Here is a 219,887-nt window from a genome sequence, read left to right on the forward strand (position 1 = left end):
CTCAAAAATTGGACTAGACCATGTTTTGGGTATTGTTAATACGCATCTTTGAGCAAAAAATCAGAAAAAACTAATGATGAAATCTCGAGAAAATGCCGAAAAACCAGTTTTTCCGGCATATTTCCGCCATTTTCGGCCGGAAAATTTTTTTTTTCGAAAATCGGGCTCCGTCACATTTTGGGCATTGCCATTTTGCATCATTGTGCAAAAAAATTAGAAAAAAGTAATGAGCCGATCCCGAGAAAAGCTGGCAACAGACGAACGAACGAACGAACGGACGAACGAACGGACAAGGGTTAATTTAAAGGACTACCTTAGGTAGGTCCAAAAAAGGAAAAAATCCAATGAAAAACTGCAAAAACGGCGATTTCCAGTATTTTCAACCGGAAAATTTTTTTTCTCAAAAATCGAACTCGGCCATGTTTTGAGCATTGCGAATACGCATCTTTCTGCAAGAAAAAACTAAGGATGAAAATTCGAGAAAATGTCAAAAAAACGGTTTTTCCGGCATATATATTTTTTGAAAATCGGGCTCCGTCACATTTTAGGTATTGTCATTTTGCATCAAGGTGTGCAAAATTTCATAAAAAAATATAATGTACAGCTTGAGAAATTCAAGAAATACTGTCTTTCCGGTGAAAATAGGTTGTTCCGGCGACTTTTAAATAGTTCCAGCTTCAAAATCAATTTTATTGAAAATTAAACATGCTTGATGGTGGGCATTGCTATTAATAATGTTTTTGAATGAAAAAACAACCAATTATAAGGAAAAAGTCCAATGAAAATCTAGAAAAACGGCGATTTCCGGCATATTTCCGGCATTTTCCGCCAAAAAATTTTTTTTCTCAAAAATCGGCCTCAGCCATGTTTTAGGCATTGTTAATACGCTTCTTTGAGCAAAAAATCAGAAAAAACTAATGATAAAATCTTGAGAAAATGACAAAAATACAGTTTTTCCGGCATATTTCCAGCATTTTCGGCAGGAAATTTCTTTTTTGGAAAATCGAGCTCTGTCACAAACGAACGACGAACGAACGAACGAACGAACGAACGTTAATTTATAGGACCTCTAAGATTTAAGATTGATGCATAATTTTTTTTAAAAGAGATAGCGGTTTTGTTTTAAAGAATTTGGTTGCGAAAATATTGACTCAATTAAAGTCTAAAGTTCATACTATGCCTTAAAAACCACCAGAAAACAACGAAACAGAGCACTCTTTATAGTCAACAGGACAAAAGTTTTAGGGGTATTTAGACTGAAAAAAAGATTCTTTATTTTCTGTTTACATTCAGAAGGTATAAGGTTGAAGATTCCCTTTGATATGAAAAGGTGATCCTAGCAAATTCTCAACTTTCAACACTATCTTATTGAATTCTATGAAAAGTTTAGTTTTTTTTGTTTCTGCTGCATATTGTATTGCTACAGACTTAAAATTTAAAGTTTTGTTAGGAATAAGCTTATAAATGTAAAATAATTTTTCTTTCACTTTTTTTTATAACAGTTTTTTTAAAACTTAAGTTATAGGCAGAAGAACCATTTATTTATTTTATGGAAGCCGATTTTATGATGAAAAAAAAAAAAAAAATGAGCTGGTTGGAACGACCGGGGACCAAAACTAACCAATGAACATTGAAACAATGAAACACATAAGACATAACTGGTCAAAATACAAAAATATATAAAATGAAAGCATATCTTTTGGTAGAAATTATCATTACTATTGAAAAAGACTTATGAAAAAATAGTAAAAAAGTAATTAAACGCTTTTCTTTATAAAAACAATACTATATCAGAACAACGCACAGCTTAATAAAGAAGGTTTCTAGAAGACAAAAACGGCGATTTCCGGCATTTTCGACCGGGAAAAAAATTTTCTCAAAAAATTGAACTCTGTCATGTTTTGAGTATTGCGCATACACATCTTTCTGCAAAAAATCAGAAAAAACTAAGGATGAAAATTTGAGAAAATGTCAAAAACCGGTTTTTCCGGCATATTCCTGGCATTTTCAGCCGGAAAAAATGTTTTTCGAAAAATTGGGATCTGTCACATTTTAGGTATTGTCATTTTGCATCAGTGTGCAAAATTTCATAAAAAAATATAAAGTACAGCTCTAGAAATTCAAGAAAAATATGTTTTTGAATATAGGTTGTTCCGGCAATTTTTAATAGTTCGGCTTCAAAATCAATTTTATTGAAAATTGAAATGCTTGATGGGTGGGATTGCTATTAATAATTTTTTGAATGAAAACACCAATAACAAAAAATCTAATGAAAATTCAGAAAAACGGTGATTTCCGGCATATTTCCGGCATTTCGGCTGGGGAAAAATTTTTTTTCAAAAATCGGAACCGGTCATGTTTTGGGCATTGTTAATACGCATCTTTAAGCAAAAAATCTGAAAAAACTAATGATGAAATCACGAGAAAATGTCAAAAAACTGGTTTTTCCGGCATATTTCCGGCATTTTCGGCCGGAAAATTTTTTTTTAGAAAATCGGGCTCCGTCACATTTTGGGCATTGCCATGTTGCATCTTTGTGCCAAAAATCAGAAAAAACTAATGAGCCAATCTCGAGAAAAGCTGGTAACAGACAGACGGACGGACAGACGGACGGACGGACGGACGAACAAAGGTTAATTTATAGGACCTCCAGGTAGGTCCAAAAAAAAGAGAAGCTCATTACTTACCGCAGCATGTCTTGTTAAGTTGAATCCGTCATGGCAACTGGTTTCCTGTTCGGGAGAGTCATCGAGCGGAAAGCTAAAACAGAATCAAATTAATTTGAAACGACTGTTCCGAAAGATTCTCACTTTACGGGTTTTACGGGTTTATGTGTGCAAAAAGTTTAAAGAGAGTAGGCTAGATTATCCAAGTTGAACAAATAATTAAGGCCTGATCTGATCGAACTTTTTAATTGGAAGTTATTAAGAGTGTTTATAATTTTAAAAGTAATAAAAGTGTTCATGAATTAAAAATAAGAAATGCTTGGATGTTTTTATTACTCGATCCGAGTAATCGACCTCGAAGAAATTGTTTCCTGTAGAGTAAGATATTAAAGTTGAAAATCTAGTTATAAATGGAGACTGTACTTCAGGAATGGCAGTGACTAAACGCTGCAGAGCTACTAGTAGACTATACCTTGAAAAGTTGTTTTTTTGAACTTTACAAAAGACAGAATATTTTTATTAGTTTCACATTTTTTACGTCAAATCGTTAAGCCAACTACAAATCATTTGTTGTTAAAGATCAGGTCCAAAAGATGAACTAATACCCGTTTGAACAAACCTATATATTGGTAACCAACAACTAACAGCTTAAAGAAAAAGATATAGTAGTACTGACTTACCAAGTCCCAGAGGCTTTACTGTGTACAATCGTTGGAGTAGTCGGCACAACGTGGTTCTAATAAAATAAAAAGCAGTGGAAAAATGCTTCTCAACAAAGAATCCCCCTAAAGTCATTACAATTTGGATTAAAAGGAGTTTGTAAAAAAGCCATGTGTCTCACTTCACGAAGTCACTTGAAATGTGTGCAGATTTTCTGAAATCCCCTCTTTTATATTTGACCCCCAACCCTATTAGAAAACTTCTAAAAAACTTCTTTCTCCTACATAACTGGTAATATTTTAAGTATTACAGGACACAACTATAATGGTTTATAGAAAAGACAAACAAATTAAAGGTATGTGGAAACTTACTTGAAGTAAGCTCTGGTATTCTGAACAGTGAGAATCAATCTTTCCCTGAAAATGAAAGTGACAAAAAAGTGCCAAATCAAATAAGCTGTTTCATGAAACACCTAGAAGGTAAAATTTTACTTTTAGATTTATTTGATAAATCGGTTTAACGTTTTTTTTATTACTTGATTGTTCTAAAACTTTTAAATTCAAGCTCATTAATTGCCATTTTTTATCAATACAATACATTGTTTCTAATTATTTGAATCTTACTTTTATTTGAACTAATTTCCGGTCCTTTTCGAGACAATGCCTTAGCAAAATATTTTCTATAATTCAAATCTCTCTGTAATTCGAATTAATGAGATTTTCCGTTCGAGTTCGAATTAGCGAGAGTCAGCTGTATATAATGATTTTTCTGAGAAAGCCAATATACCAAAAATTGAAGGAAAAAGGAAGATTGATGGGATTGATTAAATAGACTTGCTCTGTTGAACCAAAAAACCTTTTGACGATTGATCAGGTGTACTCACCTCAACAACTTTTAAATCTGTATCCAGAAACCTGACTTCTTCCATAAGTTTGTCAAGTTCCTGCCAAATTGAAAAAAAGAAATTTCCTATTCATGTAAACGCGAAAAAAGATCTAAAGCTTCTAATGAACATTTTCAGAATCTTAAAAATCAAAGGAAGTATTTCTTCAGCAAAAAAAAGTGAAAATACCTGTTGTTTCTTTCGCTTTATTTGAGACAAGAAGTCTTTTAGAATCTCCAGTTGTGCAGCTCGGCTATCCTAAATGGAATGAAATAATACGGCTTACTGACCACAAACACAACTATCACATCCAACATCGAATGTCTGAGGTCATTGCATTGCAGTGACACAGTCACATTAAATACGCTCATTCTTCCTTCCAACAAGTAAATGTTTGCGTTTCGATCAGAGCATGCGCACAGTGTAAGTTTTTTAAAATTTGTATTGCCAGCATCCGAAATATTTTGTCAGGACCAGTACATTGAAGCTCATAAACGATACTTGCCTCAAGTTTGAAAGAAAAATGATACTGGTTCGTACCAGTCCGCAGCGATGACCAAAACATTTTAGTACCGGTTTTCAGGTACTGGACCTTAGCTCTAGTTTAGACGGCACACTTTCCGCCCTGCCTATTCTAATTGTGAATTAAAGTGGGCAAAACATTAGCTGTCTAAAGTCAATACATTTACATTGCCCTCTTTTGACGTCAAATGTCTTCTTTCAATTTTTTAGAAGCAAAGATTTTAACACCAACTTTGCGCCCACTTTTCACCTACTCAAACAATTAGAATAAACAGGGCAGAAAGTTGACCGTTTAAACTAGAGCTTACAAGTAGTTCTTGTACCAGTAGGAATTTCTGTGTATTGGAAATCGCTTGACACGACAAATTTATCCCTTGAACAGTCAATAAGTGAGTGTATAGGAAGGAAGGAATAGAAATCAACTTACAGCCTCTAGAACTTCTTTCTTTTTATGTAGATTTTCCAATAATGAATTGACTTGATTTAAGCTCAAATTGTCATTGTTCATGAGATCTGATACTTCCGAATGCTGAAAAACGAACACCATTCAACTTAAGATTTTAAAGAAAACATCTTCAAATACTTGGCAAAACAGCAAATCTTTAGGTTAGTCACTTTTTAAAGACAATGTAGGTATGAAGACTTAGCAGCAACTGCAGGTGTGATTCATTTAACTACAGGCATGTAATCTTTTGGTTGATCATGAATAAATATGAACAACATATTCTAAGGTAATTTTCTTTGAAATTGAAATTGAAGGGTTTGTTGGAAAAGAAAAACCAAAAAAATTTAAAGGCATCATGATTTCAATGATGATGATCCAAATAGCCTACCACAATACCATCTGCTTTTTTCCTTTTGGTGGATATGGATCCCTGTTTAGATTTTTGTACCAATTCATTCACTGAAAAAAAGATTAAAATGATTTATGAAAAATACAAAGACTTAAATCATCATTGTATTCTGTAATGATGTCAGTAATTCTTCAAGTGATGAAAGTATTAGCGTGAAAGCAAAAAAACAAAACAATTTCACTTACACTTGAAATTTGGTATTAGATGGTCTTTTTGCTCAATAACATTGTTACATTTGGGACATCGATGAGATTCATCAAGGCTGCGGATAATACATTGATAGCTGAAAGGTAAACAAAGGAAAAATACATGTGTATTAAAAGTAAATAATATCTCCATCCTTTTTTCCCATCGAAACTTCATTTAAAAATAGTAACAAATGTAAGAATCAAATCAAATATTTCTTAAAGAATTATGACCAGTATAAGAGTATTTGAGAGAGTGGAATATGAAGGAAAACTTACGATATCTAAATTGACGTACTCAAATAAAATAAGGTTCCCATTCAAATTACTAAATTGACCTTGGTTATAGATTATTTAATAAGATTATTCTTTTAAACGCGCATCCTAAAATCCAAAAATAAACACCTAATGCATTTATTCAATGTAATTCAGTATTTATTATTTTGATGGAGTATGATATCGAAAAAAAAACAGTGGAAAATAAATACATACCAGAAGCTATGTCCACATTTTGTTATGTAAGCCTCATCCAAAGTTTCAAAACATATTGGGCTACATAAAATAATCAATATGAAATTTATTATTATATCATATAATTTTAAAATATAAAACTGAAAACTACATTTTAAACATCTCTAAAGAAAAGTTTTAGCTAAGATTTATTCTCAAAAAATCTAGCTTTCCCATTAAGCCTTTTCTTTTCACACAGACCAAGTGCACAAGGCTAAGAGAAGTACAAAGAAAATATCCACAGTAAGTAATCATAAATTGAAAAATGCATAAAAGGTGCCCTTGCTGTGAAAGTGTCTGAAAACGAGGCTTTTAAACTAAAGGGTGCTAAAATTAATTAATAAGAAAACAAAGAAACAACTAGGAACTAGAAATTAAATCTGATTTAGAGAATGAAGAAGTTACCATATGAAATCATTATTCTTATCAATATAAGAGTTTGGTACAGCACTGAAGGTTACTGGATGGTTCTGATTTTGTCGCTTCCTTGATTTCCCTGCATTCCTAGCACTACGGGAATTCCCACTGAGACCAATATTAGAGACTGCACTCAAAATAGTTGCTGCGGTTGAAGAACTAAGAGCTGTGGATGGGACAGAATGTGGAACATTTGTTCCAGAGCCAGATACAACTGGTGTTTGTGATGCCATGACAGATCAATGACAATCAAAAAATGTTGCAATTCCTCATAATAGAATTGATGTTTCTAGTTATTCTAAGGGAAACCTAAAAAATAAAATTAATTCTTGTCAGCTACTGACAATTCACTAGAGACAATTATAATGATTTGCAAGTGGATCATTCCAAAATGTCTGATCAGGATTGATTTAACAAAAAAAGGATTTTTGGGTCAAACAAGAAGTAATTTCCTTTGCAAATTTCCCAGAAAACTTTGCTTTAATTGTAGACTACTGTATAGTGCTAGAATATCATACACTGGACATTTTCACCTAACAAAATAAAAATAAATAAAAGAAGACTACTCTATAAAAATCTTAAACAAAGCATTTCATGAAGATTGAAGTTCAAAACTCAATTTAAGTTTAAGTTTCCGTTATCTGGTAGCAGAAAACCCCTGGAAATACACCTGTCTACGGAAAAGTCTAGATTTCACAGGGGACCTAAATTCTTTTAGGGGGGCCTAAACCTTATAGGTGACATCTTACTATTATACCTTAGCTATATTCTTGTTAAAGAAATAGTTTTTATTTACAGGAAACATCACGAAAATGGCATTCTTTCAATAAGAATTTAAGTTTTGAAAATGACTCTTGTAGATGAAATTTTTTAAGAAGTTACAGCAAAATATGTCAAAGAACATCTAAAAAAAACTTTTTTAGGGTTGAAACTCAAAAAGTTAGTTGATCTGGGAGGCTTCAAAAATTTCAACATTCTTACAGAATAAGGGTATGTTTTCTACTTTTAATCGCATTCAAAAGTAAACTGAAATGTAATGCGAAGCACACACATCAACTTTCAAAACATGCAAAATGAAAGCAGTAATTATGACGTCACACATTCTTTCCTGTGCAAGAAATTATTAAAACCCCCCCTTTTGACAAGGTCAAGCCCAACAGGTCAGTAAAAGCCGCTGTAAACCAGGGGGGTTCAGTGATTTGAACATTTGGCGCTTTTATTCCCAGGAGAATAATTTACCTTCAGCCAAATAAGGATTATTTTTTATCTTCGTAGTGATTTTTCAGCTTTAGTTTATGTCTAATGCAGGGGGGGGGGTCATGCAGTTATTATATAAACACTATGACAATTACTACCGTGGTGGTATATAAACCAAAATTTGGGAAAACAGTTACTCCACCAGTGGACTAACTGCAACATGGGTGGTGCCTAAGCCCAAAATTGTCGATTTTGGTAGGATATGGTGTACTAAGTGAGCACACTTTTCAACTTTTCACTTAAAATTTTAGGTTTTTAAAAATTCCGGAAGCAAAAAAATTCAAAACATTTTTTCAAAAGTCAAAAAAAAATCACAAAATATTTTCTTCAATCAAGGCATGAAAGATATTTTAGAAAACTTGGAAAATGATTGAGATATTTAACTCTTGAACGGTCATTAATAAGACGTACCCAGTAAAATGGTATCAAAAATGAGGAATTCAGTGAAAAAATTGCCAAATTTGGCACTTTTGGGGGTGGTATACACCAATTTTGAGGGTAAAATCAGTTAGTACACTATGGAATAACTGCAAGGGTGGTGGTGTCTGTAGAAAATGTCCAAAATTGCAGTTACTCCACATAGTGTCAAGGAGTAACTGCAAGACCCCCCCTGTCTAATGTTATGCTTTTCTGAAGTGCTTGTTCAGTGGAAGTACCTTGATTTTAAGCATTTTCAAAGTTCACAATAACGACTTTCTTTTTACTACGGAAACCAAACAAGTGAGAACAAGTCATAAAACTAAAAGTCAACGCTAATACAATAATGACTGGTTAGTGAGGGCTTTACTGAGAAATATTGCCTGAGGTCAAGTAACGACCGAGCTTGCGAGGTTGTTGCGTTGACAGAGTGCAAAATATTTTCAGTACAGCCCAAAAAAACGGTCATTATTGTATTTGTTAACCATTTCCTTCAGCTTCAATTGATTTTTAGTGCTTTATCCAAGAAAAATAGCGAAATAAAGCAAAAAAAAAACAAGATAATGAGATAAAAAATTATTATAATTTCTGACGTCAGAAATAAAAAATGAGAGAAATGATGTCAACACATTGTTCATTTTCCTTTGAAAAAGTGACGTCACAATGAATTTATCTAACGACGGGCAACTCTGGACAATGTAGGCCCGTCGTCATGCGAAAAGAACCAATTGCACTGCGCAAAAAGTAGTGTAGCCCGCTTCGAAAAAGAAACCGGTTAACAATTCGTGGTTGTGACGTATTTTTTAACAACTTTTTGCAACATCGTTTTTTGAAGCCTCTTTGTAGGAGAATGTGTCTTTCTATAAGGAATTTTATAACACTTCATGGCAGATAAAAAAGACGATCAGAAAACAAAAGCTTCTTTGTTTTTCATTTTTGCATTTATGGGGAAGAATGAAATTTCAGAAGATGTTTTATTCCATATGAGGATTCCCATTTCCTTAAAATCGCGATTACCCACGGTTGCAAAATGATGGTTATGGGTACAGTGGCGTCAACTGCTCTAACTTGGAAAGATTGCATAGCTGTCAACTTCGCCTTGCAAAAATACGGGAGAGCTCCAATTCGGAAAAATTTTCTTGATAATCCAATTTTTCCGAGTCGGAAAATCAGGAAATCGAGGGAATTTTCCCGCGAAATCAGATTTTATCAGAATTTTTTTCCCGGAAATAGGGGAAATCGGGGAATTTTACGTCCCAATTTTCCAAAATTCAAGAAATTTTGCCATTCCGCTCTTTCAAATTCTGATTTTTTTCAGGAAATCAGAAATTTTTTTGGAAATGCGGGAGATGCGGGAGAAAATCCTGAAAATGCGGGAGATTTGGCTGATTTTTTTTCCCGCGGGAGAAAACGTTGACATGCGGGAGTCTCCCACCCAATGCGGGAGAGTTGACAGCTATGAGATTGATCGAAACATGGGACTGTTGCATATCTGGTCTATATTTTCACTTACTGTAAAATCGAAAGAGAAATCGTGTATTTTTTAATACGTCGTTCCTTAACTCAAATCAAATGACTTTGGAGGTTTGGTGAAATGGTAGCCGAATTGCTGGCCCATGTTTTGTCAGACAGTCCCAAGTTAGAGCAGTTGACGGTAATTCCTTTGTTCTTTTGCTATTTTCTTTTGTTCTATGTGACGTAAAGACGCTTCAAAAATGGAAGTACTTCCACTAACTACATGTAAGTTTTATATTAGTACTTTCTTTTGGCATAGGTTTTGCAAATTTTCAATGCAATCTCACCACGGCAATTTGGCCACCATAATTTTTGCATACAATTCAATATGGCAGTGAGGCTGGAACTTCGATTTTTGAGGATTACGATTTCACCAGCTTTTTAGCAATTTTTGCCTCGCTAGCCCAAATGCAACCTCTTTACCTTTAGGAAGATCAAAATTAGAGTTTTTCAGCGTTCCGAAAAAAAATGCATAGCAGAAATTTTTTCATTTTCACAGGATTGATTCTCAACAACAAAATACATCTTTTGGTCTTTGGGTTTGTTTCTGATGATTTGCCTTCAAAGAATATCGATCACTTTCCTTTTCCCCTTGAGCGCGCGTGAAAAAAATGATTAGCTTGCATTTTTCGCGTGGGCGAATAAAGACGAGGCGGCAATCTTGCACTGAGGGTGCTAACAAGTTTCCGCCCTATTTGCGCCCACGATAGAATGGTCCAAACACGGGGGTATTTCAAATGATAAACTATGTCGTTCTGTAACTGATTATTTTCTGAGAGATACAAATAGTATATTGAATATTATTAACTTTTTTATTTAAGTATTTTTGAGCGCAAATTTAAATAGATGGTTAAAAAAAAAAATGATAACAGTTCTGTTTATTCCTCAAACCCCCGGGAAAAGTTTTTTTGCCGACTTAGCTATTTTACAAATCTCGGAAAAGAACTCCCATAGAAATTTCGATACCTAACCCAATTGGTTAATTTCGGAACGGCTTCAAGAAAGTCATATGGCAGATATTTTTAAAAGTTTCTGAGGAAATGTGTGTAATTTTATCGATGTTGATGGCTTGTTGATTCTTTAAGGAAAAAAGATAACAGGTATAGCTTTTTCTAATCCTGGAATATTGAGGTTCCAGCTACACTGTATGGTGGATGGAAAGGGGAAAAGGTCTATTACAGAGGGTACGAGAGTGCCTCCCCCCTCTAGGAGGAGCCTTCAGGCTTATGTGACTCTCAAGCAGTTACATCAAAATGCCTCGAAAATGTCAATATGAAAATTGTGTAATCAGAGAACGTATGTCTCGCTCATTATAAAAAGGCCGAGAAAAACTTTCAATAATTGGATTGTAACATCGAGTTAAGTCTCTTTTGTTAAGTCACCAGGGGGTAAATAAAACAGACCTTGATACATTTATCGTTCGTTTCAACTTGACGATTCGTTTAAAACTCAGCCTCCTAAATATTTGGGGTAGGTAAAATATGTACAAAGAAATTCATACTTTTCCAACCCGGCGAATCTTGAGAAAAGAAGCGAACAATAAAATATAATTACCCTTTCCAAATAAACCTCTTCGGTGGTGAGCATAGTCTACTCTGACGTAATTTTAAAATTTATGTGATGGGAGTTTGACATAGTAATGTAATGTTGTTTGGGGAATTATGAAGTTCTCTGGAATTTCGATTGCATTTATTCAGGTTGATTTTTTATGACTTCTAATGGTTCTTTTTCTAACGACTTTGATTACTCTGTTCTCACACTTATGTCTTTTTTTTTCGCGTTCTTTTCCGTGATTATTTTTATTTATATTTTTAAAGACAGGTAAGACAGTCAGGCACATCCTGGCAAATGAACGGGGTATTTTTCACTTGCGACCATTGGCAAATGAACGGGGTCGAAAACAAAAGTGACGTAATAGCACCGAATACCCAGTTTAATTGAACCGGGTTGGAAATATTTTGCTTCATTTCAAAGAACTGCATAGATCAAATTTTTTTTCCATGGGTCAATTTTGTCTTCGAAGATTGAAGAAACTTTTAACGAAAAAATAAAGTTCCCAGTTTTCTTCCTTTTTTCCCTTTTTCAGTTTGAAGTTCATTTTTATTCATTTTCACGCTTTTAGCCTGAGACGTCCTATCTCATTTACACTGGGTGACGAATACCCCATGCAAATGCTCACCCCGTTCATTTGCCAGGATGTGCCTGACTGTAAGAAGGCATATTGATGTAACTGTCAAGCTCCAATGGTTAACCTAAATAATTATAACCAAACCCCTGTAGGTCTGCAGATTGTCCTGCGATCCTGGAGGATGTAGTTTGCCAACCAAGATTTTTATTCCCACAATCTTTGTTCATTGTTTTATATTTAGAAATTACAAGATTTGATGGTACTTAAGAGTAGAACTACCAGTCAGCTAAACCTGGTTCACCTTTTTTTTTTTGATAACTTCTTTACTTTAAAAACCAAAACCTGAATTCTCTAGGCAAGATTGATTGAAGATATCTTTTTCAAATTTAAAATTTAAAATGTGATATTATGTATGACATTATTATGAATATATATCTAGGTACTATCCAAAAAAAAGGTTTGATATTCACACTGTTACAGCAGTCTAATGAATTTAGATTAAAAAAAACATACAAAAATAATATTCCAGCTTTCTATCACATACCAAAAACAGTGAAAACTAGGTATACCTATCAGGCTTCTGCAAAAAAAATAGACTTCTTTTTCAGGCATTCTGTTTTCTGCAGAATACAATAAACCATTAACGATCCTGTTAATTGATCACGATTGTAAACTACAGACCGGAATATTTTAATTACATTTTGGCGTCAGCCAATTCGACTTCTTACAAAAAAGAAATTAAAATAAACTTTAGTCTGGTCCTGTTTTTACCAAAATGAACTTAGCGTCATATTGGTAGCGTCATATTCAGATTCGTAGCGTCATATTCACTTTCAAATCGAAAGTGCTATCAAAAAGTGTTCTGGCCAACTTGGATCAAACTGTATGTGTTCCAATTATAGAACGGACGGTTGCCACACCCATTGGTGACCTTTTAAAGAAAAAATGAAGTTTATAGCTAATTCCGTTCCTGAGATCGGATGCGGAACGTACTACATGGTGAAGTTTCTGAAAGTGTGGAAAAGTGGAATTCTAGTGTTCTGGCCAAATTGTTTCGAACTGTGCGGGTTCCAATTATAAAACGGACGGATGCCACACCCATTGGTGACCTTTTAAAGGAAAAATAAAGTTTATAGCTATTTCCGTTCCTGAGATCGGATGCGGAACTTACTACATGGTGAAGTTTCCGAAAGTATGGAAAAGTGGAATTCTAGTGTTCTGGCCAATTTGGTTCGAACTGTTTGGGTTCCAATTATAGAACGGACGGATGCCACACCCATTAGTGACCTTTTAGAGAAAAAATGAAGTTTATAGCTATTTCCGTTCCTGAGATCGGATGCGGAACGTACTACACGGTGAAGTTTCCGAAAGTGTGACAAATGGGAATTCTAGTGTTCTGGCAAATTTTTTTCGAACTGTGTGGGTTCCAATTATAAAACGGACGGATGCCACACCCATTGGTGACCTTTTAAAGAAAAAATGAAGTTTATAGCTATTTCCGTTCCTGAGATCGGATGCGGAACGTACTACATGGTGAAGTTTCCGAAAGTGTGGAAAAGTGGAATTCTAGTGTTCTGGCCAATTTGGAACAAACTGTATGTGTTCCAATTATAGAACGGACGGATGCCACGCCCATTGGTGACCTTTTAAAGAAAAAATGAAGTTTATAGCTATTTCCGTTCCTAAGATCGGATGCGGAACGTACTACATGGTGAAGTTTCCGAAAGTGTGGAAAAGTAGAATTCTAGTGTTCTGGCCAATTTGGATCAAACTGTATGTGTTCCAATTATAGAATGGACGGATGCCACACCCATTGGTGACCTTTTAGAGAAAAAATGAAGTTTATAGCTATTTCCGTTCCTGAGATCGGATGCGGAACGTACTACATGGTGAAGTTTCCGAAAGTGTGGAAAAGTGGAATTCTAGTGTTCTGGCCAATTTGTTTCGAACTGTATGGGTTCCAATTATAGAACGGACGGATGCCACACCCATTGGTGACCTTTTAAAGAAAAAATGAAGTTTATAGCTATTTCCGTTCCTGAGATCGGATGCGGAACGTACTACATGGTGAAGTTTCCGAAAGTGTGGAAAAGTGGAATTCTATTGTTCTGGCCAATTTGTTTCGAATTGTATGGGTTCCAATTATAGAACGGACGGATGCCACACCCATTGGTGACCTTTTAAAGAAAAAATGAAGTTTATAGCTATTTCCGTTCCTGAGATCGGATGCGGAACGTACTACATGGTGAAGTTTCCGAAAGTGTGGAAAAGTAGAATTCTAGTGTTCTGGCCAATTTGGATCAAACTGTATGTGTTCCAATTATAGAATGGACGGATGCCACACCCATTGGTGACCTTTTAGAGAAAAAATGAAGTTTATAGCTATTTCCGTTCCTGAGATCGGATGCGGAACGTACTACATGGTGAAGTTTCCGAAAGTGTGGAAAAGTGGAATTCTATTGTTCTGGCCAATTTGTTTCGAATTGTATGGGTTCCAATTATAGAACGGACGGATGCCACACCCATTGGTGACCTTTTAAAGAAAAAATGAAGTTTATAGCTATTTCCGTTCCTGAGATCGGATGCGGAACGTACTACATGGTGAAGTTTCCGAAAGTGTGGAAAAGTGGAATTCTATTGTTCTGGCCAATTTGTTTCGAACTGTATGGGTTCCAATTATAGAACGGACGGATGCCACACCCATTGGTGACCTTTTAAAGAAAAAATGAAGTTTATAGCTATTTCCGTTCCTGAGATCGGATGCGGAACGTACTACATGGTGAAGTTTCCGAAAGTGTGGAAAAGTGGAATTCTAGTGTTCGAAGATAGAGGTCAAGTCTGGATACATAGGTCGAAAGAAGTCACAGTGGAATCGTAGAAATCGCGATAAGAATTGTTACTGTATTTTACTATTGTCAATGGTCGGTTGGTGGCTGAGTGCGACAGTTGATTTACGATAGAAATGCTGAAAATCATAAAATTTTATGTTTCCAATGAGCAAATATAGAATATCGCAATCGGTTGAAACAGAATGAAACAATATTGATAAATTACTTTAAGCGTATATGCAGTATCGAATGTTAGTGATTGTAATGAAAACTTTCGAATCCATTCGACTTTTTGTTAATGAAGACTGAAAATGACGACAATTTACGATAATTTGAAAATCAATGAATATAAGCTGCATTAGGGATAAGCGATACATCAATTGTAATAATTTCAAAATAGAAATACATATATCCACATGTGACTTATGATATCAACCAAAATGCATACCACATATAAAGATGAATCAATTCACTTGCAATGCACTACCATGTCAATTTCCATATTGTCTATTTTATTAACTCTGTGACAGTCTTTGTGATTTTTGAGTAGGCAAATGAAGAACAAAAAGAATACAAGAAAACGAAGAATATTATTTTGTTTTGAATATAATAATTATGAAAACAAAGAAAAATGATTGCTGTAAAAATAGGAAAAATAAACAAAATTAAAAAAATAATTTAGAGGCCATATCCATTACCCTGAGTATCAGAGGTTAAGTTTTCAAAGAATATATTAACCTCTGAAGACCAATAAAAGAAATTTTATCGCGCATGTGTCAATCTAATCACTGTAGAAAAAAATCAAAGATGAAGAGCAAATATTACCATATTAATATCTAGCAGACTGTATCAGTATGCAGTTTACTATTTACGAATTCCCCAGAAACCTCCAAGTGTAATTGAAATGAGTTTCTTTCAAAAGAAATCTTTTACATGATCCCCAAATGTATAACAGTAATTACTAAACTTTTAATTATGGAAATGACAGACTCTATGTTATGATTCTCTATCACTGACTCTTTTTACAAAGCATTGATGACTTTTTTAAGTTGTGTTTTCAACGACGGGAATAAAAATATCAACTTTGAACTTCATCCAAGATCTTGGATGGTCGTCATGGTTTTGTCTTCGTTGATTGCGCGCTGAATAGAATCTCGATTCGTCGGCACAGCGTCAAAATATGATTTTGACCTGTGCTATTCATGGTACAAAAAGAAATTAATGAATAAAGGCATTTTTCAACTAATTGTTCTTTGTTTATATATTTTTTTCTACCAAGAGACCTGGACCATCCATAAAAGACACGCGCATATATTTGGCCTATTTCTCACACCCTCCCCAACTTCATCTGCAAAAGTCGAATTCAGCAGAGCCCTTTTGGTTCATGCTTCCCAAAGAATAAATGTCTTTTAAGAATAGTCTTAAAATGTAAGAAAACTTGCATAAAAATGAACGGAGTGGTGGGATGACCTTAATTTCGGGTTTCCACCAGAGTTAAACTCTAATCCTTAATTACAAAATTCATCTTATCCAAAATTAAACGGGTACTGATATCATATCATTGCTTTTTAAAAAGTATTCCTAGTTTATTCAGTCTGTAACAAAAAAGAAATTTCCTTTGATCAATTCAGACTGTTCTTAAAGAGACACCTATGACAACAAACGAGGTGATTAATTTTTCAGTTAGGTCGAATTTGCTAAATAGTAGAGGGCATTTTGTAAAATCGCTCGAATGTTTTGATCAAAGCACTTGTTATACATTTTTGGAAAGCTAAGGGGTAGGGGAATCGAAATTACAATGTTTCCAATTTTTTTTCGGACACTTTGGTGTGATTTTCGGACAAATGTGACGGTCTCAGACAAAAATCATAGGGTTAAAAATTAATGAAAATTTTAGCTCGAGAAAACGGAGACCTAACTTGCAATATATCTCTAATCTTAATTTTTTGAGAGCTTTCCAAAAATATACAACAGGTCTCCGTTTTCTCGAGCTAAAATTGTCATTAATTTTTAACCCTATGATTTTTGCCTGAGACCGTCATATTTGTCCGAAAATCACAGCAAAGTGTCCGAAAAAAATTGGAAACATTGTAATTTTGATTCCCCTACCCCTTTGATTTCCAAAAATGTATAACAAGTGCTTCTAACAAAACATTCGAGCGATTCCAAAAAATCGAACAAAATTCCCCCTACTAAAAGGAGCAAAGGGCTACTGTACCCTTTTTATTTGAGATAACGTTTTTTACTTCCTGCAATTTCGACCACTCAAAACTAATCATTAGAAAGTTTAAGTCATCCACCACCCCAGCACCCTCGCGAGCCAGGGCCGATAAACGATTCTGCGACTTAAAGAGGCCAGTACCGTATTATTTGAGGAATCGTTTAGGGCCCTGGTACTTTAGAAGAGAAAATATCAAGAATCTTGATATTTTTCGACCTTGGACTCTGGCAGCTTGAGTGTGGGCAATATGTTGCGAAGACAAGTCCAGCCGAGCTGCGAGCACACTTACTAAAATAATTTATATCAAAATGCTGTAAATAGTTTTTCTCCGTATGACCATTTGGCATGGGAAAAGAAAATAATGTTGATTTGGACATTTGGAAGGGAAATGCAAGTAGAAAATGACTGTGTTTGTTGTTTGGAATAGTAGAGAATGGCTTTCCTCTGTCTTTTAATGGTTTTTTACTGGCTCAAAATAAATTAGTAGCCTTGCAATAAGTCTCAACTTCCAATTACTGTTTTTTAAATTTGGCTCTCTGATATGGATATTTTTTTGTGGTGAAGTTTTAGGGTTGGTGCAGAAAACTGCTGTGAACTGGTCTTAAACAGTTAAAGCTATAAATTAACTGGCTTTAAACACACTCAGCAAATCTAAAGAAATTTCAACCTTGAAATTATTGCTTTCTTTCTCACTTTTAGATTATGTGAAAAATAAATAAAACATTTTCAACAGCTCTAATGCTTTGCTGCTGACTCTGCTGATGCTGGTCTGCTGCTCATCCAAAAAGTAGCCGATAGAATTTTTATATCTAGCCTCAAGAACGTAAACTCCAATTGTCCACACATATCATGTCACCACAGATGGGAACGATGAACGACAGTGACAGTAGCAGTAGGATGAATTCAATCAGATTTTTGTACAACAAAATAATGTTTTTGTGTGTAAAAACATGAAAAGTATCATGTCCTCAACATCATCATTGCATCTTGCTTTTGTGACTAATTGGCATATTGGAATAAGCATGAGCTATATATAAACACTCTGAGAGATTGCACTATTTGTTAGCCCTGGTTTTCCAGGATGCTAAATAACTAAATGCATTGCTCAGTCATCAGTCGGGTGTTTAAGATGAAAACTGCAATTATTGCTCTTTTCGGAAATTATTGCCGAAAACGGCAATTTTTTTAACGATGAAATGCTGAATCAGCAAAATGTGTTGTCCTTATAAGGGCAAAGATGTCAGAGGTGTTTGAAAATAGTAAAATTCCATCGAGAAAAAGGTTTTTCGGATTTTTAAAAGTGATTTTTTCAATTTTTCGTGGCTCAATAACATGAAAAGTTCTAAAATAATATGTTAAAAGATCCTGCATCGATGCCGAAACACAGCCAGAAAAAGATAACAAAACCCCCGTTGTAAATTTGTTTACATATGGACTCGATTTTGCTACCTGCATTCCCGGGGGGGGGGTACTTAGGCAAAATGGGTGCCGGGTATGTGCGAGCCATAAGGGTACCTTTTCTCATTCCTCAAAAGTCTCTCAAAGGCCTCAAAGGGGTACAAATTCAAAAGTAAGTCTCTGAAAGGGTCCCAAAATCACGAAAATCAAAAATTTCTCTCTCAAAGGGTCACGATTTCCAAAAATTTTGACTAAAATTAGGTGACAATCAAACCAAAATTTGGAAAAAATGAACCAAAATTTAGGAAAAAGTCTCTCAAAGGGTCCCAAAATCACCAAAATTTTGTCTCTCAAAGGGTCGATTTTCGATTTTCGGCTCGGACATACCCGTCACCTCGCAAACCTAGTACCCCCCCCCCCGGGCCTGCATTTCCAACAAAAACCAGTTGAAAACAAAACTAAACGAGGCACAGTGGGCCTTCTTATCGCGAGGGGTGTCAAATACCACGTGTTCAATAATAAAGTCAACTTTTATTTGCAAAAACGGCAATAATTGCCGCAAACGGCAATTTTCATTTATTTACTTTTTTTATTTTTCTACTGATTCAGCATTTCATCGTTAAAAAAATTGCCGTTTTCGGCAATAATTTCCGAAAAGAGCAATAATTGCAGTTTTTATCTTAAACACCCGACTGGTCATCAGTGTCAGTTGAAGTTAATTTTAAACATTTGGCCACTGTTATGATGTTTAACTGGTTTAAATAATCAGAAAGAAAAGATTGATGGACACTTTATGGATTGTGTAGCAATTAAGAGTGAAAATGCCTGATCTTTGTTACTTTCACTTCACTGAAAAACAATTATTTAACGAAAAGGGACAATTGGAGATAAAATGGTGAAATCAGCAAGAGGCAAAAATTGCGAAAAAATAAGAATTTGGGGAATACAATTACTTTGGAGAGTTAACTTATTTTGGCAAGGAGCTAAATAAAATAGAATTTTTTATAAATGTGGTTTTGAAGAGAAATCCAATTTTTAATTTGGGCAAAAACTAATTTGGGCAAATAGCACAGTATATAAAGTGGTTCTTTTATGCTAAAAAATTAGTGTTTCAAATAGAACTTTGGGGTTACTTAGGGGCCGTCCACTACGCACTAAAATCTCAAAAATTGAGTATATATATACCCCTCCCCCTATAGGCAAGCAGATGCAAATAGCTATACCCCCTGGTGAGTACGTACTTTTTTCATTCACACCCCCCCTGGCTGAAAAAAAAAATCAAATTCAAAAGGCTTGGGTTTTCCCCTTTTTCAATGAGAGAGAAACAGCTGATATTTTGTAAGGAACAAGCGAATAATAATTCTCTTTTTATTCTCTTTCAACCAATTTTACAAGCAAAAAAAAAGGGCTGGGAATTTTTTTTCTGTGTACTTACTTTTTCTTTCGACCCCTCCCCGTCCCCTTCTGCTTCCCCTCTGTACGCAAGCATATGCTTTTGAGAAGACACCCCCTCTCCCCCTTAGTGCGTGCGTACGTACTATCTGGACGGCCCCTTAGGAAAATCCCTGGAAATTTTAATTCTGGCAAGAACTTATTAGGGGCACTTATTATGGTGAGGCAGGGTGAGGAAGCAATTCTTTCAATTTTGGCGATAACTAATTTTGGTGAATTTTGTTCTGTTACTATATCATCATTCATTAAGAATTTATTTATTTATTTAGAACACATAGAATTATGTAAAATACACATTAGAAGTTTTATGAAAATTTTAATGCTAGCTATGAATCATTGTATAGAGTTTGGAATTAAATTCTAATTAATAAGAGTTTTCTGACTAGTAAAATGAATTTGATATTCTTGTGTGAATCTTTATGCGTGCCATTTTTAAGATTTTTCTTGTGAATCTTTAAACGATTTTCAACTCGGGGTTTTGATAATAAAAACATGGTGTAATAAGCTTTTTAGAGTTTTGGCAGATGATCAAAAGAAATCTGCAGGAATACATTTTACATGAAACTTTAATAAACTTGGAACATTTCGTTTTATTCAATTAACAAAAAAAGTTAAAAATATTTACTGGTCCTGTGGAAAATGTTCATGGGAAAGGCTTGAAAATAATATTACATTTTGTTGAATTTCAATATTTAAAAAGAGGTCAATTGTAATCAAGGACTACCTTAAAGGAATAAATTATGACGGAAATAAAATTTGGCGGATTTACCAGGAATCCGCCAAATTAAGTTTCCACCAAAGTTTTTTTTTCTCCGCCATACGTCAAATTAAATTCCCGCCAAATTTAATTTATCTCGTGTATTCTCCAAATTTGTGCTATTTCAGGCCTTAAAAACAGGTTTTTGCTTATTTGGTAACAATTTTTGGCCAAAAATTTCCTTCAACCGCCAAGTTAAATTCTCGCCTAATTTCTTTTTTCTAGCAATCCGCCTAATTTCTTTTTTCTAGCAATCTGCCAAATTAAATTCCTCTGAAAAAACTTTTTCAACGACCCGCCAAATCAAATTCCTGCCAAAATTTCTTCCTTCAAGATATTATTATCAATTTTGTCAAGTCTCGAGAACAGCGAAGGCAAAGTACAAATTCCAAATTTTTTTTTTTGCCTTTAATGGTTCCTAATTTTTGATTGAAAAAAGTTCCAAAAATTAATCTTGTTTTATCAGTCCTTTCAGCTTCAAAGTATCAGATGCTTTAAAATGAAACAGCTTTGCTCCAAAGAAAATGTGACATTTACAAATAAAAAGCAGAGATATGTATTCAATTTTTTGTAGTAAATTTCTCAATCATTTTGTATCAAAATAACAGAACTTGAACTGAAAAGACATATATAATCTTAAAGTTCTATTCTGGAATTTTGACCAAAATGTAGTTGATTGCGCTATCTTTTGAAACAATGTCCAGAAATATTCATCTATAAAATAATAAAATTTGACACTTAATACAGCTTATGAAAAAAAATCTGTCAATGTTACTTTAGATGACTGTAATCCTATTTGATTTTATCCTCAAAATAGGTTAAAAACTGAAGACTCTATGGAAAACTTTCCAAATATTTTGTTATGTAGCAAATCAGAACATGATGACGACAGTGAAACATAATCTTTAGGTCAGAATAAATTCAACTGAAATCCAAAAAAGTCTAACATGTCATAATTGATAATCTAGATGACAGATTTGTTATATGTTTGCATAAATTTTATCCCGATAAAAAAACTACTTCCAGCTTCAACATTTTTTGTCAAATTTAGTCCAATATACACACTGTACCATACTAATTTGTATACTTTTTGACATTTACGGTCAATATAAATAAATTTTCAGGCCAAGCTTTTAATTGTATAAACCATAACCAGAACATTTTTGCAGTGAGTTTGTATTGTACGTAATCTCAAGTTTTTCTGAAAAAGCTTCTTCACCGATCAGTTCATTTTGACTACCAGTCAAGCAATCACTGGAGATGTATGCTTTTTTCTTTTTCATACTCCTGATGCCCATGGTCATGGACAAGATAGATGTCAAAATGTATAAACATCAGTCAGTCATTCATCACAAGTGAAGTGATCAGATTATAAAGAAACATGCAAGATTGCTGTTGGAAATCAGTTCAAGCAAAACAATAATTATATGTGGACAGCAGAGGGTCTTTTCGAGTGAATCTTTAAACTATTTTCCATAGTCCTTTTGTCTTTCTGTAAAAAATCGTTTTACAAGCAGTTCCAGTTCGCTCAGTGCAGGGATAGACTGCTTATCAAGGTCTCGTAGTATCTTTCTCTGCCAATCAAGTTTCATTTAAATGACATTTTGCAATTTTGTCAATTGATTGGTTTGCCAAGAGTTCTTCATACTTCAACTTCTTCATGTTGAGAATCTGTCTTTGACTTTTAAATTTTAAATTTATTATTTACATCAGCCATTCATTATTTAGCTTGTTTTAATTTTTTCAAATTCTTGGAATTTGTAAAATGGCGGGATTATGCTAATCGACATACGTTTCGCGTACATGCCTAAAAGTACTTTCGTTTTTAAAGTGCACCAGGGCTTATGTCCCCCGTCAACGCGTCCATCAGAATCATCAATAGCGTAAGGGGGTTAGATAAGCCATGGGATCGAGGGTGCCACCCCAGTTTCCGAACCCACCCACCCTTGTCCAGCCGGAAATCGCCTCTAACAGGTATTTTAAGCTAGCATATGGTGCTTTTTCATTGAGACTGTGTGGCGAGAATCGATTAGCTGAAACAAAAAAATTGATAGGAAAATATTACTGACTCCCAAAACAGTTGTCAAAGCGTTTACGACCCTTTGAATTTGGAGTTAATTGCAGCATGGTTGACAAAATTTAATTGAAAGTAATTATAAGTCAGTTGTTTTTAAAAACAGTTCTCCAACAGTGGAGGCAGTTCTTTCATTTTATGCAAAAACCAAACCATTTCACTGCTGATAAATGTTGATGCTCTGAATGCTATTTTATTGCAAACAATTTATTTTCGGTGTATTTTTGGTTTAATTGGTCATTAAGCCAAGAGAGCTCTACCCCTCTCTTGTCTGCTCACAATTAACTCTTGTCTGCTCACAATTAACTGACCATCTCAGGGAGCATTGTCTCGAATCCGATCACCAGTGGGGCTTTAGACCAAATCGATCGACCGATGACATTCTACTCTATATGACAGAGAAGTGGAGAAAAGCCATCGACTCCCGCCAATCAGTTGGTACCCTGTTCATAGATTTTCGAAAAGCATTTGATAGCGTATCCCACCCAATTCTACTAAAAAAGCTAAGCGCTTCAGGGGTATCAGGTGACTTTTTAACCTATCTTGAGAGTTATTTGTCGAATCGTAAGCAATTCACTGTTATCAATGGAGTCAACTCAGATTGTGCTGATGTGGAATTTGGAGTACCGCAAGGGTCTCTTATCGGCCCACCGTGCTTTTCAGTTAATGTTAACGACATGAGTGAAAGCATTGATTGTGATCTAGATCAGTTAGCCGACGACTCAACAGCGTACACATCAGATCCACATAGCGATATTGTCATCAAAAACCTTCAAAGAAGTGCCCATCAACTTGAATCGTTTGCCAAGAAAACTCGTTAACCATCCACCCTGACAAATGCAAAGTTATGCTTATGTCTAAAAATCGCTTTGTTGGTCCTCTTCAAATATAACTATTTGTCATAAAAATGTTGAGATAATAAACTCAACAAAATGTCTTGGAGTTACAATCGATGACGAATTGAAATGGGATGTTCATGCTCAAAAAATTACTAAAATGTTTGGTGTTAAAGTCAAGAAGCTATACCAAATGAGAGGGATGCCAAAGTCTACCCTTTCAACCATCTATTTTCAAGGAATATTACCATCCGTCCTGTATGCTATTTTGATTTGGGGAAATTGTTCCGATGCTTTACTATCAAGCATTGAAAAAGTTCATATAAGAGCTGCCCGCTTCATTCAGCGGATAAAGAAATCAGTCCCAGATATCTATGTTCTGTCACAGGCCAAATGGAAGGAAATTATTTATTATTATAAGAAGAGCATTGCGTGTAAAGTGTACAAAATATACAACGGTCTCAGCTCACCACTTTTATCGGAACTTATCAGCAAATCAAATACACGTGGAAATAGAAAATCTTCAAAAATTGACCAGGTAAAATTCACCTTTGTTGATTATAAACGATCATTTATGTACAGAGCAGCTATTGTTTGGAATAACATTCCCAGCTCAATACGAGAAATAAAAACTTACAAAGCTTTTACAAAAGCCTTGAATAAATCTGATTGTTTGGATAAAATTAATTTTAATATGACGGGTCGTGCACTATTATATAAAGATTATGTTTATTACTAAATTACATTTACTGAATATATTTTTTTCTTAGCAAATTTTTAGCTTATTATTACCTAGAGTTTATTTATGTACTTTTATATATGTATATTTCTCCTAAATTCTCCTGAGTCTTAATCCCATAATCAACTTTTTGTTCCTATACAAAAACTCCTAGACTCAACTAACTTTTAGCTTGATTCAACCAACTTTTAGCTTGATTCACAAGATTTTACTTTTTCGTTTTTTAGCCAGTAGGTCCACATCAGTTTTTTACTGCCAATATGTACAGAATTGTGTATAATTGTATATAGTTTTGTATATAGAACCTGACCTGCTTTACCAAATAAATTAATAATAATAATAATAATAATAATTGGAGAACAAAAGGTTTAATGACCAATTTTCGACGTTAAATCTGAAATCTTAATATGAAGCGATCAAAATCTGATGTTCAGCACGAATCTTCATTGTATATTTTTTACAACCCTTAGAAATTTATGAAAAGGACCATTGATGAGAACCATTTATCTATCTAGCGTAGTGAAAAAGCACCCATAGTCAGCGATAATTTGATTCCAGATAAATCAAAGAAATGAGATGGAATAGAAAATGTGCTTCTTTGATTACCCGAAGTGTTCTGATCGTGTCTATTGAAAACTCTTTTGTTTTAGCTTTAATTTGGTCGTTACAAAAAGTTTAGAAAAAAACAGCTCGGCATGCGAAGAGGGCTGATTTCTATATGCTGTGTTTATAAAAGTGGTTTTATGTTTTTCGTTTTTGATCCATTACTTTTTAAACTTTCAGTATCCAGTAACAAATTTTACACTAACTTGTAGTCTAAAAAATTCTCATCACAATGATACCAAATTATCTCTAAAAAAATTGATAGAAATTCATCAAAGACAGATTTGATTTCTTATTTTCGTGCACTTTAGCTTTTAATCTAATTATGCGGTCATGATACCGTTATGTCATTAGAATCGCTAGAAAATTCTGAGCAAGAAAATATAGGTATCTTTTGGTATAAAAGAGGTCTCCCCAAGATATAAGCCCCTAAAGTTTACGCATAATTTGGCCTGAAACAAAAGAATTTCGTCATACCACGCCGTACTTACCATGTAGTACGTTCCGCATCCGATCTCAGGAACGAAAATAACTATAAACTTCATTTTTTCTTTAAAAGGTCACCAATGGGTGTGGCATCCGTCCGTTCTATAATTGGAACCCATACAGTTTGATTCAAATTGGTCAGAACACTAGAATTCCACTTTTCCACACTTTCGGAAACTTCACCATGTAGTACGTTCCGCATCCGATCTCCGGAACGGAAATAGTTATAAACTTCATTTTTTCTTTAAAAGGTCACCAATGGGTGTGGCATCCGTCCGTTCTATAATTGGAACCCATACACATCGAAACAAATTGGCCAGATCACTAGAATTCCACTTTTCCACACTTTCAGAAACTTCACCATGTAGTACGTTCCGCATCCGATCTCAGGAACGAAAATAGCTATAAACTTCATTTTTTCTTTAAAAGGTCACCAATGGGTGTGGAATCCGTCCGTTTTATAATTGGAACACATACAGTTTGATCCAAATTGGCCAGAACACTAGAATTCCACTTTTCCACACTTTCGGAAACTTCACCATGTAGTACGTTCCGCATCCGATCTCAGGAACGGAAATAGTTATAAACTTCATTTTTTCTTTAAAAGGTCACCAATTGGTGTGGCATCCGTCCGTTCTATAATAGGAACCCATACAGTTCGAAACAAATTGGCCAGAACACTAGGAATTCTACTTTTCCACACTTTCGGAAACTTCACCATGTAGTACGTTCCGCATCTGATCTCAGGAACGGAAATAGTTATAAACTTCATTTTTTCTTTAAAAGGTCACCAACGGGTGTGGCATCCGTCCGTTTTATAATTGGAACCCATACAGTTCGAAACAAATTGGCCAGAACACTAGAATTCCACTTTTCCACACTTTCGGAAACTTCACCATGTAGTACGTTCCGCATCCGATCTCAGGAACGGAAATAGTTATAAACTTCATTTTTTCTTTAAAAGGTCACCAATGGGTGTGGCATCCGTCCATTTTATAATTGGAACCCATACAGTTCGAAACAAATTGGCCAGATCACTAGAGTTCCACTTTTCCACACTTTCAGAAACTTCACCATGTAGTACGTTCCGCATCCGATCTCAGGAACGAAAATAGCTATAAACTTCATTTTTTCTTTAAAAGGTCACCAATGGGTGTGGCATCCGTCCGTTCTATAATTGGAACACATACAGTTTGATCCAAATTGGCCAGAACACTAGAATTCCACTTTTCCACACTTTCGGAAACTTCACCATGTAGTACGTTCCGCATCCGATCTCAGGAACAGAAATAGTTATAAACTTCATTTTTTCTTTAAAAGGTCACCAATGGGTGTGGCATCCGTCCGTTGTATAATTGGAACACATACAGTTCGAAACAAATTGGCCAGAACACTAGAATTCCACTTTTCCACACTTTCAGAAACTTCACCATGTAGTACGTTCCGCATCCGATCTCAGAAACGGAAATAGCTATAAACTTCATTTTTTCTTTAAAAGGTCACCAATGGGTGTGGTATCCGTCCGTTCTATAATTGGAACCCATACAGTTCGAAACAAATTGGCCAGATCACTAGAATTCCACTTTTCCACACTTTCAGAAACTTCACCATGTAGTACGTTCCGCATCCGATCTCAGGAACGAAAATAGCTATAAACTTCATTTTTTCTTTAAAAGGTCACCAATGGGTGTGGCATCCGTCCGTTCTATAATTGGAACACTTACAGTTTGATCCAAATTGGCCAGAACACTAGAATTCCACTTTTCCACACTTTCGGAAACTTCACCATGTAGTACGTTCCGCATCCGATCTCAGAAACGGAAATAGCTATAAACTTCATTTTTTCTATAAAAGGTCACCAATGGGTGTGGCATCCGTCCGTTCTATAATTGGAACATATACAGTTTGATCCAAGTTGGCCAGAACACTTTTTGATAGCTCTTTCGATTTGAAAGTGAATATGACGCTACGAATCTGAATATGACGCTACCAATATGACGCTAAGTTCATTTTGGTCCTGTTTTTCCATATTTCGTGATTTTTACATGCACCCATAAGGATGGAGGTTCAAGTCGCGGATGGCTAAAAGCACTAAACATCTGCAGACCCGTTCGAGGAATAATGCTGGGTGCCGAGCTTGTCTTTTTATTTTACAGGTATATTTTGATCAGTTTGTTATCCTTGGGGATTATTTGTCTGTATTCTCTAAGTCTTACTATATATGGGTAACCTGTATTCAAATTCTTCAGCCCGGTTTCCCATCTTCATTTTTAGATAATTCCATGCCTTATGGTGGCTTTGTTAGGGTTTGTTTAGTCAGAAAGTCTGCCGTATACTATCTTCGCTTTCTGATTTGAATGATAGCGCTGCGATAGGTCTCTATTTTTTTCCACCATCAGATTATCAAAGGCAAAAAATAGTTGAGCTCCAGACCCTGGACTAGGGTTTGTTTAGGTGGCTTGTCACTTGTGATGTGGCCACTTTTCTTCCGGATTCTTTGGCTTCTGCTTTCACGCACAGCTAATCCAACTTCTTGAGCCTGATGGATGATATTTCCTTGAGGCTGTCAATGTTAGCTTTCTTAAGAATGAACTACAGTTGTGGGCAAGCAGTAGTGTGGGTTTGTCCACTGTCAACTGTGTGCTGCGTCAGGAGGCGTGTACAGGCCATTCATTCAGAGAATTATGATTTCCATTTTCGCCTGTACAGTCTGTACCGTGAGATTAGGTATCTTGCATCAGTGGAAGCTAACATGCATAGTCCTCAAATGAACAGTGTGTCACAAACAGCTGCAAACAGCAATATTTCGATCGCACGCAAGCGCTTCAAAACGGGGGTGGGGGGGTGTGGATGAAAAGTACGTACTTACCAGGAGGTATAGCCATTTGCGTACGCTTGCATACTGGGGGGAGGGAGTCTCCATTTTCAACATTTTAGTGCGTACATACTATGTTGACAGCGCCTATAGTTAGGGAAACCATCCAGAATCCTGCCATTTTATTTATAAGCCAGCAAAAAACAAATGACACTTGTAAACTTAAGTTTCTTATCATTTTCTATTGAAAACAACCAAAAACATTGCTACTTCTCAAAACAAATTATCTTCCATGATTATGGCACCCTTGTGGATCTATTGTTAAGGCCATCTAAAATGGTGGAAAGAGTTGCGGAAAGACACTGCACTCCACCGCAACGCACAACGAACGGTGTTTCAGTGAATATCAATAATTATAAGAATATCTGATGTGCTTAACTTCAGTAAACTTCCTGTGCTTCATTGAAGATGAAGAAGGTAAGAAGATGAAAAATGCGCTGGAATAATTTCATTGTAACAGTTTGGTCAATCATTGTTGAAAATTTGAAAAAGTTTTTCCGACGCAAAAAAAAAAAATTCAGCCAATTAAAAGAACATTGTGCTTAAACTTACTATGTTTGCTACATTGTCTAGGCTAAAAGAAAGTGAGAAAAGACACAAACGCCATTTTTTTAAATGAGTGTTGTTATTATTTTTTTGATTGCAGCCGTGTACAGGAACTTGCCAAATGCTCCTAACTGCCCTATGCCAATTTCAACATTAAAGTGAAAACAGGGAAAAATGAAGATGAATGGGGTTTTCTTTTTTTTTCTATACAAGATTCTTCATTCGTTAATAAAAGAATGTTGCCAAACAATATCATACTCCAGGATGCTCTGTCTCTTATTTTCTCCCTTTTATTTTCTATTTTCCTAGATCTTCGATTCGATTTTCTGACTTTCTCAACTGTTTCTAACTGTTTTTCAAGTATTTTTCTGAAATTTACCCGTACTCCTAGTTTAATGGGATAAACTCTCCTGGGGATTAAATTTCGCGGATTTGGGTGTCATCCGCGAAATTAATCTTTTTTCGATCCACAAAAATTTTAATTTCTATCCTCGTTTTTTCGTCTTGCAAATCAGACTACTCAAACCCCACTTTGAATTTTGCGGATAGACCCATTGTGACTCTCGAGCTCCAACCTTAACCCTAACTGATAACAACCGAACCCCGTCTAGGTCCGCAGATTAAAAAATTTCACTTGCATCCTGGAGTATGATATCGTTTGCCAACCTGTCCAGAGGTCTGAACTTTTTTTAAGAATGGTTCTAGAAGATGAGTATCCCAAAGTTTTTTCTCATTTATCCCCTCAAAACAGCTATGCTGTGCCTGTTTATACTTCACTGTTAAATATGTAACCAGGGGGGGGGTTAGTGTACTAGAAGGCATGTATGTGTACTACAAGGTATTTTTCAAAACTTGACACCCACCCACCCCTGAAGTACACCATACTACATGGAAAAATCCCAATACCACCCCATAGCCCCTATTTACTACCGGGTAGTACCTGGAAAAAAAACAAAACCACCCCATACCCCCCCCCCCCCATTTACTACCGGGCACTACCTAGAAAAAATTTTTCTCGACAATCAGAAAATCGGGTAAACATTTTTCCAAAAATTGGGAAATCAGGAAAACTTTTTTTCGGAAAATCAGGAAATCAGGAAATTGGGAAAACTTTTTTCCAAAAATCAGAAAAACAGGAAAAATTTTTCTCAAAAATCCAAAATGCGTGAGAAATCGAACTTTGCAAAAATTACGCGAGACCATGTGGAAATGCATGAGTCTCACACCCAATGCGTGAGAGTTGGCACCAATGTTGAATGTTTGAATTCAAATGTTGGAATGTTTACATTGACTCGATAAACCTTCATCTCAGTGGGATCTATTAGGATTTCAATTCATTCCAAGAAGTTTGGAAGAATGATCTTGGACAAACTTGGCTTGATCAAATTATAATAGAACAACTTTACATTTCTATTTTAGCAGATAATTTCGGATCCTTTTTGTTTCCCAGGGCTCGAAATAACGGTCGGACATCGGACATTGTCCGACCCAATTGCTGAAATGTCCGACCCAAATCGATTCTAGTCGGACATCATGTCCGACCCAATTACTTTCGGTGCCTTCAAAAAATTTGTCAGATGCGTTGTGAAATTTCCAAAAGTAATTATAATTAACATAGAATTGGTAACCTCTTTATTTACACACAAAAACTCCCAAAGTTGCGATCATTAGTGTTAGATATTCATTTTGTGTGATGCTTTTTCTCAACAAATGAAAGCATGCTTCAAGTAAAAACCATAAGCTTCTGACCATTAATTGGCATTTGTTTAGCTTCTTTGTAATCAATGTGAAATTCTATCAGAAGCTTGTGTTAGACTTGAAGTATATAGATTTGGAAGTAAGTGCAGTCTGTCAGGTGTATTTTCATTCAAGTAAAGATTACTCAAGCTCACAAAAATAAAATAGGGCACCTGCTTTTTTCCTTTTTCACTCAAATAAATCGTGATCGTTTGTTTGATTTTCACTATAAGGAAATTTAGTATTTCAAGCATTCTTGAGTATTTATATGATCACGATCATTGTTTTTGGAGATAGAGGCTTAAATTCAATTATGCCTGAGATGATTCATTATACTAGCTACGTACAGAAACCTTTTGCTTTTTTAAGTTGAAAGACGAATGTCCGACCCCGCATAAAAATCAATCGGACATGTCCGACCCAATTTACTTTAAAAGCCTTAGGACATGTCCGACCCAAATCAATTTTTGATCGGACAATGTGTCCGACCACCTAAATATTGTTATTTCGAGCCCTGGTTTCCACACTTTTAACATCGTTTTTGGCCTCAACACCACAATTATAGTACACAGGTAGTACATGACAAATTTTTTTCTCAAACACCCACCCACCCCAGGATACATGCCACCTTCTGGTACACTGACCCCCCTGCTGATGTAACAACCAATTTGAATTATCAGGGCTAGAATTAAATTATAAATTCTCTGCAAAAAATGTGAGTATTTTTGACATTTACATCAACTCTTGGATCTATTATATTTTTATCCAATTTGATATTATAAAAATTATTTAGACATTTTTAGTTGTTTTTTATCAAAATTTTCCTCCATTTTTTGGGTTTTTGCTGTTGATTCTCTAGGACGATGTTGATTGTTGTTCATCCAATCTATAATTTAACTATTTTTAAATATATACTTTAAAACCTTTCAGTTTTGACAGGTTTTGAACTATTTTTACTCTCATAACCAGATAAAGTCTTACTTTAAAAATGGACAAGCTACCTTTAAAACATGTTGTTACCGTAAATGAGAGGGGTAGCGCCATCAGAGCTGTGCGTTTTAATTTTGATGGTGAGTATTGTATGACATGTGGAAGTGACAAATCTGTTAAATTATGGAATCCCTATAAAAACATTCTATTGAAGACATACTCTGGACATGGCTATGAAGTTTTGGATTGTGCTTCTTCGACTGATAATAGTAGACTGGCTAGTTGTAGTGCAGATAAAACAGTTGTTCTCTGGGATGTTGCAACTGGTCAAGTTGTTAGGAAGTACAGAGGTCATCTTGGTGTATGTATGCTTTTATTTAAGTTTTCGTTGTTCTTTGATAATTTATTTTTTATATTGATTCTATTTCTTCAGTAAATATTTTTTAAAGTACAATCGTATGGATTTTGAAAGTACTATTTTGCCGTAGTGTGTCCCACCTTATCCTAAAATTCCCACCTTCAGCCCAGACTCCCAGATCCCAGCTAAAAACAAAAAAAATATACTAATTCGAGGAACAAAACAAAATTCTCGCACTCATTTTACCCGCATACTTTTACTTGACTAGTTATATAAGTGTAATAAGGTAAGTAAAAGTAAAAAAAATCTTCTTAAAGATATTTATTTAAACATCAAATAACCTGTAATAATAAAAAGAAAAGTTTAGCATGGTAAAAAATTATTTATGAAATATATAAAAAAAATATATTATAAAATCTGAAAATAAGAAATTTTACTTTAACTTTTTCCAAAACACCCAAAATCCCACCTAAAGAAATTAACTCCCACCTCAACTTGTTTCTCCCACCTAAAACCTGGAAAAACCCCAAATCCCACCTGAAAGTTTTCGACCCAAATCAGCAAAACCCTCCCTCACTATTCTGAGGTGGGGGCGTGCACACTATGTTTGCTATTACTTTATGCAAATCCATTAATTTATTGAAAGAATGAATCTTTCTTTTGGATTGTTTTTTTTACAGTATACTGTTTGAAAAAATCTTACTATTTACACTTTGGTACATTTTTATTTTTATCACATTTTTCAGTCATATTATATTGCAATTCTAATATTTCCCTGTCTTACTTTTAGAGGGTGAATTGTGTCAAATTCAATTCTCCTGACAGTAGTGTCATTTTGTCTGGATCATATGATGCTACTGTACGTTGTTGGGATTGCAGATCAAGGAGTCTGGAACCCATTCAAATTATTGATGACGCTAAGGACAGTATATCCTCATTGCAAGTTACAGAAAATGAAATTTTAACAGGGTATGTATAAATCTAGTAAAATTATTTATCATGAATTAAGACTAAGTATTTTATAGGTTTATTCTTTGTTTGGTCAAATTATTTATTTTTGGCTGATGAAGATTATGAAGATTTTTTGTTTTTGAAATTGAGGGTGGATTCCTTTTAACTTATGTTCATTTAATTATTTTCAATTATTTTGTTCATTTATTTTCATTTTAGTTCAGTGGATTCTTATTCAAGGATCTATGATATCCGTAAAGGACAACTAAGAGAGGATTGTATGGGAGAATCAATCACTTCGATATCTATAACAAATGATGGACAATGTATACTGGCATCTTTGCTAGCCAGCTCAATTAAATTGATTGATAAAGATAATGGATCAGTATTAAATTCATTTGAAGGACATGTAAATAAAGAGTATAAAGTTGACAGTTGTGTTTCAAGCAATGATACCCATGTTATGAGCGGCTCTGAGGATGGTTGTATTTACTTTTGGGATCTGATTGAAGCAAAAGTTGTTACGAAAACAGTTGATGCACATAAAGGTGTTGTGTACTCTATGTCAAAACACCCTGAAAAGAATAGTATTTTGACTGCTGCAACAGATGGAGTCAAATTATGGACATGTAATGAAGATGAAATTAAAGACGATGAACAGCAAGGCATAAAATCAACCTGATTAGTTGACTATTTATGCCCAAATAATTTCTTGATCTTCACCTTTATACACTTTTATCTGATAATACATTATTTATTTTCTCTTGATATTGCACACTAGGTAACCAAATAGGTTACAGTTTCTAGTTCAATAGATAAAATATTGTAATTCTCACATTTTTGTCATGTTGATATAACACAACGCTGAATTATTGTAATGTATGCACACCTTGTGTTTTTCAGATGAAATATTGTGAAAGATGATAAACAAACGATAATAAAAAATCAAAATGAGTGAAAGCACAGATTGTTATGCTGATGTGGAAAAAGGGTTGAAGAAAACTATCAACATTATTCTCTCTGAAGAAACTGAAGATAAGTCCAAAGAGAAAAATAACAATTTACAACATGCTGTAGAAGATTTTGAACAATCTATACAAAAATTGCAAAACTTTTTCACAGAGTCTCTCTTGACGTTCAATTATTTGAATCCAGCAAAGAAGGAGGAAGATGAGATACAACAAATGAAAGAAGAACTTGCTCGTAAAGATACTTTGATTAAAGATCAGATGAAAAAGCTTTCGAGATACAGGATTGAACTTGAAGTCATTCAAGAATTACAAATGCAAGCTCGTACTAAAACATTATAAAAATTAATTTCTTTGATCCATGACAAAAACATTTATGCTGTAAATCAACTTGGATTATCTTGAATTCAAAATGAACTTTAACACAGAGCATTTAATATCACCTTATCTTGGCTGGTAAGTCACGTGCATCTCCTGTGATCCAAAATCGTGATGTATAGTACCATTTACTTGGTAAATGATACCAAGCTATGTCTATGCTATTTGGAGCTGGAAAAAATGTATTCTTGTTGGAACGAGTATATCAAATTTCTATTGCTTTACTACAGTTTAATTTTGAAGCATTAGAGCTTTGTCATCATTTAACAGTAAACAATTTTGTGGTGGTTACACTATATTCGCTTCGATATAACAAGATTGATATACACTGTTTTCAGTGGTCCCTATAGTGCCCTCAATTTGTATAATTTCTTTATCTAAAAGTTTGAGTTTTCCCAACTCATCCACTCATGGCGCAGTACTCATTGCGCTTTTCTACAGATAAGTAGGTTTTATTTCGTAGAATTTTTAGTAGGATAGAGTGAAGTCCCCAAATGTACTAAATGCTGAAAATCCTCTAGAAATTATGGGAAGGGAAGTAGCTACAGTGAGAAATGTGAGGAATATACGAGTACTGAATAACTGAATATTTAAAAAAATTTAATAGCTTAAAATTTGAATAACTCAGCCAAAAAAAAAGGATTTTTTATTCGATCACTTTTTATTCATCGTATGCATCTTCTGTAAAAAAATGGTAAAATAATATCCCAAAGTTGACGTCACCTTTAAATAGTTCATAGTTTGCAGAGGGTTGTGAACTTGCGCACCCACCCCTTTATACCCAAGCCCCTACTGTAATGAAATTTTCCCCTTCCCCTTTTTTACAGAAAATATATTTTGAAGGAAACTTGCTTTGATATGCACCACCAAAATAATCAAAGGTATTTACAGTCACAAGCCAACAACTTTCAGCATTGTTATTAACATCATACATTTTTGTGTTTTGGTGGTTCATATTAAAAAAAAAAACAGTTCAGTGACCATTTGTATATGATTAAATTGACAGCAATTTTCAAACCCCCTCTTTTATAAACATTTAATACATCCCCTTTCATTCCCATCGCCCAAGTTTTTTGGAAAATCTGAGAACCCCCCCCTTCTATAAAGTCCACCAAAGCAAATAATTTGGCAATCTCCCCTATTAAAAAAGGGAGTACAAACAATGTCAAAATTTCCATATTAATGATTTTAGAAACTCTGAAACTATCCAATGTCTTCTCCTTAGAGTGAAAAGTATTCGGGCTACAATTATTAAAAATAGAGTTTAAATTTCTCAATACTGGATTTATGACCAGGTAGACTTAAAATCAACAACCCTCAACCAGCTAACTTTTTCTTTCAGGATGTAGTTAAAAAAACAAAATAATAAAAATCATTCTCTCTATCTGTCAAGATGGCGGATAATGGGAAACTCTTGAAAGAGGTATCAGGAGTGGTAAAGTTCAAGAAGAATGAAGGAACACTAAAGCTATATGCAAATCGATTGGTTTGGACACCCAATAAAAGTGGGGACAAGAAGTTTCAATGTCAATTTTCAGACATCAAAGGTTATCTCTATAATTTTCATAATTATGTCTTTTCCTGGTAGAGTTAGCTGCGTTTAATCTTATTTTTGGGCCAAACAATGGGACAAAGAATTAAAAATAAAAATAGAAATTATTAAAAATAAAATGGGATAAATAAATTTTAAGTTTCACAATACAGGCCTATCTCGCACTTAAATCTACTAATTTGTTTTCTATATCTACCATTACAGTACTAATATTTCTACTGAATATGTAGAATCGGAGACTGTTCATCTCACGTTTCCAGGCAATCTAAAAAGTACGACAAATAACTATTAAAAAGCAACAAAAAGAACGACAAACCCTAACCCTAACCTATCAAAGAACGACATATTTCAAGCCCTAACCCTACCCCTAAATCAGTGGCGTTGTGGGATAATTTTTCTGGAGGGGCCAAAGTCAATTTTTTTTTAATTGCCCCCCCCCCCAAAGTGGCACCACCAGTTTCAAAACTTTTACTAATTCATTTGCCTAGGCATAATGAGGAAGGGAATATTTAGTGGATGAGAGCAGATATATCTTTGATGAATGGAAAATGGGAAAACAGGCCCCACCATGGTTGGAGCCGACTAGAAAATTTTTGAAAATCGACTGCCAAGACACCTTTAATCGCTAAATAAAAATAGACAAATTTGACACTTGCTAGAGTGAAAAGAAACTTAAAGAAGCAATGTGTAATACGAACGAAGCGAGCGAAAAAATTGATTTTTTATAATTTCAATATTGCTGTCAGCAAATTGGTCTTGGGGTGCAGCTAGATTTTCATTTAATAATGCTATATTTTACGCAAGAAAAGCTTGTAAATTAGGTAGATTGCAAAGAAGTTACCAAATAAAAATTGCAAGCATTTTAAAATTATCTCAGTAAAATTGGTCCTGGAGCGCAGTTTAAGGCGCATAAAGTATGATTTTTAAGTATGAGGCGTTTAAAAAAATCTCTTTTGGCGCCCCTTGATCTTCGGCGCCCCTTCAAAAAAGCTCTGCTGGGGGGGGGGGCATTGTCCCCTGGCCCCCCTGCCACAACGCCACTGCCCTAAATATACTAGATTTTCTGATGTTTACATATATCTACACATTAGAAATAAGTGAGAACGTTTTGCATTAGAATGACTTTCACAGCTAAGACGACTTTTAATTTTAACAATTTTCTTTAATAACAGTTCAAAGGATCAGTCCTGATACAAGCTCCAAAGTGCAATTACAAATTGTTTTCCACAATGATTCTGCTTACAATTTTCAATTTGCCAACTCCTCTGGTAGACAAGTACAAGTCAAGGAAAGAGATGAAATTAAAGAAATATTGGCAGAATTGATTCCTCAACATCGTCAAATGGCTAATAAGGATCTGGAGGAGAAAAACAGGTCCAGTGTAACAACTTTAATTTCTTCAATAGCTTCTTTACTTAATGATGCTTTCTAATGGTTCGTAATTGTTATCATCTGATGGAGCATGAAATTCTGAGCAAAAAAGATATGCAACAAGTCTCATGCAAAAAAAGATATGATCATTTAAAGTTCGAAATCCTTTGAATTCTGTTACTTTGTTGACTAAATTTGACGTCAATCGTACTCTAACTGACAGAATTTTGTAAAAAAGCCTGTATTTCTTGATATGATATGTTTCTTCAGTACAAGACTTGTTGTTGTTTTAATACATTATGTCTCACTGCAACTGTCAAGCACGATACAAGACATTAGAACTTGGAATCCGTTGTTTTTCAAAGTGGAAATAAAATGTTTATCCATTTCTTCACATCCGTCCTTTTTCATCACTATCACGAACAGAAAGTACTTTATTACACGAATATTACTAGTCATTTTATTAACACGAATTGATTTTTTGCTTGTTATTTTTTGCTTGATATTTTGGTGTTAATAAAAACCCCCTTAATTAAAACCACCCATTGTTTCCTTGAAAAATCAGAAAAATTCGTGTTAATTTCAGATCGTGCAAATTTCAAGGCCGTTGAATACTTGCCTAGTAATATTCGTGTAATAAGGTAGTTTACAATAACCCAGATAGTAGCACGAGTCGTCCAATTATTTTCTTTTACGTTCTTTTGCAGGATATTTAAAGAGAAACCTGAATTATACCAACTTTATAAAGACCTTGTGGTCAGTCAAATCATCACATCAGAGGAATTCTGGGAAAGTCAAAAACTTGTAAGATATCTCCCAGATTTTGTTGTTTAGGAATAAAACGAATCCGTTTTTAGATACATAGAATTCTTCCACCTCTAAATAAAAAGCCTAAGAAATAGTATTTCTTTGCTAAAATTTAGATCTTGGTCTTTTTTGTGTGTCTTTTAATACCCCAACATACTCCATAGTCTATATTTTGACGCAAAGGGAATAAATATTTTACAGTATTATACTTTTTTAGATAAATCCTGTGTTTAGTTGAGATTTTTTCCAGGTCACTTCTAATTCCCTTTTGTCGTTTTAGAAAATGAAAAAGCAGTGCTCAAATACAGAAGAACAGGAAGTTGGGATCGCATCTGGTTTCTTGGTAAGAAGCCTCCAACAAATAAATTATATTGTTTGTACATTTGTACACTTCTCTGTACATGATTAAATTATTTTTAGTTTATATTTGATAAGTGGAGTGGTTCGAGACTCAGAGTAGTGGAAATTTGTGTTCTTTTCATGCGTTGAAAGTTATTATTTAGTTTACATAAAGGTCTTGCTCGATCTTTATTAAAAACTTTGAATTCAAAGATAAAAAATTTGGGTTTTTTTTTTCCTTGACTGTAATTTCTCTGTAACACAATATTAATGAATGAAACAAGCGCAATGTCAGAAATAAAGGAATATGATGTTTATACCTCATTCTAAGCAGTTTTGAACTTTATTTTCCCATGCAGGCTGAACTGAAACCAGACATGCATGGTTGTAATGAACTTAGGTTCAATTTGACTGCTGACAATATCAATGCCATCTTCAAAATGTACCCAGGAGGTTGGTACTGTAAAAGCTTTGGAATGCCTCTGACCTTTAAACTGTAGACTTTGTACAACATTTTAGGTAATCGCACAACTTCAACTTTTAATCAACCAACTTACTTTGCTAAAGAACTGTTATGAAAATTTAAGGGGCAAGATATACTATTTTTGAATTTTCAATTTTACAGATCAGAACAACCCTCATAAACAATAAAAGACTATTATTCTTACGTTTTTAGTGAAGAAGAGATACGTTCAAACAGTTCCAAGTGAGGTAACATCACTGACCTTTATATATCCCTGGACCAAGCTATATCTGCCATCTTTGATGGAAGTTTTTTTGAATTGGTACACGTAAAGAAGCCATTGCATCAGTGCTAAAAATTAACGTCTAACGGCGCTAAATCATCAAAAGTAGATCTAGCGCTCTCGATGCATTTTCCCCGCTATTGAGTAGTAGTACCATTAGGGTACCAATTTCAAAAGAAACTCCGATCAAAAACTTTTGGTTAGCCGGGATTGAGTAGCTTGCTGCAGGAGTACCGGGTGCACCAAAAAAAAGTATACAACTTTGTCGAGATATTGTGAGCTTCAGGATTTAATTTTTTTGTTCATTCTTTTTTTATTGTATAGAGGATGTTCTAACTTGAATTTTGAGTTATTATACATTAAATTTGAAAACGTAGTTCGAAAACTATTTCAAAAAAACTGACTTTTTTTTAATGTCGAAATTTCAAAAAACCATCAAAAACAGCAAGGAAACTAGGCTTCTGCTCATCCTCTAGCGAAAAAAGTTTCTATATAGGAGATATATCTATAGAGGTTTGCGAATCAAACTACAAGCAAACTTTTCTCTTGACACTTACCTTGTTTACACATAAAAATACCAAAAAATGCAACTGTGTTCATCAAAACTCGTCATGGAACTTATTAATATGGTAAAACAAGCTATTCCCATGAAAGATAATATTTTTGGAAAAGCTGAAATTTTTTTTTGGAAATCTCCGAGGTTTTGATGTTATGCTATGTGAGAAAATTTTTGAAAAAATAGATAACCATTCCTCGACTAGTTGTTCAAAGAACTTGGGTCTGTATTGAGTTTGATGGTGTTGGAAATGTTCATGACGTGCAAATAAGTTGAGCAAACTGTTGGCAAAATATAAGATAAGAGAAAAAAGAATAAAAGAAACAATGAAATTGTTTTTTTGTCATTTTGTCTTATTTATAGCGTGATTGCTGTTTTTAATGATTTTTTGAAATTTCGACATTGAAAAAAAGTTAGTTTTTTTGGAAATAACTTTCGAACTGCTTTTTCAAAATTAATGTATAATAGCTCAAAATTCAAGTTAGAGCATCCTCTATACAATAAAAAAAGAATGAACAAAAAATTTAAATCCTGAAGCTCACAATATCTCGACAAACCTGTATACTTTTTTTTGGTGCACCAGGTATATAAAGGTCAGTGGTAAGATGATGTTTCTTTATCACTTTTGCTCCTTCGATTTTTACATTGTCAAAGTGTTAATAATCGGAAAAATTACACTAAGATTTTATTTCGTGAGCCAAAAGATTAGCTGTCCCACCCATGAAGCATAAAAAAAATCAAATAAAGCATCAGTTGTTTACAAGGCTAAATTAAATTTTTGTGAAAGTCCCAAAATTGTTGTTACGTTTTAAGGTACCCTAATCGGATTGCTTTTGATTGATTTCGCGTTTTCGCAAATTTGTGTCTGTTTCGCGAAAATACAACTAAAAATTCGCGTGAATTAAATTATTTGGTTTCACTTGTTCAGGTGACAGAGAAAGAATTTTGGTCTGAATTTTTCCAATCGCAATATTTCCATCGTGACCGTATACAAAAGTCAACATCTTCTAAAGATGTTTTTGGTGATCTCGCCAAGAAAGATGAAGAAGGTATTATTTTGCCTTATATGCAGGACTGTTATCGATAAAGATTTTTAACTGTGTTTGAGACCTATCGCAAAGACAGAAAAGACCTTGGTATAATTACGGTATCTGAAACCTCGGTTAAAATTTTCCATTATTCCATATTATAACATATAGGTACGAGCTCTTCGACATCTTTTGGGCTGATTTTTACCTACATCGAAGTAGGAATAATAGTGTTCAAAAGCATTGCGGCTTAAAACACGTGGGCTGTCAAGTCATCATATATCTTGAGCCACTGAGAGAGAATTGTCTCCAGCAGTTTAGTCCATCCTTATAAAGTTTCAAGATTCAGCAGAGATCAATTTTCACTGACGATTGGCTTCTTAATTTTCAGCTGGAGTTTCTTTTTCGCAGATGAATTTAAGATAACACGAAGGAAAGAAGTACCATAATCTAGCCTCATGTCGAGAAACCATGTCTTACCTCGCCGAGGTCCTTTCGGTGTTGAGAAATGGATCATTATAGTAAGACTCTTGTTTTTCAGCTCAACTCAAAGAATTGCGAGAGAGTTTCTTCGATCCTTTGATTAACTTCACTTCCGCATCTCCTAACTCACAAGAGGTACAGTATCTTAATTTTACGTCTTTTATCTATTTCTGGGTACTTCTGAAATTATCAAAAGTTTTTAATAAGTACGATTTGAAAAGATTCTTTTCTGTTTCTACCTTGAATTTGTGAGTAAAAACAAGGCAGTAAAAGGAGCGGATCCAGACTTAACGGTACAAAAGAAAAAGTTGTTAATAATCTTTATGTTGGTATCGGCTGCCGGGTAAGCTGACAATTTTGTGAAACATCTATCGCATAAATTTTTCATTCGCCAAAAAAAAACAAGACAAAAATATCCTAAGCATAACCCATAGTAAATATACCTTACTACTGACAGTAAGTAAATCAAGCCTGGCTTAAAATTTGTTGCAAATTTTTGAAAAACTTGACATGGCACAGGGAAATAAACTATCAGAAGTATATAAAAAGGCACATTAGGAAAACTTTTTATGTTGTACAAATCTGTTGTTATCGTAGAGACTCTACTTTTTCTCAATGACTAATTCTTGGCATTGTCTTTTAGGGCTATGGTAGTGGATTTCGACAAAAGACGATAGGTGAAAGTCTTCTCAAACAGTTCAATAACCAGAGTTTATTGGTATTACAAAACACACTCAAAAGGTATGTACATCTTTTAGATTAAAATCGATAGAGATTTCTGTTTATACATGACATGACATTCTGTGGCACTTGTTCAATTAACAGCATAAAATAAAACAAAGAAAACTCTATTTATAAATTTCTAAATAAAATAAACAAAACGTTGTATAGGCCATTTCACAGTCGAAATGGATCAAGGGTAATCAGGACTGATTGCGCCCCGATAACGGTTTACCGTTGGTTTGACGCAAAAATCTTCAAAATTTTTCTAAAACTTTGGACCGATGTAGTAATTCGTCATTAGTCCTGATTACCCATTACGCTTTGCGACTGTGAAATGACCTATATAAATCCTTGAAAATGATTTAATTGAAAGAGGTTGGTTGTACTACTTGCAAATATTATGATTGATATAAATCTTTCCCAGATCATAATACATAAGAAAAAATATGGCTCAAAATTGAAATTGCGAATTGCTAAAAAGGAAATATTTACAGGCTATGTATGTACAATGATTACAAAAAATCACAAAAAAGGTCGTGTAGGTTTTAAAACGTGTTTACTGTGCTGGTTTTGTAAAAGCTTGTTGTCTTTTCTGCACGATGGGTGTCGGTGGTGTTCGAGGTCGTTTAAAATGAAGATATTGTAAATCATGTAAAAGAATAATCTGTAAATTGGACCAAAACATCTGCCGCTATAAGAAGTGATGTAGTAAAACCACATAAAAAGCCTTGTGAATATGTATACTGATACTTTGTTGGCTGGTAAACTATACTGTGGCTTTCCCACTGCCAGGTGTAGATAACATAACTTAATAATTGCGTCGTTTGGTAGGATTTCTGGATTCGGCATAGTCATTGTGCAGTAATTGTCAGCTATCGTGATCAGGTCTTTTTCCGTGAGCCTTCGTTGTTCGCAACTATCTCTTATCATAGGTAGATACCTTGAAAATTCATCAGAGAATAACCTCTCCCAGACTGTATATTTTAGCTCAGTGTGACATTTGATAACATATTTCCAAACTTTCATATAGCATTTTCTCATTGATCGGTAACTTGTGTCTATAGTGCTCATTGTTGTCCCACGTATATAGTTTACACTCCTCTCCAAGCTTTTTTGTTCCTTGAGAAGACGCTCGTAGTAAAAAGAGTATCCATCGTTAAAATGTCTATTGTGTCTTGTAAAGAAGTCACGTAGAAATTCAGGGCTTTTTAACTTTTCCAACTCAGCTGAAAGGTCGGGCTTTATGAAATTGATTCTCACACAATTTTTCTTGGATTTGTGTAACGTTTTCATGAAAGTAAACCATACGTGGGTATCTGGTTGTTCGAGTAAATTATCTTGAACCGATCTAAGTTGACCGAGCCATAAATTGAACTCGTGATAACTTAAAGCGTCTGCATCGTTATCCCTGAGTTGTTCGGGGACTAGAGTAAAAGAAAAAAATCTTTTCAGCTCGAGCACTGCTTGTAGATCATGTCGATGGAGAAAATCTATTGGTCGATCTGCTATTTCAGTTGCAACGATTTTGCATTTTTGTAAAAAATCTTCGGAGTAGCCGTCCAATATATTCATCTCATCCATGAAGTAGCATGATAGGGTCCCATTTTTGAGACACGTGGAAAGTTCTTTATAATATACTGAAATGATGCCGACGATCTCACCATTGCTTTCATAATGCTCCCATTCTGTTTTGGAAATCAAATCTTGTATTTTGAATTTGATTGTTTTCAATACGTACGAGGGTAAATGGCGTTCGGTTATGGAGTCCTCCAATGCTTTGAACTGTTGATAGAAAATCATTTTTGAAACGAGATAGCATTTCTTTTGGAACCTAGTCAATGCTGCTGACAAAGTTTTCTCGGCAACGGAAAACGAGATACGCCACTCGTTTGATTTGATATCTACCCGACGATGTATCGGTTTCGGGACCAGGTGACATCCGTCTTGTTTGATTTTATTCAACGTTTCCTGTGATATCCAATCATGTTTTTCGTTGAACCATCTTGACGCACATGCTGGCCAAAAATGCAATTTAAAGCAAAGTACAAAGTCCATAGAAGAGGACCACATTTTTGAAGGGAGTTCAGTATTTCCAATTGCTTGTATTATTGTAGGTGGCATACCTACTCGTTCTGTGTCGGCATTCTTTTTTGCTTTTACAAGATTTGCAATTCCTTTTTGTAAGGCATCTAAATCGGCCATCGTGTGAGTGTTCAAAGACGGCCCTTGGACCGTACTGCTCACCTCTACCGGGGATTTCTCAAAAATTGCTTCCTTCCTATGTTGCATTATCTCAGTTGGTAGTCTAAAATATTTTTCTGATAAAGGATGAAGCCATTCGTACATCACAGATTCGTGTGCGGTCAAGCATTGATACAATTCATCGCATGAGCGTAATCTGAAATAACCAGGATAGCCATCAATACTTTCTAAGAATGTCTGTGATTCTGATAATGGGATATGTCCTATAGTATTCATTTCATCCAGCTCGAGTTCATTAGTTGCCATAAAGCGTGGAATAAATCCACCCTCGGTAACACTTCCACTTAGAAAGGATTCACCCTCTTTAACATATGACGAACTCCTCTCTCGAACTAGCTGGCTGATTTCAGTATCAAGCTCAAAGATGGTTTCGAGGTAGAAAGTGAAATCATTTTCGGTTGCCATTTTTGTGTTCTCTGCTAGTTCTTAAATGTCGAAGAGTTCTGTTTATATAGCGTCTGTTCTCTGCTATCATGTCAGTCTACACATAACCTTGTATTTTACCATTCAATGAGTAAACCCCTTTTTGATCGAAAATAAAATGATTTGTTTTTATAAATGGAGAGGGTAATTACTTCCCAAAGAATCTTTGAATTTTTGTTTTTCATAAGAACTAGCAAACTTTTGGTGAGTCTCGACTGATCTCAATTTTAATGCCATATTTATCTTATGTTATATTTCTACTAATTCATCCCTTTATTTTATTCTAAAAATATTATTCAGGCATTCTACGCTTGAGGTTGTCACTTTACGTTACTTGACGTTTTTGAGCATTTTTTGTTCTTATAAGATTAATATTTCTAATATAAGAGTGTAGTTACAAATAATCCCTTTGCATTATACTTTAAATGCTTTTTGTTGATGCAATGTGAATAGTCCTTTTATATTTTATTGATATGTAGGAAGCACAGAAAAATTATGATTTCTTTTAAATTGTTAATCCGTTTATCTATTTGACGATTTTTACCGCTACAACTGGTTCTTATTTTTGCATGGTGATGGGCCTACATAACATGGAATTACCCGTAGTCAAGAAAAGGAACTCTGAATTCAGTTTTTGCATACAGAAAATCAACACTATAATAACTTCTTTTTCTTTTCTTTGGTGTCAAACGACAACAAATTTGCAAAAATAAAAACCTAGCCCCTTCAAAAAATAAATACAAATAGTTTGTATAGGGTTTGTAAGTGGTTCCCCCAGCCTGATGAAAAGGCTTCCTTTTGCTTAGTTAAGATTGATTCCCCTTTTTGCATGATGAAAAGTAACCCCTCTTTTTCCTGATAAAAAATGATTTCCTATTGCTTAAAAAATCGAAAAGTGATTCCCCTTTTCGCATGATGAAAAGTAACCCCTCTTTTGCCTGATAAAAAATGATTTCCTATTGCTTAAAAAATCGAAAAGTGATTCCCCTTTTTGCATGATGAAAAGTAACCCCTCTTTTCCTGATAAAAAATGATTTCCTATTGCTTAAAAAAACGAAAAGTGATTCCCCTTTTCGCATGATGAAAAGTAACCCCTCATTTTCCTGATAAAAAATGATTTCCTATTGCTTAAAAAATCGAAAAGTGATTCCCTTTTTGCATGATGAAAAGTAACCCCCTTTTTCCTGATAAAAAATGATTTCCTATTGCTTAAAAAAACGAAAAGTGATTCCCCTTTTCGCATGATGAAAAGTAACCCCTCTTTTGCCTGATAAAAAATGATTTCCTATTGCTTAAAAAATCGAAAAGTGATTCCCCTTTTTGCATGATGAAAAGTAACCCCTCTTTTTCCTGATAAAAAATGATTTCCTATTGCTTAAAAAAACGAAAAGTGATTCCCCTTTTCGCATGATGAAAAGTAACCCCTCTTTTTCCTGATAAAAAATGATTTCCTATTGCTTAAAAAAACGAAAAGTGATTCCCCTTTTTGCATGATGAAAAGTAACCCCTCTTTTTCCTGATAAAAAATGATTTCCTATTGCTTAAAAAAACGAAAAGTGATTCCCCTTTTCGCATGATGAAAAGTAACCCCTCTTTTTCCTGATAAAAAATGATTTCCTATTGCTTAAAAAAACGAAAAGTGATTCCCCTTTTCGCATGATGAAAAGTAACCCCTCGTTTTCCTGATAAAAAATGATTTCCTATTGCTTAAAAAAACGAAAAGTGATTCCCCTTTTCGCATGATGAAAAGTAACCCCTCGTTTTCCTGATAAAAAATGATTTCCTACTGCTTAAAAAAACGAAAAGTGATTCCCCTTTTCGCATGATGAAAAGTAACCCCTCGTTTTCCTGATAAAAAATGATTTCCTATTGCTTAAAAAAACGAAATGTGATTCCCCTTTTCGCATGATGAAAAGTAACCCCTCGTTTTCCTGATAAAAAATGATTTCCTATTGCTTAAAAAATCGAAAAGTGATTCCCCTTTTTGCATGATGAAAAGTAACCCCTCTTTTTCCTGATAAAAAATGATTTCCTATTGCTTAAAAAACGAAAAGTGATTCCCCTTTTCGCTAGGAATTTGAGAAAAAACTTCATTTGCTTAAAGTCTCCCCAGTCTCATCGCTTCCGCCGGGCCTGCCGATGAAAAGTGATTCAAATTCTCTTTGCCTGATAAAAAGTGACCCCTCTCTTGTCCGATGAAAAGTGACCCCTCTCTTGTCCTATGAAAAGTTATTTTCCTTTTGTCTGGTGAAAAGTATCGACCTTTTGCCTGATCCAAAGTCATTGAGCTTTTGCCTGATGAAAAGTAACTTCCCTTTTCTCTTATTGTATTTTGTACATTTAGATTGATACTGCGGATAACTCTGTAAAAAGTCGTTTCGCTTTACGTCCATTCTTATTAATTTCTCCTTAGCGAAAGTATTACAATCAGCATTCTGCGGCGGCGGCGGTGAGGAAAAAAAATTAGAAAACGAAAGTACTCGATACGGTGGACGAACTCACTAAATTTAATTTACAAACTACACGCTCGTATAACCACGGACGATTTTCGCGGGTTTTCTTTGGATTACGTCATATATCTTTGTCAGTCGAGTACTATTGCAAATTAGGAGAAATGCGGGTATTTCGCTTAAATAGGATGAATTATCCTAAATAAGATAAAATCGATAGCTTAGTTAGGAGAAATAGAAGAAAAAGTTGATTTTCTGAACAAATTCAGAGATCCGCGTCAAGTTTTGCATAGATTTAAGAAATTTGGAGCCAGCATAGTATGCTTGTGAAGTCTGATCCACCAGTCAGCGTGCGTTCAGAAGTTATTCAACTTTTAAGTAGTACGCATGCGTAGTTCAGAAAAATACTTGGAATTCCGCTGAGCTAAGCGAAATTGATTCCGATTTTGATCGCCTTTGGGTCATAATTGTTTTCTGGTTCTCTCATACAAGTCATCCTGCATGAGTAGGGTCTCACGTGAAAGCGATGATACCCATTGACTGTAGAATAAAACCCTAAAAAGGGCTTTTTACGGAGATTATTGTCGAACCTGAATCGGTTGTGCTGAACAATATCTTCCAAATCGGCTTCTTGAAACACTTCAGATGTTAAACATCTAATTCTTTTAGTAAAAACTTGACTCATGTTTTGAAGATATAGAAATTAAGATGTATTAAACAGTAATTGTAACAGACACGATTGAACGCTGTTGACACTTTTCGTCCACTCAAACCTTTTTAATTCTTCATCTTTTTTATTACGGGAAAGAGAGTAAACAAAAATACTATTTCTCTTATTTAGTACATTTTATCCAAAATAGGATAAATGCTTATATTTTTTCACTCCGCGCTGATAAGAAGCTAACTTTTGGTTTAAAATGATCTTCTGTTTGAGCACAATTGATTTAGAGAGTAATAAAGACGCGGATCTCTGAATTTGTTCAGAAAATCAACTTTTTCTTCTATTTCTCCTAACTAAGCTATCGATTTTATCTTATTTAGGATAATTCATCCTATTTAAGCGAAATACCCGCATTTCTCCTAATTTGCAATAGTACTCGACTGTTTGTGTCTTTAGCTTCACAGTTTGGATTTTTTCCTTTATTTTCTTATAAGCATATACTTTATAAGAATCAAATCAATAACTCTTGATAGACGGTGATATACCCTTCGGTAATTAGTTCTTACAAAGTAAACAAGGGATGGAGCGCAATATAAGCATATTTATTTTTCTTATAAGCATATACTATATAAGAATCAAATCAATAACTCTTGATAGACTGTGGATAGACGGTGATATACTCTTCGGTTATAAGTTCTTAAGAATTAAACAACCATTGTTCTTAAATTGGTCTTATCTTTTAAGCGATTTTGAGCCTCGTTGTTCATATAAAATTGTTTCATCAAGGCTCTATGTAAAGTAGATTTCAGATTAGCTTCCATCTCTACTTCTTGTTTTTCCCATGTAGTTTAAACTTCAGGCGAAATTTTCGACTTCAAGTCGTCTTGTTATTTTTAGATTCAACAATGCCAGGAATTTCTTTTATCAATAAATTGCTAGTTATTGATATAAAAGAGAATAGAGGAATAGAATAAAGATAGAAAGAGTATGATATCGTACGTGTAATTTCAGTTGGTGATGTGTCAAAACTTCCATGAGAGATAAGTAGTTGTAGTGTCTTCTACTAAAAAACAAATCAACTATCATAAGTCAAACAAAACACGATATGGCGATCTCGAAAAGAGATTTTCTTCATACATTACAACGATGCATCAGCTGGATACTGAAATCAGCAAGCTAGTTCGAGAGAGGAGTTCGTCATATGTTAAAGAGGGTGAATCATTTCTAAGTGGAAGTGTTACCGAGGGTGGATTTATTCCACGCTTTATGGCAACTAATGAACTCGAGCTGGATGAAATGAATATTATAGGACATATCCAATTATCAGAATCACAAACGTTCTTAGAAAGTATTGATGGGTATCCTGGCTATTTCAGATTACGCTCATGCGATGAATTGTATCGATGTTTAACCGCCATTGAGTCGACGATGTTCGAATGGCTTGGTTTTAAGTCAGGAGAATATTTTGGACTTCCGATTGGGTTAATGCAACTTCGAAAATATGACATGTGTAAAAGAAACTCAATGAAACTGGACAATAAAATAGAAGGTCCTTCACTTAATACCCATTCTTCTGTTGATATGAAAAGTTTGCAAGAAGCATTGGTAACCGTCCAACAACGCAACAAGACTTATATGGAAACCTCTTCTTTTCCATTACCACTGGCGCCTTCCATAAGAAAGGTTGAACTTCCTCCCAAAATACAGACATCTTGAATAGACTATATGTACTTTGTTTTAAGTTGTATTTTTGGCCAGCCTGTACACTAAATTGGTTTGGTTCAAAACATTACTGGATCTCAGTCAAAACCTTAACATAGATTAAAGATCAAGGTTGTCATTTAGTGGCTAAGCCGCTGAACGATCGGACTTATTTTCAACCTGCAGATGAGTGGCGTGTTTCTTTCTCTTTTGCCGAGAAAATCTTATCATTAGAATTGACAAAATTTCAAAAGAAATGCTACCTCGTCGCCAAGATGATTTTCTATTTAAATTTTAAGACGTTGAAGGATGATAAAACAGGGCGTTTTTTACCTTCATACACTTTAAAAACGATCAAATTCAGACTACAAGATTTGGTCTCCGTGGAACAATGGCAACAATATGACGAAACTGGACGAAAACGAAAACGTTGTAGTTGTCATTTCCTTATATTATCAAGAACTTTCAAAGCACCTCAAAGAAGGACACCTCCCTTATTATTTTATCGGAGATATGAATATTATGAAAGGCTTTTCACAAAATTTCCTAAAAGTATGCTCTGGTGAAATAGCCAGGCAACCTGGAAATTTTTTGAATCGTTGGGATCTTGGAATGGTATATAAGTTGAAGGAAATTCTTTCTAAAGTCTCAATAGGTCCTTTCCACGCTCAGGAAAAAGGAACGAGTGAGTTAGCTTATTACGATTTTAATTTATGGTTAGGTCAAATCCGTAATATACACGAAAACCTTTTAATGTCACTATTAAACACTGTACATACTTCCAAAGAGAACTTGAGAAAAGTTTGTCGAATGAGCAAGCCAGACCCTGTTACCGAGGTAGAAAAATTACTTAGTCATGATTTTCTACGTTTACTTTTTACAAGAGACAATAAACCTTTCCTTGATGGCTTCTGCTTCTACTATGATCGTTTTATCAAAGAACCAAAAAGCTTAGAACGAAAGGCTGGGATCACTGAGGCAGATACGAGTCTTCAGACAAAGAGACATTACTATGTTCAAATTTTCAAACATATCTTAAAATGTTATACCAAGCTAAAACATTCACAATGGGACATTTTATTTCACAGAGTTTCAAAGTACTTGGTAAGAGATCATGCTTATGAAAAACCAAAGCTTAGGTTAAAAAATTCAGTTGAGCTTGTTGAGCAGTACTTTGAAATAACAATCCCACATCCTAGGATTTTATCAAATGAAGACATCTTAGAATGGTGTTTTGAAAATGCGGGTATGAAATAAGCGACAATGATCTTTAAACGACGGCAATAAGGATTTTAGTTAAAAAGGAAACGCTTATTATACGGTATTTGGGATAAATCTGTTTTTATAGACGAAAAAAAGATAACTTGAGATTACAAAGCCTTTCTAAATGGTTTTAGATGTAGGATAAATCTTTCATTGAAAACTTTCCGAAACATTAATTTTTTCTTCGTAAATTTAAAAAATAGCTTTTTGTGGACTCCATTCAAATCGTTGGTTTATTTATTGATTGTATTCCTTGATGGGCCAGAGGGTACCGGAGTATCGGACTATTTTCTGACACGGTCTGATTTATTATAACTGTTAACAGGCCCTGCGCAGCGGGCTCACTTTTTTGCAGCTAATAATGACCTTTTTTAAAATTACTTCTTCAACGACCAAGACGAACTTTTGTTTGTCAATTTTGCCTAGCGAAAGTATAACGATAGCCTTTCTGCTGCTGCGGCGGCGGGAACGAACATTCGGTTTGAAATTATGTGGCGGGGCGTTTAGGTGCTTAAATATTCTAGAACCATGGCTTTTTCTTAGGGTGATAAACCATTCGACAATAAGTTCTTACAAAGTAAATAAAAGATGGCGGACAATACATTTTGTCCTCCTGGGTTGGTTCCTTCTACTAAAAATCCTAATTTTTCTCGATCCCCCCCCCCCACCATATTAAAAAAATTTTGCCTCCCCTATTTTTTGCCTTCCCCCAGTTATTTGACAATTTTGCGTTTTAAAAATTGGTTTGGTTCAAATAAGGTTTGCTTAAACAGGTCTTCAACGAGATTTACTTGAGATCAATGAAGTTCCCCAATCAAAATTTCCAAAATTTATGGTTCCCCCTCTTTATTCCCCCCCCCCCATCAACATCAAATTTTAAATTTTCCTCCACACTTCAAAAAAGGGGGCAAAATCAAAATCTTTATTGGCATTATTATTTTGTTTATAAGCATCCACTTCATCAGAATCAAATCAATTACTTTTTGTAGACGGCGATAAAGAAGTCTAACTATTTATAGAAACTTCACCATCTTTCTCTTTATTTTTGTATTCGGAATTTCGAAATCAAGAAGATGAGCTTATTCGGTTTCAGTTTTGTTTTATTCATAAGAATAAAATTAGTTCTTACAAAGTAAGCAAGGAATGGCGGACAATATGTAATAGTTATCGGACAGTTGCGAGTACAATATGAGAAATATTTTACGAGTTCAGAGATTTTTCCGTACAATATTTTCCGAGCCTGTAGGCGTGGAAAATATAAGGAAAATCCGGAACGAGTAAAATATTTCCATATTGTACGAGCAAATATTATGTATATTGTACTCATTTTAACCAATCAGATTGCAGATATTTTTTGGATCGCCGATAAGAGCATATTAATGACTGTCTGTCTTAATGACTGTCAAGATTATGACTCGACCCCAACATTATTTTAAATTCGCGTCATGTTTTTTCGTATCCGTATTCCAGTTGGCATTTTAGCATACATCGTGTAAGTATTAGGCGAAATTTTAGACCTTAAGTCGTCTTGTTTTTGTTTTCTTTCACTTCTGATATTTTTCTTTTAGAAAAACAAACGATGAATTATCAACAGTGAAACAGGTTTGTGGATACAATGTTGGGTGATTTTTCGTTCAAATTTTCATCAGCGTCACTCTTCGCTTGATAGAATACCTTATCGTTAAAGAAAATTACCAAAAGCCGGGTTTTCTTATTCCGTTTCTTGGTGAGTTTCACTTTGGTGATTTTCGAAAAAATAAAAGCCTTTCAAGTGCTTTGACACAAATTCTTTCCTACTGTAAGAGCATAAAGTTTTATAAGTGACGTCAAAAAATCGAATGTTTGGAGCCCGAAAAGCTTGTCTAGTATAGACTACAGAATTGACGGCTAAAAAAATCGTCATTTTTTTACCGACGAATCATTAACCTCCCTTTAACTTCTGTGGCATTCCTTTGTTGTAATTAGCACAAAACCGAAAATAAGCCGCACCTGAAGTTCAATATAATTGCCGCCTAGAACAAAAAAAATTAGAAAAAGCGTCATCCTTAATTAAAAGTGCTCATAAAATTCTCCAAACAGCAAAATAAAAGGTACCGCTGACTCTCGCTAATTCGAACTCGAATGGGGAATCATATTTGTTCGAATTACAGAGATTCGAGTTATAGAAATTATTTTAAGAGGGTTTTTCCTTGAAGGGGACTGAAAACAAATTCGAATTATAGAAAGATAACAGATAAAAGATAAGAGAATAGAAGTTCGAATAAGCGAGAGTTAACTGTTAGTGAGATTTTTGTGGCACTTTTTATCGAAATACCAAACGATCTCTTTTTTTTGAAGAAACGTATACGGGACGCATTAGAACTTGAAGATTTAGAATCGAAAGAACAACAAGCGACCACATCACTCAATATATTGGACACGGATAAATTTTCTCATAAAGGACCGGACGATGAGGATAACGGACATACGGTATTTCATTCGTTTACTCATTTAGTATTTTTATAACTAGAGTCAGCAGGAAATATATTGACAAATTGGGGTATTTTAACGTTCTTCAGAATTTAAAATTCGGGTGAAGATTGCAATTTAAGCGTTTTTGGATTAATAATTTGGACTTTTTGATTGGAAAGGGGTTCAATGGCTTCCAGACTATATTTTCAGCTTTATTGGAAAATTTTTTTGATGTTTTAGATCCTGAAATCCTAAGGCCCCCAGTCTTAAATCTCATGTTAAAACTCTACTTCCCAACCGTACTTTAAAAGGACCTAAAAATTACTCGCGGTGCTTAGATTTTAAAGGAATTCTCTTTTTTTGCCAAAGATTATGAAGGTGGTTGCAGTAAAGTTTATTTCAGATATTCCTCCCTTCTTCGAATCCCGTTTTTTCGAGCTATGCCATGGTTTAAAAAACTTGTTTTCTACAGAATGGAAATGGTACGAATACTCAACAGAATATGGAATCTTTTAAGCACAATGTTTTGACATGGGTACCCAATTTACCAAAGGTATAGTGCATTTGATTGTGTTCTTCTCAAGAGCTATTGTTATATTTTTGTCAATATTTGTCAGCTAAGAAATTTGTTTGAGTAACTGAGATATCCATTACTGTACCTCTACTCAATATGTGTGAGCTAAGAATTGTCTTCCGTTATAAGTAAACAAAATTACAAGACTACATTCATAGAGAAACCTCATAATAATATCTTTTCATGTTTCCAGGCGATGACATTGGACGAATGTAGACGAATGGCTGTTGATTTGTCGCCTGGTGGTCGGTTAATACAAAATCATTCTTCCAAAAGTTACTCAGGTTGGTTTTCGTAATTCAATCCTACAATTATTTCATCTTCATATCGAATTCTCTTGGAGAAGGAAGTGAATTGCTGTGAATTCTATGAAAAAATGGGGCAAAAGAGACCTTACCGAGGACCATAGACCATAGAAATACAGCCGCTTGAAGTTCAATATATACCGTTACCGACGTCAGTACGATCAAGACAAGATTTGACGTCAAATCACAGTCAGAGCTGACAGTCAGTTGGTCTTAAAGCGGCTGTATTTCTTTGTGTGTTTTAGTCAGAGAGTTGTTGTAATACCATTGTTTGCTCGGAATTTTATGCTCTATCAGATGGTACCAATCATTGCTTAGGTCGTAAAAAAGATGTCACGGAACCCCAGGCTTGGCCCCCTGAAATATATTTTTCAAATTCAGATCTTTCGTTATATTTTCCGAGACTTTAGGTGTGGTCATTAAAAAGATTATTAAAACATTCTTTTCATAACTCTTTCGAAGACTGTTTTGTATTATGAATGAAAACAAAACATTTCCGCGCATAAAATCGTACAAAATATGATCTCTCGCTTATCAGACCCCTTTTATGCTGAACGTGGTCTTGTATTCTTACGTGTAAAGACACACATTTTAACCAATCAGATTGCTCATATTTTTCATGTTGACGATAACTAACAATACACATCAATGAAAATAACTAATTTAGAATTTATTTTACACAGAGCTATAAATTTCCTAAAGTAATAAAATCAATGACTTGCGGGTGCTGAAATCGCACCCTCCGCCATATCAACAGAACCAAAACAACACCACTGATCACCAGGTACCCAGCACATACATAATGGAGATAATGAAACGAAAACGCTGCACTGAAAAGACCTAAAACAGCTCCAGTTCGCGAGAACGATAAGCGGACACTCTCAGAGAATGCTTGAATACTGGATGGAGTCATTCTAGACATCGTATTGATGAGAAAAGTCTCTTCCATTAAGACTATCATTGCAAACCAAATTACGTATCCTATCCATAAAAAGATATTAACTGTCAAACTAGGATCGTATAATTTCAGGACTATATACATAGTCTGGATACATGCTAAACATAAAACGCAGACCATGGCTATATACACTAAGTTTCTTTCACTTGGAGGCCTGAATACAATGAGGAGTAGAAATATACCTGCGGCCATTCCATACCCAAGGTTTATAATGTTGATTTCTAGGAATCCCCATTTCAATAATTCAATAGCTACCATTGGTTGCCAGATGTCGTAACAAACTATACAATGCTTGATGAAAAGCGAAAAGAACCAAATCAAAATTACGTCAAGAGAGCCAAATATACTTTTCAATGTTTTCAGAACACCCAAATTCCGCACCGCTTCTCTGCCACTATATTGGATTGTATTTCTTCCCTTTTCTTTGGAATCAACTAATTGTTTTTTTTCTGATTGTTCCATGTTGTCCAATCGCATATCACCGCATTTCTCAAGATCCGATGACATTGCTCCTATCTCTCCACGCGTGCACATCTCTTTCAGGTCATATTCCTTAGAAAGGTCACTGACATAAAACATGGCGAGAATTTGTACAAATAAAAACATAAAACTTAAGATCAAACTCGACCCGTTAGCGTAACGAATGTGAATGCCGAGAAACCAAAAATCAGCTTTGATGAATGCAAAATTTGTAACAGGGCCCATGATATATCCGATCGCAAACGACATTCCCATTGCCGAGAACTGTGACAAAAGCTCTCCTTCTGGATATGATCTAGTCAGTTCTGATGTCATAACCGCCTCCGCCTGAGATGAGCCGCCCAAAAAACAAAGTATACGCTGAATAAGGGATTGCATATAAAATATTACCAATAATTATTAATAGATTACCAATTAAGAACATGGTTTGTAAATTACGATATCTGTCGAATAAGTATCCAAAAATTAACGACATAGAGATTTGGGATAGAACAAAGATGGCAGATATAGCACTGTAGAATGCGTCCACGTGTTGCGTCTTAAGAACATCGGTTAAATAGACGTATAATGTGATAAATGTTAAAGCATTTTCCATTCCTAGTGCCATGGACTGGATGTAGAATATGTGAAGTTCGCTTTCGACGTTTTTGCCATTCCTTGTGATTGAACGCCATCTCAATTTAGAAGTTGTCGTTCAGTTAGGTTATAATTATTTTGAATGAGAGTTGCAAGGAAAAGGATATCGACCTAAATTCAACATCTATGTCCCTGGTGAATTAATTCACTGCAGTGTTCCTTTATGAAACGGTAAGAAACTAAAACTAGCCTCTCGTCAAAATTGTGGCCATCTCGAAAATTATCAATTATATTTTAAAACAATAAAATAATGAAATGTGCAGAATTGTTATGGCAAAATTGGTATAATCTTTCATTGTGCTAACGGCATACACATTTTTTTATAAGAACAAACTATATAAGAACGTAATGCTTCGATGGCCAATATGTTAAGAACAAGTTAAGAACATTTTAAGGCTTTGCGGACTCTAAAACACCAGATTTCTTAGGAAAATGGCCAAAAATGCTCAGAAACTGGTCAAAATAAGAACATATAAAGAATATTTTTAGGCTTAAAATCGAAAAGTTAAGAACATCCGAAGGCTTCAAAATTTTTGGATGTTCTCATAAAAAAACGTTGCAAACCAAACCTTTTGTTTTACTTGATTGAAATAGATCGAAACTTTTGAAAGCCACAAAAAACTCTCGTGATTCAGTTAAAAGGTAATAGAATGAATACTGTGGGCAAGAATGAAATTGATAAAATTTTGTTACCACTTTTTTGATTTAAAAATTTAATCGAACGATAAGGCTAAAAAAAAACAGAAAATAAGACTTAGCCTAGGATGACTGAAATCCAAACAAACCAAAAGGTTCAAAGAAGTAAAAGTAAGAACGAACGATCCTCGACAAAGCTTTACTCACACTGACTCTTATAATAAAGAGTGTGATTAGTTCACGTCAATGGCCCCCAATTTCCTAGCCTGAAAATACATCTAGGCCAACAAAAATCGAGACTAAAGTCAACAGCTTAAAATGAAAGACTATTTACATTTTCATTTTTAGCAAGAAACATTAAAGTTGTTATCCTATCCAGTTTTACGAAACGGCCTAGAAAAAAAAGGGGCATGATACAGTATGATACAAAGTAGATTAATTTTAGGCGAAAAACAAAAGAGCTCATGCAGCATACTTTTTGATATAGTTCCTCGGGGAACTCCGTGTGTATTTCCTTGAGAGGGAAGCAGACTCTAATCGACTACAAGAATAAAGAGTGTTAAGAAATTTCGTGGTACTGAGGGTGATTGTTAAATTTGTAAAATGCACCAATGTGATGACTTTAAGAAATTTAAACTTTTGTAACTGTTTTTACAACCAATCAGCCAAGTTAGAGTGTTGTCGCATTTTTTAAATAGCTAGGTAATCAAGTTTTTTTTTTCATAGAAAATGTTTCGAAGGATATGGTGCAGGAGACGAAGAAGAATTATATGGCGGTGGCTGAACTATTGAGACATTTTTGGTGTTGTTTTCCTATTAAAAGTCCACAACTCGAAGAAAAGGTAAATCAATGATTAAATATGATTGTCCAAACTACCTTTAAGCGAGGCCAATTTAATTTGTTGTTTTATGGACCAAGTTACTCAAAAAAGAGAGTTGGCCGGTCGGCGAAAAAAATATAAATAAAACTAGAATTTCTAAAATCCTAAAAAGGCAACAAAAAACTACCACATCTTGACAAAAGTCTAAAATAGAAAATAAAAAGACACAAAAAGCTCAAATTCATGGATGAAATGAAAAATTGAACATAAAATTCTCAAAACCTTGAAAAAGCTACCAAATTTTTGAAAATTTGGCAGTCTGTAAAGCAATGAAAATAAAGATGTACTACTGGGTGTACCACAAATAAGTTACCCTCTTTGAATTGATATTGCAGACAGTAGCAGAAAGATTTGACATTTTTTAAAATTGACATTTTAGGTTTTTGAACATAACTTTTGAACCAATGAAGCAAAATTAAAAAGTAATACACCAAATTTTAAGTTAGGCTTTCCTCTGAATGATTCCGAAGCAATCTTTGAAAAATCTTTCTGTTACTGCTTGTAATATAAATTCAAAGAGGGTAACTTATCTGTGCCACACCCGGTACTAAAATCAATTTTATTTTTACTTCAATTTTTGGAATTCCAGAGTCGGTCGGGTCCGTAAAACAACTAATCAAATTAGTCTCGCCTTATCTAGTCTGGAGATCCATACTCTCTATTCAAACTTACACCACATAAGCAAAAACCCAATCAGAAGCTACTCATTGAGAGTATGGTATTTTTGACCCAGTTTGAATTTGTTTACATTTGGTTTGAATCTCGTGCCAAAAAAGCCGTTGATAAGGTTAGCCAATCAGGTTCACCCACTTCCAATCAAAACAATAATATCACGTGATTTCAACAATTGTTTAACAGCCAATAGAATTCTGCGACCAGATTTGGCATCTACAAAAATACCCGGCTACTCTGTCATTTCTATATTATTATTCGTTTTAACTAAATGCTGTACTTCGAAACCACGCAAACAGAGTAGACCGGTCTCCCAGCTACACCTTATCGGGAAAAAATATCGGGGAAAAATGACGAGATTTTGAGAGGAAGCCGAAATTTTTTTCCCGTCGTAAAAATTCCCTGACAATTTCATAGCCAGACAAAGTGTCTCCCCGATTTTTTTATTCCCGACTAAAGTTTTACCCGAAATTTTATTTTTACGCCTTTTATTAATCGAAATTGGTGCTTTAAACGTCGAATTACGAGATTCATTTTTGGGCTAGTAAAGGATGACATTTCGTTTGAACAATTTAGTCGGGTTGAAGTGAGATTGCACGTTCTAAGAAGATTTAAGGAGACCTCGCAAATTGATATGATCTTCGGGAACATATGGGTAATCGCTATTCTCGACTTTTCTCAACTTCAGTTGAGCTTGAATCTGACAATGTCTGTCTGTCTGTCTGTCTGTCTGTCTGTTTTTCACAAAAATTTCAGGGCAGCCTTAGTCTGAATCACAGACCTCTTTAGATATACTTCCTTCCTATATCGTCAAAAAAATATCGGATTTAGCTGAAATTTTACACATGCTCCTTGGGTGAATATCTGGGGGTGCATTTTTAATTTTTTGAAAATTTTGTTTTTTGGGGCCTGGGGACTAGTTTTTCGCCAAAACGAGGCTTAATGTTTGGGTTAGCCTAGAGACCTAAAAAATGGTCGGATTCGGCTGAAATTTTGCTCACTTGTTCGTTGGGTGAATATCTGGGGGTCTTTCTTTTAATTGTTCAAAAATTTTGATTTTTGAATACCTGGCTACTAATCTTTTGCTACATTCGGGCTTATGGGGCCTATGAATAATTTGAAGCATCTGAAGTTAAGTCCAGTGCGTTGCGCACGTTTGACTATTAATTAAAAGTGGATAAAGTTAATTCAAAGTACTTTAGGCGTACAAACTTTCGTGAGCAGAAACTTTCGCGAGGACGAAAAATCGCGAAATTCACGACATTTACTTTCGCGAATTAAACGGAAAAATATAATTCGCGAGCATAACCTTTCGCGAATCAAGACGTAAAATTGAGAATTTTCACATGAAAAAATGGCTTAGAGAGACAAATACTTCTTGATTTGGCTTTAAAAACATTTGTCCTTTGACTCATTAGTCTTTTAGCAGGCTGAAAAGTGCCATAAAAGTTACATTTTATTCAAAGTTTGAAGTTTGAAGTTTTACAGATTTTCTATTTTGTCAAGAATTTTTCGCGAGCATAAACTTTCGCGAATGGCCCTTCCTAGAATTTCTAAAGACATTTACTTTGGCGAAAAAAAATCGCGAAAGTTTCTGCTCGCGAAAGTTTGTACGCCTAAAGTAAATGTTTTTTTTAAGCTTGTAACAAATCCGCTTATTGAGATACATACGTTGAACTGTCTGGGGGTCAATATTTTGAGCGAAATATTTCATCCCCAAACACTTATAGTAAAAATGAAAATTAATTTTTGTCGTTGATAGGGTAACATAATAAGTGCAATTAAAGAGCATGCCTAAAATATTCAAATGAGACGGTTTATAAAAAAAACAATTTCTCTCATGGTAGCTATGGTATCAGTTAAGTTGAAAATATGTATTTATAGCGTCAATTTTATGTCAATATTCCACTTTAATAGGGTAAATTTCGCAGATTAGGGGCTCCTTGATTTTTTGCGGGAATTTAATTTCGCGGTTAGTAGTAGAAACGGTAATTTAAAAAAAAGGCCAAAACCTTGAAATCAAAATTTTTCCAGGAAAATGAACAAAACTTTCTTTTAAATCGGATAATAAGAATAATTATTTAAAAAATAGAGATTTTCGCAGATTGCCAAAAAAATTCAAATTTTTAGCGGGAACCGGTGGGAATTTAATTTCGCGTATGGGTCCTCTCCAATTTCCCAATACGCAATGGGACTTAATTTCACAGACGACACCCAAAGTAATTAATTTAGAAAACTCGTTTACAAAAAATGTATAAATCGAAGATCTGTGACGTCACAATCAGCACCATTTCCTTCCAAAACGTGAATTTGCGTGTTATAAAACTGTGTTGGTTTTGCATTCATCGCTAACAACACTTCCACACCATCCAAGAACACTGTGTACCTGTACTTTCCATCGGCAACGTAATATTGACTGACTTTAAGATTGTATACTGTATTCAATGCCATGCCCCATTTTTTGAATGTAAAGTCACTGGAATCATTTACTGCTGATGAGACTTGTAGCATTGTCTGGTACATTAAAACAGAAGGGGTAGCGAATCCGTATACAGGATAACTTTGTCCGTTTGTTATTCTGATAACGCGTTTGAAATTGTTGAAATCGAAACTGTTGATTTTAAATTTAAATGAGAGTTCCCATTCTGGTGATAGGACTGGTAGAATTTTGATAAGTCCACCATTTCCAGATTTCATCTCTGTAAGTGTAACAACGGATAATTTTGACAAAAAGAACTCCATAACTCTCGAACACGCACGGGAAACACAAATTGTCCAAGTTAAGGAAATCTCGAGTTATGGAGTAAGATTTCCAAAGCAATAATTAACTGAAGGGACCATAAAACGTGTTTGAGTTTAGGAGACATATTGTATAATCCCCTTTATTGGTCTTGAGCAAAACCTCTATCGCTTTTTGGGCTTAACTCTCAAGTAAAAAGTTTTTGACTTTTAGCAAGAAAACAATAGAATATTAACGGAAGAAACGTGTAAGAACCTATTTTCAAAGATTTCGACCATGTTCAGACGTTACGGTTCCGAAATGAAACGGTTCCGAAACAAGTGTGAACGTCAAAATTCGAAACAGATCGGAACGGTTTTGCTCCACTTTTTTCATCGGAACGGAACTGCTCCGTTTTCTTGCTCCGATACATTACGAACACAATATGAACACACTCGATCCGTAACGAAAATCATACTGGAGCGAAACGGGGCAGTAACTTGTAAACATGATCTTCATATCGTCATGACTTCAGGGAAATCTATAATCTATAATCATCCACTAACCTTTTATGGAAACTTGTGGCTTGATCCCATGCATATTTTGCGGCTTTCTTTTCTATGGATTCAAAAGAAACGAATCATTTACATTGACCTCATTTTATTTTTGTTTTCAACTACCTTATCGGGGAAAATTTTCGTCACTTTGCCAAAATTTCGTCACTTTTCCCCGACGAAGTTTTCCCCGATAAGGTACCTTTAACCGCCTATTATATGACAGCCCTGAACAAACTACCCGTAAATAAAGCCAAAATCTACAAACATCCCTTTATTGGCTTCAACACCGTTAAGATCAACTGAATGTCTGCATCAAATGTCTAAACTTGCAGATCGATACTTTTTGCGGAAATTTTGGTCATCACCAAAGTTCTTCGTATTTCAATTATACTTGATCATATAAACGAGGTAAAACGGTCAAAAGTCTTTTTTTTCTTCACCTGGGTGCCCGAAAGAGTATTTAAAGCAGTTTCTCTCCTGCCTTTCCTGCTTTCAAACATTTGCAGATTCGGCGGAAGTGATTGTCACACAATTTTTACGATTTAACCATTTTCAATGGACAAAAGCATCGTCCAGAACTTACCTCACATCTCACTGCATCTGACAAATATAAGCCTTGGAATAACATCAACAGCACCGGCAATATCATAATTTACTAAAAACCGATAGTATCTCCTTCTTCTTTAAATGAAACATAAAAAGCCGTGTGATGTGTAACCAAAATTCAAAATATTAAACATAACATATTTTTGTTTTGTGAACCGAGTTTGACAGTTCAATGTTTTTAAATGAATAAATTTGAGAGTAGAATCGAATATTTGCCTTGACAACACCTTAGTTTCTTCAATTGGAAACTTTTATTAACAGTTATCTTCGTGGAGCAAAGATGGCGAGTATTCAAATTTCAAATTCAAAAATTTGCCCCCCATTCCTTTTAATTAACCCTTTGACTCCGCTGTCGATCGCTGTGTTTGGCCCTACAGCGCGCAGTGGTTTTTCATAAAAAGTCACCTTTTACGCAAACCGGTATAACTTTTAAACAAAACAACTTCAGCTAAAAAGTTATATATCTTTGAAAAGGAAAATATATCTGCTTTCTTCTGAGCCATAACATAACTCCTATACTGCATTTTATCTCAGTCAAAGTTTCAAAAGGTTCAACACTACATTTTACGACACCGAAAAAAAGTGCAAAATATGGGCCAATGAAAATCTATTTTTTCAAAAGCGATTTTAGTGAAAAACAAATAAAAAACTTACAGAACAGCAGTAGAAGACATTGATGTGTTGAAGGATAAAAAAATTCTGCACTAAAACTGCCAAAATACTTGAAGAAATCTCAAATCCTTACCTTACCTAACTTTCATAACAGTCATTTCACCGCCTCCATCTTGAATTTGAACGTTTTTCAAATGTTTGTTTTGATTGCGCACTTCATCCTAACCCTTTGAAACCTATACTTTCCGGAATGGAAATTTATCGCTCTTTTCAAATATCATAAGCATTTGATTCTCACAACAACAGAAAACTAAATATCATTGCTTAAATGACCATACATATAAAAGACGCGTATACGCGTCCCTCGTATATAGGCGCGGACGCACATGTGCGTCCCGCGTGGGCTAAGGGTTAAATATTTTCAGAAATTTATTATCACATCCCAACACACATGAATATTTTAATGATAAGAAGAAAAAATATGTGGATACAAAAGTATTATGCTATTCATGATATTCACCATTGCAATGTCTTCTAACATTAAGTACATCACACGGACCCTACGACTGATTGGTTGCAAGTGACTTATTGACTGATTTTACGTCACTTTCAACCAATCAGCTGTTAGGTCTATGATGTAATGTCGAAGACTTGCAGTGGTGTATATCATGAATAGTTTGTACTATGACAACTCAAAATTCAATACGTCACGGAAGCTATTCAAGTTTACGGCGAATAAGGGTAATAAGCCGGTTTTACGACGAGGAGATGAATTTTGAGGGTGTTTCGAAAAAATTTGGTACTGCAAGTGTCTACCTTACTCATTCTTTAAATGTTAAGTTAAAATGAAATCATAAGCTATACATGTTGGACGGTGAAAAAGAATGCGGCTATTATATTCTTAAGCTATACAGATAGCTGAAACTAAATTTCTGATACTGAGTTTTCATTCAAACGAACCAGATTTGAGCAATGGTTTAGTGGATTCATTGAAACAAATCATACCTATGTTTATGCGATATTTCTGAGTAGGAGCCTCGTTAAGCGGGCTTGTAGCAGGCTTGGGGTAGAAGACATGTAAAAGGCCCCCCAAGCGCTTTTCGTGATTCGTGATTCTTATCTTTCTTAGCATGTTGGGCTGACCTTCCAGCGCAGCTGATTTATTTAGCTTCAAAGCAGAACGATATGGAAATGCGAGAGCTATTCTTTTCAATATATTTTCTCATAATTTTTTCTCCTAATTACGTCATAAATTGTTGGTTATTGCTGACAGTTAGTATGAAAAAATCTATATGCTTTTAAGACCACAACTTCTATTTCAAAGAAATCCCATGATACTCGCGGTAAATAAAGGCACAGTCTGGTAGTAGCCATTCTATGCATGTCAGACTTTTTTTCTATTGTTCAGGTCCGGCGAATGGCGACATCGATCGAGAAATACCGTGATACAAAATTAGCCAACTTCATCAATATGCAACCAGCTTCCTGTGATCAGGTATGTATCAAGCACTGGGCTTTTACTTACCCTATTAACAAGAAGGTTTATTTAGTGTGTTAAATATAGTTTTACCTTCTGTAACGCAGGATAAAAGCTCTACGAAAGCCTGTTTTGAAATCTTCTGTGTCTCCCTCTCCTTATTAAAGACGATTCTAGCGTCCGTTAGAGGGGTATTAAACCCTGGAAAAATATATGCGCAGAGCTTACAGCCACCACAGTGGTTTACGGGAAAAATAGTGGCGGTAGAGTTTGAAATAAACACTGTAAACACCTCCGCCACGGCTCACTTCGCCCCGGGCTGAACTCATTTTCAAATTTATCCATGCCTCTTAAATTATTCACTTTGTAGACGAGATGATCGTCGACAGCCAACCTCGCGCTTGTTCCTCTCAAGCTTTTCTTCTTATGAACAATGAGATACAGCCAAATACTCTACTCTAAAGGCATCACTCGCCATATCTCGGATCACGGACTGAATCTAACACTTTTTTTGTGTTCTTTTCTTCTTATGTTTTAGAAGTCATGGGCCGTGTGGTCATTGATTTCAAAGCCCCGAAAGGGTTTAGATCCAAAAATGAAGCCACCTCTTTCCCATTCAGAACACGTGACGCATGTGTTTTTCAAACTAAATTTCTAAATGTGAGGCAAACTTAAGGGCTTCAAACTCTATGCGTGTGACTTGTGTAGGAAATAAAGTTGCCTTCCTAGTATTTTACATGAGTTCGATTCAACTCTCACCTTTGGCTATATCGCAATGCTGATAAACTCAAGAGAATCTTATCTTGTGTTGTCAGCAATCTTCAAAAAGCTGATAATACGCTGGGTCATGGTTGGATGTTAGCCTAGAAATCTTAGCTAGATTGATTATCAATCACTTGGTTTAGTTTATTCTTCAGTTGTGAATGAATAGTATTCCGAGGCAAACTTCAAAATCCGAAGATACAAAAATGTCTTTAAAGTGCCGAAAATGCTATATTGCCGTAAGCCGTGTGTCTTGTGAATACGTGCTTGATTGACTCGGTTAGTTGGCTGTCAACTAATAAATCAAGCAGCTATATATTGATTTCTCTCAAATTTATTCATTTTGTTTTGATACGCAGCTTGGAACTCATCTTGCGAGAATGATCGAAGAAGCATTGAAGAAATTTCGAACGTGGGAAGAAAAACGAACGGCTAAGAACATCAAAGTTTGAATGGGTGTTATTTTTACGTTAATCGATCCGACCCCATTTGACTCTGGTTAGTATATCAATTTTATAAATATCTTTTGTACATAGCTCTTATTTTTTATCCTCCTATTTCGTTATTGGTTGATAATGTAAAAATCATTGAAATAATGAAAATCCATGATGAAACGAAATTTCATTTTCTCTTACTTTGACTTAGAGAATTATTTGGAGCTTTCCATGAATGATATCCACGCTTCATTGAGATTGTAAAATTTAAATCATACAATAATATAAATCTCTCAGTAGTACTGATTTTCAGATACTTAAAGTCCTGCTAAGGGTTAGTATCGTGTGGTGGAAATTCAAAAGATTGGAAGTTTATGATAAAGGTACCCAAAAAGCCCGGGGGGGGGGGTATGTGCCCCCCTTAAGGGTACCTTTTTTGGATTTCCAAAGTCCTGCTAAGGGTTAGCCAGTACCTTCCCACAAACCAAATTTTTTCTTTGTTTTATGGTCAGTTACACTTTGAAGCGTTTGTCGAAAGTTATCGTACTGTGGTGGAGGGTGACGTCGATTCCGTGAGGAGTGCATAAAGGCGGGAAAAACACGGAACTCGAAAGCAAAGACTGGAATGGACGATTCAGTTTTATACTTTCAATCGTATGTCAATTTTTACATTCTACAATTCAATTTATGTCACATTTTCAAACAAGCCACGTCAGTAAGTAAACCACGTCGAACCGCCAATAAAAACAATAACAAACAAACAGTTCTTCTTTCCACTGGAATAAGCGAGGGATAAATTCTTCTAGGTTTCAAGTCATATCCAAAAGATATTCGTTGCCATCCCAAAACATACAAAAAGTCCAAAAATCAAGTTCGTATATCATCATCAGCACTATTATGGCTAGGATCCAACGCAAAGCAAAGAAATTTCATTCACCATAACAGGATTGTAGAAGCCGAGAGATTAAACTTTTATGGGAATAACCCAACGACCCTGCTGCTGTTGATGCAATGATAAAATTTCCATCTTCTTTCTCATCCTTCCGCAGATTTTTGTTTCTTTTCAAGAAAGAGGCATTCACTTTTCAAAACAAAACAAGAGCCACAAAGATGTGGTTAAATATTTCCTCCAATAGCTCAGAGCATAGATTGTAGTCGCAGTCGAACCCCACAGATTATCCTAAAGCCCCAACTTAGTAACTTAGATTTATTAAAGCCTTTATATTAAGCAATATCTGATGCAAAACAAAATTTAACCATATTCCTGCTAAAAATTGTCCTTATTTCATAGACATGTTCACAGATGATAGTCTAAAAGCTTGTTAAAAAATTGCATGCAAATGATAACCATTTTAACACAAAAATAAATGTATTTTATTCAACTAATATTGGTTTTTACCTTCATTAAGGAAATAAAATCTTAGATTTACAAGTTGATATTATTCTAAGACTCATCTGAGTAAGAAAGTGCCAAAATATCTTGAGACTGTCTACTAAGGGACTAATATGGAAATATGGCAATATGAATTTGGGAGATATCGAAATATGTTGTACACATTAGTTTCATATGAAAAACTTCCTTGTCATCAATATTTTAAACCACCATATTATATCATCCACAAATAAAAAGTTACTTAAAAATGGATCTCCTTCTTTACAGATTTAGATTTCCAGTGCATAACATCTGTTACATTAGTATTCATGTGATAATATACCAAATTGTCAACCTTGAAATTGTCCCATATTTAGTTACAGTATTGCTGAATATTTGCAACACTTTCCAGCAAACTTTTTTGTGAAATTTGTGTCTTGATAAACTAAACTCCATGACATTTGTATCATTGATCATTAAATCACATCTTGGAACAATAGAGTTCCTTGGTTCAATTATTGCAAGAATGTTTATCTTTGTTCATATTCTCATTATGTGCAACATTATCATTACATCATTGCTAGCAAGTTACATTGTATTGTCAGCTTTAGAGGTCGTCAAACTTTGTTGAATTTGTAATCCTGGCACCTGAATGTGAAAGGAAAGAAAAATTCAAAATTTCATAATGGGAAATATTCTCTTTACAGTAATCAATGCCAAATGTGTGGTCATTCGCTGAAATCTCCCAAAAAAAAAGACTTTAACAGGGTGAGACTCTGCTTGATGGTTTGAGCTATGTTTGCCATGCATATAAACTGAGCCATTAAAGAAGTTTATGGGAACATACAATAAGGTTCACGGGGAACATACAATAAGGTTCACAGGGAACGTACAATAAGGTACAAGGGGAACGTACAATAAGGTACAAGGGGAACGTACAATAAGGTACAAGGGGAACGTACAATAAGGTACACGAGGAATGTACAATAAGGTACACTGGTAACGTACAATAAGGTTCACGGGGAACATACAATAAGGTTCACGGGGAACATACAATAAGGTATACTGGGAACGTACAATAAGGTACACTGGGAACGTACAATAAGGTACGCTGGGAACATACAATAAGGTAGACGGGAACATAAAATAAGGTTCACGGGGAACGTACAATAAGGTACACAGGGAGCCTACAGGGAACGTACAATAAGGTATATACACGGGGAACATACAATAAGGTACTGGGGAACGTACAATAAGGTACATGGGGTACGTACAATAATGTATACGGGGAACGGCACAATAAGATACACTGGAACAACGTACAATAAGGTACACGGGGAGCGTACAAAAAGGTACCCAGGAACACACAAAAAGGACCAACGGAGAGCGTACAAAAGGTACCCTGAAAGCATTCAAAAAGGACCATGGGTAGTGTACAAAAAGGACCACACAAAACGTACCAAAGGATCCCAGAGAGCACACACAAAAGATACAAGGGAGGGGAGCATACAAAAAGGTAAACAGGGAGTAAAAGCATCTATTATGATCTAGTTTTCTTTTTAGCATCTGGCATCAAGGCTCAAAATGGGGCACTGAGAAGAGTGCAAGCTTTTCCAAGTTTTGACCATTAATATCTAGACAATATATACATGATGGAAATCAGAAAGAAATTTATGCTCACCTTCTTCTCAAGTCAAGATAGGAATGGATTGGATTTCCATGTGTTTCAGCTTCTTTCTCCACCCTTCTTCTTCTCCTTATGGGAAAAATAAATTCAGCACACACGAGAGAAACTCAGGCAGTCCTCTGAGCTTTACACACAATCATTTTTTTTATGAAAAACTGGTCCCTGCCATATTTTGATAGAAGGATACTATTTTTTCCCCGCTAAATCTTCGCGAAGATTTTTAGTCACGTGACTGAAGAGCCTAGTCATAATGTGCAGCACGAATAAAGAAAACATTAACATCGAAAATGGACGAAGAAGAGAAAGAAACGGAAAAAGGCCGTTTTAACAAATATTCTCCTATAGTAGGGAAATATTTAAAAAAATCACTCAAACAATTTTCAACATTCGAATCACAAAATTCGAAAGTTCGAAAATCTATTTTAACTTTACCGCTCGAAGCAATGCAATGACTTCTTGAAAATCAGAAAAAGGCACATGCGATGGAGTGCAACTTGTCCAAAGTCACGGCAAAATGCACCGCGCCGAAGAGAAAATCTTGGACGGACTTTCCCGTCCAAGAACATTCGATTCCACGGCAAAAAGTAACAGACGTTAAATCGCGATAAAAAAGCGGTTTTCGTCTGACAGGCTAGCTAAGGGTCGGAAAAATCAGAAAATCAAATTTCAACCCACTAAGGGTAGGAGAAATAGAAAAATTTCAACTTGTTACCCCAAGAAAGATCGAAATTTGGTCAAAATTAGTCAAATTTGTCCCGGTAAGGGTCGTAAAATTCACAATTTTTTTTTTCCTTTTTAGTCCTGGTAAGGGTCCGAGGGTCGAAAGTTGGAGAGAAAACAACATGGTTTGGAATGAAATTGTTTGTGATAGGATTAAAGGGCAGTAGGGTAAAGCTTTTATTATAAGAGCTCTCTTTTGATTACTCTGGTTGCTAAGGGACTAAGCCACCCCATATTTTCTAAAGATTTATCATTGATACTCAAAACCTGTCAAAATTTGATTTGAAGTTAATTAGATACCTACGAGATGCCTATATCAAAAGTTATGCTAAATTTAAGACTTTGTGATTTTAGATTTTTACAGGGTTTTAGCTAGCTTTATGACCTGCCTGTACAAAGCAAAGTCGTAAAACCTGATCTAGTTAGTGTATAGTTGTAAAATTTGGTATACATGCTGCTAATAAGATTATATTAAAAGTGTTGAAAAATAGTGAGCTATTAGCAAAAAAGCACCCCCTGATAAAAACAGGCTTAGGTTAAGTACCGTAAGTTAAGAATTAAGATTTTCAGGGTGCATCCCTATAAATTGGTTGAATGTTTTAACACTGAAAGTACGTTTTTAAAATTTCCAGAACTTAAACCTCTTTGAATTCCCGGTGGTGGATGGCTACCTGAAAGCGTCAAAAAAATATGTGTTTCATAGGGCGCTTTTATATATCTATGGTGCAACCTCCTCCTTCCCCGTGCGTGAGAGCAACATAGCTGTGTGTATGTGTTTGACCACCTCTCTCGCCAGCTCGCCTCCTCACAGTATTTATTAACTAGCCATAACTTTCATTAAAGTGCCATCGCAGCAAAACGAACACATAGAGTTGAATTTACTTTCAAAACGAATGGTATTAGCCCTACAGTAATTTTTGCTAAGAGTGACTTCTCATCTGAGACAAAGTTCAGTCTTCAAATGTCAACAAATGTGTCAAGGGAGTGATTTACTGTTATAGTTTCAAAAGTAAAGCTCATTTTGTTTTGGTGTCTACTTAGAGTGGCATCCGTGCCTTGCCTTACACGCTTATAATAACAATAACTTTATAAACACAAGGCAGAAATTTGGCCAAAACTTAACTAAGAACAAATTAAGAACAATCTGAGCCTTAGATTTCAGAAATTACTGAGAAAGTCCAACCTCGTCCCCGTGTGTATCCCAGGCTTTATTTATGTTACTGATTGACGCCAGAGAATATTATCTAGTGCTATCAGCAGTAAGCGTCAAAAAGCTGATAATGCACAGAAGTAGGGAACGAAGGTTGGAGAAAGTCAAGATTAGAATGCTACCAGGACACCATTTAAGCGGAACTAAGATACTGAAAAACGTGCGCACGCGTGCAAAATTACGAGATGTTTGCCCTATCCTTATGCGTGAAGCTATAACTGCCATCCTCGGTTACCCTGAGTATCAGAGGCCAAGTTTTCAAAGAGAAAATATCATCGAATTTATTCGATCTGTGATACTCACGGTAATCCTCGGTCGCTTTAGGCTCCCTGCGGTGGCAATTAACAGCCGAAGAGAAGAAGAAGAGTTGATGCGATAAGGAGGCTATTCAAAAAAACTAGACAGGGAAAGACAGGTGCTTCCTCTCGAAGATCCTCTAAGTCAAGGCCTACAGGACCTGAACACTGGACACTGGGGATATATCCTTTATTCACTGGCAACTCTCGCACCCGACGCCCCACCTCGCCCACACGCCGCCATCCAGAATCATGGCATGTTCCGCTTATAGCGCTCACTTGTATCTTGATGGCGCGCGAGAAAATTTTAAAATCAAAACAACAAAAAAAGATGGCGATCGAGAAGGCAAACGAAACGTGCTTGAAAAATTCACCAACAGATACAATTTCTTCGATCAAATTTAGTCCTGCTACATCAAACTTCTTACTTGCAGCATCTTGGGATAGTGTAAGATAATTTTGAATTTGTTTTAAAGCCAGTCTGACAGTTTATTTTTGTTGCTTCGATTGGTGAAATTTCAAGTCAGCAAAATCCTCTCGGGTAGCTAATAGCCGTCCCCCCGCTAATTAATTTTTCGTAAATTTTCCACCCAGGACATTCTTATTCCAACCCCCCCCTTATTAAATTTGGGAAAATGTTTTTGAAAGTTCCCTCTTTTGTCCTAATTCTGCTACGTCTACGACCCTCGACATGGCCCGAGAATTCTCGGGCCAAAACTTTTATTGGAAATCATGTTTTTAAAAATTGGCCCGAGTGTGGCCCGAGTATGGCCCGAGCTGGCCTGAGAATTCGGGCTGTGTTCGGGCCACGCACGGGCCACGCACGGGCCACACTCGGGCCAATTTTTAAAAACATGATTTAAACAGGGGCGTGTAATTTCAGGACTGAATTTTTTTAACATTTTCTTTGAGAAAAACTTGGTTTCTCTTAATTAAATATATGAATGTTGTAAATTCATATAAATATTAAATGTCTTATTTGGTATGAAAACATATATTTATAAATATACTTAGGGTGGAAATATTTGCTAGTAAACTGGTCCTGGTTTTAAACTGAAGCGTGTCCACGGGAATCAAATTCTACCCGAAATACTCATTTCATTATTTTACATCTGTGCGAAATTATAATTAAATCTCAGTTCTAGATACCGTATTTCCTCTTTTTAGCGCCGTCCTCTAATAGACCTTTTCGCCTTTCCATCCGCCATATTGAATTGTATGCAAAAATTATGGTGGCCGAATTGCCGTGGTGAAATTCCCTTAGAAAGTATGCAAAACATATGTAAAAAGAAAGTATGAATTAAAAACTTACATGCATAATTGGCATTATATTAAAGTGTAATCTTGTAGAAGAAAGATTAAATTTGCTTCTCTTGAAAACTAAAAACAATTATATTCACTCATCTCTTAGAACAAGCACTTCAAAAGACCATAACATTAGACAGAAACTCAAACTGAAAAATCACCCGCAAAGGTAAAAAACAATCCTTATTCGGCTGACGGCAAATTATTCTCCTGGGAATAGAGCCGCCAAATGATCAAATCAAAACATTGAGGAAGTGTGACGTCATAATTACTGCTTTCAGTTTGTGTGTTTTGAAAGTTTGATGTGTGTACTCCGTCTTCGTGGAATTTTTAAGAGCGCTGCCCTCTAACATAGAATGCAACCCCCCTGGCTCTTAGGGGGGGCTAGAACCTAAAGTTCTAGCTGGGGGCTCTTTTTCCTTAAGATCAGGGGGGGCTACTTACTCAGGGGGGGGGGCTATTTGTTTAGGTCTGTTGACTGGGGGCTAACCTAACAACTTTTTCCAAGAACTAAGAAATTTTTCTTTGTAAATTAACCAATCGGGTTAGGTATCGGAATTCCTATGGGAGTTCTTTTCCAAGATTTGTAAATTAGCTAAGTCGGCAAAAAAACTTTTCCTGGGGGTTTGAGGAATAAACAGAACTGTTATCATTTGTATTTTATTCAACCATATAATATTCAAATTTGCGCTCAAAAATACTTAAATAAATAAGTTAATAATATTCAATACACTATTTGTATCTCTCAGAAAATAAACACTTACAGAACGACATAGTTTCTCATTTGGAATACCCCCGTGTTTGGACCATTCTATCGTGGGCGAAAAATAGGGCGGAAACTAAGTAGCAACCTCAATGCAAGATTGCCGCCTCATCTTTATTCGCCCGCGCGAAAACGCGAGCTGATCATTTTTTCTAGCGCGCTCAATGGGAAAAGGAAAGTGATCGATATTCTTTGAAGGAAAAACGTCAGAAACAAACCCAAAGATCAAAAGATGTATTTTGTTGTTGAGAATCGATCATGTGAAGATGAAAAAAATTCTACTATGCGTTTTTTTCGGAACGCTGAAAAACTCTAATTTCGATCTTCTTTAAGGTAAAGAGGTTGCGAGATTTGGGTTAGCGAGGCAAAAATCGCTAAAAAACTGGTAAAATCGTAATCCTCAAAAATCGAAGGTCCAGCCTCACTGCTTGTGTGGACATGCAAAATGAAGACCTTGCATTGTTTGAAATTTTTTCCATTCTAACATTTTTGTTTTTTCTGTATTGTGGTGTGTGATATGTGATAAAGTTTGTTTATTGAAATGAATGACAAATAAAGAACGCAGCTATTTTCATGACTTTGTGGTGTTTACAATTTTCTTAAGTTAGAATTGTCTTCTACTCACTTTTTTCAAAATAACAGTTTACTTTTCTTATAAAATTTTATTTTTTATAGAAGGAAAATTTTCCTCTAGCTATACAAGGCCAATAAATTTATTGTGAACTTCATATTCTATGGAAAATTTTCGGTATAATACTTCTCTTCTGTGTTATAGATGAACAATAAAGAAACTCAGAAAAGTAATAAGCCAAAGCGTGGATCCGTGAAGGGTTTCGATGGCATTTGCAGAGATTTGACATTTCACATTTCAGATTTGTTTTGTATTTTGGTAGGGGGCTGTCTATTTCGAATTTTGGTGGGGGCTAAATCTCAGGGGGGGGATGAACCTTCAGGGGGGCTTCAACCCCTCTGCACTCTATGTCTAAAGAGCGCCACACCTCTGAAGGGGGCGCTTTTTAGAAAACAGATAAAGAAAACAGAATTCTATAGTTTTCTTGTTAATAAACTCTTCCACATCTAATTCTAAAATAAGAATGTTCTTTAGTGGAAGATAATGTCTAAAAATCAAAAGGACATTTGTCAATTTCATGGCATGAGTTGTTTCTTGATTTCTTGAGTCTTTAAAAGGTAGGAAATAAGAAACTTGAAAAGAGCGCCGCCCTCTAAAGAGCGCCGCACCTAAAATTACGAAAATTTTAAGAGTGCCGCGGCGCTTAGTTGAGGAAATACGGTACCTAACTTAGGAGTTTACTAGGCTGCTGGCACCCATTACAGTAACGGATTCGATTTGAACGATTTGATAACGATTAGAATCTAGATCAAAACATTCTGTCTTCAATTTTTCTCAATCGAATGCGAGAAGACAGGATACCGTCTATATTGCACCTCAACGTCTTTTGACCCAGTTTGACCAATTAAATCGCTAGAATCTTACTGATGCGCTGTCTTAATTTTTCATCTTTAATCTGCTCTTCCGCAATCGATTGAACTCATCGTTAATCTATAAGAGAAAAGATTTATAGGATTCAGTACTTCGCCCCTACTCCGTACTTAGATTAGACTCAATGGACCCAGCCAGACAGGCTTAAAAGCGTTATGAAAAAGGAGGCCCGAACATGGCCCGAATGACTCCGGTCATGTTCGGGCCAAAAGAATTGATAGGGTCTCTCGGCCCAAACATGACCCAAAGAGGCCCAAGAATTCTCGGGCCATGTCGAGGTTCGTATTCTGCTGTATTAGCCTCCTTTTCAAAAATTTTCCACCAGGACATTTTTATTCCAACCTCCCCCCCCCCCCCGCTTATTCCAAACCCCCCGGCTATTAGGTACCCGAGAGTATCCTGATAACAGATCAGACGGTGTCATAATTTTCTGATTAGCACGGTAAACCTTTGAAGGTGCTTGAAAACTAACCATTCAAGGAGACTTTCATTACAAGAATGGGCTCTTCCAGAAAAAAAAATTGATATAAAAAAGGGCAGTCAGGTCAGGCAGGCTCTTTAGGGCTCTTCCTTGCCTTGGCAGTATCAGTGAAGCTGGAACTTCGATATTCCATGGTTAGAAATAGCTATACCTGATTTCTTTTCTCTTTACAGAATCAACAAACCATCAACATCAACGAACTCCACACATTTTCTCATACGAAACTTTTAAATTATCTGTCATTATGACTTTTTTGAAGCCGTTCTGAAATTAACCGATCGGGTTAGGTATCAGAATTCCTACAATATGGGAGTTCTTTTCCGAGATTTGTATAATAGCTAAAAAATTTACAGGGGGTTTAAGGAAAAAACAGAACCTTCAACTGCTCTATCTTGGGACTATCTGACTAAACATACATGGGACGGCACACAAGTGTTACGCGTAAGCCAAATCGCATATTACAAACAACCTCTAAATTGCCGAGTACAGGAGGAAAAAAATCAAAATTCAAAATGGCGGCCAAGCCCACGCTGATAACTATCAAAAATCTTCGTTTTTCAATCAGCTATTGCAGCTCAATAAATCAATGAAATAATTTGAAATAAAAAGTAAACAAACCTTGAATCTTTCATGAATCCAAATAAATAAAAGTATTCATCTAAAGTTAAGATTACATTTCAAAATAAAACGATTTCCAAACCAACCTAAAGTCAGTGTCTGTCAACTAAAAATTTCTCTGCAGGGTCACTGGCAAGGAGTTACGACTTCAGACTTTAGATTCCAATTCTTGTATAGGATGCAACTACACTGCCAAATGATCTGTATTACAAAATACTTCTAAATGGGTCCATAAGTTAAGAAAATGAAATTATCATCTAGCACGTTTTTTAAAAACAAACTTCAAAATAAAATTGTTAATGAACTTATTACTTAAAATATCACTTACTTACATAATTTATTTATGATATAACACCCCTTTCTTAAATAAATGGGCTCTTAAAGTCTTTATGTTTGCCGCAAGAAGGGACAAAAATTTATTTTGACCCCCGGTTTTTTCTCTCTTTTTCTAGCTAGTTCCCACGTGTTAGTGTAGACATAACTTTAATCCGGGGAAATGAAGCGTTTTCATTGGTCTAAAATCACGGATGGTCACGTGACCAGAATTTTTATCCAGGGAAATGCGGTGGCGCAATGTTTTGCTTTAGTGAGTTTGACCATTTTGTTGTTTTGATTTGAGCGGGCAAAATTTCTGTACAAACCAAAATATGGCTTCGTTGGAATACCGGTTGAAACACTTGTGGGCAATTCGGCCACCATTTCATCTTACCCCCCCTTTCTAGATGAACCCCCCCCCCCTTTCTAAAAACTTCCCCCTTTCTAGAAAAAATTCTCTTACCCCCCCTTTTCTGAGATTTTCTGAACATCGCTACCCCCCCCTTTATAAAGGGGGGGGTGCGAACTATGGAACTGCCATCATTTTTTGCTTTTTATTTAGCCATATATTTAAATTTGCGCTCAGAAATAATTGAAATAAATAAGTTAATAATATTCAATGTACTATTTGTATCTCACAGAAAATAAACACTTACAAAATAAGATAGTTTATCATTTGTAACACCCCCGTATTTGGACCATTCTATCGTGGGCGCAAAATAAGGCAGAAACTAAAGGTTAAATCTCTTTGACAACAAATTTGTTTTGATAACCCCACCAAGTTTATCAATCATACTTTCTGTCATAACATGTCACGATAACTTTCACTGATAGAGCACCCTTTTAACTTTTTTGTTTTCATTTAAAATGACCGGAAACAAAGACAAATAGCGAGTGTGTATCTTGCCACACGAGTGACGTCAAACGCTCCATGCATCGTTTTGCCACTAATTTGTTCTTCTTTGTTCCAGACACTTGCGTGTGTTCCACTACAGATTTTTTTCATATTTTGATTTAAAAGCCTACTCGGTGCGAAAGAGAAATCGTGTATTTTTTAATGCACCATTCATTAACTCAAATCAAATGACTTTGAAGGTTCGGTAAAATGGCGGCCGAATATTCGTCCCATGTTTTGTCAGATAGTCCCAAGTTAGAGCAGTTGACGGTAGTCTGCAAAGGAGCACCACGAAGCAATCAGTAGAAGAGACCACTTGTTTTTGTTGCAGATTATGATATAAAGTTCTCACAGGGATTTTTTGTCTAAGGGTTGTGTCAACTGGTCAGCATTGTATTGATACAAAGGCAAAGATTAAAAGGGGTAAGACTAGCCTAGTTTCTAATCCTGATATAGGAGTTTAAGTCTAGACTGCTTGGTGTTTTTTTAAACATTAGTTAGCTAGTTCGGCAGAAGAGTTGAGATAGAATAAAAACAAACCTTCTTTCTTGCGTTTACTCTTTCCTTCCCAAGCTTTTGGTTGTGTTTTTCAATCTTTAATCATTATTTTTTCTTTGCAAAGTTTACATAGCACGAGAGCCACCAATGGTTAAAAACTTATGTACATATTTTTTTCTTTATTATTCTTCAATTTCAAATAACCTAACCTAACATATGTAGGTTTTGGAATTTACAAGAAATGAACCTTTAACAGCTTTATCTGAATAAATCTGGTTGACCTTCTGTCAGTTTTCATTCTGTACGTTTTTTATCCACATGGTGAACTTGTTTCCCCGTTTTCCCGATGATTAAAAATTGGAACTTTCCTGTGGGCGCAATTAGTGGTACCGGCTTAGCGAAATATTTTGCATGAAAATTTACCTGTATTTCAAAATTTCACAATAAATAGAACTATTTACAATTTATTTTTATTAACGGTCGTTGAATTGAATCCATGTTGTCATATTTAATGATGTCATAATCAATGCCATGCATATTTTGTCAGCGCTGTGCATATTTTGTCGTGCATATTTTGTCAACATCTTTTTCATTGGATAAATACCACTAAAATTAGCCTGGATATCCAAGCTCAAAATTTTAGAAAAAACAAAATTTCTCAACATACAAAGCTCTAAATTTAGGGCAGCAAAACAGAAATTAATAAAAAGCAGACTTACAAGATCTAAAACCATTTAAAACATCCAAAGGTTACCCTAAAGTCCATAAACAAATTTGCATGTATCACAATAACCAACCATGTTTTCTTGGAAAATGAACTTGTGTCTGCTTGCGTCTGGGTGAATTGCACCAAATCTGTACCGTAGTTTTGAAAACAAGAAAAACTGTCTTCAAATTGCCATATAATTAGATGTGTTAGGTATTAGAACTTGAGTTTTTGTGGATTAGGTACTGTGGCAGAAGGTATCAGTCAAGACTAAATCATTTTTTGATACTTCGATTCCTCTTTGAAATATTAGCAAAAATCTGGCATATATATGCCTGTCTTTAATCCACTCAATTTTAAATTTGGCTTTATAAATTCTTGTCAATTTTATGTAAAAGTATTACTCTATAAATGGAAGTATGATTTGAAAATTTCAATTCAACCAAATTTGAGTTATAACTGAAAAGGTGTGACTGACAGGACACAATTTTGTTGTTTTCAATGTTCTAATGGTCATAATCATACATATGAAAAGCAACTTCCCAGAGTATTAGCATGCAAAACTCTTTCTTCGCTCCATAATTACCAATTATAAATTTTGATGTTCGCTCAACTTTTAGAAATTTCAACTGGTTTCTGAAGGCCTTCGAATTTGATCTCGCTCTTGCGCACCAAGTTGTCGGCACAAATGTGCCGGAAAATTAGGGCACGAGTGTAGAGGCCAGCTCTGGTTTGAACAGTCTAGAATCCGCGCTCTACTCTACTAGCCTTTGCTTGGAGTGGAGTTGCAGGTTTATGTATGGAGAATCTGTATTGGCTTCAGAACTCCCAATGAGCCCTGATTGTGTTGGTTTCAGTCAGACGGAGACGTCATTCTGTTTTCAGAGGAATTTTTCAATATCATTACAGGAACTAGCAGTAAGTTTTATGTTCTTTGAATATGTTGTTAGGGTTTTTTGGACCAATATAGTTTGATTTCCTAAAGATCACAAACAAGCGAGGGGTCCCTTTAAAGGAAGATCGAAATTAGAGTTTTTCAGCATTCCAAAAAAAAAACGCATAGCAGAAATTTTTTCATCTTCACAGGATCGATTTTCAACAACAAAATACATCTTTTGGTCAACGGATTTTTTTCTGATGTTCTTCCTTTGAGGAATATCGATACACTTTTGTTTTCCCCTTAAGTGCGCGAGAAAAAAATTATGAAGATACCAATAATAAAGATTTCCACCTCATTTTGCGCCCACGATAAAATGGTCCAAATATGGGGGTGTTACAAATGATAAACTCTTATTTTGTAAGTGTTTATTTTCTGAGAGATACAAATAGTATATTGAATGTTATTAACTTATTTAATTAATGTATCCCGAGTTTATCGTTCTACATCTGCAATTTGAGCTTAACTAAGCTCATTTGACATCAATCGATACTTCGATTATCAGCTGGATCGAGAGAGAGTGATATACGAGTCAATGTAGAGAGTCTATCGCCATATTTCCCTAACACCCTGCCTGCCTTATTTAATTAAGTATTTTTGAGCCCAAATTTAAATATATATGGCTAAATAAAAAGCAAATGATGGCAGTTCTGTTTTTGGACCTACCCCGGTGGGGTGGAGGTCCTATAAATTAACCCATGTTCGTTAGTTAGTGTGTTAGTTACAAGCTTTTCTCGAGATTGGCTCATTAGTTTTTTCTGATTTTTGGCACAAAGGTGCATGACCATAAACCCTCGAATGTGACGGAGCCCGATTTTCGAAAAAAAAAATTTTGGGCAAATTTGGGCCAAAAAATGGCTTAAAAACGGGTTTTTTGGACTTTTTGAAAAATTGGATCATTAATTTTTTCTGATTTTTAGCATGAAAGTAGGGTACAATCATAGTTAAAGGATGGCTCAAGCAGATCTTTGCAAAAAAATTTTTTCAAAAATCGCATTTTTATCTATAAGAACCACTTTTAATAAGAATACATCAATGTTCTTAGCCATATTATTATTATTATTATTTTTATAAGTTTTTTTTTTATGAAAATGTCACGGTGGAGGGTAATGATTTGAGTTTTCTGTAAACACTTATTATTTTTTTGGCTGAAAAACGAATCTTTATCTATAAGAATCACTATTTATGAGCATATATCAATGTTATTAGCCAAATTGTTTTTTTATTATTATTTTTTCTAACAGAAGAAAATGTCACGGTAGAGTGCGACGGTTTGAGTTTTCTGGAAACCTTATTTATTAAGCTGTGCATTTTTCTGATAGTCGTTTTTATAAAGAAAAGCACTTAATAGCTTTTTTATTTCTTTTTCAAAAATCTTTTTCAATATTGTTGATAGTTTCTCTCAATAGATATGCTTTCATTTTCTTTATTTTTTTGTATTTTGGCCAGTTATGTCTTATGTGTTTCATTGTTTCAATGTTCACTGATTAGTTTGATAACCAGGTAGGTCCATAAAAGTATCGCTTGTTTTCCTTAAACCTTCGGGAAAAGTTTTTTTAAAACGACTTAGCTATTTTACAAATCTGGGAAAAGAACTCCCATAGGAATTCTGATACCTAACCTGATTGGTTAATTTTGGAATGGCTTCAAGAAAGCCATAATGGCAGATCGATTTAAAAGTTTCTGATGAGGAAATAATGTGAAATTTGTTGATGTTGATGGCTTGTTGATTCTGTAAAGAGAAGAGAAAACAGGTATAGCTTTTTCTGACCAAGGAATATTGAAGGTCCAGCTGCACTGTAATTATTCAACAGGACATCCTGACTAGCAAAAGACCTATTTGCATTTTTTATTTCTAATTTATGCCTATTTTTTGCTCATAATTTCAGACAAAAAACATTCGGGGGTAATTGTAAAAGAATCACAGATTATTTTTATACTAAGAAATTACGACCATTTCAGTCAGCCAAAGTCTGGAGTCATAGCCTACGTGGGATTACGACATTTGGGTAAAGGAGCAAAAGTTGAAAAAAAGCTGGTGTTTTGAAGCGCTTTTGTACTTGAAATTTGAAAGGTTGTCATTGACTGAATAGCGAAAAAACCATCAGAAAAGCTGGTCACTAAGTTTTTGCGCTGCGAGATTGGAAGATAGAAGCAAACATCAACAAACACATCCAACATAAATCAAACTGATTGAACTTTACAACTGGAAGTTCTTGGTTTGATGCTAAAAATTGCTCTGTTGTCACTGCTGGGAAGCCTACAATTTTTTAGATGTTGCTTATTGTAAACATTTTTTTATAACAGTTTGTATACTTCTTTTTAGACGCTCCGTTTGTACGATGTGACAAATAACCTTCAACGTCATTGCTTCAATGAGGGTGGTGCTGTATTGGATTGTTGTTTTTCTGATACCACACACGGCTTCTGTGGTGGCCTTGAAAAAGCTGTCAAATGGTAAGTTCTTTCAATCCTCTGAAGTTTACTGCTAATCGACACTCTCAAGCCCATTGTGCAAAAAGATAAAGCTACAATCATCCACTAAATATTTGAGACAAAGGGGAGTTCCCGGTGAAATTTTGAACACCACAATTGATTTTTAAGCGCCTTAAACTATAGTTGGAAAGTAGAGTTTTAACTCTGAGTTTTAACATGATACTTAAGACTTACTTAAGACCTTAGGATCTCAGGATTTAAAAGCTCAAATTTGCTCGAATGAGGCTTGGAATATAGCCTAGAAGCCACCAAACCCCTCTAAAATCGAAATATTCAATAGAAGAAGGTGGAAGTGCTAAAATAGCAATTCTCGCCCGAACTTTAAATTCCGAAAAACGTTAAGATACACTAAAATCTCAATATATTTCGAGGGTGATTGTAGGAAGCTGATAATAGGTTGTCCTCCTTTTCCTTAAAAAAGTTTATGTCTATCTAGGGAACTTTTGTGGCACTTGATTTTTAAAAATCAGTTTTACTTTCGAAATTGTATATGACTCGTTCATTTCTTTTGTAGCTACGACTTCAACACATCAGAAGTACAAGTTCTGGGATATCACACAGCACCTATTAAATGTTTGGAACACTGTCCTAAAACTGGTAAAATTTTGTTTTTATTCAGAAAATAGTCCGCTGAACATCACTGATGTTTGAAAGTTTAGGGTTTGAGCTAGTTAATTGAGCTGGGTGTTGCTATTATTATGAAATAATTTTGATGCTTGCTGTGATTTTTTTATAATTATCAATTCAAATCCCAGCAATTATCTTTTATCAATTAACTTCAATAATTTCCCTTTGGGTTTTTTTTTTATTACGGCTACAATTAGTGAGAATGTTTCATTTTAACACCTATTTGTGTATAAAAGTGCGACTAACAATGGAAATAACATTTCAACTTTCAAGTGTTACCGTTTCAGATGGTTTTTTAAACTTTTGAAGTATTGATAATATGAAAGTATGATTTATACTTCTCTCTCCTTTTTGGCCCTACTTGCGTCTGGTTGGCTCAAAATAAAAAAGTAAATTTTTTCTCTCAGGTTTACTAATTACTGGCAGTTGGGATCAGACCATCAAATTATGGGATCCAAGGGAAAAGCAATGCGTTGGAACTCATGAACAAAATGAAAGGGTATGTCACGTTCTCTTCTTTATTACTACACATAGCAATTTGAAGTATTATAGTTTAACATACAAACTGCACTTCTCTTTACAACCACATGAAAAGTTTGTAATAAGAAACATTCGTTTTTCACTTTTTTTAAACCTTTATTCTTCTAACTATAGGTGTATACCATGGCAATATCTGGTGACAGAGTTGTGGTTGGCACTGTAAGCTTGTCTTTTCTTTATTCTAAAAGTTCGGAAGGGAGATGTTGATGTGTTTAAGGAAATGGGAATACTATAACCCGTTGGAATGATTTCCTAGAGCTAGCCAATTTGCATTGCAGCCATGTTGTAAATTTAGTTGCAATGATTGTATTTTTATAAAACTTCTTAGATAAGATTGCCATTATTTGTTACGTTATCACCATGATTTCAGAGCGTCTTTAATGAAGAACTTTAAAGAACGTTTATACGTCATGGAAAATCAAACTGTGCATACATGTTTTCCATCTTCTGTGCTAGAGTAAAACGCTCAGAAGTCTCGAATATATGCTACACCATTGAAATTTTGTGCTATTGTTATTTACTATGATTACTTTATACTCAACTCTGAACTTCTAATCGCCAATTGTCTTTAATACTTTCTGCATTTTTTCACTTTCAGGCTGGTCGAAAAGTGATGGTTTGGGACTTGAGAAACATGGTAAGAGTACTGAACTTTCTATTATACCCTCGAGAGGTAAAATAAGCGGTGTAAATGCATCGAGAGCGCTATATCTACTTTTCCTCGAATACTTTTGATCATGTAGCGCCGTTAGACGTTAATTATACGGATATAGCTTGGTCCAGGGTGCAGAAAGGTCAATGTGTAAGAGGAAAGTGGTTTTCGAGTTTTTTATTTAATTGCAAGGTTTTGATCGAAAGCAAGAGACACGGAAAACCTAAATTTGTTCAGAAGAAAAATGATTAAGCATTCAAAAAGTAAAATATTTTTGTTTTAAAAGACCACAATTTACATTTTCGTTTATTGATTAGGGTGTTGTCGAACAACGACGCGAATCGAGTTTGAAATTTCAAACGAGATGCATTAGAGCATTCCCTAATAAACAAGGTAATTGTTTTAATTCATGAAATTCAGACTTTGACAAAGGCATTTTTTCCATTTTTAAATTCTTTAAATTCACTGTTTGGTGGTATCAGATTATCATGTCGTTAATAGTAATTACATGAAGCAACTAAGGTTATGTAAGGGTCTTACAGCTAATTCTTTATGGAGTCAAAATGGCATCACGGCTAGAAAAAGGTATATTTTTAAGAATTTTTAAAGTACGCATGCGCTGTCCTCCTATATTGGAATCAATCGCTTTAAGAAGACCAGGCGGTAAATCAGAAACGAGCCTGGATATATATTGGCTACTTTCAGTTATGTTTTGTCAAAATCCATTGGCTTGCCATAAACCAATACTCCTTTAGGCGAAAAAAGACGATATATTGCAAAACTAATTACTCCATATTTCAGTGGATGCTAGTAAAACCAGCGGGAAATTAAATATTGCCCATAAATAAGTTTCGTTCAAATTTTTCCATTTTTAAATTTTACAGTTTAAAAGACTTCAAAAAATTAGAGCAAGAATTACCCGTTCCCTCAGCTTTCACACGCTCCTACTTCATTGGGGTTTTTAAAATCTTGGACAAACCTCAGAAATAGTCGAAAGCCTTGAAATTGGATAAGTATTGCAGTTTAAACTGGTATCTTATTTTGAAGGTTATGTGTTGAGTTCAATTGAAGGGAGAGTGGCTGTTGAATATTTCGATCCAAGTGTTGAGATTCAGAAGAAGAAGTATGCTTTCAAATGCCACCGCGTCAAAACTGAAGGTGTCGAGTATATCTATCCTGTAAATGCCATCAGCTTTCATAAAGGGTATGCTTTAAATTCTTTTTATTCAGCGGAAGAGTTTGCTTCATTATCATCAGTTTGCAAGGGCGGTCTCCGATTTTAATCTAAGATTTAAAAATGAATAAAACTTCTCAAATTCCGCAGCACCTCTACAGTAGTGGTTTGTAACTGCACTCTCTAATTTGAGGTTCTTCTATTTGATACGTCCCAATCCCGCTATGCGATAATATTGAAAGTCATCGTCAACAAGAAACTCTCATAAACGACTTTCTACTTTCGTTCGTGACTTTTAACCAGTTTTTCTGTCTTTTAGATACAACACGTTTGCAACGGGAGGATCTGACGGATTTGTTAACGTTTGGGATGGTTTCAATAAAAAGAGATTGTGTCAAGTAAGTCGGTCTGATGGCCAAATTATGTTTTTAAATTACACCTGTATCTTAATCTTACTACAAAAGGATTATTTTTCGTTTTTTAGAGAGAAAAACGTCACACGCAAAATAACTCGGAAAAATAACTCGAAAAAATAACTTAAGAATTCCAGGCTTAAAAGCCACTTACTTTTAAAATGATCTGCAAAAGATGAATGATTTTAGTACATTACACGATGGATCAGAAAACTTTAATCAGAGATTTGTTCTGTCAACGAACAAAAGAAGAGGGTACTCGACTACATAGACCAGAAAACCTGATCTATATCTTTTCAAAAACTAATATCATTTTAATACTTGAAACTGATTGACTCAAGACCCCTTAAAAAATGTCAATCTCGATATTATTCAATAGTTGAAAAAGGTTTAACTAATATCGTGATAAACATTGGGTATAACAGTTCTGATAAATGCCTTAAAATGGAAAGATCTTCTCAGTAAATGGTTCAAAAACATCCATAGTGTGGGAAAGAACAAGTATTAGATTTCAAGATAGTGAGTGATATTTTATTTACATTATAAAAGCTGGTAAAAATAATGTTAGATGTTAGTTATATTGCTTTTAACTCAAAGACATCCGAGGATGGCATCGATGTCTGCATCAAGGTCGTCTTCATCATCATCAAAGCTGGCAGGGGAAAGAGCTGATTTACCAAAAATATCGTCTACTGAGATATTGCGTTCAGCTTTGTTGACTTCTAGTTTTTTGTTGATGGTAAGTGACCTTTCAGTGGTTTTTCGGGAAGATGGCTGTTCCAAAATTGCGGTATCCAAGGTTTTCTTTTTGGTTAAGTGTTGTGGCGTTCCGAAGACGTCCCTTTCGGTCGCTTTGGTATCAACCTCTGCTTTGGGCAATGAAACAACGCCAAGAGATGTTCCAAAAATGTCATCCGAGGAGATTCTGCATGCTGAAGCTCTACGCCCTTTAGATTGTTTTGTTTTGTTGGTAGGAGAGCTTGCAAAGATGTTCGTCGTCAGCTGTTTCTTTTGGTTTAGCGGTTGCTTGTGATTTTGCGCCAAAGAGATCGTTTACTGTGAAGACTTTCGGTTTTGATTTTGATGTTTTGATGGTGGCAACTGGAGAAGCTTCAAAATGAGCACCTTTCAAATCGGAGGCCATATTGTTATCAACCTTGTGTGTTTGAGTGTCAACGGCTTTGACTCCTACGCACTTTTCAATTTCAGCTACTACTGGAACAACAACACTCGAAGTTTGGTTAGGAGCCTCAATGATTTTAGAATCTCTTGATGGTTTTGCTTCGTCACCGAAGAAAACGCCAGATTTGATACTGTCTTCAACGTCAGATTCGATGTCAGCGACTGATTCATCAAGAAGCTCGCCATCGTCTATTTCAGTGGTGCATTCGTCTTGAATAGATGCAACTGATGATGCAGAGCTTTGACAATCTTCAAATGTATCGTTATCGTAATTTGCTTCTTCAGTTTCCTGATGTTTCTCTCCCTTCAAAGATGGAACCTCTTCTTGTACACTGGTGATATTTCGAACAATATCTTGATTGCATGGTGCCAGTTCTTCTTTCAGTGAACATATATCTCTGGTAGTATCTTCTGGTAGTTCGACTACTTTTTCTTTCTGGCTCATTTCATCAACGACTGATTTTTCCTGAATGATAGATTCATCTTCATCGGATGACGGTTCAAAATCATCTTCGTAGGTGTCAGAAACAGTTTTAGCATTGTCAGTTTGTTGGTGACTTACCAAGATGGTTGTTTTAGCTTCAAAATGAAGCTGTTTCTCATTTGCCTCTTTCCTCAGCCTGTCTACCTCATTGTGTAACTCTTTCAACTTCTGTTCACTTTCGATTTCTCCTGATCGCTTCTCGTCTTCAATTTTCTTCAAACTTTCTTTCAATAAAGTAATTTCTGATGAAATTGAGGATTTCTCACTTTTTAGTTGTTGGTTATCCTCTTCAAGAGCATCCATTCTTGATTCCAAGCCTTGCTTTTCTTTTGACCAATCAGAAGAGGCCTTTAAGTGAGAGTCTTGCCTTTCCTTGAGTTTCTTCTTCAATCTTTGGCTTTCTTTTTTCAAAGAATTGATTTCATCTTCACTTTCGGAAGATCTTCCTAAACTCTCTTGTTTTTGTTCCTTCACTCGTCTTGTAAGCTTCTTTTTTTCGCGTTGACTTTCCTTCAACTTTCTAGAGGCTGTAAGCTCTCTTCGTTTTACATCCTCATATTTCTGGAGTAAAGTTTTGTGATAGTTTGTCACCTCATCGACCTTTTTCACGCTGTCATATAAGAATCGACTTTTCTTGCATTCATCTTCCAAAAGTGTTCGCAACTCGCCAACTCTTTCCCCTTTCGTATGACACTCAAGCTCCTTTTCAACCAAAACCAATCTCAGATCTTCGAGTTGACCTATAAAATGATTAAAAAATCATTTTACTGTTTCACGGTTTCACGGCATCTTCTTTGAGTAGGGCCTTGTCATTTCGTTATTATACTTATAAGGCGTGAGTTGAAACTGACAATAGCCGAAAAAGAAAAAGATGCATCTTATATGAGATAACTAATTTTGAATATTCGAGCTAATAGACAAATAATTTTAAATATTCGATTTCAGTTATTCTATTTCAGTTAAAGCACATTCTAAAATGAGAATATTATTCTGGCATTTACCTTGGAAAAGACTGTCAGATTCTTCTTTTTGTTTGAACGTGGAATCAACTTTTTCACTTAGCCAAATATTCTGCGTCTTCTGATCAGCTAATTTCTTCTTGACATCAGTAAGCTCAGATTCCAACTGTCCAACTTTGTCGTGTGAGTCGTTTAAAAATTGTTGTTTTTGCTCAACCAAAGTTTCTTTGCAAGCTAACTGCTCTAGTAGTTGTTTTTCGCGTTGCTTCAAATCTTGGATGCGATTTTCGAGAGGTTTGTATTTGTTACGTTCGTGTTGACATTCGAATCGTAAACGTTCGAATTGACTCTCGTATCTTTCAACCAAGCGAGTGTGCTGTTCTTCGCTCTTCGTTAATGTTTGTTGTAATACATTCTCCAATAACGTCAGCTCGTTGATTAAGGACTCTTTATCTTGGCGACATTCTTCGTATTGATACTCGTAGAATTTTCGGGCCATGTAAAGTTCCTTGTTTTCATGCCGAAGCTGACTTAATTCCATTGTAATCACCATTTCGTTATTACAATATTTTGAAGCGATGTTTCCACTTTCGAAATCCATCGCTTATATAATTTTCTTAATACAATATACAATTAACTTTTTCTTCAATGTTCTCAAAACATTTGAGAAACAACCTCACTGAAGAAAATGAAATAAAAAAGATGCGGTTTTAAATTAACACTGCTTCTTTTTAGAAAAAAAACTTTGAGAATATATTTGACGTCACTTTTGAATTAACTGTTACGTAAAAATATTTTGACCTTTTGCAATAATATGTACTAGTTATCGCATGACTTCGAGGCAATACGAGAAATATTTTACGAGTGCCGAGATTTTTCCGTAATATTTTTCCGAGCCTTTAGGCGAGGAAAAATATCGGTAAAATCTCGGAACGAGTAAAATATCGAGTATTGCACGAGAAGTCATGTGATAACTAATTTATTGTCGACTCAAAAAAATTGTCCTGATATAAATCTCTTTTTGTTTTTGTTTTAAAACTTACTTCCGCCTTGCTTCTTTCTTCTGTGTAGTTTCGAATGTTTTTATTCGAAAATCTAATTCGAACGTTAGATTCGAACAAAAAAATTCGATATGTTCCCGCAGAAAATATTCACACAAAAACAAAACAGAGGAGCATTTTCGATCATTTTCGATCCAGAAGTTTTGTTTTGAAGAGTTGCAGATTTTTCAGAGATGTAAAGTTTCTAGATTGATAATTCAAAATGCAGATGGTGTACAGTATTGTTTCGATAGACAAGAAACCCTTCATCATTGGATTAATCAGATTGATAACATTCAGTCTTTTTCTATGTTTTTGTTTCGATGCATGGAAAAGAATAGCAGAGGAAAGGAGTCCCATGATGGAAATGTATGCTTGTAATAATGGTTAAAGAACAACATTTTTTCAAGAGCAATACAATTTGGATACTTTCTTGATTATCGTCAAGCTTTAATTGTTTTGAATTTTAGAAGGAAGATGTAATGATTGTTGAGTTGAAAATTCAAGGACGTACGTTGTTGTCGAGAACGAGAATTAGGAGAGAACTTTTATAAAAATCACTCGTCATTTGGTTTAATACAAGACATTTCACTTCCCTTGCTATGTTATGAGAAATTTTATTGGCAAACATTCAAGAATCTCAAGTTTTTTTGTATGCATGGTCCATGGATAAAAAACTGTTTGGTTTATCACACGAACGAATTTTATACGAAAAGCTGAAAATATTTGGGTGGTCTCAAGTAGTTTTATAATTTCTTAGTTCATCAGATTTGATTTTAGTGTCTTTTATGGAAGAACTCCAAAGTAAAAGTTAATCTGAAAATATTTTTGTTGCGTTTTCCCTTTGACTCCCAAGTCAGTTTCTCCGAAAGTCAGTTCTTTTCGGCTGTTTTGTTTTGATTTTTCTCCCGCCGCTTACCCAGTCCCCCAAAAGTCAACGCGGTCATATTTCCATACTAGAGAAATATGAAATATCGCAAATATCTCGATGCTCTTGACCAATCAAAACGCTGATATTTTTTTGGGTCGGCAATAATAATAATAATTAAATTTTAAATCAAAACGTTACAATATTATGCTAATTACGTAGAGCTAGGAAATAGAATTTAAAGTTAAATAAAAAATTGAGATCACTACACAAACAAATATAGTGTAAACTGAATCGCAATCCTGTCGAAATAGCACAACCTAGCGGGTCATGCCAGCCCCAAAATCATAAGCAGAAGCTACGGAAAATACGGTGAAAATATTAAAACCAGAACTATGAGAAGTACTAAAATCTATGAAAAGCTAAGATTTCAAAATATTGTCAATTTCATCAAACCTAAGGTTTGGTTTTAGTGTTCGTGTACCGCGAATACATGTTACCACTGATCTCGTTAAAGCAAACGAAATTTTTGTTCTAATCCAATTATTAGTTTGAGACGCGTGAGAATCAGTCTTATCAGCTAGTAGATTAGCTAACGCTCCAAAGAAGTGCTCAGCCTCTACACCCATTCCACCATTCATGGAAAATATTAATGGAGTGAATGATCCATGATCAACTTTGATAATTCGTTCGTTGTAGTTTCTCTTTTTTTCCCGTTCGTTTGACGCAAAAGCGCTTTTGAAACTTTGGGCTGTGTATCTCAGAGCATAGGCGTTGAATACCTTTACATCAAAAAATGCTCGTTGTCCACGAACCCAAAAACCTCCAGCACTGATGTCAGCTCTCGCGTTGTCAGTCGTGATCGCACCTTTGTTTAAACGTTCGCCAGTGATCGTCTCCAACATTGGTTCGATAGCAACATCATGTGTCACTTGATTCAACATTTGAGCAATTGTATCCCTGAAAGTGTTGTGCCGCTGGTAGATGAACCCTCCTTTAGGGCAGGAAAGTGCATGCTCGACAGAGAACGACTTGCCACACGCACATGTCGATGGTAGGTGCTTCATGTTCCATCTGTATCGGACGGCAATTGCGTCGAAGAACTCTCTTTTTGATAGGTTGAAATTTTCAGATTTCAGGGGGACAGTGGTCAACCAATTGGATGCACCTTTTGCTTTAGCAAGATCGTTCGCTTTCAGCTTTTGATGTGTCATGTCTCTGCGGAGATTTTCGAGGATGATTGTTCTTCCTTCTTTCCGTTTTCTCTTGATCTCAGACTTTGCTGCCCTGTTGTCAACTTCATACACTGGCTTCTGTTCGATTATGTCTTGGGAGAACTTCATTGTAAGTTCTCTGGAGTTTTGGAATTCTTCCTTCGCCAGAGATGATAAGATGGGTATGGCCAATCCTCCCATACGGTAGTGACAAGAGTAGTCTTTCTTCGGCGCTGCAGTGATGGTTTTCAGTAATTGAAGGGATGAAATGTTTGTCAATAACTTCATCGAGGGGCTTCAGATATTCCTCAATTCCGGATATCACACGTAGGTAGTAGGTGAACTTGCTAACATACCCACCAACGAATGCACAGTAGGCGAGGTGTGGTTCTGATCTTGCGATATCACTCAGTGTTTGGAGCTCAGCTTGCCATTTTCCTATCAGTTTCTTCACATATTCCTGTTGGCCACCCTCTTGACCAATGAAACCACCAAGATATTTGTGTCCACCAACCGTGATGTTGATTCCTGTGTCTTTGAATAGCACCTTTGCTTCTTCGAGCTTCTCCTCGACTTAACTATCAAATACGACTTGAAAGCTTTTGGGTTGTAACCTAGGAGAGGTCCTAAGTCATTAAAACGTAAAAATATTACCGGTTAAGTCAGTGGTTACCGAATCTGATGTCGACCGCTGTTATTGTGAATAACGTAAAACAGTTTGAGCTGGAAGATAAACGGGAAACTTTACACAAACACTCTCAGGCACGGCGGAAGCTTTTTATGTCTGGTACGGCGGATGAGGAAACTTTAGCGATTTTACCGATGAAGAGGAAAATTTTTGTGAAATCTGGTACGGCGGGCCGCCGTACCTGCCGTATCCGTTGCGTCGTTTTCTGACTCTCCTTCTAGGCTTTCGAATAATTTTAATGCTAATTATGGAAAATAATTCTTCTCGCGTGATTTAACGCACGTCTTCCCTTTTTCTTGTAGTTTCATCGCTATCCAACCAGTGTGTCGTCATTGTCTTTTTCAAATGATGGAAGCTTATTGGCCATTGCTGTTTCCTATCTTAATGAAGAAGGAGATAAAGAGTAAGTTTTCAAGCTATTTTTCATTTCATACCAACGACATCAAATAATACCTTCTAAGATAAACTTGTAAAAAATTGTTAACCGCAGCTTGACTAGAATAGTGTCTTCTTATTGAATTTGACATTCTAAATTCTACCTTAAGCTTGAAAACAGTCTATGCTAGAATGTTTTTTTCATCGATGGTTTTTTCGGATCTCTTAAGATGCTTAGCCAAATGAATGTTTCGTATTACTATGTAAAAATTATTGTGTGTTGGCGGCCGCCTACTTTAGGCGTGCAAAATTTCGCGAGAAGAAACTTTCGCGAGGTCGAAAAATCGCCAAATTTACGACATTTGCTTTCCCGATATTTTTCGCTAGCTAAAACTTCCGCTGATCGTTGGATGAAAATGAGAATTTTTAAAATAAGAACCAATACAAACAGTTGTTCTTCGACTTTAAAAAGGCGTCAAAAGCTAAAAATATGCTGAAAATTTTGTATTTATTACGATTTCGAAGTTTTATAATTTTTTTAAAGATTTTTTCGCGAGCATAAACTTTCGCGAATTACCCTGCTACCCAAAATTCGCAAAAGTTGCGAAATTTTCTGCTCGCGAAAGTTTGTACGCCTAAAGCTCAAAAAAGCGGTTTGATATCCATCGGAGAGCAATGAAAATCACCTTTTGATGAGCCAACACATTATTTGAATTCAACTGTCCTTTTAGACTATGTTATAGTCTAAGACGAATCACTATCTAAGAAAAAAGCCCAAAGCCGAAGAAAATTCGCAAACGAGTTTTTTTGCCGAAAAGAGTTTACAGTCGGTAGTGCCAGTTTTTTCGAAACTCTCCCGCCGATTTTTTCCCGTATACCGCCAAAACGCCATACCGCCATTTTTCCCGCCTTTACTATCACTGTAACGGACGATAACATCGTCTACTGTCCTTTACGTTCCGAGTCAAAAAACGTTTAGCTCGAAGAAAATTTTAGATTTGATATTTTTCTTTTCAAGACATCCAGATGATGCTATTTACATTCGACAAGTTGCAGATGCAGAAACCAAACCGAAATGATGAGCTAATATAATAGGTGTGCGTTTAGCTGTTACAAACTCCTTGGCTGCCTTCTGGAGTGACCCGAAGACCGGCTCCTTGACAAGGTTAATCACCATGAATAATAAAGATTCGAGGACTTATGAAGAGCGTACAAACGTAAATGTTTTGTTGGGTTTTAATTTATGATGCATGATGTCGAGAATAGTCAGATCACTAATATGATTTAAATTGGGTTGAAAAAGACCCGATAGCGATAATTTTTCTTGAAATTTTACCTATAATTTGTAAACAATTGTACATATTGGTTGCATTGGGCTCTTCCAGAAAAAATCCGTTCATGGGGGGTGGAGGATGAATTGTCCAGGGGTATTGAAAAAATACCAAAAAATCGCAATGTCCAGGGGGTAAATTCCAATGTCCAGGGATAATTTTTTGTGTCCACGGGGTTGATTTGATGTTTGTCCAGGGGTATAGCCCGTGTCTAGGGGATTAAAAATCAAAATGTCCAGGGGTAATTCATGAAAAAAATAATATATCCTCCACCCCCCATGAACGGATTTTTTCTGGAAGAGCCCATTCTTGGAAAGCACTGTCGCTCGAATTTCGCGTTTTTATGACTCTTCGTTTCTTGAAATTCCTTGAAATATTTAAATTGCTTACTATACTTTCTATCGCCATGTTGTAACTGGAAATATTTACGCGCTCCGCTACTTTTTACCAATTTTTATCACCATCGGCTTATTTTCTTGAATTTTATCTATGTAAATAAAAATACCTAATTGTAAACCATGAACCTTCTTGTATTTTTCTCAAAATTTGATTTCACTATCCTGGAAAATTTCTGGAAAGTACGTTGGGGGGGGGGGGGGGGGGGGTAACAGATCTGTAAAAATTCAAATTTTTGCTTCAATTTTTTTTTGCTGGAAAAAGCTTGAAATTGTCTATCTATAGCCCTGCGAGCTTTACATATATCTGTGTGGGGGGGCTGGCTGGTAACCATCCATGCAACCACGTTTTTGACTTTTTGTAAAGGTCTGACTTACCTTTACCTCGTACCCAGGGCCTGATTGTCTGTTTTTGTATAATTTTGTTAGTCCGTAAGATACTCGGGAGATTCTAAAAAATAATTTTGAAAATCACAATGAAATTTCAACGTTTGTTTGACTCAGAGTTTAACTTCAAATGCCTTCAAATTTTATGTAGTATACCAATCGACGAAGAATAATTTTTGCATTATACATGTTTTTTTTTATTAGCGTACAAAAATTCGAAAACCAGGCGCAGGGATGCTTAAGTCGAGGGCTTCAGAAGGATGAGAAATGCTTATGAGGATGCTTGTATCCCAAGCAAAATTTCAGGAAAATTCCAAAAATCCATAAAATCTCAGTCAGAAACAGCCAAAATGAGGAAAAAAAAATTCTCGTAGGCTTAGGTAATTTATCATAAGTTATGGATCTTTGGAAGTACTATCTGTATTTTGAATCCTCGGTTGCGAAGCAACTTCGTCCCCATGAGACTTGCTTTTTATATAGGTTGTAGCAGATGATTGATACCATCGGATACAGCATGAATTTCTGAGCAAAAGAATACTACAACAAGTCTTGTACTGAAACATATAAAGAAATACAGGCTTTTGAAGTATGAAATTCTGTCAGTTAGAGTACTATTCACGTCAAATTCAGTCTAAAGCAGAACAAATTTCACAGGACTTCAAACTTTAGACCGACATATCTTTTTGTGTGTTGAAGGTTCATATGAGACTTGTTGCACATTGTATACTTTTTTACTCGGGATTTCATGCTCCATCCGATGATAACAATCAATTCTGTTTAATTAATTCATTCGACTTTAAAAAAATCGTCAATTTTTTACCCAGTTTGGCCATAAAAACTTTTGCCATGCCAAATTCGCGGGCCCCCAGCCTCGTCCCCATGACGATTTGCTTTTTATATAGGATGTAGCAAATCGATTCGAAACGACCATCAAAATTATGAAAAAGTGAGAATCAGGCCCTGGGAACGAGGTTGGCGGGCCCCCTTTTAAAAATGTTTCACAATTTTTTCTACTTTTGAACCTATCACATGCCTAAGTCACACAAAAGATGCTACGGATCATAAGGATTGCCCCCTCCAGTATTTGGGGAATGAATAAAATTATTTCAATTTAGAGGATGACTAAAAAAAGGGGAAGTTTTGACGGTACGAATGCTAGGGGGGAATTTGTTTTGTTGAGGTCGCTCGATTGAATGCTAACTCATAACTGGTAGGGGAATCAAAATAACTTGGGTGCCAATTTTTTTTCGGACACTTTGGTGTGATTTTCAGACAAATACGACAGTCTCATTTTCGGAAAGCTCTCAAAAAATTAAAATTACCTTAATACTCTAGAGGCTGAGTTAGGTCCCGTATGCGCATCGGCGTATAGTCATTTTTTTCTTTTGATCATGAAAGTATAGTCCTTGAAGAGTCAGAAAACGTGTGTGGCGTTATTTGGATCAGGCACAAATTTCCATAAGGGCGGATTTTAGATTTTCGACCCTTTTTAGCGAGGCTCGGAAAACACGAGTTAAAAAACACGAGTTACGTTAAATGTGACGTCATCAATGGGAAATTATGACGTCACAAGTAGATAATTTAACTCGTCAATTTATGGTGCACCATAATCTTACGAGTTAATTAACTTGTCAATTTATGGTGCACCTTAATCTTACGAGTTAATTAACTCGTCAATTTATGAATACATATTGAATGTATGCCTACCCGTTTTTTTTTATAAGAACAAACTATATAAGAACATAAGGCTTCGAGGCCCAAAAATTTAAGAACATTCTAAGAACATACTAAGGCTTTGGATACTTAAAAACATGCAATTTCTTAAGAAATTACATCAAAATTCTAAAAAAATGCTGAAAATAAGAACATTTTAAGAACATTTTTAGGCTTCAAATCCAAAAAACTAAGAACATCCGAAGGCTTCGAAAATTTTTCATGTTCTTATAAAAAAAAAAAACGTGTATTTTAATCTGAATTTTAGAATTTTTGACCAACTTGGTTTCACGAAAATTTAACTCGTCAATTTAAGGTGCACCATAAATTGACGAGTTAATTAACTCGTAAGATTAAGGTGCACCATAAATTGACGAGTTAATTAACTCGTAAGATTATGGTGCACCATAAATTGACGAGTTAAATTATCTACTTGTGACGTCATCATTTTCCATTGATGACGTCACATTTAACGTAACTCGTGTTTTTTGTAACTCGTGTTTTTTAACTCGTGTTTTCCGAGCCTCCTTTTTAGCCCTCTTGCTTGAAAAAAATAATTTTTTTGACTTTAAGAGGGCGATCAATGAAAAATCTCGTATAGTAAAGATTACATCATTAATAGCATAATTAGTATAATTATGCTATTGTTTCGGGCTCCAACCCTAACCCTAACTGAAATGATTGATATTCTTATAAAAAATGTTTCTTATAAAACATCGATATTCCTAATAAAAAATGTTTCTTATAAGGCACCTCCACATCCCCGACCGTTAACAGTGATTTTAAGGGCTAAATTTATCAACTAAAACTCAAGTCATTCTTCTTGTTATAGTACCAAGAGGTGCAAGTCCTAACAAAATCGTGCTGTACATAAAATTCACATAAATACATTAATAACTTTGTATGATTCTAATTAGTTTTATCACTCAAAAATCATCTTTTTCCATCGAGCATCGTGGGCTATAGCCAAAAGTAAATAGAAGATGTTAAAAAAATATATAGGGATCCAACAATTTTAATTTTTACGACTCTTCCAAAATTGTATTGGTCATAGATAAAGTAAGTTGATTTGTTATAAAAAATTTCACAAAAAAATTTTACAGGCGTTGATAAATAAAAAGTTTTTTTTTCGACTAATTACGGTGGTTGATTATTTAAATGGTTGAGTGTGCATTTATTTGGTGGTTGTTTCCTCCAAGTAAGCGATCAAATCTAAAAAAGAAATAAAAAATGAGATAAATCTGTTTAGATCTTTGAGTTCCACTAAAGCTTGCAAAATTTACCTGCTAAATTCTTGTAAAAAAGTGCTTGTAAGCCTAAACATTCACTAGTTTTTTCTGTCCTTGATTTCATATTATCTTAGCGTCCAAAGGATTTATGTTAATGGTTTTGGATAACCAATGGAAAAGTACTCACCTGCACGTTCGTTTTTCTTTTTGATACCGGCGAAAACCATTTTTGTTCCAGGAATATATTTGGCTGGGTTCTCAAGGTATACCCAAAGTGTATCTTTGCTCCAGGTGATTCCCTTCTTTTTATTAGCATCTGTATAACTGAAGTTGGCGGCTTGGCCAGTCTTTCTACCAATAAGTCCATAAAGATTTGGTCCAGTTTTGTGTTTGCCACCATTTTCTACAGTGTGACATTGTGAACATCTTTGTTTGAAGACTTTAGCACCTTTAGTGGCATCTCCAGGGATTGGTCCAGAATCTTTCTTTCCTTTACCCATTTTAATAAATTATTCCCTTCAAGAAAGAAGATTGATGGAAAGTTGATTTTTTGCTAAGCGGACAGGGAAGAAAAATCTTTTGTCCATCAGACATTCCAACCTTTCTACTATTCCAATCTCTACCATCGTTTGGTATATAAGATTCCCATTTTCCGTAATAAGACTGTCACTTTTCCGGAATCTTTCTGCTATTATTTTTCCCAGGATAACCGTCCTGAGATTGGAAAGGGTCTGTTTCTAAAGGTAAAAAATCTTGTGTTTAAGTCACAAAACTTATTTTCCAAAGCTTGTTTTTCACCTACCTGGTGCTCTGGTCTTTTTCAGCTAGAAAAGTGGCAAAGGAATCTTAGTGCGGAAATGGGAAACCTATACAAAATGACAGTAAAGAAGGGTGTCAGAGTTAGAAGAGGGATGTCGACATTAAATCAACTTAGGGGTACTAAAGTTAGTCAGGTAGAATTAGGTCATAAACCACCAAAACCGGGACAAAAATGGTGTAGAAATGAAATTTTGCACATAGGTTCAGGAATATAACGAGATATAACGATTTTAAAATCGAAAAAAAGTGCTGACTCAGCAAAAAAAGCATTTTAAACGATTTTTATAATCGTTATATCTCGCCAACAGCTGATCTAAACATATTAAACCATATATTTTTCTGAAAGCCTGTGATCAGGGCTACATGATGAGCATGTCATTGTTCCAATTTATCGCTCTTAGTAAAAATGCTGACGTCATCAAAATCGTCATTTTTTGGACTTTAGAGGTCATATCTTGGGACCATGTGGTCCAAATTTCAAAAGTGACTCCATTTTTTTTATCTACTCATCAAGAGGGTGTTATGTTCCCTTTCTAGTTATTTTTGACATTTGAAAACCATTAAAAATCAATTATCAAGGGTCCCCCTTGATTAATTGTAGAAAAAAGTACCATGCCCGCCATTATGGATTTGAGGGTGTTCCCATCTTCTTGGGGGTAGGGCTTTTTTTTTGGTGATTCCTGACATGTTCCTGGACCTCTGTGCAAAATTTCATCTCTACACCATTTTTGTCTTGGTAGTTATGTAATTCTACCTGACTATATGTTCACTGTATTTCTCAAGGAAAATGAAGTATAATGCAGTCGTCTAAGAAAAAAGCTATTATTTTTCAGAATCTTCTTTACAATCTAGTTTTCATATTTATAAAAACTAGATTGCTGACGTGTGGAACGGCGTGACTGATCCTTTTGTTTCGGTAAAAACATCAAAGCGGGAACTAATTTTCTTCTCGTTTCTTTCTTTCCTTTTTCTTTCTTATCAGTTCAGGCTTTCCCTCATCACCTACAAAGCGTGGTTAGCTCAAGCGGTTAGATCATCTGCCTTGTAAGCAGAGGTTCCGAGTTCGATCCCAGTGGATGTCCAATTTTTCAATTCTTCAATTTTCTTTTTTTAATCGTCTTTTATAATGAAGGTCAATCAAACAAGTAGCTAGCCTAATATTACCTCCGCTCTCCGTCTAAGGTTTAGATAAGCTATGATAGCATCACTTAATAAGAACTTTTAAAGTATTTTTTTCTTCAATTTTTTTTTGCAACAAGCAATCATTTAAGGCTGAGATATAGAAGAACGGGTATAGGCGTCTGCGCCTGTGTTTGCTGACTGACAGTTTCGGTTTCAATTTCACTACTTTCACTTTCAGCCAGCCAGCCAGCGAGTGAGCGAGCGATTCTTTGTAAGAGAATCATCAGATAACTTCTTTCAGCAGAATCATTGAACTTCTCGTTTTAAACTTTAAAGGCAGAATGATACCAGAGAATCAGTGGAAAATATGATAGAATCATCAGATAACTCCTTTCAGCAGAATCATTGAACTTCTCGTTTTAAACTTTAAAGGCAGAATGATACCAGAGAATCAGTGGAAAATATGATGCAGGTGGGCGAAGCAGGAAAACAGAACAATTTTTCAATATGAGTGACTCAAACAAAGTTATTTGAGATTACCTAGCTACCACCCCAATAAAAACTATACCAATTTTCTAGCATGGAATTCCTTATTGCAACTAATTTTTGCGGGAATTAATTTAAGTGTTTTTCGCGGTTTTTCGTCAAAATCATGCAAACTTGAGCCCACGCTAAAATTTTGAGAGTTTAAAACCGCGAAAATTAATTCCCGCGAAATACAACTTTTTGCAATTTTAACGAAAATTTTGAAAAATCCCTAGGAGAGAAATAAAAGAAATTTTTCCAAAAAAGGCCGAAAGCGTGAAAATTATTAAACCCGCGAAAATTTGAGAATGAAAAAAACGCGAAAATTAAAATCCGCAACTAATGTAATTTTTCGCATATTTTTTTTCAGCCGTAAAAATTAGTTCAAATAGGGTATATACCCTGCAAGAAAGCTCCTTGATTTGAAATTTATTATGTTGCATAATAAAATTTATTTTTCTTAAGTGAAAAACCATCTTTTGCTTACTCAGATCCTCATCAAAATAATGGACTTAAAAAGCAATCGTGCAAAGATCAATTTGCCTCAAGAAAAGTTTCAGCAAATACTTGAAACAGTCAAATACTCCTCTTTGAAAGACATATTTACCAGCAACCCCCAACAAACCCCAGAATATCCAGATTCAACCGACTCAACTGTAGAATGACGTGACATGTGAAATCTTCTTCGTTTATAAATTCGACGGTTTCTCGTTTCCCGGTTTACACAATGACGTAATTCGGACAAATGCCCTGTTTTGATTGGTTGATTTGTTCCGAGTGCAAAGCTCGGAAATTATGGACACCGACCTTTCCAGAAAATCCTCGTGACGTTTATATTACGAAATGTAAAATGTGAAATTATATAAATTATGTAAGAATTCCCTGTTCATATTGTAAGATAGCGAGACTCCTAAACGGTGTATTGTAGTAAATTGTTCTTTTTCAAGTCTTTTGTTTGATAATAATACAATGGACTGAATGGAGTATGGAGTTTTCTAGATCAAATTCTAACTTTCTTTTTATTGTGCGCACGAAAAATAGAGAAGCTCTTTAAAGTATTTATGCTAGTCTAGATTAACCCGATTTGTGGATTTTATTCCAGAATCGGTATAAAAAATTGGCGGAAAATCTAAAACAAATATGGCGGTTCTTCTTTCACTTTCTTGTACATTTTTGAATTTCAGAATTTTGAATCTTTTCGATTGGCTGCTGTACATCTGATTTGTAGACTGAGTGTACTTTCAGTTGTTCATTTTTTCCGTATGCAATGTGTTCAAACTTTTTTCCATTGAGCTCTATATTGTTGATGGATGTCCAGTTCATACATACTGTTATCTCCAGGTCTATGCTAGGTCTACAAGTTCTCTCTGTTCTTTTGGCATGTTTATGTCTTTTGGAGAGGCTTTTTGCCTTGGAATGTTTATTAGGTCTAGTGTCATTCCCCTGATTGTTTGTAATATCCACTGGTCTGTTGTAAGTTTCTCCCAGTTTTCCGAAAAATATTTTAATCTTCCCGCAAGGGGCTTTGTTATTTCTTTGCTTGTTTTTATCAGATTTAAGAGAACAGGGTGTACATTTTTTAGACCTCTTATTGAGTTTGTGTTTGAGAGATCTCTTTTTTCCATTAAGTTTAGACTTGGAGCTACAGGACTTTTGAGATAGGGAGATTGAGTCTCTTTTGGACTTTCTCTCATCTCTATTTCTGTTGTTTTGACGGTCCTCTCTCTGGGGTCGTTGACCTTCTTCTTGTGCACGGTTCTGATGGTGGTGTAATGAGGATGCCCCTTTGCCAGAGGGGCCTTGTCGATTGGGCTTCTTCTTTAAGTCCCGGATTAGTGATCTTGACAGCTTGAGATCTTTGGATCTGTGTTTCAAAGTTTTGTAGAAGTTTTTACCAAATAATTTGTCCGATTTCGGTTTGAAATCCTCTGAGGATTTGCATATCCCTAGATAAAAATTCTGATCACGTGACCATCCGTAATTTTAGACCAATGAAAACGCTTCATTTCCCCGGATTAAAGTTGTGTCTACACTAACACGCGGGAACTAGCTAGAAAAAGAAAGAAAAAACCGGGGGTCAAATTAAATTTTTCTCCCTTCTTGCAGCAAACATAAAAGACTTTAAGAGCCCATTTATTTAAGAAAGGGGTGTTATATCATAAATAAATTATGTAAGTAAGTGATATTTTAAGTAATAAGTTCATTAACAATTTTATTTTGAAGTTTGTTTTTAAAAACAGAACCCCCGTGCTAGATGATAATCTCATTTTCTCAACTTCTGGACCCATTTGGAAGTATTTGTAATACAGATTATTTGGCAGTGTAGTTGCAGCCTATACAAGAATTGTAATCTAAAGTCTGAAGTCGTAACTCCTTGCCAGTGACCCCGCAGAGAAATTTTTAGTTGGCAGACACTAACTTTAGGTTGGTTTGGAAATTGTTTTATTTTGAAATGTAGTCTTCACTTTAGATGAATACTTTTATTTATTTGGATTCATGAAAGGTTCAAGGTTTGTTTACTTTTTATTACAAATGATTTCATTGATTTATTGAGCTGCAATTGCTGATTGAAAAACAAAGATTTTTTATAGTTATCAGCGTGGGCTTGGCCGCCATTTTGAATTTCAATTTTTTTCTCCTGTACTCGGCAATTTAGAGGTTGTTTGTAATATGCGATTTGGCTTACGCGTAACACTTGTGTGTCAAAGGCCTTGCTGAAGTCAAGGTAGATTACATCAACATTTTCATTGTTTTGTAGGTGAGATATCAGTCTTTCTACATGAGACAATAGTTGACTCAAGCAAGATTGCCCTGGTCTGAAACCGTGTTGTGTTGGATTGTGTAGGTTGTTTTCTTCAAGGTGGGTTAGCAATTTCTCTCTGACTATTTTCTCAAATATTTTAGTGACAAGTAATTGATGTCAGGGCAACAGGTCGATAATTCTTTGGTAAACCTTGATCTCCTTTCCTTGAAGATTGGTGTAATGTGGCTTGTTTTGAGAATTTCAGGTGTGATTCCTTTGTCAACATTGTTTTGCCATAATCATCTTAAGTGGCTTAGAAAGTGATTTCTTGCACATTTTGAAAAACTTTGCTGGCAAGCCATCTGCTCCGGCTGACGAGTTGGCTGGAATAGTGTCAATTTGTTGGATGAAGTCATCTTCTGTGAAAGTAATGTGCTCAAGGGTTGAGGAGTCTTTTGTCTCATTTGAATTCATAAAACTGTAGTCTGTTTTGGGAGTGGTAAATACTGAACAGTATTGCTTTTGTAAGATGTTTGCCATCTCTTGCGAGTCAGATGTTAATTTGTTGGTGGTTGGATTTTTCAGTGGGCCAACTTTAGGTTTAGTTTTTGTGAATCTTTTTGCATAGGAGTAGAAGTATTTAGGATTGCTTTTGATTTTCAGTGAGGCATCCTGCTCTGTTTTATCGTGTTCATTTTTGTGGGATTGCTGTAGCATCAGTTCAATGTCAATTAGTTTCTGATTTGTTTTATTGGTTTTGAAATTATTTTTGGAAAGTCTTTTACGTTTTCTCATAAGAATACAACGATCTCTTGGAATCTTTGAAAAATTTTTAGGAGGTTTTCTCTTTTGCAAATGCTGTTTCACAATCAGAAGACATTTTTCAAGGAAGTTGGCATATTGACGATTTGGGTCATATAGATTTGTGACCAGTTTGTGAGACCAATTAATGTCTGTTAATTCTTTGTTAATAATTTCCCTGTCAATTTTATCACTTTTGAAGTTGTAGAGGTCAAATTTGCTTATTAAAGTTACGTTCTTCAGTTTCTCTGAATTGATTATCAAAATTCAAATGTGTTGTAACATCTACAACAAGATGATCTGAATAAATAGTAGGTGAGCATGTGTAATTAAATATAGTGTCTGTGTTGTTTGTGAATAAAAAGTCTAAAATATTACCATCACGGTGTGTTGATTTGTGTATCAGTTGATTAATGTGCAAGTCTGCTTTAAGAACATTTTTAAAACGTCCAGAAGCTGTTTATTGCAATTTCGTGTTGGGGTTGAAGTCTCTTCATTAAGAGGTGTGTGTGTGGTATATTAAAATCCTCAAGGATGTGTCAGGTGTACAATCAGTAATACTATCAATTTTTGCTATCATTGCAGAAAGTCAGGTGCTTCAGATTTGTGGTCTGGATTGTTGGGTTGTCTGTAGATAACACAGAGAAGAATATTAAATTTTTTTGATAAAAGCATCTTCATTTACTCCGTTCGAGAATTCGAAAATGGGCTCGAAGAATGGTGCAATGTCATTACGCACATAAAATGCAACGCCTCCGCTTGCTCTGCCATATTTCGATTTTACTTTGTCTCTGTTTTCTTAAAAAAAAGTGTAATTTTCAATCTCAAGTTCTCCTTTTTTGTGATTGTCCGTTAACCAGGTTTCGGTTAAGCCTAAAAACAGTTGTTTTGAGCTGTTTGTAAGATCTTTGAGGTAGGGTACAGATGAAGGTTTTGTTTGTGGGCAAAGTCCTTGTATATTGACAAACGAAAACATATTCAGTATAGGTTTAGAAGTAGTTTTGGTAGTTGGGTCAGCATCAGTAAGGGCAGTCACTGTCCCAGTAGATTCCTTGGAAATGTTGGTTCCATTGTTGGGTGCTGGGGTGGTAGATGATGAAGGGGATGTTGACGATTGAATGTTGACGATTGAATGTTTGTTGAGGTTGATGTGACAAATCGTGGTTCTTGAATTGTATTTGTTGGTTTTGGTTGCTGAAACAATTGTTCACAAAAGAGATTATTTCTGTGCGAAAGTTGTCCAGGATTGCGAGAAAATCCTGAGGTTCATCATTACGATTGTTTTGCTTTTTCTGATGTCGTTTGGTTCCCTTAACATGCATGAATTTGCAGTCAAGATTAAAGCATTCCCCTCTTGTAATAGATGATGAGCACATCCTCGGGTGGAAGCTTTGGCACTTGGTACCTAGGTTGCAGCCTCTTGGTTGTTTGTTGCCATATTTGAGCAATTTTGTACAAGCTTTAGGATGGATAAATTGACAGTCTCTGCCTTTCATTCCATATTTACATTTTCCTTTTATGTAAAAGCAACATATTTGATCATTTTTCTTTGATTTGGTCTGAGATCTTGATCCAGGATATTGGGCGTGATCGTTGTTGCTGTTGTTCAAGTTGATTTCATTTGGTGGTCCGCTAGCTGTTTGGTTTACTATGTTGGAAGTATCGTCTTCTGTCATTGGTGCGTTGATCTCATCATCCTCATCTACTACACTCCAAGTAGATTTGTCCTGGGATTCAGTTGATCTTGGTGTTTTGTTTGGTGGATTCGGTGTGTTACTTTCATGGGTGAAAGATACAGTGTTTTCTTGGCAGGATTTACATAGGAAGATCATGCCTGGAATTTTGAAAAGTGTATCGCATATTGCCTCATTATGATCAACTAGGTTCATATCTTTCAAAAGATTCAGGTAGCACTCTCGGTGTACTTCTTGACCACATGATGCACACTGGAGAAAGGGTTCATCATTGAGTTTGATAACATAGGACATGTTGCAGATCTTGCATACATCTGGAAAAAAGCTTTTGACTTTAAGGCAAAGCTTTCGGACAAGTTCATTCTTGTTAGCAGATTCAACTTCCTGCTTTGACAGGAAGTTAAGTGTGTCGTGAGTTGTGTATTTTTTGAAACTTTTGTTCAGTGTAGCGATAATGGATTTTGTAGGTTTCTCTGGATTATACGATTGAAGACAAGATTTGATCTGGGGATCCAGTGCTTGAAGTGATAGCTCTGTTACTATTCGTTTCCAAATATGTACATCTTCATTTGGTTCCCCTTCTGGTTCAATTTCATCCGTTCATTTAGTAGCCATAGATCCAAGAAATCAAATATGTGACACAAACCAGGGTTCCTTATTTGTGAGGTGCTGGGAAATCTCTTGAAAGAAAGCAGGACGAAAAGCAGAAAAACTATACCTGGTCAGCTGCACATGTGAACCCAAGTTCTGTCATGCACAGCTGTTCCTCAGGACACTTATGCTGTGATTGAGATGTTGGATGTTTGAGATAAAAATAAATAGTTGTATACCTCGAGAGTCCAGGGCTAACCTGGTATGTTAAAGTTTGGGATGGTCTTTCTCTCTTCTGTCAATCTTCAGAACAAAGTTTGTCCAGGTGATACTTGATAGCCAGCAATCCACCATCAAGCACCCTCAAGCAAGGGGTCCGTCCAACAGCCACTTAATAATTAAGTGGCTAATTGGTATTGATTACTTTCGATAACTTCCATAGCCATTGATTTCTTCAATAACCAAAGAATTACATAGATACCTTGGAAAAACCAAAAACATTGACCTAAAACCAAACGACAAAAAGAAGCCATAAGAATCAAGGCTAGGCCCAATTGATAGTTTGGTTTGTGTCTTCCGACTGACTTTAAATTTTTGAGAAAAAATGTTTCACTTTGAGTCAGAAAAATCAAAAAAAAATTACCTCCTTTTCCCATGATAACTACAATCACTGCGGTTCTTCTTTAACTGACTACTTTTGATTCTTCTATAAACAACATCCACTTCGCACACAGAAAATGTCCCAGTGTAACCCGTACTTAAAAACAAATATTAAGTTCCTAAAAACAGAGAGTCACAGCTGTATTCCTTTAAGCACACGCTGCGAACGCCTTAATCTCCAACTAGAAGGTATTTTGTGATCGCGGCTCGTGCCTTTGTGGATCCGAGCTTTAGCTTTAGGCTATTTCTTTCCATTCGCGTTTGGATTCCAGGACTGCACGATTGCTTGAGGAATTTCAAAAATTGAGGTTTTTGGTGGGAAAATGAAAAAAGGTTCCAATTTTAGTTACCGACTGACCGACCCATTTTTCAAAGCTTCTAGGACACGAACCAAACAATCAATTGGGCCTGGCCTCACCTTCAGTACTCCCCTCCCATCTTGAGTGTGCTTGCCCTGGGTTTCCCATATTACGCATTCTGATTGGTCGGAGAAAGTGAAAGTGGTTTTTGCGCATAAATCACATGTTTTTATCGGACAAAATAAACTCAGTCTTTTATTTCATTGGATGAGATTAACTCGGTTTCAGATTCCGCCGCTTTGCTACAGGAAACATATCTTTTTAGTATGATCGAAAGTGATATTGAAAGTAATCGAACAGTATTAGTAATCGAAACGATCGAACAAATCGAAAATGGTCAATAAAAATGCCATGATTTGGAGTTGAGTGAGTATTCGATCACCGATAGAATCGATAAGTGGTCACTGATCACCTTCGATTATTATCGATCATTATTGATTACTTCGATCACAATCCAACGTTTGATTAGTACCGCCTGGGTTAATCAAAACAAAAGTTAAAAAGATGCAATGAAGTTGCAACATTTTGAAGGAAAAGGCAGCGTGCTGGTCAATGAAAATAAAGTTTTTTAACAAAGCTAATTCAAAACTGTACTTTTACGTTGCAAGTTTGTGCCTGAAGGTGAAAGCAAGTGAAATTGCATGCTTTCAGTGGAGTTTGTGGACAAAATCAGAAAGAAATTGGCTGAAAAGATTTTTGTCCCAATACTTGTTTTTTTATCGGTATGTACCGTGAAGTCGGGTAACTTGCATCAGTAGATTTAAAAATTCATTACCATAGAGGGTCTGTTGTCATTGTCTTTTCTCGTTTGAGATTTTTCAAATCAACCCCTGCAATGGAGTGCTGTTGAAGTTTTGCAAGAAAATGGAGGCGATAAGAGAAAATGGCCATCAGAATTGTCTGAAAGTATAGAAATTTGTCGAAAAATAGTGGCATGACAAGCGTAACAAAACTGGCTTCTTGATATTTGGAATAAAAGAGAGGTCTAAATGAAGACATTCCATTGCAAAATAACTCTTTTTGCACAAATCGAATGTTTTTTGTTTACATTTTGCTTTGGATCTTTGAGTTCACAAACGTGAGAGAGAAGTTGTTTGATTGGAATCTTGTTTTTAAAGTGGTTTTAACTTCAGTTCTTTGCAAAAAAATATGTTTTTATGTTCAAATTCAGTATTACCTTTACGGTATTTGATCTATGTAGAGTGGCTATAGTTTGTTTTCTCTTTCTATTTGATAATTCATTGAAGTTTTTACCAAACCTATTCTCTTGAATATAAAAAAAAAGAAATTTAATACAAAAATAAAGTTCTTGTTCTAGTTTTACATAAGACAAAAAAATGCCTAATCTCGCAAATTCTACGTAAAAATACAAAAATGAAAAGGTTTATAGCTAAAAGATAAAGATATAAAAAATTAGAATAAAAGTAATTTATACAATTTTAAATTAGATTTATTAGATTAAAATTCATAAAAATTTAAAAAAGTTCAAAAATAGTACAGTAATAAAAATTGTGTTGAAAATAGTACACTAATAGGGGACGCACAATTAGCAGGGTCGCATGAGAAAGGTGTTTAAAGCTGAAGGAGAGCACATACTAGAATCGAGGTGAACAAGAGTCCAGCTGGTCGCTAGAGGATAATGTAGCAAAAAAAAAACATAACTATCAGGAACAATTTCAGCACATTCATAAAGTATTCTGGCAGAGACATTATCGGACCACAAGCTTTCTTGGGGTTGATGTTTCAAGTAAAAAGAATGAGTGATATGTCTGAACCTTTTGGGCCTTGTACTTCGAGGTTATTGCCATCATCTTTAGAAAATGCACTTGCGAATTGATTGTTTAGAATTTCAGCTATTTCACTGTCAACAGAATGGGTAACATTGTTTGAGTCAACGAGAGGTGACACACCAATAACATCATTCCTTTTATATTTGATATAGCTAAAGAGTTTTTTGTTTTTCTTGCCATCATCACTAGTTATACTTTTACATAAGCATTTTTTATGGCTTCACAAGTTTTTCTAGCTTTTTCTTGGCTTCAATGTACCTTTTCCAATCAGAAGGGGTTTTGGTGGCCTTGTAACGGAAAACGTAAAAGACAAACCTCCAAAATGTGATCGGCTATTGCTCATTCCGACATTTTAAATTTTCCGGGGGTTTTGCTGTTTGGGATTGTTTAGGTCAGGGTTGCTAGTAACGGCTTGTCACTGTGTCGGGTGCATACTCGGCGCCTTGGGCCCCGCAGGGTTGCTAGTAACGGCTCGAATTTCAGTCAGGTTTAAAAAGGGGTACTTTTACCCATATTATAATAACATTACCCCCGTATTTTGCCAGTTTGGTATAAAATGTTATGAATTGCGTGGTTTTGCTCTAGGGCGATGGCTCAAGGGATAGAGCGCTGGCTTCCGGATCCGAAGGTCTTTCTTTGGTGGTGGTTCGAATCCCACTCGGTGCGAAAATTAGACTGGTTGAAATTGATGAACAAATGATTGACAGGTATGAAAACTCAGTCAGAAATGAGAAACTAAGTCTCAGAAACTCAGAAGCTCAGACAGTCAGAAAAGAGAAGGACGGGATCAGAGATAAGGATCACATTTCGGAGGTTTGTCTTTTATGTTTTCCCCTTGTAACACCAATATAATCGTTTTTTTTTTTACGTACAGCTCATTTGCACAGTCTGTTGAACCATAGTTTTCTTGGCATATGTTATGTAACTTTTGTAAAAAATGTTTATATTTTCTTTGGCGGACTACATGAAAATATAGGGTAATGGGAAAAAAATTACACAATTTTGAATATGTCTTCGTTACTTTTCAGCTTTTAGTTTGGCCCAAAAACATTAATAAAACAACCAAACATGCTTCATAGAAACATGCCCCCTATCATAGACTCCATCCCTTTGTTTACAATTTTCGTAGCTTTCCCTGGCATTTTATTTTAAAATTATACTTCATTGCAGAGGTCTCCGTACGGGAAAATTTTTATCAAACAGACAATTCACACAGAGTGTACTACGAAGCAATAAACGTGAGATACACCCTGGTACAGAGTATTGGACCCCCCACCCCCTTACCAGCCCAATGCTGATAAAAAAATTGAAACTTTTTTGTCGAGGGTTATTGTTTTTTTTTTATCCAGAAAAATCCATTTTCCATGCTAAATGTCACTTTATCGTGTTTCTTTTTGATTGCTTTAAATAGCTTGGTTGTTTTGAGAAACAAAACAAAGGGCTCTTTTGTCTAAATCTGCTTTTTTGAAGGAGGAAGAGGGGTTGATATAATAAAATAAGTATTTTTGTCTCTTATTTTAAACAAAGTAATATTAAAGTAAATTCATAAATAATCATGAACAAGAAGTTTGGTTATTTCAAACATACAACTTGTTTTCACCTTTTCTGATTTTAGAAATGACTCAAGATATTAGAAAAAGATACTAACAATGTCAAATTTCAATTATAAAGCAAGACGTGTGCAAAAACCTAGTTTGAATATTGCTTCAAAAAGTGATACCAGTTTTGGTCCCTCTCTATCAGGTATTTGAGTGTATATACTCTAATGTTTTTTATCTTGAAACAAGTCAAACTTTTATCCTACACACACACCACACCATTTTTCCTGAATTTCTCTTTCTCACCCTTGATGTGTTTCTTTTCCTATGTTTTCTGTTCTTTATTCTCTAGATTATTTAGCCTGGATATCCAAGCTCGAAATTTTAGAAAAAACAAAATTTACCTCAATATACAAAGTTCTAAAATTATAGAGCTTGGTCTCCCCAGAAAATGAAAGTACAAACCCATGTTTCCAAAACTTTCCTAGCCAACCCAGGGCAGCAAAACAGAAATTAATAAAAAGCAACCTTGCAAGATCTAAAACCATTTAAAACATCCAAAGATTATACCAAAGTCCATAAACAAGTTTGCATGCATTATCATGACCAACCATGTTTTCTTGGAAAATGAACTTGCCTCCGTTTTCTTCTTTTTCATGTTTTCGTATGTAACAAAAAGTTCTATCTTCGCTAGCAAGTAGAGGGTAACCCTATTTTTGTTTCAGAATTGCTCCGCTACATGTAGATCGGTCCTGAGAATGCAAAACGCTCTAGGGAGACCAGGCTGTAAACCAGAACATAAAATATCAAAAACTAGACTGTGAAATAGTTTACAGCCTGGATATTCAGTCTTAGATTTTGGCCAAAATTTGAGTCAGGTGTTCTTATAGATAGATAGATATGCCCTCCGATACATCGGAATGGGTCCTACCCACAGTGGAGTAGGAATCACAGCGCAAGCAGACATTGCAACCCTGCAGATGCGAGCTGCCGAGCCATGGTGTATACCACGACACTCGAACTACACGGGAGAACGGATGTCCTCGCAGGTGTAGAACCTCCCGAGTGTCACGGCACACCACAATGTCTGAAATATCTACCCATACTCTTGTATCAGAGTTATGGTACCCAATTCCCCTCACATGGCATGGGTTGACCCGGGCGAAGGATGATTCACTTGCCAAGTGAATCGTAGTGCCACGGTGGGTATCGAACTCGAGTCTCCTGGACAGAAGTCAAGCACGATAACCACTACACCACTACGCCTGTATATTCTTATAAAAAATTTTATAATTGTGTATTGCTTTTCTGTTGAGAATACTATGAAATCACTTACGCAAACACATTTCTAATAGTAAAACATTCAGAATTAATTTATAAAGGTTAGTATTCTAATTGACTGTCACTCTTTTTTTTACCTTTTGTTTTAGCACTGAATGACGCATGGTCTTCTATTGCAGCTACAAAGAAAGAGGTTGGTATTTTTAACATCCATCAATTCTTCATTCTGGAGTTTTAATATTTAGAAGATAGACATTCTAATTTAAGATTTGAAAATGACTTTTTGATTGATAGTTAAAAGGTTTTTTAATTCACTTTTCGAAAAGTGAAAAGTTAAAAAAAAAAACACAATAAAAAATAATCTACAAATTAATCTATAATTTCTAAATTCAAAAGCTCCAAGGCCCCTACAACTTTATTTTTTAGACTTAAGAAGAAAAATTACCCTACTGTAATTTTTTCCTGGGTAATAATGGTATATAATCAATATTATAACACATGGCAATGCACTTCTTATCATATTATATCATTCCTTTTAAAATTATAGATTAATCAAGTAAACCATAGAATAAGGCAAGTATCAAGCCCTATTGATTTTTACCATGATGATGAGGCAGATGAACGCTTACCGCCACCTCCACCCAAGAATAAGAACAATCCAAACATTGAACGAAGGACTATTTATCAAATGCTTGAACAGGTGACAACTCAAATTCTGCTATTGAAACAATATTCTCCTTTCCAAGCGCCTTTTAATGTTTATAATGTAAGAATTTCACTAGAAATTGACTACTGATACTCGGCAAACAGTCACTCTAAAGGCCATGGCTCTGTAAGAGAATCTGCCCTGATTGGCTCACTGATTTGATATTTTTCATCAAAGTTTGGAATGAATTTTAAATGAGCTTTAATTAATCACAATGATTGGCTAAAATGCAACACTCGCACCAAAATCTAGTACCAATTAAAGCAAACTTTAGAACCAAGTTGCTTTCATTTTTGTTTTGACTGAACAAGCAGGTCAGATTATCCCTTTAGAACGGATTGTGATATGCACAGAATGGATAGTCTGTTATAAGATTAGACATGTTTCTATCTTCTCTAGACCAAAACACGCAAAGAAAACATTCCTCCTCCAAGCTATCCACAACCAAACCTCCATAGAATTCCACCAAGCGTGGGTGAGTTGCACTTTAGAGATATTGTTGTGAAAAAGGCTGGTTGCTCTCAAGATACTTCCTAGCTTTCGAAATCTCACTTCTAGCAATCTTGTTGTTTTCTCTTATACTCTTGTTTCCATTGCACTCTTTTCACTTGTTTTTTACCCTCTGTTTAGATGAAATAAACACATACAATATACATGATGAACATCCACAACGCAATACATCACTGCGATCATTGTCCAAACGAGAAAGAAAAAGTGGTAAAAGTAGAACTAGTTTTTTTATAAAGTATTAAAATGCTTACAAGCTTGTATAACATTGTTAATGTAATGCCTCAATTTGCTTTTTGTCTATGATCACTTTTTTTACAATATCTAGAGGCTCTCAAACGACTGAAAGAGAAGATTCAACAGCAAAAAATTAATTCAAGCACGTCAACTGTTGAAGAGGGTATGTTTTAACAAGGAACAAATTAAAAGTTTTAAATTCATTTAAGTCTTCATAACAAAAGTGCGAGTCTTTCTGAAAGAAATCCTGCAATAAAGTAGCCTTGTGAATTCAGATTGAACTAGGAAGGCAAAAACGTATTTATGGGAATGAGATTTTTGTCCATCTTAGATTGACATTGTCCAACATGAATTACATTCAGATGTATTCAAAGTGACTTTGAGTGTAACAGTGTGTAGCATCAATATTGCATTCTATTTCGTAACTTGATATAATTTTTTGGTACCTTTTAGCTTTTCCATATAAAACTCATCACAATGAGATTGACATTGTCCAACATGAATTACATTCAGATGTATTCAAAGTGACTTTGAGTGTAGCAGTGTGTAGCATCAATATTGCATTCTATTTCGTAACTTGATATAATTTTTTGGTACCTTTTAGCTTTTCCATATAAAACTCATCACAATGAGAATGATATTGTGCAGCATGAAGATGAACGAATTCCACAACAAGCAGCCATGACACGGAAAGTTGCTCATGCACCTACTGCTCCCACTTATACTGGTATGCTTTTTTAAAAAAATTCTGTTTCTGGCTCAAATTATGGGGAATATAGATTTAAAAGAGGCTAAGTTAAACTGCTTCTTTCTGATTAATACTTTTAAGATCTCTCTAAGCTTAAGGCTCCACAACAAAGTATCATGGCTTTATATTGTAGAATTTTATTTGACAATGATCGTGTTCAAAAATAAAGGCCTGTTTTGTGACATTTTCAAAGTGGCTGATAATTATGTTAATAAAATGAGTATTTTTGGTGGCTAACAGTTTATTTTTTCACCAAGGATAAGTAGAATGATTAACCTTTCCAATTGTTTTGGAGCGAAATTAAGTGGCTTACTGGGTTACAAGATATTTCAAGATAAGCTATGAGTCGTTTATGTGGCTGACAACACTGGTGGCCTACAAAACCAACCAGTCTCAGAATGTTGCTCTTTTATCTGTTTTGAGATAATATGATACCTCTAGTTACGGATTCAAGTGTCATTTTCAAACAAACCATTTCCTCCTTTGAGGTGGCTGACAAAACACTTATTTGGACATATTTGGACCTGGAGCCACACATTTTACTCATTTTAGCATTTTTTTCATCAAAATAAGTTTTTTTGTGTAAATACCGATCATAATATAAAATTTCAACGTTAGGCGAAACAAAAAAAATTTCTTGATTCCGGAAACCGGCCGGGTGAAAAAAATTTTTTTTCTGACCCGGCCGCAAACTTTCGTTCGTTAGTAGTCCGTACTTGTTGTAATTTAGGGCATAATTTATGCTGTGTTTATACATAAAAGTTATTCTTAAACTCTATTTCAATGAGCCATAAATTATCAAAAATAGCAAAAAAAAATTATTTTCCGGCCACCCGCATTCCGGAAACAAAACATTTTTTATCATTCGCCTTATATTTGAAATATTTCCCAAGGTATTCAAGAAATACTATATTTTTTTAAATTTTTGAGTTCACTAAATGTCACACTATTTTTGAACATGATCCAATTCATTTCTTTTTAGGCTTTAATTTACAACCAGATGCAACTTTTGTCAAATCGACAGTCAAAGTTTCCCCACAAATGAAGAGGAAATCGAAAGCAAAAAAAGCTTCACTTGACCAAGCAAAAACTAATAAACGTATTGCCCATGACAGAAAAAAAGCAAAAGGTAATAATAATATGGTGTATCTGTAACATGCTTTTATATTTTAATAACAGAATTTTACTCCTAACTTTTCCCAATCAAAGGGCAGTAGAAATAAATCTTTTTTTGAAAGTATTATAAGAAATTTGCTCTCGAAAATTGCAAGCCCATTAATTCAGCATTAAAAAAACCTTTCCTGTCACCTTTTGCTAGACATTATAAACAGTTTTCTTAATATATTCGAGCGGGATTCTTATTTGTGATTGTAATTGCTTATAATCCAAATTGAACTTTAGAAATTTGTTTTTGTTTAGTTTCAAAGAACCAACGAGTAGTTGCAACAAAGAAATCTACCACAAACAATATCATTACAACTTCTTCATGGAGGGTGGGGCAACAAATCCAACGGAAATATAAAAAAGAAATGACCATGCACAAAGAAGAGAAAAGTGAATGCAAAAGTGATTTGGCTACCACCACCAAAACTAACCAAACATCAGACCTCAAAAGTGATAAAGGTATCAAGTAATTGATAAAAAGAGGTTTTCGAGATCCAAACTTTCAGACATAGTGGCTCGAGTGCTAAAATCATGACAAGTGGGTTTCTTAACCCATCACTTTCATAACTTAAAATGTTTAATTCTTTTTTATTTCAAATGTGCATGCATGCACACCCAAACTAGAAATTGTTTTATTTACTGGAGCAAGGTAAAAAACAAGGCACCACAGTTCCTGGCACTCCTTCCTCCAGATATAGTCACTATTTTAGGCTAAAAATGAAGAACCACTTGGGGCTACAGTAGCACTAATAGCAATCTTATCTCGTTTTCTTTTGTTTTAGAGAACAATAATTCAACTGATAGTCATTCCAAAAAAACAAGCTCAAACCTTCACTCAGAACTTGATAAAGATTTAATATCGGAAAAAGCAGATGAGAAAATATTCCCTGACCATTCAAAATCACCAGTTAGCGAAGAACAGAAAAGTGATACAGACTCACTAAGAGGTTTGGAACAACTTCAAGATGATGTGCTGACAAAAACAGCCAAAGATGTGATGGCAGAACTGCAACACAAAGATGAAACTTCACCAGTTTGTAAGAGACTAATCTTTCAATTTTCATGTATCATTGTGCCTATCAATTGTCTCTTTTGAAAATATACTGGAAGATCTCACGTATTTACTTATAAAGTAGACATTCCATTCCATATTCACATATTATCGTAACTAAAAGCATGTATCTTGATATGATGAAGTGATGTCTATATTTTTAGTTCATTAATGGCATTTTACTTTGTAATTGAGAATGTTTCTTAAGTATTGTTTCTTAGTGACACACAACACTTGTAACTAAGAACGTCTTTTAAGTTCATATTCTGTAAAGAGGTTTTAAACACAAATTTGCACCATTAGTAATGCCTTATTTTTATACAGCAAAGAGGAAGAAATTGGCAAAAGCAGTAGTTGATACTGGTCAAAAATCACAAGCAACAAAGAAATCACCTTCAGTCAAACGGAAGCTTGGTAATAGTCTTTATGTACTATTTTATCGACTTTGTTTTAAATCTAAATCTATACTCCTTTGAAATCGTGGAAAAATTTCATTCATTATTATTTTGCAACTTTATATTCAGACGAAGTATTATATCCTACCAAAAAGGAAAGACATTATGATCCAAGTGAAGTTAAGGTATTTGTTTTGTGTTTTTATTATTTTCAAATTTTACGAATCTATATTAAGATAACAAAACTAGTTTTGTCTACTTCAAATACTTATTTCCTTCATATTTAGTTTGAAACATGTTGACTGTCAATATTCTTCAAATTCCTTTAGATTTAAAGATTTCAAATTTTCTTGGCTGAGAGACCCTTTTTTACTTGTTATTAACTTTTTATCTTGACCCTCCAATCAGAAATACATGATTAAGCAGCAAGCTGAACGTAAACGACGAAGAATCGAAGAACAGGCAAAACAAAGAAAACAAAAAGAAGAACAGGAACTGAAACTACAGGTTAACAACTACCTGCTTTAAACTTTGGGGGTGTTACTGCTTTGTTGTTCTACACACCTAGTAGGTTATTCGAGAGATAGTCTGTGCCCTCCCCTATGTTGAGAAGGTCTGAGGTCCAGGGTGGTCTGTGGTCTGTTGTGTAGTCTGGAAAATAAAAAATCCAGGGGGTCCAGTTTTTTTAGTGTAATATATAATCCAGCAGGATGCTCTCTTTTTCAGGTCACTGTTTCCGTGCGAAAAAAGTAAATTGTGTCAGAAATTTTACTTTGGTGTCCTGCGGGCCCTAGGCGCTTGAGAAAGCGCGAATTTTCCATTTGGACCTAGGTGGAAGGATGATAATGATGATGAATAATCCAGGACGGTCAGTAAAATGAGGTGGAAAATCCAGGGTGGTACAAAATCAAGGTGTCCCCTTCCCAAATTTTTTCTGGAATAGCCCAATGTATAACTTCAAAGCAGATGGCAGACTAATGGCAATTTTTGAGTTAAAAAAGGAATTTCCTGTTGTAAATTTGGCAGCAGTATAGAGTGCCATTTTAAAATGACAAAACTTAGAGCGGTGTACGCTTTTATTTTTTGCAGTGTTCAAACTTTTTCCGTCTCCGACGGATTTCCGTCTTAGTGAAGTAAATAAAGAGGAATTTCCGTCTCAAAATTCTGTATAATTCTCCGAAATTTCAAGAATATGTGCTAATTTGCCGTGAAAATCCGTTTTCCGTCTCAGACGAAAAACCTTGGTTTGACCACTGTTTTTGTTATGAAGAAAGATATTTAAAGATTTTTAAGTTTTGATCTAAAATTATAGGAGCTGTACAAAAAGCAAAAGGCAGCAGTGAAAGGAAGCAATGCACCTGCGAAACGATCAAATGTTGGCTATAGCACTTTTATCAAGGATGATTTCGCAAAAAAGGTATTTTATCTTTTGTTTGAAGCTATTTTCCATGCTAGAGCCATCCTCCTTGACTATGTGTTGACTGTGCAATGGAAAAGTAGGGAAATAATTTAAGGGATTAATATTTAAAAAATATTTTAATTTATAACTTAACTTTTGTTATTCTATATAGCTCTCAGCAAAGACAAAGTTTAATGGTAAGACATATAAATTTTGTTCCATCCAACACGTTTCTAAATTATTATGGCGCTACGTGGGGGGGGGATACCCTTTTATAGGGACATCAACTACTGTTTTAAACTAAACCCATACAGCACATTTAACGACAGATACGAAACGAAACGAAATTTTGATTAAAAAAGTAGCTGACATCAAAGCTTTATCACGAAGAAGCCTTACTCTAGTAATATTTACTTCCCTTTAGTTAAAAACCCATCTCATTTTGATTTTTCCTAGAAATGATGAAAGGCTTTGATTATCCAGGGGAGGCAGAAATGGATCATATTCCTGAAAAAGGTGAGTCATATCATGTCTTACAACAAATTCTGTCTAGTAACCATCATACTTCTCCGATAATATTCCAACACAATCATGTGGTTGTTCGGCAACTCTACAGGCAACTTAAAAACTGTTATCGAAAATTTCGTTACTTCCTTATAGCCCGTCTTTACTTGAATAATCGTCTATTATTAAATAAGAATATTTTCTTTCAACTATCAAAAGCATTTGTAAAATTATAAAAATTTTTTCCAAATGGCATTCGACGGACTATACCTGTACTGCATTTCATATTGTCATTTAATGGCTTTCATTCGTTTTATTTTAGATATGAATGATATATTTTCCACAACGATTAGTGGCACGACCTCGTCAAGACCACTGGCAGATACTGAAACTGAATTTGATGACATTGCCACTTATAACGATCACGAAAATGATGTCCATTTCTCCATCGAACAAGCAAACAATGATCGGTTGCTATCACCACCTGCTAAAGATAAGAAAAGTAATACTTCTTTGACAGTTTTTTGAAAGTTTTTTTTCTTCCTGATTACTTTGGTAATACAATTATGCTGGCAGGGAGAGACGTATATTCGCGAGTGGGTTATATTCACGCTGCTCCAGATTCTTCAATGGATGAAATGGATCAAACTCCTGTTTGATGTGTGGAGTTAATGTATAAATTTATTAACCTTTGCGATTATGATTAAAATTATTTATTGTTTTCAATTTTAGCGACCATGTCACCGTCCAAAGCAGATCGTATAGCAGCTATCAGACAAACGGCTACTGCTTTGCGTGAACGCCTTATGGAAGAATCAAAGAGGTTGACTGGTTTAGTACAAAACAAACAAAGCACAACCTCGATGGGTGCGACAAGAGAAAAAATAAAGAGTCCTGAACCGTCAGCATCAACATTACAGAGAGTAACAATCCCTCGTAAAGAAGAGATGACATACGCTTCGCATTTCCCAGGTACGTTTCAGTACTTCCCTTTTGTCTAAAATAATTAAAATTACTCAGTACAGTAGCTTACTTGCAGGAGACGTGTTGCACCATCGAATTACAAAGAGCGCCACATGAAACCCCTGATTTGCTGATTTCGGCGCCCTTTGCTTTTTGCAACCTATGATGATTACCACTTTTTCAGTCAAAAAGAGTTAAAATTATCTAGTAATGCTCGTGCTCACTTTACTTGCGTTATTGCTCCATTGAAAATGCTTTTAAAATAGGGGTGTTAAAATCTGGGGTTCTACCTCCTCAGTTTACCCGAATTTGGTTGACCTATAAGCTATTAAAATGACTTGCGTATTACTTAGTATTTTATTGCTTTGAAATAAACAAGATGCATGCCAACATTCCTTTACATTATAAAGGGCTTATTTCCCCTCAGGAGTATTGTTGCATTTATTCCCTTTCCTCAATTTTATGTAGACCAATCGAGAAACAATCAAGAAGTTTTTATTGTGATTTTTCTTTTAATTTCAGGTGTTGAAAATTTGGACTCGCAAGCTAAATTAAACAACAAAATAGTAAATATTCTTCTTTTTAAAATTTAATTGAGATTTGTCCTTTTTTGCAATTTAATTCCAATTGAATCCCACGCTAGAGCCCTTAGAATTTGAGCTCTCGGCTAAAAGCTAAGCTTCAATCTTTAAAATAGTAGTGTGCAAGATATCAGAGTTAAAGAGTGATTTTCAGTTGTTCTTTGCAAAGCCTCTACACCAACCAAAAACATTACAATGCCCAGCAGTACTTTAATTTGATTTGTTACTATTTTTTTCAACCAAGGATGAAATGGAGACAGCAGCGCGAAAAATACAAGCAGCTTACCGCGGCTTCAACGTCCGACAAGGTTTACACTCGTGGGAACTTCCGTCCGGCCGAACCCTGCATCAAACCATGGAAGAAGCCAGACGCCGTGCTTTTATACGCGACCTCAAAATGGAGCCGCAGGTCCAGTTAGCAAGTGCTCTTTATGAAAAGGTTCGAATTCCTAGTAAGATTCCTGAGAGACGCTCAAAATCGCCGGACAGTAAGTCAGCATTCAGTTCACACCGCTCAAGATCGAAGTCTCCTGACAGTAAAGTTACCGACCGATCGGCGTACACTTCATCTTTCCAACCAAGCTTTCCGCCCCGATCACCAGATAGCAAACCGTCAGATCGATCTTTGCGACAAACTTCAACGAATCGTAGCCGAGGTGTAAAATCGCCGCATAAAGATGAACAATCGTTGCAGAGTCTTATCAGCGAAGCACTGGAATCTTCAAAAGTTTCCCTTGATGACGCTGAAAACACATTATCGTCCATTTCTAAAAAGACACACTCCAGGGTAAAAATTATTATCATGCTGTCATCATGGACAAACCCGTTTCCCAAATACTATTTTTTAAAGAAGTCGTTCAAAAATGTTTTAATATTTTATTTTTAATGAGCTTACTGAAGTGAAAGGCTTTATGACGATTGAAATTATCAATTTGATATTGATTTTAAGTATCAAGTTTTGTACTCTAACGTAGTGGATACTTCTCTCCTTTCTTCCAGCCTGTACCGTCGCAAAAGTCATCCCCTACATACAAAGAAGGTATGAAATCCTTCCCCAATTACAATTTTGACATCTACATGATGTAAACAAGAGGGCTCGGGTTGTTATCATAGATCATTATTTTCAAAATGATAAAGTCCATAGAGAGACAAAGAGTCAGTCGTTATTTTTCAAATTTCTTGTCATACTTACTTGGTTGATGATGGAAGGAATGAAATGATTGAGTTTTAGTTTTGCCTTCAAGTAAAAAAAAAATATTAGACTGTAGTTCTTAACCAACGTTTATTCAAAGCATCAAACTTAGGCCACAAAATATTCAAAATGTTGAGAGATACATAAAGGACCATAATGCCTTGAAAGAATACAAATATTTTTTATTTCTTTTTTTCTTCAACTTGCAGACAGTGAACACGATCAATCTCCAAAAGAAGAGGACGACCACAGGGAACGCTTACGAAAAATTATGGAAAAGTATAAAGATGTGCCTGAGGATAGGTAAAGTTTTTTTTTGGGAAGGAATAATGGATAAGAACTGGTCCATATATAAACTTTACCGAAGAACTTTGACTCCTATAGGATTTGGAAGCACCGAGAAATTGATCGATTGATAAGTGATATGATAATTTTCAACAATCACCATGGGCAAAAATGAATATAGGTTTGCGTCAAATGATTGATGGAGAGAGAAAGTTTTATATTCTTGAAAGTTTTAAGTTCAATTATTTCACTTCCTTTTCTAGATATTCGGTGATAAACATTTTCGCCAGGAATTATCCAGGATTACGTCAGCAGCAATTATCTGAAGAAAGACACTCCACACTCCCTCCTTCTGGTAAACATAATGTCTATTTTCATTATCTAGACATTTATTTTAAAAACCTTAAGAGTTAAATTATGGACCTGCTAGCAGTATTCACAGTGGACAGCTCTAGGCTTTTAGGCCTTACGCTCGAAACAAAGGAATGTATGACGTAGGCTTTTGACCCAGAAAATGAAAAAACTTTGAGTTTCTTTTTTATTCGCCATTTTCTGTAACTATCAGGAGTGAATCTTGTCTCTTGATTTCAATTACTGATTCCTCAAAAGGTTTATGGAAAAGAGATTGAATATTACCCTGAGGTTGGTGCAATTCTTAAACTTAACCTTTACCACGCCTTCTCTCTGGGAACTTCACCCCGGTCTTTTTGGGAAAAATGACAGTTTTACGCTTTCCGTCATAACGTTTGATCTACTAAACCGATTCAAAAAAATAAGCCCATTCTGGAAAGCCCAACTATCCTGCTTTCCAAAAATGTTAAAATAAAGGATTTTTCTCTATCAATGGTGACACAGTAGTCTTCTGCCTTAGAGTTGAAAAAAATTCAAGACGCAATTTGTCATATTTTTCAAAATTTTAAGTTCCGGTTAAAAAAAAAGTGGGGAGAACATTTGCGATACCATAATTTTCTGGCTCATTGTTTCCACCATTATAACTACAACTGCTAGCCAAAAAATCACAATCATACCTTTACTAGAAAAGGCAGAATTCATTTTTAGAAAACCCTGGTTTTCGAGAAAATTTCCACGTAAATCAGAGGTACGTAAGGCAGAGGCCCCTTGAGGTAATTTTTATGGGAAATATCACTAAAAACAGCTAAAAATGACTTTCTTATCATCAACCAGCATGAAAGCAATAGAAATAACATAGTACATACACTTTGAAACTCTTTGCAGCCTTATCAGAAGCCTTAACTTGGGTTTCGGTGACGGTCGATGACGGTCCTCACCCTTAATGTACCGTCATACTAAAGAATAAGGAGGCAGAAACTTACCTCAAACACTGACTAAACTACAAACAAGCAATACATAACATTTACAATCAATAAAACAAACCATTTTCCACTAAATAAACATAAAAAGTTAGTTACAGCAGTCAATGAGCTCATAATTTCCCAAAGAATATTTTGCCTGATTTTCCAGTTTGTTTTGACAGTTAAAATCGAAAGTAGGTGGTTTCAAACTATTGAAAATAGTTTGTTTACATTTTCTCTCCGTCATATAAGACATTTCCCGGGATTTAAAGGCGTCTGTAAGGCGGTAGGGCGGCTTTTCTTAAAACTGCACGAAAAACGTATATTTACGGCTTCGGCGTGGTAAAGGTTAAAACTCCTCATATATATCTTCTCCTTCTTTAGATCTGACACCAAACAGTACAGAAACTGAAGAATTGATAGCAGATGCCAAGAAACATGAGGACAAAACACACCAAGAAGATGATGAGGTGACCAGAGTTGATGGTGAAGACAGTCTCCATGCTTTGTCTGAACAAACATTGACGGGTAGTAATTTCAGTGATGGCGATAATAGTTTGGAAGGTGCGACGCTCACAACCAGCCATAACAAACCAACTTCGTTGAATGTAGTGGATAAAACCGACACGGTAATTTTTTTCTTTAGACTTTTTTTAAGCTTGAAACGAGTTTATGTCTCATCCAGAGTTATATCAAATACGATTTTTCTCGGTTGTTGGAGTTTCATCATACCACTCAAACGAGATGATATCGTTAAGCTTTAACAAGATTTGGCCATTAAACCAGCTGATATTTAACCACAAAATTCCCTTTCTTTTCTTGTTCTAGCCTTCATTAAAACATCAAAGTCAATCCAAGACCCCATCATATCGTAGTTTAATGTCACCCAAAACCAACTCGGATTCTGAAAACTCTGAGATCTTATTCTCTCCTCGCACCGTGTCGCCTGGTAAGGTACCATCTTCACAAGTACAGCCAAGCGGTAAACATCAAACTTTAGACCTGAGTTACACCACCGAAGAAACAGTATCTCCTCGCAGATCACCTACCCTGTTCAGCGACCGCGATGGTGAAAATCCTTTAGATCCGGTTCTGACATCAACCAGAAGGTCACCACGACATGAACCGGTAAAAAACTTAGCACCTGAAGATACTCCGGTAACTCACAATGTCAATACCCGGCGTGGTGATGATCGAATGTCTCCAAACGCATTGGAAAGACGTCTCAGAGCTGAGTTGAATTTATTCGATACTGTGGGTGATTCCCTTCAACAGGTGACGGAAATGGATCGTGTTCGCGATATAGTTCAAGCACAACAAGAGACTGTCTCGCTTGCCCAGGTTTTAAAGAATAGGCAAGTTTTACACCAAAAAGAGCTTGATCGAATGAGCATCGAGGCAAGAGAGAAAGCAGCTCAATCTGCTAGGGATATCGAAATTGCGCGTCGCAATGCTTTAGAGGCTGAAACCAAAGCGCAGAAGGTGATAGCTGAAGTGAAAAGCCAAGCAGCGGAAAATGTAGCTGTTTCTACTCAAGCTTTCTCCAAACAACAAAATGAAGCGACTGCTTTATCCTTAGACGCTATCAAAGAGTCGGAGAAAGTTCGTCGTGACGCTTTTGAGGAGTACAAGAAATCCGTCGACGATCGATTAGCAAACATCGATGGCATAATGAATTCTGCGGTTTCTGCGGCATCCACGGCTGCAGTTGAAGTGGCTCTGCGACAACACCGCGAGAAATTGGAATCGCTCCGGAAAGAGTCTCTTCATAAGGTTTCAAAGACCTTCACGTCATTTAGTGAGGAAAGCAGCACTGTTTCTGATCGTTCAACAACTTCACCTACCAAAACTTCTTATCAGACGGGATCCAGTGTTTCCACTGCTAAAGATTTATCTATAGAGCAACAAAAAGACAAATCTGAAATTTCAGAAGAGATTAGAGATGAAACGCCGTCTAGAAGAAATATATCGTCTGCTAAGTCACCAAGCTATACTGAACCTGTATCCGAAAGCTACGTTAGTGCCTCAAAATTAAAATCATCGCCTGAGATTTCTGAACGGCTACCGACTTCAAACCGAACTTCCCCAGCCAGTAAATTAGATATTTCCGAACAACTACCGACAACCAAACGAACATCATCGGTGATTTCTGAGAAGTTCCCTTCGTCAGCCGGCGAAAATACAGATGTGACAGAGGATGTACCGACAGAAGTTGACGAAGATAAAGAATTGACGGAAGCTTTGTTCAGCACTGGTAAAAAATCTGGTACGTTATTCATCATCAAAGTTCCTATATGCAGACTACACTTGTCGCTCTGAATTTGATTTTGTTTACAGTATTTTTCGCCTGAGGGTTATTTTTAATTCAATTTTTAAATGTCGAAAACAAATCTCACTAAATGACATAGAGTAGAATCCAACAGTACCAGACAATTTCAAAAAATACAAGAAAAAACATAACTCGAAGATCAGCATCCTTCTTAGTTTTTAAATAAAAAACAACAAAAAGTGTTCATAATTTGGAATATTTCGATGACTTCTATCTCATCATTGTCAACCATAAACTAAATACATTTCAAAAATCTACTTTTATTCTAATAGAATTCTAGAAGAATAGAATAAAAGTAGATTTTTGAAATGTCATCGAAATATTCCAAATTATGAACACTTTCTTGTTGTTTTTGGCCCAGCTAGCTTTAGCGTACTGGGCCTTTCATTAGCATTCTGCCCGGTGTCAGTGTGTAACAATTTACTAGGCGATACGCGTTTTCATATATGGCGTTTTCAAGCACAGGCTAATTCAGATTGTGAAGGATTTGATTGGCTGTTAGAACATGATTGACAGAATAAAAAACAATTGAAATCGTCTTTATTGGTTAAAAACATAAAAGGAGAAAATACAATTAACTATTAAAACTATAAGAACATAACAGATGTAGTGTGTTTTAAGAAAAACAATGTAACAAACCGTGACAAACCTTCTTCTCTTTAGGAAGATGTTCTTTTAAAAAAAAGTTGTTTTTACATTTCTCTATCATGTGCACAGTTCAGTTGTTCACGTGTTAGGAAAAAAACATCTCTGTATATAAGATTTAAATATTATGAATTATTACTTATTGTTGTAAATAAGAGATAGCCGAATGGTCTAAGGCGTCTATGGTTTGTATAATCGACTCCAGGTTCAAATCCCCTCTGCTACTCAAGTCTTGTTCAGTTCATACTTTTATTCGCTGGGCCTTCATGCCCTCTGGGCTTCTTGTTTATTTAAAAACTAAGAAGGGTGCTGATCTTCGGGTTATGTTTTTTCCTGAGTAGATGGGCCGGTTGGAACCAATCAGAAGAAAAAATTAAAATACAAACTTTAAAGAAAATCCATTTCCCTTTTTTTTTTAACTTTCTTTCTATTATCTGTGAAAATATTGCATTTGAAGGTCCTGTCAAACTTGAGAAATACCCATTTTTTGTAGGAGTGGTTGAAAAAAACGTCAATTTTACGTCAAAAGAGATTTGCTGAGAAAGTGTAAACCGGCCTAATGACTCTAATGCTAAGAGTTTTCTTTCTTGCACCGAATCATTTTTGGTATCTCATTCTAACCATAGTATCAAGGAACGAAACCATTCAAAGTAATTACTCAGACGAGAAATTTCAATCTTCATTCACCGAAGACGACTTGAAGCATGACTTTCGACAAGTTCTACCCTCCGAAAATCATCGCCGTAAAAGCTTGGATGTTCACCGTGATTTCATCGTGTCTGGAAATGACGAGACTTCTTCGGTAAAGATTATAAGAATTTGTGTTTTCCTTGCCTATACTAGGCGTCGCGGCTTTTTTCTACGCAGTAACGTCTATTCCACTTTTCAAAATGTTTTCCAAGGTTTTCGGGCTCTAAATATTCGATGTTTGACGTCATTTTACACTTTCGAGGCTTTAAGTAGCAAGAAAATCGAATTTGCGTCAATAAACTTAAAAGGGTTCTATTTCTCGAAAGTCATCAAAAACAAAGTGGAACTCACCAAGAAACGGAATGAAAAATCTGGGTTTTTGGTAAGGTACTCGCTAGTGTTTTCCCCGTACCTATGAGAATTTACATTTTACGATTTAGATTTGGTGTCTTCGGCTGGACTGATTTATCTAAGAATTTGCTTTAATAAACAATTTATTGATCTTTTTTCTCCAGGATGAAATGCTACCAGCGCAAAAGGTCGCAGAAAAGGTATTGCCTATGATTTTAAAAATTTGACTTTTAGATAAATATGATATCCATTTCATAGTTTTCTAATTCAATTTCATTTTCTTTTTTGAAGTTTTCAAATAAAAAACGTGAAAAATTCAATTTCAGCTCTGAAAATGTTTCGATCTCTCTATGTTTAAAAAAGGTTAAAGGGATAATCAGATGGTCTGAGATATTTTGCCTGCAGATAGCTTCTAGGATTTTAAGAAAAACCTCTAAATTTTTCGGTGTATTTATTTTCCTAACTCAAGTTATGCCAATTTGAAATCTCGAAGAATGGGACTTTTCAGGGACTTTTCACACTTTTTGGACCTACCTAAGTCCTTTAAATTAACCCTTGTCCGTTCGTTCGTCCGTTCGTTCGTCCGTTCGTCTGTTGCCAGCTTTTCTCGAGATCGGCTCATTAGTTTTTTCTAATTTTTTGCACAATGATGCAAAATGGCAATGCCCAAAATGTGACGGAGCCCGATTTTCGAAAAAAAAATTTTTCCGGCCGAAAATGGCGGAAATATGCCGGAAAAACTGGTTTTTCGGTATTTTCTCGAGATTTCATCATTAGTTTTTTCAGATTTTTTGCTCAAAGATGCGTATTAACAATGCCCAAAACATGGCCTAGTCCGATTTTTGAGAAAAAATTTTTTCCGGCCGAAAATGCCGGAAATATGCCGGAAATCGCCGTTTTTCTGGATTTTCATTGGACTTTTCCATATAACTGGTTGTTTTTTCATTCATAAAGATTATTAATAGTAATGCCCACCATAAAGCATGTTTCAATTTTCAATAAAATTGATTTTTGAAGCCGGAACTTTCTAAAAATCGCCGGAACGAACGGACGGAACAGCCGATTTTCGCCGGAAACAAAAAACGGTTTTATTTCTTGAATTTCTTGAGCTGTACTTGATATTTTTTCATGAAATTTTGCACACTGATGCAAAATGTCAATACCTAAATTGTGACGGAGCCCGATTTTCGAAAAAATTCATTTCCGGCCGAAAATGCCGGAAATATGCCGGAAAAACTGTTTTTTTGGCATTTTTCTCGAGATTTTATCATTAGTTTTTTCTGTTCATTTGTTCAAAGATGCGTATTAACAATGCTCAATACATGGCCGAGTCCGATTTTTAAGAAAAAATTTTTTCCGGCGGGAAATGCCTGTAAATGCTGGAAATCACCGTTTTTCTAGATTTTCATTGGACTTTTCCATATAATTGGTTGTTTTTTCATTCAAAAAGATTATTAATAGTAACGCCCACCATAAAGCCTGTTTCAATTTTCAATAAAATTGATTTTTGAAGCCGGAACTTTCTAAAAATCGCCGGAACAGCCGATTTTCGCCGGAAAAACGGTATTTCTTGAATTTCTTGAGCTGTACTTTATATTTTTTCATGAAATTTTGCACATTGATGCAAAATGTCAATACCTAAATTGTGACGGAGCCCGATTTTCGAAAAAATTCATTTCCGGCCGAAAATGCCGGAAATATGCCGGAAAAACCGGTTTTTTGACTTTTTCTCGAATTTTCATTTTTAGTTTTTTCAGAAAGATGCGTATTCGCAATGCTCAAAAATGGCCGAGTTCGATTTTTGTGAAAAAAATTTTTCCGGTTGCCAGAAATCGCTGTTTTTGCAGATTTTCATTGGATTTTTTTCTTGTATATCTATGTTTTTCACACAAAAACATTATTGATAACAATGCTCACCATCAAGCATGATTCAATTGTCAATAAAACTGATTTTTGCGACCAGAACTTCCTATTTATTTTTTCCTTACAACCCTTCTCTCTTCCCCCATCAACAATCAATGATGAATTTATTGTGTTGTGTATTTTCGCTAAATGCTATATTTTCTGACTGATTTTTTTCATTTTTCTTTTCGCATTGCTAACTAACTTTCATCATCAGGTAGGTCCATTCAGCATGTTGCTTGTTTCTATTGTTTTCAAGCAAAGGTTCAATATTTCAAAGTGGCTGTGATACAACCTTTATGCCGAACTCAAACTTACGGTGAACAATCCTTCTCTTAGGTCTCAAAGAAGCGTACTCGGTCTCCATTCGTTGCAGAAGACACGTTCACCCGTTTCACGTCCGACATGGTCCGACAGTACATCCAAGAAGAAGAAGTGCGTGCCAAACATCAAGCATCTCTTCTTGCACTTCGTGAGAAAGCTATCATCGATAAAACCAAAGCTGAAATCGCCTTTTTAGAAACTCAAAAGAAATCATTGATGAAAAAGAAGGGCGCAAGGGCGGACGATAAAATGCCGCCCATCAATAAGAAACAACGCGCCCTGATGAAACGACTTGAATCAGAACAGGTGAGTTAGATTTCATTTATCAAGAATTTCAGTAAATTACTGTTCTCTCCTGTTATATAAGTCTCGGTGAATACGATTTCGATTCTCACCCGGTTACCAAGTATTACTCCAACTAAGTAAGTAGCCCTTCCAAAAAAAAAATCACGATTCGAATTTTAAGTTTGCTAGATTGAATCCACCTTTCATTACTTTTGAAGACGTTCAAAGACTCGCATACCTTTATTTAACGATTTGGCAGAATTCCGGCTTGAAAATGTATGAGATAATCAAACAGCTACTGTAGGTGGAAATTTTCCAACTTACTTTGAATTACCTAAAAATAACGACATTCTTACAGGCTGAGATTCGTCGTATCAAGCAAGCACACAAAGCGGCCAGTGAAGAACGGAAATTTATGTTACAACAACAGCAAGACATCCAACGTATACAACAATCTACTAAAAAGATCTGGAACCGAATCGGTCATTACGATGACGTCACGAGCCAAACGTCCGATAAGCTTTGGAATCAGATTGGGAAATATACAGAAACGTCCGAAAAATCGTCTGATAGCAGTAGTGTAAGTTCATTCTTGTATTTAAGTGACGTAAAACTTGTTTGTCCGTCTTTAGCACAATCAGTGTATTGCGAAAAAATTTGGCCATGGGCGTGTCGAAATCACTGAATACCGAATGTTTCATTGAAAATTAGAATAGTAACATATTGACATTCAATCATCTTTTATCTGTATTAAACCAGCATGACTTACTTTCCATTATCATATTTTCATTTCCTTACAGACGATCAAAGAAGAAGTGAAAAGCTCCTCAGCGACCTCCTCAATCATCACCACAGCTGCCAGTGATGGAAGTGATTCAAGAAAAACCACACCTAGAAGTATCCCTCAATCACCCAAATCTACTCAACCAACACCCTCCATCAGCGAGGAAGTTTTATCCAAACCCTCTCCGACTTCACAGGGTTCTGGCTCAATTAGTGAACACGTGCCGTCGAAACAAAATTCTCGAACACAGTCCTCTAAATCGATCAGTGAAGCTTTCTCCAAAGAAAAGTCTACAACAAAATCGATCTCGGAAGCAACCTCTCTTTCAAAACACGATTCGATCGCTTCTATTGCATCAAAGAAAACCAGCTCTACTCCCAATACTGTTACTCCACCAGACGAGGCAACAATGAGTGCTGCTGATGAAGTATTTGATGTTAGCCAAGGATCTAGTCTTTCGAAAGATCTCAAGCAGTTGAAATACGTGGCTGGTAAAAAGTAAGTCGTTCGTAGCTTCATCATATAATTGCTTAAGATTGAGCTTTGGACTACTTTCTTCGTGTTCTCAAAGACCTTTTTGGTTAGAATTTTGAGAGAACTAAAGCAAAAGTTTATTTTCCATTTGTCCTTACCATGCTTTTAAAATTTGTTTTTACGTTTTGAAAGTTATGAAGTAATTAGAGTAAATATAAACAAATACTATGAATAAGTAAAAAAAAATAATTTTAAGCAAGACTAAAGCTATATACCTTACTTCTGTAGATATTTAACAGAGCGTGAGATGAAACTTCAAGCAAAGAAGCAGCAATTCTCTGAAATCATGAATCGTAAAACCAAACTGAAGACGTGGCGACAAAAGATCATTGAAGAAGAGATGAGGTTGAAAGCTGACATCAGGAAAGTTCTCAACCAAGGTATCATGAAGATGGATGAAACTTCTGGCAGAGGTTTGTCATACTTTTTTCAATTGACCACAAATTTGACAAACACTTTATTCTATAAAAATTTTTTATTTCCTAAAATTTCTTTTTTTTATTGAATTCTTGAAAATTTTGTATTAGCTTTAGTTAGTATTTTGGATCATTTATCTGTAATCATTACTGAGAAGTACAACTCATGTAATCTTGTAAATAAATTCTAACCCTCCTTCTTATAACCAGTCCAACCGAAATTTTCCATTAGATTCGGGTGAAGATTCGGTAACAAACGACAGTCCAACAAAACCAACAACAGCACGTTCTTCTTCCACTGCAACCACCAGTACACGTTCATCCAAACGCCACCAAACTCCTCTATCTTCCACTATCAAACCACGTGATGGAGGAGAGGGAGAACACTCCTTCGTTGATCCTCCGACATCAGTGTCCTCCATCGCAGAGGAAGATCTAGATGTGGAGGAGAATGATGACACTGGTGACCGAACCATCACTGAAGTTATTAATGCCACAGGTTTGAAGTCCCTTTTTCTTGTGCGTTTTTTCCTTCTAAGGTAGATCGATGTATTCTTCGAGTTAGAAATTATTAGAATCATTCGAATTGCAAGGAATCTTTTGTAAAACTTTGAATTTGGGAGGGGCAGCTAGAAGTGTCGAAAAACCCCGTTTTTGCTGTATTTTCACTCCACCGCGAGCTCCAATTGGCCTTCCAATGTGTCTAACTTTCTATGTGAAAGATAATTGCATATGCTGGTATATCTGAGGTAAATCAAGAGGCTTAGGAGCATCTCTGTATCAAAAATTAAGTATTCAGCACTAAAGGATAACAATTCTCTTCTTTATTTTCGATTTTTTTTTCAATTATTTTTTCATTTTTATGCAAAATTATAGTGCTCTGAATGATCTTTTCAATGGTATATGATTTACTTTAGTTTCTTCGTAGCGTAAAGTTAATCATGGCTAAGAATTTTTCTAAATCCGAGCCAGTTTGAAACCTCTTCTCTATACCTTTTTAGATTAGATGAAATAATTTTCATTATTTTATGTAAAAACATGAGTTTAATCAGTCACTCTTAAAATCTAAAGTGAATGGTGTTAATTCATTTTTATATCATTTTCTAGGGTCAACGACTAAAGCCACAACACTGAGAGAAAGTGAAAGTGCGAAGGTTCCCAGTTCTGGTGGCTCATACAGTTATTCCAACGATTTCGAAGAACCATCTCCATCAAGTGTATCACGATCTCGCCCGCCCAAGGATCTCAAAAAGAGCGAAGAAGACTCATGGACAGGTAATTTTTAATATTTTTGTTTTTGTTCTATTTTGTTGTGTGTGATATAGGTAGTTTGGGAACTCGGTGAAAAGATACATACACGTTTTTTTTATAAGAATATCTTTTATAAGAATATCAAGCTCCATCTAGCCTTTTTTAAGAAAATATCTTAGGTGGAAACGGCCGAACTTGATTCTTTACTTCCACGTTTTGCTTTGATAAGCAATAAAATGAGGTATAGAAGAACGAGGGAAAACCCCATCATGATGATGCAATTCGTTTACATTATAATCACAGTGGAAACCCCATTTTTCTCACAATGAACCAATCTAAACAACATTTTGCCAACTCATTACGAAAACTCTTTGGAAACCCCTTTTTAATAATTTTTTTTCATGTAAAACATTCTTGTGTTAGAAAAAAAGCTGTTATAGCTACCTTCCTATCTCTAATTCATACTGTACTTTACAAACAAAATATGCCTGAGCATTTGTTAAAAATCCACCATAACATTTTGAGAGAAAGCATTTAAAAGTATTCTTGAAGCCTATCAAAGTATAAGCATCGTATACCTTTTAGAACTCAAACGAAATTTTATATTCTTTTTTTAATGGATCAAAAGCTCCCATGTACGATATATCTTATTTTAAAAAAGTTTTAAAGAAATGATAAAAAAGACGAGCACAGTCTTTAAGACGTACTTAGCAGTCTTATAATATATCTCTGATAATAAGTAGCTGACAGCAGCTATTTAGACATCTCATAATAAACTATTGAATAAGTCTTTTTTCTAATTGATGATGTCACTTAGATACAGCTAGTTCCCAGGCTTCTCGTGTATTGTTGACGTTTTTAAAGCGCGATTAAAATTTTTCCACATTCTTGCGTGCGAAATGTTTGAATAAAAAAATGTTGTTTAAAAAGGAAAGCTATCAGGCGAATATCAGCTGATTAAAGCACCTTGTACAGCCCTGCGCAGGCACTCTTTTTGAAGACTGAGTCTGAGAGACGGAAAGGAGAAATAGACCGCGGCTTGAAACAGAATGCGATGTGATTTGTATATTTGCTTATTGCATTTTCTATCTAAGCTTCGAAAAGGTAAGGCGTTTTTTTTCTCGGGGCAATTTTAGAATTGATTTTTAATTGGCTGCTAATGTTTTTTTTTATGGTGCTAAAACATTTTTGCGGTTTTGGTTTATCCTTTTAGATCTCACTCTTTTTGGTGCTAATGGATTCTTGAGAAAAGGGGAGAGATTTTCGTCACTTGTCAATCAAGTTTTTGTGCTCTGTAAAGAGTGTCGTCCGCAAATTGGATTAGTTTATTTTAATATTGATACCCTCTGACTTAAGTTTAAAAATGTACATAATGCTCTTTCTTTGGCCTCGTTTCTGTGGTATGTGGAGTTTTGAAACCATGAGGAAGATTAAAAAACATTTCAGAATCCACCTATAATGATTTCAAAGCATTATGGAAAATCGACTGCGTGATCTTCAATTTGTGTTGCCATCATTAATCTACTCATCTTTACCTTTCCAATATTATTGACTTCTTTAAGTTATATTAATTTCAATATTATTGCTATTGGGTAACAACGTAAGAAATGCCCACCTACATAAAGGGAGGTGTTTAATGAAATATTTGTTCAGATGGTTTTCCCGATCTTTTGTTCTGCTAAATTCGTTATGCAATATTGTTTTTGGAAACTTTGAAATTTTAAATTTTCCATTGGCCATACTGTTTCATATTTGACTAATCAGCTGGATGATCTGGATGTAGTTTTCAAAATTATATGATTGTGTTTTTTTTTCTTAGTTTGAACCAAACAATCGGACTCAGTGTCATGGTTTGAGGCTGCTGAATTGTAGATATAACGCTCTTTTTCTCTTAATACTAATTTCGTCATTTTCTTGTCTTAGAGGGTACGTCAGATGCGAGTGATGCTGAACAACGTTTGAAGCTTCTGGAAAACCAATTACGTCGAAAACGTTCCGAACTACAGAAATTACGTAAACAGAAGGAGAAAGAAAAACTTCGACAGAAGGAACAGGAATTACGCCGAGAGCTTCAGGTAAAGTTTTTTGTCAGTCTAGGACGTGAATCTTTCCTCTGTCAGGCTCAATAAGCTTGCTTAGAACAAACACTTTCATAGTTTGAAAGTTTCATCTTCCGTTTAAAAAAACTTGGCCCTAATAGTCCTTTTCATATAATTTTGTATCTATGGTTTGATTTAAAATTGTTTATAGATTTACAATGTCGGGACAATTTTTTGCTCATATGGTAGAAGATGAACATTTCGTGCTGTTTCCTCACAGTGCTCGGCTTTCTTAGTTTTACCCTTTTTGCTTTATATTTTTATTAATTTTCCACAACTAGTTTTCTTCTATGTTTAAAAGATTTTTTTAAGCTCACAGAATAGATATCCTTATAATCGAACTTTCAGATAAAATTTATGTGTCACGACTTTCTATTTGCCTTGGTCCTTAAAACGTTATTTACCAATGTTATCTTCGTGAAATAGATGATATTATTGAAAGAAACCTATGGTTTTCTTAACCTTGTCACATTGCGGTCTTAAATTTCATCAAGTATTTGTTTTTTCTATTGATTTAGTCCTTTTTGGAAATGTAAAGGTCATTTATGATGATTTTGAGGTTTCTTAGTAAACGAGTCAGGCTGTTTTTTTTCGTTCCTTGAAAATACATTCGTTTTAAAGACATTCTCGATATTTTTTTCATAGGTTGTTGAACAGCAAATTAATAAAGAGAATATACCAGCTGAAGTCAACTTACCTAAAGTCACACCTCGCGTCCTTTCTCCAAGAAGTAGCCTCGATACCGTCATTTTACCAGAGAAAATCAAAATTCCAAGCGACAAAGAATCTCGAAGGAGCTTAGATTTTTCGGACAGGGAATCGGAATCTGACCGCAGTTTATCTTCCAATAAATCCAGTAAAGGAGATGCCAGTTCGTCACGTCATTCAACGATCATTGCCACGGCAACCAACACTACCAGAAAATCACCAGATAGAGAATCTATCAAAGATGAATCCTCGAAATCCACATCTAAGACGTTAACCAAGTCAGATAAGAGTTCGTTGAAATCGGATAAATCGGTGAGTAGGATTCTAACTGATACCACCAATAAGAAAGCGATATCTGAGAGACAGGACTCCATTGATGACATCAGTGATATCAGTGCTGGTAAAGACAGATCCAGTGTTTCTACTGAATCGAAAGAATCATCCATTGCTGAGGAGATCATTTCTACACAGACACCAAAAACATCTGTTAAAAGTCTTGATGCCATTTACGATGACGATCTTTTTGAAAGTGAACTTTCGTTGTCTTCTTCGACGTCAACGTCGATTTCACAGGAGAAAACGTCGTCTAAAATAAGCTTGTCGTCAAAAGAAACGTCGCGTAGTAATGCTTCTACGGCAAGAAGTACATCGCGCGAATCGACGTTGGAAGAAAAGAGCGTATCTCCAAACGCAACTTTGGATGAGAAGACACCATCCGTTAGAGAAAGCTTACCACCAGAAGTTGACAAATCAATCACAAAATTCTCAGTTAGTGAAGAAGTGCCAGTAGATCCAATATCACAAAAAGAGGAGACTCTAAAAGAATCCAAAATCGAAATTGTCGAATATTCGAGTAAATTCGAAAGTGGCGAATCGACCGTTCGCTCGGAGCGATCAGAGAAAGACATTAAAGTGAACAAAAGTGAACCCATTTCTAAAGATGCTACGGAAGTTGATACTAACCGTTCCATTAGTGAGAAACTACATTCTAACCATTCAACATCCCGCAGCATAACAAGTAGTCTAAGTAAGACTTCTTCAACTACAAGTCGTAGCAGTCTACCGGCTCAAGACGAGTTTTCCAAATCGAACGTAAGCAACGCGTACGGATTCCGTGTAAATGAACGTGTCAAAGTCGAAGGTTCACTTATGGGAACTATTCGTTATCTCGGGAAAACGTCTTTTTCACCAGTATTGGTAGCTGGGATTGAACTTGATGAACCGTTAGGCACCAATGATGGTACATTCCACGATAAACAATACTTTAAATGTGCTCAAGACCATGGTTTTTTCACCACTATTGAACGTCTCCAACATTTCAACAGTGAAGTTGATAAAGTTGACAAGCAGGAAAAAAATACCGAGAAGTCTTTGTCGTCGACGACTCTCGAAGAAATTGACGAATCTTTAGATCAAGCATCGGTAAAAGAAGACTCGTTAAAATCGACATCGTTGAAAGAAAGCTCCCTCAAGTCAACTTCGGTAAGAGAAAACTCCGTCAAATCAACATCGGTAAAAGCATCAGTTAAAGACTCTATCGAGGATGACGAGCAGGCATCCGTTAAGTCGTACTCCGAACATTTCGAGCCAGTGCCAGGGGCACCGACAACACAGAAAACAACAATGCATATAGATCCATTCACAACCTCCAAGAAAACAGATTCTTCACACCAACAACGCTATACAACTGATGACCATTCGTCAAGCTCAACGACTATAGGAGAAACAACAAAATCCATAGAAATTGAGCTAGACGAAATTGCTGCAAAAACGGACGATACTGCGTCTACGATATCGGTAGAAATTCCATCACCTAAAAAGCTGGACACCCATACTTTAGCTGATAACATCACCGACAGCCTCTTGAAATCAATAATCTTAGATTCTGTTCAAGCAATGTCCCCACGTCTAGATTCCATTGAATCGCCACAAAAATCAGCGTCCAGTGAGGAAGAACCTGCAAGTTCCAAAAGCTCGTCTAAGGATATGGAGACACCAGTACATTCAACTTCAAAACCCAAACCACACTTGCAAATAGACAACCACGCAGAAAATGTCTGCAAATCTCTCTTGAACGATGCTGTTTCTGTCATGCTGGAAGTTGGACGAAAGAAGGATGAAAAATTAAATTCGGACAAAGAAAACGAAGTTGAATCTCAACGTAGTAAAGAAGACTTTTTATCCTTGATCATTCCTGGTGTTAATGATATGGATGAAGATCTAGATTCAGATAGTGATAAGGAAAACAATGTACTTTCTCAGAAACGTGATCAACTTAAGAATCTACACGATGAAATGGATAAGTTGTTTGAACGTGAACCAGAAGATGACCAAGACTTGGAACTCATTGAATCGGTCGGTAAAGAAACTATGAAAGAAACGCCAAAGAAAGAACTACCATTACGTATCCCACTTAACGAAAAGGATACGAGAGAGATTGTGAATTTAGCATTACAAGAGATCCAACGTCAAAACTTTTCAATGTCTGAATTAGAACGTTTGATTGTGCCTGATAGTATTTTAGCTCTGGAAACGTATGGTGAAATTGATGTACCGAGTACCATGCTTTATAAGACATTGATATTCGATTTGACTCTTCAACTTTATTGCGAATTGAAAGAGTTTCGTGATATACAGGCTAAACCGCGCCCAATCTGGTTAAAACGTCCACGCAAAACTTTCTCCAAATTCACTCGTCAAGTGCATTTAGACGAGTCGAATAGTTTCCCCGATTTAGTGAAAGATCATGTGTGCGGATGTATCGGGTTACAATCCGGTCGCCCATCTTTGATGAAGTTGAAACGTAAATTACCGTTGAACTTAGAGAAGAAAGATTACGTTGATGCTGTTTTAGTGGACGAGCTAAGACAAGAAGAAGGACAATGGGTAAATTATGATGAAGATGAGCTGAGAGTGAAATTCCAACTTGCAGATAACATATTGGAAAGTCTCCTGGAAGAAACGGTAGATATTATCAATCAAGCTCTATCATGATCTCGCCGTTAAAGGTTTGATATTTTTGTTATATTTGCATTTTTTCCAATCCGTCATATTGACAAATTAGATATTTATTATTTTTGAAATTTTAATTTTCCGCTCTTTTTCTTTACTTTGAACTAGTTTATTATATATTATATATAAAATTGAAAAATTTATTTGTACATAAACTCTCAGTATTAGCTTATTATTACTTTAGAATTTTTATTCAATTCAGCTACTGTCTCTCTTACCCTAACTAAAATGATTCATCTTGCATGGGATAACTTATGATCGAACGATGAAAGCCTGTTCAGTAGTATATTCAACCTATGCTTTGCAGAAGGGTGAAAACATTTTTGGGATTTAGGCCTTTCTTTATTTGATGGGCGAGCCAACCAAAAGACACAAGTTTGTTTTGTTTGATTAGATGCGGGTCCTTTATTAGCAATAACAATTCGAATAGGAGCCATTTCCGTCGAATTTTACCTTTCCGCAACCGAAAATTGCGCCACCGAAAATTGCGATTCAAAAGTTTTACCTATTCCTTACCCGTACCGAATTTCCGACAAATTATTTTCTAAATTCCGTTTTCCCGACCAAAGAAGTCGGACAATGTCATCTCCCATGTACGACCTAATTTCCGAATTTCTGTTTAAATTTTTGTCGAATTCCGCCACTCCACCAAGAACCAAAATTTCCAACTCACTCCTATAGCCCCCACTGGGCTCTATCCTTACGGGGGGATGAGCGAACCTTTTCAACTCAAAAATAATTCTTGAAAATGTGTTGATTCCACAGATTTCTGTTAAGCCCGAAGGACTAGATGTCCTGCTTTAAGCTCTTCCAAGCAGAAAAATATCGAATATCGCAAAAAAATATTGCTGCTATTACTTTCGAAAACCCGCGAAGGTTCTTATTGGTCAAGCGCTGAAATTCTATTGAAATGTCACGTGACCTAGGTAGGATTTCCTACCTAACCTCGGCACACTTTTCGGCCAAAGCACGATAGTTAGCCCTTCGGGCTTTAAAATCTATGGATTCCCCTGAAAAATGGCAAATTTGCAAAACATAAAACCTGGGAAACAATTTCTTTCCACACCTTAGCGAGGATGGATCAACTAACACGAGTCTTTCACCCCTTAGAAGATTTAGGATAACTTTTTACCCCCTGGAAAAATGAAAATACTTTCCTTAGTCCCACTGGATATTCTTCTCGGATTACCCCCTTAAAAAGCCCCTCTTCCTCTTGGGTATAAAATGAAATGGCCGAAATTTAAGCTAAGAAAGTTTTATATTTATGAAAAATGATTTTGACTTTTTTGACAATATTTTGTCAACGAGTCAGTTACAGACCACAAAACTTTTATCTGTTTTACTTTACTAGTTTCTGTACGCCAGCGAATTGACCTGAAGTTTTTACCACTGACATCCTTACCGGCAATCCAGTCAAGTCAATGCAACCTGACTGACTACCTTAATGAAAGAACTTTTGGCGGGTCAACTGATGCTTGTCCAGGGGGCCAAAAGTCACTTTGTCCAGGGGGTAAATCACTGAAAATTGTTATATCCTCCACCCCCCATATTTGAATTTTTTTCTGGAAAAGCCAATTGTTTCGAAAGTACTGCCCTGGATATCGACCTCTGAATAAAATCTTTCCTTTTTGCTTCATTGACTTCATCGCTTCAATATTCTCAATCGGGATTACTTTGGCGAGTAAATCAAGCTTTGAACAACGCTAGCAAGTCGTAGGATTAACAAATCGGAATTTAATCGCGATTAGTGCTAATCGGCTCTTAATCTAATCGCTTTTTGAACAACCGGGCCTTGGAGACTTGGCTGAGATTTAGTACACGACTTGTATCAAAGCCTTGAGTTCGTTTTTTTTTCATTTTTAAAAACATTTGATTTCCCTGGCCCTGGGACGAAATTTAAATTTTTTTAATTTGGAGTTTCTCGCTATTGTTATGATTGGGCCTCTGAATAATAAAGTTGAGATCAGTGCGGTGCGCTCGTCCGACTTTCTATCACCGTTCGGTTAATTTCAATGATCAATTTTTGTAGTCCATACTTATCGCTTTCCTTTATATAAACTACTTGTCATGGTATAACCATGACCTCTCCCGGACAACTTGTATGCTGTCTTCAATCATTTTTCCTCAATCTACACATAAATCTATAAAAACGATTGATTTAATTTTGATAGCCGTTAATATATCTTTGCAACGTATCATCCGACTGTTTGATTGAACATTTTTTGCGGTCAATGTTAAGCCTCTTAACATCTTCAGTAAAGTATTATAACTTTTCATCGCTCTCTTGCGCAGTGTTTATTAAGGCTGTATTTAAGAGATTTTTGAGCTCTGACCTAGGCTGGAAAATTAGCCTGTGATTGATATTTGTTTGTGGTGGTATGGTCATACTGGTGAAATATGCTATGGAAATTTTTGATAACAATTTTTTCCAAACTTTTTTTGGTATCTATCAGCACCATGTAATATAAAAATAACCGACCTTTATCTTTCGCACGTGCGTAGTGCCTATTTTTTCTAAGAACAACACCCCCGCTCCCGCCCACAACCATGAAACAAAGTACGTTATAAATGGATTTCAAAATCCTTTTAAGTTTCGCCCTTTTTTGTTAAAAACGTACCCTTACGAAACCCTACCTATGGAGATTGCAAAAGGTACCCTGTCCGGTAGCATGTTTCGCTGAAGCACTCTTCTTTATAAATCACATACTGTAAAGAAATAACCGCAATGACCTAATTTCTACAGTATTGCCTGTAAAGTATCTGATACAAACATCTGGAAAGCCCAACGATGAAGTGTACATCAATCTGCACTCACTAAGTGATAAACCAACAACATAGTATCCTGTTTCGTTCGTACTATAAATGAGATTTCTTTCACAAGTAATATTTGTATAATTGATCTGCAGGAAAATAATGATTACTTTTTGAGATCAAATCATAAGAGATCTTGTAAAAGCAAATCCTCTTATGAACGGATCGTTTGTCGATTGAGATGGATGGTGTGTTTTAATTTTGCTAGAGTTGTTGATGAAGAATAGAAATCAGAGACTTGTGTGCTATGTTTGAGGGATGCATACCTGCCAACCTTTAGACAGCTGACATCCACTAACGGATTCGTGCTCCCTATACTACCTGGGGTTTTGTAGAAGTCTGCGATTCAGACTAGCTGACTAGCTTGTTCTCATTGACTTGTTTTGTTGGTGCTTTTTACTCTGATGATGAGTTTATTACTCGTGAATGTTTACGGAATGCAAGAGGTTAAGGAAACTATAATAAACCAGTCAATAGAGAGAGATCTTTATCTTGCTTGTCTGGCTTGATAACTATACATATCAAAATGTTTTTGTCCCACCCTAGCGATGCAAATTATTATAGCGAGAGTTGTTTGATGTTACAGCAGTTGCAAGCTCAAGGGGGTGTGTGTTAGTCTATATTATTATATTTGAATTTCTTGGGAACTCGACTTATTTGATCAAAGGTTTAATCTCGTATGATGGATGGCTGACAAGTTGACAGATTGTTTTTTATTAATCGGTGTTTTTTTAGTTTGTTTGGAATACCCACGACAGCTCCCACAGGCAAATCTCAATACGATAAATTCGACTTTTGGTCATTTTTATTCCTTTTCAGGGTGGATCTAAAATCAGACATGGTCCTTTTTTTTTTTAACTAAGCGGTGCTTTCCCGTCGGCAGATAAGTTCAGTTTAAAAATAAAGTAAAGAATTATTTCATAGATTAAATATGAAGCAGTATTTTTCACGGTGACGCAGCATTCATAAAAAGGATGGATACTTGCCAAAGAATAAAAAGTCTCATAACAGTATTCTCAGTCACTTTCACTGGTGCTGGCAGAGATGCTGGTATTTGAGGAGTTAAGTTGGTTACCGTAAACTGGAGTTAAGGTGTAGACAGGGGAAACTTGGTCATTTTCTTTGATCCATTTTGAAATATTCCTTCTGTAATCCCAGACAGTTATTGCAAAATGCTGGTCTGTAAAATAAACAACTGTATGAAACACTTAAACATGAAAATGGTTTTTAAACGTACAACGATGTTTATTTTAAGGGCAGTTGTGAAATTTTTAGTTGACCATCCCTCCTGCCAGAAAATGTATACTTGAAACGTGACACTTAATTGAAATTGTATACTTTGACACTCAATTACAATGTCAACCAAACAAGTTTGATCAAAGAAATACTAGTTACGTTTGTTTAATGTGTATTTTATTTCAATCAGTTTAATCTAGGCTGGTAGTTGAAGTCGAATTGTCTATATGACATTTACATTAGATAGCTTTATGAAATATGTACAATACTCAAACAATTTAAATTACAGTAGCAGTATGTTGAATATGGCGGTGATAAGGTCCTTTTGGTGTTCTTTTTTTGCAAAGGCTTTATGCCTTACAAAGTGATGAGGTAGTCAAAATCGCACCTAAGGTATATTTCGCAAGGATGCGTTAGCAAAAAATTATCAAACTTCAGATCAATTTTCAACCAGCCAAACATGTTATTGTTGACTTTTCGTATTTCGGAAATTATCAAAATAAACATACTATTTGATTTTGGATTACAAACGTTGTGCATATGTTATTTGTCATTTATCAGACTATTAGCTTTGTCAGATTTTACTATCGTTTTTATAAAAATTATCTTTGTTCGTTCAGTTTTCAATTTGGGTTTTAAAGCACTGGACAGAAAGCATTTTCAGGTATTTGTGGAGTTTTTTGGTGGTTCAGTTGAGTCTTCATATCTCTAAAACGCACGGGGAACACAAATTTGTTAGAGGAATTTGGAGTCAGGTTGATAAGGAGTTGAAGGGACCATAAAACTTGTTCCAGTTAAAGAGACATTCGAGTTATAGAATTAGGTTATGAATTTTCTGGAGTGCTTCTTTCGTGGAGGAATACTTTTTGTATACGCTTTGCAGGACTTCGGATGAACGCACTATCAATGAGGATCCGTCTGTTTAGTCAAAATGTAATTTTGCGCTTCAAGCTTTGAGTTTCCTATTAATTTCTTGAAACTTCTCTGATGAAAAGTCAGGAAGAATTGTCTTCTGCCCCTTCTCAAAACTGGTGCGTTACTTTGCCCAGACTTCTCCCATAAGATTTTTAAGTTTTAAAGATCGTTTCTTTTATAAGTTACAGTATTTTGAAACTTAAAGGATTTTCGCAAAACTTTGTAGGTTAAATTTTGCGGTAGCCTATGATGCTTTTAATCAGTGATTTAAATTGTTCTAACTTTCAGCATTTCGAAAGGCTTGCCATAATTAGTAATACAAAATTTCAGCATCTGTTAGACACTAACCATGCTTAGTGACATTTAAGCGTTATAATTTTTCTTTGATCGCGCACTAGGCATCCAGGGATCGAATCGGGTCAGGGGTCAGACTGAAAATTGTTTTTTTGGGTGTAGTGAAAAGGTGTTTGCTCAAAAACGGAAAAAGGATCGGAGGGATAATATAGTTTCGTTATCTATTTTCAAAATCTATTTCTTTCTAGTGTAAATAATACAAAAACAACACATACGGCATCACCAGCCGCCATTATGGATTCCTACCGTACGGAGAATGCTTTCTCCATTGCTGATTATTGCGTGTTCGGTGGGATGTTACTCATCTCCAGTGTTATCGGTATATATTTCGCTTACGGTGGCAAACAGAAGAGTACTAAAGAATATTTAATGGCTGGTCGTGATATGCCGTGGTTCCCTGTTTTTGTATCGCTACTGGCTTCTTACTTATCTGGTATGATAGCTGTATTTGTTGTATAAAACACCCCTGTCTCACAGCCCCGGGGAAACATTTTTCCTGAGTGGGAAAAAAAAATCCTATTGAAGTCCCGATGGAGATGAAAATTCTATTGTTCCGAGGTTAAAAAATCCAATGGGATGGTTTTGGAGTGCAATTTCTAAGAATTGAACTTCGAATGGGAATGAAATCAAAGTCAATTTCCCAGTGGGGCTAAAATTCCAGGTTATTTGCCCACCAAGGACGAAACTTTTGCCAAATTTTTCAGTGGGGCTGGGGTCCCAGTGGGTCTGTGACACAGGGGTGTTATAAAAAGCATGTATGTCTTTGTTGGTTTTATGGGTTTGTTTCAGAGGTGCACGCTGAGCGGGCTTAACGATCTCTTTTACCAGATTCCAAATTCGTTACGTGCTTTCTTCCGTTGGGGATTCGATATAGCAATAACTACTTCATGATGGATTAATCTTCGTTATAAAACATCCAACTATTTTTAAGCTTTCGCGGGATGTTCTTAACTTTTTAGGTCTTATGCCTAAAAATGTTCTTAAATGTTCTTAATGTCACCATTCTGTGTGTATTTGTGTGCAATTTCCTAGAGTTTTCGTGTTTTAGAGAGTCCATAAGGCCTTAAAATTCCGGCAGGTTCATAATGCATAAAACATAATGCATATTGCATAATGCATAATGCATAATATTTGAAAAATGTCAATTTTAGAGTCTACAATAAGGAGAATTTGAAAGATGTTACTTTCAACAAAACAAATATACCATTTTCTACCAGAAAATAAAGGGTAGAAAGCTGTAAATCTGTATTTTAGATGATGAAGAAAATCCATGATCCACTGAAAATGCTTGTCGCCATTTTGATTTTCATAGTTGTATTTTACAGAATGTAGTATAGTGTAGAAAAAACACGAAAATATCTCCTCCGTATATTACTTTTCGAAAGCGAAAACTCGAAAACGTAAATTTTATAGCAAGATCTTTATTCTGGGTTTTCTCGGAGATCTTTTTTTCGAACAATTTCTAACAAATTTCAACGGGTTTTCCCTCTTACAAAGCATTAACCATGCGAATGCTTTTTGTTAGATAAACCAATATCCAGCCAATATGAAGTAAAGAGCTTAATGCGAAAGCTAGATCAAAGAAAATAGACTTCGAATCATTTTACATTCGAATGTTTAAATGTGTTTACCTTTTTTTGAGAAAGAAGAAGGGGGAAACCTTTCTGATCTGTTGCATCTTCTTATTATTTATGCTGGCGGAAAACCCTTTGTGGTTATGATTCGAATGTTTTCTCTTTTGTTCGAATTCGAAAAGTAAATATCATGTCTGGGGAAATCCCTCTGATTGGAATGTTTACTTAGGAAACTCTTCTAAACAGGGTTTCACGGTTTTAGCCTCTACAAAGGAGAGTTTTAGAAAATATAAAATCGTTCTGTAAATTACACAATACTATTATGCATTATGCAATATGCATTATGTTTTATGCATTTTGTACCTGCCGCTTAAAATTCCCTCAACTTCTTAATATTTTGGTCACCAAGCCCTTATGTTCTCATATTTTTGTTTGTTTTTTAAATTGTGTACATTAGAAAAACCTTTCACAATTTTAATAACTTTCGTTTTCTCTATATTTCATAGCTATCACGCTATTGGGTGTTCCGTCAGAGATTTATACATATGGTGTGCAATATATCGTCTTGTGCTTCTCATACTTCATTCTGATTGGTGCAGGAGTCATTATCTTTCTACCAATCTTCTACAAGCTTCAAGTGGTCAGCTCTAATGAGGTGAGAAGTCTGTCGGTGTTTTTTACACTTTTGGCAAAAACGTGACATTAAATTTTCTAAAAAACGGTTTTTCTTGAATAAAATGAATTTGAACGAGCATTTTGGGATAAAATCTTCCAAAAAGGTGTAACACACGAGCTTAGAACTTTTGGTTTTGGTCCCAGGAACGAAGAAGGATCCAATATTCCAAAATATTAGATTTTAAGAAATTTGGAATTATGAGAGTTAAGTGGCTCTTGGATCGATTCTGATTGTCTGAACTTGTTACTTGATCTCTATATTTTATGAAACAATGATGAAAAGCACTTTTGGATCCGAAATTCCATCCGAAAAACATCTCTGAACTTGAACATTTATAAAAAATGCATTTCGTCGTTAAATTGGACTGATCTCAATCTAAAATTAATCAAAAGTCACTTCCACTTAACTTTAAAACATTCTTAGATACCAAAAAGTGCGGTTTCGCGAGCGTTTTGGGATTAAAAATTTCATTTTAAAGTGGTGAACCTACCTCAACCCCAACTTGTCGCAAAATGGAATTATTAATCCTTCGGGGCTCTAACTGAGCTTATTTTAGGTCATTAACGTAACGACATATCATGCAGTATCATGCATAACGTAAAAAATCAGTTTAGAGCCTTGTAGGATATTTCATTCCAGACTAAGACGTTCATTTCTGATAAGGCAAAGTATGTTACTTTCAATGAAGAATTTGATAATCCATAGATGCTCTATTCTAGTGGAAAATCTTATTTTTGTGTTCTTAAGAGCCTAAACCTTCCAAATAGTTAAATTTGAACTACTTAATATCAAATAAACATACTACAATCCTCAGTTTAAAAAGGTTTGAACTCAAAGAAACATTAGGAATAAGTTATCCCAAACTGCTCCCAGCTGGAAGATTTTTTATTTAGGAATAGAAAATACATAAATGCTCCATCCTGCCAAATTTCAGTTCTAAAGCCCCATTAGATCAAAAGTTATTGCTCATGGAATCCATAATCTATTTTCATTATGGAATCTTTTAATCCTAACGTGCTCCTAACTTTAAGAGGTTAAGTACTGGTTTAGTTTCTCTAGAAGGCTCGGGAAAAATGAAATGGAATCTTCAATCCTTTGCCGATCCCCTGATATCATATTAAGAAAAGGTGCATTTTGTATTTATTTTTAAAACCTGTTTAAAAAAACTTCATGTCTTTGCCAAAAGTATAAAAAACACCGACCTGTACACCTTTCAATTGTAAACGCCATAAAAGGGATTGGTTTCGAGTTTAACAGAGAAAAAACGTCAAAATTGTTTGTTTGTGAGAATATTATTGCAAACATTCCATACATTTTTTATGTTTTTGGCAACCTCTAACCGAGCTTTCTCGCGCTTAAAGGATTGATAGGTGTATCACACTGGTCATTTTGTTCTTTCTAAGGGAATTTAAAAAAAAACGAGGAAGTCAACCTACCGTAAGGTCTTATATCACTTTTTACTTAGAAACTGAACATATTGATAATTGATTTTCTTACTCTGGCTGCTAAGTCAATCTTTCCTATCTCTGAAAAAGAGTGAAAAAATTTTTAAAGGGGACCAAGTCATTTATTTAAATAAATACCACGAAAGTTTTTTGGCTTTTGAAATTTTAAGTGCTCTTCAGGTGGAAGCGCTTATAATTAAAGGGAAGTTTTCTTTTTAAATTGGAAAAATTATTGTCGTGAATATTTAGCAGAGCTTAATCAATTGTTTGGAGGGGGACTGATCCCTATTTGGTCCGGGGGGGACTAAAAATCCCCCCTTACAATTTTTTTTAATAGCTTTTTAAGGGATTATTGTGATATGGCCTTAAAATTTTAGGACAATTCCTAACTTTTATTTTGGCTCTTTTCTACACAAAAATATTTTTTGTCAAACATCCAATTATGCTTACGTGAGCAAATTAAGATTTGACTTAATTTTTCGGTTCAAAATTCTGTATTTTATTGCAAATTTCAAATTAAGATATCTTTTTATATGGGAATGCTATGAACTTGAAATTTTGAGAGTAGTTTTGTATGAACTTGAAATTTTGACAGTTATTTTGGAGACTTTGGCGCCCCTTAGGGGCTTTGTATTGGAAATTTTTCAAATCTGATTGAAAATCGTTGGTAAGGAATTCATTTGGCTACCAGAATATGAAAACATAATTAAAAAATCTTTTCTACATCAGGAGATGTACATCTACTTCAAAGATATAGCATATTTCCAATAAAATTATCAAAAATTTGAAAACGAAAGTGCTGACGTCATCAAAAAAATTGGTCACGTGACAAATTTTTTTGTATAAATTGAAACTTTGCATTAATATGTATAATCCTACCAAGTTTCATACTGATTCCACCATTTTTAGAAATTTTACAGAGGGGGATCTTTAGTCCCCCCCCCCGGCTTTTTATTCTTCAAAAAAGCCCGGCCCAAATAGGGTTAATGCGATGTTTTTTAGAGAAAGTTGGTAAAGGAAATGCTATGGATTAGCTAAACTTCTTTTTATTTTTTAGTATCTTGAAAAACGTTTCACGCCTGGTGTCAGAAGTCTTGGATGTTGCTTGGTATCACTACAATACGTAAGCATAACTTCTCTCCCATTCTTACTTATCTTGCAAGCCAACCAAGGCTTAAAGCGAACCGAGAGAGCAATAAAATGCAGCTCTTGCGAAACTCGTCGCGCTAGAGATTAAAGAAAAACCTCTCTGTATTGTATCATCCATTTTTTGTTTCTTTTTAAATCTGATATGTAAAATTTTTTGAGGTTAGTAAAAAGTGAATGCAAATTATATTCTGGCTTTAGATAAAGTGGACAAAAGATTCTTGAATGCGAGTGACAGTGACTTAACATAATTACACCAGATTAAATCGTCAACGGTAGAAAGTACATATTGGTCCAATTTGAGGCCTAATTGGTTGCATTATTCAACCCTCGTATATAATAATTTTGCACAATTAAATTTAAAATCCATTCAGCCATTTTGCAAAAGAATGGTAGCCGCAAATATTGGTTTTTGTGTCTCGTGCCTTTATCTCGCCTTGGAGGTAATGAAGTTAGTCAAAATGTATTTTGAGGTCTTTGAAGTCATCGAAAAATGAAAGAACCAGCGTGGTTTTTTATGCAAACATGACTTTGAGCAACTGGAAGACTTTAAAAAAGTGATGAACCGCTCCAGCTACATGTTACAGGGATGGTAAAATTAGAAATAGCTATTCCGAGTAATATTTGCAAGTCTTCTGAAATTTATATCCATTCCTGAAATTTGAGTAAACAAAACAAATCAATAATTATGTGTGATTTAAGAGGGTAGGCTGCAGTCGTTTATAATTCGTGTAATACAGTAATATAGGTGTTATATGTTATCACAAATGTTGTTCAGTTTGTGTTACTACCATACCTCCACTCTCTTTTAAATTTGGTTGTCTAGTATGCTCATGAGAAAGCTATCATTTCTAAACTTCTACACCTACGAGAGCGGTACACGCATTAGGATGACTAAGCCTCCACTTTGTCCAACATTTAAAATAATATGATGAGAAAATTGAAAACGTTATATCACACCCATCTTAATTTTTTTTCTCAGATCCTATATCTTGCTGTTGTTTTGTACGCCCCCAGTTTAGCTTTGGAAGCTGGTAAGTCAGTATGTTTGTTTATGACAACCATTTCCCGTTGCTAGGGTTACAGAATGTATTGTGCTCCCGCTGTTTTAGTCTGCCCGCTCTTCCCTCTATTTTGAACTGCTCTCAGCAGGAAAAAGATATTTAGAGATTTTATTATGTCATCGATTTTATACTCTGGAATACTTTTTAGCCAATAAAATCTCGTAAGATCAATCTCATGAACAAGCTTTAAAAATTTTAATTTTGACGATGCACTCTTGAACAAAATCTCTCCTTGGTGCTAAATTGGGATTTTAGTCGAATATTCATGTCCCGAAAGTATGAAGAGCGGCATTGAGAACTCGAAAATTTATGCTGTTACGTCTTCTTTATTTTTTAGTGGCAGGAGTTCCTCTCACAGCAACCATTATCAGTACTGGATTAGTATGTACATTTTATACTACGTTGGTAAGTCTCTTTTACGGCTTCTTTTGTGTAACCTAAGTGCCTTGAACAACCAAATTCTCTACTTCACAAGCCTAATCTGAGTTACATTCCGATAATGTCTGTCCATTTGTCACCCTGTCTTTTTATTTGTAAATATGGGAGAGCAGATGTAAAGTTATGAATGTTCGATTTGTTCGACTTCTCCATGCATATCCTTTGGTCTTGTCTATGAATTTTACAATATTGAGCCTTGCAATGTTTACCATATCAATGTGTTGTTAGATCACGTAGATGGTCAAAATTATGGTATACTCCAGAGCATTGATATTTTGTTTTGAAGGATGTACATATGATTCGTGAATCGTGGGGGCCCCCAATCGATGGGTGTCGATTTCGGAATTTTGAGGGTTTTTTTATTAATCTTAATATCTTTGCTAATTTTAGGGTGGAATGAAGGCTGTCATTTGGACGGATGTGTTTCAAGCATTTGTCATGGTAACCGGACTTATTGTTGTCATTATCGTCGGTGCCGTTGAATTGGATGGGTTTGGAGAAGTGTTCTCACGGATACAAGCTGGTCAAAGAGACCGTGTTTTCGAGTAAGTGTTTTAGTATTTCTTTTCACCTGATCCAACTCATTCAATCCTTTGATATTTAATATAGTGTCCAGTGTTAGATCGAATATATACCTGCATATATTTTACATTCAATAGAGTCTCTTTAACTCGAACCTCTATTTTGAATATCCCCTTATATCAAACAAGTCTTCTTATCCCTTCAGTTAACAATACCTTACTTTGTAACTCGAAAGTTCCTTAACTCGAAAAAATTTGTGTTTCCATGCGGGTTCGAGTTATGGAGACTGGGGAGACTACACTGTAAGAATCAAATATGTTTTTTTTTGAAATGTTCAATTATCGAGAGTTCCAGATAATTATTCCTTACTTCTTGTTGAGTGCCCGATTCAACCTCGTATACTGATAAAAAACCCTATTTACTTTACTGATAAAGCATGATGGTTAGTTTGGCTGTTCGATTTCGAACATGCATTTTAATTGCATCAGTAAATTACCGTTGAACTGTTCAAAAGTGATCCGAATTTGAGTGTTATACTGTGACGAAGGGAAGTTAGGCGATTGGGGTCACCCTTTAGTTATTGAGGGGACCTCTCAGATCACTTATCTGTTCCTTCGATCAGGGTATCCCTTATTGGGGATAAGTCTATGGACACGTAGTAAAGGTACGCTAATAGATTTCAATCAACATCAATTCTGTTTCTCCAATTAAGCAATAAATATCAAATAAGCGTAACATAAATAACATCAAATAACTTAGTAACTCTGGCATGTAATTAACGATAGTTCTCTTTCAAGTCCTTCTCCTTCAAGTTCTCCTTTTCAAGTCCTTTTCATTCGAGCTCTCCTTTCCAAGTCTTTGATTTCTTTCCTTTTTTCACTCATATTCTCTCGCCCTATTCAGAGGTCTGAGCTCGAGGGCCTGAGCCCCACTCTATTGATGTCTATTCATCTTTCAGTTCATTAATATCGTGTTGGCTCAGTCCCAACCTCCTTTGCATTATTCATTATCGTTTACTATTCATCATCATCAACCTCACAATACTAATATTGAGTAACAAAGAATTAAAAGTCAACCAGTTTCCTTTTGAATATCATAACTTAATCTATTGGGTTTCATTTTTACAAGCATCTTTGTTTTTACAATGTTAAAAATTCCAATATATAATATATAAAAGTTCCCCTAAGATATTATCCATATTGGGTGAAATAACCGCTCCACAAAATATCTTCAAATAATGTTTGTAGGTGATAGTTGTATCTCCAAAAATGTTCTTCCATTCTAAATTTTGTTCATCTTTGTATTTAAACACTTTTTCACTTCGTATTGCCGTAAAAGAATTAGAAAATGTTTCATCGTGTTTCAACTTCATACGACTCAGTTTCGTTTTTGTGTTCCATTCCAGCGATTGCTGCATAAAATCCTAACCATCTGGTCTCTTGATCGTTCTCCTCAACGACAACTGTATCTGAAAGCTTGCATCCAAACTGCCTGATCCCTGGTCATAGGTGGTGGAGTTTGTTTAACTTTGGGTTTTGGGACTTCTTTTTTCGTTGTTTTCGTTTTTGTTGTACCGAATGGAACAATTTTCTTGTCTGATAAGACGTTCTTGACCAACGTGCTTAGTTGAACCATCTTGGATTTGAGTCCAGTGAGTCTTCCTTCAAACTTTTATGTTGATGTATGTCTTTTCGTTACAAGTGCGTTTTGTATACTGAATCTACAAGACTGACCACTAGTCCTTTTATACCCTTTCCCTTTCTCTCTTTAGTCCGTTCTCTTTATTAATTGCATTTAACCATTTATGAGTAATTAACATTCACTGGGTACTTTTTAATGAGTCTTTTGTTATGATGTGAAGAGAGAGAGATACAAAAGAAAACTGCTTTCGTGGTAAATTAATTATGAAAGAAATAGTATCTTCGCGAATGACAGTTTTCCATTCAATTCTCTTTTTCGTTTACACAATACAGGAAATGTCCGTCATTTTTGACGGTTGACGACCGCTCGCTGACAGGCGTATGATTTTTCTTTGCTCGAAAGGTTCAGTGGGAAAATTCGAATGACTTAATTAGATTAATCATAATTCTGTCTTTTGATATTTACCGGTCTTCGTTTATCGAATAACTATTTACTTCCCGGAGTATACCTTTTTGGGGATAATTCATTCCGTGGTCGGCCATGAAAAATATTATGTTTTATACCTCTTTGGCTACGCTGCCCCCCCCCCCTTTTACGCTGGTACTTTATCCACTGCATGCTCGAAAATAGCGAGTTTATGTATTTGCGCTTTTGAGCAAGGGTAAAGTGACTGAAGCGATTTGGAATGACCCGCAGTTCTGACCCGTAAAATCGAGGACGGTAAAAGTGCTGATTTACCGTCGTCCTCAGTTGGTCATGATCTAGTCAAATTAGAACCTTACCGTCTCCGTTGCTGAAAAACACACATACTTAAACTCGGTAATAACACCAATAAGGGCCGGTGTAAAAAAACTCGAGGAATGTTTTTGAACTCTTCGAAATAAATTTTTCTTACTTTTCCTTCTTTCTTTCCCTTTCAAAATATGGTTTCCCTAACAAGCATACGTACGAGTACGTTCTATGAAGAATACTTTCATTTTCCAAGATTTTCCAAATTTCTTCTTTATAGGATAATAGGTTGGTTAGGTTATAAGGTGTTCCAGGTAAATATAAAAAATGATGTTTATAGAGAGATCTTTAAAATTTAAGTCGTTTTTCAACAAATTTTGGTCCAAGTATTCGAAAATTGAGACCCTTGAGAGGGTTTTTTTCCTTTTTCTTCATCCCTTTCAGAGAGTGGGTTTGCATCCTTTAGGGATCATTGAGTATCTTTAATGCTCGAAGAAACCCTTGATATACTATATTTATTAGAAGTCATCGAACCTCGGAACCTCTTTTTATCCTTTTTACGAGAAGCATCTAACTTATGTTCCCTTAAGGCCGGTCTCCACTTGCGCGCGCTGCAATCGCACTTCTTCGAGCAAATCTTCCACGCTATTGGTCAAAAGAAAAATGAAGCAACTCCATTGGTGTGATATGACGTAACGATCGCGCGCTTGAAAAAAAAGTTGAAATGTGTTCAACTTTTTTTTCGTGCGCGCGCTACATTTTTATGACGTAATCTTTTTTCCAAGCAAAAAGGATTGAAGCCAAAAAGTGCGATTGCAGCGCGCGCAAGTGGAGACCGGCCTTTATAACTATATGTGATTATGTCATTCAATCTTTATAAATCAATATTTGCAAGTGAAGATTTATGTTATCCTTGTAGCCTTGGCCATTGTTTTAGAACCATTAGGTCTGAAATATGTTGTCCACTAAAATATTGATGAAGAGACCCGCCAATCTACGTAATCAAAGTATTCCTGACGTTGTAACTGGTAGACTCCCTTTGTTGAATCAGATCTAAGATGATGTTTCGGCGCCGGCATCATCGTTTTGTGATGTGTGAATGGAGATGGTATCCATCGTAAACATTGTCATGAATTCCAATCATTCTTTTGCTTGGTAACGGTGTGTTGTGGTCACTCGTGATTTCATGGTTCATAAAAATTCAGAGCATTCAAAAGCTGAATCAATTTCTTAAATTACAGAGGGATCAGTCCATGAATTATCACAATTTATTACCTATATAAGGGCACGTGGGTCTATAATGCTCTGCATTTATATCTTCTACACCCCTCTGCTAAAATACGATTTATCTGCGTCATTAGAGAGGCTGAGCATTCAATGGAAAAGTTGGATCTCTCTCCTTCAATCAAGATCAAATTCTTTAATTAATCCCTAATTAGGTGATTAAAAAGTTCCCAAGGCTTCCTCTTAGCCTGTATAGCACAATATTGTTTTTCATTGAGCATACAGAGGCTTTTTCAATGCAGGCTACCACTCGCGCGACAGCTAGCATCCAAAACAAACAAAATTCCATAGACTACTAGCACGAGCGCATCTATTTCCCATTATGAAAGAGCTATACTTCATTAAAATAATTTCTCTTAGCTCCCGACATAATAAATTAAAGACCTATTACTAACTTTTATGACTTTCCCGCCTAGCAATTCTATAACAAATGGAACACAGTATGCCATGTGAGTGGAGTCTCGTGTCTCAGCATTAATAGTTGCTACGTCAATTTTATCAATAATAAACCTTCCTTTGCATTTTAAGTGAAACCGTTGATTTCGATCACTGCAACTCGGCATGAATGCGTATATGTTCTGACGTAGTGAAAAAAACTCGATTTATTTCAATTTTGCCACTCTATTGCCACTCTCCAGGTAAAATATCCGTCCTTTAACCGAGAAAACTACTTACCTATCAAGGAAAACTTCGTCGGGGAAAAATATTCGTCACTTGCTGGTAGTTGGTAAACGCATCAGACCGGGGAAAATTTTCGTCATTTGGCCAAAATTTCGTCACTTTTCCCCGACGAAGTTTTCCCCGATAAGTTATGTTTTTCTGGTCAAATTTAGCCCAAAAAAACCTAGCATTACAGTGTATCTTGTCTTATTTCCAATTTCACACCCGTATTGGTAGTTTCTCCTGTTGACCCTGTATGTCGGATGGAAATGGTTATTTAGGTGTGTGGCATTGGGTCGATGAATGTGTACGAAGTGGCAGTTTTTACACTAGGCTTAGATAATGCGGTATTATTCGAGCATTTTTTTTGAATTATTTCAATCAATGATCTTTACTATTGATTTTGTCGTATATATTTTTTGTTCGGATTAATCTGCTAGTTCTGGGTTTAGTTGTTAAACTTTTTCTTATCGAAAGGTAGTTTTTGGCTTTCATTAACAGCTCTGTATTGCTTTCTTCATGCTAACTGTTTTAAAAGAACCTAAAGGGTCATGCGGATGTCCGTCGGGTTACTTGCATTGAATCACTGAGTACTCTGTTTATAATCTTTTTTCTCTGTATAAACACACCCCCTTCTCACAGACCCACTGGAAACCCTTTCCAATGGAAAAATTGGCCAAAATATCGTCCCCAGTGGAAAATTATCCTCAAATTTTTGTCCCCACTGAGATGTTCAAATAAACCAATCCTCACTGCAAAGTATTCACTATTTTTCCCATCCCAACTGCACTTTCTGAAAAAATCCTACCGGGTCTGTGAGAATGGGGTGTATAAACGCACAAACCACTGGGAGAAACTATAGAGTAATCTGTATATAATCTTATTCGAATTACTGAATGCCGAAGTATTGTCGTGATAACTGCTTACATTCCATAGTAACTCCTGAGTTTTTGGGTTTTACTATTCCTGGAATAACTTTATAAAGAAGGGGGTGGCTGCCAAAATGATTAATGGCTTTCAAACTTTCCCATCGTATGCTAGTAAATAAATCTAATCCGAGCTTTGTCCTGGCGCCAGACAGGAATATTCCGCCCCTTATTTTAACCACTAATGCTTGTAAAGGGGTGTTTCGATGTGGTTTTGGTATTTATAATGAAATGAAAGAAAATTTCATCTTACAGTGTTTTGGCACAAATTATTTTAGTATACTGTGAATGTGGTAAGATTTTGGCGCGCCATTTTAAACCCGATATATCTATCGATATATATCCGTGAACACGTAATTCAACGGTTGTAAATCTTGAAATTTAAATTGTACAATTATGCGTGATGCAAGAGGTGGTCCACCGCCATGACTAGCGTCTCCTACACATTTTTAATTAACCCAAATTAACCACCTCTTATTTCGTTTAAAATTTGTGGTATGGTATCACAGATTATATTACAACCGTTTGATTAATTGTAGCGGCTTTGAACTGGTTACAAAATTGTAGGTTTTGATAATTTCAACTAATTTTAGAATCTGACTTCACCTGTCCCCCATGCAAACAGTTGTTTTCAATTCAAGGTTAAGGTTTCTGTGACAATAACAAAATGTCAACGAGGCGTGGTTTTGATAAATTTATCCTTCGATTAAGTAAAACATGAAACTTCCTTACAATAGTAGACCACCGTAGGTTCAGGCCAAAATTTTTGCTTTCAAAAATAGACTGTAAACGTGCAGAACAATTTCCACCGAAAATATCTACCCTTAAAGTACATTTTTTCCTCCTTTTGAACTTTAGTGTGCCCTTTCAGAACTTTAAAAAGAATTTTCTTAAGGATTGTACGAGATAAGATGTGAGGTAACCAATCGATTGTGCTTGACATGATATTCCTCTTCTTAGACTAAAATTAAATAAATATACTATGCATAATGAAAGTGTAACTTTTGCGCTATCAGCCTTTCGCTATTGGGCTTTTGCAGAAAAAAACCGTGCACCCCTGTTGAGGAGGTCCAACCTTTTGTGACCTACCCCCTTGGAATTCCAGGCAATTTTAGGATCATACCCCTCTGGAATTCCGAATTTTTACAAATTCTCAATCATTACCCCCTTGGAATTCCGCTTATTTTTGACGGATTTTCGTCTTCCCTTATGGAATTCCACTGCATTTCAAGCCTTACCCCCTTGGAACGGAAATGGACCTCCTCAACAAGGGGTGCACGATTTTTTTCTGGAAAAGCCCATTTCGCCCCTCCACGTACGAATTTTCTCTGAGTTAATGAATTCTCCTGCATGAATACTATAAAGGTGACGCTTGTGCGCATTACATTTGGGAGTCGTAATGCTTGTTGTAATGTAGCCCACGGTCCACTTAAAGTTTTTTTTATAGACTGGATGGCGCGATTAAGTGGCTCTGTTGTATATGGTAATATGCTTTTGCTTTGGAGAACAGTCCGCCAAATTTTAGATTTTTTTGGAAGGTAAAAACGGATTGCATAATAAGGGATTGCAAATATGTTATTGATGTTTGTTTCTCATTTTTTATTATATCTTTCAACTTCAAGTAGTTTCATTGTTATTTGGATTTTTAACATTTTCTCTCAAAATGGCGACCTCGCCAAACGCTCCTAGTCTACTTCACTGGACTAAGCGTCATGAGAAATTATCAAAAAGCAAAGTTCAGATAAAGTAGACTCTAGTCTAGTTGTAATGGGGTATTGATTATGGAAAATGCTAGTTTTAGGTTTGTAAAAGCTACCCTTCAACCTTTCGAGGGATTTTAACATTGCCTTTAGATCATTAATATATTGCCATTTTACTATTCATCTATTTATTTGTTTGGCACGAGCCTAGAGCTGCGCGTGCTTCATCAAAATAAGCCTCGGACAAACAAGTATTCTATTCAGACTCCTTTCGAGAGCAAGCGTGAGAAAGTCACTAATGAGTAATTAATTTCTTTTGTCAAAGTACTTAATGACAATTAATAGGGAGAGATAATCAAATTAAGACATCGGAATAGGAACCCTTATTTTTCATACCTCTCTGTGAGAAAATATGTGAAAGTCAAATTCTAATCCAATTTGGAAGTTGATGAAAATTTTTCTCCGCCATTAGACTTCATCTTTGATTTCTCGACTTAATGTCTTTAATGATGGGATAGCAAAATAGGTAATACTGGATTATGATTGCAGCTTTTTGTTTTTTTAATATAAGATGCATCATCAATCTTATTTCCCAATTCTTTGAAGTATCCCTTTTTAGTCAAGTTCATCTTATACATAATGCCCTTATTCACTCTATATAATTTAAAAAGTCAACACATCAAAAAATCAACGCAGGTCGAGAAAAAACCCTTGATTCATCCCTTTAATGAATAGTCCTTTGGGAGATGGCAGTACCATCTCTGATCTCTGATGTATCTTTTCCTTCTACATGTTTTTTTATAAGAACATCTAAAATTTAGAGACTTAGGATGTTGTGAACTATTTGACTTTTAAGCCTAAAAATGTTCTTAACATGTTCTTCTTAAGAAGTTGGCTATTTTAGAGTCCATGAAGCCTCTTAACTTGTTCTTAACATGTTGGCCTCCATCGAAGCCTTATGTTCTTATATAGTTTGTTCTTATAAAAAACGTGTACTAATTTCGGCAAAAGATTTTAGACCAAGAGAGCAGTTCAGCTTTTCTGAATTATTTTTAACCAAAATTGTTCTGTTGATTCCTCATCTTGAAAAAACTTGAAACCCTCCTCTGATTTGAAGAATATAGAATATCAGTAAGAGAGAGTCGTCTAAACAACTAAATTAATCAACATCAATTAATGATTTCCTTTTTTTCCGCACCAGCTTCAACCCTGACCCGACCACACGAAACACGTTCTGGACACTTTCTATTGGTGGCGCATTCACTGCTATGCCTGTATGGACTGTCTGTCAACCTGCCGTGCAACGATTTCAAGCTGCTAGAAGTCTCAAAGAATCCAAAAAGTAAGTGCTGTTTTCTCTTAAGCCACAAACACAATGAAGTTTGTGAAGACTTTTTAGGAAATTCATGAAATTCATGAAATTTAGGATTTTTAAAAAAATCGAAATTTTATCATAATGTAAAAAGGATATAAATTTCTGGTTTTAAAACAACGAATCTATAAGCGCTTATGTCCATGCACGAGAAACCATATAGCTTCATGGTTTTTAATAGTACATGGAAAAGATTTGAACTCTAGCCCCTTAACTCCTCCCTACCCAATAAGCCTCTAAAACGAGCTAGAGCTGTTCTTCTCCCTTTTTTCTTTTCTAGAGATTCCTTGTATACCCAATTTTGAACTTGTCTAATGTCTGGATAAAGAGAGCTTTGTCTGAATCATGGATTAATCGATAAATTAATCGACGTTAACTCTAAGTTCTTATCTAGCATTTTCATCTTGATCTTTCTTAATTGTTTTGTTGATTTTCCCACAGGATAAATACCCCCTAATTATTCAGTTTCTCACAATCAAATCGGAACTAAACCTTATTTAGCTTTTGCAAATATTTGATATGGGTGAAGGTATAATAAGCTCTTACGGTCTTTTCATCAATTAACCTAATAGTTAAATGGAAGGTGAGTTGATTGCACCATATATTCCATCGTGTTTCTTCCACACTCAATCAAAAACCCATCAGCCGAAATAAACGGGAAATAAGGGGTCTTTAAGTCAGAAAATATCGGATTTATGTGGACGGAGCCTCTGAACATGACCCTTAGAGCCCCCGGGGGGGGGGGGTGTACTTGGGCGGGTATGTGCGAGCCATAAGAGTTCCTTTTTTAAACCTTTGAAAGTCTCAAAGCAATTGATACTCTGAAAGGAGGGTCCCAAAATTAGGAGCTCCCTAGAAGGGTCATAAAGTCTGGTAATTTTGAGCTAAAATTGGAAAAGTAGTCTCTCAAAGGGTCGCAAGAACGACGAGATTCAGTCTCTCAAAGGGTCAATTCTCAAACTTTCGCTTTGACATACCTGTCATCTCGCGAACCTAGTGAGTCTTAAAGATTTCCTACCAATTCAATCAATTTTGGAATATTTTTATTTGGTACCCCTAGAGACCCTAAAAAGGAAATCATGACCCTTTGCGAGGGTCCATTTTTGTGTTTTAGTTGTTTTTTCTAATCCTAACCCAGCACTTATTTTTGCCCAAATATCCCCCCGGAGTTGATATTGTTTTTCAATTTCTTTGCAGAGCTCTTGGAATGAACATCATTGGTTTGATTTTGATTGTGTTGTTATGTGTGATGGATGGGTGTGTCATTTATGCTGTTTATTCCAAGTGTGACATCGGGAAGTTTGGTCTTGGTTATGTCACCTCAAATGATCAGGTGAGGTTAAACTTCATCCGATTCAGGTTATGCACGACTGCCATGACTGCAATGAACTTTTTAACGTTATTTGAACCTGATCGATTCAAACGGGACTCAAACCCAGTCCCCTTTCATTTAGGGTTTCTTTACAAGAGTTGATGAAAGTATTCAACTTTTTTTACGATACAATTACACTGTTTACTTTTTTTGATTAAACAAAGTCGTTAAAATCTTTAACAATAAATTAATCTAATTACCTGCAGGTCTTACCTTACTTCATCATCGACAAACTGAAAGAATACCAAGGAGTTCCTGGACTTTTCACTTCTTGCTTATTCAGTGGTGCTCTCAGGTAGGATAGTTTAAGGTTTATCCTTCTAATCAAACGTAAAAGACCAGGGTTTTTTTTAAATAAAATTGCTTAAGTCTCTGTCTGTCTGGCAAGTTCTTTGTGCTAAAGAAAAGTTTATATTTGTATATCTGTTTTTAATTTTTTCATTGGTTGATAACAAAATTTCCATCGATGCAAATAATATTTTTGGGACTAAAATCCCATTTGATCTAAGGCACTTTTATTGATATGCGATATGGAAAATCTTGATAATCTAAAAAATGTCGTGTTTTTCTTCTCAAAATTATATTCTTCTCCCGTTGATTTTTTTGTAGCACTGCTTCTTCAGGATTGAACTCGATCGCAGCAGTTTTATTGGAGGATGTTGTGAAGAAAGTCAAACCTGATATTAATGATGCCGCCGCTACCAGAATGTCCAAAATTATCGGTAACTTCATTATTTAAAGCTTTTATGATTGTGGCCGGGTAGCTCAGTCGTTAGAGCATTTGCCTCACAATCTAGTTCGATTCACGGTCAACGTCAACTCAGCTCAGCGAATGAGTGGCATAGATCAGGTAGTCTGATCTAGGCGGTAGGTTACTGGGAGCTGAGAGTGGATGTGGCGCTCCACCTCAGCAAATAGAAAAGGGGATAGACTCCCTCTCTCTCGGCTCCACTGACAGCCACCAGATGAATATACTTACTTATGATTGAGATTCACTTTCTTAACACGTTCATTGAAACCGAAAAAAATCACCTCTTTGAACTATTTGAATCTTATCAAGTTTGGCTTTCACAGGCTCTTTCTGTGGCCTCAGTTTTTTTTTCAAAAATGCAATTTTACGTCACTTACAACCAATCAGCTATTGGGTCCGTGATGTAATCTGAGAAGACATTGCAATGGTGCATATCATGAATAGTTCAAAAAGTCTGCTACAGTGCAACTCAGTGACTCAACTTGATATATGTCAAACAAAATATGTCAAACACTACACTAAATTCCCCTAATAATAAACTAATTATAAGAGCTTCACCTTCCTTTACTTTAGCCTGTGCTCTTGGATTTCTTGTGATCGGTTTATCATTTCTTGTCTCCAAATTTGGAACCATGGTTCTTCAGGTAAATTGATAATAAACAATATCTTTGACAGTTTGTATTTATATTATATAAACCTATAAATAATTACCTATCTGTATATTTCTCTTCGGCTAATCTAAATGGGTTTCTACAATTACAATGTGAGTCTAAAAGCAGATTATTACCTTAAGGGAAGAAATTCGCGGTTTACAGCTCAAAATTCGGAAGTTTCGCGGAATTTAATTTCGTGGTTGAGAGGATGTTTTGTTTAAAATATGACCATTTTGGCCTAAAAAGACCAATTTTATGGGTGATTTTTTAAATCATGAGAATATTCGTGTTTCGCAGAATTTAATTTCGCGAATTTGTCGAAAAACCTCGAAATTAAATTCCATGAAATTTTTTTCCGCGAAAATTTCTTCCCTTAAGTTATCAGAGGTATCAAAGCAAGATTAAACTTCTCTCTTTTAGTTGGCATACAGTATTTTTGGTATCATCGGAGGCCCATATTTAGGATTGTTCTGTCTTGGAATGCTTGTTCCCTGGTCTACTTGGAAGGTATAGTTACCCAACATTTTTTTCATTGATTCAGTTATAAGCCTTTTCTAAAGCGAAAATATTATTTTTAATAAACAGATTTACAATCTAATAAAATTTTATAAGGTGAGCAATTGTCCGCTTTCAGCATGGATCTTTTCTTCGAAGTCTTGTAATTGAACTTCCTATTTAAAAAGTTTCGACTCATACAAACCAATATTACTAGGTAAAGATTTTGTAAAAAAATAGTGGCGCATGGTCTGGATTTTCTTGTAAGCAATTAAAGCCTGAGGGCTAGTGAAGAATCTTCAATCTTTTACAGACAAGAAAAGTGAAGTCTTTAGATTCGCGCCGCATTTGGAGCGACGGATTGAACCATGTTATTTCTTTATTTTCAAGTGGTTTACTTTTCGAAATTCGTTTTACTTTAAATCTAAAGCTAGTGTGAAAACCGAACTTGTCACGCGTTTTGGATGGGAAATAAATGGCTCATCCACGAGATTCGACTCTAAGACTTTCGGGTTTTTAAACCCGATGGTTTTAAACATAATATTTGAGAAAAAAGGGGAATTCCCCAGGAAGTTTTGAAACCACAATCGACTTGTAAGTGCTCTAAATTAGGTTCGAAGGGTAAAGTTTTAACTCAGAGTTTTAACGCTAGCCTTAGGACTTTAGACCCTAGGATCTGAGGATCCAAAAGTTCAAAAAAAGTCCAATAAGGCTCAGAATATAGCCTAGAAGTCTGATAACCCATCCCAAATTGAAATATTCGATTAAATTAAAGAGATAGCCCAAAATCGACTTTCTCGCCGGAACTTTAAATCTTGAAAAAAGTTAAAATAATCGGAATTCTCAATTAATTTCGACCATGATTGTAGATTCATGCGGTTATTTACTGCATCGGTTACTGTACAGCTAAGCTATTTAACTTTCTTTTCAGGGTGCTTACTGTGGTGTAGTAGTTGGCGTTAGTACAACATTATGGCTTGCTGTGGGTGGTATTATCTATCCGCCCAATAAACACGCCCAAATGGTTGATGTGAGAGAATGTCAGGTGTATAAAGATTATCATAATCCGAACGCCACTATGTATGAACAATTACGTAATGATACCAAGATACCAAGTATTGTCCAAGGAAATGGACTCGCTTATCCAACTTTAGAATTCAACGACCACGAGTAAGTTGATAGTTTTATATCAAACGATTCAAAAGACTTTTTTACTAGTTCTAATTGGTTTTATAAGGTCAGAGATTGCGTAAACTATTTGATATATGTGATCGTTTTAAACCACCCAGAGCTATAGCCAGCATTATCAGGCGAGACCAATTTGATTAGTTGTTTTACCGACCCTAAAATTCCAAAAATCGAAATAAAAATCAAATTGATTTTGTTAGTACATTTTTATTTTCATTGCTTTACAGGCTGCCAAACTTTCGATATTTGGTAGTTCTTCCAAGGTTTCGAGAATTTTAATGTTCAATTTTCAATTTTATCCATGGATTCGAGCCGTTATGTCTTCTTATATTTTCTACTTCGCATTTTTGTCAAGATGAAGTAATTTTTGCTGCCTTTTTAGGAGATTTTGTGAAATTCTACTTTTATTTTTATTTTTTCGCCGACCGACCGACCCTCTTTTTTGGGTAGCTTGGCCCATAAAACAACAAATTGAATTGGCCTCGCCTCAGTGATATTTTGTAATTTCGAAACTTTTAAAATGAGAATAAGAAAACCGTTGATTTGAAAATTTGTTCTTTTTTTTCTTTTCACGTGAACAGTATCTCGTTAGCTTCATGGTATTCGATGTCTTATCTTTGGTATGCAGCCATTGGTGTCTCTTTCACTTTCGTTACCGGTTGTTTAGTCAGCTTGTTCTGTAAATGTAAGTTCTCAATCAGTCTCTACAACTTTCTGTTTTTTTATCTGGGACATGTTTTTGAGACTTTTGAAAGAGTGCAAACGGCACAAATTAATATAGAGATGGAAGCGGGAGGACGATGCTGACATGGAAGAGATTAGAGTAACAATTACTTTAATTGACAGTAATATATTGATGCATATAATAGTCTAAATCGCTGACCTCTATACAATTCCTTAAGTGACAAAAGGAGCACTAACCTGTTCGACGATGCAAGCAGTTTAATGCGATTCTAAGCTCTAGTTTAGACGGCCGACCTTCTGCCCTGTCTATTCTAATTGTTAGAGTAAGCAGACAGTGGGCACAAAGTTGGCAGTTAAAATCTTTGCTTGAAAAAGATTGAAAGAAGACATTGCATTGACGTGGCTTAGGTTGGACGCATCTGCTTACCACTGCCTCTAAAAACTTTTTGAAGCATTCTTCACGTTTTGATTTTTTAAGCCTAAAATTGTTCTTAACGTGTTCTTATTTTCACCATTTTTTGAATAATTCTGTCCATGCTCTTAGAAAAGGAAATGTTCTTATAATTTTTATTTAAAAAAAACGTGTGGAATTTCTCACTGATTTCCGTTTTTTCACCATCGGCTCAGTGACGAGGGGCAGATGTAAGGGCTAATAGACAGCCAATCTTGATAAAGTAGAATTTCTCACTGATCTCCGTTTTTTCACAGACGTGTTAAAAGAGGAAGAGGAAGATGTGGACGAAGATTTATTGTTCGATTATTACGGCTTCTTCCAATCACTCATCCCCAAGAAATGCCGATCAGATAGTTATGAGATGAATAGGAGCAGCAAAGGAAACGAGGTAAATGTGATGCTATATACCCAGGGGGCATTTTCTAACATTTAGAAGCATTTTCTAACATTTAGTTTAAGAATGTTTTCTCCAAAAGGCCACTGATCGAGGGGAGTTTTGTCTACTTTAGACCGATTACATCACGAGTTCTGGTTTAATTTTACCATTTTTACCATTTTTGGTAAATTTAGTTTCTTCCTGAATTATGGTTTGATTTCATATGGTAAAGTTAGTTTCGTCCTAATATACTCAACCACATACAAAAACGCATGCAAAATACTATAAACCTAGTTCTTGACAGAAAGAAATCAAGGTTGCTAACATGAATTGACCAGGTATCCCCTCTTCTACAGTATTCTTTAGAATTTCGAAGTTTAAAGGAGGACCATACAAAGACGATAGTGCAGTATCAATCCTTATGAAGTATGAAGTTACTTATTTCGTAACTCATTTGCAGTTAGAACGTTTTTTTCAGTAAGTAATTTTAGTTTAGCAGTGAAATCTCGTTCGTGGCTTTGATACTCGGAATTCGAAACTTTATTTTGAAAGAAAAATTTGTCTTAATTGAAAAGTTTCTGAAAGATTTTAACTGGTGGCAAGCAATAGTTTAGGTTTTGCCATCTAGTGTTAAGCTTATACATTGAAAATATTTTTATTTAATTAAATCAAGTTATTTTTCACCATCTTGAGAGCAAATGACTTAAAACTGTATTTTCCTCGTGGAAGTCTAGTTTGACCATCAAGAGTCATTTCTGATGATAATCAGTCCATTTAGATTCTTAAGTAAATAATATATTCACTGAGAGACGATAAATACATTTAAACCAGACCTTGATATTTTATAAGGACTGCAAATATTTAGGTGCACAACTTTAACCTTATACTAACTAACTGAGATTAACCTTTTTATAATTTTTAGGAATCATACCCTTTGAAAGAACAGGAGGCTTAACTAACAAACAGAATTTTTCCGATCGGTGAGTTGACCTCTCTGTCTCTTTCTGTCGTTTAGAAAACAAAACTCTCCATAGCTCGGACAAATACCTTCCTCCATTACCTAAAACCTTATGCATGACTCAAACTAACTCAAAAGGTTTCCCACTCTCCCATCAAAAAATTTGGATTAACACAACACGACTAAAACATGCACATTTTATTCACACCCAGGGCTTACTTATAATCTTCTTACCAAAATATCCCTATAAATCTCACCATCTATTCTATTTTGTTACGTCCTCGAAGCATTTCTTTGAAACACGCTTGTTTAGCAAGCATTACATATTATTTAATAAGCTTTAAAAAAAAGATAAGGTGATTTCTTTACTGTATCTTACATAAAAGATTGGACACTGGTTTACCAGAGTTGAATCTCATCAATGTCTCAACAATGTAATTTCACACCCGATACTCTTTCACATAGTACACTCTTTTTACTTTATAAGCACGCGACAAATTTGGTTTGCTTAGAAAAATTTCTCTTTCAGTCTAACATTTCAAGGCAAAATATTCTATCTTATTGATTCCATTTTATAAACAAAATTTGAGTGATGAGCTTTTCTACCTTGGACATGCTTAACATTATGCTTATTTTTTATCGTTTTTTTACGGATTTTAGCCTCAGTTTGCTTATAAACGTTATGCTTATAAAAAGATAGTTTAGCAGTGAGGGTGAAGGTTATAGTTATATTTGATAAATTTTCTTTTTTCCGTATTAAATTCTTCTCTTTTAACAGATGAGAGTAATGTCTCAACAAACTTCAATGTCACCGTTGTACCAAGGCGATTGATACACAATCGACAACACCTTTCAAAACCTCGTGTTGCGTGGGTGTTGACTGGAATCGAGCAATTCATGATGTTACGAAAAATATTTAACTTTCATGCTTGGTCATGAATGTACATTAACCTGGATGTTGGGAAAGACACTGAACCATCACACTTCAATCAGAGACAGCACCAAAGGTTTGAATATATTCAACCTGTTTATAATTCAATATAGGTTGAGTCCATTTCAGACTTAATTCTAACCTTTGATCCACGTGTATATAATGTGAGCTTAATTATGTTAGAGCTATTTAGTTTACAATTTTATGATTTTTAAAATGATTTTCGGGTGGGATAAAATATCATCGTTTGATGCAAGTCTGTTGCATGCATTTAATTATCTCGGGGGTGGTTTTATCTTGGGTGATGGGATATTTTTGAAGGGGTTCTATTTTTATGATATATTTTAAACCTTTTATATATAGTATTTTCTACATTTTTTCTAGCATAAACCTGCATAAACTTGGATATTTTAGCTCATATTTGATATAAATATATACATTTTTTATCGTATAAAACCATTTTTCGTCGAACTTTGGTTTTCATTCCATGAGATACTTCATCTCCAATATCACAAAGAATTGTCTAGGGATCTGAAGTCACAAAAAATGACTTCACGACCATTGACTTTCAAGCCCGAAAGGCTAGACTCGAGACTCCTGGATGGGAAATGAAATCCAAAACGCCCGCGCGTTGTTTTTACATAAACGCCGGATTGAAAGTAAAATCCATCGCTAGATTTAAAAAATGCATTCCTCAAAAACAAAGGAGCCTCTAGATACTATCCCTCGTCATGATTACGGCGCCTTTTAGGCGCGTTCTGGATGGCAAATAAGGGGCTTCACTTTTTTTTCTTGCCTGGGAAAGGTTTATCTGGCACCCGATGTAGAAATTTTCTTCCGACACGCTAAAGCTCTGAAGGTCGGGAAAATTTTCAACATCTGGAAGAAATACATTACGGAATTTCGCCTGACCGCGTAATTTTTTAGAAAAATGGGCCCGAGTGCAATTTGGACAGGGAAGGTGTCATGGCCGACAAAATTTGGGTCAGAAAAAACTTCAAAAGGTTTCACGAAATAAATTCAAATACAAAACTTTTTGGAGAAGGAATCATGCAAAATATTATCATTCTTTTCACAAGGAGGGCATGTAGAAATACTCAAATAAGTATTTTTCCTTCTTTAAAGTTTAAACTGATCACAGAAGCAAAAACAAAATAGAAATAACATTGTACACAAAAAAGTCTGAAAGAAGAGAAAAGTCATAATCAGCATCTATAGTAACACTAAAAGAAAAACTAAAGCTATAGAAAATGAATACTAACCCTCAATGAACACTTTTGTGAAGTTTAATAAAGATTTTATCCTAAAAACTTCAGTTCTGGAACACTGAACTGAAGTCGGTTTGTCGGTTGTCGGCCGGTGGACAACAGTTATATTTGGAGGACGGTCTAAGATAGATAACAACATGAAAGTTACTGATAAAAGCCTAAGCCCATAGGAACATACCTGCTTTAGTTTCTTTGGTCTTTGAATGGTATAAAATTTGAGAAAGCGCAGAAAAAATCAGCCATCAAAACAAACAAAAACAAAAGTTATGATTATCAACTTTTCTGTGGTAGAAACACATTTTTTGGGTTGGTGCACATACAGAAATTACACTGGATACTAAAACTAATATTCAGGGAGTGATAAGTACAGTTAAACTACAAAAAATCCATCAAAAGAAACCAAAAACAACCATAACAGCACACATTTTTTGAAAATTACATCAGCCATGTTGTTTGTAATTTTTGCCGACATACTCATGACGTGGTAACTAACGACAGTGATTTGACGGTCTTTTTGAGGCGCCAGATCTCAAAAAAACAATTTTTGAGCGTTCAGCACGGCCCCGAAAATGAGGGCTAAACTTATGTCGGCACATCAATGGATGACTACTATTTCTCTCCGATGGTATATTGGCCCGCTCCTTTAGAGCTTTAGCGTGGGCGGCCGCCAATACGCCATCGGAATATCAGATAAGGGAAAGGTAAGAGATTCTACTCTAGCCCTTCGGGTTTTAAACTCAATGTTCACAACCTTCGAATTCTAATGTAACTTCATATAAAACTATTCCTTTCATCGTACCACTATTAATATCTGTTTGTCTCACTTCTATCCCTCAATGACAATATTATTTCAAAAGTTTGGGTCTGGTACAGGCTTGTACAGAAATTCTTCTTATATTAGCATATTTGACAGGTTTTCTTGCAATATTGTACCATCATTGTTCGAAATGTTGTTTGTCCACAGACGCCGGTCCACATGTTACAATTCTCAAAACGGTCAATGCATCCTATTGGTGCTTCTAGTTCTCGTGGATGTCTTGGGATGGTCGCTAAAAGTGAAAAGAGGCGTTTCTTGATATTTTTTCTGCCTTCATTCATTCTCGGGTGAAACAAGGCATGTCCCAAATATATTTTGCATGACGCGCACCGCTTCCAATGATTCCTTAACGCTCATATATAGCTCAAAAGAATCATATCGACGAGCGGATTTCGAAAAATGCTGGGTCAAAAATTTGCATTAAGCCAATCTCAAGATATCGGTCAAAAATCGATTTTGACGTTATAAAATACAACGAAAAAACACGTCATAAGTAAGATTCAAATGACGTCATTATTGAAAAACAGCGATAACTTCAATTTTATTAATGCAATCAACACCAAATTTTGACTGGAGTTGTAAATTAATGATTCTGAAATATTTGTTCAAAAATTTTCAGAAAATTTCAATGACGTCATTTGTTGTCGGGAAAAATTTAAATACGTCAAAAAATGCTGACGTCATCATAAATTTTCAAATTTTTTTTCATGAAATATTTTAGAATCGTTAATTTACATCTCCAGTCAAAATTTTGCTTTGATTGTAGTAAGTTAATCGGAATTATCGCCTTTTTTCTATAATGACGTCATTTAAATTGTCTTTTTGACGTGTTTTTGCGATGTATTTTATAACGTCAAAATCAGTTTTTGGCCGATATCTTGAGATTGGCTTGATGTAAATTTTTGACCCAGCACTTTTCGAAATCCTCTCGTTGATACGATTCTTTTGAGCTATATATGAAAATTAATGGATAATGGGAAGCGGTGTGCGTCACGCAAAATATATTTGGGACATGCCTTGTTTCACCCGAGTTTTCATTTATTGTTTGTCAACTTGTCAAAAAATAAGATTTTTGATTGATTTGTTAAAAAACTTACGTAGTTTACTTATTTTGATACTTTCGGCCAATGAAAGCTAAGCCGACATTACCACATTTTTTCTCAATAAAAATTTTTCGCTTCAGTTCAGGAAAAGTAAGGAAGTCTGATTTGCTCAAAAATGAGGAGGCTGAGAAGTCTTCACTCTACACACTTTTTGAACAAAAACTTTTTTTCTTTATGTCCAATGGAAATTCTCACATATTCAGCTTTAAATAAGAATGTCTTAGCCAAACTACAAAATTATGAATCAAGTTCCTCCTAACCGTTGATCTTACTTACCTCCAAACCTCAACTGCATAACATTGGACAAGAAGAAGCCATTAACGTTACCAGAGGGTAGATACTGACATACAATGAAAGTGAATAAGCCACCATATAGTTCCCTGGAAGTGATGGCACAACCAACTCGTATTGTTGTCCTCCATACAAGCTATCAACATATATGTTAAATAAAAATCATGCTCAGCCATATCTCAATTTGAATCAATTGTGATTTTGTGTAGACGATAGGATCGTCTAAGATAAAGCTAAAATTCTTTTTATGAGCCGATTTAATCTTTTTCAAAATTTTCAACTGGAATAGTCTTCCCCTTACGTATCTGAGATGTTTAGGATGTTTGCAATCTTAAAAACTTACCGCTGTAAAATGTCCATGGATATCCAAATCTGGTGCTGGATCGTTGAAATTGTACCCTTCGATTTCTATGTACCTTTAAAGAAGTTGAAATGATCTTAAGTCTTTCTCAAAATAGTATGCAGTGGGAATATTGGTTGTAAATTTTGATAGAGAATGCGAATTCACTTCCTCTGTCACTGGGAAAGACAATTTTGCATATCTCCTGAGAAAAGGTTTTTCACACAGATTTGTGCCGCTCAACGGATCACTGAGACAGGGGTGCTTGCAAAAGTCATGGAACACAATCCTTACCAATTATAAACGGCATCTGCGACAGTTTTCTCATTTTTGAAACCATCGAAACCTTTGTAAAGATTTTCCCCATACATTCCCATTTTGGAGCCTTCAGAGTGATGAAGACTGTTTTCTGAAGCTAATAAATCAGCCCACGCTTTCGAATTATCTGCTAATTCTTGATCCCATACCATATCCTGGACAGCGTGTAAATAACGGACCTTGTTATGTGCGTACGTGGTCTTATCAGCTAATGATACACCATCATCAATCACCGTTTGAACGACTGGAAATAGCTTATAAGCGATAATTAGAAACAATAACTCCTGCAAAAAATTCATTTTTTGAAAGTCATTTAATCAGAAATATTACGCAAGCTTTGATCGGAGGCCAAATAAAATATTCACTCCAATAATTTTTTCTTGTAAAATTAGACTCTGTCGTTTCAAATTGTCTATGAAATTTCTTATCAGATCTGGACCCACTTCTCTAACATATACAAAATCAATGCATAAATCACAGTCGATACCTCCTTTCAAAAATGTTTTATTCATAAAAAGGAAATACCTCTATGAAATTTTTGAATCACAACTTTGATTTTTCTGATTCAAATTATACATCTAGTTTTCATACCTCAAAAAAATTCCAACAGAAAATCTTTCAAAAGGGGACTGGGTACTAGATTGTTTTCTTTGAATCCATGATTTTGCATTTAGTATCCGAGAGGAGCCGATACACAATAAATGAACGCATCGTATTTTGATTTTCATTTAGAAAGAGTATTCATTATTGAAGGAAGATTTTTGAAATCCCTTTTGATTTTCATAATTTATTCATGAATTTTCATTAACGTTGTGTTACAAAAGCAGGGTGACAATGACAAGGAAAACTTGTTTCTTCTTTAAAATTTGCTCTATATGTATTAATGTAATGATCCTGCATTTGTGCATGCTTTTTAGGAAATGGAGTCAAGATGGAAATTAAAAATGACCTTATCCCGAGCCTTATCCCATCCATGAACCTTTCCCAACATTAACAAATTTTCAAAATAATCCCTACCGGCATCAATGCCAAGCACTCATACCGTGAACAACATAGTTTACCTTTCCCTGGAGTTATACCTGTGGAGACAAACTCACAACCAGTCCCTTTGTTTGTTATGACTCTCTGATAGCAGTCACGAAAGGTATCACTAAAATCAGTAAAATCTACCCTGAGGTTGTGTTTTCAAAGAATATATCAACCTCTGACGACCGAGTATAGAAATTATATCGCGCATGTGTCAATCTAATCACTGTAGAATTAGAAAGAATCAAAGACGAATAGCAGATATTACCATATTAATGTCTATAGCGGACTGTATCGCAATATACACGTTTACTTTTAGTAACGGCGGGAAAATATGGCAGTATGGTGTTATTATGGCGGTATAGGGGAAAAAATCGGCGGGAGAGTTTTGAAGAAACTGGCAACTCTACCGACTGTAAACTCTTTTCGGCAAAAAAAACTCCGTTAGCGTTATTTGCAAATTTCCTTCGGCTTTGGGCTTTTTTCTTAGATAGAGATTCGTCTTACTTTGAGGGCAGAAAGTTTCGCGAGACCGAAAAGTTGTGAAATTTCGCGGATTTAAGTTTCGCGATTTTTACTTTTTGAAGAAAATTTACGGAAGAAACTTTCGCGGTTTTTTGTGAATGTTCAATTTTAGTAGCAATAACTTTCGCGAGTGGCTAGGGAAAGTGAATAAAAAACTATTTCAAATCTCGTTTTTTTCTTCAATTGAAAGAGTGATATGCTAATAAATAATAGATAAACTATTTGCACTTCTTACTCTCATTCCGAATCCTAGCCACTGCGATAATATCGATAATATCGACTGTCCTCGGCTTTTAAAACTTGGAAAAAACTTTCACGATTTTTAGGAAAATTTCATTTTTCGCGAAATTAACTTTCGCGAATTTCTTGTTTAATTTTTTAAAAAAGAAAAAATGCCAAAAACGTGAAAGTTTCTGCCCGCGAAAGTTTCTGCCCTTAAGGGCTCTGACCATAGTGAATTTTTCATATTTGCCGTGTTTAAAATGTGTTTTCTGACTGATGTAACCAACAAAACTATAGCATATTATACATTTTCTGTTAGACAAACTATTCCTGAATCTGAAAATTCAAAAATTTCATTGAAAAAATTTGATGAAGAAGAAAATGAAGACTTTTGCGAGGAAGAGTATTTCAACTTTGAAGAGCTTAGTTTCGGCGAAGAAAAAACATTTTAAAAAAATTTTTGCAGTAGATAGTGTATCTTTTACCAAACAATAAAAATTTTTGCGGAAAATTTTTGTAAATGCTTCTTTGTCTCGAAATCTTCAAAATAGTGGTTTTTCATCAATTTTTCATCTGGATTTTGCTTAAAAAAACATTCATAACTTTTGACACATCTTTTTAGAAAAATTTTCCGCAAAATTTAAAATAGTTCAATTCTTTGCGGAAAATTTGAAAAAAGTTCGAAACAAAAAGCTTAATTACCCATTAAAACTTAGCACTTTTTATAAAAGAAGGTGATGCAACATATTATTAACATCTTTTTAAAGTTCATAACGTCATTTTTGCAATTAAGTTCTTAATTACTCTTAAGGGGGTTGATAAAAAAGCAATTTATAAAGGCAATTCTTTGTTAAAAGTGTTAAAGAATCTAAAACATAACTTTTATATTCAGATACTAAAATCTATTTTCTGACTATGGTCAGAGCCCTTAAAGTAGACTATAAAATAGTCTAAATAAACATTTATTAAATGTAGATAACGAATACTCTTATCCTGGCAACCACAGATGGCGAACCTACTTTCTTAGAACACTAACATTACAACTCTATTGCGGTTTCCAAACTTCCCGGTGAATTTCCCTTTTTTCTCAAATAAATAATATGACCTTGATTGTGGAAGTTTTACATTAGGCGCAAGGGTTATATGTTGAACCCGACTGAGGATGCGACACATCAAAGGCCGACTATCATTCCTCTCCGATCGGAATTGGCCCGCTCTCTTTAACCCTATTCGGCCTAGGGGTGGGGGGGAGCTGTTTCTGTTCGGATGTCAAATTATTAAATATTTCCTATCTAATAGGAAATATTTGTTAAAACGGTAAAATTTCTTCTCCTCCAAGTCTAACGCTCGGTTTTGGTCAATTTCGTGAGTTTGTACATGAGTCTCTTTTTAAATCAAGCTCCGGCGGTAAAAACAGTAGGATGTTTTTTTTTCGAGGCGGAAGACGTCATTTCTTTGAGAAACGTCTGTGGTAAATATCCGTACGGCGCTCTATTCTCCTTGTCGATCGGGCAACGTCGGCCGTTTCAGAAGCGTATTGTTGATCGGACCATACTGCTTTGTTTCTAAACTGTCAAAACAAAGATGGCAGAAAATAGACAACAACTTTTGCTCTTTCGCTACTTTTCTTTGCTATTTGGTTTATATGCTTTGATGAGTTGAATTGGATTATGATTTTTGTACGATTGTCACAAGGAATGGTCGATAGTGAACTTTTCTTAATATTACTTTCTGGATTTGATGTTTCGTTTACATTCTGTTGGTCTTGGAAAAACAGGACATTTTATCAACTTTTTCACAACAAACAAACTTCAATTTTGTTTGTTTATTTACATAAATCGTACGAAGGCAAGTGACTGTGAATAAATCTGACCATGTTATACCTGAAAAATTACGTATCTACTTGCAATATGAAAAAAGTTTGCACCCAACAAATGCAAGCCGACAATGACAATGCAACATATGGGAATGGTTGATGAACTGATTTTAGCTAAAGGTTTATAAACATGGAGCAAAATGGACTGGTTAATGATTGAATTTCCCTTGGTTTTTTATCTACAACAATGAATTAACTGCTGGGGTTAGTGACAGTTAGTGAAAACTCGTTGCGGTTATAAATTTCAAATTTTAAAGCTGATAACCGGATCCGGAACACCACGGCCCCAACATGAAGAATGTTATGTTATACTTCTTAAAAGGTTTATTGCATTGAATATGGATGTAATTAATTTGAAATCAACTCACATGTACAATTAAAATTTTTCTTGAACTTGGAGATTTTCTTCACCGCGTGCATTTTAAAACGTGGAAAACTTTAGTTGTGAATTTAAACGTGTGTTTTAAACGTGGAAAATTTTGTCGTGAATTTGGAGATTTTCTTACCGTCAACTGCTCCAACTTGGGACTATCTGACAAAACATGGGACGGCAATTTGGCCACCATTTCACCGAACCTCCAAAGTCATTTGATTTGAGTTGATGAACGGCGTATTAAAAAATGGCAAAACGATGGAGCGTTTGACGTCACTCGGGCGGCAAGTTACACACGTGTTATTTGTTAATCCCATCCGGGCGATAGGCGGTTAGGCAGCGGGCGTTCTCTAATTCTACAATCGTCGCTATCAGTGAAAGTTATCGTGACATGTTATGAAAGGAAGTATGATTGATAAACTTGGTGGATTTATCAAAACAAATTTGTTGTCAAAAAGATTTAACAAGTTAGTGAAAATACAGACCAGATATCAAACAGTCCCATGTTTCGACCAATTGTCCCAAGTTAAAGCAGTTGACAGTATGTATATTTAAAACGTGGAAACTTTTGTGATAAATTTGGAGATTTTCTTACACGTGCATTCAAAACGTGTAAAACTTTTGTCGTGAACTTGACATTTTCTTCCACATGCATTTAAAAAATGAAGAAAACTCAAGTGATTTCCTGGCATGACAATTTATTTTATTTTCTGACATTGAAAATTTTGATTGTTTCCAAGTATGTGACATTTTTTGCTCTTGCAGCATGCTTTTGGAAATCATAAAATGGCTTCTGTTAGGGGAATTTTTTCCTATCGACATTCTTTCAGATTATGAAATGTTTCCCAGTGTATAAAAATGAGATTTTTTTTTTGCATTCTGTCGGAAAATATGAAATTGTTTCCCTATTTTGAAAGATTTTTACTTTTTAGCACGTACAAAAAACTCCAAAAGTTACTTTAAATTTTTACATTTTTTACAATATTTTATATATGAAAGTATATAATGCAAAATATTTCATCTCATTTTGAAAATATATAAAATTTTCTTTGGTTTTCTTTTTACTCCTCCTCCTTTTTGTCATTCTTTCATTTTGAATATTTCCCCTTTTTGACTATATAATATTTCTGAAAATCAGCGCTTAAAATAATAATTATATAATCAGGTCTTTTGATGTGTTCAACAACACTCTACTTGGCGGTGCAACGCCGGGTGACCGCTAGTATAATACTAAAATCCATTTAAAGTCCACCTAACGAAATTTAAAATTTGATTACTGCATTGTTGTTCTCAGTCGGGTTCAGCTTGGATATATTCCGTGATCCGTAGCTTTGAACCTACAGTCATCTTATGAATAATCCTGTAAATACTGGCAATAACATAAATGGAATTTTGAAATTCTTAGGGACTTGTGTTGCTTGATGTTATCTGAGATTTAAAGCACTTTGAAATCTTTTGAGGAGATTAATTATTATTTTAACATTTGTAAAGGAAATATTTATCCGCATCTTTGCGGCTCTTGTTAGTAATAACTCCTGAAATATTACTATTAGAGCTTTTGCCATGAAATTTTCTGTAAATTCCTAACTTTTATTTAGCTTCAAAATAAAAAGAATTTCACACCTAAAAATTTTCACACCTTGAGCATGATGACATTTCTGACAGTAAGGTGTCACAAAAATTGACACTTTTCCAATACAAATTTATTTTTTATGTCAAATATATCGTTTAAACCGCAATTTATTGAATATTTAGGATAAAATAAGCAATTTCAAATCAGGCAACTTTTTTCTAAAGCCTTTGTTAGAATACAATAGCTATCTATAAGAACAAAGGAAATTTTCGGTTTTTGCTCACTTGATGCTTTGCGCATGATGAGCGACGTCATCAAAAAATTTTTTTGTCAAAAGTTGCCTTATGTGACAAGGGTCTTGTGTGCCAATTTTTATCCAAAAAGACCCACTAGATAAAAAGTTAAGGTGGGGTACAGGAAAAGCCCCCCCCCCCTAGCTCTGAACCGCCCCTAAAAGCCTAGGTTGAATAGGGTTAAAGCCAATGAAGTATAAGCCCGAAGGTCAATCTCCTTGGTAGGATTTGAAGCCAACAAATCCTACCAAAGTTGCGCGGCCTTGAGCGGCCCGCCTAGTTTTTACACAAATGACAGATTGAAACTAAAATTTACCGCTAAATTTCGGAAAAAATATCAATCATAAACAAAGGAATTGCTAGATTCAATCTGTCGTCAAAAATGTGGCGCGTTTTTTAAGGCTTCACTTTTTCTTGCCTGAGAAAGGTTAGAGATTGAACTCTAGCCCTTCGGGCTTTAAACTCAATGGTTAAAGCTTTAGCGTGGGCGGCCACCACCATCGGAATATCAGATAAATCCGGGTAGGTAGAAAACCTGGCCCACCTCTCTGGCCCGGGCCATATGGCCTACCCTTGGCCCACCCTTTGGCCCACCTTCAAACATTTTTTTCCCCGATTTTATTCTCGGACAACCAGGTTATAATGATATGTGTGCGTCGGGATGCGCTATAATTTCATTATGATTTTATCGTAAAACGCGTTGGCGTTATTGCATCAGCCGTTTTACGACAAACAATTAGTCAAATCTTCTAAATGCTTTAAGAATTAAACGCTTTTTTATGAGAATAGTGTACTTTGGATGAGAGGGTCAATTATTCTTAAGAAAGTGCCAAAATTGAGAGTGAAATATTCTTAACGTAGGTCTTGTCTATCTGAACAAGGTATAAGACCCTTAAAATTCATGATTTAATTCAACAGAAGTCAGCCTAATGGTAGCGCATTGTGCTCTTGCACTAGGGATCCCGAGCTCGAGTCGGGTTCGGGTCAACGTCACAGTTTTTCGCCAGGTTTTGATACTTTATTTTTTTTTGGGTGAAGATTCCGAAAAAAGGGGTCCGTAGTCCTCTGAAAAGTTGTAGAAACAGCGCTACAGGGGTTGTTGGCACCCGTACAGGACTTAACCAGACCCTCTCCCGGGTCCCCTTAATCTATGTCAGGTGTATAAAATGCAGACTCAAAACTTTTTATTTTTTTTTTGTTTATTTCAGTCTCGTTGTTTTTCTAAATGCCAGAAAAAGTCCAACCTCAGAATTGGTTTGCAGATTTTCAGAATGATAAGAATCAAATCTTTTTTAGAGTTGTAAGGTGGGCCAAAGGGTAGGCCAAGGGTAGGCCATATGGCCCGGGCCAGAGAGGTGGGCCAGGTTTTCTACCTACCCGATAAATCCACTGACCTGATAAATCAGATATCGAATCCTCTAGATATTCGCGAAGTAGAAGCGGGGAGTAAAAAGAAAGGTAGTATTTCAGGTTATATTCGATTTGCTTTTTAAAATCTTGGTAAATGGTAGACACTTGCAGTGAGAGAAAAATTGACTATTTTTGCTGTTTCCAAGAATTTTCTTTAATTTTTTTCTCTTCCTCACAACATCTGACAAACTATCCATCCTCTGGTATAAGCCTATCGAGGGTAAGCTTGCTTCAATTTTAATTTTGTTCCTTGTAAAATCTGTTGAAAGTTTTATGCATCAAACTCTTATTTATAGCCATATATTTATTTTTAAATTTGCGCTCTATAATAAAATAATGCTTTTAAAAAAGGGTTACAAAGCAATCCAGACTCCACCTCGATAGTCATCGAACAATCAAACACTTTTATTCGAATCATCTGACGAAATCAAAACTCATAACAAAATAAAAACAAAAATCAAAATCTAGCTACAAGGATGGTGTTGTTTGTGCCTGCTCTTGATGGCCAGTTTTGATTTGTTTTCTTACGACCCACGGCATGGCCCGAACATGTTCAGGCCTCTGGATTAATACTTTTTAAAAATGGCCCCCGCGTGGCCCGCGCAGGCCCGCGCAGTTTCGGACCATGTTCGGGCCAGATTTTCGAAAACTTGCTACGATCGCGCGTGTGTAATTTCAGGACCCAATATTTATATTTTAAATTCCTTATTTTAGCAAACAAATTTAAAAATCTTCATCTTTATTCAAATATATATTGTTCAAATATAAAAGTTACCGTATTTGGAACTTTGAATTTGTCTGATGAAAATATTTAACAATGGATGATGATAAAAGGTAAATAAAATTAAATTCTACTACATGGCCCGGCCCGAGCATGGTCCGAACAGGCCCGAACATGTTCGGGCCATGCCGTGGATCGTGTTTTCTTTTGACAAATTCGACAAATTTGATTACCTCTGTACCTCTTTATCATTGAACATGAACTTGGTTTTGAAAGGTCAGTAAGTTTAGTTCACTAAAAGAGCACTACTCCTGCCCGTGTGACTTGAAAAACCTCTCATTGTACATTTACATTTACCTTGCTTTTAAAAGTCAAGAAATGATGGAGGTCCTTTCTGTCAACCAAACTAAATTTCTTTCATTTTAACACAGCAAAACAAACATTTAAAAACCAAAGAACTACTGTTTAAAGTAGCCTGGATATCCAGGCTGTAAACTACAGTGAGGCTGGAACTTCGATTTTTGAGGATTACAATTTTACCAGTTTTTTAGCGATTTTTGCCTCGCTAGCCCAAATCTCGCAACCTCTTTAGTGGGGGGCGTACGAGGGTTGCCAACACCGAAATACCGACAGATTTTTCTTAAATCACCGTAATACCGACAAAATTTTCCTAAAACACCGACACCGATGTCTTTTAGAGCAAGCTTAAGATTTTTATTCTTAGTACGAATGCTCAATATCACGAGCGTAGTAGTGCACTAGTTCAGTTTTTCTTGGAGAAAACTATCGCCGATTCAAGGGTTTCAAATCTTTAAAGCTCAGTTTTTCAACGACTAGTGGATAAACAAATCCAGAATTTTTAGGGAACACTTTGAAGGGTTTAAAGTGCTATTTTTACTTTAGTGCTTACTTTAGTGCTTACTTTAGTTGACTTTGAAGAAAAACATTTAAAAAGTTTTTAAAAGATTTTTGCAAAAAACGAGGGAACAAAAGAGATATCTGAATGTATAAAGTAATGGAGGAGGAGGCGCAACCATGGTTTGCGCAAACGGAGAAAATTTTCCCATTTTTGTCCTCTTGTTTAGCTAAAAGAGATCTTTTTGAACGTTATTAGAAGTAAATCTACCTTAGCCGAAAGCACCGTTAGAAAAGGGCGCCGCAAAAGAGCTCTTGTTCAGTAGCGACCTGGCTTAATTTTCTCGATGGTGCAAACTATGAAATAGGCGCCCCTGGTATTTTTTGTCCTTATTTGCGCCCTCCATCATTAAGTGACATAAACTGTAAGAGCAGTGAATGGTTGAAAGTAGCGCCCGGAATCTTTGAGTTAAGAAACTTGGAATTTTTATTTATACGAAGATGGTGGTAATGATAACTTGATATTCATTTCCTTGTAATTTGAAATGTAAAAATCTTCTGGACAAGGAGGCGCAACCATGGTTTGCGCCGACAGAAAATTTTTCAACTTTCAACTTTCAATCTGTCTAAAAACTTCCCATATTATACCGATTTAGCACCAAAAATAAAGCCCCTCAAATAAAATACATGAGCTGTTGATACTTGAAATTGAAATTTTGTACTAAGGCAATTTTGTAAGGCGATTTGTTCTACACAACATTTTTGTTTTCTCAGAAAAATTACCTGATAATCTTTAAGCTTTTGCGCCGCTGGTCTTAGTTTTTTCTCCATTAATAAAGATCAATGTCTAAAAAGAGGCAGGAATAAGGGGCACGGAAACAAGAAACGGGTTCTTTGAAATTTTGGCGCCGCAGGCAAAAATCTTTGGTGTGAGAAAGGTCAAACCAGCTTAAAGCCACATTGACGCTTTTTAGCGAGGTCTGAATTGCTGTTTTAAAAAATGCTGACATTTTATACATATTGCACTTTTTTAAATCAATCATCAAAACAAAAGAACGCGCGCAACGTCATTTCATTGTTCAATTAAACAATAGAATGTCCTCTTTCTAAAATTACATTTTAACGACCCGAAAGTTTGCAATGTTTTGACTTTTAAGAGATGAATAAGAATTGATATAAAGTGTCTGTGTTTTTAATGCAGTAGCTAGCCTGGATATCCAGACTGTAAACTATTTCACAGTCTAGTTTTTGATATTTTTATGTTCTGGTTTACAGCCTGGTCTCCCTAGAGCATTTTGCATTCTCTTTAATTTCTTTCATTCTCTAGGGAGACCAAGCTCTATAATTTTAGAACTTTGTATGTTGAGGAAATTTTTGTTTTTTCTAAAATTTTGAGCTTGGATATCCAGGCTATGCAGTAGCGTGAATAATGTTATGCTTTTGCAGAATAAGCAAAGAGCCTCATGTATAGAGTGGCTTTAAAAGAGCTCCTAAAAAGGAGAAAGTTAGTCAGCATAAGACCACAAAAAGCACAGCGAGCATCAACAAGTTTCGATCTTTTTGGTAATCTCTCATTTGGTGATTTATTCAAGGCATGACATTATAACGGAGAACCCCTCCCGATCTCAAGAAATGGGTTTTCTAATCATTCACGGGTCGAAACCTCTGAAGCCTTAGCATGTCTCTCATTACATTGTCTTTAAAACGCTCTAACCAGACAGGGTCGCAAACCGATTGAAACAAAGCCACGCGGGTAAAAGAAGGCACAAGCATGGTTTGCGCCGATAGAAAAATATTTCAGGAAATCTCATTTGGCTAAAAACGCTCTCTTTTTCACAAAACTAGTCATTTTACTACGCCATCCAGATAAATAGTTCGTTTGATTTAGGCTGAAACTAAACTGGTATTGAAAGCCTGCAAAGAGAGCTCTGCAAGGGGAGGACCACAGGAAGTATTTTATATTGAAAGGCAAATGAGGTATGATTCGAGGGCCAACCATGGTTTGGCCCGATGAGGCAAAATTTGAAATTTAAGGTGCCAGAAATGCTGAAAAACGCATCTAAATCGTAGGTTAATGGATTATTCCGTAAAATGAAAGAATTTAACGATTGTTGATTTTTGATGAGTGCTGCATTCGAGACCTCGAGAAATTCTGCAAACTTGACTTTCTTTACCTGTTACCCACTATTATGATTTTTTTCATGAAGTGCACATTTCCCGTAAAGAAGTGGTTAAGAAACACCATTATGCACACAATTTTAAAAAGAGGATGAGACAGGGTAGCTACCAAAAATAGCTATATTATAGCTACAATTCTACTCGTCATAGCTACAATTCTGCTCGTCATAGCTACAATTCTTGTATAGATAAGATATTCAATAGCTGAAATGCAGATTCAAAAACTTTATGAGATCCTTTAAAATATGCAGATTCACCGCCAGTATTTCTCGAATCACCGAAATACCGACCCAAAAAATCAATTTTACCGTCACCGCAAGGCATGTCCAACACCGAAACACCGACACTTTTTACTTAAAACACCGAAACACCGACGCAAAAAAGGGTCAATACCGACACACCGACAAACCCGTACGCCCCCCCCCCTCTTTACCTTAAGGAAGATCGAATTTAGAGTTTTTCAGCGTTCCAAAAAAAATGCATAGCAGAAATTTTTTCATCTTCACAGGATAGATTCTCAACAACAAAATACATCTTTTGGTCATTGGGTTTGTTTCTGACGTTTTTTCTTCAAAGAATATCGATCACTTTCCTTTTCCCCTTGAGCGCGCAAGAAAAAAATGACTAGCTCGTTTTCGTGCGGGCGAATAAAGATGAGGCGGCAATCTTGCACTGAGGGTGCTACTTAGTTTCCGCCCTATTTTGCGCCCACGATAGAATGGTCCAAACACGGGGGTAGTCTAAATGATAAACTATGTTGTTCTGTAAGTGTTTATTTTCTGAGAGATACAAATAGTATATTTGAATATTATTAACTTATTTATTAAAGTATTTTTGAGCGCAAAATTAAATATACGGTTAAATAAAAAACAAATGATATATAACAGTTCTGTTTATTCCTCAAACCCCCGGGAAAAGTTTTTTTGCTGACTTAGCTATTTTACAAATCTCCGAAAAGAACCCCCATAGGAATTCCGATACCTAACCCGACTGGTTAATTTCAGAACAGCTTCAAGAAAGTCATAATGGCAGATAATTTTAAAAGTTTCTGAGGGAATGTGTGTAATTTATCGATGTTGATGGCTTGTTGATTCTTTAAAGAAAAAAGATAACAGGTAAAGCTTTTTCTAATCCTGGAATATCGAGGTTCCAGCTACACTGAACTATTTCACAGTCTAGTTTTTTATATTTTATGTTCTGGTTTACAGACTGGTCTCCCTAGAGCAATTTGCATTCTCCATATAAGAATGCAATCCGCTTGCTTGCGCTCACGTTGCTAAAGCCATAAGGGCCGATCTACACGGCGCGGAGCAATTCTGAAGCAAAAATAGGATAGAGTAAGTTCATGTAATAAACATTACCAGCTCACCCAAATAGAGACTAGTACGCATGCGTAATTTGCCGTTCTTTTCAACCACATGCAGTTAATTCCCGTGACAATGAAAGAGGAATGAATCTCTAGGGGTGGTACAGTCCATGAAATAATATATATGAAATTTGTCGTTCTTTAAAAATTTGTCGTTCTTTTTGTCGCTTTTTAATAGTTATTTGTCGTTCTTTCTAGATGATCTGGAAACGTTAGATGAACAGTCTCGATAGTCCTCACACTTGCTAGTGAAGATAGAGCTTTCTGTTACATGAAAACATGAAAAAGAAGAAAACAGAGGCAAGTTTATTTTTCAAGAAAACATGGTTGGTCATGATAATGCATGCAAACTTGTTCATGGACTCTGGTGTAATCTTTGGCTGTTTTAAATGGTTTTAGATTGGAAGGCTGCTTTTTATTAATTTCTGTTTTGCTGCCCTGGTTTTTTTTCTTTCTTTTTTTTGTAGCAATGATAAAAAGATCTAAAAATAGTACAACGTAATTTTGTTTAATATTGATGATAAAGTAAAAATCTTTCCTAAACTAAAAAACATTTGCAGGAGTAAAAAGAAGACATTACTGTCTTTTCACCTAACCCCTTGAAGCGAAGTTTGTTTATTTACAGACTAAGTAGTGAAAAAAAGTATAAATGTAATATAGTTTATATAATAATTAATAATAAAAAGAGAAAGAAGTAGAAGATAAAATTATTAACAAAGAGACATTTCAAGTTTTTACGATAGTATTAAAAATATTTCTCAATGTCAAGATTCATTATATATTTTTTAGTTGATTTATTGAAACATAATTTAGATTTTTCTGTGCAGGATTTTTTGAGTTCTTTGCTAAGAACATTATTCCAGATGAATGGACCCCTGTATTTGATTGCAAACCTTTTTACGGCTAGTTTCGCGTCCTGTATTTTAAAATCATTCTTTGAATATCTTGTTTGATATTTGTGTGATATTGTCGGGAATTGGGTTAAAAACGCTTTTGGGCAAGTCTTGGTTTTGACATACCCATAAAAGAAATTGTTTGCAAGATATTTAATTGATAAATAGTAAGTGCGCCCAATTCTTTGAAACGATGACTAATCGGAGCAAATTTGTTTACACCAAACATAATGCGCAATGCATGTTTTTGTTTACTATAGAGTTTTTTAAGTCTAGTTTTAAAAGTACTACCCCATATTATGTTGCAATAGTTAAGGTAGCTATGAATGAAAGCAAAGTATAATTTTTTTAAGGAATCTATGTCTAGTACCTGTTTAGCTTTATATAAGATACCTATATTTTTAGAGATTTTATTTTCGATGCTTGATATATGTTTATTCCAGTTTAGAGACTCATCAATTATTACTCCAAGAAAAGTTGTATCATACACATGTTTAATTTCAGTATTATTTATATAAAGAGATGGTAACCTTAGGGGTAGGTCATCCACTTTATTTCGTTTGCAAAATAATATATATTTGGTCTTTTTAACATTTAAGGATAGTTTATTGGCAATAAACCACTCGTTTATAAGGGTTAATTCATTATTTATGATTTCAAAAAGTGTTTTTAGATTTTTGTTTGAGCAAAATAAGTTTGTGTCGTCAGCAAACAGTATAAAGTCAAGTATGTTAGATGCATTGTGGAGGTCGTTCATGTAGATGAGAAAAAGTAGTGGTCTTAGTATGGATCCCTGTGGGACACCACACTCAACTGCTTTTGGTGTTGTAGTCAAGTCTCTGTATGATACACAGTTTAGCAGTCAGTATGTTATGGTCAACAGTATCAAAGGCCTTTGATAGGTCAATGAAGACACCAATAGTGAATTCATTTTTTTCAAAAGAGTCAGCAATCCCCTCTATTAGTCCTAGTAGTGCATGTTCTGTAGAGTGTTTTCGTTGAAAGCCGAATTGTTTTTGGTATAAGAGTTTGTTAGTTGTTAGATATTCGTAAAGTCTGTTGTACATAATTCTTTCAAGTAATTTTGAAAAACAAGGTAGGACTGAAATTGGTCTGTAGTTTCCTGGTTCGTCTTTTTCGCCACTTTTAAAAATAAGCGTTACTTTTGCTATTTTCATGTCGTTTGGGAAAATCCCCTGTTTTAGAGAGAGATCAAAGATGTGGTAAAGACAAGGTTTTATTATCTCGTATGCATTTTGCACTACGTTGGTATCAACCTCATCAATGCCTGGACTTTTGTTGGATTGTAATGATTTAAAAGCTTGATCAAGTTCTTGGTTGGCTAGAAAAGTTTTGGAAACATGGGTTTGCACTTTCATTCTCTAGGGAGACCAAGCTCTATAATTTTAGAACTTTGTATGTTGAAGTAAATTTAGTTTTTTCTAAAATTTAGAGCTACGTTTAAAGATACGTTTTATTTCGCGCGGCAATTTGACCAACTTAAGCATATTCTTGGTCCGTGTTTCGGCTTCCGGCAACTATTTTGTTGTTCACTGACTCCTAGGGTACCATTTTAAAACAGCATTTTTTGCAGTCCTAGCTACCAGACCAAGTTTTGTGGCTTCAAGCAAAACCATTCAAAGGTCATTTTAACAAAATTACCGTTTTGAAGATGTGATTTATATAGTGAATTTTCACTTGGGGTAGAAGTTAAAGGTACGTGTACACAATGTAGCAAAACTGCTTTGTTCATAAATTCGCTTCGCAATGAATAGTTAATAATATTCAATAAGCTATTTGTATCTTTCAGAAAATAACACTTACAAAATGAGATAGTTTATTATTGTAACACCCCCTTATTTGGATCATTCTATCGTTGGTGCAAATTAATAAGACGGAAACTATAAGTAGCACCCTTTTATATATAATTTGTAAAACTATAAAATATCGCATCACTCACAAATGACAAATCAATTGAACTTTGTCAAACTTAATTGAACAACAAAAATTGATTAAATTTTTTAATCAAACTTTTCAAAAGCCCATACGACCCTTGAATTTCAACAGATGGCCGGTTTTTTCAAGGCATTTTTATCATCAATCTTCAGGGATTTCAGGTGTTTGACGTTTGAGGGTGTGGGTTGGTGGTTCAGCTTTTAAAAAGTCAATCAAAGCTTTTCTAACATCTAAAATTGATTTGTGAGTGACCCCTAAGAACCAGTCTTATATGTAATACTGTTTAAAATTCGAAATCTAATTTCATTGATTAAAAACGAGTCTGCTAAATCACGCGCCTCACGCGCCTCCTCACCCTAAAATTTTCATGCGCCCTAAATTTTCACGCGCCTTCATATTTTCACACGCCCTAAAATTTTCACGCTCCCGAAAGTTTTTACGCGCCCTAAATTTTCACGTGCCCTAAAAATTTTTTCTCCTCCTTTCTGTCTGGAAAAAGAAAATCGGGTAAAAACTGTTAACAAAGTTAAACAGCTAAGTTAAGGCTGCACGTATCTATGGAAGTCCTTTCTGGTCAAAATCAGACTTGCAAGTTTCTTCCGCTTAGCAAATTATTATTAAGCAAGTTTTTTTGTGAGATGGTCGTGTTTGTTTTGCCACCAAAAATGGATAAAAAAGTAAATTTATGACTTGTGTTCCGTAGCATCTTTCGTCACTGAAATAACTGAAATGTTTAAAAAGGTTTCAAAGTTCTGAAATTTGCAACCCTGTTGCCATATTCTTCAAGCATTGAAGTTTGGAGGGATGGGGTTTTTAAGGCTGGTACCAATATATTATTGTGGCAGCCTAAAATCAGCTGTCCGTCAAAGATTGTATAAGGGTTAGAGAATATCGGGTATGTGCAGACCTGACCTCCGAAAACCGATCCTAAGAGAGACTCAATCTTGACAAAAAAGTGTGGCGGAAAAGACACTAATTTTTGACTTTTTCGTTTTTTTTAGTAACCTTTAGAACCGACACGATAAAGAGCCCCCGATATAAGTAAAATACCGGGGAGGGGACACTCGATCTGAAAACAGCCATATGTGCGGCCAAAATTAAGGCCTTCCCTCTCTCTTACAGTGCACTTTGAGAAGCCTGAAAAACCTAGTCTTAAGGGTCGTACATGCGGTAGGTCACTTACCTTGAGTGCCCCCCCTTCCCCCGGGTAAAGGATGACCGTAAATGGCCAGCACATGCGTATAAGATTGTGTTATCATTAATCTATATATTATCATAAAAACATAACATTACATTAAACATAAACATTACATTACTTAACTAAACATCGTTTTTCTTTCTTGAATTTTGACAAAAAGATCAGAAAGATGCTCATATTGGACTTTGTTGTTTACAGTATTATACTATAAAAGATAAAATGAAAAGAAAGAAAAAAATGTTAGATCTTGTTTATTTTATACACTCTGAATATTTGATTAACACAATCTTTAATTTCTCTTCTTTAATTAATTCTCTTATCGTATACTGTTAAGAAGTTTTTTAGAAATAAAATAAAATAAATAATAGCATAATAACTTAATTCATTTGAACATTTTCCAAATTTTCAGGGCATGTGAAATTTCAAGGCGCATGAAAAATTTAAGGGAAAATTTTTTAGGGCGCGTGAAAAAGGTGCGTAAAAAAGGCGCGTGAAAATTTAGGGCACGTCAAATTTTTAGGGCGCGTGAAAATTTTAGGGCGCATGAAAAATTTAAGGGTGCGTGTAGACTGGCACGCCAGTCGGGCTGGAACGGTATCACGCGGGAAAAGTGAGCGTAGGAGTTAGGTAAGCTTAGGAAGAAATTTTGTCGGCGGCGAGGGCTGAAAGCCCGACTGGAGCGAAACCCCAGGAAGGAAAAAACGGCTAAGCTGAAGCCCCAATCTTACAACGCCAGATTTCGGCGTTGTAGAAATGAATGAACTTTGAGAAATTCGTGAAATGAGAAATGAAAACTTCCGTCAAAGTCGCAGATCGTGTTGTTTTGATTTTTGAGGAGGGAGTGATATTTGGAAAAAATAATGGCTGACTTCTAGTGGAAATTTTTATTTGAAAAGATTTTGTTTTGTTTCTTGTTTTTTATTGATGAGTCTCTTCTTTGTGTATATGTGGCTTTTCTTCATGGTTCTCTGCATGCAAAATTTTGGCTCATTTTTGATTGTTTTTTGTTTTGATTTGAGAGGCAAGAGAAGATGGAAAATCTTGTAACATCAGTTATCAGAACTTGTTGACTTGTTATCTTTTCCTATTCATAACTCATTCAATTTTAGGAATGGAGTAGTCAGATTGCAAACACTATGGACTGTGAGTTTTTTTTTCATTTCAGCTTTCTTTTTCCTAGGTTTGCAGGTGGTAATCAAAGGGATAACCCAGGTACAGTAGCTAACAATTATTTACTGACATTCAAACACATAAGACGTTTTAATTTTCCAGGACTCACAAGTCAAAGGTTCTTTATCAAAAATATATGGTTGTTGGACTACCAGAGACTACTACACGACACTGACACAATGCCGTGTGTATTGGAAGTGCTACAAACTTTTGTGAATATCTACCTGGTTATCCCTTTGTTTTGAGTTTAATACGTACTGTATCTATCCCTATGATAAAATTACACAGTTTTGAGTAGAAATAAAGTTATGGTAAAGCGGCACTGACAAATTTCTCCAAAAAATATTTTCTTTCAAATTATGAAATATTAAAAGTCTTCTTACATCTAAAAATGATTAAATTTTTTCGCCATGCTTGTGTTTTACTGAATTCTAGTATTTTTTCCAAAACTTATATATACTTACGTAGAGGGAAATTTAGCAGAATTTATGGAGAAAATTAAGAATTCTCAGTTTGGCAACAAAAATTTCTCAAACGTACTGTACACATAGTACCTACTATAACTTTAAACATTTACATATTTTTAAATTGCCAGATTAGTGTGGCAAGAAAACTCATTTTTTTCATTCAGCCATAAATCTTCAAGTGTGAAGTTAATTTTATAGTACACATACTTACAATTTACAGAAATTGGGTGATAAGTATATGTCACATGTTCAACAACCCATTTTTTCCACAGCTTACTTGTTCAACAAATTCTTGTCAAATTGAATGTCGAACCTGGTCGAACAAGTGGGTTGTGGAACAAATGGGTGCCAAAATGATCGACAACCCAGTTGATTGACAATCCACTTGTTCGACAATCTATATAGTTGTTCAACAGACTCTAGTTGTTTGAGAGAAGAGTGTCGAACAAGTGGTCGTCGAACAACCATGCAGTCGAGCAAATGGGTGTCGAACTAATAACTGTCAAACAACCGGTCTAACAAATGTACTGTCGGACAAGTATACTGTCGAGCAAGTGGGATTTCCCCAAAATTATAGTTGTACGTAGATGAAAATTTATCAGAATTTATATTACGGTGAAAATTCAGAATTCTCAGTTTGACAACAAAAATTTCTCAAATAGGTAACTTTAATTTAAATAATTATATTGAATTGTAAAATTAGTGTGGCAAGAAAACTCCCAAAAAAATTTACCCATAAATCTTAAAGTGTAAGGTTAATTTTTCAGCAATTTTGGTGTGACAAGAAAATTCTTCAGCACATAGCCACAGTCTATAGAAAAAGGTCACAATTTACAATAATTCTCTTCTCATGACAAAAATACTGCATTTTTCTAAAATCATGAATACGTGTACCCAAAAACTTTTCTGTCACCAAATAAACTCTGGATTTTCTATCGGAGCTATCTTATCACAGCACTAAATTCTGCAAATTTCAATTTTTCACAAATTAAATTTGTACATGACAGATGTTACATTTTTCATTCGACAGACTGAAATACTTAATTATAATAATACTAATACACTTATAATAATAATTATGCACCAATGTGTCATTGTTTTGAGGTTGGAGTTTTAGTTATTCAACATATGACATCTTAACTATTAAAAGTAAGTACTTTTCTGTAAGTTTTCCATTTAGTTTTCTATGTGTACGTGTAATTTTCCTGTGCTTGGCTGGTACGTTACATGCTGACAGTCAGGACAGGTTGTTTTTTGTAGCAGTGAGTCTGTTGAAGAGGGTCGGACTGTCAGACAGCAGCCTGGCAGTAATGACATTGAGAGTGATGAGAGGGATAATCTTTGGAGTTTCTTTAAACTAACCAGGAAACGCTGTTTATTCTCACAATAACCTAAAAATAGTTTTCAAACCGTACCAAAAAAATTTTTGGTACGGCTTGAAAACCTGTGTTAGGTTATCGTGAGATATTAAAAGTGTCAGAATTATTGATTATTATGATATGTTATTATTCTTAAAATAGTGTCAAAATTTTTTCAAAAAGGTTATTTTGTTGGGTATTTTGAGCAGAGTTCCTGCCTGGTTAGTGTTACTGTTGTATTCATAGAAAAGAGTGTTGGAGGGGTTCACTTAGCCACAATGAGACTAGAGTAATCAAGTTCCTTAACAAGTAGTCTGTAAGTACTAAAATAAAAAGCAAAAAGTATTTAGGTGGAACCAAATTAGACTGTTAGAAAAAATATTTCTTACCTTGAATGAAAGAGGCTAGCAAAAAGCCCCAAAAGCACGTAACATATACCACCAACCTGCATAAGGAAAACTGAATAATCCTTGTACACTTTTGATGATTGTAGAAAACTGAAGCTAAATTGCAAATACTTACCTTTCTAAGAATGTATGAATAACAAAAACAACTAAAGATGTAAAAGTTTCAAAACTTGAAAGGTGGCTCCTCCACCACCCAAAATTCAAAACAAAGTGGTCTGTCGGCTTTTCTCCCTCCAAAATTTAGGAAAGCACTCCTCCGTTCTCACACCCTCCAAAATGAAGCCGTGGCAGAATGTTCTAGTCTGTATATCAGCAGCCTCTCACCAACTTTTGCTCGCTCTCCTACGCAGCTCCTGTTCTAGCAAACGCCCGCCGCCTTTATGTTCCCGCCCTCTGACATGATTAATTTACAGACTAGTTTGCTAGTCTAGGGTGCGTGAAGATATGAAGGCGCATGAAAATTTAGGGCGCGTGAAAATTTTGTGGTTGTGCACGAGATTGCTGTGTTATCTTTATTTGCCTGTCCGAGAACGTGAGATGATCATTTTTTTGTCACATGCTTAAGCAGGTAGGATTTAATTTTGCGAGTCAGAAATCTCACACGTTTTCACAAAATCTAATCTCTCAAAAGTTAATCCGATTAAAGTATATAATATTATCATATTTTTTCATTCCATTATCAAGTAAATAAAAAAGTTAGTTAAATGACAGATCAATCAAAATGGATTTTGGTGATTTATTGGACATTGCTAAAGGAAACACAACACTTGCAAAGAGGAAGGTTAGTATTGAGTTATTGCAGACTTTAGTATGTCAGCTTATTGGCTTGCTGTCAAAGTTTGAGGGTTACATATATTTCATAGTTTTCGTTCTAACTATTTTCTCCATTTTTCAGGCTTGTTTTATATTCCTTTTTAAGGTTTTATTTGCATCTCCTAATAACTTTTTTCAAATGGTTTCTTGTTTTTTTAGACTGATAAGTTGAATAGAGAAGGCGACGATGGTGGAAGTAACGTTTCAACAAGTGCTGTTGCCAAATTTCTTCAAAAGCAAAAGCTAGAGAAAGAAGCAAGGAAAAGTAAGCAAAGATTGTGTATTTCAGTTTCATTCAACTCACCAGGACATTTAAAGCAAAAAATGAAAATTTAAGTTAAATCTTGGTTGATATATATACTTTTTTACCTCATTTTTACCTGACTAGTTTTGTTTATTGGGTTAAAAGTATACTCCTGGTGGGAGTACTAATATTTGAGAATATGTTGGGTATGTACAGCCAGACCTCTGGAAACCAACCCTTAGATCGACTAATTTATTTTATCTAAGTGCCCCCCAGTTGTAGTACTAGTATTTGACGTCATAATTTTAAAGAATCTGGACAGTCTATGGAATACTTGAAAATCTCAATTTTAGCTAAAAATGCCTTCTAGTACTGGATGCCTTGCAATTGCATTGCATTTTGGAAGCAATTAGATATCAGAAAAATTACAAAATTCAGTTAAAGTGCTACTAGATTTTTCACACACATATTCTTTCTGTAGGAGCTGAAGAGGAAGAAAAGAGAAAGCGTATTGCTGCTCGAGTCAGCGCAAGCATTGGCAAGAAGGAAAAACCAAAACCACCACCCAAACCTGAAGTGAAAAAGAAACCTTCGAAAGATGTCGATAAAGTCAAATTTAAAGTCCATGATGCCCATAAAAAGAAGGATGCTCCTCCTAGAAAGGATGAAAAAATCAAAAAAGTGTCATCCAAAGAACACCAGATTCCAAGATCTAAACCCATTCCCAAACTGAAAAGTGCTGAGTCACTGAAAAGTGCTGAGTCATCAAAAAGTAGTGATAAACATAAAAATGAACATCGAAAAGAGAAAGAAAGGACAGCTCTAATTAATAAAGATAAAATGAAAAAGAAAGCTAAACGCTCATCACAGAATAATGCTAATAACGGTTTCAATTTTAATGATTTGATGAAATTCGCGAAACTGAACTCTGAGAGTCCTGGATCGGGTTCTGCTATCGTGAAACAAAAGGAGGAATTGAAATCAAAACAGAGAGAAGAACAAAAAATGAGATATAAAGAAGAACAGAGAATGAAAAGTAAAGAAATATTGAAAATGAAAACGCAAGGTAAACCGAGAGTGGAACAAAATCCTTTTGATCCTGACCGCAACGTCAAAATTAGCCGGAAAAGACCGGAGGAGTCCCGTCCGCAAGGAGGACCACCCGCAAAACAATCGAAACCCATGGACAATAAAAAATCGTTCGAACATAAAAAAGTGTTACCCAGGGAAAAGGAGATTCAACTTGCAAAACAACAGATGATGAAAAATTCTAGTAATAGTATAAATAATAGGAATAATAATAATAACAACAATAGAAACTTGACGTCGTCATCAAAAATACGACCTGCCCAACAGAAAATAGCATCAAAGGACCTTGCGCGATGTGATGTAGATGAACGGCCTAGACACGGTCTGTTGGTGGAGACAGTCTCGGTTAAAAGTAATAGCAAATTTAAAGAAAGACCTTCAAATATTTCGAGAACAAGAGATGACGATCGTGGTATTGCTGCTCAATTTAGAGGTGGCCCACCGGCCCGTAGGAAAAACGGTAATGGTGGTGGAGGCGGGATTGCCGCCCAGAATAAATATCGTAGTGATTCTCCGCCCGTTCAAAAGAAGAAAGGTAATAAGAAGTCTGCTGAAGATTTCGAAGATGAATTTGAAAAAGAAGAGAAGATGTTAGCTCGAAAACGAAAACTTTACGAAATGAGGCGTGTTACAGGTATATCAAGAAAACTTTATTTTGACGGATCTTGCTTTTTCATTAAAGATTTGATTGATATTTTCTTTAAAAAATCAACCCTGGATCTGACCAGAGGCTCATTCTTACCATGTCATGAAAATCATTATTCCTGCCAACGCTACTGCCTAAATATTTCTCTGAAATAATCCTCAAGGAATATAAACGTGTTAAGTGGCCTCCAGAAGACGAAATGCTTTGATTACCTTTTGGATAAGTCTTTAAATACAGCAGAGTCTCTTCATATCGAACCTCTATAACTCGAAATTCTCTTAACTCGAACAAGTTTGTGCTTCCGTGCATGTTCGAGTTATGGAGATTCTACTCTCTAAAGAAAAAATCTTATCACTTTAGGCAACAAGCAATTGACGGAAGACGATTTGTTTGATGGCGATTACGATCTCGACGAAGAAGAAGACGAAGATGACGAATTCATTGACGATACGGGAGAAAATGGAAACTATTCGGGATATATCAGATCTATATTCGGTTACGATCGCAGGAGGTACTTTATAGCACTTTATATAGTATGGTTAAATTTCGCTGTTCCGTTAAAAAACCATCCAGTGGACGAACCTTTCCAAGTAAAAAAAAAATATTGAAAATGTGTTTATACCCCCTGGAAAATGGCAAAATTTGCAAAAATACCTTTGGAAAAATTCTTTTCACACCTTAAAATCCTTAAAAGTAAAATCAGTCTTTTACCCCCCCCCCCTCCTGGAAATTTTAGAATAACTTTTTACCCCTTTTAGCCCTTTTTACCCAAATGAGAAAAAAACCCTGGAAATTTTTCTCGGATTACCCTCTGGAAATGTTCGTCTACCCCCCCCCCCTGTATGGATATAAAGTAGAATAGCCCATGTGACAGTGAATAATAGTGAGGTTAAGTAAATCGGTAAAATCACGCCGACAGACAAAAATTGTAATAAGGCTAGTGAGTTTCAACCAATCAAATATTTTGACTAGCCCATTACAACTTTCGTCCGTCGTCGTGATTATCCTGGTATTATCAACCTCAGTAATCTCTTTTGAGGACTTCATTTTCTGTAAAAAAAAATTTTTAACCACTATTGGTTGCTTGGTTCAAAATGTGAGCACATTTTGGTTGGTCCATTCTGACTACTAAGGGTCTGATCAATATCACTAAATCTGTAATAAATGCTCTGGTAGAATCTGCAAGGCGTCTAAATTGATTATTCTATCCAGAGGGTTGACAATTGTAAACTTAGCTCATCAACATTGGGGGTATTTTATTTTTGGAGTCCCAATTTGGAATAACATTCTCGCTCAAAACTTAATTGATTATCATTATGTGATGTTTCAGATACGACGATTCAGATTCGGATATAGATAACATGGAATCGAGTTATGGCCAGATTGAAAAAGAAGAAGCTCGAAGGTTTGTTATCTTATTCTTCTTTAAAAAATATATTGTGTGTAAAATTATTGGTAGCTGTTTGTCAAGGTCGGTTAAAAAAGATTCTTGCAAGTTCCTGCTCATTTGTGGTCCTTAAGATGCTGTAGCTATACTTTCGGCGCACAAACTTTCGCGAGCAGAAACTTTCGCAATTTTCACGAAAAGGGCAATTCGCGAAAGTTTATGCTCGCGAAAAGCATTTTTTCCTCAAATTCGCGAAAGTAAATGTCGCGAATTTCGCGAATGTCGCAAATCTTTCGACCTCGTGAAAGTTTCAATCTCGTGATGTAAGAAATACTATTTTGTGGATATGAAAAGGTTTATACCTGGAGAAGCTAGTACAAGATGCTTGTACAATATGATACGACTTCTAAGAAAGTAGCTGGACGCCTAGCCTTAAAACTGACTTCTTTTTCTTTCAGTGCACGCATAGCGAAGATTGAAGATGAATACGAGAAGATGAAAGAAGAGGAAGAACTAGCGCGCATCAAAGCGCGAAAGAAAAAGTGAATAGGAATACATTATATGGTGATGGTTGGTTGTAAAAGTGGGATGTTGAAGATTGGTCTTGATCGCAACATCTACATTAAATGATGGTTGACTTTCAAAGGTTGTAATTGGCCCTAGTTCTGCCAATAAAAAGGTACCTTACCTCTATCCTAGATTATCTTATTGCGTAGTTTTCCTTTTTTAAGCTTTTGAAGTGATTATCATCTTTGAGCTTTGAAGAGGGTAACTAAATGTATCTTTGGTGAAAGATAATATTTGCTTTCGAAAATACAGATCAGGAATACACGATTGTGAACATCTAGGTCACGTTCTATTTAAAAATATTTATCAAATGTGAAAAAAGGTAAATGTCGAGGTTTGTGAAATCCATTGCATAGACTTAAGCCTTTTCCAACTTATTCAACTTTTCTAAAAGGCCTTAAATTATTTTTTACTTGATGATTTTTAATTTTTCCACAACAAGAATTTATTGATTTTCAAATTTTTTAATCGTTTTTGGGTTAATTTTCCATCTTTTCACTTTCATTTAACTTTTATGGTTACAAAAAACTTGGGCTCTTCCAGGAAAATAATCCATTCATGTTGGAGGTTATATTATTTTTTCGATAACATTTCATTTTAGCATCAAAGCAAGTATCAAGTCTCCCCCCCCCCCCCTGGACACTTTAATTTACCCTTTGTCAAATTTCTCAGGAAAATATATCATCCTCCCTTAATGATGGATTTTTCTTTGGAAGAGCCCATTACGTCATACGTATTCTATATTGGAAGATGCTGACATTTGTCTAAAGTGCACATTTTGCCCAATAAAAATCTCCCGTTCAATCTTTTTGAAAATATTTTCTGAAAAGTCTATATATTTCCTTTTGTGGTGGAATTACGATATTCCTGTTTATTTGGGAGAGAGTTGAGAGAGTAACTAGGCGTCTAGGTATACCTTAAAAGCTAAATACTAATTATTTAGGAAGCTATGTAACTATACGTTTTTCTTTATAAGAACAAACAATATAAGAACATATTCGATGGCCGAAATGTTAAGAACAAGTTAAGAACATTTTAAGGCTTTGCCGACATTAAAATAGCTGATCTCTTAGAAAAATAGTCAAAAAATGCTCAAAAAATGGTGAAAATAAGAACATGTTGAGAACATTTTTAGGCTTAAAACTCAAAAAGTTAAGAACGTCCAAAGGCTTCAAAAATGTTGGATGTTCTTATAAAGAAACGTGTATTATGATAGGGAGTTAATTTTAACCTTTTCGCTCCTAAGGACGTACATATACGTCTTTGATACGTTCCTAAGGACGTATATATACGTTTTTAAGGTGACCTTTATATTTGATCGGATTACGCCCCAACCGCCAGAGGTACGGTAAAACCGATTAAAAAATCGGAATCAGCGTGAAATTTCCGATAAGAAACAATCGGGGTTTGTTTTGGTATGACGCAACATTTTTCAAAAATAGAAATGGTAGACCAAGCTGTGTTGCGTGATTTTGTGAAACTGGAGGAGGCAGAAAGTTAGCTATGAAAGTAAGGGTTTATAAAAGTGTTTTAGAGTTTTATTTGGCTTTTCAAAAGTATGGAATTGTATTACCTAACTATAAAGAAACCTTCTAAAGAAAAAAGTAAGTGTTTTTATCAATTTTTCAGTTCTCTATAATTTTTTGAAGTTTTGCACCAAAAAATGACTTTTTCGCGACATTGTTTTTTCATATACCTTTTGTCTGGCTTCATAATTTCTGTCCAAAATTGTTTGAAGTACTCAGTTAAACATATTTAGAAAGGGGAAAGGTAGGGCTTTCCAAAAATATAAGGGTTTTTTTCTGAAGTTAATTTTTCAAAAAGTTATAACGGTTATCGTGAAAATTGCATTTTCATCAAAAAACGTTGCGCGCAGACCGCGTAAAAATATAAAAAACAGCGGAGGGGAAAGGTTAAGATACTGGAATATTCTTTAGAATTTGAATTATTTTTTATATAAGATTTAGATTATTTATTGAACGTTTTTTTTTTGTCCTTCAAAGCTTTATTTCAAAAAACAACTTTCGATCCAACGGATGAGTGCCAAGAAGGTTTTATCAAAATTGACCATTTTTATACATATAGCTCTGGAGGATAAGGGACTTAAAGACTCGTATAGATTTTAAGGCCTGAGCCTTAAGCCTTATGGTAATTTTGCTTGTAAAAAAATGAGTACTTTTAATGGATCGAAGGTTATGTAGTTTTTGTTGTTTCAATGTTATTGTACAATTTCTGTTTTTCTATTTTTCGTCCTGTTCTTAGTATTTTGCGTTGTAGTGAACTGAAATACAAATACACTTTCTAATCCGTCATCACGAGAAAAAGAGCTGAGCTGACTCATTTTTGTCACCAAAACCCTCGTCAGCTAAAATGTCTTCATAATCTAGTTGATATACGAATAAGAGCAGTGTCCATGTCGAATCTACATCATTCACCCAGTCAACAAATTTTCATACAGTAGAGTCTCGATAACCCAGTCAACAAATTTTCATACAGTAGAGTCTCGATAACCCAGTCAACAAATTTTCATACAGTAGAGTCTCGATAACCCAGTCAACAAATTTTCATACAGTAGAGTCTCGATAACTCGAACTCGAACACGCGCCGGGATTTTTTTCTTTGAGTTGTGGAGTAAGGTTTGTGAGGCATTGTTAACTAAAGGGACACTAAAACTTGTTCGAGTTATGATTCCACTGTATCATTATCTCCTAGTGTTTACATTATGGTTACAAATACAAAATTACTTCTCTTTCCATATGAAAGTGCAAGGTTCACAGTATGGGTCGAAATGAGATAAAGTGCACTGTAAGGTTGTAAAAAGTGAGAAAAACAAAGTGTTTTTGATGGAATTTTCGAACATCTGACCAATTCTATTTGGACAAAAATATTCAAGGAAATGCACCGGGAGGTCGATTGTCCATCCAAATTTACTCAAATTTGACAGAATTTTCTTTGCACTGCTAGGGTACGCAATTTTGACACCCTAATTTTTGTCTCCGCATACGCACATGGTACCGGGCTTCTTCTTGAAGAATATTTTTTTCATCATGGGTTTCAATCATCTCTGTTATGGTATTGGACCCATTAGAACTTTTCCATATCCTTCTTTCCGATGCCGGTAATAGACATTTTCGAAAATTACGTTACGAACATCACTTGCCTCGATTTGAAATTATTGCCATGGCGATTAACTCCCAGCGGATTTGATCAAAACTACTTTTTATTCATAAAAACATCACAATGTATCAAGAGACATAATCACCATGGTAATTGTTTGAATGCGAGGCAAGTGATGTTCGTAATTTATGAAAAGGTCTATTGTCTTTCAGAAATTAAATTTCCAGTTTAAAATCTTCCACGACAATTTTTACGTCACCGGACTTTTCAATTCACTTTTCAAAATCTTCCTTTTCATCAGTTTCAAGACTTTCTCATGAAAATATTTCCACCACAAATGTTCTGGGTACAGAAACAACAAAGCTCCAATAATCGTCATCGCTAGTATGAATACCAAACCACCAAAAAATTTAATCGAAAGTTGCGTATTGCTTGTCACAAAAAAATTCGGTTGGCAAATATTATCGAACCATTTGGCCTGTAACTCTGCTATCATGTCTTTACTGGTAAATTTCAAAATGCCTTGATTAATCAGCTCTCGATAAGGAAAATCTTTCGCCATTGGGAACCCAAGGCCAAAGGAGTAGAGTTTATCTTTGACCAATTTGAGTTGACATGAACGATCTTTTGATAAATAGAAATGCAGGAAAGCGAAATCACTGAATGAAGCTTGCAAAGTCCTGAAAGAAATATCGATGAACGTTTTAATTCAAAATGATAATGCTTTAGTCGTAAATACAGTAAAATACTTACACATCATGATTTTGTGGTTGAATTAAGGCCGACCTCTTTAACTCGAATGTCTCCCTAACTCGAACAAATTTTCTCTTCACTTCACTTAACCATACCTTATAAATCTTACTCCATAACTCGACTACTACTATAAAGATATAGTGGAAATTTGCTATTCATATTAGTATACACACCCATTTCGCACCATATCCATACCCTCAGCAAGGGTGTCATAATTGTACGGTTCCATGAACACACTCATCCGTTTTAGTAAATCCGTTTCCCCGTTTTTGAAAAAAGATTCGTATGAGCTATCACGTAATATACCGAATCGGAATTCGTTGGTTGGATTCCGGAACTGAAAAATATGGAAATACGTATTTTCTCTAAAGCTTATATTTAGCTAAGTGAACAAATTCACGGTGACGGTTCAAACGATAAGTTTATGATACAGTAAATTTGACCACTTTCATAATTTCATTCATTTTTGAAACCTCTGATAAGCTGAATAAGCTGACCAAATAGGTTTCTCTCATAGTGAAAAATAATTTTACACCACTTCTTGAAAGTGGAAAGAAAGGACAAAATCTCACTAGAATAAAAATACTCACTCTAACATCTTGTGATCCTCCTTGCAAAGGCTCTCTCTCTTTACTCTTCAAACTTTGTGCTGCCAAAACGGCTGTGTAAGTCGAAACAATGATTACCATCCCAATAGCGAAAAACAAACACATGATACGGGCGGCTGGGCATAAAGGATGTTTCCCGCCAAGATCTCTTTGTAAAGTTACACCAGAGATGTGAGAAAGTCCTTCGAGGAATGAGTAATACGCTTTATGACTGAACCCATGGTGGTGATAAATGTAAAAGTATATTGTATTTTCAAAGAAGTAAAGCAACAGCATACAAACCACAACCAAAATCACTAGATAAATTTGAAGCTCTTTGGAAAGAGGCGCCAAAAACTCCCAATTCAAAAAATCCAGTTCAACCACTGCTGGTTTTGTTATGATTCCCGTTTGGTCGAACATGAATGGGGCGCTAAATGATACAGAATCTGACCGTTCTTTCGTGATGGTGATGGCAGCCATCGCCATGTCCGCTTTCCCGTAAGCAACATCCGCGATCATTCCATTCCACGTACCGTTCTTGAATCCGCCATACTTCCCGTCCGCAACAACGTACATTTCGAACGGTATAGCAACGTTCTTTATGACCATGCGGAAAATATCCGGTATGAAACCGATACAACAAGACTTTTGGTAATTAAGTTGCCCGGAACTATCCGTTTGTATCGGAATTTGACATAAGAAACCATCGGAACACATATCATTATCGGCGTCGTAAAATTTGCCATCAACGAAAGTATACGGAGCATCGTTTATTGTGACTATACGTATGCGATCTGTAAGACTATTTGCTGAGCGAAAAGAAAAGAAAAATATTCAAAACAAAAAAGCCAAAGAAGAAAGGGGAAAAAGATTCAAATAGAATTTCCCAGAAAACTCTACAACACTGAATCAAACACTGTCTTTAATAATTTTAAGATGACTCACTTTGGTTGAAACATTTGTGTGTGCTTTAAGGCGATGAAAGGTAAATATAGAGACTAGTAAGTAAAATTATCACTTACTTTCAGAAGACCGTAGAATATTCAATACATCGCCATAAAAGGTCAACTTGTTATCACGCATAAATCCTTGGTTGGATTGCCATTCGCCTTGATTTTCACCATTGTAGTAAAATATTTCTAAAGGTGATTGTCGATATTGGATATTGGAATGGTACATCCTTCTCATCAGTGTTGAGTACAGAATGGAACTTTTGTGGATCAGTGATTGGTCATTTCTAGCATAAATAACAAATTACAAAATGGGGCCGTCATTGGGCTGCTCCATTAAAAAACCATACAGGAGGGTGGAAAAAAATTATTGAAAATGTGTCGATACCCCTTGAAAATGGCAAAATTTGCTAAAACATCCTTGGAAAAATTCTTTTAATGGACGTGAGGGTGGACGAAGTAAAATAAGTCTTTTGCCTCTGAAAATTTTAGAATAACTTTTAACCCCCTTGGAAAAATGAAAAAACAACCCTGGAAATTCGAACCTTATGAGTGCCACGGCACGTCACAATGTCTTTCTAGACGATAGGATCATCTAGAGAAAGAGAGGGAATCAAAAATATGGTCTTCATACCGAAAATGTTGGAAGGTTTCAGATATCCATCCAACAACATCGGACAACTTCGTCACACCAAAATTGTCATTTGTCTTCAACTGGAAAGATAATATCTGTCCTGGTAATACATTACCAAACCCTAAAGGTTCATTTTGATCAAAATTTGGTATCAACCAACGTTGATGTGGTCCCAACAAACTGAAAAATGCCGCCATTTTGAACACGTGTTTGTGTAGGTCACGTTGCAAAAGCATGAGGAAATCTGTTTGTCCCTCCACCAAGAGATCATAGAATTGATCACGATTGCGCGCTTCTTGATGAGGCGCCAAACCAACATAAATAGGATTGAAAATAGTCTTTGTTTTATTACCATTTAGCATCAGTAAAGATGTTTGAATATCCCTCATTAAAAAATTCGAACAGTAGTTATCTTCGATGAGTACAGCCAGGTTTTTGGTCCGTAAAATGTTGAATATTGCGGATACTGTGCTGATAAACAAAGGAGATAGCCAAACACAAGAATAGTATTGTCGATCGTTTGATAACATCCATTTCTGTAGAGGTCATAAAATGAGTATAACTCAGGGGGAATGCTTTTTGGTAGCAAATACACTATTTTTTACGAAAGTTTCATATTTCTAGAAGGATAAAGTCAAGAATACCAGCTGATGTCAGAGATAATAAAAAGATAAAGGTTTAGGAAGAAGGCAAACAACTCGACCAAAAATTGTCAAAATTTAGTCTTAAAAAGGAAATTAATAAAAAGCGAGAGTGCAGGCAGAGCAAGGATAACGGAGAGAAAAAAACCTGTCTCACAGCCCCGGTGGAACTTTTTCCTCCTTGGGGATAAAAATTCCTATTGAAATTCCAATGATGATTAACATTCTATTGTTCTAAGGTTAAAAAATCCAGTGGGGTGGAATTTCGAATTGGGACGAAATCAAGTCAATCTCCAAGTGGGGCTGAAATTGCAAGGTTTTTTCCCACCGGGGACGAAATCTTTGCCAAACTTTCCAGTGGGTCTGTGACACAGGGGTGTGAAAAAATTCCACTTGGGGGAAATCTACCTGATCAGTGGATGCTTTAAAATTAAGTAGTACTGAAAGGCTGAAAAGTCTTTTTGGGAAGAACATAAGTTTTTCAATAAAAAATGGTGTAGGTGATCTAAAACGTCGATGAAATTTGATTTCCATAAAAAAGTTTTCTTACCAATCTACTAAATGTTGATTCAAATTGATATAATATATCCAATACTTCATTTGAAGATGAAAGTTGTTTGCTCAAAAGGTTTTGTGACTTTGTTAAAGAAATTATACCGTCATAATCTTTTTGTAAAGAGTTGAATGATAAATTTCGCCAAATGTCTTGACAATGTTCTAACGTATCGTCGTGATATCGAATAAAAGAAGTCTTATTTTTGGACGAAAATCGATAATCATTTCGAATGTCACCATTAAAAGTTGGACCATCGTAATCAAAGATAACATTTTCGTAAAACACCAGAAGTCTTTGACCATATGCCAGATGCCATGAAGTCATAACAGTAAGACAGACATTGATATCCATTTTGGTGAAATAAATCCAGTTCATAACTAAATTTTTCTTTATAAAGTCTGTGTTCTTTAAAATCCTAAGTGACAGTCAAACATCACAAACTTGTTTTCTAAGTCTAGAAATTCCAGTGAAATAAAATATATAAAGAAAGTATAGTAAAATCCTCATGACGATAGAAAACCTTTTCAAACACAATCCAAGAAATAAGAAGTATTCGGTCCCTCCAAAAAGGAAAAGTATGATTCTTCTTCTTCTTCACAGCGGAGACGTTAATCGATTCTCACTTAGCGACCTACAGCGAATAAAATTGATCGTTGATGAGAAAAGCTACAGTGCTCCTATTTCAATCCCAAAAAACAAAAACAAAAAAATGGGAATAATATATGAAAGGGATTATATCAAAATTCCTAAAATAAAGAAATTAGCCTTGATATTTTGTAAATATATTAGAAGGAGAACCATAAACATTATATCTATTATATCTATGGATATCTTCAAATTAAATGGATTGATAATCAATATTTTTAAGGGAATCTTTTGGATACTAACACAAAGGAATAAAATTAACGATGTGAATATTTGATAGGTCAAGGTTTTTAAATTCGTTATGAAAATAAACTCAGAACTTAGTCCTCAGACATGCAGGTATAGTCCGTTCAATCAATTTTTGACGACATTTCTGGTCAAAAAATTGAATTTCGATGGTAATTTTCAATTTTCAATTTTCGAGTTAAAAAATTGAAAATTGAATTTTGATTGAAAGTTTCAATTTTATTTTTATTTCTGCCAGAAATGAACTGAAATTTCCAGTATCATCTTTGATTTTCTAATATAAACTTTTTGTATTGAAAATTGAAAATAATATTTTCAAATACTGAAATTTTGTCGTGAAGAATTGAATTTGACAAAACCAAACCAATTTGTAAAAAAAACGTCTCGGATAAAAAAATTGAAAGTTGAAAATGATTTACAACCAGTTACAAAGAAGACAAAGGAAACAATAGTTTTATTCAGTCTCTTCTTTGTTAGTCTAATTTTTCTCTTAATGTATCGATTACACACGCGTTTACTTCATTAAGAGCTGAAATGGAATTGGCGAGAGTAAATAAGCACATCCAGACTCAGCCGAATTATAGGTGTTCTAATAAACAAAAAATCGGCTAAAGTCAGTACCTTTTTAAAATCTGAAATCTGAGGCTCACATTTTTCTTAATCCGGGGGGGGGGGGTACTACCCTTGTCGACCGACGGGGGTGCTCCGCTGAGGTTCGAAAAATAGACCCTACGTGGGACTCGAAATTTGCGAAAAAAGTAACCCTGAACGGGACTAAAATTCCAAAATTTTCTACTTTTTCTCCAAATTTTCTAAAAATAGGCACCCTACGAGGGACTGATTTTTCTATTTTGGTGTTTTTGCGGCCCTACCTGGGACTCGTGGAGGTTAAAAAAGGTACCCTAACCAGCGGAGCATCCCCGTAACCCAACTTCCCCTTGTACCCCCCCCCCCCGGGTTCTTAATATGTTCTTAGATTTAGGCCAATTTCCAGCCTTCTTTTGAAATTCTTCTTATAAAAAAAGAGTGTAGTCAAATAGAAAAGGCCAGACAAAGACCAAAGAGTATCTGAAGAGTTAAATATTACGTAAAGGAAATTGCTCCAGCGTGAAATTTATGCCATAATGTATTTATAGAACCCAAAACTAAATTAAGCTGCAAAAGACCTGGAAACTAGGCAGCAACAAATAACAATAAAACCGGATGAAACACTACTTTTGAGCATCTGTTTTCGTGGAAAAGCAAGCGTGATAAAAAATTGGTTTGGTTTTGTCAATTTCAATTTCTCACGACACAATTTTCAGTATTTGAAAATATTATTTTCAATTTTCAATGCAAGAAGTTTATATTAGAAAATCAAAGATGATACTGGAAATTTCAGTTCATTTCTGGCAATAAACAAAACGAAAATTGAAACTAGCAATCAAAATTCAATTTTCAATTTTTTAACTCGAAAATTGAAAATTGAATATTGCCATCGAAATTCAATTTTTTGACCAAAAATGTCGTCAAAAATTGAATGAACGAAACATGCACACACGCTCAGACTTAAAAAGAATGATCGAAAATTTTCAAATTAGCAGGTTTTTTGTAATAAAGAAATTATAAAATTTTTTAAAGAAACTGACTTTGGACAGCTAGTTTGGTGGGGCGTTGATATGAAAGTTTGGAGTTTGACAAACCAAATTTACAAGCCTTGCTCAAATTTTGGGAATAAGAATTAAAAAAATTTTTTCTTTAAATTGAAATTTTAGATGTAACATATTTCTTTTTTTCCTTCTTCAAAATAACGAGTGTTTAATTTTTAAATTGCATATTTTTCAAACAAAAAAAAAGCGTCCTATAAATAATATCTCAGTGGGTATGACGATAGAATAATATATCCTCGTTTACCAATAACAATTTCGTGCAGAAAATTTGAAAAACTATTTTGCAAAAAAGCAATATTTGTTATTGAAAATGAGGATTTTCAAAACGTAGAAAGCCACACGCATTCAAAATTGATTTCTGTAACAAAAACACTTTAGCACATTATTTTGTTCAAGCTAAGGACTTATCAATAAAATTTTCAATCAATACCCCCTAGATATCAAAATATTAGTTTATTATAATTTTTCATAAATATCCTAAAAATGATAAAAAAAGGAAAATAAATTACCAAAACATTGCAAATAGCTGCAAAAGTCTTGGGAAAAAAGATTCTAGTAATGTTAGGGTAAAAATATTAAAGACAACTACAGAACTACACGCTTTTTCTTTTATAAGAATAACTTCTATAAGAATATCAGGGTGAGATTTCGGGTTTAAAACAATAGGCCTATTGTTTAGAACAATAGAAAAATAAGAATAATGCTTACCCTCAACCAAAGTACACTATTCTTATTAAAAAAAAAGCGTGTATGCCAACATTTCATAAGTTTGGTTTCTTCCAGATATTAATGTCGGAAAGAAGCTCGATTTCAATGTATCAATGCATCAATGTATCTTTGATAAAAGTTACTTCAAAATTCAAATATCAATATACCATGGTGAACAAGAATTTGTCTACTAGCGTTGGTAATAATAACTCCTGGCTTTTAGAGGGGTAAAGATAGTGCCTAAATATTACTTAAATTACTTAAAAAACTCTTTCCAAATCGAACCTCTGCTATTCGAATCTTTCAATAATTCGAACTAAAATATTGGTCCTCTCACATGAAAAGTAGAATAAACTACTCTCTGTAATTCGAAACCTTCCCTAATTTAAAGAACATTTTGGTCACTTTCGATCGAATAAGAGAGAGACGACTGTAAGTGAAATACCTATTGCTAATAAATCTTGAAAACTCTATTTTTTAAATGGTTCTTAAAAAAGCAATAAAACTTAAATAATTAAAAATTTGCTTACATCACTAATATCTTAATCCTCTGCGAAAGTCATTTGCCCTGGTCCACCTTTTTTCATATAGCGGCGCCACATTTTATGGCGGCCGCTTTCCGCCATCTTAACCCGCATTTCTTCTTCTTGAGCCTCTTTATAAGCTTTCAATTTCTCAGGTACCCATAATTCCTTGTGCATGATTTCTTCTCGTGTGTATTCATCAAGGGCGGCCCAGTATTGTTCCGTCATATTGAGGCCACTGTACGTAAGGTATTCTTTTTCTTCCTCCCCGTATTCTTCTTTGCGTATGTTGAACTTGAGAACCCAACAGGCGTACCATTTCACGTAATTAAACGTTTGGTAAGGTAGACATGACAGTTGAACCTATTGGAAGAATGACAAATACACGGGTTGCAAAATTATATCAGTGCAGTCAAAACATGCGATTACTCGAAAAAGTTCACGTGATTTTATTCCCATGTCGCTTGCTTTACAACTTACAGCTGATAACTTTATTAGTGTCAATAAATTCGAACCAATCAGAAATAAATGTCATGTATAACAAGCACATGAAAATTTCGAGTAAAAGCGTGATTTGTCTTCAGACTTTTTTAATTTTGCAACCTGTGTATTGTGTTGGAAACCTCTTCATAACGGAATGATCAAGGCAATATGACAACGACTCGTTAATTTCAATATCAACCTCAGTGAGCTACAGAAGTTTGCTACTAATTCACTTTAATAACATTTTGATGAGCTACAAAGTAACATCGTTGGATGGGGAAGTGGAATTTGCCTACTAAACGTTAGTAGGCGAAAAAAAGTGTAAGTTTGCAATTTAAAAGGACATTTAAGACTCAAGGAGGTTGCAGTTGTTCTATGATACCTCGTGGAATAACCGAGTATGAGATCAAGCAAGGTACGAAAGGTATAGAGCTTAGAAAGAAGACTGCATACCAAATATCCTTGAGCTAAATTTTGAAATATATAGTGTCAATGAAAATTCTTAAGAATAAACAATTCGAAAAGTATGGCATAGGACGTAAAAACAAGCTTACCCATAAGATGTCTCTATAAGTTGGTTTACTATAGCCACCACGGATATCAATGGAATCTTCAACGACTTCTCTTAAAACACGTTCTTCTTCTTTCTTCCGGTCCTCCTTGCTCTTCTTGTTCTTTGAAGATTTTTTGTTGTGCTCCAAAAGCCCCTCTTGATGAATAATCTGCATGGCTTGGTTCCGGAATTTCGGATTCTGCATAGCATAAGAGATGGCATCTTCGTATCGGTTTGCCTTATGGAGATATTGGATTATGGAGATAATGGTGATGGTAACGAAGAGAACATAACGGACATCGACCTTTGGTGTCAATCGGCGACGGTAGTATTGGTAGTAATGGTAGTAGGCTTCTTCAGGGTTGTCCAACATGTAGTCATAATCTTTCCTTGAATCATCTTCCTTCAATATTTCATAAGCCGTTGCAACTTTACGAAACTTCACAGCCGCATCTTCTTCTTTAGAAGTATCCGGATGGAACTTCCGGGCTAATTTACGGTACGCCCTTGAGATTTCTTTCTTGGTAGTCGTCTCCCTGTTAACTCCTAGCACATCATAACAGTTTTCTTTGCCACAGTAGATACCTTCAACAATTCCATGAACAGTTTGTATTAAGCATATCACCAATAGACATGTCAGTAATATTGAATTTATTTTCTGTCTCATTTTTTTTTTGCTAGAAAATTAAACATTGAAGGATTTAAAAATTGAATCGTCTGCTTTTCTGTAGAATATCCAAGATCAATGATCGAATAAAAAATCATCAAGACATGACATAATCGAGGTCAAACTAAGAATTGCATCAAAGCAGAATAATCATTTAAATCTGGCACTCGCTAATCTTACACGTTTTTTATAAGAGCAAACTATATAAGAACGAAAGGCTTTGATGGCCAAAATGTTAAGAACAAGTTAAGAACATCTTAAGGCTTCGCAGATTCGAAAATAGCCAACTTTTTCGGAAAATTGACAAAAATACCCACAAAATGGGAAAATAAGAACATGTTAAAAACATTTTTAGGCTTGAAACTCAAAAAGTTAAGAACATCCTAAGGCTTCAAAGATTTTTGAATGTTCTTATAAAAAAGAAAACGTGTACTTAAAAATACTACAGTATTACAAAATGTTACGACCGAACGATTCACCTGACTTGCCTTTGAAGTAATCTTGAATGAAACATACTTTACTTTAAACAAGAAATTTCTTCTTCAACTTTATTTAACACTGTTCACGTGGATTTCTAACATCGACATCAAAAATGAAAAGATAAGGATTAAACTGTAAAAAGAAAAAACTTGCGAAATCGAAGCTTTGAATTTTTCAACATAGCAATATTAAATTAACGCTAAAATATTGTATAATATTTGCACAAGAAAGTCTTCATTCGAATTCACATGTGTAAAATGAATATAATGCAGCATGTTGACACAGCTTATTAAAAAATTCAACTTGAAACTTTCATTGATAAAGAAAAAAGTCTATCTATCAAGCCTAGTGTCTTTTTAATCATAACCCACTCAAAAAAGTAACAAAACGATGATCCTTATATTAATTTTTCTCTTAACTAATTAAACAACAATGAAAAATGTTAATTTAGATCATTTAGCCACTTAATTATCTTTCCATAACAAAGCATAAGGAAGTAAAATGACACGACACCATGTCAATAATTCATTATTTTGATGACTTAAAGGAAGCTCAATATTGGGCACCTTTTTATACATGTTAATTTGCTACAAGGAAATTGTTTTAGTTAGCCCTCTGCCATAAGTATAGAGTAAAGGCTAGCCTGACCTTATGAAAGAAGCTGGATACAAAAGATGAAAGCATAATATATTATAATTATCTGAGGGTAAAGACATTATTCCCTGCTTTTCTTCAAAATTATCTTACCTGACATTTGACTGAAATTAATTTTCCCTGGCTCTAATGGATATTCCCTTTCTAATAAAAAACCAGAGAACTTTATCCATAGCAAAAATGCTTTTCAAACTCTAAAATAACACTATCAGATTTAAATTAGGGAGGTATACTGGGTTTAGTGATTACTATTCCAAGAATATTGGCTCTGATAAAACTATTTAGGTACTGATTGAACCTACGCTGATGAAAACTTTCATCAAAGACAAAAAAAAGAGAATACAATGGATCAAATGGATTAAAGGGTATATAGGATAAAAACCCAAACTAGAACACCCAAATATTTTTTCATCTTTTTGTAAAAATTTAACTCTTGTTTTTCTTGTTTTCATTCAATTCATGCTTACTAGAAAATCCCAAATAATAAGAATGAAAGAATCTAAAGAATAAGAATCAACCATCACATTGGAGAATCATCTCAGGTTGAAAAAAATAGGTATTAGGAAAACATCTTTCAAATAATACTGACAACTTTAGAAATTCTAGCTCTTAGAAGCATTCTACCCACATGTGTCTGGTGAGGAAATGCGTACTACCGATGTCAAAACTTTTCACCATGGGCAAAAGAAAAGGTTGAACTAATACACTAATTATCTAATTATCTAGTTTTAAACTGAAGATTTCTGACAAATAAGTATAAACAATTTTAAGACCTCTTTTGTGTTTAAAGAGTATAATATCATGTATATAAAAAAGAAAAAAAGTTTTTCGGGTGACCAGGTGAGATTTTTTTATGTTGTCACCTAGCCACATTTCCAGAGAGAAGAATAAAATATCATTATCATTAGAAACTAGGCTAGTCTTACCTCTTTAAACTTTCCATTTACAACAATATAATGCTGACAAATTGACACAACACATTGACAAGTAATCCCTGTGAGAAGTTTATATCTAAATCTGCAACAATCTGGTCTCTTCTACTGATTGCTTTGTGGCGCTCCTTCGCAGACTGTTTGTTTTTATGTCAACCAATAACATTGCCACATTTCACACGGCCCTTCTTTTTTATGCCTGTGGCCTTTCAGTGCCTTGCACGAGAGACAGCTTTAAAATCTCACCCTTCATAACACCTCTTTTATTTGTTTCAATCCGTGATTTCTATTTGTTTCAATCCGCAATCCTAAGGTCCTAAGACTATTTCTCATCTTCAATCATCTGAAGAAAGTGGAAGGAAAAGTCTACAAAGTGCTGCATAAAATCATTGAATAAAAGAAGAACTTAAAATCTTGAATATTTTTATTTTGAAGAATTGGTGCGAAATGGAAAAGTTTCATTTTTTATTGCTTTATAACAAGGGGCAAGCAGTTAATACATAACAATACACAACACTATGTGTATTAACTGCTCTCTCAACCGTATTTTCTCGTTAATTTGATGCAATACAAGAGGTTTTAACTGTTTTGAGACTACTTATGTCACAGATTTATGTCATTAGAAAATTTAAATTAAGTTTTTGTAAGTCAGGGTGCCTACATTGCTTAGGTAACTGTCTGGCAGTTAAAATTTTTAGATTTTGAGTAAAATGAAAAAGATTTTGAGGTTTTCCAGTTGCATGGTTGCTTAGTTTTGAAGTGCCAAACTATGGTCTGGTAGGCCGCTTACAAAATCTTGAACCCATAATAGGCCATAATATGAAGAGTCATGGAATTTGTTTTGGTTTTATGTCATCTTTTAACTGAATAAAACTTGGGAAAAGTTTCAAGATCGTTACGTAAATAGGTAACAGTAATGAAACTAGATAAAACTAACTTTGATAGAATATAATAAAAACAAAGTGTATAACAGTGTCCTACAGCCTGCTATAGCATCAGAAAATTCTCAGTTCAATTCAGAAGCTTCAAATATCAAGAATGATTTGTTGTTCTTACAGGTTCTTATTCAAAAGTGTTCCTCAAACAATTAATGCAAACAAATACTAAATACTACTCCAATAAATCTCAAAAGAGTATCCCTCTAAATATCAAACATAATGAACTATAACTATGGACATTTAATACAATTTTGAGTTCTAAAATTGTCTTAACACCACCCCCTTTGACAGTTAATACACTGGTGTATTAACTGCATTTTGCTAATTTCAGAAAAGGACCCACCACGGTATTAAGTGTCATAGGTGTTGTGTATTAACTAATTGCTTGACCTCCCTGGTCCCATGTTTTGTTAGATAGTCCCAAGTTAGAAGAGCAGTTGACGGTATATATATTGTTGTTGAAAATCAACTCTTGAAGATGAAAAATTTACGATCTTCCTCTACTCTAGGTAAAAGGTTGCAAGATTTGGGTTTAGGCGTGGCAAAAATGGCTAAAAAGCTGGTAAAATCGTAATCCTCAAATATCGAAGTTCCAACCTCATTGAATATTGAACTAAAAAAATAGCACAGTCCTCACCTGCAAATACCGGCAAAAGAGCATCAAATCAAAGCTCAGTCAGAAAAAATACAGTATATATAAATTCCAAATTTTGCAACCAAAAAAATGATTTTATATTACTATAGAAATCCAGACAGGCGTTTCAATTGCTTTGGTATTGGAAATCCAGGAATTTGCCTTGGAATTCTACTGTCGTTCATCCCCTGTCTGTAATGGACTTTAATTAACTGAAGAGCCCCAGTGATGCAGCGCACGCACGTGTGGACTGTGGTGTGCACTTCTTTTTTAATAGTTGTTTTGGCCAACGCGACGGTCTTTTGAATAACTACCGTGAGTGGTCCTAAGTCTTTCAAAGATACAAACTAAAATAAAAACAAACCTTTCGCTGTGACGCGATGAAGATACCAAAGTGTCAACTAAACTGAGAGATTTGATACAATGAACCAATTGAACCAAATAACAATAATTGCTTCTTATACAAAACATAATTTTTCATTACATAAATTGTTAACGTTTTAAACACGAGCAACTTTGGATTATTTTTACAACTCACAATTTTTTGATCACATTAATTGATATCTTAACATTATAGTTATCTTGTTAGATATTTTGTTTTGAGAGTCCTTGCAATAGTTTATTGTTCAACTTGGAGAGGGGATGTTGGTAAACATAGAATTTTTTTTCATAGCAGTTATTTGGGGGTCGGATTTAGGCAAGACTGTCGGATTTACATAGCTGTCAACTTCGCCTCACAAAAATGCGGGAGAGCTCAAAGTCGGAAAAATTTTCCCCAATAATCCGATTTTTCAAAATCGGAAAATCGGGAAATCGGGGAAATTTTCTTGTAAAATCCGATTTTCTTGGAAATTTTTTTCGGGAAATTGGGGAATTTTTGTTCCGATCTTTCAAAATCCAGAAATTTCGCCGTTTGGTTTTTCCAAAATCGGAAAATTTTTGGAAATGCGGGAGATGCGGGAGAAAATCCCAAAAATGCGGGAGATTTGGCAGAATTTTCTTCACGCGGGAGAAATCGTTGACATGCGGGAGTCTCCCGCTCAATGCGGGAGAGTTGACAGCTATGGATTTAGGACCATTCACGGTAATTACTCCACATACATTACTTTCCCCCAGCCAATAAAAACATGATAAATTATCTTGTCTCTAGGTAACTGCTGTGGAGTAATTAGTTATTCAAAAGACTGTCGGGTTTGCCAAAACATCTATCAGTTAGTCACACTAGCGTCCCACCAAAATGTGCATCAAAGATTAATGCTGCGAAAGCGCTATGTCGTTCACTTGACTTGCAAGCAAACAAGTGCGCCGCAAAACTTCTAAAGGAATTCATGAAAAAATAACCCGGCGCTTTTTAATGAAATTAACATTTTCAAAAACTATAAGAATTAGCCTAAAATTTGAGCCATAAATGAAAAGATTTGAGCCAAGCCAACTAATTTGAAGATCAACTTCCCAAGAAAAAGATCCACGGGGGAGACGAAACGCACCAAGATCCGAGCACCCCCGGAAAGGCTATTTCCTGGAAATTTTGCCGGACCTCAAACACTGACCCATTTACATGTGGGGAATTATTTTTACTTTAGCATATAAACAAGGCCTTGAAAATTGAAGAGCTGTCTCGGGAATTGAATGACAAATTTGGTTGGTTGATATCCTGGCTGTTGCACGTTTGCAATTGGTCATTTAGTCTCCTTTTAAGTTTTCAAATTTTAACTGTCTTGGGTAACTCTCATATCCTTGTTGTTGCAATTACATCCTGTAGATGACTGATGTTGTTTTTTCTGAAAGCATGATTTCCTAGTGTGACTAGCTGTCTATTTAAATATATATTGTGCAAAGCTAAAATTTTGCCAACCCTAGTATTTTCCAGTTTGCAGAGTATGGCAGGACCATGACGACGCACCGGACTGTCCAGTGTATTTGTCCGGTGGCAAAAAGTATCCTTTCGCTACACCAGACGCAATAAGTCCGGTGTTGCATACAGGGAATTTTGAACACCGGACATTTATAAAACAACAAGCAACATGCTGAATGGACCTACCTAATGATTAACATCAGATGAAAATAAGAAAAAAGTGACAATAATTGTACAAAAATTCAGAATGGAAAAATAAAGCTTGTGTGTTGAATAATGTAAAATGGTAAAAAGGAATGTCCCCAAATACGAAAATCACTTAAACCATTCAGACCCAAAAAACCTTTATGGCTGTTTTTGGCCCAAATTTGCCCAAAAAAATTTTCCTTAAAAATCTGGCTCCGTCACATTTTGGGCATTGTCATTTTGCATCAATGTGCAAAAAATCAGAAAACAAATATGAGTCAACATTGAGAAAAGCTATATTTTCTTATTTGGTTAAAGGGAATTTCCCCCAAAATACGAAAATCCGTCTTTTAAGGCGAATAAGAATTTTCCAGGAAAAAACACTTCAGCCATTCTTTAAAGAATCTTGCCCTCCATCTTTGTACAAAAAATCAGAAAAAAGTAATGACATGATTTTGCACAAAGTCCAAAAAAACCCTATTTTTAGGTAGTTTTTGGCCCAAATTTGCCCAAATAAATTTTTTCTCAAAAATCGGGCTCCGTCACATTTTAGGCATTGCCATTTTGCATCATTGTGCAAAAAATCAGAAAAAAATAATGAGTCAACTTTGAGAAAAGCTATATTTTCTTATTTGGTTAAAGGGAATTTCCCCAAAATACGAAAATCCGTTTTTTAAGGCGAATAAGAATTTTCCGGGAAAAAACACTTCAGCCAGGGGGGGGTCGGTAGTAAAATCTCAGACATAATGACGTTTACTACGGTGGTGGTGTGACGAAAAATCGAGAAAAACTTTTACTACCCAGGGTAGTTAAATACTAAAATGGGTGGTATCTATGTGTTAAATGTTGAAAAATTTTTACTACCTGGGTAGTTAAACTGGTAAAATTAGCAAATTTTAGCTATATTATTGTAATTCTCTCAATTTTTTGGATGACTTTTCCGAAAAAATTTTAAAATTTGAAAAAATTTTCTGTTGGAAAGTTGTTTGCTGCAAACAAAAAATCCTCGAAATTTTTTGTCAATATAAAAAAGACTTTCATTCTAAGGGCAAAACGTTAATTTTTGCACTAAGTGACAAATGTGTCACAAAAATAATCATTTTTTAGCTTTTTTTGCAAAATCAGTCCTAAAAGCAACCAAAAAGTAGGTGGTCTCCATGACAATTTGTCCCAAAAACTTTTACTACCAGGGTAGTAAAATACCTCTTCCAAGAGTCTGGGTGGTGGTATGTAAAAATTCGTAAAAATCCTTTTACTACTCATATATGTCTGAGATTTTACTACCGACCCCCCCCTGCTTCAGCCATTCTTTAGAGAATCTTGCCCTCCATCTTTGTACAAAAAATCAGAAAAAAGTAATGACAGAATTTTGCACAAAGTCCAAAAAAACCTATTTTTAGGCAGTTTTTGGCCCAAATTTACCTAAATATATATTTTTTCGAAAATCGGGCTCCGACACATTTTAGGCATTGCCATTTTGCATCATTGTGCAAAAAATCAGAAAAAAATAACGAGTCAACATTGAGAAAAGCTATATTTTCTTATTTGGTTAAAGGGAATTTCCCCCAAAATACGAAAATCCGTTTTTTAAGGCGAATAAGAATTTTCCGGGAAAAACCACTTCAGCCATTCTTTATAGAATCTTGCCCTCCATCTTTGTACAAAAAATCAGAAAAATGTAATGACAGGATTTTGCACAAAGTCCAAAAAACCCTATTTTTAGGTAGTTTTTGGCCCAAATTTGCCCAAATAAATTTTTTCTCAAAAATCGGGCTCCGTCACGTTCTGGGCATTGCCATTTTGCATCATTGTGCAAAAAATCAGAAAAAACTAATGAGTCAATCCTGAGAAAAGCTGGTAACAGACGGACGGACGGACGAACGAACGAACGGACGGACATGGGTTAATTTATAGAACCTCCACCGGGACACCCGGCGGTAGGTCCAAAAAATTAAGAAACACCGGACGCACCGGACTGGTCATGTCGTTTTGATTGTCTGGTGGGAAAAAAATATCCTTCTCCGACACCGGACATCCGACTTCCTTGCTTAAGTAGGACCCTGCCGACGCACCGGACTTAACGAACACCGGACACGCAAAAGTCCGGTGTAAAATGAGAATTTTTTTACCACCGGACAATCTCTACACCGGACTTAAGGAAGTCGGATGTCCGGTGTTGGAGAAGGATATTTTTTTCCAACGGACAATCAAAACACCAGAAATGACCAGTCTGGTGCGTCCGGTGTTTCTTAATTTTTTGTTTCATAAATGTCCGACGTCCAAAATTCCCTGTATGCAACACCGGACTGACACCGGACTTATTGCGTCCGGTGTAACGAAAGGATACTTTTTTCCACCGGACAAATACACCGGACAGTCCGGTGCGTCGGCAGGGTCCAGCTTAAGTCTGGTGTAGAAATTGTCCGGTGGTAAAAAAAATTCTCATTTTACACCAGACTTTCGCGTGTCCGGTGTTTGTTAAGTCCGGTGTGTTGGCAGGGTCCTAGTATGGCAGAAATCATCGAGATCTCAGGGGCAGAGTGTATCAGTTTCAAAGGCAAGGGGCAAATTTTTGATAATTTTCTAGTCTCAGTCAGGGGCAAAATCACTGAAAATTTGCCAATTTTGTCACTTTTTCTGTTTTTTTAGCAGCCTTTCTGGGTGGGTACACAAAGTTTAACGGCAGGATTTCAATATAATGGTATAATTTTTCCTTTGGGGGCATCCATGACATGCTCTGAAAACTGGAGTATTTTCAAGGATCTAGGTAGGTAGACAAAGCTGTAAATTGCAGAAGCATCAAATTAAGAAGATCATTTACCAGTCCGTCACAAACAGCGATATTTCGAGAGCACGGAAGCGCTTCAAAACACCAGCTTTTTTGGAATTTTGTCTCGTTTACCCAAACGCTTCAATCTCGCGTACAGGCTTAGTGGTCAAGACTAGAACCCCCAATACGAGACATTTGCCTGACCGAAAAAAAATCATCATCATCAATTTTGTTAATTTTCAGAATCGTTTACTCACTGGAAATACGCAACTTTCTGAAGTTTTGTTTTTTTTCGGTTGTGCTTCATTTAAAAAATAACGAAGATGAAAAGCAGTCGGGTGTTTAAGATAAAAACTGCAATTATTGCTCTTTTCGGAAATTATTGCCGAAAACGGCAATTTTTTTAACGATGAAATGCTGAATCAGCAAAATGTGTTGTCCTTTTAAGGGCAAAGATGTCAGAGGTGTTTGAAAATAGTAAAATTGCATCGAGAAAAAGGTTTTTCGGACTTTTAAAAGTGATTTTTTCAATTTTTCGTTGCTCAATAACATGAAAAGTTCTAAAATAATAAGTTAAAAGATCCTGCATCGATGCCGAAACACAGCCAGAAAGAGATAACAAAACCCCCGTTGTAAATTTGTTTACATATGACTCGATTTTGTTATCTGCATTTCCAACAAAAACCAGTTGAAAACAAAACTAAACGAGGCACAGTGGGCCTACTTATCGCGAGGATGTCAAATACCACGTGTTCAATAATAAAATCAACTTTTATTTGCAAAACGGCAATAATTGCCGAAAACGGCAATTTTCATTAATTTACTTTTTTATTTTTCTGCTGATTCAGCATTTCATCGTTAAAAAAATTGCCGTTTTCGGCAATAATTTCCGAAAAGAGCAATAATTGCAGTTTTTATCTTAAACACCCGACTGAAAAGTTACCATCAATCCCGCAAGTAAAAAAAAGTATTCCGACTAGTCTACGAAAAGTGCGCTCGCGCGGCGAATATAATATCTTGCAAATTAATATATGCATAAAACTGTCGAAATCCTTTCTTTTTTATGCTTAGGTGACGTCACCATTGATCCTGACTTGACAATGGAGAACCAAATTTGGCAATGCATAATTATTACGAGCGGCCGAGAAAGTTTGTGTGACGCAGAATAAATTGCGCGATAAACCAAGCCCTAGAAAAACGCCCACTGAAAATTGAGACTAGGAATTTATTGAATATTTCACTGATGAAGTATCAAACTTCTTGTTTTTTGAAATTATTATAAATTCATAATTTTTAAATATCCTACTATTTTTTGAAAGTCAATGGACAATTAAAGTGAATTTAAGCTGATTGGGTGGATATGGGGCGGACGGGCGTTTTGCACGTTCCGAGATCGGAAATTAAACGAGAGTAAAAAACGGGGGCGTCTTAGTAATAGTAATTCATTATTTTATTTTTTTTTCGCGAATGAAAAATGAATTCTTGAGTTTTGAATTAAGGATTGTCAATCAATGCCAAAAGATATTTCTTTACTTTGCGAATAATCTGCTGTGTTGCTTCGCCACTTTCCCCCGGATTGTTTTAGTAGACACTTCGGTCACGTAAATAAAAACACGTGTATATGTTGAAGCCGACTGTGGACTGACCGTAATTGCAATTTACATAAATTATTGTGGAAGTGAACGCTTTAGAGGAATGTTTGGGAAATCAAAAAGACCACTTTTGTGAGAATGTTGAATTTTGTTTATATGGCAGTTTGTGACGGACTGTTTACAGCTTGGATATCCAGGTTAAAAATGTCAACAAAAGTAAAACAAATGAAATGTGCGTGCTGCGATGCTGTCAATACAATGGTCAATATGGTCAAGAGTGTCAACAGCACTCTAGTGTCTAGAGTCTAGCAGCATGTGCAGGGCCAGAGGGGGTTTTTAACTCAAAAAGGTTTTTTCCAATTTGAGCAAAACATAAACTTTTTCAATAGCTTCATTTTAAATATTACATAAGAATGAAAAAAATAGCTTACCTTCTTACCTTTTGGTTAAATTTCAAATTTGTAAAGAAGAAAAAATTTCTTTCAGAATCGTGTAATTTCACTATAGCTCCGGTACCATATTGAAAAACACACGATTCACTGGATGCAGCTGTACTCCAAAAAGGAACTCTCCTTTTTTTACAACGCCAATTTAACCGCCATGAAGCCACCCTTCAACTTCTTCAGCGCAGCAAGAAAAAAAGGTTTCCGCCCCGCCGAAAATTTTTTTTCCGTAAGCGATCAAAAATCCCCAAAACTTTTTTAACGCAAAATCTACAAGAGCAGCCACCGGCAGATTTTTTTGAAATATCTGTTCTTTTTTTCCAGGAGAGTAAATTTTATGGATAAATCTAGGAGAGACTTTCCTCAAAACACCCAGGTAAAATCCAGGGGTCGCCTTAAAAACATCTGTTCTTAAAATCCAGGAATCTGTTCAAAAAATCCAGGAGCTAAATTGTGAAAAACACAACCAGATGCCAGATTTTTTTTCCAGGGAGCTTCATAATTTTCTTAAAAGGTCTCATTTTCTAGGAGCATTTTAACTTTCTTAGAGAATAGCTGTTATACTTTTCCAGGAGAATAATATTTCTAGAGAACAGGTATACATTTTCCAGGAGTCCCATTTAGAACAGATAGTTTTTTCCAGGAGAAAGGGACCTCAAGAACAGATATTTCATACTTCGTAGCCGGTGGCTGCTCTTGAATCTAGAGCTAGCCAAGACCTGGTTTAGCTATCAAAGACCTACCTAGCTGGGAGACCCGGCTACAATGTCCGTGTGGTTTTGAGGTATAGCATTTAGTTCGAGCAGAAAATATCAGAGTTTTGACATAGTAGTAGCCGGGAATTATTGAAGATGTAAGAATCAGCGCAAAATTTGATTGGCTAATATTTTATTGTTATGATTTGATAAACAAAAGTATGACGTCAAACAGCTCTATTGTTTCAAGAAGTGGCGCGAGCTTTTAAATTGTTTTGAAAAGATAACGGTTTTTTCTTTTGTGATTTGAAGTGATTTGAATTGAGTCAATAATTCCATACTCTGTATTTCAGTGAAGTTGTTGGGATTTTGACAGGATAGAAATATTTTTGTAACAGAGTATGGTCTCCAGACTAAGACCTACCTCTGTTTTGCCGCACGTACGGGAGCATTTACCCATCCAGACCAAGCTCGTCCCCCATGACGATTTGCTTTTTATATAATATATAGGATGTAGCAAATCGATTCGAAACGACCATCAAAATTATAAAAAAGTGAGAATCAGGCCCTGGGAAAGAGGTTTCCCATCGAATCGAAATAAAAAATTATAATATCATCCTCATTGGAAAAAAATTATATATTCCAATTTTTGTCCTCGCTAAATAACAATAGTCAAAAATAGAATTCAAATTCCCAGCTATAAAAACATAGGCAACACGTATCTCCTTTGGATAGCTGGGAGGCCCGTCTACTCTGTGCGTGTGATTTTGAAGTATAGCATTAGTCAAAAGAATAATAATATGGAAATAACAGAGTAGCCAGGTATTTTTGTAGATGCCAAATCTGGTCGCAGAATTCTATTGGCTGTTAAAAAATTGTTGAAATCACGTGATATTATTGTTATTATTGTTTTGATTGGAAGTACGCGAACCTAATTGGCTAAGCTTATCAACGGCTTTTTTGGCACCAAATTCAAACCAAATGTAAACAAATTCAAACTGGGTCAAAAATACCATACCCTCAATGAGTAGCTTTTGATGGGGTTTTTGCTTATGTGGTGTAAGTTTGAATAGAGAGTATTGATCTCCAGACTACTCCTTTGATGGCAAGAGGTTAATACAACAACCATTGAATTTCTAAACCTTTCTAAGAACATTGAAACAGGCTACCAAAAGTTTGGGGTAGCTCTCTAATGGGAGTTTTACATACGATCATGGAGGTATAAAGAAAGACAGGAGAAGTATGCTATTGTAACCAAGCTCGCCCTACGATTAAAAAAGTTACGATGTATGCATGCTCATAATCTCATATATCGTGCATTTTTAATGAGCTCTTTTATCCATAGGTTAAATCTTATTGGCTCATTTAAGCTTTAGAAATTAGATGAGACGAGATTCATTGTTTCTGACATCAGTGTAAGAAAATATTTGGACTAAAAAAAGGCCTGTAAACTTGGCAATCCTTCATCAAATGATAAGATTTTTCGATCAATGTTTTCTTTCAGGTGAACTCTATTGCTTGATACTTTCCTCCAAAATTCTCCAGCGACTTTATGTCTACAAATTGAGTCTGAAATCGTGTGTGCTTATAAAGAACTTTTCATTTTCTGGCTTGAGAAAATATCTTTTCAAAACAAAATTGAACGGATAGCGAAATGGAACATAAATTTGTTTCGTGGACGAAGTTTTATCTAATTTTCGTATATTAAAAGGCTAGAATCTTCAATACTGATTATTTGCAACACATCATCACACCCGGTTCTATAGACTGGCACGCCAGTCGGGCTGGAACGGTATCACGCGGGAAAAGTGAGCGTAGGAGTTAGGTAAGCGTAGGAAGAAATTTTGTCGGCGGCGAGGGCTGAAAGGGGCGAGGGCGAGGGCGAGGGCTGTATATCAGCAGCCTCTCACCAACTTTTGCGGGTAGGTAGAAAACCTGGCCCACCTCTCTGGCCCGGGCCATATGGCGTACCCTTGGCCCAATCTTTGGCTCACCTTCAAACATTTTTTCCCCGATTATATATAATTACCAGGTTATAATGATATGTGTGCGTCGGGATGCGCTATAATTTCATTATGATTTCATCATAAAGCGCGTTGGCGTTATTGCATCAGCCGTTTTACGACAAACAATTGGTCAAATCTTCTAAATGTTTTAAGAATCAAACGCTTTTTTTTATAAGAATAGTGTACTTTGGATGAGAGGGTCAATTATTCTTAAGAAAGTGCCAAAATTGAGGGTA

At 35.3% G+C, this 219,887-nt stretch overlaps 14 protein-coding genes and 2 long non-coding RNA genes across 18 annotated transcripts in view; 7 read left to right on the forward strand and 9 right to left on the reverse strand.

Annotated features, from left to right (window-relative positions):
* LOC136800448 (E3 ubiquitin-protein ligase COP1-like) overlaps window positions 1-7,008 on the reverse strand; it is a 16,464-nt gene extending 9,456 nt beyond the window's left edge. Inside the window, exons 1-10 of the mRNA XM_067057107.1 lie at window positions 6,686-7,008; window positions 6,263-6,322; window positions 5,771-5,868; window positions 5,565-5,635; window positions 5,159-5,260; window positions 4,399-4,467; window positions 4,210-4,269; window positions 3,698-3,742; window positions 3,347-3,402; window positions 2,688-2,760 (exon numbers count right to left, since the gene is read on the reverse strand). Coding sequence (XP_066913208.1) covers window positions 2,688-2,760; window positions 3,347-3,402; window positions 3,698-3,742; window positions 4,210-4,269; window positions 4,399-4,467; window positions 5,159-5,260; window positions 5,565-5,635; window positions 5,771-5,868; window positions 6,263-6,322; window positions 6,686-6,930 — 879 coding nt within the window. The 5' untranslated portion in view covers window positions 6,931-7,008. The remainder of the gene's footprint in view (window positions 1-2,687; window positions 2,761-3,346; window positions 3,403-3,697; window positions 3,743-4,209; window positions 4,270-4,398; window positions 4,468-5,158; window positions 5,261-5,564; window positions 5,636-5,770; window positions 5,869-6,262; window positions 6,323-6,685) is intronic.
* A 10,515-nt stretch (window positions 7,009-17,523) lies between these two features.
* Window positions 17,524-20,308, forward strand: LOC136800450 (uncharacterized). The gene is made up of 2 exons (XR_010845710.1): window positions 17,524-18,183; window positions 19,165-20,308. It is a non-coding gene; the product is annotated as an uncharacterized lncRNA (long non-coding RNA).
* Window positions 20,309-31,453: 11,145 nt separating this feature from the next.
* Window positions 31,454-33,626, forward strand: LOC136800451 (WD repeat domain-containing protein 83-like). Its single transcript, XM_067057108.1, has 3 exons — window positions 31,454-31,857; window positions 32,645-32,823; window positions 33,025-33,626. The coding sequence occupies exons 1-3, from the start codon at window positions 31,555-31,557 to the stop codon at window positions 33,485-33,487; spliced, it is 945 nt and encodes a 314-aa protein (XP_066913209.1). The 5' UTR covers window positions 31,454-31,554; the 3' UTR covers window positions 33,488-33,626.
* A 1,868-nt stretch (window positions 33,627-35,494) lies between these two features.
* On the forward strand, window positions 35,495-65,476 carry LOC136800453 (general transcription factor IIH subunit 1-like). The gene is made up of 16 exons (XM_067057110.1): window positions 35,495-35,698; window positions 36,876-37,077; window positions 37,782-37,878; window positions 38,162-38,224; window positions 38,580-38,673; window positions 38,897-38,931; window positions 40,451-40,571; window positions 41,092-41,168; window positions 41,677-41,774; window positions 52,085-52,118; window positions 52,854-52,985; window positions 53,440-53,520; window positions 53,735-53,825; window positions 57,283-57,398; window positions 64,012-64,098; window positions 65,202-65,476. The coding sequence occupies exons 1-16, from the start codon at window positions 35,545-35,547 to the stop codon at window positions 65,292-65,294; spliced, it is 1,575 nt and encodes a 524-aa protein (XP_066913211.1). The 5' UTR covers window positions 35,495-35,544; the 3' UTR covers window positions 65,295-65,476.
* LOC136800452 (uncharacterized) lies at window positions 41,755-44,505 on the reverse strand. The gene has a single exon (XM_067057109.1). The coding sequence runs from the start codon at window positions 44,421-44,423 to the stop codon at window positions 42,279-42,281; it is 2,145 nt and encodes a 714-aa protein (XP_066913210.1). The 5' UTR covers window positions 44,424-44,505; the 3' UTR covers window positions 41,755-42,278.
* Window positions 60,255-62,108, reverse strand: LOC136800454 (uncharacterized). Its single transcript, XM_067057112.1, has 3 exons — window positions 61,969-62,108; window positions 61,395-61,446; window positions 60,255-60,808 (listed from the first exon to the last, which is right to left on the reverse strand). Exons 1-3 carry the CDS (start codon window positions 62,032-62,034, stop codon window positions 60,351-60,353), a joined length of 576 nt encoding a protein of 191 aa, XP_066913213.1. The 5' UTR covers window positions 62,035-62,108; the 3' UTR covers window positions 60,255-60,350.
* Window positions 65,477-66,644: 1,168 nt separating the features above from the next.
* Window positions 66,645-68,552, reverse strand: LOC136800455 (uncharacterized). Its single transcript, XR_010845711.1, has 2 exons — window positions 68,330-68,552; window positions 66,645-67,296 (listed from the first exon to the last, which is right to left on the reverse strand). It is a non-coding gene; the product is annotated as an uncharacterized lncRNA (long non-coding RNA).
* Window positions 68,553-70,850: 2,298 nt separating this feature from the next.
* On the forward strand, window positions 70,851-93,146 carry LOC136800456 (mitotic checkpoint protein BUB3-like). Its single transcript, XM_067057113.1, has 11 exons — window positions 70,851-71,009; window positions 80,907-81,037; window positions 81,591-81,673; window positions 82,111-82,202; window positions 82,358-82,402; window positions 82,842-82,880; window positions 83,213-83,288; window positions 83,943-84,099; window positions 84,389-84,467; window positions 91,220-91,320; window positions 92,311-93,146. The coding sequence occupies exons 1-11, from the start codon at window positions 70,851-70,853 to the stop codon at window positions 92,369-92,371; spliced, it is 1,023 nt and encodes a 340-aa protein (XP_066913214.1). The 3' UTR covers window positions 92,372-93,146.
* Window positions 85,432-87,708, reverse strand: LOC136800486 (restin homolog). The gene is made up of 2 exons (XM_067057145.1): window positions 87,150-87,708; window positions 85,432-86,888 (listed from the first exon to the last, which is right to left on the reverse strand). The coding sequence occupies exons 1-2, from the start codon at window positions 87,706-87,708 to the stop codon at window positions 85,432-85,434; spliced, it is 2,016 nt and encodes a 671-aa protein (XP_066913246.1).
* A 2,985-nt stretch (window positions 93,147-96,131) lies between the features above and the next one.
* LOC136800457 (cytochrome c-like) lies at window positions 96,132-96,892 on the reverse strand. The gene is made up of 2 exons (XM_067057114.1): window positions 96,535-96,892; window positions 96,132-96,330 (listed from the first exon to the last, which is right to left on the reverse strand). Exons 1-2 carry the CDS (start codon window positions 96,845-96,847, stop codon window positions 96,293-96,295), a joined length of 351 nt encoding a protein of 116 aa, XP_066913215.1. The 5' UTR covers window positions 96,848-96,892; the 3' UTR covers window positions 96,132-96,292.
* Window positions 96,893-109,064: 12,172 nt separating this feature from the next.
* LOC136800458 (centrosome-associated protein 350-like) lies at window positions 109,065-136,846 on the forward strand. Its single transcript, XM_067057115.1, has 35 exons — window positions 109,065-109,194; window positions 110,420-110,463; window positions 110,818-110,970; window positions 111,376-111,451; window positions 111,607-111,693; window positions 111,812-111,883; window positions 112,325-112,447; window positions 113,451-113,597; window positions 113,888-114,091; window positions 114,415-114,669; window positions 115,008-115,097; window positions 115,208-115,263; window positions 115,487-115,585; window positions 116,391-116,495; window positions 116,650-116,674; window positions 116,934-116,993; window positions 117,304-117,483; window positions 117,714-117,953; window positions 118,467-118,510; window positions 118,770-119,312; window positions 119,525-119,564; window positions 119,927-120,020; window positions 120,266-120,357; window positions 121,700-121,944; window positions 122,144-123,581; window positions 124,916-125,091; window positions 125,495-125,530; window positions 127,572-127,862; window positions 128,200-128,421; window positions 128,642-129,123; window positions 129,388-129,572; window positions 129,808-130,074; window positions 130,683-130,850; window positions 132,750-132,901; window positions 133,571-136,846. Exons 1-35 carry the CDS (start codon window positions 109,101-109,103, stop codon window positions 136,625-136,627), a joined length of 9,642 nt encoding a protein of 3,213 aa, XP_066913216.1. The 5' UTR covers window positions 109,065-109,100; the 3' UTR covers window positions 136,628-136,846.
* A 5,307-nt stretch (window positions 136,847-142,153) lies between these two features.
* LOC136800463 (sodium-coupled monocarboxylate transporter 1-like) lies at window positions 142,154-165,456 on the forward strand. Of its 3 annotated transcripts, XM_067057121.1 has the most exons (18): window positions 142,154-142,394; window positions 144,042-144,190; window positions 146,714-146,779; window positions 147,785-147,836; window positions 148,204-148,271; window positions 148,695-148,849; window positions 156,968-157,108; window positions 158,336-158,471; window positions 158,717-158,805; window positions 159,120-159,232; window positions 159,835-159,905; window positions 160,335-160,421; window positions 161,341-161,579; window positions 162,179-162,282; window positions 162,990-163,123; window positions 164,034-164,091; window positions 164,848-165,076; window positions 165,114-165,456. In XM_067057121.1, exons 1-16 carry the CDS (start codon window positions 142,196-142,198, stop codon window positions 164,064-164,066), a joined length of 1,836 nt encoding a protein of 611 aa, XP_066913222.1. In that variant the 5' UTR covers window positions 142,154-142,195; the 3' UTR covers window positions 164,067-164,091; window positions 164,848-165,076; window positions 165,114-165,456. The 3 variants fall into 3 exon arrangements, with proteins under 3 accessions (XP_066913222.1, XP_066913221.1, XP_066913220.1); XM_067057120.1 differs by lacking the exon at window positions 164,034-164,091; XM_067057119.1 differs by lacking the exons at window positions 164,034-164,091; window positions 164,848-165,076; window positions 165,114-165,456 and adding an exon at window positions 163,468-163,551.
* Window positions 165,457-166,501: 1,045 nt separating this feature from the next.
* LOC136800472 (Golgi-associated plant pathogenesis-related protein 1-like) lies at window positions 166,502-169,590 on the reverse strand. Its single transcript, XM_067057130.1, has 4 exons — window positions 169,114-169,590; window positions 168,823-168,895; window positions 168,465-168,615; window positions 166,502-167,317 (listed from the first exon to the last, which is right to left on the reverse strand). The coding sequence occupies exons 1-4, from the start codon at window positions 169,434-169,436 to the stop codon at window positions 167,166-167,168; spliced, it is 699 nt and encodes a 232-aa protein (XP_066913231.1). The 5' UTR covers window positions 169,437-169,590; the 3' UTR covers window positions 166,502-167,165.
* Window positions 169,591-189,664: 20,074 nt separating this feature from the next.
* Window positions 189,665-194,133, forward strand: LOC136800464 (protein SPT2 homolog). The gene is made up of 6 exons (XM_067057123.1): window positions 189,665-189,785; window positions 189,977-190,082; window positions 190,543-191,784; window positions 192,157-192,307; window positions 193,127-193,201; window positions 193,642-194,133. Exons 1-6 carry the CDS (start codon window positions 189,726-189,728, stop codon window positions 193,727-193,729), a joined length of 1,722 nt encoding a protein of 573 aa, XP_066913224.1. The 5' UTR covers window positions 189,665-189,725; the 3' UTR covers window positions 193,730-194,133.
* A 2,820-nt stretch (window positions 194,134-196,953) lies between these two features.
* On the reverse strand, window positions 196,954-201,824 carry LOC136800460 (glutamate receptor ionotropic, NMDA 3B-like). The gene is made up of 6 exons (XM_067057117.1): window positions 200,986-201,824; window positions 199,795-200,330; window positions 199,233-199,447; window positions 198,211-199,019; window positions 197,794-197,957; window positions 196,954-197,547 (listed from the first exon to the last, which is right to left on the reverse strand). The coding sequence occupies exons 1-6, from the start codon at window positions 201,364-201,366 to the stop codon at window positions 197,118-197,120; spliced, it is 2,535 nt and encodes an 844-aa protein (XP_066913218.1). The 5' UTR covers window positions 201,367-201,824; the 3' UTR covers window positions 196,954-197,117.
* A 2,462-nt stretch (window positions 201,825-204,286) lies between these two features.
* On the reverse strand, window positions 204,287-206,497 carry LOC136800468 (dnaJ homolog subfamily C member 25 homolog). Its single transcript, XM_067057127.1, has 2 exons — window positions 205,801-206,497; window positions 204,287-205,126 (listed from the first exon to the last, which is right to left on the reverse strand). Exons 1-2 carry the CDS (start codon window positions 206,464-206,466, stop codon window positions 204,782-204,784), a joined length of 1,011 nt encoding a protein of 336 aa, XP_066913228.1. The 5' UTR covers window positions 206,467-206,497; the 3' UTR covers window positions 204,287-204,781.
* Window positions 206,498-219,887: the final 13,390 nt, after the last annotated feature.

Source organism: Clytia hemisphaerica, unplaced genomic scaffold, assembly GCF_902728285.1.
Source record: "Clytia hemisphaerica strain Z4C2 unplaced genomic scaffold, Clytia hemisphaerica genome assembly, whole genome shotgun sequence".
Lineage (NCBI taxonomy): Eukaryota > Metazoa > Cnidaria > Hydrozoa > Leptothecata > Clytiidae > Clytia > Clytia hemisphaerica.

Excerpts from the sequence above, each read along its gene's own strand:
- LOC136800472 (XM_067057130.1), bottom strand. The coding sequence starts at position 169,436 with ATGAATTTTTTGCAGGAGTTATTGTTTCTAATTATCGCTTATAAGCTA. Across the intron at positions 168,896-169,113 it reads GCAGATGCCGTTTATAATTG|GTACATAGAAATCGAAGGGT; the intron begins GTAAGGATTGTG and ends ACTTCTTTAAAG. Across the intron at positions 167,318-168,464 it reads TATGCAGTTGAGGTTTGGAG|CGACCATCCCAAGACATCCA; the intron begins GTAAGTAAGATC and ends TTTCACTTTTAG.
- LOC136800456 (XM_067057113.1), top strand. The coding sequence starts at position 70,851 with ATGGCGCGCGAGAAAATTTTAAAATCAAAACAACAAAAAAAGATGGCG. Across the intron at positions 82,881-83,212 it reads TTTGGGACTTGAGAAACATG|GGTGTTGTCGAACAACGACG; the intron begins GTAAGAGTACTG and ends TTTATTGATTAG. Across the intron at positions 91,321-92,310 it reads AATGAAGAAGGAGATAAAGA|ACATCCAGATGATGCTATTT; the intron begins GTAAGTTTTCAA and ends TTTCTTTTCAAG.
- LOC136800468 (XM_067057127.1), bottom strand. The coding sequence starts at position 206,466 with ATGAGACAGAAAATAAATTCAATATTACTGACATGTCTATTGGTGATA. Across the intron at positions 205,127-205,800 it reads CTTATAGAGACATCTTATGG|GTTCAACTGTCATGTCTACC; the intron begins GTAAGCTTGTTT and ends TTCTTCCAATAG.
- LOC136800457 (XM_067057114.1), bottom strand. The coding sequence starts at position 96,847 with ATGGGTAAAGGAAAGAAAGATTCTGGACCAATCCCTGGAGATGCCACT. Across the intron at positions 96,331-96,534 it reads AAAGAAAAACGAACGTGCAG|ATTTGATCGCTTACTTGGAG; the intron begins GTGAGTACTTTT and ends TTTCTTTTTTAG.
- LOC136800460 (XM_067057117.1), bottom strand. The coding sequence starts at position 201,366 with ATGAACTGGATTTATTTCACCAAAATGGATATCAATGTCTGTCTTACT. Across the intron at positions 199,448-199,794 it reads GAAACCTTCCAACATTTTCG|AAATGACCAATCACTGATCC; the intron begins GTATGAAGACCA and ends TATTTATGCTAG. Across the intron at positions 199,020-199,232 it reads TATTCTACGGTCTTCTGAAA|CAAATAGTCTTACAGATCGC; the intron begins GTAAGTGATAAT and ends CTTTTCGCTCAG.
- LOC136800454 (XM_067057112.1), bottom strand. The coding sequence starts at position 62,034 with ATGATATTGCCGGTGCTGTTGATGTTATTCCAAGGCTTATATTTGTCA. Across the intron at positions 61,447-61,968 it reads CAGATGCAGTGAGATGTGAG|AAAAGAAAGCCGCAAAATAT; the intron begins GTAAGTTCTGGA and ends TTGAATCCATAG. Across the intron at positions 60,809-61,394 it reads GCCACAAGTTTCCATAAAAG|AGATGAAATCTGGAAATGGT; the intron begins GTTAGTGGATGA and ends TTACACTTACAG.
- LOC136800453 (XM_067057110.1), top strand. The coding sequence starts at position 35,545 with ATGGCGGATAATGGGAAACTCTTGAAAGAGGTATCAGGAGTGGTAAAG. Across the intron at positions 37,879-38,161 it reads TCTGGGAAAGTCAAAAACTT|AAAATGAAAAAGCAGTGCTC; the intron begins GTAAGATATCTC and ends TTGTCGTTTTAG. Across the intron at positions 52,986-53,439 it reads ATGAGGATAACGGACATACG|AATGGAAATGGTACGAATAC; the intron begins GTATTTCATTCG and ends TGTTTTCTACAG.
- LOC136800486 (XM_067057145.1), bottom strand. The coding sequence starts at position 87,708 with ATGGATTTCGAAAGTGGAAACATCGCTTCAAAATATTGTAATAACGAA. Across the intron at positions 86,889-87,149 it reads ATCTGACAGTCTTTTCCAAG|GTCAACTCGAAGATCTGAGA; the intron begins GTAAATGCCAGA and ends ATCATTTTATAG.
- LOC136800464 (XM_067057123.1), top strand. The coding sequence starts at position 189,726 with ATGGATTTTGGTGATTTATTGGACATTGCTAAAGGAAACACAACACTT. Across the intron at positions 190,083-190,542 it reads AGAGAAAGAAGCAAGGAAAA|GAGCTGAAGAGGAAGAAAAG; the intron begins GTAAGCAAAGAT and ends TTCTTTCTGTAG. Across the intron at positions 191,785-192,156 it reads CGAAATGAGGCGTGTTACAG|GCAACAAGCAATTGACGGAA; the intron begins GTATATCAAGAA and ends TTATCACTTTAG.
- LOC136800451 (XM_067057108.1), top strand. The coding sequence starts at position 31,555 with ATGGACAAGCTACCTTTAAAACATGTTGTTACCGTAAATGAGAGGGGT. Across the intron at positions 31,858-32,644 it reads AGTACAGAGGTCATCTTGGT|AGGGTGAATTGTGTCAAATT; the intron begins GTATGTATGCTT and ends TCTTACTTTTAG. Across the intron at positions 32,824-33,024 it reads GAAAATGAAATTTTAACAGG|TTCAGTGGATTCTTATTCAA; the intron begins GTATGTATAAAT and ends TTTTCATTTTAG.
- LOC136800452 (XM_067057109.1), bottom strand. The coding sequence starts at position 44,423 with ATGGCAACCGAAAATGATTTCACTTTCTACCTCGAAACCATCTTTGAG.
- LOC136800458 (XM_067057115.1), top strand. The coding sequence starts at position 109,101 with ATGTCAAATTTCAATTATAAAGCAAGACGTGTGCAAAAACCTAGTTTG. Across the intron at positions 111,694-111,811 it reads CAAACGAGAAAGAAAAAGTG|AGGCTCTCAAACGACTGAAA; the intron begins GTAAAAGTAGAA and ends TACAATATCTAG. Across the intron at positions 117,954-118,466 it reads ATACGCTTCGCATTTCCCAG|GTGTTGAAAATTTGGACTCG; the intron begins GTACGTTTCAGT and ends TTTTAATTTCAG.
- LOC136800463 (XM_067057119.1), top strand. The coding sequence starts at position 142,196 with ATGGATTCCTACCGTACGGAGAATGCTTTCTCCATTGCTGATTATTGC. Across the intron at positions 158,806-159,119 it reads TTATTCAGTGGTGCTCTCAG|CACTGCTTCTTCAGGATTGA; the intron begins GTAGGATAGTTT and ends ATTTTTTTGTAG. Across the intron at positions 159,233-159,834 it reads CAGAATGTCCAAAATTATCG|CCTGTGCTCTTGGATTTCTT; the intron begins GTAACTTCATTA and ends CCTTTACTTTAG.